Source organism: Dreissena polymorpha, chromosome 10 (assembly GCF_020536995.1).
Source record: "Dreissena polymorpha isolate Duluth1 chromosome 10, UMN_Dpol_1.0, whole genome shotgun sequence".
NCBI lineage: Eukaryota > Metazoa > Mollusca > Bivalvia > Myida > Dreissenidae > Dreissena > Dreissena polymorpha.
This window is the reverse complement of record NC_068364.1, coordinates 20,033,336-20,275,844: the sequence shown is the minus strand read 5'-3', so window position 1 is coordinate 20,275,844 and position 242,509 is coordinate 20,033,336. Positions and strand designations below refer to the sequence as shown.

The following is a 242,509-nucleotide window of genomic DNA, read 5'->3' as shown; positions in this document are numbered from 1 at the left end:
ATAAACATGACCCATTTAGAATCCTTTCAAAATCACACACCGTATCAACCGTTATAATTTAAAGTAAGCTATCATTGGCGTCGCACTGAAGTGCGGCGACTCGTATGTAATACTTTTTTTTTTCGCTTATGGGAGAAGTTATTTTACGGATCAACGTATATATTTTGTTGTCAGCATATCTTGCATAGTGGTGATCGATTTTTTGTGTAAATAATTGTAAATAAGTACTGCATTTGTGCCTATTACATTTACTACAACATTTATTGCCAATAATGCAAAGCTAATTCTTTTAATTAATAACTGATCACAGGGACTGGGCAATAATAAAAGATCACAGGGACTTGACAAAAAACGCGAACCGGTGAAACTTTCTGGCTTTGTATAAAAACAAAACATAATCAAAATATATTTATTTTGTGGTTTTTCTAACAATAGCGCAGACTTTTACTGTTCGTGTTTTGGTTAACGCGTATTTTCTTCAATTTTACAAGACGACAGCGATTACACGGTTTATTGCTTTATTGATAACCGTTACACTACAGTCATTTATTAATATCTTAGTTAAAAGGTAATTTTTCAAGCGGTTCCGTAGTGTAGTGGTTACACGCACGCTTCACATGTGAGAGGCCAAAGGTTCGAGCCCCAGTAGAATCTATGTTAACTTTTTGTTTTGCTGTAGACATTTTAGTTTAAATAAATGTGCTGTTTTATTGTAACCATATTTTGTCTTTATTATGCCCATAAAATATATGTGTGAGAGGGTGGATGGGGGGGGGGCGTCGTAAACACATTAAAACTTTTACAGTGTTGTCATATCAATGAGTACTTAACCCCTATCGTAAATGAGCAACGTAAGAATAAGTTCAGAATCATCTCCCCTAAAAATATAAAATTACGCTTACAAGATGAAGCAGATTTTTTAAGCCTACACAGATCTGTTCCATTGATGAAAACTGCACACGGATGCCAGTAAAAAAGGAAACCAATGTAAATAAAATGAACTATGAAATATTTGGGGGTTACAACACAAAATCATAGATAATGGCTATTTGGGGGTTATAACACAACATCATAGATAATGGTTATTTGGGAGTTATAACACAAAATCATAGATAATGGTTATACCATTATCTTTTTCTATTTTGTTTAAAATAATCGGCCTATATATTAATATTTACCGTAGAAAAAAATCGTTCCATGTAACTTCATTGAGTGCCTTTTACACTGAAATTCCCGACGCCCTTTGATGCTGTGCATCAATACTTATCTTGTTGGTTAATTTAATGGACCAGCGTTGTTTGTACGGGTTGATTAGTGGGGTTTTCTAAACTCGTGCTTTTCAGGGATAGATATATTTTAACATCCTCGACATAAGTGCTGTCGCAATTTTACCTGATAGAAACTCGCCCACCTGGTTTCTGACACAGACACGAGCTCACCCGGGCATTAGATCTTATGTCAACAGGTCGCTTGGATGTCACGTTTTATTAGATATAGTCGACAAACCACTTTTAATAATTTCATAGACAAAAATTAATGCCGGTCGTAAAAAGTGCACCCTACGGGATACCGTATTTTCTGGCCATAATGGACGGACAAGTAAATATTATATGGTATTGTTGCATATCACGAAAGCCTGTTTTCCGAGGTGCTTGTATTTACGGTAGGCAAAGTTTACTTCCTTAAAAGTTTCGAGAATGTACCTGGTGGATTGTAATTATTTTACTTCCTTAAAAGTTTCGAGAATGTACCTGGTGGATTGTAATTATCGGAAGAGGACAGATTCGTGTCTAAAATGATACTAGTCTTTCAAAATTCGATGTGCCATTGTAAAGGACACATTTATGGGTTTATATTGATACAACTCAGAATGTTATCTTTGCAAACCCATTATAGCGTGTAACTATATTACCTTTAAAAATCAACAGAGCAAAACGTATTAATGAAGAGCTTTTTTGTGACCACCTTGTGAACGCAGTTCGTCGTCATAGGGTAATCGGTAAATACAAATCAAGAACAATTATACTTTCTTAGAACGAAAAAATAATTCCCATCAATGAATGTTAAGGTTATCTTAAAATGGCACATGTAATCAATTTGTCAAGAACTATTATCATAATTATACTATTGTTTTCTTCCGCTTATTTCACCATTGAGTGTTAAATTCTGACGTTGTTTTGGATTGGCATCGGGTTTAAATGATTTTTGTGATGGGGTACACGTTGTATTTAACGTTTGTTATTGAGGTCAAGTCTTTCGGATTTGGTCATTTTGAATTTCGTAAACGAGATCAGAGACACAACACGTTAAATACACGTATTTGTACTTGCAAGAATGTGGACACTCGCATTATTAGATGACGTGTGTATAGCATGTTTTGTCATAATCATTACTAACACTTTAAGCGTTTAATCATATTGGTCTTAATAAGAGGAAATAATTAAAACCCATGTGCTTGGCATACCAATATAAATATTCGCGAAGGTTTTGTCTATATATAAATGCAAAATGTTAAACGGAAGGTATTATTTTGGATGGCAAGATATTTTATGACTCGATGCCGGAAGAAACATTTTATTGAACGCACTTCTTGGTTTGTTCAGAAGGATTTTACGTCGATTCGTAAGAATTTCAGTCACATTAAGGCAGTTATGAAACATAATCACAATTGCCCTTGATGCACATACTAATAGCTAATACTTGTTCTAGTCACTGACAACTGCCCTTCTTGACTCAGAAGTAGGACAATGATAGACGTACATAATATACCATCCTCATATACGATTAGTGGCGCTCGATTAGTCATTGTCCGCTCGGGTACCACTTAAATGTACCCCGGATACTCTTAAGTATACTTAAATGTACCCCTGCTACGGAAAATATACTATCACGTACCCGGCCAATTTAGACTGTACCCACGTATTATTCACGCCCGAAATCCGGTGTTGTAAAACGCGCTCCGGAATACGAATCAAAATTCTCTGTAAAAAAAACTTCTTCAACATGCTTTTTGAGCAGAAGTTTCGATAACATAGGGGCTATTTTACAAATATTGACATAAATATGAACATAATTAATTTAAAAAAAAACTGACCGACAACAACCAATTTAGCATTATAATTATCGGGTACGTGTTAATATATTTACCGTACCCGGGGTACATTTAAGTATACTAAAGAGTACCCCGACTGCATTTAAGTAGTACCCGAACCGACAATGACCAATCGAGCATTAGTGGCGGAAACAGGAATGGGACCCGTGAGCCACTAATCTGTAATCCAGCACTCTACAAGCAGAGCTAGTCATTCCGTTCACATTTACACAAGGCTTTGAATATTTCAATTATGTATAAACATGTGTATAGAATGATTATAAAGTAATACTGATTCTCAAACTAGACACCCGTATTTAGCGTCGACACGAAGACGTCAATTTCAAATTGAATTATAAATGTTCGCGACATTAATCAAAATTCGAATTTCCATAACAATGTATAGTAAAACAATATTCGCATTTTCTGACCGTGCTTAACAATAACAGAATGTTTATGCAAAGTCGTCTTTCACAGATATCAGGTGTCCAGAAATTTCCATTAAGTATCGTTTATTATATGATGATAGGAAGCAAACTCCTCGCAGTGTTTACCTTCCCGTTCGAATTAACATGCATAAGCAGAGTTTCATTCAAATTTATAAACTTTCACAGTTACCAAGTACATTAATTATATAGTGTCGCCTGATAGATAAACATTTTTAGCAGCACAAAATAGCATTAAAAAGTTTGAAATTTATTTACAATATAAGGTTGGTTTGCCGACAAAATTCGCTTTAGTTAAAACAAGAAATATCTTTAAAAAAGATATACGGCGTTGATTGTAGTTGGAGTTTATGAAAGGTAAAGAGTTCAATGAATGAGATCAAGAATAGCGAATGTCTTTTTCTGTGCAGTTCTTAGCTGCATCACACGCAGTACGGGATGTTACGCGGTGTTTTTGCGGCTAATTTTACATTATAACATATTGCTGGTCATAAACATATAGATACAAAACAGAAAACCAAAAGAATAATGGAAGTGAAATTAAAACATATGAGTCAACCGGCCACACGCGAAGTATCCGTACATATTTTAAATATTTATACGCGCGTTCTTCGAACAAACCTCTTTAGTGGTTTGTCGGGCATTGCTATTTGATAGGAGTATTAACAGTATCGAGAATCATCGCGCTCATGCTTAATACATTAGTCAATATGATGGAATAATTCTTGTTAAATTAATTAAAAATAATATTTATTATGGTATTGTTGAACACACATTAAGAATCTATTGTTGACATACCATAATTATATCGCTGGATATCTTCATTTAACATCTTTCTGTTCTAAAGAAAATTCCAGTTCACCTATTTCACGCTATAGCGTCTTTATTATATAAAGCAGCGATGACCTGTATATAAACTCTGACATTCACAAACACTAACCGCGAACTGACGATGGTGTAGAATCCACGCACAAATTGTATTGATGTGAAGAGTTGAGTGTAAAACTGTTCTATCTATCATGCCTTTTCATAAGAGATAAAATTGTTTCATGCTGAACACGCAGTAAAACAGTGTTAGAAAGACGCGGCCATGTTTCCAATGTTCTGGTGGTATTCTCAAATCAGCCAATGAACTAAATGAAGTGTATTCATTCGTGGGTAGCCGCGGACATTTTTATGAATGTAACCTACAGGTCACGTAAGGTCATAAGTGACGTTAAACAGCTATGCCGAAAAATCATTCCAAAACGCAATTATTTCGCCTTCGCTACTGCTCATAGGGTAATCGATAAACGCTTTTTGTTGCAAGAGCGGCAAACCCTAAAAATACCACACGTTGCGTCAGAATCGTAGAACAGGGCCAATGCTTTTGCCTTCCGTCTGTGATTTGTTTCTCATTCGTCACATGAGCAGCTATATTCAGAGGGGGTAATCACGTGATAGTCAAGATGGCGATGGCCATGCCGACACAGTTATATTTCGCCGTTTTTTACCCTTTATTGCTTTTGCGTAATTTTTAAAAGACGCTCACTTTCCAGCCTTATCAGTTAACATGTGATTAGCGTGTATTTCGCATTAAAATTCGCTTTATATCTCGACTTTACTCCCCGCACATTTTCTTAGCGGAGCTTTAATTAGGTCATCCCGCTAAGAAATTTCCCAGCGAGTAAAGTCGAGATAAAGAGCGAATATCAACGCGAAATAAACGCTAGTTACTTTCTTGCTGATATGGCTGGAGAGATAGCGGCGTTTAAACGATAAATACATGTAATAAAGGGTATAAAGCGGCGAAAAATACCTGCGTCGGCATGAACGTTGCCAATTTGACTATTACGTGATTACCTCCTCTGATATTGCACTCTAAACCTTCTCTGGAACCATTTGAAGGCACAGACACAATAACTCGACTTGCGTGAATATTTTTTGTCAGTACGTTACAAAGCGGTAGTCCATCCACAATGTCGTCATACACGCATACGAAATATTCCAGCTCAATGAGTTTTGGGTTAATCATTTCCAGTACGAGCGTCTTCCTCGTAGTCCAGATAAATGTCGTATTTGAATCGGGAAAATTCCAAAGAATATTCTAGGGTCGCGCATCCGTTTGATGTTTTATCTTTGCTATGCCTAACGTAGTACCAATATCGAATCTTTCATATTAACAAATAGATAAGTGACGCAACAATGGTATAAATGACGGAAAATACGATTATGACCAAAGCAATAATCCGTGAGGTGTTCGAATATAAATTAATTTGTCTCATTGTGGTCACTTTTAAAGCCTTAATAATAAATCATGCGTTTTTTATATTTCAAACCGGTGACTGCATTATTCAAAAGTATGTTGTTGTTAATTAATAATTGAATTAACCAATCTTAGATTTATATTTTTATTAGTGAATAAAAGCACTTGGTAGAATTATTTAAATGCACTTTAAAACAACAGTTTTGACCGTATGTACTATTTGAGCGAAATTTAGAATACTCAAAATTGGTTTAATAAATGCTCAGTATTCAATTTTATACAGACTTAATTTTTAAAAAGGAACAAATAACGACGTCATCATTTCAATTTTTACGTTTTTATTGGACAGAGCTTGTCTGTGTGACAAATAATCTGTTTTTGTTAGGGTATCTTTAAACGTACATAATACATGTAATAGTACACTGTTTATGGACACTGCTTCACACCTATGAAAAGACAACCAATTCGGCATATTATTCAATGTGTAAAGTAGCCATCTTTAGGAGTAAGGTATTGGCATAGTATTCAATGTGTAAAGTAGCCCTTTTTTGGTGTATGATATTGGCATATTATTCAATGTATAAAGTAGCCCTCTTTTGGAGTATGATATTGGCATATTGTTTAATCTGTAAAGTAGCCCTCTTTTGGAGTAAGATATTGGCATATTATTTAATCTGTAAAGTAGCACTTGTTTGGAGTAAGATATTGGCATATTATTCAATCTATAAAGTAGCACTTGTTTGGAGTAAGATATTGGCATATGTTCATATATTCGTTAAAACTTTAATATCAATATAACATGAAATTACTAGGGTAATGTAAAATAGTGCTATGCTACAGCACTGTATATGTCTGCAGCTTAATTTGAAAACCTGCGCATACTACACACATAAAAAAGGAGCCGGTCACTGGTAAAAACCGAGCGTAATGCATGTGCGTAAAGTATTGTTCCAGATTACCTTGTGCAGTCCGCGCATGATTATCAGGGTAGACATGTTCTGCTTAAAATAGTGTTTTTGTTTTTTTCTTTCAATAAAAAATTTCATGTAAACTAAAAGTTTCGTGTTTGATAAGCCGGTGCGGACTACACAAGGTATTCTGCGAAGAAACTTTTCACGAATACCTTTTAAATTTCATTACCACCACATTGCAGAGTTTTTCGACATATATTCACATTCAAGTGTATTGTGTTTATGCCACCCCGCCTTTCTATTTTCTATTACCGTTTTACAATTAAATTATACAGTGTTAAAAACGTACACTTTCAAAGAAAAACATGCTATATGTTCGCGTTGGTTGCAAGCAACTAGTAGTATTATATTTACGATTGCCAATTTATACATAGTCACAACATATAATCCATATATAGGATGAAACAACACTATTTCACTGGTTACAGTGTCACATAAATATGGAATATGTATAGATTGTTAAATAAAAAAAAAAGATTTCAGTGACACTATTTCAAAATAAAAAAATATTTTAGGCAACCATTGTCTGAAAATAACTATGATATAATTAATTAAAATAACAACATGAATGCTTTAAATTATTTTCTAGGAGAAAATCTGTTGCGCAGTATAGCCCATTAAAATGCCTTCAATTTTGATATCCGTTATATTTTCAACGTTTCAACGTATAAAACGAGCGTAAATTTTACTGTTACGCTACATTTGATAACTACAATAAACGTTTAATGATGTCTGCATTAACTGCGGAACAAAATTTACACAAAAATTAAAAAAAGATAACCAAACAGCTCCACGTCGTTAAGCTCATAAACGATCCCAAACATCCACGTCAAACCAGTGATTGTCGACAGCTTAACGAATATTTTTAGATTATTTCTCTCGCAAGATTTATTCTCGCCCACTTCAGGGAGACTCATAATTTTCACGATCACGGACATGTACATGACCACATTAACGACCATCACTACAGAAATTGGTGTAGCAACAAAGAACAGTATACTCCGAGGATTGGTGAGGTAACACGGACGACCACCATAGCCAAGTGTGTTCTCCGTTAGCATTGATACTAATACTTGAGAAGCAGTCAGAAAAATTGCCGAACATTCCGTGACAATCATGTATCTTAAGTGTGTTCGGTATAAATATTGGGCATTCTTGTTATAGCTTGTTAGACTGGATAATGTTCGCATCATGTGGAACGTGCATATGAACATCCAACAGAATCCGGAGAGCAAAGTGAAATGCAAAAAAAGCCCGAGTGTTTGACAGAGCCATTCGATATTAACAATTACAAAATTGTAAGCAAACAGCAACGAACTGGACAGGAGTAACCGTGCCGATAATGACATTATATTTAAGCCAGGTAGTATTCGAAGATTTGGTAGGATCAAATAAACACTAAGAATGACTATCAGCGAGGCTATTGATATTGATAAGCATATTAAAGAGATATAGCCATATACCGTACCGTTTTCGAAGGACTTGATGGCACTTTAGTAAAATATTTCGAGAGTTTTTTTACGTAATCTTCTCATCAAACTGATATATTACCACTCACCATGCGGATATACGAGTCAAATGTAACAACATTCTTACCAATGGTTACCTTAGTATTAGTCAGTAATGATTCACCTGGAACGGGCGTATGCTCAGATACATCGCGCGCGGCAAGTGTTATACGTGAGCAAATTGGTAAAGGTGTAACACTGATAGTGCTATAACAAACAAGTCCGTGTCTTGGCTTCAACGGCAATATGGCATTTCCACCTGATGCATCATTAAGAGAGTATTTGAACGCCTCTTGATGTCGGGAGCTATTCAGTCGTTTTTCGATCTCCGTTAATGTATATGCTGGCAAATCTTGATTGATGCTTAGCGCGAACCATCTCGAATCAAAAGATATGGATTCCATTTTATAATGTCCAATGAAATGATTTTCAAATACACTTGCACAATCTTGAATTAATGCCGTCACATTGCGGACGTTAGTAACATAGAAATAAATGTCCAAGAGAAAGGCTTCAATATTTTCATTAAAATTGCCATCTGAAAGAATATCATATACAGATGTCATAACCGCTTTTTTTAACTTAATGAATGCTCGACTTCCACAGAAATTAATACTGTGTTCAGAAAAGAGCGCTTGAGCTCGAATCAAATCTGACACAGTCTTTTCCGCTAAGAAGGTAAGTTCATCTGACACCATTCTTGTTGTTTTGGTTGGAACCATTTGAAGTTGTACATTTAATGTATGGACATACTCAGGCTGCGTGATTGTGTCATTTATAACGGGAGTACATCAACTGAAATCCGTCTTTGACACAACATAACCGTTTGCTCACGACAGCTGGCGACAAATATTCTGAAAATAATTGCTTATTTTTCAATATTTATGAAAGTGTACGGGAAATTGAATCCATATCGAAAAACAAAATACAATCTAGATATTTATTTATTGTATTACTCAAACAATAATGAAACGTCAGCATGCCATGTTCAAACCTTCAAATAATAATAATAATAATAATAATAGTAATAATAATAATAATACTAATAATATAATGATGATGATGATGATGATGATTATTATTATTATTATTATTATTATTATTATTATTATTATTATTATTATTATTATTATTATTATTATTATTATTATTATTATTATTATTATACTAATATCAGTGGCATTTTATGTAGTATTAAATATAATGTAGTATTTATTTATAAATTTATTTATTTATTTATTTAGTTATTGAATTTATAAATGTTTTACTTCCTTCAACAACTAATATTTTAAGTAGGGATGGCATCGAATTCTTATATCGGTATTCGAATATTCGCAAATCCATTCAATCGAATATTCGAATATTCGCATAAAACGGCTGGCTGGATATAACTTCTTTTATTCAGTTTCGTATCCAGTTGGGATATTGAATATAAATTGACACAGAAATACAATTGAATATACAATTGTTGTGTTGAGAAATAGAAAGAAAATGTAGCGTAATTGTAAAAACAAACTTTGATAAAGCCTATTGAAGCGAAATAAATCAGAAAAGAGTGAAACTTGTTCTGTGTTAACTTCCATTGCTTTGTAAGTGATATCTGTATGCTGAATACGATGCTGTTTGTTAACGTTGCTATCAAATAATTGTATCTCTGTCGGCTAATACTATGACCGATACTGTTATCGTGTTATATCATTTTATTTTTATTTGAAATGCTAAAGTAACGATTACGTGTACATTTTTATAAAAAAAAAACATATCATAAGGCATGCAAAGTACGCGAACAAATATAAGGAAAAACATCATGTCTTATAACTTTATTTTGCTTTATAACGTACTTTAATGCCAGAATGACACACTTTTGTCCTTTTTCGCGCTGAACGATTGATGCACTTTCTTTACATAATCAACAAGCACAATACTAACACAAAGTCGTATTTTTCCAAACAAGAATAATGTCATATGTCGTTGCCTAGCCGCCCGATGCCGGTTAGAAAACAAGAAGCCCGAGGTAGGTTACGTAAAGCGCGCCTCGATGTAGCATTCTAACACAGCACGTGCCAAATTTCATATAAACAGAGAAGAAAATCGTCAATGGGTTATTCTGGAATAATTATGGGCGGAGCTTATACACTGAAAGCACGCGCTGTAACTAAACAAAACATGCCGATACATTTTCCACCAGCGTAATAATCCGGTATTTCATGAATGCAAGTCGGAGATCTGATCGACAGATCAGCTGAAATATAAATTGAATAATTCACTCATTTTAATAGCTGTTCATACTGTGATCACTTAAACTTAAAGAAACTAAATTATTATTCGCCAGTCAAATGAAGCCGTTAATTGGCACCCTATTGACAAACAACAGTTCGGGGACTTTCTTAGAGTGTGTATATTGCATTGCGCAATCAACGCTGATACGGGCCGCGTTATCAGTTTGACCAGGTATGTGCATTAACGTACTAATACACATACCTGGTTTGACACGGAGAACATCATATCAGACATGTTAATCCCAAGTGATTTCAGTAGCCAATTAGTAAGCGGCTCGCAGGTCATTACAAACTAAGGCAGTTACGCTTGAAAAAAATGCGAATATGCGAATATCAATTATGTTATTCGAATACTGACCATTCAATCGAATATTCGAATATTCGAATAATTTTGCCATCCCTAATTTTAAGTATTGAACTTGCTTGCATATGTTAAATCAATAAATTAGCCGTTTTCTTAAACCAAACATTGTTCATCTAGGGATTTATAAATGTTTATACCGTATAAGGATCAAGCACGGCGTCAGAACCACATGAGTCGTCCAATAACGACTTATCGGCTATGTATTCTGTGTGCAAACCTTCCTTTCTTTTAAAGTCAAGGACAACCGTGAATGGTAAGAACGGGGGTGCTGTTGAAACATTTATCTCAAACTCACAAGTTTCCTTCACTTCAGACTCGATATGTCCGTTGCACATAAAGCAGTGTACGTTTTTGTATTTTTTGTACTTGTCATTAAAAAGCGACGTATATGAACGACACGCCATTTCGGTGAAACGGTCGTAGTCTCGCCATTTCCCAGTCATGTTGCATTTGTTAATTATCATCTCGCAAGTTTCGGGATATAATTTCGTGTTGTATGGACTTTGGAAAAAGACGTTGCAATAAGGCCGAGCGGATAAAAAACCCGGAATGTAATTTGGACTCTCCAAAATATCATCTACGCGTGTTTCACAATTTAACATCGGTAGCCACGTTAACAGACGACTCACATCAGCGTAGTTGCATATTGCACAGTACATGTTTTTGAATGTCACAGTGTTGTTTTGAAACAAAGTCAAGGGCATTAACATAGCAAACGAATCATCAAAGTTAAATTCATGATAGTCCTTTTCGCATTTCTTTCGCGTTTCTTGTTCGTCGCTAAAATCCATAGAACAGTGGGATACCATCTTATACGGTGCTTTATAGTTGTGGCTCACAAGTGTATACGGACGAAACTGGGGGTAAATACACTCAATTGGATCGTGCTTTATACGAAATAATTCCGGCTCCGAGAAAGATGATACTAGATAATCGGAACAACATTCGTTTCCACACTCTTGTTTACACCTACATGTTCTGCAGCAATGAATCTCATACCTGTTGAAAGTCCGATTATTGGAGGCATCAGCTGTACGGTAACACTGGTCTGTGAACGGACATAGTCGACCAAAGTCCTCCACTAGAGTCTCAACAAAACTATCATTTTCACCGGGATATCTGCCGTTTGAAAATATTGACTCAGCAAAGACATGTGAGTACAGAAGAATGAAAACACTGCCCAGAAGTATAAAATAAAATTCCTTGTTTGCGAACTCCATTTTCGTCCTATCTTCGGGTCATGATGAGGCGTTGAACTGACGGTCCAACACAACATGCGCATATATTTATGAACATGACTATCAGCAACTAAACGCGTCATTTACGAAAGTATATACTAAATTTGATCTACGATTCTGCCCCCACCCCCCACGTGTGTCGTTAACGGAACATTAGAGAATTTTCAATCATCCTTTCAGTTTAACGCCGTGGAACATTAGTGAAATTTTCAATCAACCTTTCAGTTCAACGCGGTTTCTGATCGCAATCATTACTTTTACCGATTGAAAATGCATTTGTTTGTGTTAATGCAAAATTATGTGCAGGCGTGTAAGTGGGCTATCAATCAACTAAACGGTCCTTGGCGACTAGATGTAAAGCCGTGGTCACAGACAGAAAACAATATGTAATTATCTATGAATTAATTATATTCCAACAGGGATACGAAAACGTGCTCACTAATCGTATGGTCAATAACATTGATATCGGTTAGTGATCCGCTTTTAATCACTTGGTTACGTTATCGACATGTGATCCCGGAGCCCGTCATATTAAATATTTTATGACATATTTGAATCACGATACAATGCTCCCAGAGGCATAAAGTGCTTTTGATCCAAAATCAGGATAAATATAGTTCTGTAGTTGTTTGATTTTCTATGGAATCTTTCACAGATCATTCACTTCAGGAACACGTAGAAAATACACGTTAAATATAGTGAAGCTTCTGGAAAAAAAACGATAATGAAGATTGAAATATCTTATATCAGACAAGTCAGAGATCACTATTACTGAAAATTAAATATTGTGTAATTGTACAGACGTGTGCTTATCTATTATATTCATTGTGAAAGGAGCATACAGGTCAGTTAATCCGCTGACTTTGTTCTGTATAAATAGCGAATATTAGTTGAGTTTTGGATTAAGATCAAGTTTATTATGCGAGGCTTAGAACCATGGTAGCGCGAGGCTTGCCGAGCATGATAAACGTGATCTTTATCAAAAACTCACATTATATTATATTTATCCTATTATTTCCTCCCTTTTTCCATTTATAATTATCAGCTATAGCATGTTTTGACGATTTAGTTCTTCCGTAGTTAAAAAACAGATTCTCCAATTTTTGAAAATAAACATCTTAAAATACCGAAAGCATAGAGCTCAAGTTTATACGATCGTTGTTATACTTACAATAATTTTCATTTGGTAATTGAATAAAACAATCGATGGTATAAAATTGTTTAGATAGACATAAAGCAGAAGCGAATTCAGAATTTTCGGTTAAGGGGCGGTGTAAACGTTGATAGCTTGCAATCACAGTTGTTAGTATCCTTTGTATAATGTAATGCCGGTTAACATTTTAAATGTTTACAAATTGATTTTGTTAGCTATAAGAATACAACGTTGCTGCGATTATCCACTAACTTTTTAAACGCACGAGAAGAGGCATCTTCATATCTATAAAGCACTTTCAAATGACAAGAAATAAAACCATGGACAACGGATCAATTTGTAACATTTAACAAGGTATCATCTTGCCTAAATATTGATTATTCCTTTTTCATACAATTTGATGTCCCTGTTGACAAACAATATCAATAAACAATTACAATATAATATTGTTTTGTCGACAAAATTTACTTTAGTTTTAAAATCCCCCCAAAACGCAGTCGTTTCTGTTTCGCTACTGTTAATAGGAAAATCGATAAAGGTATTTTGTTGCAAGAGCTGTAAAGCCTCAGGAAGACCTCGCGTTGAGTCGGAATCGTAGAGCATGGTCTATGTTATGGACTTCCATCTGTGGGTAGTTTTCTTAATTCGTCATATGAGCAACTGTATTCCACTATAAATTTTTTCTGGAACCATTTCAATGCACAAACACAATAACTTAACTTGCATGAATATATATTGTTAGCACGTTACAAAGCGGTAGTCCATTCAGAATGTCGTCATGCACAAATACGAAATATCTTCCAGCTCAATGAGTTTTGGTTTAATCGTGTCCAGTACGAATTCACGAGCGTCTTCCTCGTTGTCCAGATAAATGTCATATTTGAATCGGGAAAATTCCAAAGAATCTTCTTGGGTCGAGTATCCGTTTGATGTTTTATCTTTGCTGTGCCTAATGTAGTACCACCATTGAATCTTCCATCTCAACCGATGGATAAGTGACGCAACGAAAATATTAATGACGAAAAATAAGATTATAACCAAAGCAATAATCCATGATGTGTACGAATTTAAAGAAATGTATCTTATTATGATCATTGTTAATGCTTTTAAGTATTAATAATAAACAATACGTTTTTTATAGTTCAAACCGTAGGCTGCATAATTCAAAAGTATGTTGTTGTCAATTAATGCTTGAATAAACCAATCTTGGGTTTATATATATATAAAATGTTTTAGTGAATAAAAGCACTTGGGTAAATTATCGAATTTGTTAACTGTAAATATAGACACACAACAGACAGAGGTGGCTATAAACGTCTTCTTGTTAATTGGTTAAATCCGACAAATAGAAACATACGATTTCGCGTTCGACTTGACACCCGATCATGTCTTTATTTTCAAATGCACTTAAAAACAACAGTTTTGGCCGTATGAACTATTTGAGAGAAATAAAGAATAATAAAAAATTGGTTTAATATATGCTCAATATACAATTTTATACAGACTTTATTTGTAAAAAGGAACAAATAACGGCGTCATCATCATTTCAATTTTCACACCGACTTTTTTATTGGAGAGAGCTAGTCTGTGTGACAAATAGTCTGTTTTTTGTGATGGTATCTTCAAACGTACATACTATACGTAATAGTTCACTGTTTATAGCACAGGAGCGAAGCCCATAGTGCTATTATAATTATATATATATCCAGCAGTATTTCGATACCAGCCCTCAAAAATTGACCCATTTCCAATATCGTGTTTGGTCGGACACAAGTGAGTCCACATAGAGATTTTCCACGTCGATCACTTTAAAGAGCTAAAACTCAATAACCAAGTCATTAAATGGTAGATAAACAGCACCTGTATGCACATTAAATATTTTTCAATCGGTTACAATACCTATTGTTAAAGTATGGTTAACATCATTTTATCACATGCCATACCCTGTTTTCCATGTTATATAACCATTACATTTTTTTTATTACACATGTGTAATACAACATTTTTAAGCGTTTTCATTGGCTAAGATTTCATTTATTGACCAATCGCATTTTGTTATTGTGCTGAAATGACAATGCAACGTCAAATGACGTCACGAAATGTAAACAACATTCGGGATTTATCATTATGTTAGCGAAAATATTTATTTAATTTGCTCATTTAAAAGCATGTGATAATAAAGATCTGACACTCGTTGTCATATCATACCATATTTTATTAAACTCGTCCAGGAAATTCGTTAGAAATCTCGCCAAAGGATTGCTTACTAACAAAATTCCTGAACTCGTTTAATAAAATATGGTATGGTATGACAACTCGTGCCATATCCTATATTTATCGCGTCTTTCGATCCGTGAGTACAACATCTAAACAGAAAATTTTATTTTGACTCTTCGAAACCCTTTGTTGACGACAGAGTAAACAAAATACGATTGGTCGGTTTTCATCAATTTCTCACTCACCTTTTTACGGAGATCTTCGGGAAATTCCGCCCAACCAATAAAAAGATCCGTAGCAAATGTATGCTTATTGTATGACGTCAGAGGATTCCCGTACTTCCTTTCAAAAAATAATGATCTTGGTTGTTTATTTACAAATCGGAGTGAAAAACACTTTTGCTGGTTTGTGAATGACTATAAAATGTATTGTTACCGATTCATTGATGTTTATTTAACGGGAAATAACCGTTTAAATGACGAACAGTCATGTAATCTTTGTATTTCTGCTGTTTGAAACGATCGGAAATTGAAGCTATATTGGACATACTTGTGTCCGACCAAAAAAAATTCCGTGAGTGTCAACTTCTGAGGGCTGGTATCGAAATACTGCTGGATCAATGGTACTGATGTTAATTTTTTTTTATAAATTATTTTATTATATACCTGCTTTATGTTCCCAAAAAATACAAGTTGTATCAATCGGTAAAATACAACTGCACAGAAATAATTCCCGTATTATGCTACTTGCTAGTTTTCCAATGCCGTATTATCATACTAGCCAGACTAGTTTTAATGACGTCACTTTGAATGCGGAAAATTATAAGAGATTTCTTGGTTAATTATGAACGCTTAAACTCATTTTTTAACTTAAAGGGATCTTTTCACGCTTTGGTAAATTGACAAAATTGAAAAAAGTTGTTTCAGATCCGCAAATTTTCGTTTTAGTTTTGATATTTGTGAGGAAACAGTAATACTGAACATTTACCATGCTCTAATATAGCCATTATATGCATCTTTTGACGATTTTAAAACCTAAAAATTATAAAGCGTTGCAACGCGAAACGATTGAATAATTTGGAGAGTTCTGTTTTTGTCGTTAAATTTTGTGAAACTACGAAGATTGCTTATATAAGGTATAAAATACGTCAAGAATGTGTACTCGGCGGAATAGCTCAGTAGGCTAAAGCGTTTTTACTTCTGGACTCTGGCAGGACTCCAGTGGTCACTGGTTCGAAACCTGCTCCGGGCAATGTTCTTTTCCTTTTTTTAATTTTATTCTTGATTTTTTACTGGTGCTTTTACGATCCAATGTTTACATTTATCAATATAAAGCATTTAATGAATAAGTTAAAAAATGCCAAAATCTGTGAAAAGGCCCCTTTAATGATTGAACGTTTTTTATAATAAAAGGAATATTACGCAAGTCAATTGTTACAAGTGTTTGTATCAGTCTCGTGGCGTGCGCTATTTCGTATCACACTCGAGGTTCCGCCTCTCGTGAGATACGTCATGACACAAGCAACTCGACTGATACAAACACATGGAACAATTGACTAGCGTAATATTCCGTATTTATGAGCTTTCGAAAACAACCGGAGTGTAGTTGATTCGTTAAAAATTGTTCGAGTTACATGGTTTACAGTAAAGATGGTGTAGTTTAACGGCAAATGAAGTTGCACTCCTTGTTTCTATTATATCATATATATATTTATCCCTCCTGTGGTTTATAGACACTGCTTCACACTTTTGAAAAGACAACCAACTCTTCTGATTGAGAGTCTCAAAGTAAGATATAGTAGCCCTCTTTTGGAGTATGATACTGGCATATTATTCAATGTGTAAATTAGCCGTCTTTTGGAGTATTGTATGTGCATATTATCCAATTTGTAAAGTAGCCCTCTTTTGGAGTAATATATTGACATATTATTTAATCTTTAAACAATCCTTCTTTTAGAGTAAGATATTGGCATAGTATTCGATGTGTAAAGTAGCCCTCTTTTGGAGTAAGATATTGGTATATTATTTTATATTTAAAGTAGCCCTCTTTTGGAGTAAGATATTGGCACATTATGTTATATTTTAAGTATGTTGGAGTAAGATATTGGCATATCATTCAGTATTTAAAGTAGCCCTCTTTTGGCCCTCTTTTGGATTAAGATATTGGCATATTATTCAATGTGTAAAGATGCCCTGTTTTGGTGTAAGATATTAGCATATTATTCAATGTATAAAGTAGCCCTCTTTTGGAGTATGATATCGGCACATTATTTAATATGTAAAGTAACCCTCTTTTGGAGAAAGATATTGATATAATATTCAATGTGTAAAGTAGCCCTCTTTTGGAGTAAGATATTGGCATATTATTTAATCTGTAAAGTAACCCTCATTTGGAGAAAGATATCGGCATAATATTCAATGGGTTGAAAAGCCCTCTTTTTGAGTAAGATATTTGCATATTATTTAAAATGTAAAAAGTAGCCCTCTTTTGGAGTGAGATTTTGGCATATTATTCAATGTGCAAAAGTAACCCTCTTTTGGAGTAAGATATCGGCATATTATTAAATGTGTAAAGTAGCCCTAGTAAGATATTGGCATATTATTCAATGTGTAAAGTTGCCCTTGTTAGGAACAACACGGAGGCAATTTTCATTAGGCAGTGGGAATGTTAATTTATCTTTATCATTAATAAAACCAAATGTATTGCTTTATTTCAGGTAATTTTATTTCAGACCAATTTTACAAAAGAAAAAGCAACTGGCAACATCATTTATATAAATGACAACACAATAACAAATCTTATCATGGTATATATGGTTTTAAATAATATTTATTATCGTTTTACATCTGCGAAACTCAATACATATTATTTTAAAACAAGCTCAACAGTACAGTTTTTCCCGTAATTTTTGCTTAAACGTACCGCAGTTTGAGTCGAAAATCGTCTGCTAACTAACAAAGGTGACTTGTTCACAGAGTTTCATATTTTTAAAAAATGTCATTAAATTACATTGCTAACAAAACTGTAATCTTTGGGTGTTTAATAAATAAAATAAATGGGAAAAAGATAAAAGTTAAAAGATTTACCTGCGCTGAGGTTAGAATCCGAGACCCAAAGAAGTAATAGCTTACGCGCTATTGCTGCACCACGAGGACATTTACGAAATAAATAAGCTTTTGAATTAACATCTCCGACTTCCCGAGTAATTGAACATGTGATGATTTTTGTACGAAATCAACCGATAATCAACGTAATTTGGCTGAAGCAGTGTATGCTTTACAGATGTTTTTAATTGTTTGTCAATGACGTCTAATTTTTATTTGATGGTCAGCGATGTTGCGCGTAATTTCGTTAAAACTTTAATATCAATATAACATGAAATTACTAGGCTAATGCAAAATAGTGCTATGCTACAGCACTGTAGATGTATGCAGCTAAATTTGAAAACATGTGTATACTACACACATAGAGAGCCGGTAATGGTGTTTTTCCTGTCAATGTAAACATTCATGAATACTGAAAGTTTCGTGATTGATAAGCCGATGCGGACTACTCAAGGTATTCGGCGAAGAAACGTTCCACGAATACCTTTCAAATTTCATTTCACGCCACATTGCCGAGTTTGTCGACATATATATTCACACTCAAGTGTATTGTATATGCCACCCCGCCTTTTTATTTTCTATTACCGTTTTACAATTAAAATATACAGTTAAAACGCACACATTCAAATACATACATGCTATATGTTCGCATATTGGTTGCAAAAAATTAGTAGTATTACATTTACGATTGCCAATATACACATCTTCACAACATATAATCCATATATAGGATCAAACAACACTATTTTACTGGTTACAGTGTCACATAAATATGGAATATGTATACATTATTAAATTAAAACGATTTCAGTGACACTATTTGACAATAAAACAATATCAAACATTTTTTAGGCAACCATTGTCTGAAAATAAAAATGATATAAATAATTAAAATAACAACATGAAAGCTTAAAATAATTTTCTAATAGAAAATCTTTAACGCAGTGTAGCCCATTAAAATGCATTCAATGTTGATACCCGTTATATTTTCAACGTTTCAACGTATAATATGAGCGTATACTTTTCTGTAACTTTACTTTGGATAGCTACAATTAAATTATAATGACGTCTCCATTCACTGCGGAGCAAATTTTAACACCAAGATTAAAAAAAATAATGTCAGCTAGGTTCAATACAAAAACAAGACGAATCAATAAATATACTCAAACAAACTCACAACAATTATGTTTTTACTATTTTCATTTCTGTCTACAGCAAATAAAGTAGGAAACCACAGTTAAGTATCGTGTTTAAAGGGCGTTGCTTTTAATCAAAACTCTGTCTTATAACAACTATATGTGTTGTGAAGCATTGTTTATGTACGTAACGCAACTTGTTGACTGCATGTGCACGAAATCCTCAGTTATCTCCGTAGCGGAACTAGTTGACTTCATGTGCTCGAAAGCCTCGGTAATCTCCGTGGCGGAACGAATTGACTGCATGTGTTCGGAAGCCTCGGGCATCTTCGTAGCGGAACGAGTTGACTTCTGTGTAGACAAGCCTCTAGACGCAGAGTTATTCTTTTTGCAGAGCAAGCCGGCAACACGTATGTTGATTACGAATGAAAACATAATCAAAACGCCTTGACTGGCGTTGAACAGTATGAAAAGTAAACTAAACAGCTCCACGTCGGTAAGCTCATAAACGATCCCAAATATCCAAGTCAAACCAGTAATTGTCGACAGCTTCACGAATATTTTTAGATTATTTTTCTCGCGAGAATTGTTCTCGCCCATTTCAGGGAGACGCATAATTTTCACGATCACGGAAATGTACATGACCAAATTAACGACCATCACTATAGAAATTGGTATAGCAACAAAGAACAGTATACTCCGAGGATTGGTGAGGTAACAAGGACGACCACCATATCCAAGTGTATTCTCCGTTAGCATTGATACTAATACTTGAGAAGCAGTCAGAACAATTGCCGAACATTCCGCGACAGCCATGTATCTTAAGTGTGTTCTGTATGAACTTTGGGCATTCTTGTTAAAGCTTTTCAGACTGGTTAATGTTCGCATCATGTGGAATGTGCATATGAACATCCAACAGAATCCAGAGAGCAAAGTGAAATGCAGTAAAAACCCGAGTGTTTGACAGAGCCATTCGATATCAACAATTACAAAATTGTTAGCAAACAACAACGAACTGGATATTAGTAACCGTGTCGATAGTGACATTATATTTAAGCCAGGTAGTGTTCGAAGGTTTTTAAGTATCAAATACACACTAAGCATGACTATCAGCGAGGCTATTGATATTGTTAAGCATATTAAAGAGATATAGCCATATACCGTACTAGTTTTCGAAGGACTTGATGACATTTTAGTAAAATATTTCGAGAGTTTTTCCCGGTAATCTTCCCAGCAAACTGATATATTACCATCCAACATGCGGATATACGAGTCAAAAGTAACAACATTTTTATCAATGGTGACCTTAGAATAAGTAAGTAATGTTTCGCCTGAAACGGGTGTAAGCTCAGATACATCGTCCGCGGTAATTGTTATACGTGAACAAAGTTGTAAAGGTGTTAACATTAAATTGCTATAGCAATCATATCCGTATCTTGGATTCAATGGCAATATGGCATTTCCACTCGATGCATCATTAAGCGAGTATTTGAACGCCTCTTGAAGTTGGACGCTATTCAGTCTGTTTTCAATCTCTGTTAATGTAGATGTTGCCAGATCTTGATTGATGCTTAGCGCGAACCATCTCGGATCAAAGGATATGAATTCCATTTTATAATGTCCAATTAAATGATTTTTAAATACACTGGCACAATCCTGAATTAATGCCGTCACATTGTGGACGTTAGTTACATAGAAATAAATGTCCACGAGAAATGCTTCAATATTTTCATTAAATTTGCCATCTAAAAGAATATCTCCTACCGATGAAATAACCGGTTTTTTCAACTTAATGAATGATTGACTTCCACAGAACGTAATACTGTGTTCAGAAAAGAGGGCTTGGGCTCGAATCAAGTCCGACACAGCCGTTTCCGCTAAGAAGGTAAGTTCATCTGACACCATTCTAGTTGTTTTGGTTGGAACCATTTGAAGTTGTACATTTAATGTATGGACATACTCAGGGTGCGTGATCGTGTCTTTTATAACGGGAGTACATCGACTTAAATCCGTTTTTGACACAACATAACCGTTTGCGCACGACAGCTGGCGACAAACGTTCTGAAAATAAGTGCTTTATCATTCAACATTTATCCATGCATATTTATTAACATGTACAAGTAAATGAATCCCTATCGGCAAACACAATACCAACTAGGTATTTATGTATTGTATTACTCAAATAATAATGTAACGTTAGCGACCCATGTTCAAGCCTTCAAATAATAAATAATAATAATAATAATTATTATTATTATTATTATTATTATTATTATTATGAGTATATGTATTATTATTATTATTATAACTATTATTATTATTATTATTATTATTATTATTATTACTACTATTATTATTATTATTATTATTATTATTATTATTATTATTTTATGTAGCATTGAATATGTCCACAATTTTAGTATAATATTACGTTGCCCATTTGTGTATTCTTCCTTAACTAAAAATATACATCATGTCAAATGAAGAAAGAATATTTAAAAGTTTGATTACTGGTTGTACCCCGTGTTTTACCATACGGCGGTAAGGTTACCCTCAGACACATTTCATGTGCAAGCTATTCCTATTATTGTACCCGGATTACCGGTACAAACACATTTACTTATGCCTGTAATTGACAAATACACTAATTAGTGTTATTTATTTATTTATTGATCAATTCATTCCTATATGCATTCTAACAATAATTTCTTCAATCATTTATCCATCTATTCAATGGTACGTTCGTTCTTACATTTGTTCGTTCGTTCGTTTGCTCGGTCGTTCGTTCGTCGTCCGTTCGTTCGTCCTTTTTGTCCGTTTTCTCGTTTGTTCACCCATTTATTTATGTATTTATGTATTTATTTATATTATTTTATCTATTTTTTTATTAATTATGTTATTAATTTATTTATTTATAAATGTTCTATAACCAGTATTAAACTTGATTGCATATATTAAATCAATAAACAAGCCATTTTCTTAAAGCACACATAATTCATGTAGTGATTAATAAATGTAAATAATGTATTCATCCATTCTTAAGCCATTCATTTATAAATGTATGGATTCATTTATTTATTTATTTATTTATTTATTTATCCATATATGTATTTTTCTATTTATGTATTTATGAATTTATAAATGTTTTACTTCCTTTCAACTACTAACATTAAACGTATTATACTTGCTTGCATATATTAAATCAATACATTTACCATTTTCCTAGACATTATTCATCTAGTGATTTATAAAGGTTTATAATGTATACCGTATAAGCATCAAGCACGGCGCCAGTACCACATGAGTCGTCCAATAACGACTTATCGGCTATGTATTCTGTGTTCTCATTTTCCTTACTTTTAAAGTCAAGAACAACCGTGAATGGTATTGGTAAGGGTGGACATCTTTTACCAATCTCACATGGTGGTAAGGGTGGACCTATTTCATCAATCTCACATGTTTCCTCCACTTCAGACTCGATATGTCCGTTGCACATAAAGCAGTGTACGTTTTTGTATTGGTCCTTAAACAGCGACGTGTATGAAAGGCACGCCATTTCGGTGAAACGGTCGTAGTCGCGCCATTTCCCAGTCATGTTGCATTTGTTAATTATCATCTTGCAAGTTTCGGGATATAATTTCGTTTTGTGTGGACTTTTGAAAACGACGTTGCAATAAGGCTGGGCTTTTAGAAAACCCGGGATGTCATTTGGACTCTCCAAAATATCATCTACACGTCTTTCACAATTTAAAATAGGTAGCCACATTAACAGACGACTTAAATCAGCGTAGTTGCATATCGCACAGTACATGTTTTTGAATGTCACAGTGTTTTTTTGAAACAAAGTCATGGGCATTAACATATCAAACGAATCATCAAAGTTAAATTCATGATAGTCCTTTTCGCATTTCTTTCGCGTTTCTTGTTCGTCGATAAAATCCATAGAACAGTGGGATACCATTTTATACGGCGTTTTATAGTTGTTGCTTCCACGTGTATACGGACGAAACTGGGGGTAAATACACTCGATTGGATCGTGCTTCATACGAAATAATTCCGGCTCCGAGAAGGATGCTACTAGATAATCGGGACAACACTCGTTTCCACACTCTTGTTCACACCTACATGTTCTGCAGCAAGGGATCTCGTTCCAGTGGAAAGTCCGATTAGTAGAGGCATTAGCTGTACGGTAACACTGGTCTGTGAACGGACATAGACGACCAAAGTCCTCCACTAGAGTCGTAATCAAACTATTATTTTCATCGGGATATCTGCCGTTTGAAAATGTCGACTCAGCAAAGACATGTGAGCACAGTAGCATGAAACCACTGCCTAGAAGTATACAGTTTAAATCCTTTCTTGCGAGCTCCATGTTCGTCCTATCTTCGGGTCATGATGAGGCGTTGATCTGACGGTCCATCACAACATGCGCATATATTTATAAAAATGACTATCAGCAACTAAACGCGTCATTTATGAAAGTGTAAACTAAATTTGAACTACGAGTCTGTCCTCCCAAGTGTGTCGTTTAACGGAATATTAGTGAATTTTCAATCAACCTTTCAGTTCAACGTGGTTTCTGATCGCAATCATTACTTTTACCAATTGGACATCCATTTGTTTGTCTAAATGCGGAATTATGTGTTGACACGCATGGTGGCTATCAACAAACTAAACGGTCCTTGGCGACTAGACGCAAAGCCGTGGGCACATACAGAGAACAATATGTAATTATCTATTTATTAATTATATTCCAATAGGGATGCGTGATCATGATTAGTTCTAGTATGGTCAATAAAATTGATATCGATTGTGAGGGTACAGGACAATAGCCGCTTTTAATTACAATATCAAGCTTTGGTTCCTGAGACTGTCATATTAGATATTGTATGGCTAATTTGTGTATCGATACATTTTCCCAGAGGCATAAAATGCTTTGAACCAACACTAGGATACATTTAGTTCTGTAGTTGTATGATTTTCCATGGAAATTTTCCCAGATCATTCACATCATGAAAACGTTGATAAAACATATTGTGAAGCTTCTAAAAAAAAGAACATTTAAACCATCTTTAGTCAAACAAGGCTGAGATTCCTATAACTGTAAACATATATTTTATTATATTTGTAGTGAAGTGTGCTTAATTTATTTCAGTGCGTATACCAGAACAAAGAGATTAGTGTTATTATTTTATTAATTCTTATGTTACAAGTTGTTGTTGTTATTGTTTTTGCTGTTGTTTTTTATTTTATCACGGTACCTGGGATAGACGCCGGATTTCGATTGCGTTGAAAGCCAGGCCGAGATTATCTCGAGAAAGACTTGTGAGAAAGATTTGTGAATACCCGCTGAATACAAAAACTCGTCACAGTGATATTCCCCATAAAACCGCAGTTTGGTAGACTACTGTGAGCAGCATGCAAACACCACTTTGTGCTTTGTTGCTTTCTTGTTTCATCATACTTTCCAACTATATACATACATGTTTGGTTACTATGCATAGAAGTTATTCAAATTACTTTATAAATCGTTATACCATGGCCAACAGATATATTACATATGGAGCTGATTATTTTCGTGGTATCGAATGTTGCATGTAGCCTGTGATGTTATAAGTAGACCACGCCAACGCAGTCGCAAATCGCATCACTTTGGATTATAGGCTTTTGTAAACAGACTTAAACATTCTTCGTACTTTTGGTTTTAACTATTTACAAATATGGTTACTATGTTGTGTTTTCATTTCGTCTAGAAGATAAATTTGTTGGTGTTAAAACCAGGTGTATTATGTACCGATATACATTTATAGAGAACGAGAACAATCCGTTTGCAGCACGCACACTCTTTCTTAAAAACTAGTTCACGTTCCATCTTTATAAAGTCTTGCAAACGTATCACTTTCATTTCGTGCATTTGACTGCATTGGCCTGTGCACACGTTCATCTATACAGAAATGCACACAAAAGCAGTTTGGTAATACTTCACGTTATTAAGCTTCGCAAAAAAACAAAAAGCATACTAGCATTATTATATTTCCTATTTATTATATATGTATTACCAAAACTGCGACTAGCTTGTTAAAAACCAGTTGAAACCCGACTTAGGCGGTGAATTAAGTTTTATAAGTTGTTTGTGTGTGTTGCGTGTTTTTGTGCAGTGTTTATTACGACGTTCATGTCCCTCCTCCAGCACAATTGTGTACGAAGGCATCGTGGCCGGAAGTAATGCTGGTCATCACGGAAGTGGCGCCAATTACATCTGCCTGCCCAGCGAGACTTTGTGGGGAACGTATGGCGATACGGTTTTAAGCATGGCACTTATTTACGGTGTAGAATACGTAACGAGCGATTCCCCTGTGTTTTAACATCTTCACTATCACGAGGTCCCGTGCGTCATATGTCACGTTGCCACCAGCAACATTCTCATGGTCCCCGGAAGGAACGCCTGCTACCCTGGGTGGACGCAGGAGTACGCCGGATACCTGATGGCGGAAACTTACGGCGGCGCGTCGAACAAGGATTTCATTTGTGTTGACGGCGAGGTTGAGATGACCAATTGCAATAGCGCATTAGGGGAAGGCGGCGCGAATCTTTATCACGTAGAAAACGCTTGTGATTCGTTGAAATGTCCGCCGTACATCAGTGGGTGTGAGCTAACATGCGCTGTGTGCTCTCACAGAAGATAGACACCATCACAATCTCTTGTCCGATATCTGCAATTTGATGACGCAGTAGGAGCGAGAACTGTTTGGAGATTGCTGAATATCACGCTGGTCTTTACTCCTTTAACGTGTGTTGTTTCTTTTTCAGACGAAGAAAATGCATAGAACGTTTTAGCATAAGTTAATAATTCTGCATGAACATTTTAAAATCTTTGTAACGTTATTGACAACGTATGTGTCTGTTTTTCTCACACATGGGGGCTCGCTCTCGGCACCGGAAGTGCCGATATTTGTTTTCACGAGAACACTTGCATAAGATATGGTTTAAGAAATGATAACCGATCTCTATCTCTCGAATACGAAACGAGCGAATAATAGGCACATTTTAATGCGTCTGCCTTTGAATTTCACACCAACTACACATGCGTATAGGATTGAATATGAAACATGTTTTGAAGTTTGTAATTAAATTCTTTATATAGATTTACGTTACCATTGGATATATAAAGCTCCAGTAAAAAAAATCAAGAATAAAATTGTAAAAAAAGAAAAAAAAGTAACCCTCAGCAGGGCTCGAACCACTGACCCCTGGAGTCCTGGAGTAAACTATATATATGTTATATCCAATGTTAACATTAATCAATATAAACCATTTAATGACAAACTTCAAAACATGCCAAAATCTGTGAAAAGGCCCCTTCAAGAAGAGGAAAAATCGAAGAAACATGTGCTGGGCACACCAATATAATCATTCACGAGTTATTTGTTTATATATAAATGCAATATGCTGAACGGGAGGTCTTATTTTGGATGGCAAGATATTTTATAACTCGATGCCGAAAGAAACATTTTATTTAACGCACTTCTTTGTTTGTTTAGTTACATATTTCGCCGATTCGTACGTATTTCAGTCAAATACGGCAGTTATTTAACTTTTTTTTTATTCAATATAATACATACAATGTATACATGTATATGATCATACAACACAGTGATTGTACAAAGCAATAAATTCAGACATGTTATACAAGATATGCCAGCACTGTCCCAGCTAAGCTATTAGTTATTGAAACAGGAATGGGACCCGTGATCCAGTTATCTGTAGCCCAGCCCTTTCTTATCTGAGCTATTGGTGATGGAAACAGGAATGGGACCCGTGATAAACTTATCTGTAGTAAAGCGCTGTCCCAGCTGAGTTATTAGTGATGGAAACAGGCATGGGAAACGTGATCCACTTATCTGTAGCCCAGCCCTGTCTTATCTGAGCTATTAGTGATGTAATAAGGAATGGGACCCGTGATACACTAATCTGTAGTCAAGCACTGTACCAGCTGAGCTATTAGTGATGGAAACAGGAATGGGACACGTGATCCACTTATCTGTAGCCCAGCCCTGTCTTATCTGAGCTATTAGTGATGTAATAAGCTTATGTGACACGTGATCCACTTATCTGTGCCCCAGCATTGTCGCAGCTGAGCTAATGTGACACGTGATCCACTTATCTGTACCCCAGCATTGTCCCAGCTGAGCTAATGGGACCAGTGATCCACTTATCTGTAGCCCAGCACTGTCGCAGCTGAGCTAATGTGACACGTGATCCACTTATCTGTACGTCAGCATTGTCGCAGCTGAGCTTATGTGACACGTGATCCACTTATCTGTAGCCCAGCACTGTCCCAGCTGAGCTAATGTAACACGTGATCCACTTATCTGTAGCCCAGCACTGTCGCAGCTGAGCTTATGTGACACGAGATCCACTTATCTGTTGCCCAGCACTGTCGCAGCTGAGCTTATGTGACACGTGATCCACTTATCTGTAGCCCAGCACTGTCCCAGCTGAGTTAATGTGGCACGTGATCCACTTATCTGTACCTCAGCACTGTCGCAGCTGAGCTTATGTGACACGTGATCCACTTACCTGTACCCCAGCACTGTCCCAGCTGAGCTAATGGGACCAGTGATCCACTTATCTGTAGCCCAGCACTGTCCCAGCTGAGCTAATGGGACACGTGATCCACTTATCTGTAGCCCAGCACTGTCGCAGCTGAGCTAATGTGACACGTGATCCACTTATCTGTAGCCCAGCACCGTCGCAGCTGAGCTAATGTGACACGTGATCCACTTATCTGTAGCCCAGCACTGTCGCAGCTGAGCTTATGTGACACGTGATCCACTTATCTGTAGCCCAGCACTGTCCCAGCTGAGCTCATCAGTCCGTTCGCATAAGCACTAGGCTTTTAATATTATAAAATGCATAAACAAATACATTTCAAAGAAAACACGTACATAATTATAATTTTTCGCCTGATAGACAAACATTTTTAAGAAGCTCACAATAGCATTAAAAAGTATTACTTGTATTTACAATATAATATTGTTTTGTCGACAAAATTCACGTTAGTTTTTAATTCCTCCCAAAACGCAGTCGTTTCTCTTTCGCTAACGTTAATTGGGTAATCGATAAAGGCATTTTGTTGCAAGATCTGCAAAGCCCCAGGAAGACCTCGGGTTGAGTCGGAATCGTAGAACATGATCTTTGCTAGGGCCTTTCATCTGTGATTTGTTTCTTCATTCGTTATATGAGCAGCGATATTCCACTATAAGCGGCAGTCCATTCAGAATGTCGTCATGCATAAATACGAAATATTCCAGCTCAATGAGTTTTGGTTTAATCGTTTCCAGTACGAATTCACGAGCATCTTCCTCGTAGTCCATATAAATGTCGTATTTGAATCGTGGAGATTCCAAAGAATCTTGTAGGGTCGAGTATCTGTTTGATGTTTTATCTTTTCTGTGCCTAACGTAGTACCACTATTGAATCTTCCATCTCAACCGATGGATAAGTTACAAAATGATGGTCTTAATGACGAAAAGTAAGATTATAACCAAAGCATAATTCATGATGTGTACGAATTTAAAGAAATGTATCTTATTATGGTCATTTTATATTTCAAACCGTAGGCTGCATTATTCAAAAGTATGTTGTTGTCAATTAATGCTTTAATTAACCTATCTTTGGTATATATATATATATATATATATATATATATATATATATATATATATATATATATATATATATATATATATATTTACATTGGTGAATTAAAGCACATTGCATTATCGAATTGGTTAACTGTAAATATAGACACACAACAGACAGAATTGGCTATAAACGTCTTCTGGTTAATAGGTAAAATCCGACGAGTAGAAACATATGATCTCGCGCTCGACTTGACACCCTATCATATCTTAATTTTGAAATGAACTTTAAAACAACAGTTTTGGTCGTTAGTACTATTTGAGTGAAATTAAGAATAATAAAAAATGGTTAAATTTATGCTCAATATTACATTTTATACAGACTTAATTTTTAAAAAGAAACAAATAACCACGTCATCATTTCAATTTTTACACTGACTTTTTTATTGGACAGAGCTAGTCTGTGTGACAAATAGTCTGTTTTTGAAATGGTATCTTTAAACGTACATAATGTAATACCTAGACGCTTATGTCTAAGTTGTCATGATTGAACAAACGACCGAGTAGAGGTTTAACAAATATATTCAAATCGTAGAATGAGACTTTAGATTTTTAGTTTGAAAGTAAATAACTATGAGTATGATGAAAGTGCGCAGCATCACTGTAACTTGGTTAATTTTGTAAATAACTTTAAAAAAATAATAAGGAGTTTATAGAACTGTTCCCTACTTTTATGGTGACTTCAGGTTAAGCTGATAGGTTTCCGACTTTTAATGACATATATTTTGAGTCAGTGACCGCGATGACGAATCCGTGATGCTGTGCGCTATTTATAGTGAAGATACTTTAGGATTCCGAAACTTAGGCGTCTCGACCAAGGAGCACTTAGGAAGTCTTTAACCAATGAAAGAAGTTTACAAAGAACAATTTTCCTAAATAGCATTTTGGAATCCTAAATTAACAAAGTAAGTCAATAATATGATTTGTTACATTATAAAAAGCAATTCATATTAAAACACATTAAATTAATACATCATATCAGGCAGTAATGCTCTGCATTTAAAGTCTGTTTAACAGTTTAATATTACAATGCAAAAACGAAACTATACGATGCATAGGCTTTCTACGCGTAACAAAATAGTTCCCAAGCATTTGCAACTGGAACAGAACTTTACCAAATACAAGAAACAAGTGCATCATTTGATTAATAATACAAGTGATTACCATTAATTTTGAAGAACAATAATTAGAATAAAAAATTATATTGTGCAATTGAAAATGTAGGTCGTATTCTTACACAGCTCGCTGACAGCGTCATAGTAAACAAACATGGGGCGTATTTTTTGATTGGAATTACGGTGTTGCGATTAACAATGGATTGTTAGCAGGTATTTGAAGTTAATAAAACATGTGTAAGTAAATTTACTTGATAATATCATTCATAACTATTACATATTACAATAATACATGTACTAGTACACTGTTTATAGACACTGCTTCACACTTTGGAAAGACAATCAACTCTTCTGATTTAAAGTCTCAAAGTAAGATATAGGCATATTATTCAATGTGTAAAGTAGCCCTTTTTAGAGTAAGATATTGACATATTATTCAATGTGTAAAGTAGCCCTTTTTTAGAGTAAGATATTGACATATTATTCAATGTGTAAAGTAGCCCTCTTTTGGAGCAAGTATTGGCATATTATTCAATGTATAAAGTAGCCCTCTTTAGGAGTATGATATTGGCTTATTATTCAATGTGTAAAGTAGCCCTCTTTTGGATTATGCTATCGGCATAATATTAAATGTGTGAAGTAGCCGTCTTTTGGAGTATGATATTTGCATATTATTTAATGGGTAAAGTAGCCCTCTTTTGAAGTAAGATATTGACATATTATTTAATCTGTAAAGCCTTCTTTTGAAGTAAGATAGTGGCATATTATTTAATATGTAAAGTAGCCCTCTTTTGGAGTAAGATATTGTAGCGTACTGCCCCGTTTTGTACTACCCCGTATTGACTTAATTAATTAGTCGTAACAAGTTTCAAGCAAAATAACGCCGCCATAAGTTTACAGATTTATTCTGTATAACGTACGTCGATTGTTGGATTACAACAGCGGATATATAAGACTCTGGAATATCTGGTTCGTGGAGCTAAGCAGTTATTTCTACGTATACAGAAAACGTTAATCGACTTAAAAAAATGAGATGAAGAATCTGTATCTCGGAAGAGTCACCACAGGATGTAAACAAACGAAGTCAAAAAATGAGACAATTCATGAAGTTGAACCGATTGAAATTTCAAGCGAAACAATTACAAAAAAGAAAGTAGAAAACCTTATCTGCAAACTGGATCGGCGATTCAAGTTTAACTGTTCTCTTGATCATCCACCGAATAGCACCTCTTTAGTTCTTATGATACAAAACACGACCGTTCTTCGTGAAGGCTCGAACCGGAATGATTCCAAAAGAACGCTGATCTTCCTTGGTCGATTCAGCACCCGGTCGACTCGACCTATGATCGAACGACCAACTAAGGCAAATCGACCCGGGTCGACAAGTTCTAAGAATCCAAGATGGCCGCCGTAGCGAATGTAAACAAAGCTCTGATGAGGACTTACCAAGAGCGATTTTTAGTAAAATGAGATATATGACATAGAGGAAACTAACTATTAAAACTCTGTGGTGAGTTGTAATGGATATACATATTACAAAAAAATGGAAACTGCTTCGCTCCTTACAAGTGTTTAGCAACAATAAAATAATTAAACGTTTATGGAAGCTAAAATTACAGTGAGGGGGGTTTTACTTATAAAATGCATTCTGTATAGACATAATAAATATGCAGTCATGTATTTGTATAAAATTCCCTCACTGGTGATCATCAAAACTCTTGGAATGTTTTTAATACATGTATTAAAAGGTAAGTGTTCATTTACTACATAAATAGTATAATTTAATAACAAATATTAATATTCAGAATATCATTGAACAAAAGGTGGGGCGCATCATTACCCCCTCCTGCAGGAAGGCTAAGCTCCTGCAGCCTTAACAAACAATGAGGTACCAACAATGATATAACTATTAAACTGTTAACAAGAACAAGCAATATATAATAATTGAGATCAATTACTTTTGAGATCACAAAATCACTGTTCACTTTGAAAATGTCACCTTCCACAGTGTATTCATACACTTAAGAATGTCACTCGAGGTTCACACACACAAGATGTCACTTGACGTTAAACACAATATAATTGAATAAAATTAAGCACTCTTATGTATCACAGAAATCTTACACAGTGTATTCATACACTAAAAAATGTCACTTGAGGTTCACACACACAAGAATGTCTCTTGAAGTTAAACACAATATTATTAAATAAAATTAAGCACTCTTTTGTATCACAGAAATCTTAAAACACATTTGTTTTAATTGTCCTGACACTTTGTAATAGTTTGTAAGTTAACTGTTCATGTTGTATAAATTAAATGCCCATATTTATTTTCACAGGTAAAGATCTTCAAGAAGAGTCCACAGGTGGGGGGGGGGGGGAAATACCCGTACCATGCCCCCATAAGCGACCAATGCACAGTACGGACTGACCACCCACGCGGTGATCAGCGAATACCCAGATAGCACCAACTGGTACTACGTGGGCCCGCTTCCCAGCAGGCGCGACGAATACCCACCAAGTGCCCGCGTGGATTACCAGCACTTAGTGGGCCCCTGCAATTCAAGCAGAAGGCGATCATTTCCAAGGCATTGTTACATTTTGCGCGGCCTCATGTTTTCCTTGTCCCGCCTTCGACTATCAATAGCTCTCTCGATGGAAGTTACTCTGCGTTCCAAAAGACGAAGCTCGTCCAGTATCCTTTCGGTGTTCCTGGCGGTGGCTTGACAGGCTTGAGCAGCTGTCTCCGATGCTCTCTGGATAGCTTGCAGTTCGGCATTGGGTTGTCCTTTCTCTGTTTGAGACGCCTTTTCTGACATTGATATTATCTCATAGAGAAGCGGATCCGCCTTGTCCTGTTCTGTAGGAAGAATGTCCACTGGTTCGTCCTGGAGAGGTGTGGCTGCCTGGGCCTTAGGGGATGACTGTGGTGTCTTCAAGGTTTGGACCAGTGCTGTCAAAGGATCTTCATCAAAGCTAGGGGCCGTGTACAGTGCTGGGTTAACAAGAGCAGTTGATTGGTCAGGGAATATTTCCTGGGATTCTACCATTGATCTGGGTAGCACGTACCTCTGATCTGTATACTGCGGACTTAATGGAAGCGACATGGTTGATGGTGAGAAGTCCGCCTTCCTCTTCAACGGCCTCTCATCCAGGAGCCATGGTGGAAGTGCTGGTTCCTCTGGATCCATAAACATGTCATCGTCTTCTTCCCTTATCGGGGTCATATCGTTGGCTGACACAAACCAAGGAACGTTGGACTTGATCAGTATCTGTTTAAGGTCAATGTTCTGATTGCTGCCAACTGCCCTCACATGGCCCGCGTATTTGGTGAGGTGTTTTAGTAAATCATCCCTGGTTTCACACCGGAACTTGCATAGGGTGCAGAAAAAGGGAACTTGCTTTTCTGGTACGTGGTCTCTCAGTATGTGGGCCACCAGTCTCCCCTTTCTGTCCACTTTGCCGCAATGGCTACAACGATATGCGAGACCCCCAATGGATAACCTGTTCATCTGAAAATATAGCATTTTAAAGAAACGTTTAATGTGGAGCGATAAAACTTGTAAACCTGTGGTGACTCCTGTGTATAACTGTTGGTTCTGTTTTGCTTTGTTTAAACTGTAAATGATTTCTTTACCATCTGAATTTGGCGCGAAAAAAACTGTTATAATGTATGTTACAGCGCGGCTCTAATTATTTTTTGTTTTCTGTTTCAGATTATTGGCCAAGACTTTTGCCCATTTAGGTGCGTTCTGGCCCCGGTAGGGTTTCAGCTTGTTGTGATGTGTGTTGCGTATTGGACCATTCTTACCCATCTGGATAGTGAAATTGACTGGGGACCTCATTTCTATCACTGGAAACGGACCATCATAAGCTTTCTCTAACTTTGGGTTTATACCTACCTGCCGGCCTTCATGCAAGAACCAAACTAAGTCGCCCACCTGGTATTGCAGGAAATTCAACTTTACATCGTGTATCTCCTTGCTTCTTTCGGCTGACTTCTGTAATTGTTTCCGGACCAGGTCATGCGTGCGTTGGAGCCTCGCCTTAGTTTCTATTATAAAATCGACTTCTGAAATATCATGGTTTTGTGCGGGGTTCACATGTCCAAATATTACACTGCTAGGTAGTCTCACCTCTCTCCCAATCATCACCATATTTGGTGATAACTTCGTGCTTTCATGTGGTGTCGCTCTGTACGCTCCTGCTAGAGCTTCAAGGTGCAAGTCCCATTCATCTTGTTCGTCTGCTAGGTAACACCTTATCATCCTCAATAATGACCGGTTAAACCTTTCTACCTGTCCATTCCCTCTTGGGTTTCTAGCACTCGTCCTGGTTTTCTTGATTTCTAGCAGTTCACATAACTCCAGTATTAACTTACTTTCAAATGCTGAGCCCTGGTCACTGTGTATCGACAGTGGTGTCCCCCATCTACTTACGATTTTGTCCAGAATGACTTTTCCACATGTCTCAGCTGTCTGGTCTGGTACTGCTACTACTTCTACATATTTAGAAAAAATGTCTGTTAGAACTAAGACATACCTGTTTTTTCTTTCTGTTATGGGAAAGGGACCTGTGAAGTCAAGTGCAAGCACATCCAATGGAGCTCCAACTCTTATGTGTCCCAGTGGAGCTTTTGGCTTTCTTGACGGCTTCTTATCGGCTTCGCAGATATCGCAATGGTGGACATATAGCGTGACGTCACTTTTCAGCGCGTACCAGAAGTAACTTTCCAGGATTCGGTGTTTGGTTCTCTTGATGCCCATGTGTCCAGCAGTTACTGGGTCATGTGCATGTTTCATCACATCTTTACGTAAAGCTTGTGGGACCACTAGCTGTAAACGATCATCACCGTTACCTGTTTTCTGAAACCTTCGATACAACGTACCAGAGTGTATTTCCAAGGTGTCCCATATGATCCAATAGTGCCGGGTTTCTGGACTTTTGTCGAGCATATCATCTTGCTTAGGTTTGACTCCGGCCAACTTCGCTTCAAGGATTGGTCTGATCTGTGCATCTTCCAGCTGTTTCTGACTCATTTCTGCTGTGCTGAAGATAGCTGCCCATGGTTGTCTGCTTTCGGGTACCATTTGATCTCTCGATGTGCCGGCTGTGTTTCCATTACCATTTGAAACGGCTCTTACCGGCTCAATCTTTGTGCCATCTTCCTCATCCTTTACCCTTTCATGAACTGCGCACTTTTGGTCCTCGGTTTGGTCGCTTACCTTTCTGTCCAGAGCCATTGTTTCGGATCGCCTAAGGCATTTCTTGCAAGGTCCACATTTGAGTGGTTCCATCATTTCTACATCTGGACAATTGCAATCTTTGGGATTCGTACATCTGGACAATGCGTCACAATGCCCCATCCTTTTACCTGCCCTGTACTCTATTGTGAAGTCATACCTCGACAATATATCGATCCATCTCGCGATCTTACTGCTCGGCTCTTTCAAACTGAACAACCATACAAGTGCCTGATGGTCGGTTCTTACTACAAAGTGCCTTCCCAATAGGTACTGACGGAAGTACTGTATGAAGTAGACGACTGCTAGGAGTTCTTGTTCTGTAATACAGTAGTTCCGTTCAGCTTTATTGGTTGCCCTGCTGGCGTAGGCTATCACGCGCTCCCGACCTTCCTGCATTTGAGAGAGCACCGCCCCAAGTCCGATCCCGGAGGCGTCCGTGTCGAGGTAAAAGCTGCCTGCTTCATTCAATGTGTAGCCGATCACATCTGGACCAATTAAGGCTTGCTTCAACGCATTGAATGCTTCCTCGCATTCTGTTGTCCAATGAAAGGCACTGTCGACCTTGGTCAAGTTCGTAAGGGGCCTTGCAATCTTGGCAAAGTTTTGTACAAAGCGCCTGTAATATGACCCAGTTGCCACAAACTGCTTTACCTGTTTTGGTGTAGTAGGCCTAGGCCACTCTACTATTTTGGCTATGTTGGAGCTTTCGGGGCGCACCCCCTTGCTGCTAACAATGTGACCCAGGAAGACCACTTCCTCTTGTAGCAGGTTGCATTTATCCGGCTTCAATTTCAGTCCGGCTTCGTTGATGCGTGTCAGTACCTCTTCAAGTCGTTGCATATGTTGCTCCAGGTCAGATGCATAGACCACGATGTCGTCAATGTATACAAGGCATGTTTCCCACTGAAGACCCTGAAGAACCAGCTCGATGACTCTTTGAAAAGTACTGGCCGAATTATTAAGCCCAAATGCCATTCGCGTCATTTCGTATTGTCCAAATTTACATACAAAGGCGCTTTTTGGAATGTCTTCATCCTTCAGCGGTATCTGGAAATACCCAGATGTGAGGTCGAGGCTACTGAAATACTTTGCTCTTGCGACTGCATCAAGACACTCTTGTACTCTGGGCATGGGAAAACCATCCGGCTTGACAAGGGCATTCAGCCGTCTGTAGTCAACACATGGTCTGATTGATCCGTTCTTCTTTCGTACTAGTACGATAGGACTTGCCCAGGGGGAGGTACTTTTTCTTATGACTCCCTTTTTCAGCAGATCTTCAATAGCTTGTTTCTCCTCATTAGCGTATGCTAAAGGTACAGGTCTTGGTCGCTGTTTGATTGGTGCCGCACCCTCAGTATTTATGCTATGTTCAGCTAAGTGGGTCAACCCAAGATCCCACTCATCTTTACTAAAGGTGTCACCGTGTTTAGCCAACAAGATTGCTAGCGCTTTCTTTTCGACGTCAGACTTACCTTCACTAGATTTGCGCAGTAATGACTCTAGATGCGCTGGGACCTGTATTTTTCCATTTGGTTCATCATTAACCCCTTTTACCTCGGCTGACCTTGTAGTGATTCTTCTTACGGCCACCAAGTTGTCACTTTCTGCTTGATGTTTTGCTTTTGTCAGTACTGAGACTATCTTCTCCATCCTCTCTGCTATTCCTATTTCTGCATCCTGTCTTAGGTTTACTTCCGTTGGATAAGGGTTAAGAACTCTTACCTTGCATGTTGGAGCCTCATTGAGGTTCACTAATGTGGTTGCCATTTGCAAAGGGTACCTCTCTTTAGATAGCTGGTTAGGCTCGACTACGTAGTCAGCCTCCGTATCGTCATCATCTGCTTCAAACCTTTCTATATAAACACTTACCACGGCTTCTGCATGGCCTGGTACTGTCATGTTTTCTGCCACCACTACTCTCCTTGCTTTTCCAATCTTCCCTACCTGGAATATTGGTATCTCCATGCCGTCTAACAGAATTCTGTTCTGACTCAAAAAAGAATGTCTGCCGGCCTCCCATTTTGACCTTTCAGAATATCATACCCAAGCAGAGCATCATCCTCGATGTCCGCCACCATGATATCCCTTGTCACTTGTAGAGGTCCAAGGCTAATATCTAACTTTGTTTGACCAACATCTTTCATTGGTGCTCCTCCTGCACCAACCAACCGGTCAGTTTTATAAACTACGGGACATGCATGCGGGTTTATCTGTTTAAACACCCTGGTTGACACTATGGTCCTTGTCGCTCCAGTATCGGCTGTGAATGTAACAGGAAACCCATTCACTGTTCCCTTTACATACACCCCATCCGCTGATGGCCTGGACCTCTGAACCCGAGCACACTCCTTCGTAACTTGCTGTGTTTTGTCATCTTGATTTTGGCCATCGGTACTTTTTACTGGGACCTCCCTCTGGCCACAAGGGCTGGTCCTTGGAAGTTTAAAGGAGCAGACTTGTCATCGCCATCGACCTTTGTTACCTGATCACCATACAAACATTTGTCGGGGCACTCCCTGGCAAAATGACCTTTCTGTTGGCACCGGTAACAAACAACATCTTGCTTTCTGTTAGGCTTTCCCTTTTTCGCAGTGTCATACATACTCTCTAGATCATCCAGTCGCTTCAGGATCTTTGTTAGGATCTCATCTTTAGGTTCATTATATTGCCTAGGCTGCTGATTACTGTACGAAAAGCACTTACCACCTGTATCTCTGGACCACTGCCTTCTTGTTCCACTACTATCAAACTGTGGCTCTGAGAGCTTCTCTGTAGCCCGACGTGTAGGTCTTCTGTAACGCCTTTCATCTTGCTTTCCTCGCATCTGTAGATAAGTTGCTACGTTGAATACCGCTTCATCTACTGTTGTAGGCTCCTTGTGGAATTCAACTTCAAAACGGGCCTCTTCATCTTGTAGCCCGTCGAGGAAGCGGCGTAAAAGATCTTCTTCCCTAGTTCTTCGGTCTCGTTGTGGATGGGCACGATCGTAGAGCATCTTTAATTCTGACGCGTAGGCTTCAACGCTCTCATCATGACGCTGATTTCTTCTTGTAAACCTTGCCTCGAAGATTTTTGTCGTTTCCACCAACTGAAATCTACTTGATAGTTCAGCCTTGAGGTCTCTGTAGTTGTGCAACACCGCGGGTGGTAGAAGAGTGAATGCTACTGTGGCGGCTTGCCCCTCCAATCGCTGTAAGAGATGGTCAAGGCGTTGATCCTCGTCCAACTGGAGTCGATCTGCTATCGTCTCGAAGCGTGTTACCCAGACTCGCCATTCTTCTTTGCCGTCAAACGCAGGGACCTTCATTAGATCTCTTGGTCTCTGCCTGTAAGGTTCACTACATGCAAAATCATCTGATCGATTATAGAAATGTTGCCTACCATGATCGCCCATGTATTGGTAGCCCTGTTGCCTGGGATTAAAATAATAGGAGTTACCATTAAGGTCTGCTGGTGCTGGGTCTGTTGGATTCTTGCTTACAAAGGGTGGGCTGTTGGTATTCAGTCGAGGATCACTGGATGTAGTCTGTGCTTGAACTTGCGGGCCTTTTGCTGTACCTGTTCTTTGTACTTGCTCTATGCGGGCTTCAAGCTGTGTCTGTCCAGCACGGATATCCTTTACTTCTGAAACCAGATCCCTTAAAGCCCCAGTAAGCCCTTCTAATACTGACCTTGTCTCACTGCTTCGCTTAGGTCTCCTCCTTTCGTTCACCCTATCGGATCTGACTTGTGACTCAGACCCGGATTCCGGTTCGGTGTCTGCGTCACTTACCTGTTGTTGTTGGTCAACAGGTCTGTCTTCCTCATCTGAGCGGGAATTTGTATTGTCCCTGTTAATTCTGAAATGAACCTCAGAGTCGCTTGATACATCATTATTTTCTTTGTTTGCAGCCATCATGGACCAATATAATAATATATATACCAACAATACTCTGAAATAATATTTGTCACGAACAAAATGAATATTATGCTTGTTGTTATTTATTTTTTAAGTTGTTATTGTTGTTTGTTTCGCTGAGCAATAACGTCTTTAAAACGTATTGTGTTGACTTTGTATATCCAACGTTACAATAGCTGATTGACAAAGCTGCTATATAAAAGCTTATTCTTGACAGCTGTTGTAATAACTTTCGTCTGAATGTGAGGCTCTCAGTGCTTTGATTTCTATAAACTGCGTGTAGGACTTTCAGGATTTAGATTTTCACTATAAGGGTTCATATCACGGGATGCACATTTAAATAATGGGATCCCACCGCTGCCACCAAAAAGTTGTAGCGTACTGCCCCGTTTTGTACTACCCCCGTATTGACTTAATTAATTAGTCGTAACAAGTTTCAAGCAAAATAACGCCGCCATAAGTTTACAGATTTATTCTGTATAACGTACGTCGATTGTTGGATTACAACAGCGGATATATAAGACTCTGGAATATCTGGTTCGTGGAGCTAAGCAGTTATTTCTACGTATACAGAAAACGTTAATCGACTTAAAAACATGAGATGAAGAATCTGTATCTCGGATGAGTCACCACAGGATGTAAACAAACGAAGTCAAAAAATGAGACAATTCATGAAGTTGAACTGATTGAAATTTCAAGCGAAACAATTACAAAAAAGAAAGTAGAAAACCTTATCTGCAAACTGGATCGGCGATTCAAGTTTAACTGTTCTCTTGATCATCCACCGAATAGCACCTCTTTAGTTCTTATGATACAAAACACGACCGTTCTTCGTGAAGGCTCGAACCGGAATGATTCCAAAAGAACGCTGATCTTCCTTGGTCGATTCAGCACCCGGTCGACCCGACCTATGATCGAACGACCAACTAAGGCAAATCGACCCGGGTCGACAAGTTCTAAGAATCCAAGATGTCCGCCGTAGCGAATGTAAACAAAGCTCTGATGAGGACTTACCAAGAGCGATTTTTAGTAAAATGAGATATATGACAAAGAGGAAACTAACTATTAAAACTCTGTGGTGAGTTGTAATGGATATACATATTACAAAAAAATGGAAACTGCTTCGCTCCTTACAAGTGTTTAGCAACAATAAAATAATTAAACGTTTATGGAAGCTAAAATTACAGTGAGGGGGGTTTTACTTATAAAATGCATTCTGTATAGACATAATAAATATGCAGTCATGTATTTGCATAAAATTCCCTCACTGGTGATCATCAAAACTCTTGGAATGTTAATACATGTATTAAAAGGTAAGTGTTCATTTACTACATAAATAGTATAATTTAATAACAAATATTAATATTCAGAATATCATTGAACAAAAGGTGGGGCGCATCATTACCCCCTCCTGCAGGAAGGCTAAGCTCCTGCAGCCTTAACAAACAATGAGGTACCAACAATGATATAACTATTAAACTGTTAACAATAACAAGCAATATATAATAATTGAGATCAATTACTTTTGAGATCACAAAATCACTGTTCACTTTGAAAATGTCACCTTCCACAGTGTATTCATACACTTAAGAATGTCACTCGAGGTTCACACACACAAGATGTCACTTGACGTTAAACACAATATAATTGAATAAAATTAAGCACTCTTATGTATCACAGAAATCTTACACAGTGTATTCATACACTAAAAAATGTCACTTGAGGTTCACACACACAAGAATGTCTCTTGAAGTTAAACACAATATTATTAAATAAAATTAAGCACTCTTTTGTATCACAGAAATCTTAAAACACATTTGTTTTAATTGTCCTGACACTTTGTAATAGTTTGTAAGTTAACTGTTCATGTTGTATAAATTAAATGCCCATATTTATTTTCACAGGTAAAGATCTTCAAGAAGAGTCCACAGGTGGGGGGGGGAAATACCCGTACCATGCCCCCATAAGCGACCAATGCACAGTACGGACTGACCACCCACGCGGTGATCAGCGAATACCCAGATAGCACCAACTGGTACTACGTGGGCCCGCTTCCCAGCAGGCGCGACGAATACCCACCAAGTGCCCGCGTGGATTACCAGCACTTAGTGGGCCCCTGCAATTCAAGCAGAAGGCGATCATTTCCAAGGCATTGTTACATTTTGCGCGGCCTCATGTTTTCCTTGTCCCGCCTTCGACTATCAATAGCTCTCTCGATGGAAGTTACTCTGCGTTCCAAACGACGAAGCTCGTCCAGTATCCTTTCGGTGTTCCTGGCGGTGGCTTGACAGGCTTGAGCAGCTGTCTCCGATGCTCTCTGGATAGCTTGCAGTTCGGCATTGGGTTGTCCTTTCTCTGTTTGAGACGCCTTTTCTGACATTGATATTATCTCATAGGGAGCGGATCCGCCCTGTCCTGTTCTGTAGGAAGAATGTCCACTGGTTCGTCCTGGAGAGGTGTGGCTGCCTGGGCCTTAGGGGATGACTGTGGTGTCTTCAAGGTTTGGACCAGTGCTGTCAAAGGATCTTCATCAAAGCTAGGGGCCGTGTACAGTGCTGGGTTAACAAGAGCAGTTGATTGGTCAGGGAATATTTCCTGGGATTCTACCATTGATCTGGGTAGCACGTACCTCTGATCTGTATACTGCGGACTTAATGGAAGCGACATGGTTGATGGTGAGAAGTCCGCCTTCCTCTTCAACGGCCTCACATCCAGGAGCCATGGTGGAAGTGCTGGTTCCTCTGGATCCATAAACATGTCATCGTCTTCTTCCCTTATCGGGGTCATATCGTTGGCTGACACAAACCAAGGAACGTTGGACTTGATCAGTATCTGTTTAAGGTCAATGTTCTGATTGCTGCCAACTGCCCTCACATGGCCCGCGTATTTGGTGAGGTGTTTTAGTAAATCATCCCTGGTTTCACACCGGAACTTGCATAGGGTGCAGAAAAAGGGAACTTGCTTTTCTGGTACGTGGTCTCTCAGTATGTGGGCCACCAGTCTCCCCTTTCTGTCCACTTTGCCGCAATGGCTACAACGATATGCGAGACCCCCATTGGATAACCTGTTCATCTGAAAATATAGCATTTTAAAGAAACGTTTAATGTGGAGCGATAAAACTTGTAAACCTGTGGTGACTCCTGTGTATAACTGTTGGTTCTGTTTTGCTTTGTTTAAACAGTAAATGATTTCTTTACCATCTGAATTTGGCGCGGAAAAAATTGTTATAATGTATGTTACAGCGCGGATCTAAGTATTTTTTGTTTTCTGTTTCAGATTATTGGCCAAGACTTTTGCCCATTTAGGTGCGTTCTGGCCCCGGTAGGGTTTCAGCTTGTTGTGATGTGTGTTGCGTATTGGACCATTCTTACCCATCTGGATAGTGAAATTGACTGGGGACCTCATTTCTATCTCTGGAAACGGACCATCATAAGCTTTCTCTAACTTTGGGTTTATACCTACCTGCCGGCCTTCATGCAAGAACCAAACTAAGTCGCCCACCTGGTATTGCAGGAAATTCAACTTTACATCGTGTATCTCCTTGCTTCTTTCGGCTGACTTCTGTAATTGTTTCCGGACCAGGTCATGCGTGCGTTGGAGCCTCGCCTTAGTTTCTATTATAAAATCGACTTCTGAAATATCATGGTTCTGTGCGGGGTTCACATGTCCAAATATTACACTGCTAGGTAGTCTCACCTCTCTCCCAATCATCACCATATTTGGTGATAACTTCGTGCTTTCATGTGGTGTCGCTCTGTACGCTCCTGCTAGAGCTTCAAGGTGCAAGTCCCATTCATCTTGTTCGTCTGCTAGGTAACACCTTATCATCCTCAATAATGACCGGTTAAACCTTTCTACCTGTCCATTCCCTCTTGGGTTTCTAGCACTCGTCCTGGTTTTCTTGATTTCTAGCAGTTCACATAACTCCAGTATTAACTTACTTTCAAATGCTGAGCCCTGGTCACTGTGTATCGACAGTGGTGTCCCCCATCTACTAACGATTTTGTCCAGAATGACTTTTCCACATGTCTCAGCTGTCTGGTCTGGTACTGCTACTACTTCTACATATTTAGAAAAAATGTCTGTTAGAACTAAGACATACCTGTTTTTTCTTTCTGTTATGGGAAAGGGACCTGTGAAGTCAAGTGCAAGCACATCCAATGGAGCTCCAACTCTTATGTGTCCCAGTGGAGCTTTTGGCTTTCTTGACGGCTTCTTATCGGCTTCGCAGATATCGCAATGGTGGACATATAGCGTGACGTCACTTTTCAGCGCGTACCAGAAGTAACTTTCCAGGATTCGGTGTTTGGTTCTCTTGATGCCCATGTGTCCAGCAGTTACTGGGTCATGTGCCTGTTTCATCACATCTTTACGTAAAGCTTGTGGGACCACTAGCTGTAAACGATCATCACCGTTACCTGTTTTCTGAAACCTTCGATACAACGTACCAGAGTGTATTTCCAAGGTGTCCCATATGATCCAATAGTGCCGGGTTTCTGGACTTTTGTCGAGCATATCATCTTGCTTAGGTTTGACTCCGGCCAACTTCGCTTCAAGGATTGGTCTGATCTGTGCATCTTCCTTCTGTTTCTGACTCATTTCTGCTGTGCTGAAGATAGCTGCCCATGGTTGTCTGCTTTCGGGTACCATTTGATCTCTCGATGTGCCGGGTGTGTTTCCATTACCATTTGAAACGGCTCTTACCGGCTCAATCTTTGTGCCATCTTCCTCATCCTTTACCCTTTCATGAACTGCGCACTTTTGGTCCTCGGTTTGGTCGCTTACCTTTCTGTCCAGAGCCATTGTTTCGGATCGCCTAAGGCATTTCTTGCAAGGTCCACATTTGAGTGGTTCCATCATGTCTACATCTGGACAATTGCAATCTTTGGGATTCGTACATCTGGACAATGCGTCACAATGCCCCATCCTTTTACCTGCCCTGTACTCTATTGTGAAGTCATACCTCGACAATATATCGATCCATCTCGCGATCTTACTGCTCGGCTCTTTCAAACTGAACAACCATACAAGTGTCTGATGGTCGGTTCTTACTACAAAGTGCCTTCCCAATAGGTACTGACGGAAGTACTGTATGAAGTAGACGACTGCTAGGAGTTCTTGTTCTGTAATACAGTAGTTCCGTTCAGCTTTATTGGTTGCCCTGCTGGCGTAGGCTATCACGCGCTCCCGACCTTCCTGCATTTGAGAGAGCACCGCCCCAAGTCCGATCCCGGAGGCGTCCGTGTCGAGGTAAAAGCTGCCTGCTTCATTCAATGGGTAGCCGATCACATCTGGACCAATTAAGGCTTGCTTCAACGCATTGAATGCTTCCTCGCATTCTGTTGTCCAATGAAAGGCACTGTCGACCTTGGTCAAGTTCGTAAGGGGCCTTGCAATCTTGGCAAAGTTTTGTACAAAGCGCCTGTAATATGACCCAGTTGCCACAAACTGCTTTACCTGTTTTGGTGTAGTAGGCCTAGGCCACTCTACTATTTTGGCTATGTTGGAGCCTTCGGGGCGCACCCCCTTGCTGCTAACAATGTGACCCAGGAAGACCACTTCCTCTTGTAGCAGGTTGCATTTATCCGGCTTCAATTTCAGTCCGGCTTCGTTGATGCGTGTCAGTACCTCTTCAAGTCGTTGCATATGTTGCTCCAGGTCAGATGCATAGACCACGATGTCGTCAATGTATACAAGGCATGTTTCCCACTGAAGACCCTGAAGAACCAGCTCGATGACTCTTTGAAAAGTACTGGCCGAATTATTAAGCCCAAATGCCATTCGCGTCATTTCGTATTGTCCAAATTTACATACAAAGGCGCTTTTTGGAATGTCTTCATCCTTCAGCGGTATCTGGAAATACCCAGATGTGAGGTCGAGGCTACTGAAATACTTTGCTCTTGCGACTGCATCAAGACACTCTTGTACTCTGGGCATGGGAAAACCATCCGGCTTGACAAGGGCATTCAGCCGTCTGTAGTCAACACATGGTCTGATTGATCCGTTCTTCTTTCGTACTAGTACGATAGGACTTGCCCAGGGGGGGGGGGTACTTTTTCTTATGACTCCCTTTTTCAGCAGATCTTCAATAGCTTGTTTCTCCTCATTAGCGTATGCTAAAGGTACAGGTCTTGGTCGCTGTTTGATTGGTGCCGCACCCTCAGTATTTATGCTATGTTCAGCTAAGTGGGTCAACCCAAGATCCCACTCATCTTTACTAAAGGTGTCACCGTGTTTAGCCAACAAGCTTGCTAGCGCTTTCTTTTCGACGTCAGACTTACCTTCACTAGATTTGCGCAGTAATGACTCTGATGCGCTGGGACCTGTATTTTCCATTTGGTTCATCATTAACCCCTTTTACCTCGGCTGACCTTGTAGTGATTCTTCTTACGGCCACCAAGTTGTCACTTTCTGCTTGATGTTCTGCTTTTGTCAGTACTGAGACTATCTTCTCCATCCTCTCTGCTATTCCTATTTCTGCATCCTGTCTTAGGTTTACTTCCGTTGGATAAGGGTTAAGAACTCTTACCTTGCATGTTGGAGCCTCATTGAGGTTCACTAATGTGGTTGCCATTTGCAAAGGGTACCTCTCTTTAAATAGCTGGTTAGGCTCGACTACGTAGTCAGCCTCCGTATCGTCATCATCTGCTTCAAACCTTTCTATATAAACACTTACCACGGCTTCTGCATGGCCTGGTACTGTCATGTTTTCTGCCACCACTACTCTCCTTGCTTTTCCAATCTTCCCTACCTGGAATATTGGTATCTCCATGCCGTCTAACAGAATTCTGTTCTGACTCAAAAGAATGTCTGCCGGCCTCCCATTTTGACCTTTCAGAATATCATACCCAAGCAGAGCATCATCCTCGATGTCCGCCACCATGATATCCCTTGTCACTTGTAGAGGTCCAAGGCTAATATCTAACTTTGTTTGACCAACATCTTTTATTGGTGCTCCTCCTGCACCAACCAACCGGTCAGTTTTATAAACTACGGGACATGCATGCGGGTTTATCTGTTTAAACACCCTGGTTGACACTATGGTCCTTGTCGCTCCAGTATCGGCTGTGAATGTAACAGGAAACCCATTCACTGTTCCCTTTACATACACCCCATCCGCTGATGGCCTGGACCTCTGAACCCGAGCACACTCCTTCGTAACTTGCTGTGTTTTGTCATCTTGATTTTGGCCTTCGGTACTTTTTACTGGGACCTCCCTCTGGCCACAAGGGCTGGTCATTGGAAGTTTAAAGGAGCAGACTTGTCATCGCCATCGACCTTTGTTACCTGATCACCATACAAACATTTGTCGGGGCACTCCCTGGCAAAATGACCTTTCTGTTGGCACCGGTAACAAACAACATCTTGCTTTCTGTTAGGCTTTCCCTTTTTCGCAGTGTCATACATACTCTCTAGATCATCCAGTCGCTTCAGGATCTTTGTTAGGATCTCATCTTTAGGTTCATTATATTGCCTAGGCTGCTGATTACTGTACGAAAAGCACTTACCACCTGTATCTCTGGACCACTGCCTTCTTGTTCCACTACTATCAAACTGTGGCTCTGAGAGCTTCTCTGTAGCCCGACGTGTAGGTCTTCTGTAACGCCTTTCATCTTGCTTTCCTCGCATCTGTAGATAAGTTGCTACGTTGAATACCGCTTCATCTACTGTTGAAGGCTCCTTGTGGAATTCAACTTCAAAACGGGCCTCTTCATCTTGTAGCCCGTCGAGGAAGCGGCGTACAAGATCTTCTTCCCTAGTTCTTCGGTCTCGTTGTGGATGGGCACGATCGTAGAGCATCTTTAATTCTGACGCGTAGGCTTCAACGCTCTCATCATGACGCTGATTTCTTCTTGTAAACCTTGCCTCGAAGATTTTTGTCGTTTCCACCAACTGAAATCTACTTGATAGTTCAGCCTTGAGGTCTCTGTAGTTGTGCAACACCGCGGGTGGTAGAAGAGTGAATGCTACTGTGGCGGCTTGCCCCTCCAATCGCTGTAAGAGATGGTCAAGGCGTTGATCCTCGTCCAACTGGAGTCGATCTGCTATCGTCTCGAAGCGTGTTACCCAGACTCGCCATTCTTCTTTGCCGTCAAACGCAGGGACCTTCATTAGATCTCTTGGTCTCTGCCTGTAAGGTTCACTACATGCAAAATCATCTGATCGATTATAGAAATGTTGCCTACCATGATCGCCCATGTATTGGTAGCCCTGTTGCCTGGGATTATAATAATAGGAGTTACCATTAAGGTCTGCTGGTGCTGGGTCTGTTGGATTCTTGCTTACAAAGGGTGGGCTGTTGGTATTCAGTCGAGGATCACTGGATGTAGTCTGTGCTTGAACTTGCGGGCCTTTTGCTGTACCTGTTCTTTGTACTTGCTCTATGCGGGCTTCAAGCTGTGTCTGTCCAGCACGGATATCCTTTACTTCTGAAACCAGATCCCTTAAAGCCCCAGTAAGCCCTTCTAATACTGACCTTGTCTCATTGCTTCGCTTAGGTCTCCTCCTTTCGTTCACCCTATCGGATCTGACTTGTGACTCAGACCCGGATTCCGGTTCGGTGTCTGCGTCACTTACCTGTTGTTGTTGGTCAACAGGTCTGTCTTCCTCATCTGAGCGGGAATTTGTATTGTCCCTGTTAATTCTGAAATGAACCTCAGAGTCGCTTGATACATCATTATTTTCTTTGTTTGCAGCCATCATGGACCAATATAATAATATATATACCAACAATACTCTGAAATAATATTTGTCACGAACAAAATGAATATTATGCTTGTTGTTATTTATTTTTTAAGTTGTTATTGTTGTTTGTTTCGCTGAGCAATAACGTCTTTAAAACGTATTGTGTTGACTTTGTATATCCAACGTTACAATAGCTGATTGACAAAGCTGCTATATAAAGGCTTATTCTTGACAGCTGTTGTAATAACTTTCGTCTGAATGTGAGGCTCTCAGTGCTTTGATTTCTATAAACTGCGTGTAGGACTTTCAGGATTTAGATTTTCACTATAAGGGTTCATATCACGGGATGCACATTTAAATAATGGGATCCCACCGCTGCCACCAAAAAGTTGTAGCGTACTGCCCCGTTTTGTACTACCCCGTATTGACTTAATTAATTAGTCGTAACAAGTTTCAAGCAAAATAACGCCGCCATAAGTTTACAGATTTATTCTGTATAACGTACGTCGATTGTTGGATTACAACAGCGGATATATAAGACTCTGGAATATCTGGTTCGTGGAGCTAAGCAGTTATTTCTACGTATACAGAAAACGTTAATCGACTTAAAAAAATGAGATGAAGAATCTGTATCTCGGATGAGTCACCACAGGATGTAAACAAACGAAGTCAAAAAATGAGACAATTCATGAAGTTGAACCGATTGAAATTTCAAGCGAAACAATTACAAAAAAGAAAGTAGAAAACCTTATCTGCAAACTGGATCGGCGATTCAAGTTTAACTGTTCTCTTTATCATCCACCGAATAGCACCTCTTTAGTTCTTATGATACAAAACACGACCGTTCTTCGTGAAGGCTCGAACCGGAATGATTCCAAAAGAACGCTGATCTTCCTTGGTCGATTCAGCACCCGGTCGACCCGACCTATGATCGAACGACCAACTAAGGCAAATCGACCCGGGTCGACAAGTTCTAAGAATCCAAGATGGCCGCCGTAGCGAATGTAAACAAAGCTCTGATGAGGACTTACCAAGAGCGATTTTTAGTAAAATGAGATATATGACATAGAGGAAACTAACTATTAAAACTCTGTGGTGAGTTGTAATGGATATACATATTACAAAAAAATGGAAACTGCTTCGCTCCTTACAAGTATTTAGCAACAATAAAATAATTAAACGTTTATGGAAGCTAAAATTACAGTGAGGGGGGTTTTACTTATAAAATGCATTCTGTATAGACATAATAAATATGCAGTCATGTATTTGTATAAAATTCCCTCACTGGTGATCATCAAAACTCTTGGAATGTTAATACATGTATTAAAAGGTAAGTGTTCATTTACTACATAAATAGTATAATTTAATAACAAATATTAATATTCAGAATATCATTGAACAAAAGGTGGGGCGCATCAATATTGCATATCATTTAGTACTTAAAGTAGCCGTCTTTTGGAGCAAGATATTGGCATATTATTCAATGTGTAAAGTAGCCCTCTTTTGGAGTAAGATATCGCATATCATTTAGTACTTAAAGTAGCCCTCTTTTGGAGAAAGTATTGGCATATTATTCAATGTGTAAAAAAGCCCTCTTTTGGAGTAAGATATCGGCACATTATTAAATATGTAAAGTACCCCTCTTTTGGAGTAAGATATTGCATATCATTTAGTACTTAAAGTAGCCCTCTTTTGGAGCAAGTATTGGCATATTATTCAATGTGTAAAGTAGCCGTCTTTTAGAGAAAGATATTGGCATAATATTTAATGTGTAAAGTAGCCTCTTTTGGAGTATGATATTGGCATATTATTCAATGTGTAAAGTAGCCCTCTTTTGGAGTACGATATTGGCATATTATTTAATGTGTAGAGTAGCCCTCTTTTGGAGTAAGATATTTGCATATTATTTAATGTGTAGAGTAGCCCTCTTTTGGAGTATGATATTGGCATATTATTTAATGTGTAGAGTAGCCCTCTTTTGGAGTACGATATTGGCATATTATTTAATGTGTAGAGTAGCCCTCTTTTGGAGTACGATATTGGCATATTATTTAATGTGTAGAGTAGCCCTCTTTTGGAGTACGATATTGGCATATTATTTAATGTGTAGAGTAGCCCTCTTATGGAGTAAGATATTTGCATATTATTTAAAATGCAAAGTAATTCTCTTTTGGAGTGAGATATTGGCATATTATTAAATGTGTTACGTTGACGTGTGTGAAGTTAGCTTATTTAGCCTATTAAGCCTATTTAGCCTATTTAGCCGGTAAAGTACATATGTTGATACATACATCCTTTTTAGACCATTTAGCCTATTGAGCTGAAATAGTAAGCTTATTAAGCATATTTAGCAAGTTTGGTACATATTTTCATAGTATATTATATGAGTGTGCATTATTCCCATGGCGAGTGGTTATGCAGCTTTAAGGGCCCATTTCGGACAAACAAAAGCTATCCCCCGGAAGCGACCTAGTGCACGCTGAACTTCCGTCGGCTGTCTGTCGGGCAGATCTAGTTTCGGCCCGGGGTTGTAATTAGGGTCGGCGTCGACTACAGCCTATTTAGCGTGTTATGCTCTATTTACATGGCGAGTGGGTATGCACCTTTTAGGGCCCATTTCGGACAAACAAGAGTTATCCCCCAAAAGCGACCTAATGCTAGCTGAATTCCCGTCGGTTGCCTGTCGGGAAGATCTAGTTTCGGCATTGGGTTTTAATAAGGGTCGGCGTCGCCTACAGCCTATTTAGCGTATTATGCTCTATTAACATGGCGAGTGGGTATACACCTTGAATAGCCCATTTCGGACAAACAAGAGTTATATCCCGGAAGCGACCTAGTGCACGCTTAACTCCTGTCGGCTGCCTGTCGGGCTGATCTAGTTTCGTATGCTCTATTTACATGGCGAGTGGGTATGCACCTATAAGGGCCCATTTAGTACAAACAAGAGTTATCCCCCGTAATCGACTTAGTGCACACTGAACACCCGTAGGCTGCCTGTCAGACTGATCGAGTTTCTGCCTGGGATTTTAATTAGGGTCGGCGTCACCTACAGCCTATTTAGCGTATTATGCTCTATTTACATGGCGAGTGGGTATGCACCTTTAAGGGCACATTTCGGACAAACAAGAGTTATCCCCCGGAAGCGACCTAGTTCACGCTGTCTACGTATTTACTAAACTTGTTAAATAGGCTGTTAAATAGGCTAAATAGGATGCATTTGTCTATTTCTGTACTTAACTTGCTAAATAGGCTGTTAAATAGACTAAATACGCTAAATAGGATGTATGTATCTACGTATGTACTAATCTTGTTAAATAGTCTAAATAGGCTGTTAAATAGGCTAAGTATGCTAAATAGGATGTATGTGTCTACGTATGTACTAAACTTGCTAAATATGCTAAATAGGCTGTTAAATAGGCTAAATATGATGTATGTGTCAACGTATGTACTAAACTTGCTAAATAGGCTAAATAGGCTGTTCAAAAGGCTAAATAGGCTAAATAGAATGTATTTGTCCTTGTATGTACTAAACTTGCTAAATAGGCTGTTAAATATGCTGAATAGGCTAAATAGGATGTATGTGTCTATGTATGTACTTAACTTGCTAAATAGGCTAAATAGGATATATGTGTCTACGTATGTACTGAACTTGCCAGAAAGGCTGTTAAATACGCTAAATGGGCTAAATAGCATGTATGTTTTAACCGATGTACTAAACTTTCTTAATATGCTAAAAAGGCTTAAAAGGCTGTTAAATATGCTAAATAGGTTACATAGGATGTATGTTGCAACCCATGCACTAATAGGCTAAATAGGATATCTTCACACACGTGTAAAGTTGCCGTCTTTTGGAGTAAGATATTAACATATTATTCAATGTGTAAAGTAACCCTCTTTTGGAGTAAGATATCGGCATAATATTCAAATGTGTAAAGTAGCCCTAGTAAGATATTGGCATCTTATTCAATGTGTAAAGTAGCCCTCGTTCGAAAAACACGGAGGCAATTTTCATAAGGCAATCGGAATTGTTAATAATTTATCTTTATCATGAATAAAACCAAATGTATTGCTTCATTTCAGAGGATTTTATTTCAGACCAATTTTACCAAAAAAACAACAGACAACATCATTCATATAAATGACAACACAATAACAAATCCATGATATATATATAGCACACATGTTTCTCCCTGTATATATTTATTTATTTATTTATTTAATTATTTATTTATATTTATATTCAATTATTTATTTATATATTAATTTATATATATCCATTTTAAATAATATTCATGATCATTTTACATATGCGAAACTAAATACATTATATTTTAGAACTTGCTCAACAGTACAGTTTTTCCCGTAATTTACTCCTGAAACAAAACGGAGACTTTGAGTCGAAAATCGTCTGCTACCTGACAAATGTGAATAAAAAGACTTGTTAACAAATTTTCATATTTTTGAAAACATTTTCTTAAATTACGTTGTTAACTAAATTGTAATATTTGGGTGTTTAATAAATATAAAAACATGGGAAAAAGATCAAAGTTAAAAATATACCTGCGCTGAAGTTAAAATTCGAGACCCAAAGAAGTGAAAGCTGACGCGCTATTGCTGCATCACGAGGACATTTACAATGGATGGTAGTTTTAACGCCGTAACGGTGATGTATGTTTTTTCTTTCATTATCGATGTTACCTTACAAACACTCTACTATTTTTTCGATCAATTACTATAAATAAATTAATATATATTCTTTAAAAAAATCTAGGTCATAAGTGTTGTTTGCTTGTTTAAAACGCATTGTGATGATATTGTACGAAATCATCCGATGATCAACGTAATTTGGCTGAGGCAGTGTATGATTTACTGATGACCTCAATTGTTTGTCAATTACGTCTAATTTTTATTTGATGGTCAGCGATGTTGCGCGTAATTTCGTTAAAACTTTAATATCAATATAACATGAAATTACTAGGGTAATGTAAAATAGTGCTATGCTACAGCACTGTATATGTCTGCAGCTTAATTTGAAAACCTGCGCATACTACACACATAAAAAAGGAGCCGGTCACTGGTAAAAACCGAGCGTAATGCATGTGCGTAAAGTATTGTTCCAGATTACCTTGTGCAGTCCGCGCATGATTATCAGCCTCAGGGACGACACGTTCCATCTAGAATAGTGTGTTTTCCTTTAAATGAAAAAAAAAATAAGTTTCTTGCTTGATAAGCCGGTGCGGACTACTCAAGCTATTTTGCGAAGAAACGTTCCACGAATACTTTGTAAATTTCATTTCACGCCACATTGCCGAGTTTTTCGACATATATAGTCACACTCAAGTGTATTGTGTATGCCACCCCGCCTTTTTATTTTCTATTACCGATTTACACTTAAAATATACAGTTAAAAACGCACACTTTCAAATACATACATGCTATATGTTCGCATATTGGTTGCAAAAAAATTAGTAGTATTACATTTACGATTGCGAATATACACATCTTCACAACATATAATCAATGTATAGGATGAAACAACACTATTTCACTGGTTACAGTGTCACACAAATATGGAATATGTATACATTTTAAAATTAAAATGATTTCAGTGACAATATTTGACAATAAAACATTTTTAGGCAACCATTGTCTGAAAATAAAAATGATATAAATAATTAAAAAAACAACATGAATGCTTAATACAATTTTCTAATAGAAAATCTTTAACGCAGTGTAGCCCATTAAAATGCATTCAATGTTGATACGCGTTATATTTTCAACGTTTCAACGTATAATTTGAGCGTATACTTTTCTGTAACTTAACTTTGGATAGCTACAATTAAATTATAATGATGTCTGCATTCACTTTTAACACCAAGATTAAAAAAAATAATGTCAGCTAGGTTCAATACACAAACAAGACGAATCAATTAATATACTCAAACAAACTCACAACAATTATGTTTTTACTATTTTCATTTCTGTCTACAGCAAATAAAGTAGGAAACCACAGTTAAGTATCGTGTTTAAAGGGCGTTGCTTTTTATCAAAACTCTAACTTTTAACAACTATATGTGTTGTGAAGCATTGGTTATGTACGTAACGCAACTTGTTGACTGCATGTGCACGGAATCATCAGTCATCTCCGTAGCGGAACTAGTTGACTGCATGTGCTTGAAAGCCTCGGTAATCTCCGTGGCGGAACGAGTTGACTTCATTTGTTCGGAAACCTCGGTCATCACTGTGGCGGAACGAGTTGACTGCATGTGTTCGGAAGCCTCGGGCATCTTCGTAGCGGAACGAGTTGACTTCTGTGTAGACAAGCCTCTACACGCAGAGTTATTCTTTTTGCAGAGCAAGCCGGCAACACGTTTGTTGATTACGAATGAAAACATAATCAAAACCCCTTGACTGGCGTTGAACAGTATGAAAAGAAAACTAAATAGCTCCACGTCGGTAAGCTCATAAACGATCCCAAATATCCAAGTCAAACCAGTGATTGTCGACAGCTTCACGAATATGTTTAGATTATTTCTCTCGCGACATTTGTTCTGGCCAATTTCAGGGAGACGCATTATTTTCACGATCACGGAAATGTACATGACCAAATTAACGACCATCACTATAGAAATTGGTATAGCAACAAAGAACAGTATACTCCGAGGATTGGTGAGGTAACAAGGACGACCACCATATCCAAGTGTGTTCTCCGTTAGCATTGATACTAATACTTGAGAAGCAGTCAGAACAATTGCCGAACATTCCGCGACAGCCATGTATTTTAAGTGTGTTCTGTATGAACTTTGAGCATTCTTGTTAAAGCTTTTCAGACTGGTTAATGTTCGCATCATGTGGAATGTGCATATGAACATCCAACAGAATCCAGAGAGCAAAGTGAAATGCAGTAAAAACCCGAGTGTTTGACAGAGCCATTCGATATCAACAATAACAAAATTGTTAGCAAACAACAACGAACTGGACATTAGTAACCGTGTCGATAGTGACATTATATTTAAGCCAGGTAGTGTTCGAAGGTTTGCAAGTATCAAATACACACTTAGCATGACTATCAGCGAGGCTATTGATATTGATAAGCATATTAAAGAGATATAGCCATATACCGTACTGGTTTTCGAAGGACTTGATGACATTTTCGTAAAATATTTCGATAGTTTTTCCCGGTAATCTTCCCAGCAAACTGATATATTACCATCCAACATGCGGATATACGAGTCAAAAGTAACAACATTCTTAATAATGGTGACTTTAGCAAAAGTTAGTAATGTTTCGCCTGAAACGGGTGTAAGCTCAGATACATCGTCTGTGGTAATTGTAATACGTGAACACAGTTGTAAAGGTGTAAAACTTATATTGCTATAACAATCATGTCCGTATCTTGGATTCAACGGCAATATGGCATTTCCACTCGATGCATCATTAAGCGAGTATTTGAACGCCTCTTGAAGTTGGACGCTTTTCAGTCTGTTTTCAATCTCTGTTAATGAAGATGTTGCCAGACCTTGATTGATGCTTAGCGCGAACCATCTCGGATCAAAGGATATGAATTCCATTTTATAATGTCCAATAAATTGATTTTTAAATACACTGGCACAATCCTGAATTAATGCCGTCACATTGTGGACGTTAGTAACATAGAAATATATGTCCACGAGAAATGCTTCAATATTTTCATTAAATTTGCCATCTGAAAGAATATCTCCTACCGATGAAATAACCGGTTTTTTCAACTTAATGAATGATTGACTTCCACAGAACGTAATACTGTGTTCAGAAAAGAGGGCATGGGCTCGAATCAAGTCCGACACAGCCGTTTCCGCTAAAAAGGTTAGTTCATCTGACACCATTCTCGTTGTTTTGGTAGAAACCATTTGAAGTTGTACATTTAATGTATGGACATACTCAGGGTGCGTGATCGTGTCTTTTATAACGGGAGTACATCGACTTAAATCCGTCTTTGACACAACATAACCGTTTGCGCACGACAGCTGGCGACACATGTTCTGAAAAAAGTGCTTTATCATTCAACATTTATCCATGCATATTTATGAACATGTACAATCAAATGAATCCCTATCGGCAAATAAAATACCGTCTAGGTATTTATGTATCGTTTTACTCAAATAATAATGTAACGTTAGCGACCCATGTTCAAGCCTTCAAATAATAATAATAATAATAATAATAATAATAATAATAATAATAATAATAATAATAATAATAATAATAATAATAACAATAATAATAATAATAACAATAATAATAATTAGTAGTAGTAGTAGTAGTAGTAGTAGTAGTAGTAGTAGTAGTAGTAGTAGTAGTAGTAGTAGTAGTAGTAGTAGTAGTAGTAGTAGTAGTATTGTCATTATTATTATTATTATTATATTTATTATTTTTATTATTATTATTATTATTATTATTATTATTATTATTATTATTATTATTATTATTATTATTATTATTATTATACTTTAATGAAGCATTGAATATATCCACAATTTTAATATAAAATTACGTTGCCCATTTGCGTATTCTTCCTTAACTAAAAATATACATCATGTCAAATGAAGAAAGATTATTTTATAGTTAAATTACTGGTTGTACTCCGTGTTTTACCATACGGCGGTCAGGTTACCCCCAGACACATTTGTTTGCTCGGTCGTTCGTTCGTCGTCCGTTCGTTCGTCCATTTTGTCCGTTTGCTCGTTTGTTAACCCATTTATTTATGTATGTATGTATGTATGTATTTATTTTTATTAACTATTTTCGTAGACATTATTCATCTAGTGATTTATAAAGGTTTATTATGTATACCGTATAAGGATCAAGCACGGCGCCAGGACCACATGAGTCGTTTAATAACGACTTATCGGCTTTGTATTCTGTGTTCACACTTTCCTTTCTTTTAAAGTCAAGAACAACCGTGAATGGTATTGGTAAGGGTGGACCTCTTATATCAATATCACTTGTTTCATTCATTTCAAACTCGATATGCCCGTTGCACATAAAGCAGTGTACGTTTTTGTATTGGTCATTAAAAAGCGACGTGCATTGGTCCTTAAACAGCGAAGTGTATGAAAGGCACGCCATTTCGGTGAAACGGTCGTAGTCGCGCCATTTCCCAGTCATGTTGCATTTGTTAATTATCATCTTGCAAGTTTCGGGATATAATTTCGTTTTGTGTGGACTTTTGAAAACGACGTTGCAATAAGGCCGGGCTTTTAGAAAACCCGGGATGTCATTTGGACTCTCCAAAATATCATCTACGCGTCTTTCACAATTTAAAATAGGTAGCCACATTAACAGACGACTCACATCAGCGTAGTTGCATATCGCACAGTACATGTTTTTGAATGTCACAGTCTTTTTTTGAAACGAAGTCATGGGCATTAACATAGCAAACGAATCATCAAAGTTAAATTCATGATAGTCCTTTTCGCATTTCTTTCGCGTTTCTTGTTCGTCGATAAAATCCATAGAACAGTGGGATACCATGTTATACGGCGTTTCATAGTTGTGGCTTCCACGTGTATACGGACGAAACTGGGGGAATATACACTCGATTGGATCGTGCTTCATACGAAATAATTCCGGCTCCGAGAAGGGTGATACTAGATAATCGGGACAACACTCGTTTCCACACTCTTGTTCACACCTACATGTTCTGCAGCAAGGGATCTCGTTCCAGTGGAAAGTCCGATTAGTAGAGGCATTAGCTGTACGGTAACACTGGTCTGTGAACGGACATAGACGACCAAAGTCCTCCACTAGAGTCGTTATAAAACTATTATTTTCATCAGGATATCTGCCGTTTGAAAATGTCGACTCGGCAAAGACATTTGAGCACAGTAGCATGAAACCACTGACTAGAAGTATACAGTTTAAATCCTTTCTTGCGAACTTCATGTTCGTCCTATCTTCGGGTCATAATGAGGCGTTGATCTGACGGTCAAACACAACATGCGAATATATTTATGAAAATAAACTAAATTTGAACTACGGACTGTCCTCCCAAGTGTGTCGTTTAACGGAATATTAGTGAATTTTCAAGAAACCTTTCAGTACAACGCGGTTTCTGATCGCAATCTTTACTTTTACCAATTGGACATCCTTTTGTGTGTCTAAATGCGGAATTATGTGATGACACGCATGGTGGCTATCAACCAACTAAACGGTCCTTGGCGACTAGACGCAAAGCCGTGGGCACATACAGAGAATAATATGTCATTATCTATTTATTAATTATAGTCAAATAGGGATGCGTGATCATGATTAGTTCTAGTATGGTCATTAAAATTGATATCGATTGTGAGGGTACTGGACAATAGCCGCTTTTAATTACATTATCGAACTTTGGTTTTTGAGACCGTCATATTAAATATTGTATGGCTAGTTTGTGTATCGATACAATTCTCCCAGACGCATAAAATGCTTTGAACCAACACTAAGATAATTTAGTTCTGTAGTTGTATGATTTTCCATGGAAATTTTCACAGATAATTCACATCATGAAAACATTGATAATACATATTGTGAAGGTTCTAAATAAGTAAGAAAAGAAGGTTTAAAACATCTTTAGTCAAACAAGGCTGAGAACCCTATAACTGTAAACATATATTTTATTATATTTGTAGTGAAGTGTGCTTAATTGATTTCAGTGCGTATACCAGAACAAAGAGATTTGTATTATTATTTTATTCATTTTTATGTTACAAGTTGTTGTTGTTGATTTTGCTGTTGTTTTTTATTTTATCACGGTACCTGGGATAGACGCCGGATTTCGATTGCGTTGAAAGCCAGGCAGAGATTATCTCGAGAAAGACTTATGAGAAAGATTTGTGAATACCCGCTGAATACACAAACTCGTCACAGTGATATTCCCCATAAAAGCGCAGTTTGGTAGACTACTGTGGGCAGCATGCAAACACCACTTTGTGCTTTGTTGTTTTCTTGTTTTGACTCTTTTCCAATCCTGGTCAATTTATCTGAATGTGCTTGCATATACATGTCATCGGTTGTGTGTTACTAATGATTTATTATCAAAACGCAGATAACCCAGAAAGAATGTTGAGGAAAAAATAAAAATCAGTATAAATTTGAAGAAATGTTCTAGATTTACGAGAATTCTCGCAATTGATTGGTTGAGTGAGGAAAAAAAGATCTTCAATGTCAAATCGCGCACTAAAAATCAAACCACCAATTATTAGACATCATACTTCCCAACTATATACATACATGTATTGGTTACTATACATAGAAGTTATTCAAATTACTTTATAAATCGTTATACCATGGCCAACAAATATACAACATATGGAGCTAATTATTTTCGTGGTATCGAATGTTGCATGTCGCCTGTGATGTTATAAGTAGACCACGCCAACGCAGTCGAGAATCGCATCACTTTGGATTACAGGCTTTTGCAAACAGACTTAAACATTCTTCGTACTTTTGGTTTTAACTTTTTATAAATATGGTTACTATGTTGTGTTTTCATTTCGTCTAGAAGATCAATTTGTTGGTGTTAAAACCAGGTGTATTATGTACCGATATACATTTATAGAGAACGAGAACAATCCGTTTGCAGCACGCACCCTCTTTCTTAAAACTAGTTCACGTTCCATCTTAATAAAGTCTTGCAAAATTATCACTTTCATTTCGTGCATTTAACTGCATTGGCCTGTGCACACGTTCATCTATACAGAAATGCACACAAACGCAGTTTTGTAATACTAACCGTTATTAAGCTTCGCAAAAAAACAAAAAGCATACTATAGTGTATCAGTGTATCAATGTAACTATTATATTTCCTATTTATTATATATGTATTACCAAAACTGCGACAAGCTTGTTAAAAACCAGTTGAAACCCGACTTAGGCGGTGAATTAAGTTTTATTAGTTGTTTGTGTGTGTGTTGCGTGTTTTTGTGCAGTGTTTATTACGTTTCGCTCATGCAGATATCTGCTTAAAAAAACTTTTGCCGATCTCCGATCAACACCACACCAAAATGTGTACGACAGTTTTCAAGCAATGTCTTTTAAAGGTTCTGATTCTAGTGAGCTTGATGACCACTTCCGCTTCAGCACGTGAACCGGATTGCTCGAGATTTCATTATAAGGATAAACTTCTGGAAAAAATTATCCGGATGGAGATTCACTTGGAAACCGTTGACAAACACCTTATCAGTGTTTGGACGAGAATTTACGACGGGAAAAACAAATACAAGGTTAAGCAAATATACCGGTAATTGTATTTAATGGGCATTTTCAATGACATTTTGTTTAATAATGGTCGCATGTGTAGCGTTCCTTTTTCAGAAATCAGAGATTTATTTTTGATCGGGGAATATAACACAATGATTCAATGCAATATCTTCAAAATAAAATTACTTCACATAATGGCATTTTTATTCAAAGTATGGATTTGTTTTAGATCATAGACTAAAGAAGACACCTTAACCTAGCCTGTTGATCCAACGTTAATAATGTATACGTCTGATCATAATATTATTTAATTTTATTTCATTCGAGCAACAAAATATGTAAATGTTGGCCTTAAGCGTGGCGTTATGTTTTTCCTTTTTCTTTCAGAATTGAGAGAAAAGATTCAAGAACTTGCTCAAACACTTTCCCATTCTAACAAAGAGCATGGTTCTTCCGTTCTACTTATGTTCGCTGGGGTCGACGGTCATGTCCCTCCTCAAGTACAATTGTGTACGAAGGTTTTGTGGCCAAAAGTAAGGCTGGTCATCATGGAAGTGGAGCAAATTACATTTGCCTGCCCAGCGAGCCTTTGTGGGGAACGTATGACGATACGGATTCAAACCTAGCACTTATTTACGGTGAAGAATACGTAACGGGTGATTCCCCAGTCTTTAAACATGTTAACTCTCATGAGGTCCCGTGCGAAGTATGCCACGTTGCAACCAGCAATATTCTCATGGTTCCCGGAAGGAACGCCTGCTACCCTGGATGGACAAAGGAGTACGCCGGATACCTGATGGCGTAATGCCACGGCAACCGGACGAACAAGGAGTTTGTGTTGACGGCGAGGCTGAGACGACCAAGTGCAGTAGCGCAGGACGGGCAGGTGATGCGTATCTTTATCATGTGGAAAACGTTTGTGGTTCGTTGAAATGCCCGCCGTACATCAGTGGTCGTGAGCTGACATGCACAGTGTGCTCTCACAGAGGATAGACACCATAACAATCTCTTTTCCGATATCTGCAAATTATAAATGCAGTAGAGGCGAGAACTGTTGGGAGAAACTAGTAGCTGAATATCACTCTGGTCTTTGGTGCTTTAACGTGTGTTGTTTGTTTTTAATGGTGGTATCAGACGGAGAAAATGTATACAACGTTTTAGCATAAGTATATTGTATATCTTTCTAATATAATTGACAACGGATGTGTGAACTGAATACAAACACGCCTATATATATATATATATGTGTTCTTAAAACACATTTGGCATTTTTTTTAATTCTAGTAATTACTGATTGTAAAATATTGAAAACTTGCTATATCCTACAATAAACAAAACTATTTTTCAACACTGAACATTGTGGCAAACTTTAATGGGAAAAACAATTTCTGTCGACTTTGTTTGAGTTACTGATTTTAGCAATGTATATTAATTCGTTAATATTAAGAACGAATTTACACTCTACTCTAAAAAATCAAAGCGCTGTAGGCGCTGAAGGCCTGGAGCTAGATTTAGTGTTCTTGGGAAGAAGTTTAAACCTTTGTTTTCGCTAACTATGACATTATACAACCAAACCACATGTCCTTATGTATAATGATATGGCAGCTAAAAAAAGAATATTTTGTGAACAGAAAAAACACTCAAATTAAAAACCAGTTAAAGTGCCGATTTTGATCCAGGACTTCCGCGAAAAAATGTGATGATGTCATATTTCACGTTGATAATGACATCACCATGCTTAAAGTGACTGAACGTCATATTTATGTGAAAAATTGTTTTTTATTCAGAAAGAAAGATTATCCCTAAAATGACAATAAAAAGACAAAAAACATCTATCCACCATGCCTTAAAAAAGAAAAAAAAATATAGAAGCAATGCAACACACTTTTTTAAAATAAATTCAATATTAAAAACCTTTTTAAGTTGCCCGAAGAAAAATAAATTAATATCCCTTAAATTCATGAAGTTATGATATTTCTTGTATACCCACTGGCAGCGGTCATTAAAGCGTCCGAATGAAAAAAATAACCAAAAGATGACCCAACTATGCAATATTCTTCTTATGCAAACAAAGGTGATTTTTAAGCAAATTTCTAAAAGAATACATGGTAAATGTATGAATAACAACACAAAATATGTACATCAAAGTCACATCTGATGCTTTTTTTTGGCCTTGAACATGGCAAAATGTGTAATCCAAATTACCAGTATTATGAAATTCCACAATATTTCAAATGCAAACACTAAATCGAATACTGCTACATGCGGAGGGTAAATATGATCACATTTACTTTATCCATAATTCAATTAATCTGAAAACTTATCTTTAAACAGTGCTAAACAGTTTAGATCCTGATCAGACGTCACATTCCAGGGCCCTCGTTTGACTTTTTTGGGCCCCAATCCTCCCCATAACATATACTTTTATCCCTATTTCAGCTTAAAATTCCCCCTCCAAAAAATACATTGAAATATAGCAATTTAAAGTGTTAAATGGTTGGTGCATGGTAATAAAGCGTTTTTTAATCTTCTAAAATGTCCATTTTCCCCAAAAACGATGCGAAATCCCCCCTGCCCCAGTCCCCCAAAATGTAGCAAGGGCCCTACATTCTGTGACTGTGGCATCTGATCTGGATTCAAATTGTTTGTTAATGCCTTCAAAACTGTAGACAGCAACAATATTTTTTACTAAGTTATTATATTTAGTATTTTCACCTTAACAGAGTCTAAAACTGCCACAGTGTAAAATGGTGCAATCTGCCAATCTCACATAATCTTAAGTACGAAACAATTTGGGGACGAAAACAAAAGTGAAAAAAAAACACCTTTTTTGCTGCCAAATCAAACAGTTATCATTAAGCAATTCTATTTTTTGACGATGCTGCGAAGTATCATACCATGAAAAAATTCTTCACAATGACGACCTATGTAAAAGACCGAGCCAGTCCGATTGAGATAGCTCGATTTTTCTAATCGGCATACCTCGCTGATTATCATTGATAAAGGTAAAGGAAGCTCAGCTATAAATAGGACAGCATATTCTGGGGAAAAGATTTAATAATAGTTTGAAAACATTAATTTTAAATCAGTTATATTCAATCCATTAAATGTTTATAGATCAATGAAACAACTATGCATTTTATGTGTTGTATTTGACATTTGTCGTGATTTTGTAAATACATTGCGAATGAAAACGTGTATACTAAACGTTTAACGCGATAATGAGTGTAAAGAAAACGAATTATTTCGAACCTGCCATTTGTAAACGTTATAGCGAATTTGGTATATAAACAACATAATAGCCGTACGATATCTATGAAACTCGCTGTTATGCGGGCTTTCTCATTTTGCATATTCAATAAACTTTTCAAACAGAAATTACAGAACCACATCAGTGCACATACAATGTTTGATAATGTTGGATATTGTTTGCTGTTTTAAACACATATTAGGTCATATCGCGGAGATTTAGTTAACCTTACCATGTGATCATGGGCGAACTCACGTATTCAAGTGCTCGTACGACTATGTGCTTATACCTACTCTCGGGAATCATCATAAAAGTATTGTTGTACTTAACAAACAAACATGCCTAAGCTTATTGAATTAGAGAAAAACAATAACAAAAAGAGAAAAAATATATGTTCATACACATGGGCATGAGAAATCACATCCGTACACAATTATCATTAACTTAGGAAAGGAAACAACGAAATATAAAGTTTGGTATGATATACTTGTGAAATTAAAGATCATGGTGTAATTAAAGAGCATGTCAAGTTTTGAATATATCTGCTGAAACGTTATGTTATAACCCACAAATGTTTTACTGTAACAGAACGTTTTTATAAGATAAGTGGTACAGAAAATACACGTCGAATATTTTTTTCAAGATATTTCTTGTTATATTTGATCAAGAATGTAACCCGCCTCCCAGATTCGCTGAATGGGTCAATTTCCCCACGGGTACTACTTACCCGTACCCGCAAATGTTTTTTCGTACCCAAATTAATTTTCCTACCCAAATTGATTTTCCTACACAATTTTTTTCCTACACAATTTTTATTTCGTAACCAAATTTTTGTTCGTATCCAATTTTTTTTTTGGGGGGGGCATAATTTTTGTACCCAAAAAGAGAAAGAGACCGAGAGAGAGAAACCGAGAGTGAGACATAAAAACTAAGTGTTCCTTATAGCATTAGCCAACATTTCAACGCTATATGTGGTATGGTAACATATATTTAACGAGATACAAAATGCTCGTTTTTATTTTTTGCGTGGCGATATATTATGTGAATTTCCCGCGGCGATATCCGATCATTTACGACCGAAAGCGAGATTGGCTTCGGGCAGCGTCGGAAGCATGAAGTAGTTCTCATGAGCTCAATGGCGATATGATGATAAGTTTTCAGTGCCAGTATACTAAAATTACCAATTATTATACGCCATACTTTCAAAATATTGTTAACTATAAATAGAAGGTATTCAAATCCATTATGTACTGTCTAATGATCACATAACTAAAGTATGGAGCGTTTTTATTTCGATGTATATAGTGTTGGCACGTACAGTACAGTCCACGCGTTTTCAAAAAAATAACTCGCTTCCTCCGCGGGGCTTTTGTCTGCTAGCGAGTGCTTCCGCGGCGGGGAAGGCGAGGTGTACTCGCTAAAACGCTCGGCGTTCCGCCGAGTTAGCTTATACCCGCGGCGTGCATAACTTTAGCCTAGTCGGTAAATGCAGAAAAAATCCGTTCTTATCAGTACACCTCCGCGCAACACCGCGGTAGCAGTGTGCTACTGTGCATGCCAAAAAATAAAAACATTGTAATTATCAAGAGCTGTCAGAGGACAGCGCGCTCGTTTATTCGAGTGCTTGACAGTATAACGTAAGCCATCATGGAGAAATTGTTCATATTCAATAATTTATTAGACGATTTTTCAAAAAAAAGGAAAAAAAAAATTTTAGGGGGGTAGGGGGTTAAGAGGGGGGTATAATGTTGGGTGTGGTCATTTTCTTTTGGCGGTAGGGGGGCAGGGATTCTGGGTTGGGGCGTGGGGTATTGTTTGTGTGGAATCCAATGTGGTATTCAGGTAAGTATTGTTTTGTCAAATTATTAATAAAATCTTATCATAAATAAATAAGTTATGGCAATGTAAGCAGAATGTTCAATTATCTAAGAACAAAGGGGGCAATAATTCTGTCAAAATGCTTGATACAGTTGTCTGCTCTTGTTTATAGGTGGGGGTCATGTTGGTAAACAAGTATGCAAAATATGAAAGCAATGTCAAGGGACATTGAAAATAATTGGGGTAGTACGCAAACTTTAACATAGATTTATCAATCATATGCATATTCTAAGTATAAAAGGGGCAATAATTCTGTCAAAATGCTTGATACAGTTGTCTACTCTTGTTGGGGTCATGATGGTAAACAAGTATGCAAAATATCAAAGCAATATGTCAAGGCACATTGGAAAAATTTGGGGTAGTACGCAAACTTTAACATTTGCACGCTAACGCCAACGCCAACGCTAACGCCGACGCCGGGGTGAGTAGGATAGCTCCACTATATATATATTTCATATATAATAGTCGAGCTACAAAATTTTTTAATACTGTGGCTAATATTAAAACCGAATCGTATCGATAACTGTATACATACCGCTTTTCTAATTTTCACATGTATCAGATAATCCAATATGATTACGAAAGAATAATCTTAAACATTTATGATGATAAATATGTTTAAGAATTTCATAAACACAACCATATGCCTACGCCATTTTTCAGAAGTGTAAAAAGTACATTGCATTATGGGACACAGCTTTCATTAGACGAGTGAATTTAAATTTAGATTGAATGCAATATGATCTCGTACAAAAAACGTTTTATTACGTCATACGCAGTATGTAAAAACGTGCTTTCCGCGACTTTCTGACAACGGGTAAAAATGAAATTAAATATCTGTTCACAGGTACACTGCGTTAACATGTAAATAAATCGTCTGGATTAGTTCATGTTTTGTTCTTACACGTAATGCTCTGATAGGGAATACATGTAATAAACAATGGCTTGCGAGTTGTTCACACCTTTATTGACATTACACAACAGATTAATAGAAAAAAGCTGTTGAAGGTCGTATAACCTCTAAGCGGTTGAAGTCGGTTAAACGGACGGATATAACGGTTTACTGTCGGTTCGTCTAATCCCCAATGAAGCTGTGATCGTCGCCATCTTTGTACGGGATTGCCGAATTTCAAATTTCAGATTTCCAGTTTGCGATGTCATGTTTTGCCAATTCCCAATGGGCCGATTATTTATTATTTCGGTTATTAATAATGTGTCATAGTTTGCGGAATGCATATTTCCGAAAATTTGTATGTACTTGTAATAAATGTAATTTTATTTGAAAATCAGGAAGTCAAACAAAGTTAAATCGTTATCTCGTTAAAGGCGGAGGGACGCCGCGTTGGCTTATCAATTTGCCGATCGTTAACCTCAGACAACCCCAATCATGCAAACTCCGCGTATCGCGGAACTTTCTTAATCTCCCTCCATAAGCGTGCCCGTGGAGTTTTTTTACACACCCCTAAATTCTCATATTCTCTTGAGCGTGAAATTTCCAGTATCTTTCAAACCCAATGCGTCCTGATCTTCCCAAGTTTACAAATGACAACCGTCCTCAATGTATTATATGTATGTTGCTGTTCCGTTTTAGTTTTCCAGTAACGGATTTTTTCCTGTTTATTTTTATTAAATACAATGTTTGTGAACATTTTACATAAAATAAAAATGCCAACTTTGACATTTTCAAGGGAGGCAAAAAAATCAGTCTAATACAAGACAGTTAAATACCATAATTTAAAAAATGATACAGCACTTCAAATAACATACTTAGCTTATTTTATTAAAAAAACTACCTGCTTACCTGGTGCTAAAACTGTTAACTCCATCCCTTAGCTTAAAATCCGATGATTGCTGACACGCTTTCCGATTCAAACGCTCATTTTTGTACTCGTCAGCCTAAACCGCGAACGAAAAAAATATAATTGCTCCCGGAACGGGCTACATGCTACTATACAAAAAATTTGTATTGTAATTGCATTGTTTTGTATAGATTTATTGTTTATTACGCATTGTGTTCACCTAATTCAAATGCTTGTTTGTTTTGTGTGTGTGTTTTTATCTCGATGTATTTTTATATTGATTAATTATTGCATATATACATGTAAAAATATGCCCCCCCCCCTCCAAACGAACTGGGAAACACTGTATGTGTTTGAACTCCCCATTTAATAGTTCCCTTTGTATCTTTAATAGTAACACTATCTAACACTAATATTAGCTGTTATATAACTGTTCCCACCTTCAACCGGAAAATATTGTAAAACTCGTTTTTGTTATGTTGCCCTTATTGTATACCTTGTATACTTGTGTGTAAAATAAAGAGTTGTTCTGTTCTGTTCTGAGTAGCGAGGGAAATTGGGGGGAAACGCGTGGACTGTACTGTAGGCAGGGATGTTATAAGTAGGCCACGCTGAACGAAGTCTCGAATCCGAATCGCACTTGTGAGGGCCGTTGGCGCGCGCAAACAGACTTGAACATTTCTAGCCGTGTGGCTTTAACCAGTTTGTATATCAACGTATTTTGTAAATGAATAGGTTATAAAATAATACATATAGTATCTAAGCATTATTCATAGCTTGTTTTAAATCTACGCATTTCATGTCGTTTTGTAACTTCATTATTTGCCCATATAATATATTACCTTGTAATTATAAAATGAAATGGTGCAATTGAAAATGATTGTTTTGCACTCTAAACCATCAATTTGATTCGTCAGCAAGGAACCGAAACATCATTTATTTAACATAATGCACAACAATATAAACAAACAGACACATAAATATGCAAATAAAACAAATCAAACCCGCCTGCAGATGATGATGATGATGATGATGATGATGATGATGATGATGATGATGATGATGATGATGATGATGATGATGATGATGATGATGGTAATGATGATGAAGATGATGATGATGATGATTTTGATGATGATGATGATGATGATGTTGTTGATGATGATGATGATGATGATGATGATGATGATGATGATGATGATGATGATGATGATGATGATGATGATGATGATGATGATGATGATGATGATGATGATGATGATGATGATGATGATGATGATGATGATATTAAATGCAACAACATGTTCAAGTTGACTTCTTACTATGATCTAAACGGATGAAATTATTAAAACCTTTTTATCAAGATATATTATTTTTTTAAATAACAATTTTCACGAGAAAAATAATAACAACTTATAGCACACTAAAATAGTTTAGAATCTTTCGTCGTCAATTCATCGTACCGATCTTGGGGTACGGTTTGGTTCAATATATAAAGACAACTTTCTGACAGTCGTTTGTGTTACCCTGCTACTATCCTCAAGTTCGCACTTTGATTTCACGTCCGACTTAATTACCAACGGACTCGAAACATCAGGAGCGTTTTCACATTTGGCAGCTTGAATACAAATATTATGATTACCCTTGAAAGGGTATTGTTGACGTTCGATCGCTCTTGAGTAAGAGTTCATTTCAAATTTTTCAAACGGGCGTTTATTCTGAATAAGGTTTATTTTCCGTCCGATCGGCCAGATCGATCTGAAACCATGATGAAACATAGTGAGCATGGATTTATTTGGATACAATAGGTCTGCGTTCGCAAACGGTTTTGCTGCAAGAAGTTCTGTGTTTTTGTCTGGCTCGGACTTCCGGTAAGAAATAGGGGCAGACGTGTTGGACAGACTAGCACTCTTCGGTCGAAGAGTATTTGTTTTTGAAGTGTTTGGTGTGTGTGGCATAGACCTTCCCAAAGGATTCGCAGATTTTGCCCGTTTCTGATTGAACGTTGGTTTTTCTTGCCTTTCCACGGGAATACAATCGAGATTTAATGACACGCTTTTCTCCGTACGAGTGAAAGGCCTTTTCATCACTGGTGATCTTGGACGCGTCAACAGTCTAACTGGCCACCTACTTCGCTCCACTGATGGAGAAACGTTCTCGTCATTCACTGGACCGTTCAACAAATCGATAACACGTATATGTTTAATGGTCTTTGAATGACTGATATTATCGACTACTGCCCTTTGTGATTCCCTCGGCGTCGTTGCGCTTTTGGAACGTTCAGTTGATTTGCGAAACGTCCGTATGTCCGCTTTCGGCGGGGTATCAAGCGTGAGATCAATGTTCACCTGCGCACATGGGATTATTGAATCAGGGCGCCGAGCTGACATTGGTCTACCAGAACTACTTTTGGATACAGTTATGTTTGGAGAAGAACTCGTTCGGTTCAAGATGACGCTCTGCAAATATTCAGCTTTTGCTAACTTTTCATCATCTATTTTCTTCCCATCGTTGTTTCCTCTTGGTGATTTCGGCAATTCAATGTGGAAAATATCGTTAACGTAGTTTCTTACCCGTTCTGTAGGCATTTCGGATTCCAGGTCATCTAATTTGCTCAACGATTCTGAGGAACTGACACGCGAGAGGGATTCGTGCACGTGATGTGCGTCTACCATATCCTCGTCATCTTGTTCTACGTCATAAATAGCGCGTGGGCTAGCTTTTATCTCAGAGCACGGCGTAGACATTTTCTGTCTGTCGTCCGTCTCCTCGTCCGACATATCTATATCAAACACGTCGGGTTGCTCTCTTATTTCTGAACAATTAACGGTGTCAAGAGTCTCAATGCCAGAGTCACCAAAACTGTCGGTTACTTTTGTTTTCAGCGAAGCCGACGAGCTTTGTCTTGAAAAAAGTTTTCGTTTATGTTCAATTGCCGATAAAGGAAATGTGTCTATTTTATGATCTGTTTCTACTAAATCCACATCTTTATCTCCAAGTTCACAGTTAGAATGTTCATCTTCTTCCCGTATTGCGCCCAGATGATTTGGTGTTTCATTTGTGTCTATATCAATATCAACTGGTGTCTGTAAAGTGCGAAATTCTTCTTTAGTTTCTTGAGTAGCTTCAGGTAGGTTGATTTCGGGCGCCTCCGATTCGAGTTTGTTGCTTTCAAACACACTGTCGTCTTCCGACGTAAGTGAAGGCAAGCTGGGCTTTCTTGAGTCCTGGAATCGACAAAAGTCGTCATTAAAAATACCATAATTGTAGTTCGAAAACATTGACGTACCACTGTAGAACTCAGTATTAATTATACGCTTATATTGTTTCCTGTATTTGCAATTATGTTGGTTCATGCCAATTCTGTACTAATTTAACAAGGCCAAAAAATTAAACTTGATGAAGCCGCTTTATCGATTTAAATTGCTAAAAGCACGGACAAAATATATTCATCGTGACGGTATTTTTATATGTTAATGCATGCCGGTCAATAGGAGTATTACATCGGCGATTTATAACACGGGCTTTCGCATTATGCATTGACATGTATATCGCATTAATGCTTGAACATATTTTGTAAAACGCCCTTTAAACTACTGTAGGCGTCTGTATATCAAAAATAAAATTGTTTGACGTGTTCTGTGCTAAAGTAATTGAAGCAATTCATTTAAATGAAAACTCAGAATTGTAGCAAATTATTATAATTAAAACCTGTACTGATTATATACAGTTATGTGGAAAATGGTGTTTTATTTCTTATTTGCATCCGCTTTATTCATAAAGATAATTCCAATAAAACATATTATGAGAAACATGCCCTAAAACTTTATATAGTAAAACATATACGTGTATGATTTAAAATATCAAGTTTGAGTCTACTGAAAACATACCGTGCTGTTATTCCTGTTCATGTAGCCCCACAGCATTGAAGACCGTCTTTTCTCTAGTGCCGCGGTTTGCTCGGCGGCGTTCCCTGTCGTCTCCGGTTTAGCGTTTTCTAGCCCTTCTTCACCAGAAATATTTTTATTTGTATCCTCCACAACGGCACTTGTGTCAACAGTTTTAGACGCCTGTTCCGTGTCAAAAGGAACGTTTATACTGCCTTTGGCATTATCATGAGTGTCTGACTTAGAAACTGCGTTCGTTTTGGAATCTTCTATTGCCTTGGTGATGGCAGGTTCTGTTCCCTGGTTCAGAAGTGACTGTGCCAGAAGACGGGGAGCGGTAATCAGCGTTTCATCTCCGCACTGGGGCAGCAAAAACTTCCGGAAATCTGCAACGACATAGGTATTACTAATAAATAAATGCACACGTATTTCGTCTATAACATCGACTGACCTAGGCATTGTGTAAGGACTAGAGTTCATTTCCGGGCGTATGAGTCCAACGCCAACCTTAATTTGATAGCTTCATGAGAAAAATACAAGTGTAGTACGATATATGATTAGATTGCCACTAATTTGTACTAAGTTTTAACCCAATATGAGAATCACATTTACCATTAAATAAAAGTGTTACATTATACTTCACTCGATGACGTTTTTGACACCATCACCCCACCCCACCCCCAATTCATATTGTTGAAAACAACACAGATAAGTTAAGTGAATGCAACTTTTGTGTGTGATGAAATATTTCATGAATCAAAATCGCTTGTTTATTTATGCTATAATTGTTAACGCTTACAATTTCCAATAGATTCACATCATTCACAATTCACAAGTGTACATACATATACAGTAGGCCTGTATACAGTAGATATATTTATTAAAAGGTTGAAGATTTTAATCCGCATAAAGGTCCATGTCTGATCACCATTATACTTTTACTCAAGCACTATTTGACTCATTAATTCATGTCTAATATAAGTGTTATACCTTCAAGTTTACTCTAGCCTATCACGCAATTAACGCTTTAATCGTTTAAATTTAGCACATTTTAAACCAAATACTGCTTCGGTTTCAAACAAGAAAGGTGGAAAGGAAATAAATATGCAATGTATATACCTGACATTTTTCAATAAGACCGCCGGTCTAGATGCATTGATATGTTTGAAAGCCTATCGAAATCAGTTCTCTCCGTGATAGCAGATAACCATGAATAGAAATAATTTCATCTTTTGTGCGCAAGACCAAACTACCAAATGTTTATTTGGTCGCGGTTAATGATAAACTGGTGTAATAATTGGCAAGGGCTTTTGTGGAAAAAAATATTTATGACTTAACAAATAAGTAAATAATCGGTCTGTGTCAAAAGCGGTGAGCTGTAAGGTATTGGAGTTACGACTCCGAACAATATTTACTAAATTTCAAAAATTACTCAGGAGCAAAATATTTAAAAGAAAACAATCTGCAATGCCATTCTGCGTAAGATCAATAATGAAGTCTTAACAAATCATAACAAATGCTAATTACCGGGTATTTGTGGGGGCCGTACATCATTGTTAAAATGCCTATACGGATTTGTGGTAAGTTTCGCATGTTAGAATGAGTGAAAGAGTAATTAACGATCGTACCGTATGCTTTGATAATTACGGAATACCGTTAGTGCCATCGCGGTTACACATTAAAATCCAGAAGGCGACAATGCGATAGTGCGATAGTACGATGGCGACAATGCGATAGTAAGATGGCGACAATGCGATAATACGATGGCGACAATGCGACAACGCGATAGTACGATGACGACAATACGACAGTGCGACAATACGATGGCGACAGTGCGATAGTACGACTGCGACAATGAGATAGTCAAATCGAACTGTCGCCATCGTATCATCGCATTGTCGCCATCGTACTATTGCGTTATCGTAGTGTCATCATCGTATTATCGCATGTCGCTATCGTACTATCGCACTGTCGCCATGGTATTGTCGCACTGTCGTCATCGTATTATCGCTCTATCGCATCGTCACATTGTCCCCATCGTACTATCGCACTGTCGATCGTATAGTCGCACTGACGTCATCGTATTATCGTATTGTCGCCATCGTACTTTCGCTTTATCATACTGTCGTCATCGTATCATCGCATTGTCGCCATCGTACTATCGCACTGTCGCCATCGTATTGTCGCACTGTCGTCATCGTACTATCGCATTGTCGCCATCGTACTATCGCACTATCGCATTGTCGCCCTCTGGATTTTAATGTGTAACCACGATGGCATTAACGGTATTCCGTAGATAATAGCTTAGTCACTAATATGCGTTTATCAATCGTGATACATCGGTTAATTCAGGAATCATACGTAAGATTAAAGAAAAAAATTACTGCAAAGTAAAGTACCCCGGGTGCCTGTAAGCGTATGTCCGTACCTGGGGTACATTGAAGTATACTTAAGAGTACCCCGGGGTACTTTTAAGTACTACATGACCAATTGAGCCCAGTTAAGGGACACAATGATAATGTATTCAGGTTTCATGTAGCCGTTCTGACGAGTACACAATTGTCGTAGTTTCGCCTTAAAGGGGCCTTTTTACGTTTTGGAAAATCGACAAAAAAAATGTTTCAGAATCGCAATTTTTCGTTGTATTTATGATTTTGTAGGGAAACAGTAACACTGTAGATTTACCATGATCTAACATATCAATTATATCCATCTTTTGACGATTTAAAAACCTGAACATTATAAAGCGTTGCAACGCTAAACGATTAAATAATTTGGAGAGCTCTGTTGTAGTCGTTATATTTTATGATACTACGAGGATTGCTTATATAAAGTATAAAATACACTATTCATTGTATGAGAACGGATGGCCGAGTGGTCTAAGCGATAGACTTTTACTCCAGGGATCAGAGGTTCGAGCCCAGTTGAGGGTTACTTTTTTTCTTCTTCTTTTTTATTCTTGTATTTTTAAATTGACTTTTTTAGATCCAATGTTAACATTGATCAATATAAAGCGTTTAATGACAAACTTCAATACATGCAAAAATCTGTGAAAAGGCCCCTTTAATATATCATCTTAAAGTTACATGGCCAACAGGCCGTCACGAAAAAAAAAAATCAATAAATATGTGAGCCGATACGAAATAAAACAGGAATTGTTGTTTGTGGGTTGTTCTATTTTCGCTCTTACAAGGCGCGGTCTGTCAAACTAACATGGCTAAAATTGGCCACCAAAGGAATCAGGTTTGGTCAAACAAGACCGTCCTGACTCTAATAAATCTACATGCAGACAAACCTAAACACACGACAGTAAGTTAAAATAAATAAAATTATCTTACATTTCTTGACAAATGACTCCATCATCTTAGAATAGAAGACTTGCGTTCATTAGCACTATAAATTCACTTTTATCACACGGATTGACAAATAAAACGGAGCATGTATGGTACCAAAATACTACACAAAATGTTTCATGTGCGACAAAATGGCTACAAACTCCCGCCGTCTGGGTTGATTCAATCGAGCTCTTTGTTTGCATTATAGTATATACTTAAAGCTATTCAAATAAATGTGTAAACATTGGACTATTTGACTGCGCGTTCTATTGATGGCGAACTATTGAACCAGTTATGGTTGTATGTAGCCTGAGTTTTAGGCTGATATCCACTGAATTGGGTATTGTATACTTACTATCGTAGTTTTGGTTCAAAGCATAAATGGAAATTAAATAATAAGTATGCTCTGTTTAAAGCGGTGCCAGCTTTTAATTGAAACTGTCCTTCAGACGTTTTAACTTATAATTAAATACAACATCACAAATTGGAACACTAGCATTTAAACAAATGTAACAATATATCAATAAATTCGAAAGTTGAAAAAGGAATGAACGAAGAAATGCATCCCTACATGTATTGCGTTTTTTTTTTTTTCTTTCGTGTGTTTTTTGTGTTTTTTGTTTGTTTGTGTTTTGTTGTTTTTTTGCTTTTTTACGTTAAACAAAATTAATCAAAGCTGCATGTTAATTAAATTAATCAAAGCTACGCGATCTTCTTACCTCAGGCCGAAATCGCATCCGGGGCTTTGTCTGTGACCATTAAATCCTTTGACTTTCCAATTAAGTAAACTTTGACAAACCTAACCGTGCAGCTAATATATACCAAATGGAACCAAATGGACCAACTTGGGCTTCTATTGGAGTTCGATATTTTAAATAATATTTTCCCATGGTGGTGTGTGCCAAATAACGATTGCTGGATTGAAATAAATGATTCAAATTTGATTACATTTCGTTAAATCATCGTGATAAACAATTAAACGATTTGACACTTTACGTGTCTGATTATTTGCGATAGAGCTGGTATTGATATAAACATGTGTGTGGATTTGTGTTTGGTTAGCGGGTTATGTGTGTCATTTATGGTTTAAACAAGTAATCAAATATGTAATCAAAGAGAGTTTATCTGGGATATATTCGACGTTCAACCATTTTATTATGGTTGAATTTTCAATGAGCAAGAGAGTGTAGGAAGTATCATAGTCACGGTATACACTGGTATAAATGGAAGTGGGAATGTATGACAGCTGTAAAATTTTACCTATTTAATCCTAGTGGACTCTCCCATCCTTCTAAATTGGATCAATTTATTTCCAAAATTAGGGATGTCTAGTATATTTATTTCTATATTTAGAATATTGTTTCAGATATTCCTTTAAGTAAACAGCGCAGACCTTGATGAGACGCCGCATCATGCGGCGTCTCATCTGGGTCTACGCTGTTTGCCAATGCCTTTTTTTCTAGACGATAGGCATAAATGGGTTAAATTTGCAGAAATTATTGTTCTCATATTAAATACATCATTTAAACATTAAGCTCATCGCGACTTCCATTTAACCACTTAAAATCACTACAAGTTTCCCCATAAGCCGTAAACACACCACCCCATTGATAGAGCATCGCGTTTATTCTAACATAATCAATCCATTTTACGTCGTGGTTGTTTTACCAGCATGGTCGCCAATATCATCATCATAAATATGGAATTATCATTGGCATCATTATCATCAGCATTATGGGAAAAGATATGTTTACAATCACTTTCCTTATAAGCACAGTTATTGAATGTCACTTTAATAACACCGTTACACTTAATATTATTTTTAATTAATCGGTATTTAATTTTTTTCGTGATGAAATGGGTTGAATTGTTTTTATCTTACACATCTTTCAAGCATTATTATGTCTGCAAAGACAATACAAATACAATGCATAATAATTCAAATTATGTTGGCACAATCCTTCACTCTAGACTATGAAAAGGTACAGAAGCGATATACAAGTGTATATTTGGACAGTGTAACACAAACTGAGCTATCAGCACATCGTAGTAAATATTAGTTCAACATTCTTGTTGACTTATCGATGTGGCTTTTAATGGGGCGTATCGAAGGCTTATCAGATTTGTTAATCCGTCTTATTGAGTGATATATAGACATTATTGGCGTCGCACTGAAGTGCGGCGACTCGGATGTAATACTTTTTTTCCGCTTATGGGAGGAGAAGTTATTTTACGGATCAATGTATATATTTTTGTTGTCAGAATATTTTGCATAGTAGTGATTTTTGTGTAAATTCGTGTAAATAAGTACTGCATTTGTGCCTATTACATTTACTACAACATTTATTGCCAATAATGCAAAGCTAATTATTTTAATTAATAACTAATCACAGGGACTGGGCAATAATAAAAGATCACAGGGACTGGGCGAATACGCGAACTGGTGAAACTTTCTGGTTTTGTATAAAAACAAAACTTCTTTGTTCCACTATCCTAGCAACCACCTAGTTTCTAATAAAGGCGCTATAGAGCGCGAAGCGCGACACGTATTATTACTTGTAATAACGAGTCTTGATAAAGGAAGCAGCCGCTAATCAATGAGGAGCACCATCACAGCACACCAGTCTCATTACTATCAAGTCCTCCTACAGGTTGTTTTAAGAATCACATATAGAAGGCCGCAGGCCTGACCCGTATCTTGCTAGTGGTATGGACCCTTTGGTATGGATCTTTACCCCGCTCACTATGCAGCGTTTAAACTTCCGGGTTTACATTTAAACCGACTATTAATAGCCTATTAATATCTTAGTAAGGTGATTTTTCAAGCGGTTCCGTAGTGTAGTGGTTACACGCTCGCTTCACATGTGTGAGGCCAATGTTCGAGCCCCAGTAGAATAAAATTATTTTATTTGCGTTCTATGTTAACTTTTTAACATTTAAGTTTAAATAAATATGCTGTTTTATTGTAACCATTTTTTTTTTATTATGCCCATGGAATATATGTGTGAGAGGGTGGGGGGTTCGTACACATTTAAACTTTTACAGTGTTTTCATATCAATGAGTACTCAACCCCTATCGTAAATGAGCAACGTAAGAATAAGTTCAGAATCATCTCCCCTTGAAGTTGAGAAAAATATGGAATTACGCTTATTACAAGATGAAGCAGATTTTTTAAAACCTACACAGTTCTGTTCCATTAATGAAAGTAAAAAAGGAAACCAATGTAAATAAAATGAATTATGAAATATTTGAGGGTTACAACATAAAATGATAGATAATGGTTATTTGGGGGTTATAACACAACATCATAGGTAATGGTTATTTAGGGGTTATAACACAAAATCATAGATAATGGTTATACCAGTATCTTTTTCTATTTTGTTTAAAATAATCGGCCAATATATTAATATTTACAGTAGAAAAAAATCGTTCCATGTAACTTCATTGAGTGCCTTTTACACTGAAATTCCCGACGCCCTTTGATGCTTTGCATCAATGCTTATCTAGTACATAGTTTGATATATAGACATTATACATACATACCGGGATCCTACACTCAGCTGTATCATTCTACATTGTACACAGCCGGGAACATATCATCAGCGAAACCACATCGCCGGGAACCAATATACTTGCACAAGCAGGAAATCAGCAGAAACATTTTACGTCTCATTAACCGGAATCTACCACAAGCGGGAATATATCACTCAGTACAACACTGGGAACCTTCCTTCAGTGTGTTCGTATTGCATACTATTAGTACAAACGCCGGGAATCAAGTTAGCATAAGAACCAGGAACCGGGAATCAGCGGAGCCAAAAAATGGGAACCGACGATCAGAAGTAACACATTACATAGTACAAATGGGGGAACAAATCATCAGATGGAAACATGACATAGAACCAAAGTGGAAACCTACTACCAGCGTTAACAATGTGTAGTACGATATCGGTAACCTATCATCAGCATAAAAACATGTTAACGACTATAAAACTGGGAACGTAATATCAGCAGATAAATATGCATAATACACAACCTGGAATCTGACATATGCAGAAACATATTACCATTGCACCAAACTGGGAATCAGCGAGGACCTATTAACAAGCAAAAAACCGAGAACCTAACAACAGCGTAAACCTTTTTACTGCCACAACACCTTGATCCTTTCATCAGCAGGAAACCTTTTTACTGGCAAAAAACACTGGACTTAATATCAGCGGGAAACTATTGACTAGCACATAACCGTGAAGGTAACATAAGCCTTACCCTATTAACTAGCATAAAACAGGGAACCTAACATCAGCGGGAACCCATAATCGTACACAAAACCGGGAACCTAACATCAGCGTGAACATATTTACAAGCACAAAACCGGGAACCTAACCTCAGCGTGAACATATTTACAAGCACAAAACCGGGAACCTAACATCAGCGTGAACATATTAACAAGCACAAAACCGGGAACCTAACATCAGCGTGAACATATTTACAAGCAAAAAACCGGGAACCTAACATCAGCGTGAACATATTTACAAGCGCAAAACCGGGAACCTAACCTCAGCGTGAACATATTTACAAGCACAAAACCGGGAACCTAACATCAGCGTGAACATATTTACAAGCACAAAACCGGGAACCTAACATCTGCGTAAACATTTTTACAAACACAAAACCGGGAACCTTACATCAACGTGAACATATTTACAAGCACAAAACCGGGATCGTTACATCAGCGTAAACATATTTTCAAGCATAAAACCGGGAACCTAAAATCAGCGTATACATATTTACAAGCACAAAAACCGGGAACCTAACATCAGCGTGAACATATTTACAAGCACAAAACCGGGAACCTTACATCAACGTAAACATATTTACAAGCACAAAACCGGGAACCTAACATCAGCGTGAACATATTTACAAGCACAAAACCGGGAACCTAGCATCAGCGTAAAAATATTTACAAGCATACAATCGGGAACCTTACATCAGCGTAAAACCTTTAGGCCTACTAACAAAACCGTGAACTTAACGTCAGCGGAAATCTATTACTACACAAGATTGTGAACCAAACATCAACAGGATATATTAACTAACACAAAACCGTGAACCTAGCAACATCGGGAATCTATTTATCAGCACAAAACCGTGGACCTACCATCAGTTGGAACATATTTACTTGCACAAAATTATAAACCTACCATACGCTGGAACCTATTGACTACCACAAAACCTTGATCCTTAAATCAGTGGGAACATTTTAACTTGCACTAAACCGCGAAACAATCATTAATGGGAACCTATTTATCAGCACAAAACCGGGAACCTACCGTCATAGGTGACCTTTCCGTCGCAGTCGAGGTCGGCCATGTTGAGGATGCTGAAGAGCTCGTCGTCAGTCAGCATCTCACCCAGCCCCATCATGAGCGTGTAGAGGTCGCTCGTGGAAATCACGCCGTCACCGTCATGGTCGATGAACCTAAAGTTAACAAAAACCGGTGTGTTTGTGTATTTCGAAGTTTTAGAGATCCCTCCGCGCCTAAGGCCTCATTATGTGTGGACCCTGAGTATGTCTCAGTAGTATTAGATAAATAACGTACTATTCTTCCAGACTCACGAAAATTATAACGAATGTTGAATGCTAGTTTGAATGTCAAGCCTTTTGTTGTTGTTTTACTGAATTGTATATTATTTTTTTCTTTTTGGTGAGGTCATTTGTACGGGGTGGGGCCGGAGTATTCGGAGGAAACCCCACCTATGCGGTATGATGACCATTAACCAAACTCACATGCTTTTCATGTGATCGCAGATATTGTACGTGAGACCAATGAATAGATACGGTTGAAACAAGAAACAAAACTATTAATTATGTACTAATTTACTGTGTTCGTACTATGTATTCAATACTTTTAATGTATCAGTGTTGTTAAGATACCCGTGCATCAAAAATAATTATTTCTGATTCGAAAATGTATTATTAATAAGAAACGTGTGTGGCAAAAAAAAACAAGATTCCGCGTATAACCATAATATTTCCAAACCTGAATGCCATTTTCATATTGTCGAAAAGTTCGTCTTCCTTCTGCATTTTTTCTTTGAGGTCATTTTCTTTCTTTTTCATCATTTCTTCCCTTTCCGCGTCCTCCTTCACTTCGGCTTCTGATACTACAAATCCGGCCTTCAAACGCTCTTTAAGTAAGGGACAACATATTATTAGTACATTTTATTGGTTGCATACGTAATTATACGGACAGTAGTTTCAGAGCATTATTTTATTAAAACTATATAGACGCGGCGTCGAAGTGAACCAGAACTGGCGAAAAAATAGCCGATTGAATGAATAAGTATTTGAATATTTATGTTAAAGATTCATAGTCTGCAAATTATTTATAAAAAATATGTGTCGAACTATTCCAACGCTAGAAATCGCATCGAAAACGTCTCGCACTGATCTCCGAGTATTCCCGCCACAAACAAAGGGAAGTAATCGTTGCGAGCAGTGAAATCAAAACACCACAGAGTCATCCCCACATTTCATAATTTTAACGCGAACATGTATATCGCATACAGGATTTAAACACTACAAGTCAATATGTTGATTAACACAAACCATAATAAATGCCACGTACTTAAATAAAGCTGACTACACTTAAAAAAGAGTAAAGAAAGACGAATCTGCAACGGAGTCTGACCATAAAAACGCATTAACACGAACTGATACCTTGCTCGACGCGCATCTTTTCGGCTTCCGCTTTCGCTTTAGCTGCAGCCAGCTCCCGGTGAAGATGCTCCTTCTCCTCCATACGTTGCTCCCATAGTTCCACATCCTGTTCTTGCACCAATCCCAGAACCACAGATTCGAACTCTTCTGGTTTGATTTCTCCGTAGTCTGAATAGGACACAATTTGTATTCTATTTCCAGTTATATCACAAAGAAGACTTACTGAATGGATAGTAATTAAAACTCCCGAATGTTTATTACAGCTTAATCACGTGTTATTCGCGGAATATTAATTTTCGTTGATTTCGTGGTTTGACTGATCCACGAAATTTAGAACTCCGCGAATTTACTTGTCCACGAAAATCGCATTTTTTTTAACCGAGAACTTAAATGCTTACCTATAAATGCTTTTAAAGTATTTTTATTAAGGAGACACAATTTCTTGTGATCGATTTCGCCCTTATATATGCACAAACAACAAACGTACGTATGAAGTGGTATTGTAGCGGTCAACACATTTAATAGACATGGTTAATTTAGTTTAAACCTATTTATTTCATGCATTGAAATCCTCTGGCTTAAAGAAACGCTATCGAGTCCGTTTCTTGGGCCTTTAACCTGTACTTGGTGTCTGTGGGGAAGAGAACGCTCCCCGAGTGGGGATCGAACCCGTGACCTCTCAATCGCTAGTCGGACACTTAATCCATTACGCCACGCATGGTAACTGAGGCTTGTTCAAATTCAGGCAGTTTATAAAGAAAATGTAAATATTTGTGTTAGTGAAACCACGTTACTGTCTTATATATAAAATTTAAAAAATGATGACCAACGCAGATAAAAGAATGATACGGAGAAAACAAATAAGTACTGCTCAAATGATTACAAAGTTACTGATCAATGATGGATAGAAGAAATGTATCATTCTCTTTGGATTAAAATTAATTGTTTTTACGATCTTAGTCGTTAACACAAACAATATACTAGTATGCAAAGTATCAGACTCAGCTTTTGTGCCAAATCGATTTTCGCTGGCTAAATGATCTGTGCTCAGAACACAAATATTCAAAAATTACACAGTGACGTATTTTCAACTTCCAAACATTTTACGGCTTGCTACGAGTGCAGTGCTACATTGTTATAAGTGTATGGGACTAAATTTGCTATTGCGGGTCTGAGTGATGATGCATATTTTCAATTCTTACCAACTCACATGGCTCTTTAACCTCTGGGGGGGGGGGGTACGTATCTGCCATCCCCATTTTTAGGTGAAAAAATACTGTAAAATCATTTGTATTCGTTGGTGTGAAATTGCGTGTGTTTTTAAGGCTTTTCGTGGACATGTTAAGTCGTGGATTTCTGATTTAAGAATAATTTCATTAAAATTTACGTCGGTCACTTTATATGTTTGTGTTTAACTCATGGACCGGTTAACCCACGAACTCAACGAATAATGAAACCCCATTACAATAATGATACCCCACAACAAAAATGATACTCCATAACAATAATGATACCCCACAAAAATAATGATACCCCACAAAAATAATGATACCCCACAACAATAATGATACCCCACACCAATAATGATACCCCATAACAATAATGATACCCCGTTACAAAAATGATACCCCGTAACAATAATGATTTTATAGTATTGTTTAATATGATTCCACAAAGCTTTGTACATACACTGTTAAAAAGCTTAACGAAAGGTCGCAACATTTGTGCATTGGCTATTGTGCCCGCCTTAAGACTGGTTTACACAGTCCAGTCAGGTTATCAGTTTTTGGTTAGAAAATTAATAACTTTATTTTAAAGTTCGTAACCCAACATTTCAGAAAACAACTATAATTTTCAAAGAAGTTCATTTAAAAAAAGTAAATGCCTTCTTAAACATTGAATATTATTCCTTCAAGCATTTCACATCAATTATTTTTTTAATCATTGCTTCATGCTACACAGGGATCTCTCCCGCTCAGAGCCGTTCGAAAGATCTCTCAAAAACACACAGGGAACTGGTTCTTCACGCGATAAGTACTCGACAGAGTGTTCATAAGTATGAGACGTTCGATTCAACTGAGCTAAATAATAAGGCTTAGCACTTACTACTTAATTGAACCGCGATCTGGGGAAAATGGGTGTAATGCATGTGTGTAACGTGTCGTCCGCAGTCCGCCCAGGCTAATCGGAGACTTCACTTTCCGCTTTTATGGATATTTTTTGTTTGAAGAGATTCTCTTCTAAACAAAAATCCAGTTAAGGCGGAAAGTGTTGTCCCTGATTAGTCTGTGCGTACTGCGCCTACTAATTTTGGACGACACTTTGCGTGCATGTATTAAGCCCGGTTTTTCCAGACCGACGCCAAATACTTAACGTTGACCCACTTTCAATGCTGGCCTCTCTGACAAGGTCGACAACTCTTTCGCTCTGTGGATTGAGCCCGATGGTCTTCAGGAGAGGGTAGGCGTTGTCTACCCCCAGGCGGAGTTGATCGTCCTGGAACAGCAGTCCGAGGGTGTTCTTCACCACTGAAAGAAGACCAGGCGGTATAAGTGAGCCGCGCTCTCGGAAAAGCAGGCTTATCAGGGACGACACTTCAAGCCTTTACTGGATTTTCGTTTAGGAAAGACATTCTTTAAACCAAAAGTTCCATAAAAGCGAATAGTGTCGTACTTGATAAGTCTGTTCGGACTGCATTAAGCCCAGTTTTCCCAGACCGAGCATCACATCTTGAGTTGTAGGCTAGTATCATGCGAACTAAAAACTACGGTATCTTAAGTGTGTTTTTCGAGTTTTTTATGCTTATTCCGCGTCTGAGGCTATGTATGGACCAGGGGTTTGTCCTAATTATCTTACTTAATTCACTTCCTATACTCACGAACGTTGGGGCGAATTTAGTATATAGCTTCAATTTCTAGCAACGTGGTAGTTGCTAAATGATATTCAATTTTTGTGTCGCCTTGTGTTGTTTGTGGGAAGGGGCGGGGCACAGTACCCTTAATTAACCCCACGTGTCCGGTATGGGGACCACCAATCAAACTCACGTGCTTCTGGGAAAAGGGCATTGGACCCGGGTCGCCTAGGTAATAAGCACGTGCACCAAACACCACATACCATTGAATGTATCGTTTAATGGAATTTTTTTCTTGGCTGAAATCCTATTTAGGCGGAAAGTGTCGTCCGTGATAAGCCCGTGCGGACCGCACAGGCTAATCTGGGACGACACTCCAGGCATATGCATTAAGCCATATTTTCCCAGATCGAGGTCAAAAGTATCAAACGGACATACAATTGTTGTAACATATCATATATTCCATGTTTGACAGAAAATTACTAGTATTCAAACAAATAAAATGCCAACAATAAAAATAGTCACCCTACTTTTTATTCGAGTACATTTAGTTAAAAAATGTCATTTTTGCCATTTAAATGTATATAATACAAACTATTTTTACGAACAGGTAAATGAAGATCTTCTACTCACCGTCGAATGTCTTATTCCTTATGACTGTTTGAGGATCTTCCGGGGCATGGGATGGTTCCTGGAATGCAGATAAATCATGAACACGTTAATATAAATTGCAATATATGAGCCGCGATCTGGGAAACTGGGCTTAATGCATGTGCGTAAAGTGTTGTCCCAGATTAGCCTGTTCATTCCGCACAGGCTAATCAGGGACGACACTTTCCGCTTTTATGATATTTCTTTTTAAAGAAAGCCTCTTATTAGCAAAAATCTCATTTAGGCGGAAAGTTTCGCCCCTGATTAGCCTGTGTGGACTGCACAGGCTGATCTGGGACGACAATTTACACACATGCATAAAACCCCCTTTTCACAGAGCACGGCTCAAATCATTGTTAGTTGAGTTGACCGACCCACGATTTAAAACAAAAACATCGGAAAACCATCAACGCAAATTCCTCTTCTTCCAGAATTAGAAATGCGCGAACTTACTTGTGGACGAAAAAATATTTTTTAAAGAAAACAAAACAAAACAAAAAAATCATGGCGACAATTACTATTGATTTTTCAGTATTTCGCAGAACAATGACAATGGTTTTACATATCGACATTCATGAAAAAAGGTTCTCCCATTCGTTTAAAATAAAACGCAAGAAAAATCATTAGCATTAACTGGTATTCCATTCTTGCCAATTAAGTTAAGTCGTAATACAATGTATGGTTAAATCATACTGTTCACAAATGCATTCGAAAAAAAATTAACGCGAGCATGCCGTAGTTATTATAATAGTTAATGACATGGTTACAACTCCATTTATTCCAAACCACACGATGCACAATTAACAATCAAAACAAACCACGGGTAAAAGCTTTGACTTTAATTGTTAAATTCGTTTAAAAATTGCACAATTTATGACTTGAAAATCGAGCAACATAGCTGCTTATTTTTGCCATTAATATTTGTATTTCCTTTTTTTTAATTGAATAACATAATTATGTTTGCGGATATCTTGTCTATTAGATTCCGTATCCTTTAGTAAATCCAAAACAACGGTTTTACGATAACGTTAACGTATTTAACATCATATTTATCTTAAAATTGTCTTACCATTTCCAATGCTAATGGAAGACTCATTTTAGAATCCAAATATCAACAAAACGCCAGAAATCCTCTACCATCACACAATGCATATTAGGCGACCAATACTGATTCTTAAAATCGTTTCTTTCAACCGTAAAAAGGCGCAATAAAAATAGTACATAAGTAGTGAAAACAGCCCGTGGATAACAAAATAATTTCAACAATGACGCTATACAAATCGGATCGCAAAAGTTATTACAATAAACCGTTTATATAACTATCCCATTGTAGTGCAGGTATAACTTTTATCGGAATAATGCGTTAGAAAATCTGTTTTCCAATACGGAACCAGGTTTTACGACGGGTTATTGTTTTTCAGTATTTGCATTTTCTCCTTTTTTATTCTTATTTTATAATTGCGACCTTAATTGTGTAACCATCTAGCATTTGTATTAGAAGTCAACTAAGTTTGGTTGTCCTTAAAGCGGAAAATTTGCAACCATTTTAGTGTTTTATTAAATATTACTATGAAAAACGTGTGGTTCGTCCTTTTTGTTTTGGTTTCACGGAATCGTGTCTTTTATTTAATTAGTCAAAGTTATATGGCATGTGTGCATATTTTGTACACCTGTAGCAACATGAAAAGCAATAAATATAATACTCAACTCCCAACTACTAAAATAAATGCATATGCTTATCGAGTTTTATATTTCAAAAGAAGCTGGAGCAGTTTATTGAAAACAGAAATAAATCGTAGAAAGAGAAAACAACACACGAGTGTGTGTTATGTGGTGCAATGCTTAGCATAACATATTAAACAAGTGATTGCTAAGCAATATTGTCCCCTACCGGTGAAACTCCACCATTGTCAGTAAAACAAATTATTTGTTGCCATAGCAACCACAATTTTTGACGTAGGAACAAAATGAATTGATGTGCATAATCTACATATTGCCATCTGTCCATATTTTAAGTTTCATTAAAAGTATGAAGAACTTTAAAAGTTATCGCAGGATCCAAAAAAGTGTGACTGACTGACAGACTGACACACAGAGCGCAAACCATAAGTCCCCTCCGGTTTCACCGGTATGGGACAATACAATGCCATACATAATACAATGTGCTATATACTTTAATATAACAAATGGACACGTCAAGTACGTACATTACAAAACTGCGCAATGTGCATTAACTGATACAGAAAGCTCATATGAGTTTAGATGTTCCATAAAATTAATTTGCCTAAATTCGCGTCGGGTAGGTTCAATGGTGTGGTCTAGGTGTACTTTCACTCCCGCAAAATATGACAAAATCCAAGCGCTAAATAGTGAATAAAATAGTGTATATATGTATGTGTTAAGAAACGTTATCTTAAATGTATGTGGATATGTGCGGTAAGCGACGAGACGACACCAGTCCGGTCTAACACGAACCGCTTTATCGTTACATATGTATGCGGCTAGTATGTTTCTTTTCAATACAATAGTTTGTTTATTTCAATAGAGGCCATCACTCCAGAACACATACTTCAACTATACAAAAACATATTACATATTAAATCCTGTTAAATTGAATTTGATCAGAATCATTCTAGTTCGTTATCACATTATTTGAGAGTGCAATTACCCTTATTCGGATAAATAGCTACTTTTATCCCATCGTCAGATGTGCATTGTCAAATAAACCACTGTGGAATAAATTGTCCTCTATTTCGGCAGTGCTGAAATATAGCTGTCACGCGCGGCGGAGAATGGTCATATTACTCGGAATCAACTATAAAGTAATCATTTTAGTAAAATCGAATCAGATTCAACAAAACAAACAATTTGATACCAAGATGTAATATATTTTTAATACATAATGCAACTAAAAAGCAAAAAAAAATATTTACAAATATTAAGTGCGCGTACTCGTGACGTCATTATTAACACGTCATACGACACAATGCATGTTCTTTCACGCTAAAGCTGCAGTTGTTTAGTGTTCTTTTTTCATTATTTCTTAAAAATTGGGAACGTACAGGTATGATAAACAGAAAAACAGGTTAGTTACTGATCTTTTTGTAATGTATTAGGCTCGGCACGATTAAAATAATGAAACAATGTTTGCTTAAAATAACTTTGGAATTTTCTGTGTAGTTCGATTTTCCTATTCTTTTTTTAAAGAAATAATTTACGACTAAGAAAATTGATGGGATAAATCGAATACTAGGTCGGTGCCGAATGAAGCAAACTTTATTTTTCTCGGCACGAAAATCTGAACCACTCGCCAAGGCTCGTGGTTCAGATTTTCTAAGCCTCGCAAAATAAACTTTGCTAAATTCGGCACCGACCTAGTATTCTCTATACAGTAACTCCACGTTAGTTTAAAACCTTTTTGTATGTGTATGTGACGTGGGTGTGGTCAGAGATGAAGAAGCATTTACAAATATTATAATACCAAATGCGCACAGTCGCCGACATTTGAAAAGACTGTTTTAAAAATAAAGTTATCAAACCAGGTGGGTACAATTATGTTTGTATAGCATATTTTCTTGTCCGTTTATTGACAACTGAATCCGGCTGCCATTAATTTCAATGTAAGCTTAAATCACGGAAGATATAGGCCGTAATTTGATTGCTTTTGTGGAAAAGCTATCGTTAATTGATTGATCGGCTCTAAAGAGAAATTTGCAGTGAATAAGTGAACTTGAAATTTCAACTATCCGCCGAAGTGCGTCAAATAAATTCATGAACGGAATCGGAAAATTGTTCGTAATATAGATGTGTTGCAGATAAGCAAACGATCTTTATCATAGAAAAATAAGTCTTCAATTATACGTCGTGTTAACATTTCGCGCACACATACGAAATATGTACACTCATTAAAATACAGCTAAAACATACTCGCTCGTTTTAAACTAGATATGTGTATTCTACCGATGTTTTACAAACATATTCATACACACATGTACGCACGACTAACAAGCATTTTCCACATGCCAGCACCACCGTTAATAGACGTTTTACTATAATATATGAATATGTTGTTTTATACTTGCTCACTCGTTATTATTTATTATTTTATTCATGTATGTCTTATTACGCATTTGCTAACACGGTGGGCTATACTTTGCAAAAGTAAATACAATATGTGTTCTCTTCTGGTAATTTTTAATAAACGAACCTATATTTTATATAAATGTTTCTCAGTCAGAAGTGTTAATTTGCTTGTTTGAATTTAATTCATACATGTTTTTCTGTATAAAATGTATCACAATGTTTTGCTAATTAACAACATGTTCACTTTGCCAATTTTTTGACAGGCCATATAAAATCACATACATAAACAGCATTGACTATACTATTTTAAGCTTAAAACTACCACACTGTCATCATACACATTAATTGTGTTTAGATATCAAGGTTGTGAATATAATTACTGATTTTTTTAATAAAAAATGATGGTAACGCTTCTTATTATACGGAACGCTTTTTCGAAAATGGTAGCAATACCCTCCATGTGTTTCGGAAAATGTATGTCAACTTTTGTTAATGTTTTTCCTTTTTTTAGTTTATAACCATAGTGGCTTCATTAAAACGTGTAAAATTACGAAAATACTAGAATTTACATCTGATCAGATGGTCAAATTTGTGAGAAAATCCTGAAAAAAACATTTGTGAAAAAATTGTTTAAGTGAGTTTACTATGAGTCAAACACCAGATGAGGCAAAAAAAAACTCAACAACGGTTTGTGTATTTTCCGCTGAACAGATTACGAAAACGTTAATCGCATTTCAAAAAAGATAAATGAACTAGTATGTCATTACATACACTTGTTTGGAATCAATTCATAAACTGCGTCTAAAATAATGAAATGTAAAAAACAAATCCGGCAAAATATGACTTCAACTTCCCGAATAACGCGCAATTCCGTCTGCAAAAATGGCAAAAAAATGATTTACGCGGCTTTCGAACAACATCAATAACAAGTCTTAACCTTAACCAAGAACAATGTTCGGTTGCTAAATTTTATTTTTAATCATAAACATGGTAGAAATACGAGAAAAGAAAGTGCCGGTCGATTAAAGTAAAAACCGGAACAAAATTAATCCTTAAATATTATGTCATGTCCCTACCCATGTTTTGTCACGAAAACATTCGTGCCATTTTTCGCGTATACAATCAATACAATTTAAGTAGACATAACATCTTTATTTGAGCAAGTTATTATCAAAAGCGCTATGTCAACACATCTATATTGACATAAAAGCTAACGAAGTGAAATTAAGTCAAATACAAATATAATTTCGTTGTGTGGATATATGACATGAATTGTTACAAATACTGTCTCAGTCATATCATATCATATCATGGGTTATGTACCATGCGAAAAACGCGCTTTTGTTATTGATAAAACTCATTATATTCCAAGTCCTGACGCAAGTTTTTAGCGCGGTTTTTTTTTGAGGTTAAATATCGAGATAAACTTATTTGCATACGATTAAGAACAAGTCCGACCCATGTTAGGTAAATGAAGCTCATATGATGTACTGACCAAATTTGCTGATCTGTAAGTTATGTGCACGTAAGCTATGTGCAACGCATTAAATTAAAATTTTGAATCGTATGGCGTCCGTCAAATTTTGGAGTTAAAAAGAACTTTAATGACCTTGTTGATAACGCCACCGAACGTGTAATCAGCAATAGGCATGTTATCAAAACAAAATTGCACGTATTTATTATCCTTAGAAATGAACGTACGATCTTTACGTACATCCGCCAGCATTTGATCTCCCCTCGTAGACACAAATAGCAATATTTAGGAACGCTCTTGACGAAGTTGCATTTACCTCTTTTTATCACCACGAGCTCTTGTTAGTAGCAATAAGCCAATTCTCACCTGGAAAAATTTTGGTTCCGCTTCGTGTATTTTACCAATACAGTTCACCATCTTGGCAACGGCACGAAGGCGCGATTTTAAAGACAGCGAAGCGTTTATGTGGGGACCATTCTCCTCCGGAATAGACGGGCGTCTCGAAACAGAGGATCTTCTACGTTTTTTGTTAAAACCAGCTTTCACTAGATCTTGCTCGACAACTGCAACTGCGTTTCGTCTGCCAATAGCACCTTCCACCATTTTCTGACCTTTCGCTGAATCTTCGTCGGCGTTTTCGTTATTATTTTCAAGACTCTGCTTTGAATTTCGCCTACTTTCGGTTAAATTGCCATCCATTCCATTTTGTGTTGTTGTGCTATTTGAAACATTCTGTAAAGCGGAAACATCTTCCGCCTGAAAATCGCGTCCGTCTGCCATCACTGAGTGCCGTCTGCCATTTGACGTTTTTCTTCTTCGACTTTCACCCAACGACTTTCTCCTCTTGTCCTTCATTTTTGTATCCAGAAAGTGGATATTTTCGCGAAATATGTCGACTATATTACCTCTACTAAATTTAATACTTATATTTCATATAAGTTTTGGAACATATTTATTTACTTGAAAATAATTTTTCTCGAGACTAGATGTCTTCTAGCCATGTCTGACATAAACCAAGGGTTTCAATGCAGCTTTTTCCCAAACTAGAAATTCTAACAATTCCGACGGTGATCTATAATCATGTTTTTCTTTTATAATGAATGTTCATTGCAGCGTATTAGGTATTACTTGTATAAATCGTGTTTAAATATCACTTTTATATCCAAATGCTCCCCTGGAAGGCTCGTTAATTATCGAGCAATTATCGGCGGTGCTCGTTGAAAAAGGAATTGTATTGAAAATGATCAAATCAATCCCACAATTAAACCGACATGCAAAGTATCAAATTTTCGCAAAAATGAGAAAAGTATTGATACCTCCGATTTCAGAATGTCTTATTAATCGATCAAATAGAAACACTTCCTATTTGTTCACATTCTGATATTTAAATAAGCTTTTTTTATACAAAATGCCAATGCTATTGATTACACCATTGTAGAAAGAAGTAGCATATAATAGATAAAAATGCCGATTTGTTTCATCGCCATCCAACGTTTTGTTCCAAATATATGTTTAAATCCATAATTTTTTGTCAACGCTTCAAGACAACGAATTTCTTTTGCTTTATTCCATTTGATTGCAATCTAATAATTTCCAAACATATCAACGCCACAATTCTGTCAAAGAACATACATAACGTAACCATACATAATTATTTTGTACATATACTATGACTCTTCTTTACTCCTGCTTTCAAATTATTATTTTCTCACATTACACGTACTTGCAATCTCAAGGCAATTATTTTGTCTTTAACTCGCAAAGTATATCACATCGTTGCCAGGTTTATATCTAATACTTCTCATGTTTTCAAATTTAAGCTACAAGTCTCCAAGTAAATTATTAACAAAAACATCACTGGCTGTTGTTGACTTTGAAAACTATCTCTCCTTTACTCCGTTTAGCGGTAATCTAATTTACAAGGTTTGTAAAATTATAAAAGCAGTATTTAAAAAAAATGTTTTTATAACAGATAAGGATCGGAATTTGCAGCGCACAAAGTGAAAATAAACCTCACACCCCGGTGACTTTGTTATTAGTAGATCACAGTGAATCCAATCAACTGTTAAAACACCATATCACATGATGAAAATTGGTCAATGCACCATATCACGTGATGAAGATTGGTCAAAACACCATATCACGTGATGAAGATTGGTCCGTGTTCTCGTTCTCTATGTTTCCATTTGCAAACCAAGACATCCACTTTTATACGTGATTGAGCACAAACAAAGTAGAAAACAGTCATTGCCCTAAGGGTAAGCTGCTTTTCAAATCATAAAACAGTCACTGAACTTAAATCGGTGGAATTAACCAGTTCGTTATACGGCCACTGACGATTGCATGTATTATATATTTGGGGAAAAAATGAGCATTCATAATTATATTAATATCCTTCAAATGTGCCTTTCCCTGAAACTTCCTCTGAAAAGCAGTTACCGGTAATTTCAATTCGTTACCCTTCCTTTGCTATTTTTAATCCGGTTCAATCCGAAATCATATTTATGATATTTTTTTTCAATCAACAAAACATGACATTTATTTGCAAAGGTCTTTATGATTACTTCTTTGAAGAACTAAAAAGAGAATCAATGCCATGTTATTTCAACTGATATTCATAAAAGCATTATGTTCTGTAATTCATGGTTTTCTTGTAGTCCGTGAGTTCACCGATTCACGAAGTTCTCACCTAGATATACCCATCGGAAAATGCCTCGGAGAAAATGCCTCTTCTTTTGTTTGCTGCCAAATCGGAAATCCGCGAATTTTACATGTCCGCTAAAAAGTCAGTCAAAATAATACGAAAATGTATGCCGACGAAGATACCTAATTTTTCAGTTATCGTTATATCAACACTCTTGATACCAGGTTTATTAGTAAACCTTTAAAATTGTATTCAAAGCATCTCAAACCAACAATAACAGCAATAACATCCATCACAAGTGTGCACTTGTTAACACTATTGTTAACAAATGCTTAATCCGGACATATAGTAAGTGGACGTTCGTGCTTTTTTGCGTTTAAATCGTATCATATACATTAAAAATTTAGTCCAAATTCGAGTTTTTTTTTCCATGCGTGCTTTGTATATATTCTTTTTCGACCACACAGTACTGCTTTAAATCATAAAAACGCAATTCTTCATATTACACAAAAGAACATTGTATTAAATACATGTATTCTTAAATTTTGTAATTATTCCAGATTGACACATATATTACGCGCACGCAAGCGACGTTTCCGTACGTTATACTAGAACACGTTCAGCCAATAATATACATATATACACATGCAAGCGCGCATGTCAATTGCGCATGTCAAATGTCATTATGATATTGAAATTATTGCCAATTATGCCAAACTTGACCCAGTGGGTTTACGAATTATTAAAATATATCAGATGATCGAAATTCTTTGAAGAAAAAAGACAAATTAATTGAAACCAGGTGTGCAAGGCCTTGTGCGATTCTAATTTGCATTTGACAAAAGAAAATTGCGCTATTAAAATGGGTACATAAATTTCAAAGATTTGCGATTAACAAACGAAACTCTACCCGCAACAATGGCGGTTACCCAAACGGGTTGTGTTTATTGTCGTTTACCAAGCGGACTATGAACTGCCATTTTAATGTAGTTATATAATTATAAATAAACAGCGGGATTGTACAAAAAGATGTTCAAATCAGGGCATAACTATGTACAAACAGCATGTGACTTTATTTGTGGGAAACACTTTTTGTTTATATATAAAACATTTAAAAACATTAAAACATAAAAAATGAATGAATTCTACAGGTAAATTTTGGAAAAAGTAACTATTTAAATTATTTACTCCATGCTTTTATTTTATTTTTTATTTCTGTTCAGGTTTTATGCTGTTTGCTGATCATCAGTATCTAAGGTTGGAAATGAAGTCTTTCAATCTAGTAAGAGCGGTCTTAAATTAGATTTAACTTACTACAAATGCGTCAAAACATGTATCTATGTAAAAGGGTTTAGGTATTGAATCACTGCACCATATACCGCACACCTCATACACTTCTGTAGGTCAATATTTTCAATAGTGACAGCTAAAGTTGCAGATTGCGAATGGTTGGAATTGTTTTGCCGTGTTAAATGAGTTGCAGACCGTTCTTGGTGAGGGGGAGACTATCAAATAGTTTCAAACCGTGAAGCTTATAAACACAACGTAGCCATGTAGCCAGGATAATGTCATATTTAAAGCGTATTACCAAAAGGAGTTTATCGGCATTGCAGTCTGCGACGTTAATTTGAGAATGTATGCAAATTTGCTTAATCGTGATACACCGGGTAGTTTCTAATAACAGGTATTCGTCCGTATTAGAGCATGTAAATTTTATCTGAGATCTTTCGAAACGATTATTTGGTCCCATAAAGTTGACAAATTGTCGAAACTTTGCCTTTAAATACACAATTTATTTTCTTTTCAACGAATATAGTTCATTCAATTTAGATATATTAAACAGAAATTACTGCAATCTAACTGCAATTGAAAGCCAAACTATGCGATATAATATCTGACATTATATCTCTTCCTTTTGTTGAATTTTTATTATAATTAGATAATGTTCAACGACGGCAAAATGCTATTAAATTTCGCTGAAACGAGCAATTGACATGTGTGTCCGCTTTCGAGATTTAAATACCAACGTATTATGTTGCGTCCTGTTAAGATATAATAGTAAAGGTGTCCGCTTGATAGGATAATACAGGGGACCCTTCAAGGCCACGACCAGCCCATCTGTATCGTTGGCAGACACATCTCTTACCTGAGATATGCAGATGACATTGACCTCTTGGATTGGACCAGCATTGGACACCAAGACCTCACGAACAGACGGTTTTAAGAGCAGGAGCATACGGAATGGTGGTTAGCAAGGCGTAGTCGAAGACCAAGGTGAACAGCACCAACAACATCCGCTCAGACATTTTCATGAAAGGCAAGAAGCTCGAAGAAGTGACCAGTTAAAAGTACTTGGCGGCAAGGATGGCCCCATTACCACTGAGGTCCGAATAAGAGACCGCCAGACTGAGCATTTTGTGAACGAGAAGCCCATTCAGCTTCCCCGTTAAGTACAGACTTTGAGTATAGTCGCTCGTAATCTCCTTGCGTGATCTGGATGCTACACGCGGACACAGAACACAAGATATATATATACACGAATATGGTCAACGCGTACGTCCGGAACATGACAGGTGCACTTGACGGCCCAAACGAACTACCCCTGGTGTTGGACACGTCAAGAGGCACGACTAACTGCGCAAGACTGTTCTCCAGGGCACGCTAGAGGGTGATCGCCGCCGAGAGCGTCAGAAGAAAAGCTGGATGAACAATCTGAAAGATTGGACGTCCATTCCCATGGATGAGCTACTCACAGCAGCCCACAACAGACATGACTGGCAAAGAACCCCTGTGTCATTGTTCCTCATTCAGTGAACTAGAGAGAGATGAACGCTTTCGGAAGTCCGATTCCTACATAGTTTTAATAACAGGTGACTGCTTTCGATATGGCAATTATTCGATATTTCGATATAAGTTCAATTAGAAGTGTGTCTTCTTTTAACCATATGATTCATGTAAGTCAAAATAGCTAAGTATGTTTCAGAAATAATACTATTGATTATAGTCTGTTGTCGAATAACCCACGGTTGAAGGTTTATATGTTTTCCAAAAGTTAAACCATATACATGTACATTAAAACATAAACATTACGCTTTCAAATGTTTGATTGGGGTCGTTCACATACTACAGGTATGCGCCAAAGTTATCGGACTTTACATAACTAATTCGACTAGTGTCGAAAAACGTTCAGCCTAAAATACGGGGCTATTAGTAAATACTGAAAGACATAGCAACTAAACTAAACGATGTCTATTATTCTCACTAAACGATCGCACTCCCACGCGAGTATTCGTCGTTAGCAATGCAATTTATGTTTTCCATGTATTGATATGTTTTATTTCTCCTAACCCACCCACAATAGATACTTCATCCACTCGTTGCATAAAGGTTTAACTCATGAAACATATCAACTTACAGGCAACGAGGTTCGTCTTTCGAATTTCGACTAAACCATAGGCGAATTCAATCGCATTTTTACAGTATGGGTCTGACAAATAAAGTTACTTTATGAATAAACATGTATCTAATAAATGATAACCTCGTAAATCGTGTACACATTATTAAAACTGATGTGACATGCCATGTAAGAAACACATACTTTTAATAAGCTTCATTTGAAAATATAGATTTGAAATTTTCGTTTATTCTCAGTTGTATTATTGTTGTGGAAGGATTACGACATTGGATGTGATATGTTAAGTTTACCATTATATACAAAAATATATAACTATTAACGTACACTACTGTACTAATTGATTAATAAATAGTGCAGCAGTAGATTTCTAACTGTGCAGTAAACATCCACGGTAACATTGAAAATACACAACATATAAACCTATATAGAATTTGCCAAAGTCTATCTCTGAACATACATGTGTATATTGATTTCACGACTTACAGTGACTTATGAATTCTAAATAAGATTTACAATGATAAAATATACGACAGCAATCCTAAGGGTATTTATACAAAATTTAATACATATTACACCACCCTCTTTAAAAACCTCTTGCTGAGCTGTGTAGGTCTATAAATATTAGACGTATGAAAGAATCCTAGCTTGAATGGTTTTAAGATAAATTATATTATTATGATGTGTATTTTAAGAAATAATTGTGGAATAACTTGGTATTTCCTCCGCACAATGTTGGTTGTCATGTAATCCAAACACATTGTAGAACTTCTAACACATACCCACGGAAACATCCCTGTATCCCATAGAATGCAGAACTACAAACATACGGTGAAAAAATGCTTGACACTTCGATTGACAATCTGTGAACTTTACACTGAATTTACAGTTAAAGGAGCCGATCTACTACTACTTGGTAATGTTAGTGTAGCGAGTGAGTGAGTGAGTGAGTGAGTGAGTGAGTGAGTGAGTGAGTGAGTGAGTGAGTGAGTGAGTGAGTGAGTGAGTGAGTGAGTGAGTGAGTGAGTGAGTGAGTGAGTGAGTGAGTGAGTGAGTGAGTGAGTGAGTGAGTGAGTGAGTGGGTGGGTGGGTGGGTGGGTGGGTGAGCGAGCGAGCGAGCGAGCGAGTGAGTGAGTGAGTGAGTGAGTGAGTGAGTGAGTGAGTGAGTGAGTGAGTGAGTGAGTGAGTGAGTGAGTGAGTGAGTGAGTGAGTGAGTGAGTGAGTGAGTGAGTGAGTGAGTGAGTGAGTGAGTGAGTGAGTGAGTGAGTGAGTGAGTGAGTGAGTGAGTGAGTGAGTGAGTGAGTGAGTGAGTGAGTGAGTGAGTGAGTGAGTGAGTGAGTGAGTGAGTGAGTGAGTGAGTGAGTGAGTGAGTGAGTGAGTGAGTGAGTGAGTGAGTGCGGGAGTGAGTGAGTGCGGGAGTGAGTGCGGGAGTGAGTGCGGGAGTGCGTGCGTGCGTGCGTGAGTGAGTGAGTGAGTGAGTGAGTGAGTGAGTGAGTGAGTGAGTGAGTGAGTGAGTGAGTGAGTGAGTGAGTGAGTGAGTGAGTGAGTGAGTGAGTGAGTGAGTGAGTGAGTGAGTGAGTGAGTGAGTGAGTGAGTGAGTGAGTGAGTGAGTGAGTGAGTGAGTGAGTGAGTGAGTGAGTGAGTGAGTGAGTGAGTGAGTGAGTGAGTGAGTGAGTTGCTTTAAGTGGGCGATTCGAACAAACAAGCCATTCATTGTGAAGCAAGTGTGTTACCATGCGATTAAAAAAGACTTCACTGATTAAAAGGGATGATAGTTTCCATATTCATTTAAGACCCATCCGACTATGAGTTTCACTTTAATGCCGTCAATATGTTCAATGTCATTAACAATCCATAGATAAATATAACGTGCAATCAATTATTCCTTACAGTTCCGCTCATTCAGTTCATTTGGGTTCCAAACGTCACACTTTGCATAACAAACAAAACTCTGGGCGCAAATCGAATTTCGCTTTATCATTTTATTTGCAAGAAATTGATTAGGCAAACGTACACACTCCATGATATGAGCTCATCCCCGCCACGTAAATTAAATACATATGTGTTATTATACTCAGAGTAAAGCGTGGATAATGAATGACATTTATAGATGCATTTGTTAAAATACAATGAGTAAGAAAACTAAGTGATAATACATTTCTTGTCGTGAGTTTCCTATTAAGTCAATATTTGTGTTAATTGATTTTGTAATTAAGATTCAATAAAAAAATTCAGTTCAGTATGAATGTCTATGGTTAAGATTTTAAGGACCACATGTTGTTGTCGTTGCTGCTGTTGTTGTTGGTGTTGCTGCTATACAGCACAAAGCTTAGAGATGAGTTTAATTTCATGTTGCCAATTCTGCCAAAAACGCTCGCTTTTTCAAAAACACCTTGTGGCAGTTAAAAGACGGAATTAGCGAGGACCCCATAACCGGGTAGTTGTATACCTTTACAGGCGCGCTAGTAGGTTAGAGGGTGCAGAATTCTTTACAATTACTAATTGTGAATGAAAATAATCCGATCAAATAAAAAAAATATTTGGTTTATTTATTTATTTTTTAAGTGATGCAATTTAGTGACCATATCAACACCGACCGTGCAAGTAAATATGTTTTAAATCTAAAAACAATACACCACACGAGTATTTTCTAACAAAAGCTATGAGTCGCAAAAGTTAACAGCAAAGTGTCATACTTAAACATGTAACTTCTTGTGTAAAGGTTTACTAGAAGTGTCTGAGATTTACAGCAAATGTTAAAGATACTACCGGTTTTGCATAATGATGTATTTGTATAATGTTATGCTATTTATTTTGGCAGCCCGATGCATAGGTTTTATAAACGCTCTAGATGATAAATATCAAAAGTTGTTGTATTAAACTATTTGCATATATATTTTTGAATCTATTTCTATCTCTAAGCAATACAGTAACATTGGTGTTGTTTTAGGATCAATCATATCTTTTTTTTTCATAAAATCTGATTTTTCTTTATAATATGATAATTTATCATTCAAAATGATGTTTTCACTTATTAATATCATAGCCACACACTAACCACCTGTGGATCGCAATATGAAAACAATGGGATTCAAATTTTGAAAAAAGTATAAATTTGGACACCTAGGGTTTAATCCTTGAAGAATCGTCGCTTTAGTCAACAACTCTCAACAAAAGAAATGCCAAACAATTTACGTATTTCCGAGCTACTAAAGATAAACAGCGAAAACGACACCGTCCGTCCTCCGAAAGTTTTCTTAGTTGCCACCGACTTTACCGCCTATGGTTGCGGTGAAAAAAGTAAATCCATGAATATCATGGGGATGATGTTTTCTTTCTATTTGACTTTAATGATCCATAATGCAAATAAACTTCCATACGTAAAGATCTTAAACAATTATTTTTGGGCGTTCTCCATGAAAATTTGTTAAATGTCATTGCGATAATTAGCTAATAAAAGCAATATATCATACTACAGCAATGCACTTCCGTCTTAAGCTCGTTCCTACGCGTATTTCAAACAGAAGATCCGCTAATAAAGACGACTCGATATAAGAACTAGATAACTTAACAACTCCATATCGATATCGCTTTGTCGGCGATCAATCGGTTTTTAATGACTTCGCCCACATTTCGACAACGGTATTATCGTTCGTAAAATAAATAATAGAGACCGAGGTTCGTCTGTAGGCTAATGACAATTTATATTCAGTGCACTTTTTAACCCGAAACTTAAACATAAATCAATCGAGAAACATCGACTATCTTCGTAATCCTCCGTATTGATTTGTGGAATAAATCGTCTGCTGATCCGAAACCTCGACATAAATATGACCACACAAACTTTGTGTACGGTTTAAATGTGTACATAGTATTTCGTGAAATGAACCAGTAATACAACATAGATTTCTTTCTTGGTTCTTTTTGTCTCATTTTTATCTAAGTTAAGGAATGGAGGTTGGCATATATTGTTTGGATTTTGAAAGATTTGAACATAAAGAGCTAATGCTGCAATATCACATGGAACAACAACGAAATTATCAACAACAACAAAACAGTACAGTCGCTGTTGAAATGAACGATGCCGTGCCTGGGTTGTACTTAATGCTAATAGTTAAATACAATGTATAGATATGAACAGTGCTCTTTGAAAATGGGGTTTAATGCATGTGCGTCATCAGGGACGACACTTTCTACGTTTATGACATTTTCTGTTTAAAGAAAGTATCTTTTAAGCAAAGATCCATTTTATGCGGAAAGTGTCGTCCCTGATTAGCCTGTGCGGGCTGCAAAGGCTATTCTGGGACGACACCTTTACGCACATGCATTAAACCCCTTTTCACAGAGCACGGCCCATATCTATGATAGGGATATATGCTTCATTCACGAGATCTTTTGTCCTATTGAAAACGCTTAATATTAAACCTGAAATGTATAAAATTGCAGCACTTTCATTCGTGCAAAAGTAATTTCGCGTGTCCCAATGACCATACAACTCGTTATGAAACCGACCACAAACAAATATTGTCTTCAAAATTGATTCTTTACCTGTGAATTGGTTGTATTAAATTGCGCTATCGTTTAAAACCGTAAATCAAGTTCTTTTATCGCATACTATCGCGTCATCTACGGCATTTTTGTAGTTCAATAAGCCATTCGACAAAGACCTGAGGAAAATTGATGTATTTTGTGCATTTAAAATTAATTAAATATCGACTAACTTTGCATTAACATAATATCTGTTCGAGTATACCAAGAGAGATAGTGTGGTCTTCCAGTAGTAATAATGCTGTAATTACGCTACTTTTAACAGAGGCGTAGCGCGGCTAAATTTAGTATTAGATATTACTCGAAATACAAAAGTGTTATAAAACAAATTAATAACAAGGGCCGTTGGGGGTTACGGAAAGTCCCGGCAAGTAATCCAGGGAACGGAGGCCCCCGTTAACTCCCGAAAAATAACATTGTACAGAAAAAAGCCATACGATTTACATCAAATGATGTGTACTTCCTCCGATAAAATTCGAATTATGCCGAAACTTATACAAATAATTGCTTGCGTTTAATATTAGATTAAGGAATTGTGTAGCAGCTGATTAAATAATGTAAAAACATCCCATTTCGAATTTCGTAGATACAGTTAGACATATTTAAGTAGTGTATGCCGTGTTTAACAATTTGTTTCCTTTAAGAAATATTATGACAAAAACACTTATTTTCTGTATTCATACTAACGCTTTGAACGGGTTTTTGTGGTCTTGTTGTTTTAATCCGCTGAACTAAATATTTATTTGTATTGTGGGGTTGAATTCCCTTTCTTATAGCAACATAACCAAGTCCCTATAACAGCCCGATACCTTCTTAGTGATCATGGTGACTAAACTGTTACTTAAAGATTATAAATATTTTTGTCGGCATGTATGCAACCATTTTTACTGAGATTATTAGCTCCATTGTTTCACCTTGAACGGATGCGTTTTCATTTCCCAAGCCCGATTTTTCTTCGTATTTTGTCGTCTTTGTATATTTTGTACGTATTGGAAACTATTACTCAATTGAAGAATGATGCAATTAGATATGCTTAATGTCATGGTCACTATGGCGTACGGAAAATGTGCATTTATAACATGACGATTTAACCCATTTATGCCTAGCGTCTAAAAAAGGGCATTGGCAAACAGCGTAGACCCAGATGAGACGCCGCATGATGCTTAAAGGAATTTCTGTAAGAAATATTCTAAATATAGAAATAAATGTACTAGACATCCCTAATTTTTAGAAATAAATTGATCCAATTTAGAAGGATGGGAGAGTCCACTAGGCATAAATGGGTTAACAATACTCTTCAGCTCCTTTTTGGACTTATTAATATGTGTGAACGCGCGTTCGAAAACGTCCGGGTCCCTCAAATTGCTTGTAAACAACGAAGCATATACATGTGTACCATGACGTTTACCAACACTATGGACATGAACGTTTCACTCACAAAATACACAAATATTTACAAAGAACCTCAGACACTATAAAACTTTCGAACGCAGACGGTCGAAAAATTAACCCATGTATGCCTAGTGGACTCTCCCATTCTTCTGAATTTGATCAATTTATTTCCAAAATTAGGGATGTCTACTATATTTATTTCTATATTAAGAATATTTCTTACAGAAATTCTTTAAGCAATCAGCGCAGACGCTGATGAGACGCCGCGTCACATCTGGGTCTACGCTGTTTCCAAGGCCGTTTTTCTAGACGCTAGCCATAAATGGGTTAAATAAACTGTAAGTAGATTAATGAATGACATTAAAATTACCCTACTACTTTAGGCCTTGACATTTATTCCAGTTTTTGAAATTCCTTTCGTTTTGTGTTTTATTTTTATATTTTTAAAGTTAACTCGAAGGAGTAAACGAGCACGTGCGCTACTGAGCTACGCGCCATAATAACGAAACGAAAATGTCAGCAAGGATCGAGTGTCATAAACACTCGTTAAGAAATCAAAAGTGTATAACGTCTTGACACTTATTGGTAATCTATTGAATAACTTTCCAAATGTTTGTTACGCGTGGTGCTTTACAATATTTATATGATCAAGCACGTTTGTGACTTTTTCGTACGCATTTTCCAATAGAAAATCTTACACGTATACATGTATGACTCATTTATATCACGAACATTCACACGCTTATGCATATATGCTACATGTATATAAAAAATATGTTTTATCTGAAAGATATTTTTTTATTTTTGTGTGTTCATGTACTGTTTGGTATAAGAGGGCTTATGGACTGTGGGTAGTGGGAGATCGTGTGCTTTAGGAAGTGTAGAGATCATGTGTTGTGGAAAGTGTAGAGATCAGGTGTTGTGGAAAGTGTAGAGATCAGGTGTTGTGGGTAGTGTAGAGATCATGTGTTGTGTGGAATGTAGAGATCATGTGTTGTGGGGAGTGTAGTGATGGTGTGTTGTGGGAAGTGTAGAGATCATGTGTTGTGGGGAGTGTAGAGATCGTGTGTTGTGGGAAGTGTAGAGAGCATGTGTTGTGGGAAGTGTACAAATCGTGTGTTGCGGAAAGTGTAGAGATCGTGTGTTGTGGAAAGTGTAGAGATCCTGTGTTGTGGAAAGTGTAGAGATCATGTGTTGTGGGAAGTGTAGAGATCATGTGTTGTGGGAAGTGTATAGATCATGTGTTGTGGGAAGTGTAGAGATCATGTGTTGTGGGAAGTGTAGAGATCATGTGTTGTGGGAAGTGTAGAGATCGTGTGTTGTAGTGAGTGTAGAGATCATGTGTTGTGGGGAGTGTAGAGATCATGTGTTGTGGGAAGTGTAGAGATCGTGTGTTGTAAGGAGTGTAGAGATCATGTGTTGTGGGAAGTGTAGAGATCGTGTATTGTAGGGAGTGTAGAGACCATGTTTTGTGGGAAGTGTAGAGATCATGTGTTGTGGGAAGTGTAGAGATCGTGTGTTGCGGGAAGTGTAGTGATCATGTGTTGTGGAAAGTGTAGAGATCATGTGTTGTGGGAAGTGTAGAGATCGTGTGTTGTGGGAAGTGTAAAGAGCATGTGTTGTGGGAAGTGTACAAATCGTGTGTTGTGGGAAGTGTAGAGATCGTGTGTTGCGGAAAGTGTAGTGATCATGTGTTGTGGAAAGTGTAGAGATCCTGTGTTGTGGAAAGTGTAGAGATCATGTGTTTGAGGGAAGTGTAGAGATCATGTGTTGTGGGAAGTGTATAGATCATGTGTTGTGGGAAGTGTAGAGATCATGTGTTGTGGGAAGTGTAGAGATCATGTGTTGTGGGAAGTGTAGAGATCGTGTGTTGTAGTGAGTGTAGAGATCATGTGTTGTGGGGAGTGTAGAGATCATGCGTTGTGGGAAGTGTAGAGATCGTGTGTTGTAAGGAGTGTAAAGATCATGTGTTGTGGGAAGTGTAGAGATCGTGTGTTGTAGGGAGTGTAGAGATCATGTGTTGTGGGAAGTGTAGAGATCATGTGTTGTGGGAAGTGTAGAGATCGTGTGTTGCGGGAAGTGTAGTGATCATGTGTTGTGGAAAGTGTAGAGATCATGTGTTGTGGGAAGTGTTGAGATCGTGTGTTGTGGGAAGTGTTGAGATCGTGTGTTGTGGGAAGTGTAGAGATCATGTGTTGTGGGAAGTGTAGAGATCATGTGTTGTGGGAAGTGTAGAGATCATGTGTTGTGGAAAGTGTAGAGATCATGTGTTGTGGGAAGTGTAGAGATCATGTGTTGTGGGAAGTGTAGTGATCATGTGTTGTGGGAAGTGTAGTGATCATGTGTTGTGGTGAGTGTAGAGATCGTGTGTTGTGGTGAGTGTAGAGATCGTGTGTTGTGGAAAGTGTAGAGATCATGTGTTGTGGGAAGTGTTGAGATCTTGTGTTGCGGGAAGTGTACAGATCATGTGTTGTGGGAAGTGTAGAGATCATGTGTTGTGGGGAGTGTAGAGATCGTTTGTTGTGGGGAGAGTAGAGATCGTGTGTTTTGGGAAGTGTAGAGATCAGGTGTTGTGGGAAGTGTAGAGATCATGTGTTGTGGGAAGTGTAGAGATCATGTGTTGTGGGAAGTGTAGAGATCATGTGTTGTGGGGAGTGTAGTGATCATGTGTTGTGGGGAGTGTAGAGATCTTGTGTTGTGGAAAGTGTAGAAATCATGTGTTGTGGGAAGTGTTGAGATCGTGTGTTGCGGGAAGTGTACAGATCATGTGTTGTGGGAAGTGTAGAGATCATGTGTTGTGGGGAGTGTAGAGATCGTTTGTTGTGGGGAGAGTAGAGATCGTGTGTTTTGGGAAGTGTAGAGATCAGGTGTTGTGGGAAGTGTAGAGATCATGTGTTGTGGGAAGTGTACAGATCATGTGTTGTGGGAAGTGTAGAGATCATGTGTTGTGGGGAGTGTAGAGATCGTTTGTTGTGGAGAGAGTAGAGATCGTGTGTTTTGGGAAGTGTAGAGATCAGGTGTTGTGGGAAGTGTAGAGATCATGTGTTGTGGGAAGTGTAGTGATCATGTGTTGTGGGAAGTGTAGTGATCATGTGTTGTGGGGAGTGTAGAGATCGTGTGTTGTGGAAAGTGTAGAGAGCATGTGTTGTGAGAAGTGTTGAGATCGTGTGTTGCGGGAAGTGTACAGATCATGTGTTGTGGGAAGTGTAGAGATCATGTGTTGTGGGGAGTGTAGAGATCGTTTGTTGTAGGGAGAGTAGAGATCGTGTGTTTTGGGAAGTGTAGAGATCAGGTGTTGTGGGAAGTGTAGAGATCATGTGTTGTGGGAAGTGTACAGATCATGTGTTGTGGGAAGTGTAGAGATCATGTGTTATGGGGAGTGTAGTGATCATGTGTTGTGGGGAGTGTAGAGATCTTGTGTTGTGGAAAGTGTAGAGATCATGTGTTGTGGGGAGTGTAGAGATCTTGTGTTGTGGAAAGTGTAGAGATCATGTGTTGTGGGAAGTGTTGAGATCGTGTGTTGCGGGAAGTGTACAGATCATGTGTTGTGGGAAGTGTAGAGATCATGTGTTGTGGGGAGTGTAGAGATCGTTTGTTGTGGGGAGAGTAGAGATCGTGTGTTTTGGGAAGTGTAGAGATCAGGTGTTGTGGGAAGTGTAGAGATCATGTGTTGTGGGAAGTGTACAGATCATGTGTTGTGGGAAGTGTAGAGATCATGTGTTGTGGGGAGTGTAGAGATCGTTTGTTGTGGGGAGAGTAGAGATCGTGTGTTTTGGGAAGTGTAGAGATCAGGTGTTGTGGGAAGTGTAGAGATCATGTGTTGTGGGAAGTGTAGAGATCATGTGTTGTGGGGAGTGTAGAGATCGTGTATTGTGGGAAGTGTAGAGATCATGTGTTGTGGGAAGTGTAGAGATCGTGTGTTGCGGAGAGTGTAGAGATCATGTGTTGTGGGGATTGTAGAGATCGTGTGTTGTGAAGAGTGTAGAGATCATGTGCTGTTGGGAGTGTAGAGATCGTGTGTTGTGGTGAGTGTAGAGATCATGTGTTGTGGGGAGTGTAGAGATCATGTGTTGTGGGAAGTGTAGCGACCGTGTGTTGCGGGAAGTGTGGAGATCACGTACTTTTTGGAGTGTATAGATCGTGTGTTTTGGGGAGTGAAGAGATCATGTGTTGTGGGAAGTGTAGAGATCATGTGTTGTGGGAAGTGTAGAGATCATGTGTTGTGGGAAGTGTAGAGATCATGTGTTGTGGGAAGTGTAGAGATCATGTGTTGTGGGAAGTGTAGAGATCATGTGTTGTGGGAAGTGTAGAGATCATGTGTTGTGGGAAGTGTAGAGATCATGTGTTGTCGGGAGTTGAGAGATCGTGTGATGTGGGGAGTGTAGAGATCTTGTGTTGTGGGGAGTGTAGAGATCGTGTGTTGTGGGGAGTGTAGAGATCATGTGTTGTGGGGAGTGTAGAGATCATGTGTTGTGGGAAGTGTAGAGATCGTGTGTTGTGGGAAGTGTAGAGATCATGTGTTGTGGGAAGTGTAGAGATCATGCGTTGTGGGGAGTGTAGAGATCGTGTGTTGTGGGAAGTGTAGAGATCGTGTGTTGTGGGAAGTGTAGAGATCATGTGTTGTGGGAAGTGTAGAGATCATGTGTTGTGGGAAGTGTAGAGATCATGTGTTGTGGGAAGTGTAGAGATCATGTGTTGTGGGGAGTGTAGAGATCGTGTGTTGCGGGAAGTGTAGAGATCACGTGTTGTGGGAAGTGTAGAGAGCATGTACTTAGGGTAGTGTAGAGATCATGTACTGGAGTGATCATGTTATGTGGAGGTCATTGATATAGGTAGTTGAGAGAGATCGTGTACTGTGAGTTGTTGTGAGCAAATCTATATTACCGGTAGAAAATGGCGAAATCTGAAAAAAATGCCCTATCGACCTCCATCGAACCTTACAAAATGTTTTTGGCTCACTTGAGACTTTGCGAGCGAGATACGGTGGTGAATGCCAATTATAGCTACGGCCGCTGGGTTCCTTTCGTTACCTTGTGAACCAACAAGTACACGTCAACTCGACTTCATTTCATTATTTGTGGGCAAAGAAATGTCATTTCTTTAGACGTATACAGTAATAAATTCCGTTTACACCAACATATATATATATATATAACTTTATATGTTATATGTTAAAACTACGAATGTAAATGTAAACTACGAATGTTAGTGTAAACTACGAATGTAAGAGTACACTTTGAATACCAGTGTAAACTAAGATTGTAAGTGTAAACTACAAATTTAAGTGTAAACATAACGATAGTTCGTCTCACCTCAAATTCCACGAACTTCCAAACTCCTTTGATGAAAACCAATTTTTCGTGCATCCTTCACTTCGGCAAAGTCAACACTTTGATGTGAATCGTAAAAATGGTTTAAAAGAACTTGATCAATGCATAAAACTACCGGCTTCGTTTGATCAATCAAATAAATTAAAGTATGTTAATTGTTTTGAACATGTTTATTATATTTATTTAATGCACATTTTAAGTGTCATATCTCTTACCATCCGACAAAGTCCAACGGTAAAATAATAAAAAATCCCTACAAATGTTGTTATATATGAATTATATTTAGTAGATGTAAATCAAATGATAAACAGCAATATTATACATGCACCAGTTTATATCCCCATTCACAAACCAATAGATCAGTGAAAATGCATCCGTTATTAAACCATCGATAAAACTGACAGTGATAGAAAATAAAAGATGTAAAAATTATTTCGCCGCTACATTACAAAGGTCGGAAATAAAATCGCCGTCTGCTACATATTATGCATACGTATATTGTTTCGCGAACATTACCATGACTTCATATGTGTCTTGTTCTGTGAAAATTGGGCAAAATGCATGTGCGGAAAGTGTCGTCCCATATTAGTATCTGCAGTCTGCACAGGCTAATCAGGGACGAAACTTTCCGCTTTAATGGTATTTTTCGTTTAAAGGAAGCTCCCTTTTTCCTAAAATCTAGTAAAAGCGGAAAATGTCGTCCCTGATTAGCCTGTGTGGACTGCACAGGCTAATCTTGGACGACACACTTTACGAGCATGCATTATGCACAGTTTTATCAGAAAAAGACACATATGAAGTCATGGTAATGTTCGCGAAACAATATACGTATGCATAATATGTAGTAAACGTCGATTTTATTTCCAACCTTTGTAACGTAGCGGCGAAATATTTTGTTACATCTTTTATTTTCTACCATTGTCAGTTTTATCGATGGTTTAATAAGACACATATATTTGTGACGGGCAAAAATGTCCATCGTACGAATTTATCAGCCTATATACAAAATTGGGAAAAGCTTTTACTGCCACAAAATACTAAAACGGTTATTTTTTTAGTCATTTTTCAACGACGTTTCTATATTTTACATTTGATAAAAACATGTTTACTCAAACAAATTTAAAAAATATGCCAAACAAAACCACGCGAGTTTGTGTCTCTAAAGAATCACAATTGACGAAGCAATCAATGTATTGATACGATAAACGAGTGATTAATTGAGTGTATATGTGTGAAGTGTCTATTATGGAACGGTGAATCTTAACATCGGTTACTGGGGAACAGTGTGTACGATATGATATCCCTTTATATTTTACTTTGATTTCCGAACTAGGTTCACAAATCTTCGTTCTCAAATGTACGGATTGATATATTCATGCTTAGTTATGCATTTGTTTTCTAGCGCACTGTATTGCAATCACTTAAAAGATTGGCGATTATATACGTGTTATTTTATTTTTCAATCCTAAATAATGATATGATTTTTGTTTGTATATTTACCGTTCTTTGAATTTATTCAAAAAAGAAGCGAACAGAGAAAAAAAAACACACACATTCACTCAAGGTTACACAGTGAAAACACCAAGCAACAATAGTCCATAATTTTATGGCACAAAATCCATGTCACACTCCACACGTGTACATCCTTCCTTAATAGAAACTTACCCACACACCCCTATACAAATATTCATAACTCTTTGAAGAATTCCTTTGTATGGAGATCAATATTAATGCCCATTCACTACTCCCTGATAAATATATCATCTACAAAATAATTAAAGCCCATGTTTTCATTGAGAAAGTTGAGCCTTGGCACTATAGTAAACATCGTCAAGTAACCCTTGATCGTTCAAATAGTGAAATAATAAAATAAAGCCTTACAAATTCAATCGCAAACAATTTTCGCTGCTTTAGAGTATTTCGGTATTTATTGTAAAGTTGAAAAATCTAAGTTTCCAGGGATGCGATAAAGTGCATTTAGATAACTTGATTCAATTGCAATGATAATAAATCACGTTAATAATGTGTGCACTGATATCATTCCTTCACTTGTTTCTTTGGCAACACGCTACTTTGCATGTTTGATCATTGAATGTACAGGTTAAAATAAGGTACCGTATATTAGTAATATAACATTATTTCATTCAGTAAATTTAGTCAAGTAAGAAATAAGGTAAAGCAGTTAATTAATATTTTAATTATTGAAGTTACAAATAAGGTATACAAGTAAAAGAAAATGTGTAAGTAGCAAAGTTTTTAATATGATGCAATAGAATTTAAAAAAATCAAACAGTCAAGTTATTAATATTTTACATGCAGTATTGTTTAACCCATTTATGCCTAGCGTCTAGAAAAAAGGCCTTGGCAAACAGCGTAGACCCAGAGGAGACTCCGCATGATGCGGCGTCTCATCTGGGTCTGCGCTGTTTGCTTAAAGGAATTTCTGTAAGAAATCTTCTAAATATAGAAATAAATATACAAGACATCCCTTATTTTTGAAATAAATTGATCCACTTGAGAAAAATGGAAGAGTCCACTAGGCATACATGGGAAAAATAATGTATGATATTATAACACTGTTTGAAAGTAGTAAAGTTTTAAATACGGTATAATGGTATACGTTCATAGTTAAAAACAATGAATACGAGCATTTGAACATAATAACAGACCTCGATGAAAAAGAGAAAATGTATTATTTGTGTAATAATAAACCCATAACAATAATAACGAGCATGTACCGGTACTCTCTTGCACGAAAGTTAAAGTTCACCGTAGCAATAAGTTGATGAATTACATTTAACTGTATATATTTTTTTGAATAAAATATGCACGTTTTCAATATGTTAACTGGGTTTTGTTTTGTTTTTATATTGAAGTAGCGTTTTTAATAAAGGTAATGAGATTTAAACCTTAATAACAATACTTTTATTTGAACATATGTATGCGCTCTGTATGAACCAGTGGAGGTAATAACGAAATGGAAAATCAAGGGTGGCGAGTTTTTACCAAACGCGCAGTTGTTACCTCCCTTAGGAATATACCAGTTGGCTGTGCAAGTATTGCTCCAGTCTAAGGACGCATTACGGTTCATAATTGAGGATAGTTCTGGCTACCATAACTTTAAATGTCTCTTTTAATGATTTTCGACTGGCGCTACTTTCAATACTATATAAACTGTACGCTGAAGTTTCTTTAGCTAATTTGAGGACGGGGGATTCTTATGTTTTGTACCATAACAATCGTTGAGACACATGTAGCAACACCAAACACGTATAAGCGCGTGTTTTGCGCTTTCCTAAAACCGTTTTATTCAATTTCGTACGTAGTGCGGAAAATATTGACAATTAATTCACAAACCTTTTGGGTGTAGATCGCTGCCAAGGAACGTCGCTTTTCCTTTAATCTGGGGCCTTTCTTATGATTATTGTCTTGTGTTTTTCCAAATGTCTTAAGGTCCTCGCCTCGAGTCAAATGACTTTCATCCTCATGCGTAACATGTTTGGAATCCTCTGACTTTATTGTACCGAGCAACAAAGCATCGCCTAAAAACGCAAGCGAATTGTTCCTGTTGAGGCGGTACGGGTGCAAAAGTATCTCGGATGTTTCGGAGACCAAACTTGCAGACCGTTTTTTCTTCAGATGGGGAGTTTGTGATACGCGTGCCGCGGGTTTAAGAGCTGCGACGCTGTCAGAAACTTTTTTGATTTTCTTCCACTTTTGCTGTCCGTTTGTCTTTTCCTGGCAGCCCTCGGCACCCGTTTTATTTTTACCCATGTCTGCGTGATATTAGCACGTGATGTCCTGAAATATACATAAATAGCGCTCTGAGAAAACGGGCATGTGCGTAGAGTGTCGTCCCAGATGAGCCTGTGCAACCCGCGGAGGCTTCTCACGGAGAACACTTTTCGCCGAAACTGGATTTTCGTCAAGTCCTTCAAACGAAAAATATGATAAAATCTTAAAGTGTGTCCCTGATAAGCTCGTGCGGACTCCACGGGCTAATATGGGGCAATAATTTACGCACTTGGATTAACCCTTTGCATGCTGGGAAATTTGTCGTCTGCTAAAATGTTGTCTGCTGAATTCTGAAATTAGCATTTTCTTCGATTTTTTTTCAAAGAATACTATCAGAATAGCAAACAGTTTGAATCAAGATCAGACGCCACGTTTTGTGGCATCTGATCTTGATCCAAACTGTTTGCAAAAACCTTTAAACTTCGGTTCCAGCACTGAGAGAGTTTAAGTCCAATTTCTTAGAGCGAGGCACATATGAATGACAGAGACGGACAAGCATTACAATTATAGAAGCAGTGCGGACAGCTCACAATACGGTTATTTTCCTCGTACTTATAACAGAATTAATAACTAAAATAATAGTATTATTGCAAAATCGTCTCAGCACAAAGTCAACCGAACAATAGTCAATAATTTGGCCCGAAAACAAATGTTCGAAACCGTGCAGTCGCGATTGCAATATATGGTGCTACTGCGATGATGTAACAAAATACAAGGCCTGTATTTCAGAGTTTAACAAGGAAACGAAATGCAAACACAGAAGCTATGAACCGCGAAATGCCAATTCTTTGTAATATATTTGAGCCATGCTATGTGAAAAAGGGGTGTAATGCATGTGCGTATAGTGCCGTCCCAGATTAGCCTGTGCAGTCCGCACAGGCTAATCAGGGACGACACTTTCCACTGGTATCATATTTTTCGTTTACAGTGAGTCTCTTCTTAGCAAAAAATCAGGTTAGGCGGAAAGTGTCCTCCCTGATTAGCCTGTGCGGACTGCACAGGTTAATCTGGGACAACACTTCACGCACTTGCATTAAAACCCCTTTCCAGAGAGCACTGCTGATTAAGTAATAGTACACATGTTTCGCATTTCAACATACAAGTACATTTTTTCACGGTCATACATTTTGCAAAAAATATTTTACCTCAATTTTGTATTTTCAACATCCTTTTGTATAAATTTTAATATGAGATTCCGAATACGGTACTGTAATTACTGACGGTAACAAAACTGATGTTCTGAAATATAAACAATAAGCTATTGAAAATTTAACATGAACCGCCCGAACCTTTCTGTTAATTTCCATCCAGTTTTTCAATACATAGCAACTTTCATGCATAGCTACACTGGCGACTAATATTGTCCTGTATAATTATGCGCATTCAGTGGTACATTGCGACAAACAACGCGCTTAATGAACAAGCTGCCGATTGGCATAGATCAACTAATCTCCGCGTAGTCGTAAAATAGTGTCCATTGGCCAAAAGACCAAACAAACAAAAGCGTTATTAATATAATCACTTATGTACGTAAATGATATAATCTGTTTTTGTTGTCGTAATGATGGTATTTAAACAACAACAACAACAACAACAACATTTATTAGCTTTTAAGCATAAACGTATTATGGGACAACGTAATTACATCATAGAATATGTTTTCTTTTTCGAAATACACAAAAGTTGAATACTTTCTGACTTAAATTCGTAAGTATTTGCAATAAATAACATTTTTGACAGAACTTTCTTTAAAAAAAATATTTTGCAATTGTAGAATAGCCCCATTCTTCTGCAATATTTTGAATACTAAAGATACAATATAGCATTATGTAATACGTATTAATTCTAATATTCCATTTTTTATTCTTGATTTCTGTTGTTTGCAGAGTCGTGATGCTTTAAAATTTAGTTAAAACATGTTTCTATAGTATAGATCTTTATTTTATTTTTACGGAAGATCAATGTTGGCACATTTTGAGTTAGAAGCCCTGTTTTAAACATTATATATTATAACGTACAATTTATGCATAAGATATTGGAAGTTAAATATTTCGTTGAATGATGCAACGACGCGCGTTTTGTTTCCCTTTCGGTAATAGAAAGAATATTGCATTCAAAGTGAGTGTAAATGTGCATTCTTGAAGTCTTAGTAAGCATTGGTACAATTTCAGTATGGAGGGAAATTTCGTAAAAAAAATAGCTTTTAATTGATTTTAAAAAAAAATACGTGCTTTTTCTAATTTTCTTATTACCGCAACTAAGCACTTCGCCACGGGTCAAGACATGACTTATCGAACTTGTCGTTTAAAATATCCTGACAAAAATGTGCAAGATCGTATAAGTTGAAATTCCGGTCACAAAGCACTGTAATTGTTGAGTTTTGTTGCACTCCTAATCGTTTTAATCCAAGAGTTTACATTTCCAATAATCCATCGACAAAATGTTTTCTTGTTATTCATCCGGATTTGAGTATTAATATGGCCCGACAGTTTTTTTGTAGTTTATATAAGTAAACGATTTTTAAAATTGTTTTTCTTAGGTTATAGACTCAGTAGTAACGCACGTTTCTGGAAGCTCAATGGCTTCTTATCAGATATCTTAAATATCTAGAGCAGATGTAATACACTGGTTGTTTATCCTGCGGGTCGCATCTACGTTGTCTAATGGTAACACACTGGTTTCACATCCCAGGGGTCTTAGATTCGTGGTGTGTTGGCAACACACTGACTTCATGTTACACGGATCACATGTACATGGTATGTTGGTTACACACTGGTTTCGTATCACACGGATCAAATGTACGTGGTGTGTTGGCAACACACTGGTTTCATGTCACAAGGGTCACATGTACATGTACATGTATAGAGTGTCGTCCCAGATGAGCCTGTGCAACCCGCGGAGGCTTCTCACGGAGAACACTTTTCGCCGAAACTGGATTTTCGTCAAGTCCTTCAAACGAAAAATATGATAAAATCTTAAAGTGTGTCCCTGATAAGCTCGTGCGGACTCCACGGGCTAATCTGGGGCAATAATTTACGCACTTGGATTAACCCTTTGCATGCTGGGAAATTTGTCGTCTGCTAAAATGTTGTCTGCTGAATTCTGAAATTAGCATTTTCTTCGATTTTTTTTCAAAGAATACTATCAGAATAGCAAACAGTTTGGATCAAGATCAGACGCCACGTTTTGTGGCATCTGATCTTGATCCAAACTGTTTGCAAAAACCTTTAAACTTCGGTTCCAGCACTGAGAGAGTTTAAGTCCAATTTCTTAGAGCGAGGCACATATGAATGACAGAGACGGACAAGCATTACAATTATAGAAGCAGTGCGGACAGCTCACAATACGGTTATTTTCCTCGTACTTATAACAGAATTAATAACTAAAATAATAGTATTATTGCAAAATCGTCTCAGCACAAAGTCAACCGAACAATAGTCAATAATTTGGCCCGAAAACAAATGTTCGAAACCGTGCAGTCGCGATTGCAATATATGGTGCTACTGCGATGATGTAACAAAATACAAGGCCTGTATTTCAGAGTTTAACAAGGAAACGAAATGCAAACACAGAAGCTATGAACCGCGAAATGCCAATTCTTTGTAATATATTTGAGCCATGCTATGTGAAAAAGGGGTGTAATGCATGTGCGTATAGTGCCGTCCCAGATTAGCCTGTGCAGTCCGCACAGGCTAATCAGGGACGACACTTTCCACTGGTATCATATTTTTCGTTTACAGTGAGTCTCTTCTTAGCAAAAAATCAGGTTAGGCGGAAAGTGTCCTCCCTGATTAGCCTGTGCGGACTGCACAGGTTAATCTGGGACAACACTTCACGCACTTGCATTAAAACCCCTTTCCAGAGAGCACTGCTGATTAAGTAATAGTACACATGTTTCGCATTTCAACATACAAGTACATTTTTTCACGGTCATACATTTTGCGAAAAATATTTTACCTCAATTTTGTATTTTCAACATCCTTTTGTATAAATTTTAATATGAGATTCCGAATACGGTACTGTAATTACTGACGGTAACAAAACTGATGTTCTGAAATATAAACAATAAGCTATTGAAAATTTAACATGAACCGCCCGAACCTTTCTATTAATTTCCATCCAGTTTTTCAATACATAGCAACTTTCATGCATAGCTACACTGGCGACTAATATTGTCCTGTATAATTATGCGCATTCAGTGGTACATTGCGACAAACAACGCGCTTAATGAACAAGCTGCCGATTGGCATAGATCAACTAATCTCCGCGTAGTCGTAAAATAGTGTCCATTGGCCAAAAGACCAAACAAACAAAAGCGTTATTAATATAATCACTTATGTACGTAAATAATATAATCTGTTTTTGTTGTCGTAATGATGGTATTTAAACGTATTATGGGACAACGTAATTACATCATAGAATATGTTTTCTTTTTCGAAATACACAAAAGTTGAATACTTTCTGACTTAAATTCGTAAGTATTTGCAATAAATAACATTTTTGACAGAACTTTCTTTAAAAAAAATATTTTGCAATTGTAGAATAGCCCCATTCTTCTGCAATATTTTGAATACTAAAGATACAATATAGCATTATGTAATACGTATTAATTCTAATATTCCATTTTTTATTCTTGATTTCTGTTGTTTGCAGAGTCGTGATGCTTTAAAATTTAGTTAAAACATGTTTCTATAGTATAGATCTTTATTTTATTTTTACGGAAGATCGATGTTGGCACATTTTGAGTTAGAAGCCCTGTTTTAAACATTATATATTATAACGTACAATTTATGCATAAGATATTGGAAGTTAAATATTTCGTTGAATGATGCAACGACGCGCGTTTTGTTTCCCTTTCGGTAATAGAAAGAATATTGCATTCAAAGTGAGTGTAAATGTGCATTCTTGAAGTCTTAGTAAGCATTGGTACAATTTCAGTATGGAGGGAAATTTCGTAAAAAAATAGCTTTCAATTGATTTAAAAAAAAAATACGTGCTTTTTCTAATTTTCTTATTACCGCAACTAAGCACTTCGCCACGGGTCAAGACATGACTTATCGAACTTGTCGTTTAAAATATCCTGACAAAAATGTGCAAGATCGTATAAGTTGAAATTCCGGTCACAAAGCACTGTAATTGTTGAGTTTTGTTGCACTCCTAATCGTTTTAATCCAAGAGTTTACATTTCCAATAATCCATCGACAAAATGTTTTCTTGTTATTCATCCGGATTTGAGTATTAATATGGCCCGACAGTTTTTTTGTAGTTTATATAAGTAAACGATTTTTAAAATTGTTTTTCTTAGGTTATAGACTCAGTAGTAACGCACGTTTCTGGAAGCTCAATGGCTTCTTATCAGATATCTTAAATATCTAGAGCAGATGTAATACACTGGTTGTTTATCCTGCGGGTCGCATCTACGTTGTCTAATGGTAACACACTGGTTTCACATCCCAGGGGTCTTAGATTCGTGGTGTGTTGGCAACACACTGACTTCATGTTACACGGATCACATGTACATGGTATGTTGGTTACACACTGGTTTCGTATCACACGGATCAAATGTACGTGGTGTGTTGGCAACACACTGGTTTCATGTCACAAGGGTCACATGTACATGGTGTGTTGGCAACACACTGGTTTTGTATCACACGGATCACATGTACGTGGTGTGTTGGCAACACATTGGTTTCATAGCACAAGTGTCACATGTGCGTGGTGTTTTCAACAAACTGATTTCATATCCCGTGTCACACGAAGGTGGTTTGTTAGCAACACACTGATATCATATCACAAGTGTCATATGAACGTGGAGTGTTGGCAACACATTGGTTTCATAAAACACGGATCACATGTACTGGGTGTGTTGGCAACACATTGGTTTAATAAAACACGGATCACATGTACTTGGTGTGTTGGCAACACACTTTTTTCATATCCCACAGATCACATGTACGTGGTGTGTTGGAAACACACTGGTTGCAAATCATGCGGATCGCATGTACGTGGTGTGTTGACAACACACTGGTTTTATATCGTACGGGTCACATGTACGTGGTGTGTTGGCAACACACTGGTTTCATATCACCCGGATCACATGTACGTGGTGTGTTGGAAACACACTGGTTTCATATCACCCGGATCACATGTACGTGGTGTGTTGGACACACACTGGTTTCATATTCCACGGATCGCATGCACGTGTTGTGTTGGCAATACACTGGTTTCATATCACAAGGGTCACATGTACTTGGTGTGTTGGCAACACTTTGGTGTCATATTCCACGGATCACATGTACGTGGTGTGTTGGCAGGTGTGTTGGCAACACACTGGCTTCATATCACACGGATCACATATACGTGGTGTGTAAACAATACACTGGTTTCATATCACATGGATCACATATACGTGGTGTGTTAGCAATACACTGGTTTTATATCACACGGATCACATATACGTGGTGTGTTAACAATACACTGGTTTCATATCACACGTATCACATATACGTGGTGTGTTAACAATACACTGGTTTCATATCACACGGATCACATATACGTGGTGTGTTAACAATACACTGATTACATATCACACGGATCACATATACGTGGTGTGTTAACAACACACTGGTTTCATATCACACGATCATGAATCACATATACGTGGTGTGTATGTGACACACTAGTTTCATATCATGCGCATCACATGTACTTGGTGTGTTGGCAATACACTGGTTTCATATCACAGTATTCATACGATCACGAATCACATATGCGTGGTGTGTATGTGACTCACTGGTTTCATATAATACGCATCACATGTACGTGGTGTGTTGGCAATACACTGGTTTCAAATACGTGGTGTGTTGGCAACACACTTGTTTCATATTACACGTATCACATGTACGTGGTGTGTTGGCAGGTGTGTTGGAAACACTGCTTTCATATCACACAGATCACGTGTACGTGGTGTGTTGGCAACAATATCACTTAGATCACATGTACATGGTGTGTTGGCACACACTGGTTTCTTATTACACGTATCACATGTACGTGGTGTGTTGGCAACACACTGGTTTCATATCACACAGATCACATGTACGTGGTGTGTTTGCAGCACACTGGTTTCATATCACACGGATCATATATACGTGGTGTGTTGGCAATACACTGGTTTCATATCACACGGATCGCATAAACGTGGTATATTGGCAACACACTGATTTCATATCACACGGATGACATAAACGTGGTATGTTGGCAACACACTGGTTTCATATAACACAGATCACAGGTACCTGGTGTGCTGGAAACACACTGGTTTCCTCCCCCACGGATCACATGTTCGTGGTGAGTTGGCAACACACTGGTTTCACATGTCCGTGGTGTATTGGCAACAATATCAAACGGATCACATGTACGTGGTGTGTTGGCAACACACTGGTTTAATATCACACGGATCATATGTACGTGGAGTTTGCAACAAACTGATTTCATATCCCGTGTCACATGTAGGCGGTTTGTTGGAAACACACTGTTTGTATATCACATGGATCACATTTACGTGGTGTGTTGGCAACACACTGGTTTAATATCACACGGATCACATGTACGTGGTGTGTTGGCAACAAACCGGTTTAATATCACAAGGGTTACATGCACGTGGTCTTTTGATAACTTGATTCAGTCAAAATGGTCTAAGATACATGGTATGTTGGCAACACACTGGTTTCATATCCCACTGATCTCAGATTCATGGTATCAGTCCCGGATTACCCATTAGGCAGTGTAGACAGCTGCCTATGGGCCCCGAGACTTTTAGGGGCCCCATGAGACCGTGACGAAATAAAGTTTGTTAACTTATTCAAATAAATCTAATGACTTGACAAAGCAAATTATTTAATATAAATGTAACATTGAGATTAAAGGCTTGTCATTGTTTTACGTGGCAATATTTGATTATTTTCAAAACCGTTTTGTTTTACTGTTTTCAACGAGTGACTGTGACTGGGCACTGGCGTTTTAGTAGGCCCGATGCCGACTAGGGACCTGGGGCGTTGTCCTCAAAGGCTTCGCTGCCTATGTGTTTCCACGGCGCTAATCCGCCACTGCATGGTCTTCTGGAGAATCAATTGTAAATTGCTGGTTTAATATCCCACGAGGGACAAAGGTTATACTGTGGTTTAAACGATGTAAGATAAGTGTTCTAATGGTAACGTGTTAACTTCATATCCCAAGAATTTCAAATGCGCTGTAGTCTCCCAATGGTCTCAGCTGTCTCTTTGTTGTACCACGTTTGTTTCACATCTCACGCGGTGTATTTTCTATTGGTTATAAAATAAACTGGTTCAAAATAAATTGGATGTGATAAAAATGCTGTTCAACAAACTGCTGTTATGGATGCGGTGCAATGAAAATAGGCCAGTTATTCTGTCAATGCCGCTTTATGTACGGTTTCAACGACGATTAAAACGAGATGAATTGTATCAATTCAAATGTTTCTGTCAACCTATGGGACAATTAGTCGAAGTGAGGCTGTTTTGAATTACCTACAATAATAAAAAAATGTTATTTATATTTAAGAATTTCGAGGTAGAAGAGGGCTTGCATCGATAGAACACGAAACCTCATGAAAAAGGAAACAAAGCAAACAAGAAAACATTTTAGTTTTTTCTTAAGCGACATGGATGGATTTGACATCTTGGTTTCTTATTTAAAAGTGTTTAATAGAGACCGAAAAACTTGCATACTGTATAGGCAATAAGAACATATCCCCATGCGAGTACTTGAAGAACACTTCAAACTCTACTTGACTCCTTATTGAGGGGACATTTCTGGTTTCTAGTTTTAATCGGCTTATATTACTTTATTTGAGATTAATGGCGCTTATATTAAACGCATGGATGCGCAGTCTCACAGCGGCACCCTGAAAGGCACCGCGTTCATGATAACCGTGGAAATCCGGATTATCCGAAAGTTAATCTTGTCAAATGAAATAATTTATGTTTCCAGTGAGTTGTTTGCCTGTACCCAATTTTATGAAAATTGATCGTAAGGAACGGAACCGGCATAACATACAGACAATCTTGAAGGGGTTTAAATGTACCGGTATATACCATACATAGAAACCTTATATTAATACAGTGCACTTGTTCATTATCTGTATAGCAAATTCGTAGTTTTCGCAAGTTGTTTTATTCTTATTTTATATTCATAGTGTATATAATAATTCACACATGAGCAAAATACCACACCGTATTGCTTAATATTATGAAATTGTAATATGTAGATTATACTTTTATAAAGTACATACAATGACCTTATTTATTTCCATAGGAATACGCTTTAGGCTGGTTCAACCATGTGTACTGCTTAAATTATTTAATAAACCGCGATATTTTAATACATGTACTAATAAACTCACAGCACTGTGTCGTTGCTGTTGGTTTCTAATAGTAATGGATAAATTACGATGGAATCAACGATAAGGCCTAAACATAGTTAAACTTCATGTTACGCAACATATTCTGTCATTGTCCCAATTCTTAAACAATCTAGTTTGACAGATTTCTTTCTTTCTTTACCAGTTGTGTTAGCTTAAATATATACAGTGTATTGCAGTTTTTGTTAAAGAAATGTTCTGTTTTAACATCTTCCAAATAATTAAGAATAATATGCATTTAAAGATATAAATACATTTGTCAAATCTTATCGGGCCACTCGCAGTCAAGAAACAACAGAACAGAACGTGTATCTGTATTGATTGTAAACTATATATACGGCTCACAATTCCAAAAAGTAGACCTTTTTGTTTGTTAAGTACGTACTATATTCCCATTCTTTATAATTACTTACTTTTTATCTTATGCGTAGTATTGCACGATATTCCATCACTGTCTCAATTGGATACTTCTTTTAATAAAATACCCGTATTTTGAAGAGGTTTAACATGGAAATAAAATAGTGCATCGCAGATCATATACATCGCTTTTTACTTAATATTGCACAAGTTCTTCAAACCATTCTAGAAACACTAATAAATACACATGCGAAATAAGATGACTCTCTACGTTTTACGAGCCGTCAATTTGAAGACAAAATTATTGAACATTCATTGGTAATATGGATAGAACCGTAAGATTAGTAATTGATTTTGGGGTATTTGATTGATCCCCGGGATAAATCGCAGGTCTCTCAGATCAGCGTATCTCTCCGTATGAGCCGTTCTCTGTGAAAAACGGGTTTAATGAATGTGCGTAAAGTGTCGTCCCAGATTAGCCTGTGCAGTCCGCAAAGGCTAATCCCATCAGGGACGACACTTTCCGCGTTTATGATATTTTCTGTTCAAAGATTTTTTTTTTTAGCAAAAATCTAGTTTAGACGGAAAGTGTCGTCCCTGATCAGCCTGTACCTACTGCACTGGCTAATCTGGGACGACTCTTTACGCATATACATTGAACCCCCTTTTCACAGAGCGAGGCTCATATATTTTATCACCAGCCTAGGTTTGACGTGTATCTGTCTGACTTTTATCCTGGATTAGTCAATCTCCCCATAAGAGTCTATTATAAACGCAACCAGCAAATGTTACATTTTTGGTTTTATGTTGTCTGAAAATTGTAATCATAGTGAGATTGTAGCTGTAAATCTGAAACTCTTTTTGTTAAGAACCACTTAATATTACTTGTGTTTAACATTAACAAGTATTTAAGTAAAGTAAAAAAGGGTATGTCGCATAGTCGGCGGAACACAATTACGAACTAAAGTCCATTTCAGTTTGTATTGCGATTTATTTACTTTGATTTAACTCAAACACAATGTTTTCCTATGTCCGTATAATATCCGTATATGAGATTCTGCAATAATTAATGGGCTGCATGCTTACCCAAGGCATGACTATTGGGTAAAAACGGTGCATTCTCCTCGTTTAGTTTCACGTGAACATATGGTGTCTATTTGTATATCCTTTTAGGTAGACACGATATTGAACATGAGATGCAAAACGAAACAAAAATTAATAATATCCTTTGTAATATATCTTATGCACTATGTGACAGGTAAAAGGAAGTATATAGTAATTCAGTTTGTGTCTCGATAGTTATAACACCTGGGGTCGTATTCCAGAAGCATCTTAAGTAAAATTTTATTCTTATCCTTAAATTGGGAAATTTTCTTAAGTGTTTCATTTCATATTGCAATAGATTGGCATCACGATATACATTTAAATAACATCATTATGCCAATGTTATTTAAGGAATACCAAAAAAACATGTGTTTCCTTATTTAGTAATGAAATACAAAAGATTGTAATTTTGAACTTAAGTGAAATTATTTAAGAAATGACTTAAGATGTTTCTGGAATACCACCCCAGACATAATAATGGTATAAACTAGGAATTGCGTGTACATTGTAAGTAGTGTGTACATACACAATATCATTAGTTTAAACCTATTTATTTTAGCTCGATTGTATCGAAGGCTCTAAGTATTAAACATATACTACTTTTACGGCTTACAAAGCCCGGTACAATACAAGGAGAGGCGAACTGAAGGATTTTTCCGGCTTTATCGGAAAGCATAGTTACCGGTACCCTATGTGGATTGTTATCTATACGTGTTTAACATGATTTTTCATGTAATATTAAAAAAAGAAGATAAAAGAAACTTTCAGCGCCTCTCAGCGGAAAATTACTGCAAATAATAATGCCCCGTGATCCAACCGTATACCAGTAATTGCCTCATTTCAGGGGATGCGACTTTTAACGGTTGTATACAATATGCTTATCGCATTAGCCTCCCTTGCAAAATTAGCCTCCCTTGCAAACAGCGGATATCCGTGGTCTTGCGGAAACACTCTGGTGCCTGCACTCGACTTTTACGGGAGCGGTTCAGTTCATCCGAGGGAAGTGAAATAGGTGCTTCATAATAGACACTTTTAACCAGAAGGTCTTCTCCTGTATATCGCAATATCACCAGACAACAGCTAACACGTGTGTGTAGTTGTCATCAAGGGCGCCGTAAATACCCGATATGACCATCACCCCAGAAGACTGGCTAGCATGGAATTATGCGTGACGACCCTGGATCTTTTAGTAACAGGTGTTATGGGACAGACGACTTTGTGGGTTGGGATCGAGCGTCCAGTCTTATGAAAGCGATAGTCGTATGGGAAATTTCCGGATGCACTCGATACAAATCTACTACACACATTTTTTTAAATAGTTTAATATGCATCGGTTTACACTTTCAATAGCTTCATACTTTAAATAAAACAAGAGATGTGTTTGTCAGAAACACAATGCCCCCTATTGCGCCGCTTTGAAGCCATATATTTGACCTTGAAGGATGACCTTGACCTTTCGCCGCTCAAAATGTGCAGCTCCATGAGATACACATGCATGCCAAATATCAAGTTGCTATCTTCAATATTGCAAAAGTTATGACCAAGGTTAAAGTTTTGGTTAAAGTTTTGGGACACACACACACACACATACAATGACGGACAGGCCAAAAACAATATACCCCCGATCATTCGATACGGGGGCATAATTACAAATGCACCGATACATACCGAGTATGACTGGACCTTTGTCTCAGGAGTGACAACGTACGAACCCTAATGATAGCACGTGTGAAACTTTCAAAGTGGGGTGGACAAAATGTCAGTTTTAGATGGGGAATGTGTGTGGCATTTTCCGGGCGGGTGGATCAAATGTGGAATCCGCTCTCTAACTTAAGATCGATAGGCCGAGTGTATTCTTTCGTTATTGAGTAGACGTTTTTGTAAATCTATTATGGAAACCGTTTCTATTGCATTACGTTATCATTTACGATGACCCTAACTGACGTCTATTTAATCACTATTTAAATGCTCAATTTAAGATATCAATGGTTATAATAATTTGTTCTAAAGTTAGAGACCACAAAACATGAAGCAGTGGCCACGCTAGAATGCAACATTAACAAAGGGCAAGAACTCCATTATATTAAAGTGCAGAGTAATGTTGTTGATTTTTTATTTGCACTGCACTTATCCCAAAAGCGATCTACCTGTATTCACTGAAGAGTAATATCATAATATTCACATTTAAAATGGTTTATTGTCAATCAGTTGTTTTGAGACAAAGTCACTAATAGTAAATGAGACATTTACAAAAGATAATTTTATGGTGCTCATAAACAGTGATAAACCCCTGCAAAGAATGTGTAAACATGATACATGTAATGTTGTAGTTATTAACTCATTAAATAAAATAAAAATATACTGGACATTATAATATTATTATCTGATATGTTGTGTTGAAAAAAAGACATCACAAATGTTATTGACATAATTTTTACAAATAAAAGCAAGCACAGAATGACGACATGTAAATGTATAAGAATCAGATGACAACATATAACATATGATCCCTGGAAAGAAACAAAAGAAAACTACCACAAACCGGACACAAAATACATCGCTTGTCTAACAAAGATATATACAAGTCAAATGCAATACAAAAGAGAAACAGTTGCAAGTTGTGGTGAACATTTGACCCTTAACCCTTTGCATGCTGGGAAATGTGTCGTCTGCTAAAATGTCCTCTGCTGATTTTCTAAAATTAGCATTTTCTTTGATTTTTTCCCCAAGAATACTATCAGAAGAGCAAACAGTTCGGATCCTGATGAGACGCCACGTTATGTGGCATCTCATCTGGTTCCAAACTGTTTGCAAAAGCCTTCAAAATTTGGTTCCAGCACTGAAAGAGTTAAATAATGATAAACATACACTGGGAAAAAGATATAAAGCACCATGGACTAAACAGTCCAACAATTCTTGACATTACATGTATGTTTCAGAAATTCCATAAGGTGATAGGAGAATATCTCCTATTAAAAAATCGCAAGAAATACAAATCTGCTTATTTTAACAGTTTATATGTAACTTAACCTTAAAAATGCAAAAGATAGCAAATAATTCAATCATAAGCAATACCGGTATACTGTGTAGGAAGAAACAATAAATTTAGAAAACATAATTTTTTTGACTTTGTTATAATATTTCACATTACTAATATTTCAAGTTTCATTGCTAACACCAATATTAATTTGCCAAGTCAGCAAGTGTCATGAACCTAGAGGCTATAAAGTTATAATATTGTCTGAACAAAGAAGAATAAATCTACAATGTAAACAAATTGTTGTTGTTTTTCATTTATTATTGACTTCCACACTTATATTATGTATATGATTAAGTTTGTTGAGCAAATAATTTGATAAAACAAGCAACTTTTCTAGCGATGTTTGTGAATTTTGAATTTGATTTAATCTCACTTAAACACAGCTGAAGTTAAGGTCATAAATATATTATAACAAGAGCACCGCATAGTGTGTGCCAATGCTCGGCCCTTGGGTGCAGTTTTGAATGAATGAAAGCTTGTCAGAAGTGACCTTGACCTTTGATCTAGTGACCCCAAAATGGGTGTAGCGTGTATAACTCATCAAGGTGCATCTACATATGAAGTTTCAAAGCTGTATGTGGAAGCACTTTGATTTTAGAGCCTATGTTAAGGTTTTAGCACGACGCAGATTGCAGACACCGGACGACGAGCTGGCTATGACAATACCTTGGGTTTTCTCTGAAAACAGCCGAGCTAAAAAGTACATTATTGTGCGTGTCATACTTAATTCAATCCCAGCCAGTATGTTAAGCTGATGTGTGTGTATTATTTATTAACTATATAGCTCTTCTGATAAATAAAGAGCGAGTGTGAAAGGTTATTTAATTGTTGCATTCCAAAGAATTTTATTTTTAAATCATAACAGGTACTCATTCAAAATGAAGGAAATGGTACAATATTATCCAAAATAGACTGTGTTTTCAGTTTCCATCTATTAGGGTTTGTCTGGTTTAGACCCTTGAAATGATATTCACTAATATTTTTATGGTATAAAATAGCAAACAGTATTAAAAAACAATAAACACAAGAAACCGTCGGAGACGGGTGATGCTCCCCAAAGTTTTTTTTGGTCACAAAATAGCACTACATATTCAGATCAAACGAAACGTCTTGAGGGCACAGTAGTTGGGGGGACAATAATTTTTTAAAAGAAAATTTCAAAGGGCCATAACTCTGTGAAAAATCATCCGACCAGAACCAGCTGATAATATGCACATCTCCTCTTGGTAGTAAAGCTCCCCATAAAGTTTCATTGAATTCCGGTCATAAGTTGCTGAGAAATAGCCCGGACAAAAATTGTGCAGGGACGCACGGACAGACAGACGCACACATGGACAGACGAAGTGGCGACTATATGCTCCCCCAAAATAAATTTTGGGGGAGCATACAAACTTAACTGTCCTCAAAAAGTATGATACATTTATGAAATATATAGGGACTTGACCTTTGAAAACCACATACAACACGAAGATTTAAAAGAGTTAACATTTTAACACACAATCATAAAGCACATTTAAAAACAGTGATTTTTAATCACTTAACAAAATTGTTCTCATTCACATAAAGATATTGGTATGTTTTTAATAGATAATTCTATATTATAAGAATACCGGTATTCTATTTGGATAAAGTATAAAAAAGAATGAAAATGGTGATGGAGCAACCCCCCCCCCAAAAAAAAAACTTAGAAATAAACAATATTTATGAGAGAAAGGACTCACATACAGAAACTTATAAAAGTCTGCACAACCATTTTTTTCACAATTCAAATGTAACTACTAAATAATGTGTATATATAATGTACATGTATTAACAAATAAATAGATTTGCATGTAATCGTTTTCAACTAAATGCAAAACTATGAAAAACTGCTTATTTGCATCGACATGTCCAAAATAGATTAATATTCTGAATAAACAGTTTGAAACAGAAATCAGACAATTCCTTCAAAGCTTTCCAAGTACACAGTAGGTCACACAATGCTGTTTCTTGAAATAGCTTCACTAAATACCAGATTTAACTTTTGATTAATTTTACGTGACAACTTTTAAAACAGGGTCAATTCTTTAATCTGTGAACATGTCCAGTTTAGAAGAAATGTTTTATAATTGTTGAATGTCTGCCAATAAACAATGCGTCTAAGAATGTGTTATTATCCACGCATCAGTATAACTAAGAGGTGTTTACTGGCTGTTGAAAAACAATTGAAATTTTACCGGGACCTGACAAATACTTTTAAGACTCAAATAACAACTATATTTGAGCCGCGCTCTGTGAAAAGGGGGTTTAATGCATGTGCCTTAAGTGTTGTCCCATATTAGCCAGTCTGCACAGGCTTATCAGGGATGACACTTTCATCCTAAACTGGATTGCTAAAAAGAGACTATCTTTAAAGGATGAATACAATAAAAGTGGAAAGTGTTGTCCCTGATTAGCCTGTGATTACATGTACTTCTACATGAGTTTTGTTCGTTGTTGTCATTAGAAAGATCAATGATTATCAATATAGAAAAAAAAATCAAAGCAGATATACATGACATATATAAAATATGCAATATATACAAAGATATGATAATGTGCGAGTGCACATGTATGAGTATGTCACAATTTTTTTGGTCCAAGACCACGGACAAGGCCTTTTTCCTTCACAGTAAGGCTTGGTACAAGATGTCATCCCCTCTGAATATGTTTTTACAATCATGCATTGTTTCCCTTGGTTTTTAATTCCACTCTATAAATTCCCCCTACCCCCTCATATCATTTACAAACTACCAGCCTTCTTTTACCCAAAAATGATGGCAAATGCCATCCCAAAGAAGGTGAAAAAAGCCATGTCTCAGATAGCTCCAACAACATTATTTTCACAATACAGTATATGGTGCTAATTGTTACAACAAGCTCTACCAGGTAATTTATTTATAAAATCTATTACTACTCGCTGCTCGATGATTCTGTCTGTAATTTCTCATTTCATATGCGCGATATGCTGTGGACGTTTCACCCCCTTTTCGTATTTTCATGTAGTAAACCACGTAGCACATGGAAGCAAAAAAAGCAATAATTCCTCCAATGACTGCTACGTAGAACGACCATGCGAGGTGTCGAAACTGGGGCTGTTTCAACCAGGATCTGTCCGTGCCCGCATTTATTCCGAAAAAAGTGCACAGGATTGCTGACAACACACCTAGAAACGAAACAAGTGTTGTCTTATAACCTTTTGCAGACTGCACAGCATTTTATTAACCCTTTGCATGCTGGGAAATTCGTCGTCTGCTAAAATGTCGTCTGCTGAATTTCTAAAATAAGCATTTTCTTCGATTTTTTTCAAAGAATACTATCAGAATAGCAAACAGTTTGGATCCTGATGAGATGCCACGTTTAGCGGTTAGAGTGTCTGGTTATTGATTGGGACACCCTGGTTCAATCCACCATTGGAAGCCCAGGATTTGTCACGTTAATGGCTACTTCGCAAATAACTGTGAAAATGGGTCTGAGTCTGTGTAAGAGTTGAGGTGCTATGCACATGCAAGGCAAGCTGTAGCAGGTGTGTCTGGTCATTAAAACAATTCAAGGGGGTAGAGTGTTGTGAAATAAGATCACTTCCAAACCCATTCTGTTGGGCTAGCTCTTTAGTGACTCAGTCAAAAGTGTCTACGTTTTCACGTAGAAGACCCTGGTTCATCCCTGATTTGCCATCCTGCATTTTAGCTCAAGATTTTTCACTTAAGCATTCTTCATCTACAGCGGTTTTGATTCACATTTGATTTCCATGAAACAGCAAATATCTTCGGATAAGAATATGTTGTCATTAGTTACCAGTATCATAAAACTATTTAACCACACCTCATGTTAAATTTCATCATGATAATGGACCAACAAGTCATTTTTGTTTGGTGCAGATTATTTGTGTCTTGTTCTGAGAAAATTGGGCTTAATTCATGTACGTAAAGTGTCGTCCCAGATTAGCCTGTGCAGTCCGCACAGGCTAATCAGAGACGACACTTTCCGCTTTTATGGTATTTTTAGTTTCAAGGAAATCCCTCCTAGCCGAAAATCAAGTTTAGGTGGAAAGTGTCGTCCCTGATTAGCCTGTTTGGACTGCAAAGGCTAATCTGGGACGCACATGTATTATGCCCAGTTTTATCAGAACAAGACACATTTAATAACTACATGTAGTAGCGTGCCCTCCCATTGTTAACATTGTTAAAGCAGTATTGTTAGAGGATATCCAAATGTAGTCAGTCCAAACACCCCTCCATTTTGTTTTTTAACACTATATTGTTTGTTTTATTTTTTAGGACATCTGGTAGGCATATTTGGCAATACTTTTTGAGTTAAGAATTAACAAATAATTGAATGGACAGATGCAAATCTATATACCCTCTGAAAATTTGGCCATATCAACCAAAGACACACAAAAAAATTCATAAAAAATAATAAAAGTCCACCTAAGTACAAATAAACAACATTTACAACATTCAACATTTAACCATTTGCCGCTCAGAATCAAAGTTCAAATGGCCAGGGGTGGCGAAATCAAATGTCCGAGTTGCCCGAGTCGTACATTTGCTTGTCTGGGCAACTGATTTTTTTCAATTAAGTTGTCAACAAGTTTTTTAAAAGTCGGGTCCAGGTATACAAAAAAATACATTGTATCAAAGCCGTAATTAAGTTTTACAACCGGATGTTGACAAGCGATTACATTGTGTGTTCTATTTGCGGAGCAATCAAGCTAAAATACGGGCACTCTCCTGTGCAGTGATCTCCCTTATTCTATAAGAGACCGGGAGCATGCCGCATTTTCAACATTCGGCATGACTGTTAGACAGTGTACAGACTGGTTTCTTTATTTTTACAATCAGGCGGAAATAAAAAGTATCAAACTAAGATAATCAAAACACGGTCTACCTTTTTATTTAAGACGACTTTAATGGTAAAGATGGAACTTTTATTTTTTGTAAATCTTCAACAACGGAGCAGAAACCCGAAGCTTTGAGCAGTCCACCTCCCAAAAAAACTAAGAAAGATTATGATAAAAAATATGATCTAAGTAAACGCACCAGAACTTTTCAAGTAACTTGACTAACTTGATGATAATCAAATTGCTACCAGTAGCGGAGCCTCAGTCTGATGAGGTCCACATATTGGACTAGTTTAATTTGTTAAGATTACGATGTACTTATGATCAACACATGTTTTAATAACACTAGCTTTGCAAGATTAAAAGTTTGAGAAAGTCTTTATATTGTTTATAATATACTGCTATAATGAATGTACAATTGAAATACAACTATAAACAAAACAAGCAAATCATACTCATTTTGATATATTCCACATTATTTTACATTAATCAATAAATGTGTTATAATTTATATAAACATTAACGGACAAGTGTAGTTCAGCAACGGACAAGTTAAATTTCCTAAATGGTTGTCCGTGGACAAGTATAATTTTTTGAGATTTCGCCACCCCTGATGGCTATAGGCAACCAGCATCAAACCAGAACAGCATGTGGGTACCTCACAGTCTGTTCAGGTTTCATGCTGCTCTTCAATATCTTAGGGTGAGAAATAACAACTTAACAAGGGACAAAATTGTCACAAAACCAGGTTTTCATTGTGAAAAAAAAATCTGATAAAGGGAGAAAACTCAAACTGAACTTTTGAAATGAACAAACAACATAAACCCCCCTTGTAAGTTTGTTTTTTAAAAAAATCTATTTTTAGTCGTGGCGACCTTGACATTGGAGATATTGACGTGATTCTTTCGTGCGACACACCGTCCCATGATGGTGAACAAATGTGCCAAATGATTTTAAAATCTCACAATGAATGACATAGTTATGGCCAGGACAAGCTGATTTATGGCCATTTTTGACCTTTGAACTCAAAGTGTGACCTTGACCTTGGAGATATCGACGTAATTATTTCGTGCGACACACCGTCCAATGATGGTGAACAAATGTGCCAAATGATTTTAAAATCTGACAATGAACGACATAGTTATGGCCCGGACAAGCTTGTTCCGCCCGCCCGCCAGCCCGCCAGCCAGCCAGCCAGCCAGCCCGCCCGCATTCGCCAATCTAATAACCAGTTTTTTCCTTCGGAAAACCTGGTAAAAAATGTTAATCTAGTAAGAATGGTCTAAAATTTAATTAGATTTGTTAACCCTTTCCCACTCAGAAGCCAAGTGCAAATGGCTATGTGAAAACACCATAAAACTAGAACAGCCTGCGAGTAACACGCAGTCTGTTCAGGTTTTATACTGTTTGCGGCTCATCAGTATCTAAGGGTTGGAGCTGAAACCTTTAAAACTTGGATCTAGTAAGAAAGGCCTTTAATAAAATGTAACTTTGTTAGGGACTACAAATGCGTTAAAAAAACTTATCTAAGTGGTAAAGGGTTAAGTGACTACAAATGTGTCAAAGAACGTTTCTAAGCAGTAAATGATAAAAACAAAACAAACTGTATTCTATTCATGTTCTTACCAATGACGAGATAGCCTACAGCAAGAGACAGAACCGTGTATTTCTGAGCAGAGGATGACAGACATCTGATGAGAACCAGCAGTCCAAACAGCACACACAGGAGTCCTAGCACGAGATTGAGGGTCTCTAGGGCCTGGGCTGTGGCAAACCATGCTGAAATAGTTACAGGGGCCATGTTTAGAAAGTGTCCTATTACAAGATTGAGGGTCTCTAAGGCCTGGGCTGTGGAAAACCATGCTGAAATAGTTACAGGGGCCATGTTTAGATAGTGTCCTATTATGAGATTGAGGATCTCTAGGGCCTGGGCTGTGGCAAACAATGATGAAATAGTTACAGGGGCCATGTTTAGAAAGTGTCCTATTACAAGATTGAGGGTCTCTAAGGCCTGGGCTGTGGAAAACCATGCTGAAATAGTTACAGGGGCCATGTTTAGATAGTGTCCTATTATGAGATTGAGGATCTCTAGGGCCTGGGCTGTGGCAAACCATGCTGAAATAGTTACAGGGGCCATGTTTAGAAAGTGTCCTATCACAAGATTGAGGGTCTCTCGGGCCTGGACTGTGGCAAACCATGCTGAAATAGTTACAGGGGCCATGTTTAGAAAGTGTCCTATCACAAGATTGAGGGTCTCTAGGGCCTGGGCTGTGGCAAACCATGCTGAAATAGTTACATGGGCCATGTTTAGAAAGTGTCCTATTATGAGATTGAGGATCTCTAGGGCCTGGGCTGTGGCAAACCATGCTGAATTAGTTACAGGGGCCATGTTTAGATAGTGTCCTATTATGAGATTGAGGATCTCTAGGGCCTGGGCTGTGGCAAACCATGCTGAATTAGTTACAGGGGCCATGTTTAGAAAGTGTCCTATTATGAGATTGAGGATCTCTAGGGCCTGGGCTGTGGCAAACCATGCTGAAATAGTTACAGGGGCCATGTTTAGAAAGTATCTTTAGATTAACAAACTTGAGCTTTACAATATGTGCTGTAGCACTTGGAGATAATTACTGGTATAATGCTTAAGTTTGACAAAAATAGCATGATTAATACAGGAGGAGTTTCACAATGCCCATAGTCTTTCATGATTGTGTAATTTTAAACAAAGGGCAATCTCTCATCAAAATATAAATAAAGCATCAACTAATGACAATTATATATATGCTGTAATGTTCTTTACAAAACAATTCTGTACAATTTTGAAAAAAAGTAGAATGCAAAATCAAAGAGAAGTTGCACACAGAACAAAATCTAAGAGAAGTTGCACACAGAAGAATGTTAAACTGAGGCACATACACGGGCACATGGACGCCTACCATTTCTATATCTCTATGCCTTTCAGTGATGGGCACATAGACGCCCACCATTTCTATATCTCTATGCCTATCAGTGCAGGGTAATAAATGAGGATATTTGCTAATGATTCATTTCACTTCACAAGAAGGACTCGAGCGATGCAAAAATAACCATGACTAAATATTGAGTACATTATGTTACAGCGGACATCTGTATATTACATGATATAATTGCAGGGGGAGGTAGGTAGGACTCATACTCATACACCTACGCCCCCCCCTCCCCTGCACTATGACTGGTTTGATTTTTTTTGTCACTTACAGGGTATAAGGTATTTCCTGATGACATCGTATTCTCTGGCAAATACCCAATAGCAGCCATTATAGACTCTCCCTAGTCCATCCCGTATGTCATTGTATCCCTGGAAACAGATTTCCCACAGTCCAAGTCTGAAATAAAGCAATAGTTATTGGAATAATAAGCAGACATTAAGTTAAAAATATAAATAGTTTGTTAAACTGCCTTTGATAATAGTATTATGTCAACATTTGAGATAACTATATATATGAAAATAATTAAATCCAATTGAATATCATTTATTAGACTAGATGGTTCCTTAGCTTAGACATATACTATTATAAGCCTTACTGCTTATATTAAAACAAAATAATTGTTGTGAATGATAATTTGTGTTGCTACATGTATATGAGTGTATATAGTCTTGAATTATTACTAAAGGTTACAAACTAATGTTTGACACCAACAAATGTAATGTCACTGTCAGATCATGTTTACTGTAGCTCAATTGGTCATTGTTGGCTAAGGTTCTACTTAAAAGTACCCCAGGTGCTCTTAAGTATACTGTAGTATAAGTAAGTACCCGAAATAGGGAAAATATACTAAAAAGTAGCCGATAGTATAGGCAGTTGCCTTTAAGCGTATTGTCCATACCCTCTTAAGAGAACCTGAGGTTCTTTTAAGTAGTACTGAGCTGACAACGACCAATTGAGACATCCATGATTGGTCATGGTCCAGACCACTCAGGTACTTCTTAAAAGTACCCCTCAGTGTTACTCTAAAGTACACTACAAAGAATCCTTGGTGTCGAAAATATACTTATATATAATATGCCTTTAAGCGTATTTTCTGTACCCGGGGTACATTGTAGTATACTACACAGAGTTAATACATTTAAAATTGTTGACTTCACAATCTCAAGCATATAGTTTAAAAATTGCAGTTATTACAGTTTAAGTATTCATTTTCTTTGTGAACGAATATAAAGATAAAGACGCTTTATTCAACGTCGCATATAATCAACAAGTAACATTAGCTATACAGCTATTGTGCGACAAACATGGTATCCACTAATGAATACTTACCTGGCTGCTTCTATTTATCTTCCCAGTGCTGCCCATTTATAGCTGGGTGTCAAGCATGGGAGCCACTAGTACCATTTTTCTCGACTTTGGTATGTCGCACTCGATGCGGACGCTCTACAACTAGGCTATCGAGGCGGTATTATCGTATTTTAAAGAGAAAATGTCATATTCATGACGTATAATTTAAAATAATTATATCATGTAATGTAAAAAAAAATAATTACTTCTGAAGTTGTGTTGATATGACATGTCCTGGCTCTGGTTGTATCCAATAAGGAGTAGCAAAGGCGAGGACAATCATCATAATCGACAGCAATCCAATGATGAAGCCACCGACTGCCCAAATCATATCACCCATAATTAAAACTGTAATGTTGTTGATTCGCTTCAAATTGAAATACCGGTCATGTTTAATTGGACGAGTTTATTGGACTTGTAAGGTGAAACACAACACTATGTGAAGGATATTATAAAATATAATTATGATTTTATCAGTCAATAAAGTAATATCGTTATTATTTAAAATTAAATATATACATAATTTAATTTTAATTCTTCATTCAAGGGTTAATTGAAAATAACGGACGCAACCAGGAAAAAACCTAACACCTTCAAATATGAACTCTTCTGGAATTGTTGACAGTGTTCGGCACACCTTTTATGTTTTCCCCAAATTCCATCCAAACCGAAGCGAGCCGAAGAGATTACCTGTAAAATCCAATAATAATAACAGGTGAGAGTCGGACATTTTCAAAATGGAGCAAGGAACAGTGGCTATGTTTTGTTTGTGTTTCGCCATATTTTGTATGGTGATAGCATTTGCCAGTCCATACTGGGTGGAGAGTTTCGATAAAGCGCACAACCCGTTCGTGAAATGTGGCCTGTGGGAGTTTTGTTTCAATGACTACACGTTTTGGAAGGATTACAACGGAAAGCGTTTCCTCGGTTGTTGGTACGTCTTCTCCGAGCAGTACAGATCTCTCTGGGAATGGATTTCACCACGTAAGAAATATGAATACTCCATGTTTTGTTATTAATTAACTGTATTTTTGATTGTTCATGTCACTATAAGTTTTTAATATTGAATGTAACACCTGTGTGTTGTTGTTTACCTATAAAATAAAACTTCTTCTAAAACCGGAAATGACTTTTAGGCATTAATTGTCGTCAAAATTTCTTTTAAAAATGTATAATTGTGAAATGAAACGCCTGTATTGATGTAAAACAATCATTAAAATGAGTTGTATATAATAATGTTAGCGTTTTAGCAAGCGTATTATTATGGAAAATGAAAACATTGAATGCTTATTGTGTCTTCATATACTACAGGCACCAGTTCTTGAACAGTTTCTATTATTCTATCTACCTATACTGTTATTTTATTAGGTTGTTAAATGTGCATTGTGCAGTGTTAGAACCAAATGTTAAATTCTTGGTTAGCTCAGATGGTATTGTTGTGCTAGTGTTGCTCCAATGGTCATTGTCGGCTCGGGTACTACTTTTATGTACCCCGGGTACTGTAAATATACTTAAAACGTACCTGGTGGATATTAGACTGTACCCAAGTTGTATTCCAGATTACCATAAAACGATATTGTTTATCTTAAACAAACTTCTCATTTAACAGACGATTGACATAAATGTGAACATATTTTTTTTTAAAGCCGACAACGACTGATTTAGCGTTTAAATTCCCAGGTACATTTTAGTACCCAAGTTACATGTAAGTTTACTTAATTGTACCCGGCGTACATGTAAGTAGTACCCGAGCAAACAATGACCAATCGAGCGTTAGTGTTCTGGCAGTCATTGTTGCAGTCTTGCATATGGCACGTTTTTCTTCTACCATCCGAGGTATCATAAAACAACCTAATATAAATAACAGTGTATGAAGATAGAGCAAATATTCTAAAGTTTTTTATTTTGGCAGTATGAAGTGTTTTACAATCCACAGGCAATGCATTATTACCAGCTAGCTGACAAAAGTTCTAATTACATACTCCGAACATAAGTTGTAACGTTTCATTTTATGGTGATGTTTTCAAAGTTATTCACAACTGCCAATGGAAATGAATTGTAATTACTAATAAAATAATATGAAATTCCTGTTTTCAGCGTGGTTCATTGTGTGCCAGGTCCTGATCAGCGTGTCCTTGCTGTTCATGTCTGTGACCTGCCTCATAGCCACCCTGGCCTACTGGCGCTGCCTGTCCATGAACCTCAAGAGCATGGTCTACAAGGGGGCCGCCATTATCTGTTCAGTGTGCAGTAAGTGGTCCCATTTTGGGCTAGTTTATTTCAACCTATTTATTTTTGCTCGATTGCATAGAAAGCCTTAGGTTTATTGACATGCTCTCAAGTCCATTTCATGGGTAGATTTATTACTTGGAGTCTTTGGGGGAAATCTAAAGAATACTCCCACAGTGGGGATCAAACCCGTGACCTCCCAGTCGCTAGGCAGACACCATATCCACTACGCCACAGCAAGCTTATCAGGCTAAATAGTTACTTTTAGAAAAATATCAGCAAAAAAAATTATGCAGCACAAAACTTCGTGTCGTGTAAAAAGTTGATGAATATTGCTCTACAGCAGGTAATAATAAAGTTGACCATTTAATTTTGAATGGTGTGAGAAATTTTACTTCTTCACAGGAAAGACAGAGAATTGGTAATATTTTGTTAATGAGGGGCACTTGTGAAAATATGGTCTTGATAGCCAGTTATGAATCTATAATTTTTTGCTTTATTACTCTAAAAGCATGGGTTGCAAAAAATAATACTGTATACTGTACTGCATATTTTCTATGAAGGTCCCATAATTGTAGGTCTGTAACCAATGTTTCCAGTAATAAAATGAATTGAAATTTTGCAATTTAATTGATATTATTTATTTAAAAACTGTTCATGGCATTTTTATCTTATACAACTGTGACCAGTAATAACATTTTTCATATAAATGAAACCATCAGCACTTACCTAAGCATCTACGACAATACACTACAGTGAAAAGGAGAACTACTTTTATTGTAATTGTGTTATTTCTTTAAAACTAAACTTAAGTTATGGGCCTCATTTGCAACCTTTCAAAACAACCTTTTATTATGAGGTACATTAATTTATAAAAGGTTTCATACAATTAAAAATCTGGTTGTTTATAAATAAGAAGACAAGCATCGGAGAATTGCTCGAGTATTGTAAAACAAAGCATTATTTATGGATTAGCTTTAGTTCTGTTCCATGCCATAGTTACTAAATAAAGATATCTGAATATTTTATGAATTTCCTAGTAGGGGATGGATTTTCAAGAAGAATATGTTATTTTTTTTATATTAATAAGTGTAATTTTAAGAAGTCATTTAACCATCTTTTCAGCAATTTGTACGCTTGTGGCCCTGATCGTCATGGGGGCTAAGAAGGAGGACCGAGGCTGGATGCCACGCCCAGACCAGAACTACCTGTCGTGGTCGTACGGACTCGCCTGCATCTCCGCTTTCTTCAACCTGTTTGGAGCGGTGGTGTTCCTCAAGGCTTCCAGTGCCGACACCAAGCCATCATATTAAGGATTGACTAAGTTGAAAGACTCTTGACAAATTCCATTGCAAATGAGTTTGTCGAAATAAGCCTGATTGCAAATAATTTAAGCTTGTTTACAGAGGAATTGAAGACCTTTTAAAAAATATGTTATTGATGTGTTAGTCAAAATTAACTGTTCTAACTCATAAGGCACATAACAAGTTTCTAGAAGAATGGACATTTTGAAATAAATTTTACCTTCTCAAGCAATAGTAAAAGAAGGGCTTACTTGAACTTGCTTCTAATTTCGATGACTTTTGACTTTTAGCAGGCATGTAACAAGTATATGAGAGTTGAAAAAGCGTTTGAAAAATGCCGTCATTTGTGACTTGGTCAAACGGAATTAACTGCTAAAGACCATAATGTCTGAGCTGATTAATCTTAGAAAGGCACGTGCAGCCATTGTAGGTTGAATTTGTTCCATCATAAATGAACAAGCAAATAAGCGCACGCCACCTAAATATGAATGTCAAAAAGGTGTACCGGGGTACTCATTTTTATAGGATTTTTGTTGTTATTTGTGATGAGGGGATTTTGAGAAACAATAAAAGAATTAATATAGATTACCGATTCATTGAATTGCAGCAAATTTCAATGACTGTTTACATCATTGTACATAAATATCACAGTTTAGCTCATGTAAATCATGTAAATACTGTCTATGAAATCAGTTTGTACTCCGAACAGTAAGTTTTGTACATCAAATTCACTTGATAGCATGGCTACCAATAAATTGAAAACTGTTACAGTTGATTTATAACAGTAATTTCTTCTGATAAATAGCTTATGTTAGGCTCTCAGTTTTTTGGTATTTAATGTTCATTTGTATTCCATAAAAACACTTGTGATTTCATGCATGCACTTCAGTATATATTTGTCAACAGATCTGTATGATTGTCTTTTTTCAAAATTGTTTGTTGTTTTTTAATAATTTTGTTGACAACTTAAATGTCTAAATATCATTACCACAATCAATTACTTTTCACATTTCCATATTAATTAACTTGCAATAAATAAATAAATGTTTTTATTTTTTTATAACGTGTCATTGTTAATGTAGTAGGGATAGCCTTTTATAAATAAACTTCAGGTAAACACGTACATGTTGAAACAAATCATGCTGTACCATTGCTGGCAATTATAACCATTTTATAAAAACGAAATTAATTGAAACATGTAAAATAGTAAGTGCTTGTATTTTAAGTGTAAATACACATTTCTTACGTTTGTAATATATCCTCTTTTTGTACTCAAACTGTATGTAAATTATAATTATATCAGTAATAAAAATGTTTTCTACAAATGTACTAAGATTTGGTTGTTTAGCATTCTTTTTTGTGCAAACTTCAGGTATTATCTTGTATATAAAATCAGCGGTTTTATCTCTTATCCATTTTGCAACACTTCATGCAACCCCTCTTGGTTCAATCATTAGATTCCTTAGTGAACTAAGTTTTTAACATTAATGTATGAACAATTGATGCCAAAAAAGTATTGTTTTGACCATAACTTTTTTTAACCATCAACGTCATTGAAACTTGACAAAATTTATTTGTTAATTGAAAACCAGAAATCTCAATGTCAACCATTGATAAATGAATTTTCATTACGATCACTCTTGTACAACCAATGCAGATTATTGAGCTACAGAGATACATGTGAAATTGTCTCTGATATATTTTATTTGTTGATTTTGGATCAGGCGTATCATACCACATACCCAGTGTATATAAGCATGTTATGGATGAGAAACTTTTCAGAATGCTATTTCTGTTCATCAAAAACTTCACCAGTCAATGTATCAGACTTGAAACATGGCTAAAGTGTCCATTAATCCACATTTTAAGACAGTTTTAAGTCCTCAAGCTCTGCATTAATATAAGTAAACTAATTTATAAAAATATCTACTCATATCATCAAAGGTGAAACAAATATTAACACCATGTGTGAATAAAAAAATTCAGCCACAGTAGTTTTCTTCATTACTTTGGAAAAATGGTACCATTAAAAGCCTATATACAATCAAAAGCACAATTTGATACTTGCATTTTGTATCACTTCCTTTAGAAATTGCCTCTGAACTTCTGTTCGCACATGCAGCACGTCCAATTCATACTCACACCTGGCTAAGAAATGACTGAGCAGCTCGCATGGTTGCAATATAATTGTAATAGTAAAACTAACATGCTGCTGATTATCTTAAAATCGCCTAAATAAACGTTAATGTTGTCAATCATGTCCTCTTTTACTTTCTTTTATTAAGGATGGTGTCACAGGCAAAATTGTACAAAGGCCAGGTTACACATGCATAACTGTCTTGAACTGCTCATGAGATATTTTTAATTAAACAAGCAAATTCGTTGAATTGATATCCCCAGCCAAATAAATTTTGTTAATGGATGGGTGAACAACTAAAAGAAAAAGTATTAGTGAAGCCTTGTGCTTTTGTGAATTTTTAGCTCGGCTGTTTTGGGAGAAAACCCGAGGTATTGTCATAGCCAGTTCGCCGTCCGCCATAGACGTCGTGCTTAAACCTTAACATCGGCTCTAAAATCAAAGTGCTTCCACCTACAACTTTGCAACTTCATATGTAGATGCACCTTGATGAGTTCTACACACCACACCCATTTTTGGGTCACTAGGTCAAAGGTCACTGCGACCTCTAATATAAAACTTTAACATAGGCTCTAAAGTCAAAGTGCTTCCACCTACAACTTTGAAACTTCATATGTAGATGCACCTTGATGAGTTCTACACGCCACACCCATTTTTGGGTCACTAGGTCAAAGGTAAAGGTCACTGTGACCTCTAATATAAAACTTTACCATAGGCTCTAAAATCAAAGTGCTTCCACCTACAACTTTGAAACTTCATATGTAGATGCACCTTGATGAGTTCTACACGCCACACCCATTTTTGGGTCACTAGGTCAAAGGTCAAGGTAACTGTGACCTCTTAAAAAATGTCTGACAAGCTTTCGCAGCCAAGCGTGGCACCCGTTATGCAGTGCTCTCGTTTTAAAACTCATTTGTACCTGTGATGGGCTTGCAGACAATAAAATGCAGACCACTTTATGATAATTGATAACAATTACATCAGGGTATTTTGAGAATCCATTTTAGTATGGTAGAATCCTTACCAAATATGGCATTTTTAATCAAAATGTGTGATTTTAACCTTTGTGTGTGACTTTTACCATGACTCTATGGAAGGGAAAGACTGCCAATAGTATTCATCACCAGAAATGTCGCACGTGTTGAATATTCAGCTTTGCTTTTCAAATATTTTAGATATAGTAGGTAAAAGTGATATTGGTCTTTAATTATTGGGATTTTACCAAACCCCCCTTGTATAAAGGTATAACGTTTGCAATTTAAAGCATGTCTGGAAAGGTTCCATGTGATATACAGTTATTTATAAGAGCAGTGATTGGTTGTAATATGAATTCTGTGCAAAGTTTAATAATGCTGGGCCCTATACAATCAGCCCCAGCGGATTTGTTTGAATGTAGTTGATCAATTAAAGTACTAACATCTAATGAAGTAATAAACTGCACAGAGAAATGCTTAGAATCTAGCTTAGCATCTAGATATGTTTTTAGTGAGTTGAAATTGTGTTTAGTATATTCAGTCTTTTTAATAAGTTTAGAGATGTCAACAAAGTGGTCATTAAGTGCATTAGCTACATTTGTTTTACCAGATATTATCTGATCATCCTCCCTTATAACGTTTGGCAAAATAGAGGATTCTTCGTGTTCATTTGATGCTAATTTAATAGTTTTCCAGAGCGATTTCTTATTTGTTTTGTTTTGTACCGCATTCGAAAAATATTCTTTTTTAGCCAATTTGATTGCGCTGTAATTTTTTTTACGCCACAACTTATATTGTGGCCAATTAGATTGACATTTATATTTATCCCTTAAAGACCTGGCTTGTTTTACGTTTTCGTTGTACCAACAAAATTGTTGTTATCTCTTCACTTTTTAGCTCACCTGAGCTTTTGTGACCAGTCTTTGTCCGTCGTCTGTCCGTCCGTCCATCCACATTTGTTCGTAAACACTCTAGAAGCCACATTTATTGTCGGATCTTCATGAAACTTGGTCAGAAGCTTCGTCCCAATGAAATCTCGGTCAAGTTCAAAAAAACTTGTAAACACTGTAGAAGTCACATTTCATGCCCAATCTTCATGTAACTTTGTCAAAATGTTTGTCTTAATGATATGTTGGTTGAGTTCAAAAGTAGTTCCGGTCCGTTGAAAAACATGGCCGCCAGTGGGCGGGGCAGTTTTCCTTATTTGGCTATAGAGAAACCTTGTAAACACTCTAGAGGCAACATTTTTTGTCAGATCTTCATGAAACTTGGTCAGAAGATTTGTCCCAATGATATCTCGATTGAGTTGGAAACTGGGTCATGCTGGGTCAAAAACTAGGTCACTAGGTCAAAAAAGAAAAACCTTGTAAACACTGTAGAAGTCACATTTCATGCCCAATCTTCATGTTACTTTGTCAAAATGTTTGTCTTAATGATATGTTGGTTGAGTTCAAAAGTGGTTCTGGTCCTTTAAAAAACATGGCCCCCAGTGGGTGGGGCAGTTTTCCTTATTTGGCTATAGAGAAACCTTGTAAACACACTAGAAGTCACAATTTTTGCCCAATCATGAAAGTTGGACAAAACATTGGTTTTATTGATATCTCGGACGAGTTTGAAAATGGTCAAGAATGAAGATCGTTGAAAAACATGGCCGCCAGTGGGCGGAGAATTTTTCTCTATATGTATATAGTGAAAACATGTGAACACTCAAGAAGTCACATTTTTGGCCCAATTTTCATGAAATTTGGACAGAACATTTGTTTCCTTGATACAAGAGTTGAGTTAAAAAATGGTTCTGGTCAGTTGAATAACATGGCTGCCGGGGGGGGGGGCAGTTTTCTCATATTTATATACATGTAGTAAAAAAAAGCTTGTGAACACTCTAGAAGTCACATTTTTTTCCCAAACATCATGAAACTTGGTGAAATGCTTGGTTTTTTATATATCTCAGACGAGTTCGCAAATGGTCCCGATCGGTCAAAAAACATGGCCGCCAGGGGGGGGGGCCGTTTTCCTTATGTGACTTGAGAGAAACCTTGTGATCAAACACTATAGAAGTCTCATTTTTTGCCTAATCATCATGAAACTTAGTAAATACATTGGTTTAATTGATTTCTCGGACAAGTTGGAAAATGGCTCAGATTGGTGAAACACACTTTTTAGCTCACCTGATTGCTCAGGTGAAGTTTTAGAATTGGTCTTTGTCCGTTGTTCGTTCGTCCACATTTGTTTGAAAACACTCTAGCATTCACACTTCTCAAGCATTATTTATGAAAGTTGCTGAAAGATCTCAGTCAAGTTTGATAATGAGCAAAATCACATAATTAATGCCATAATTATTTCCCTTAGATTGTCTAAATTTTCATTACCGGTATATTATACAAAATCCTTGTGAACACTCTAGAGGTCACAATTTTGTTTCAGATGTTTGAATCTTGGTCAATTATTTATTTTTGTAAGCAAAGTTTGATGTTTGGTAAAGGAGGTCAACTCAAAATATAGGTCACCAGGTCAAATCTTACAAAAACAAAAACACTCCATACGCCAGAGTTTTGGTTCAATAATGATAAAACTTGACCAGGATGTTTGTCTGGACAATATCTAGGTCAAGTTTGACGTTTGGTAAAGATTAAATGAACCGACTCCTCTCAGGTGAGCGAACTAGGGCCATCTTGGCCCTCTTGTTTATATTTGATAGGGGCATTGTTATTAAGAACTGAGTTTAATATGTTATAAAATACTTCAAATGCCTCATTAGTATCCTATATTGTTTCAACTATATCAAAATTAGCATTTGCTTAAAGGCTTTGAAAATTGATTTCATTAAATTTGTTAAAACATCTGTATTTAATAATTTTATGATCATCTGTCTTAACAATTTTACCTTTGAGCTTAATGTAAAAACTACTGGGTAATGACTTATGCCTATTTTTGGTATGATAACCTCTGAAATGTTGTCATATTTTGAATACAAATGGTCTAATATTGATGATGAACGTTCAGTAACTCTTGTTGGAAAAGATGTTGTTTTAAATTAAAGCCTATGGCGGGGGATGATTATTTAAATAGAACTTAAAATACATATATCTGCAAACACCAACTTGTTCAATACATTTCAAAATATGAGGACCAAAAGCACAATACAAAATTAAGAGGAGATATTATTGACACAATCACAAGTTACCTTCGTTTTTATCAAATTCAGTGAATATTGTCGGTTCTGGTTTTGGTCTGGAACAGTCAAGAAACCAATGATGTAATTGATTGTGCATTTACAAAATGTCAACCTATTACATATGGTAGATGTATTAAAAGCATATCAATGAGATGTATGTTTTTGTTATACAGAGTAATGATATTTTTGCCAATACAGTAGACTCTGCCAATACCCAACTCTCCGAATACCGGAAATCGCCCGATTCCGAACGGTCGTGCCAGTCCCGTATTTTCCCCTTCTATTGTTTTGTTAAAAAATGTTGAATAAACTCAACTCTCTCAAAACCGGAAACCGAACGGATATCTCCTTGAATCTCGTTATTTTCAATGTAAAATACATTGAGTACATCGGACGGTCCAAGTTCTCAAGATGCTCGAGGTGTGTAAATTACAATACCTAGTCAGTACAGCGCGTGCGGTGTCACACATTCTGCTCGTGCAATTATCGATAATCGGATTAAACATATCAAAAAGGTGTCAAGTCATTACCGCGCTATTGAAGTCCGATTAAATAATGTAAGACAAACTGTGAATGTCTATTATAGACGTGCGGTAACACCAAAAAGTGATTGACGTGATAATTTTATTAAGGTTATGATAACCAATTTAATTACAAAATTAATGCATGTCGTTGCGACAATCACTTTCTTGTGATCTTCTTGGGTAGTTTAAAAGATCTTATAGCCATGTTTTAAATGCTTAAATGGTTGTTTGTTTGTTTGTCAGATAAAACTGTGATAAATATGACCGTTAAATATCCATCCATCTGTATGCAAATTCATTAATTGCCTTTTCGTAATTTCAAACGCATCTTCAGTATTTAAATGAATCTCTTGAAAATATGACGCTGTTTTTCTGTGTGTATGTTTTGTGAAATGTGTTATGTCTTGAATAATAAATCATATGTCACAACAATCGTATTTGTGTCGTAATTCGTCAAAATTGTCTATGACGTTTGGCGCTTTCTATTTGTAACAAATAAAAATTAATTCATTCAGAGCTATTTATAGCGAACTTGAACACGACTCACTCGCCTATATGAAAAATGTCACATACCCATGTACATGTATATAACACCACGCTCACTTTGGGTTTAATAAAAACAGGTCGGTATGGAATGTTTTTTGCTTTAAATTGAATAAAAACACATTTTTTGAAGAATATTTAACAAATAAAAATTACACGAGTACAGTTAGCACATGGTACATGTATTCTTATATGATTTCGTACACAATGCATACAATGTATATTTAGGCAATATGCCTACTATTGGTAAACCGGAACTCTAAAAACTGGATGATCAGGCCGGTCCCCAGACTGTCCAGTTTACAGAGTCTACTGTATCAATAATGGTGATGTTGTCTCTTGTGTTGACTGTTCTACTATTTGATAAAATGTATCATATTGAAAGTATCAGTGTATACTTGAACATGTTCATGTTACTATCTAATTACCGGTTTTTAAAACACACGAGTTGTTTGAATGTTTGTTTGTGACATCAGTGAAAATATGAAAATCCAACTTTTGTCATCTTTGTGATTGGTAAGTGATGTTGTAACATCACTGGTAAATGACGGAAATTTTACAATGGTTTTATATACAAAACTAAGTATTATTTCCAATATGGAAAGAAAAAAGCAACACAAATTAAAATCTAAAGTCTGAGGTGTTGCCCGATAGTTTACGCGTAACATGAGCAATTATGTCCCATGTACAAGGCTACAATCAGACATGAGCAATTATGTCCCATGTACAAGGCTACAATACACATGAGCAATTATGTCCCATGTACAAGGCTACAATCAGTTTTTACCTATGTTCTCATGTTGATAGCTTTAATAGTTTAAGATTTATTTGTGGAAAAAACAATTGAGGACATCCCCAACATTGACAACAAAAGTAACTACTTTATGTTGACTATTCCCTTGGTGCAAGATTATTTGGAATGGTGATAAAATGGTCATATTGTACTTAAGTCATTGTGATAACTTACTTTCTTCAACCACATATATTTATCGCATACAAATTTAACTAAATAGTGTTATTATCTTGATGGCTAGGTACTACAGAAAGCTTACTTTCTTCAACCACATATATTTATCACATACAAATTTAACTAAATAGTGTTATTATCTTGATGGCTAGGTACTAAAGAAAGCATCAAACTAAGGTTATAAAAGACCAATAATTTGAGAGACAGTACATCACTTTCGTGATAAGTAATCATTTATTATGGCCATATGTCAAACATTAAATATAATTGGCAAGATCCTATAAACATAATATCTAAACAAAAAACAAAGTGACTTCCCTAATTTAAAATACCGCAATATAATATTAAATACCTGATACTTTAATCAACATCATATTAATCATAAAATAATTGACACCATGATCAACATCATAGTTATCATCAAATAATTGACACCATAATCAACATCATAGTAATCCTCAAATAATTGACACCATTATCAACATCATAGTAATCATAAAATAATTGACACCATAATCAACATCATAGTAAGTAATCATAAAATAATTGATACCATAATCAAAATCATAGTTATGATCAAATAATTGATACCATAATCAACATCATAGTAATCATAAGTAAAATTGACACCATTATCAACATCATAGTAATCATAAAATAATTGACACCATATTCAACATCATAGTAATCATCAAATAATTGAAAGCATAATTATCATCTTGATCACAATTCACACAAAAGCACCAAAGCGCTAATCCCAATTAGCAACCAACGAAGTCATTAAATTATATTAGGTGAACATCAGAAGCTGGGTGATAATGACTATAAATGGCACCTGAAAGTTGCAATTTGTGCAACTGCATGGCATAAAATATACAGTGAACAGTCTACTAGAATATGTGTATCACAGCGTTTAACAAACGAATGAACTGAAAAATATAGCTTGTTTTATTCGTTACATTCCTCCATATTTCAGCATTTCATCAATCACTAACAAGGTATACATAATATTGTAATGCTTCTTTTTTGCTTAATTCAAACAAGTAAAGGTAACAGACCATATTTATCTCATGTACACATTTTGAGACACTGTTCCCAAAACTTGTTAAGGACACGATTTAATGATCAAAATTAACAAACAACATTTTGGAGACAGTCCAACAGGTAAGTGAAGCGCTAACACCTCCAGAGGGCACCACTCCAACTTCAACAGAGAAAGCAAGACATGGTACAGCCACATTCACTTGGTCTCAGATTCGCCCAGTTCCTTGGCACGTAGTGTGGCAGCCTCTACAGCGTCAATGAGAGCCGCTCTGAACCCGGCCTTCTCCAGTTTATGCATGGCTGCGATGGTGGTGCCGCCCGGGGAGCACACCTGGTCCTTCAGCTCTCCTGGATGCTTGCCAGTCTCCAGGACCATTTTCGCCGCACCCTGTAGATGAAACAAGCAAATGCGTTGATTGATATCCCAAGCCAAATATATTTTGTTTATTGATGGGTGCAGAACTAAAAGAAAAGGTTATTTAAACAACAAAGGGTAATAACTCATATTTAAGAAAGTTTTGGGTGATATCTATACACACATAAGTTTCATGTTGAAATCTATTATGGTCAATTAGATATATCTCTGCAAAGTTTGTGACATCATATAAAGAAACAATAGGAAATAACTCTTATTTAAAACAGTGTAGGGTTATTGTTCTTGTGCATGACACTCCTCTTTATTGATATCTATACACCCATAAAGTTTCATGCAGAACACTTACACAGTCTCTGAGATATAGCCCTGAAAATTTTGTGACAGACAGTCATCATACAAAACTACAAATGGGCAATAAATCTTATTAAAGAAAGTGTATTGTTATGGTTCTTATGAATGTCACTTCCCATTATTGATATCTTTACACTTTTGAAGTTTCATGTTGTAATCTCATATAGTTTCTGAGATAAAAGCCCTGAAAAATTTGTGACAGACAGACTGATGGATGGACAACGTCCAAACTATATCCCTCTGTCTTTAGCAGGAGATTATAATCAGATAGGTAGACATAGTTCGATCCTAAAATATTGACACAATTATGAATGCTAATTGAAAAGTACAGTCAACAATATGTTTCGTCTGCAGAAATTCACCAAAACCAAAATTTAACTAGAGATTGCCAAGCAATATGGTCGCAATATGGTTGCCATAGTCTATTTGTTGCCATAGCAACCAGAATTTTTGACTAATGAACAAAATGAAACTAGAGCTTTGTCACAGACGTGACGCATACCCCCACGTGCCGCATTGACACAGACTATTATGCATGCTGTCTTCACAAAACAAGAGAATGTAATTTATTGTAATTTTTAAGAATTATTATGCCATTATAATTAACAGCCATTTTGACCTTTGAACTTTTGAATTCTTTCCAATGCCACACTGTCCAATGACTGTGAATAAAATTAATGTACAGAGTCATTTTAAAATCTCACAATGAATGACATAGTTATTGTCCAGACAAGATCATTTATTACCATTTCTGACCTTTGAACTAAAAGTGTGACCTTGACCTTGGAGATATCTACGTAATTCTTTCGCGCAACACACCGTCCAATGATGGTGAACTAAAGAGCCAAATGATTTAAAAATCTCACAATAAATGACATAGTTATGGCCAGACAAGCTAATTATGGCCATTTTTGACCTTTGAACTCAAAGTGTGACCTTGACCTTGGATATATCACGTAATTCTTTTGCGCGACACACCGTCCAATGATGATGAACAAATGTGCCAAATGATTTTTAAATCTCACAATGAACGACATTGTTATGGCCCGGACAAGCTCGTTTAGGGACAGTTTTTACCTTTGAACAATAAGTGTGACCTTGAATTTGGAGATAGCGACGTAATTCTTTCGTGCAACACAACTTCCAATTATGGTGAACAAATGTGCCACAGGATTTTAAAATCTTACAATGAATGACTTAGTTATGGCCCGGACAAGCTAATTTATGATCGTTGAACTTAAAGTGTGACCTTGACCTTGGAGATATCGACGTAATTCTTTCGCGTGACACACCGTCCACTGATGGTGAACAAATTTGCCAAAAGATTTTAAAATATCACAATAAATGACAAAGTTATGGCCCGGACAAGCATTTGACCTTTGAACCCTAAGTGTGACCTTGACCTTGGAGATATCAACATACTTTTTTCACACGACACGCCGTCCCATGATGGTGAACAAATGTACCATGTCATTTTAAAATCTAACAATTAATGACATAGTTATGGTCCGGACAAACTTTCGGTTTAAAACACACTGAGTGACCCCGTGACCTAGTTTTTTGACCTGGCATGATCCATATTCAAACTTGACCTTGACGTCATCTAGATACAACTTGTGACCAAGTTTGGTGAAGATCGGATGAAATTTCGGGACAGACCTACAGAACGACAAAGTGACTCCTATATAGCCCCCATCACCAGTAATGGGGGTATAATGACGTGCATAATGTCCATATTGCCATCTATCCATGTTTCAACTTTCATAAACTAATATTAAGAACTTGTGAAGTTATCGCAGGATCCAGAAAAGTGTGACGGACAGACTGACAGACAGACTGACTGACGGAGCGCAAACCATAAGTCCTCTGGCGAAACCGATAGGGGACAATAAATGGCAGAATCCAAACAAAGGGAAGTAACTTTTCTATACAAATTGTTGATATTTACGATTCCGTGTATCTAAGCAGTTTTTTCATCCACAGTGTCTTAATTCAATAGAATAGGCTGGGACACCAGTTATTTAACAAGAATATTGATGTTGAACTTAGCAGTATTGCAAATTGAAATGAGTTAAAAGGCAAAACATGGGGTATGTGTTTCAAAGTCCCATACCCATAATTCTGTTCAGGCTCAACAGAATTTTGCAAATTTTTATCAGAGGATGCCACCTTACAAGAGGATTAACAAAAACATAACCTTGAAAATTCCCTCAGAGATGGTAGCAGGGTCATATTCAGCTGAAGGTCTATCAATTACTACTGTACTAAACAGTTTTGTCTCTTTTACCATTTATATAAGAAATTCAAAAGATATATATATACATGTATTAGTATGCCTGTTTGTTCTTTTAATTATATTTCCTACGCACCAATTTACAAAAAATCAGATATGTTTAAAGAAAAACTTTTCAGAACACATTTGCAGGCCTTAATACATGCAAATCAATTTCAAATTCATTAAAAAATAATTTGTTATCAAATAGTGTTGACATTACTGAAGCTTATAATCTTATGTTCTATTGAATAAAATACTCTGGTCCAAGTGCTAAATGTTATCTACAGCAAAAATACTTGGCAAAACATTCAAATGATACTTTATATAACTTCATTATCAAGATTACAGAAAACCCCTTTGTTCAGTAAAATTCATGTTAGACATTTGAAGTTAAACTTCTTAATGTGTAGAGAACAATCCTATGATTAACTAAGAAACACTCTAAAGCTGAATGGATGTAATACAAAATTTGTTATTATAAATAAAAATTAATAACAGTTATCACCTTTTTTTTTACATCGTTACAATATTAACAATGGCATCTAACAGAGAAGACTCGTTAAAAAGTGGATCGGACGTTAAACAGGATGATAAGGCATCTAACAAAGAAGACTCATTAAAAAGTGGATCGGACGTTAAACAGGACGATATGGCATCTAACAGAGAAGACTCGTTAAAAAAAAGGATCAGACGTTAAACAGGACGATATGGCATCTAACAGAGAAGACTCGTTAAAAAGTGGATCGGACGTTAAACAGGACGATATCGCATCTAACAGAGAAGACTCATTAAAAAGTGGAACGGACGTTAAACAGGACGATATGGTATCTAACAGAGAAGACTCATTAAAAAGTGGATCGGACGTTATACAAGGCGATATGTGCTCCGCTTGCAGTACAAAAGAGGCCAAGTTTTACTGCAAGGAATGCTCCAAGTACTTCTGTGACAGTTGTGTGGAGCTCCACAACCAGCTGTTCACCAGCCATCCCGCCTACGGGAAAGGTCAGATGGAGAAGTGGCCGGTTACTATGGCAACCCTGGACCTTGTAGACATGTGTACAGAGCACAGGGACAGGAGGATAGATTTTTACTGTGAGAACCATAGCCAACTCTGCTGCCTTGCTTGTATTTCAGCAAATCACAGGTAAACCAACTCAACCTATATGATATAATTTATATTGATTCATACTTAACGAATTTGTTACCAGGTAATGTTCAGTGACAAATAGAGAATATGCTTGAAAAATACAACTGACATGTATTACAGAATACATGTGTTGGGTTTAATTCTACCTGGCATATGCTGTAATGACATCTTTTTAACTTTTAGAAACAGCGGTCTTGACCCAATTGTCCCAAAAAGCAATCCAAAGACATCTGCATGTAAGCTACCTATACACACAATTTTTGTGCGAAAACTTCATCCAAACTAAAGTTATTGATCAGAAACCATTTTTTGAGTAACTGTGACCTTGAATCTGAAACATCTACCCCCGAAAACAATCCAAAACTAAGTACCCTTGCAAGCTGGCTACTTATAAAGTTTCATAAAGATTTGTCAATACAATAACTAATGTTATTGACCAGAAACCACTTGTGTCCTTTTTTTGTAACTGTGACCTTGACCATGACAAATCTGGCCCCAGTTAAATGCTATCCCAAACTGTGCCTGCATGTAGGCTACCTGAACTCCAAATATCAATGCAAATCCTAATTCCAAACTGAATTTACTGAAAAGAAACCATTTTGCTATTTTTAGTAATGATGACCTTGACATTATCCTGACTAGCCAAGTACAATCCCAAGCTAGACCTAGAAAGCTTGTAAAGTCAAGTTCCTGTAAGCTTGCTCTATACAAACTGAAGTTATTGGAAGGAAACCACGTTTAACGCCACCCACCTGCCATACTCCAATTTAAACAAGAGGCCCATGAGGGCCTGAATTGCTCTACTGCGATAAACACTGTGCAAGTTTGGAAAGAATAAGATGGCAACTGTGTACTTAATCGCGCAAACAAGGAGAATTTTCTCAAATTCAAGGAGAGATTATTGTGTACTTATTTCTGAGATACTGCTCATATTCAATAGGGTTCAAGTCCTCATTGATATAAAGATACTTTGCAAATTTGGAAATAATTAGATGAAAACTGTGGAATTTATTGTGTAAACAAGCGGAATTTCAAAATTTCCTCATATTCAAGGGGAAGTCATTCTGGACTTATTGCTTCGATATTGCTCTTTTTAAACAAGGGCTGAGTGTAAAACATGCCCCATATGGGCTGTCAGTTGTAGTGGCAGCATTGTGTGAATACATTTTTTGTCACTGTGACCTTGACCTTTGACCTAGTGACCTAAAAACCAATAGGGGTCATCTGCCAGGCATGAGCAATGTACCTATTATGTTTCATGATCCTAGGCCTTTTTATTCTTAAGTTATCATCCGGAAACCATTTTACTGTTTTGAGTCACTGTGACCTTAACCTTTGACCTCAAAATTAATAGGGGTCATATGCCAGTCATGATCAATATAACTATGAAGTTTCATGATCCTAGGCGTAAGCATTCTTGAGTTATCATCCGGAAACCATTTTACTATTTCAAGTCACTTTGACCTTGACCTTTGACCCAGTGACCTGAAAATCAATAGGGTTCGAGTTCTCATTAATATAAAGACACTGAACAAGTTTGAAAAGAATCGAATGAAAAGTGTGGACTTTATCGGATAAACAAGAAAAGTCTAACGCACGCACACACACACACACACACAGACACCATGCCATCCCATAAGCTCTTCTGCCTTTACCAGGATGTGCAACTTCTAATATATACTTGGTTAAAAATTCTGGCAAATTTAAGCAGCAAGTTCTCATTTTGTATTTTTGTAGCCAGTGCATTAAAGTCACACCAACTAATGAGAAAGCAAAGGTCCACAAAATTGGAGATATCAAAGAGCTATTGTCCAGCATGAAGACAATGCAACAACAACTGCAGGGGTATCTGCACGATTGGGACGGCTCTATGCAGTCATTGGAGGCCTCATACAAGGAGATACGACAAGAACTTGCAGCACTGCGGCAGAAAATAAATGCTGCAATAGATAAGCTAGAAACAGCAACAGCTGTGGATATGGATAATCTGAGAGCTAAACTGAAGGAATCTTTGAAGAGGGATAAAGACCAATGCATCAGTGTCCGTGCACACCTGGCGCATCTCAGTGACACAATAAAGGAAATACACATGATGGATAAGGAACAATCTTTCATAGCTTACGAAAAATGTCAACAGCAGCTGCGGCAAGCAGAAATGTTTGTAAAGGAGACATCAAGCAATAAAGAGTATTCAATGGCGTATATTGCCAGATATGAGATTGAACCTTACTTATCTACACTGACAAGTCTGGGGACAATTGTTAGAGCCAACGAGGTGATCCAATTGAAAATGCAGGATTCTCATTCTTTAATATTGGGGGATGAAATGGGCTATAATGTTACAAGTGGCATCTGCCAGGTAAGTACAGGAGAGATTCTTATTTCTGACATAAAAAAGAAGTTTGTAAAGTTGCTAGATAAGTCATTTACAATTGTGCAAAACATTCAAATGTGGGGCTACCCTAAAGACATTTGCCATATAGCTGACTGTGAAGTGGCTTGTCCAGTTACTGATATGGATAATAACAAAATACACTGGGTAAAGTTCCTCACTGTGAAAGATGGACACATGAGTAAAGGCAGAGAATTCCAGCTAGAACATCCCAGTCATAGTATGGCCCATCGCCATGGTGACCTATACATCACGTCAGGCACTGCCCTGTACCTCTACGACTTGAATGGGACACAGATAAAAAAGCTGTATGAGGATACCTGTAGTAAAGGTATTTTGTTAAAATTGAGAAACTCTAAAATATTAATTTATATAAGTTAACACCTCAAAAGTGCTTATTGACACAAAAAAAACTTATGGAGTGTATGAACATTGTTGTTGACTTAAATACATGTGTAATCTTTTTTACAGGTAGTACAGTGGCCAAGTGTGCTGCGAGTCCCAACGGGAACATGATCTATGTAATCAACCAACCCTGCCATCAACTCCTAACCCTGGCCAGGGATGGCACTGTACTGTCCTATTTCACAGACCCACAGCTTAAATACCCAAGTGTCTGCGTTTCCCCTGCAGGACAGGTTTTGGTTTGTGATTATGCCTCTGAAATTGTTATGCAAGTGGACAGAGAGGGGAAGAGGCAGATAGCTATTGTTACTAAAATCAGTAGACCCACAGCAGTGTTTTACAGCAGAGATGACCTTGTTATGTTGACAAGCCAGTCATCCATTGTACTTTATGTATACAATTCAGAGGTCAATCAAAGCTTGAACAAACATAGAACATAAATCTGGTTAAGGCTCTAATGTTTGTAAAATAGAAGCAAAATATTTTGTGTAACATGCAGTCCATATTCAAAAATAATACCAAAAATAATTCAATGCTTGCATAATTTTCTTAATGAAAGAAAATAATGATCATTTCACTGAAAACTGATCATCTGTAGGAAAAATATTATTTGATTAAAGAGAAAAAAAGAAGATTGCTGACATTCTCTTATCAATATTAGATATGATTTTAACAAATGACTTTTATCATTGTTTTGTGCTCATAATTTGCCAACTATAATACCGTATATGTCCTTATTGACGCTCATGCCGTTATAGAAACGCAGGCTGTCTTATCTGGGGTTCATCGGAATTTATTGGATCCATAAGATAAGATTTATGTAGCCCGTAATCCATGAAAGACTGGCACATAACATCTGAAAAGATCGTTTTTGTGGCCATTTTGTTTGCAACACAGTGACACCGTAAATATGCTACAGTGCGAGTATACTACGTAGGTTACAAACCAACAATAATAATAATTATTGTAATCAGCACAGGTGAGTGATAAATCATAGATATATACTTGTTTTTATTCTTCTTTCATTACAGACAAACAAATGATATTGATTAATTACAGTGCAGAAAACCACGCAAACTATAGAAACTTCTTTTATTTAAAAAATTGAACTGTAGTGGGTAGTATCAAAACTTGGTGATAATGATCGCGTATGAACATTATGCATTTGATTTCTTTAAACAAAAGGGACGAGTACGCTGTTTTTGTTAAGCAATGACCATTAACATTGTTCATTATTGATTATATATTTTGTCGTTGTATATTCCTCGAGGACTGCGTGTAACTTGGGTGCTAGGCAGCAGTGAAAGGACGTTGTCATGGGTGGCTTTACGCCGATGACGCCAACTGTATGGTATTGAGCGTTCGGGTGTATTGTTTGTCACACTATAAATACTTATCAACTAGACGCAGTGAATGCGCAAAATACCGTGTCAAACTGGATTTAATGGCGAGCATCTCTTAATGGGGAAATATTTAAGTCGATGAAAAATAAAATGGGATCCACGTCCGATTTGCGTTAAAGTGGACATCGTGATGTCATGCGATTGGATTAAACAATGTTGTGAGCGGCAGGTAATGAAAATGTTACACTGTTCAAATGTGAGGAATAGGTAAAAGTTGTTCGAATTTAACGCGCAGGGGTCTTGAAAAAACATGTGCAGTGCGCGTCAATAAGGACAATAAGGTCTTCATACTATTTGACAGTTAGTGCTTTTTTGTTTTTGTCATTTGGTTTAATTTTTTGGCTAAATTTCATAATCATTAAAATTATATTCCATTATATTATTTAGCCCAAATCATATTGAAATAAAAACCTCAAACTTATAGGCTGAATAACTTTTATAATATAACATGAGATGACAGACAGCATAAAAAAGTATTGGAAGCCGAAAGACCTTGCTTCACTTTAAATTCGCTCACAATTTCACAAGTTCATGTATATGACTTGCGTCATCACAAATTTTCATATTATTTCATTTTCATACAAGAGTTGTATTGTCTTAAATCATACATTTTATAGTTTTGCCTGGCTTGAATGTTTTGAGTTATTATGACAGTCCAGCCAGATCTAGCAGTCACCTTAGTACAGCGATCACCTGAGTATATCGGTCACATGAGTTATAGCAGTCACCTTAGTATAGCAATCACCTGAGTATATTGGTCACATGAGTTATAGCGGTCACCTGAGTATAGCGATCACCTGAGTATATCGGTCGCATGAGTTATATTGGTCACCTGAGTATAGCGGTCACCTGAGTATAGCAGTCACATTAGTATATCGGTCAGATGAGTTTAGCGGTCACCTGAGTATAGCAGTCACATTAGTATATCAGTCAGATGAGTAAAGCGATCACCTGAGTATAGCAGTCACATTAGTATATCGGTCAGATGAGTATAGCGATCACCTGAGTATAGCAGTCACATTAGTATATCGGTCAGATGAGTAAAGAGGTCACATTAGTATATCGGTCACATTAGTATATATCGGTCACCAGAGTACAGCAGTCACCTGAGTATATCGGTCACATGAGTATAGAGGTCACCTGAGTATAGAGGTCACCTGAGTATAGGGGTCACCTGAGTATAGCGGTCACCTGAGTATATCGGTCACCTGACTACAGCAGTCACCTGGCCTTAGCGCTCAGTCCAGATTCCAACAACAAAAACCAATATTTATTACACCTAAGTATAACTGTCACCTGCCGTTAGTGACCAGCAGCCAGTACATTTCACACAAAAAGCCCTTTTTTACATGTTTTAAGCAGTCACTAGGCAGTCATTTTGAGATGCGAAAAGTAAAGACTTGAATCTATTTACCTTGTTGTCTCTCACACTACGCGACTATTAGGCATCTATTTTGGGCTTAAGATTCTGATTGCAGTTACTGACATTGATATTATAAATTGTATCAGGGTATGTAACACGTTTTTAATAATTATCACTAATTAAATGACGACTAATTAGCACTTTACAATGCTACGGTGGTAGTTACATAGTAACATATGGATTTGAAAAAAATATCTGATTATTTTTTACCTATATGCTTAAGCATACTTATCAATTTTATGTACAATCCCATCAATACATTAAGTATCATATATTTACTGTACAATACCATCAATACATTAAGGATCATATATTACTGTACAATCCCATCAATACATTAAGGATCATATGGACAATCCCATCAATACATTAAGGATCATATGTACAATCCCATCAATACATTAAGGATCATATGAACAATCCCATCAATACATTAAGGATCATATATTACTGTACAATCCCATCAATACATTAAGGATCATATGTACAATCCCATCAATACATTAAGGATCATATGTACAATCCCATCAATACATTTAGGATCATATGTACAATCCCATCAATACATTAAGGATCATATGTACAATCCCATTAATACATTAAGGTTCATATTTTACTTCTTTTGTTTTCAGCGTGATGTGATTGTTGAGACGTTTTTTATTGAGAATGATTTTATGTGGTCTAAAACATATATTTTATCAAACATTTTACTTCTTTAAATTGTGCTAAGCTTGTGGTTGTTTGAATAAAAAGGATGTTTGTGTGATGTTGGCGTTGTCAAAGAAGGTTTTGTTTTTTGTTTCTTTGAATAAATACTATCAGCTGACCAACCATCTAAAAAGCCATCACCTTACTAAAGCAGCCACTTTTACCACTTCCACTGAATGGTTACTGAGACACTTTGACCATTTCCATTGACTGGCTACTGAGACACTTTGACCACTTTCATTGACTGGCTACTGAGACACTTTGACCACTTCCATTGACTGGCTACAGCAGCCACTTTGACCACTTCCATTTACTGGCTACTGAGCCACATTGACCACTTCCATTGACTCGCTACTGACCCACTTTAACCACTTTCATTGATGGTTACTGAGACACTTTGACCATTTCTATTGACTGGCTACAGCAGCCACTTTTACCACTACCATTGACTGGCTACTGAGCCACTTTGACCACTTCCATTGACTCGCTACTGAGCCACTTTGACTACTTTCACTGACTGGCTACTGAGCCACTTTGACCACTTTCATTGACTGGCTACTGAGCCACTTTGACCACTGCCATTGACTGGCTACTGAGCCACTTTGACCACTTTCATTGACTGGATACTGAGCCACTTTGACCACTTTCATTGACTGGCTACTGAGCCACATTGACCACTTCCATTGACTGGCAACGGAGCCACTTTGACCACTCCATTGACAGGCTACTGAGCCACTTTCACCACTTCCATTAGCTGGCTTCTGATCCACTTTGACCACTTCCATTGACTGGCTACTAAGCCACTTTGACCATGACAATTGACTGGCTACTGAGCCACTTCGACCACTACGATTGATCGGCTGCTGTACTTCTGCTAAATTGGAAGTCTGAGTTATGGAAACTTGGTCAGTTTTAAGTCATGCTTTAAGTTTCAATTGAATACCTGTAGTAAAAATTGTGAAATAGAGATTTTGTACATTTCACAGGTGTTAGAGGCATGGCCAACGATTTTCTGATATAATATATATGAACATTTTTTTTGTCAGTGATGAAAAATGTTCTTTTATAACATATTGATAGTGTTTCAGTAAATTGGCCATGCGCCCAACACCTGTGGTACATTTATCTGAACATAATTTGTAAGTGCAAAAAGGGACATCATTCTGCTCAATTTCATGTTAGAGTTATATCACTAGTTTTTTCTCCAACTTTCCATTACGGTTTCTTGAAATTAAAAGATGGCGGCACCCATTGTCCTTAATTTTAAAATCAAAGATTGTGATTGTGCTTTTTTAAACAATATATTATTTTGCATGTTTGGGGTTTAAATAATAATTTCATTAAAGTAAAAGTGCTCTCTTAAATCTCACAACATCAAACTCTGAAGTGACAGGCATAATTTAGCCTAATTCTTATCTTCACAAAATGCAATGACATTTTAACCATACTGAACTAAATTATTTTCCTCCTTGTATCCTAAATATCAAAAGAAAATAATCATTTGATTGATTAAAGAGAGGAAGTGTTGGATGGGAAAGGTGGCCCTTTCATGTCAGTTAAAACAAATTGAAATTTAAGCATTGGTTGGTAGCACAAAGCCCAAGGACAATTCAATAAAGATTCATAGAAGTTTTCTGAGTGGTTTCCAGAGGAGCTGCAAACCTACCAACAATGTTTGTGCAGCAAGTTTTATTGCAAGGTCCCGCGGTAGTCCCATTTTCACACCCCCGTCTGATAATGCTTCAATGGCCATAAACGCCTGAAATATACAGAACGATAAGTATAAGTTGAAATCTACATATTAAGAAATACTTTGTGGTTTATTGATGTTCATTGTACAATACGCTGTGATTTGGAAATACTGTGTGCAGGATCTTGAGAGCCTTTAACCCTTTGCATGCTGGGAAATGTGTCGTCTGCTAAAATTTTGTCTGGAGAATTTCTAAAATTAGCATTTTCTTCGAATTTTTTTCAAAGAATACTATCAGAATAGCAAACAGTTTGGATCCTGATGAGACGCCACGTTCTGTGTGTATAGGCCGATAAATACATATACTTTGGTTAAATTTACAGTTAATTAGGCAACACAAAGTAATAAATGATGAAAACTTACCAGCACAGACACTAGTACCAGTTTATTAGTTATGCATTTAAGTTTTTTCTTTGTCTTTGAAAAAAAATGTGTCCTTCCTTTCAAGTTTTTTTTTACAGTTAGATAAGCTTACTTTGAAAATTGTTCATAAGAAACACTAGAGCTGTAACGATTCACTCATTATTCAATTTGATTTGATTTCGATACCAAATGGTCCGATTCAATTATTTTCTATTCGATTCAAATTTAACTATTTGCAGCTTATTTTGCAAACTATTTCATGTTTGGTTTGTCCAGGGCATGAATTAATATGTTTGGTATTTGTTATTTACTTACAAATTCATTATGTTGTACATTTAAAGTTTTTAATTTTTTAAATAAAATTTAAAAATGCACATTGTTTTGTAAGAAACAAATTTATTGAACAAAACTTCTTGTTGAGTTATTCTTAAATAACATAAAGTGCACAATCTATCACATGTGTTTAACAGAAAAACAAAACAAAAACAAACATGTAAGTATATAAACAACTTCCAGTTGACTTCTTAACAGAATGCACACAGTTATGTAAACAAACCAATTGACTGATTTCAACTTACGTCAACAAAACACGTTTTGCAAGTTGTCTTTACATCAGAACCTTCGCGAAACCAGAACTGTTCCCATACTTTTGATTTTAATTTTGACGGTGCGTTTTTCAGCGTGGTTTAAGAAGCAATTGTACCAGCTGATGTAATTCTCAGCATGTTATTCATTCATTCATTGGATGCCATATTGGCTACTGACCAATCACAAGACATATTACAAATGACAAGAAAGTTAAGACGAAGGATTTGGATTTAGTAAGGTTTAAAATGCGGATCAATCGGGATTGCAGCCAATCAAATCGAAATTGGCCGTATTGGTATCGAAATCGAATGGGCGGTGTTGAACCGGTTTTTCGATGCATCAAACCGAATCGTTACAGCTCTAAGAAACACACATACATAAATTAAGTGAAAACCAGGCCAAAGGCATCGCCGCATGTGTGTTAAATGTGGTCCCAGATTTGCCTTACAGCAGTATGCAAGGCTTATTAAGGAGGACACTTTCCCCTGTTAGCCTTACTGCAGTATGCAAGGCTTATTAAGGAGGACACTTTCCCCTGTTAGCCTTACTGCAGTATGCAAGGCTTATTAAGGAGGACACTTTCCCTTAGCCTTACTGCAGTATGCAAGGCTTATTAAGGAGGACACTTTCCCCTGTTAGCCTTACTGCAGTATGCAAGGCTTATTAAGGAGGACACTTCCCCCTGTTAGCCTTACTGCAGTATGCAAGGCTTATTAAGGACACTTTCCCCTGTTAGCCTTACTGCAGTATGCAAGGCTTATTAAGGAGGACACTTTCCCCTGTTAGCCTTACTGCAGTATACAAGGCTTATTAAGGACACTTTCCCCTGTTAGCCTTACTGCAGTATGCAAGGCTTATTAAGGAGGACACTTCCCCCTGTTAGCCTTACTGCAGTATGCAAGGCTTATTAAGGAGGACACTTTCCCTTAGCCTTACTGCAGTATGCAAGGCTTATTAAGGAGGACACTTTCCCCTGTTAGCCTTACTGCAGTATGCAAGGCTTATTAAGGAGGACACTTCCCCCTGTTAGCCTTACTGCAGTATGCAAGGCTTATTAAGGAGGACACTTTCCCTTAGCCTTACTGCAGTATGCAAGGCTTATTAAGGAGGACACTTTCCCCTGTTAGCCTTACTGCAGTATGCAAGGCTTATTAAGGAGGACACTTTCCCCTGTTAGCCTTACTGCAGTATGCAAGGCTTATTAAGAAGGACACTTTCCCCTGTTAGCCTTACTGCAGTATGCAAGGCTTATTAAGGAGGACACTTTCCCCTGTTAGCCTTACTGCAGTATGCAAGGCTTATTAAGGAGGACACTTTCCCTTAGCCTTACTGCAGTATACAAGGCTTATTAAGGAGGACACTTTCCCCTGTTAGCCTTACTGCAGTATGCAAGGCTTATTAAGAAGGACACTTTCCCCTGTAAGCCTTACTGCAGTATGCAAGGCTTATTAAGGAGGACACTTTCCCCTGTTAGCCTTACTGCAGTATGCAAGGCTTATTAAGGAGGACACTTTCCCCTGTTAGCCTTACTGCAGTATGCAAGGCTTATTAAGAAGGACACTTTCCCCTGTTAGCCTTACTGCAGTATGCAAGGCTTATTAAGGAGGACACTTTCCCCTGTTAGCCTTACTGCAGTATGCAAGGCTTATTAAGGAGGACACTTTCCCCTGTTAGCCTTACTGCAGTATGCAGGGCTTATTAAGGAGGACACTTTCCCCTGTTAGCCTTACTGCAGTATGCAAGGCTTATTAAGGAGGACAATTTCCCCTGAAACTGGATTTTTACTATGAGGAGACTTCCTTTAAATGAAAAATACCACAAAAGCACAAAGTGGTGTCCCTGATTAGTCTAAGCAGACTGCACAGGCTAATCTGGGGTGACACTTTATGCACATGCAAGGCATCATGTAATAATTTTCAGTATAAAACTATAATTTATATAATTCTGTTCTTCTAATCTGAATAAGTATAAAGTGTTAATTTCCCCCCCCCAAATCAGTTGGCTTTTCATGCGAAAAAAATACCAATCTCAAAAATGCATTTTTCCCAAACTGGCAAGGAAAAGGCCTGCATGCATTAACTCTGTTTTCCCCGAGCAAATCTCAATGATAATAACTCACATAAGCAGGTCCACTGCCACTGAGACCAGTGACTGCATCAAGAAGCTTCTCAGAGCCAGGCTCGGCTATACCAATACACTTCAACAGTTCTATCACCAGCTCTGCATCGCCCTGTGAGGCGGCACAGCCCGGGGCTAGAACGGACGCAGCTGCCTGGACCAGCGCCGGAGTGTTGGGCATCACCCGGATCACACGGGACCCTTCTGGTAGATACTGAACAGGGAATAAACACACAATGAAATTCATATATAAGGGCCAATGTCAAAACAAGCATTGCTTAGCAACAAATTAAATCAAAACTGGCATTTCTAAGCAACATATAATGATTTTAATACAATGAACTAACATTGCTTAACCCAAGCAACATACAATGAAATGTAATTATTATAATGGTCAGGGACAAATATAGAATTGCTTAGCAACACATAGTGGTGTCAAAACTAGCAATGCTAACTAACACACAATAATGTTAAAACTAGTATTGCTAAGCAACACATTCTGATGTCAAAACTAGCTTTGTTAAGCAACACATTTTGTTGTTAAAACTGTCATTGCTAAGAAAAAACATTATGATGGCATTAAATAATTGGTAAGAATGTAAAAAAAACACTTTAACTAGTATTTCCCACCCACGTTCAAGATTGTATTACCAAAACATTGGAAATTTCTTATTAAAATAAGAAAAAAACAATGAATGGCTCAATGCAAATATTCAACTGCATGGCAAAGTGAATGTTTGAATACAGCTTTTGTTATTTGATGGCATCCATAATTTAAATACTTTTTTCAAATTGTAATAACATAATTCCCTCCCAAAATGACCATCAAAAATCTTACCTTTTCAATAGCAGAAAGTGGAATTCCGGCAGCAATGGATACAACAATCTTTGATTTGGACACTGTTGATGAAACTTCTTTCAATACAGAACTGACTACATTTGGCTTCACTGCTAACACAATTAAGTCACTTTTTGTAACAACCTCTATATTGTCCATGGTTGTGTTTATTCCTAAGTCCTGGAACATTTAAACAAGTAAATTTTATGAAGAGTGAATGAACAGTGGGGCAAGATATACATGATATCATCAAGAATTATAAGCCAATAAAAATAGAACTCAAATTCATTTCACACCATCTAAAATGTATCTGCAGGTAACATAACAGGTAGCAAGATAGATATCGCACACACACACACACACACAAGTTCATATCATTAACAGCAATGCCTGCAAGTTTGAATAGTTTATGTTTAAAAGGTTAGGTCAGCCAGTGGACAAGTTTGTCTACAGACAGGCCGATAGACAGACAGACCTTTATGTCAAAGACAGACAGTACCTGTATAGGTACCTCATAATTGGGGATTCAATTATGAAAATGGCTAAAACTACTTCATTCAGACCAACAGTTCTCCCTGCCTCACACATGACTACAAACAAATATATGTTATTTGCTTATCACATTTCTAACCTTTTGTATGGTGTGAAGCATCCTCTGGTCAGTGTCACTGGCAAAAATATGTTCTGCTTTTATTACACCTGAAAATAGAATATTAAGAAATAATTTACAATTGATTATAAACTGCTAGATATCACTTGTAAGAAAGCAGAATAAAATATAATTCCTTCCAGTGATGGAGGTTTCATGCAACATTTTGGAAAAGGAGAGGTTTTGTCTTATTACTTTACATAATATGAACATAGAATCATCTTTTGACTAATGACTATTATGGACTTATTATTAAATAATGTTTTCAAATATGTTAAAAGTGATTTATTTCACAATTGTGTTCATATGGTCAAACTATTTGATGTACTAGTATTAGTTTTCGTGGCTTTAAATTAGGAGTGCCATTTGAACCTTTTATTTACCCTTGATTAAAAGAGCAAAGTATATTAATGTAGTCAATGTTATTTTGTTATTAATTAGTTGAATTCATATTGGCTTTGTTATTGAGCTGAAGACAACTGTATTGGCCTGAGGCCGTTTTGAAATAAAATTTCAATATATCACTTGGCAGGTTTAGAAATTATCTCCCTTTTAAAGCTTATTTCTTCCCTTGGATAGTATTTTTTGACTTTTGACCTTGAAGGATGACCTTGACCTTTCACCACTCAAAATGTGCAGCTCCATGAGATACACATGCATGCCAAATATCAAGTTGCTACATGTATCTTCAATATTGCAAAAGTTATGGCCTATGTTAAAGCTTTCGGACGGACGGATGGACAGACAGTTAGTTCAAATGCTATATGGCACCCTTCCGGGGGCATACAAACAGCTACCCTAGAGAAAATTTCAAAGATCAAGGCCCACAACTTTGCCAAATATCAATGGACCGGAACAAAGCTCACACTTCATCTGTAAACCATGTAGGTACCCTGGGATAGGAAAAATGAGCTCAATATCATAAAGTATCGCGTAAAAAACCTCCGCAAGACAGTAATTGCAGAAAAAATTCAAAAGTCAAAGGCCAACTACTTCGCAAAAAATCAATGGACAAAATCGAAACTCACACTTCATCTGAAGGTCAAGTAGATTTACATGCCAAAAACGGCTACATATTTTAAAGCGTTTCATAAAAAAAATATAGAAAACAGAAAATTTATGAAGTCCAAGAATAAAAAATAACTGCAAAATATCAATGGACTGGAACAAAAATCAATTTTCATCTGTATGTCTTGTAGGTAGACTCACATACCAATAAAACATGCATGCCCCCCATATGGGCTCTCAGTTGCATTGACAGCCATTTTTATCCCCACGCTTTTTGAAAAAAAGGTGGGGATATTGTGGTTATCTCCGCCGTCCGTCCGTCTGTCTGTCTGTCTGTCCGTCCTGGCCACTATCTCCTCCTACACTAAAAGCACTAGAACCTTGAAACTTACACACATGGTAGCTATGAGCATATGTGCAACCCTGCACTATTTGGAATTTTGATCTGACCCCTGGGTCAAAAGTTATAGCGGTTGGGGTGGGGCCGCGTCAGAAATTATCACTCATTTTTTTTAGGTTATTTTACATTTACTTCTTTATTTCTACACTGATTCACTTCAAATTGATACTGGACCTCTCTTATGACAATATGGTCAATCTCAACCATGCATGGCCCCATTCCCAACCCTGGGGCGCCCCGCCCACATAGGCCACACCCACCAAAAATTTCCATTTACTATAATTTTTTCATTTCTACACGGATTCACTTCAAATTGATACTGAACTTTTGTTATGACATTAGGGTCAATCTCAACTATGCATGGCCCCAATCCCAACCCTGGGGCGCCCGCCCACATAGGCCACACCCACCAAAAAATTCCATTGACTATAATTTTTTCATTTCTACACGGATTCACTTCAAATTGATACTGAACTTCTCTTATGACATTAGGGTCAATCTCAACTATGCATGGCCCCATAACCAACCCTGGGGCCCCGCCCACATAGACCACACCCACCCAAAATTGCCTTTACTATAATTTCTTCATTTCTACACCGATTCACTTCAAATTGATATTGAACTTCTCTTATGACAATACAGTCAATCTCAACTATGCATGGCCCCATTACCAACCCTGGGGCGCCCCGCCCACATAGACCACACCCACCCAAAATTGCCTTTTACTATAATTTCTTCATTTCTACACCGATTCACTTCAAATTGATACTGAACCTCTCTTATGACAATACGGTCAATCTCAACTATACATGGCCCCATTACCAACCCTGGGGCTCCGCCCACATAGACCACATCCGCCCAAAATTGCCTTTTACTATAATTTCTTCATTTCTACACCGATTCACTTCAAATTGATACTGAACTTCTCTTATGACAATACGGTCAATCTCAACTATGCATGGCACAATTACCAACCCTGGGGCGCCCTGCCCACATATGTCACACCCACCCAAAATTACCTTTTACTATAACTTCTTCATTTCTACACCAATTCACTTCTAATTGATGATGAACTTCTCTTATGACAATACGGTCAATCTCAGCTATGCATGGCCCCATTACCAACCCTGGGGCACACCTAGGTCAAACATTCGGCGTGGGGATACGCGTCGGCCTCTGCCGCGCCATTTCTAGTGTAAATATGTTTTTTGTCACTGTGACCTTGACCTTTGACATATGGACCTGAAAATCAATAGGGGTCATCTGCGAGTCATGATCAATGTACCTATCAAGTTTCATGATCCTAGGCATAAGCGTTCTTGAGTAATCATCCGGAAACCATTTTACTATTTCCGGTCACCAAGACCTTGACCTTTGACCTAGTGACCTGAAAATCAATAGGGGTCATCTGCGAGTCATGATCAATCTACCTATCAAGTTTCATGATCCTAGGCATAAGCGTCCTTGAGTTATCATCCGGACACCATTTTACTATTTCGGGTCACCGTGACCTTTGACCTAGTGACCTCAAAATCAATAGGGGTCATCTGCGAGTCATGATCAATGTACTTATCACGTTTTATGATCCTAGGCATAAGCGTTGAGTTATCATTCGGAAACCATTTTACTATTTCGGGTCACCGTGACCTTGACCTTTGACCTAGTGACCTGAAAATCAATAGGGGTCATCTGCGAGTCATGATCAATCTACCTATCAAGTTTCATGATCCTAGACATAAGCGTTCTTAAATTATCATCCGGAAACCATTTTACTATTTCGGGTCACAGTGACCTTGACCTTTGACCTAGTGACCTCAAAATCAATAGGGGTCATTTGCGAGTCATGATCAATGTACCTATGAAGTTATATGATCCTAGGCCTAAGCGTTCTTGAGTTATCATCCGGAAACCACCTGGTGGACGGACGGACCGACCGACAGACCGACCCACATGTGCAAAGCAATATACCCCCTCTTCTTCGAAGGGGGGCATAAAAATCAGCTCAATAACTGAAAGTGTAAAAAACCTCTGGAAAAAAGGATATCATAGAGGAAATGTATCAGGTGCAAGGCCCAAAACTTTTTTGAGTAATATTTCTTAGGATATTGAGTATTGGAGGAATGAAGTTTGGAGGTTTCGTCCCACTGCACTGTCATGCAACTGACCCTTGAGTAGAAAAGGAGTAGAGGGTTTGTCACATATGTAAATTGTAATACTTAGCATATACCCATATTGGTGTGAATATTACAGGGCTATAGATAACTTTTGGGGTATATTGAGTAATTCACCCCGTTTTTGACAACAATTAGATTTTTGTAAATTCAATAGTTTTAGCAAAAATTTCACCCCCTACTTTTGAGCTTAATAAGGTTTTTCACCCACGGTTCTTTAACTCAATTGGGTAATTTAGGGAATGACATATATAATATAATAACAAGGGACAAAATTGTCACAAAACCAGGTTTTCATTGTGAAAAAAAAATCTGATAAAGGGAGAAAACTCAAACTTAACTTTTGAAATGACCAAAAAAAATTAACCCCCTTTGTAAGTTTTTTTTTTTTTTTAAATCTATTTTTAGTCGTGGCGACCTTGACATTGGATATATTGACGTGATTCTTTCGTGGGACACACCGTCCCATGATGGTGAACAAATGTGCCAAATGATTTTAAAATCTCACAATGAATGACATAGTTATGGCCAGGACAAGCTCATTTATTGCCATTTTTGACCTTTGAACTCAAAGTGTGACCTTGACCTTGGAGATATCGACGTAATTATTTCGCGCGACACACCGTCCAATGATGGTGAACAAATGTGCCAAATGATTTTAAAATCTGACGATGAACGACATAGTTATGGCTCGGACAAGCTCATTTATGGCCATTTTTGACCTTTGAACTCAAAGTGTGACCTTGACCTTGGAGATATCGACGTAATTATTTCGCGCCACACACCGTCCAATGATGGTGAACAAATGTGCCAAATGATTTTAAAATCTGACAATGAACGACATAGTTATGGCCCGGACAAGCTTATTCCGCCAGCCCGCCAGCCAGCCCGCCCGCATTCGCCAATCTAATAACCAGTTTTTTCCTTCGTAAAACCTGGTTAAAAATCTACTAAGGTTACTATATTATATATACAAATATTAATGGAATTCAAAAAGGTACATGTACCTGAACATAACAACAATTACTGAATTTCTGTTCAAAGTTTATTCCTTTTTTGCGTTGAATAAGATCGAGTTCGTGAAAATTGCTGCACAATTGATGAAGTTATGGCTGTTCAAAGCGATGCACCTCGTTTTCGGGTCATTTTGAGTTGAATACCTTGAAGATGAAAGTAGAAATCGGACAGGTCTACGAATAAGCTTTGTTTTATATTTTGAGATTGAAGGCTTGAATATAATTGGGAATCTTTCATGTTTTATAACGTCTTTGTGACAGGAATGGTCATCTTTGTTTAAAGGAATCTGTCCCTGTGTATTTCCTGCATTTATGGCCCAACTCGCTTCTATTTTTTCTTTTTTCCTTTTCGATAAAACTCTTGGGCTGTCAATAACTTTTACATGGTTGTTGCACATCACTTTCACCTTAAAATATTAATATTACAGCAGTCACAGTGCTAACCTCCCCCAAGGCTGAGAGAGACCAGTTCGAGAGTAGCTTATACTCCGTAAGTAATATGTGCAGTTTGTCAAAGTCAAGATGTATAAACACTATTGTTATTGTCACTGTGTTGTTTTCAGGATACCTATGTTGTAAGATAATTAATATGTTATCTTAATATGCCATTTGTATGTTAATATGTTGATTGGAACCACCACACAGCATACCATTATGTTTTAAAGATGAATAATAGTTTGATGTGTATGTATAATTATTGAGTATGGTTACCACGGTAACCACCTTTAACTTGTAACCCTATTATTAAATATGTGTATTGATAATTTGTATATTTTCAGGACGGTCACGCTCGAAAAGTTTAAGTTTAACTCATATTTATTGCAATGTGCAGCCTGTGTATAAGTATTGGACAACTATAAGTAATTAATTTTGAACATATTACATCAAATCATTATGTGTTTTTATGCAAATGTAACACACTGTTATTTTTAAATATGGGATTCATTCAATATAATATGTAATTATGTAGTCAACTTGTACAAAATATACTCTTATATATTCACCGTACAAAACTATCTGTTTTATATTATCAAAAATAAAATGATAATGGCATTATGCGATATTACACTGATATAAGCACATTTCCGTGTCATTTCATGCGTTCTGATGATACATAAAGCAAAACATTGCTTATATATGATGATGACAACTTCAAATTTGACAATTTCGATCAATTGTATAAGTATTTTTTTCATGTGTAGTTTTTTGTTACAACCTTTGTAATTGGATAGATGGTTATATGTCGGAACAATGACATTGACGTTTTCGAAAAACAACAATAAAGTGAGAGTACTCTTAGGAACTAGTAACGCGTTAAGTGTTCTTAATGACAAAAAGGCTCGAAATTCACGAAAAGAGTGATTCCGATTGGGTGTAATCATTCTTTTGGAAAATATAAGACTTTTCGGTATTTAGTCATATTTTGTTTGGCCTGTCACAAGGACCGGCAATATTAGAAACTTCGCCGGACCGTAAAGAATTTTGCCGGACAAGACCGGCAGTCCGGCCTTTTCAGGCAGCCTGAAATATAAAATGATTTTTTTAAGCCGACAAAGACTTATTTAGCGTTAAAATTCCCGGGTACGTTTAAGTGTATTTACTGTACCCGGGGTACATGTAAGTATACTTAAGTGTACCCGGGAAACATGTGAGTAGTACCCTAGCCGACAATGACCAATCGAGCGTCAGTTACAGATCAGTTTCAACGCTCGAATATTTATTATATATCCACTCAATAAACTTGTAACTGTCAGAGCCTTTGTTGGGATTCTCAGTGTTTTTTTTCACAAATAGGGGAATGGTGGCGGGGCCCGCCCAAAGGGGAAAAACACGTTGTTTTTTTGGAAAAGTGGAAAATTAAAAATTCACTCTTTTATATGTTATAAAGTTTTTTTATATGAAAACACATGTATGTATGAATGTTATATTCACAGCTGAATTTCTCTGTCCTTTTTTAAAAATATATCCCAATGATTTTTTCAACATAAGTTTCAGACAGTTCAGCCTTCATGCACACTCTCAGTTTTCCTAGCCATTTTGAGTCTAATTGGGACTTTCTAATCGATAAAAATGGCAAATTTGAGCATTTTTTAATCAATAAAATGGACCAAATAGGAATGTTTTTATCATCAAATATTGACACAATATATATAGATACATCAGGCCTTTTCCTGGCATTTTGGGAAAGCATGAAATTCATATGAAAAGTACACTGATTTGGGAAATACTTATTTAATGTAACTTTTTATAATAATTCTAAATCATATTATATTATTAATTTGTTATATACTTTCTTAGTTGTTATGAAATAAATATTTTTATAACAGTTCCTTCTTAAAAATTTTTTTTTTTTAATTCTTGAGGGGATTTTTTTCTACAAAATCTGGGGAAAATATATACTCTTTTTTGATGGGAATGGGGCCGAATATCAACCCCGAAATTGCCATAAAAAAACCACTGATTCTGCCCCACATTTTGGAGCTGCCAGTGTTACATACATTATTTTTATGGTGTATTATGTTTATTATAATTGTTCATGTTTTTAAAATTCATATCAAATTTATTGTTTTAATTATAATATCTACACATGATGATGATGCATACAATAAACACTGAGTTACAGTGACAGCTTTAAACCGGCTTACCAGCTGATATGAATCCCTTGGCCATTGCTTGCGCCATTCGCCCTGCACCTATAAATCCGACAGACATGTTCTCTGGTATCTTAGTTTTCTTTTCTGACGCCATCGCTACTTGTGCGTTTATTATATTGGGTGAAAAGTATCGATTTACAAACAACAAACCACCGATACACGATATTTTTTAACAATGGATACCGGCTTCCGAATGATAAAACAAATCGAGCTCGATGAGATACGGGAACCAATGCACCAATGTAGACTCGCTCGATTGGTCGACTTCATGAAATCACGCCGGTTCATCATGATGTTGTTTAATCGATGATGTAATATGTCGTCATTCTGACACCAGCTTTCAACAAAAGATTCTTTTTATAGACAGGCTCGTTTGTAATGAAAACATGTTGCCTATTTCACCAAGGTATCCATATAAAAAATATATGCACTAACAGCAGTTTCAATCATATTGCAACTAATTATCAAACGATGTTCAGCATACCTAAGTGACTTTGGTATGCTGAACGTTGTTTGATAGTTAATTGCAATAAGATTGAATTTGTCAGATCTCTTTTATATACTTATATTGAGTGGACTAATCTTGGCTTTAGTTTGAAATGTCTTCTGCTTTGTAATTTATAATTCGTTTAACTTCTTCCAATAATCCATGTGCATGTCTACATTATTTACCGCGAAATTTCATTTTGTTGTAACGATGAAATCATGTATTTAAATGAAATAAGCTTCAACTAATTGTGTACAATAAATTAATATTATTCATTAAGTACCGAACCTATTGGGGACCTTAAAATGTTCCAATGAAGCGAATATATTGCATGGCGTTTACCACCCAAAGTAAATTTGGTTTTGCTGTGCACAACAGATTCACTTATAAGTAGCCTTTTTTCGTGATGATTATCAAAAGCAAGCATCGATCCACATGATATAATTTTGTATTTAGGGTTTTGCATTTCCTCCAGAATATGGGCATATTGAAACAATTTGGGAAATAAAACACAAAACTGAAAACAAAAAAGAAATCAATTTTATTTGACCTCAAATAATAAGATGAATTTTAGGAAATATGAACTGATTTAATGATACACATGGTTTGAACTGAACACAGATTTAATGGTTTAAAACTATGTATTTACACTGTCAACTATAACTTAGTATGTGCACAAATGACGTGGCCAATGTTAGAGCACACAATAAACAGGAATATTTTGAGTGATGCTTTAAAAAATAAAGATAAAATGTGCTTATATCTATACAATGAGTGCCTTTCAAATTGCTGTTTCAAACAAATCACAGACGAACTTAAGTCTCTCTCTAAAACAGTTATAAAATGCCATCTAAAAATATTTAGCATTTTCAATAAGTACTGATAAAAATAAATTGTTTAAAAATATTATTAAACTGTAAACACATTCTATCCAGTGACTAAAGAAATGTTCTTTATTTTATTGTTGAAAAATACAAATGTTCAACATGATTTAAATAATTTTGTGGAAAAGTAATGACACACAAATGAAGATGGTAACATCTTCATTTACACGTCTTTATAGTGCATCAAAAGAAATTATTTTTTACTGTAACATTTGTAATATAATTGATTAATACCAAAATATGTTATCTTGTACAAAAAAGAACTCGTATTTGATGGTGTAGAAGTTGAGAGAAAGCATAATTTGTTATCTGTTCCATCATGAATATTACAGATATTATATTTGTGTGAATATGCAGTCAATTAAAGTCACATTGTGCACATTATGTGAAAGTAAATCACTAAAAGAAAATATACATTTCAATATGAAGAAAACTAAATTATTTTATTCACAATAAACATTCAATAGAAAGATTTACATGAACTTATAAAAAATACTTAACTCAAAATAGTGTACATCAATGCACAGAAAAGTCGAGTTTCATACCATACCATAACATGACTTGTATCATTTTATGACGTTCAGTTACACTGTGCATTGTCATACAATTTTTGTGTAAGTATTTATTACAAGTTAAGAAGACAATTGATCAGAGAAGTGAAACACGACAATGATAATACAATGTATTGCTGCCTTAGGCTGCTTGCTAAGCAATCCAAACATACAACTGAACAGCAATTTAAATATATAAACATGCGAGCAATAATATCAGACCAGTGTTCACGAATTGAGCCTGAATTTTCAGCTTGAAGATGTATTTTAGACAAAAAGTTCAGGGCAAGACTAAAAGAAAGTCACAAAATATTAGCAATTGTAAATTTGATAGTACGTAAGTTATTAACGAGTAATGAATCAAGTTTACTTGTTTTAATAACAAATTGAGGTGTAAATTTCATGACACTTACACGAAGCATTTTCCCAAATAATAAGTTTTTATTAAGATTATTAGTATTTAATTATAAAAAGTTTGGGTATTTTAAATATTCTTCAATAATCAAGCCTTTGTTTTCCAGGAAACAGACTCGAGAGTATCTAAATGAGCTTTATATTTTTTATATAATGTACACAAACAAAAAGGTTTAAGCCAATAAAGCCTTTAAAACAGGGCCATTACCTCTATGGACAAAACATTACAAGCTAATTTTGAATGCTTGAATGTATTTTTTCTTGCTAACATACGATCACTGACAAAGCACTTTGAAACAGCCTGTTACAAACAATCATTTCAAAGTTATTTCCACAATACACAGACAACAAACTCTATAAATACGAATTAATAAAAATATGCATTTACAGTAAACAGACACATATTCACATAGATCTGTATCAACATCATTCACAATATTTTTTTCAACTACACAAACATATTGAAAAACAGACAGATACGTTGTTAAACATTAACAAGAAATTCCGAACTTAGGCCCTTTGCCGATAAGAATATCTCCGAATGGCTCTGTTTGATTGACTGTTACCACTTTGTGTTTCTTCAACACCAGTAGCGTGTAGAATTTGGATGTGACCTGCTTACGGTTAAGCTTTCTTGCCATGTCCTTAAAACTCAGCTCGTCAGTGTATCTAAAGCCTTGATCTAGGGTATGCTGCATCTGTTCTGTACGTTTTGTCCAGCGTTTCTCTTCTTGTTCCACAGTCTCTGGCATTTCCTCCCCACCCTCCACATCGGCACCAAACGACTGAAAAATTGCAAAAAGGAACATTAATAAAGAAAACTGTCACACATTCGAACATGTCCAACAAATGTTTAAAAAGTCTGTTAAAAGTAGACCATAAGGCTTTCTGTCCGCTATTTTCTTCAATGTTTTTTATACATTATGAAGATATTACGAGATGAAATATGTGTTCTTTAATTGCCAAATTTATTCTATTCATGGCGTCAATTGCCTATCTCTCTCTGGACAAAATCGGTTTCCAAAGTTTTCAGGCATTCTCATTTGCTATCTTTAAATAGCTATTAGCAGCAGATGTTTCTGCTGTCACTGTCTGTAAAACTGATGGAAAGGCCAAAAAGTTGATTTTTTTAGATTATTTTTTTTTCCAATTAATTTTTGTCAGTCACTGTTGACGAACTGGTATACAAGGGAACAAAATAGGAAATCAATTTCATTTAATCCTTTTCATGACCAGAATGAGATGATAAGTGACTTTCCCCAATCAAAATTTCCATTCATCAAATATTTTGCAAACGTGCTCTGTAACACAGATAAATATTAATTTGTTTTTATTAATAATGATCATCAATTATACTCAATAAAAGTATGGTTTCACTGTATTTAATTCGTTTTCTGCGATAGTTCTTCATGTCTGACATATATTACAATAGTAAAACATACTTTCAGAGTTTGGCCAACACTTTGTCTGATAGTGCAGCAGATGATTTAATGATGTCTCTACATTTATGACAAGCAAGTATTTACAAGCCTTTAGCTCTAGTAATTTCAAAATAATTGAAAGATGTGACAACATAACTTAAAAGGAGACTTTTAAACTTTAAACAATCAAAGAAATCAATTATTACTCACCTAACATTAACCCATTTATGCCTAGTAAACTCTCCCATCCTTCTAAATTGGATCAATTTATTTCCAAAATTAGGGATGTCGAGTATATTTATTTCTATATTAAGAATATTTCTTACAGAAATTCCTTTAAGCAAACAGCACAGAACCTGATGAGACACTGCATCATGCAGCGTCTCATCTGGGTCTACGCTGTTTGCCAAGGCCTTTTTTTCTAGACGCTAGGCATAAATGTAAAGACAGTGCCATTGTTTATTATTTATAAGTGTAACAGGTAATTGCTTGTGGTGTTAACTCTTTAAAGGAAGTAATCTAGTTATTCATTCTTAACTTTTTGTAATTGAATGTAGTGCGATGTGCTTAACCTACAAACAACATGAATGCATGGCTTAAAGTAAGGAAGGTAAACAATCCTGCAAAACAATTATGGTGTTGGAAGCCCCCCCATCGGGTCCAGGGAGCCGTGAAAATAACCTTTTAGATGGCCAAGGAATTCACTGTCCTGGCTTAAAATGTACAATGTGGACAAGTAAGACACACAAAAAAGCATAAAATCAATAGTTACCACTGGTCCAACAGACTCTGGCGCAACTGAGTGTGGTGCCACACTGAAGGGTGCAATGGATGGAGGTCCATCATCCTCGAAGTGAGGCTGAATAAGGCTCGGTACTTCTGGCAGGTCCATGTGACTGGGCTCCATTACTGAAGCACCAAAGATGGCTGAAATGTTAGCTGAGATGTTCTGGGGCTCTGGAACGTTCATGCTGTGGCGTGGAGTTCTCGGCGTTGGCATCTCTGGAATGGGTGCCTCGCTGTGACGGGACCTCTTTGAAATCTCCAGTAAAGAGTTTTCCTCCAGGATTGTGCTGATGTCCGGTCGCAATGTGGACATTCCTACCCTGGATTTGTCTGAAAAGAACACGGCACCAATCGTCAAGTGATGGAACTGGTTGTGTTTATGGATTTGCATATGATAAGAATTAACAGAGGCTAATATATACTAAGGCTAGAAGAAGTTTGTTGAAATTGATGCAAGCCATATGCATATACACTTCTTCCAGTTAATATTTCTCGAAAATGCACAAAATTTTCACAAAATCCAATTAGGTGGAAAATCATAATTGCAACAAGCCAGAATATGTGTCAAAGATCAATAAAAATAGAGACGACAATGTAAAATTTGAAAATAGATGGCAATCCAATTGGCCAGACACTGCAATATTTGTAAGATTTATCTGACTGTCAAGTTTCACACATGTAAAACTGCCAACTGTATGTCAGCCATTGCTATTTGTGTAAAATTTGTGTTTTTTTGTGAGAGATATTTGTCATACTGTCTGAGCCGATTTCCAAGACTATGCCAAGGAGTATTGAAAGCCTACGCACCAGTGACAGATCTCTCCTCCTCTCTCATGACCTCGGCTGCCTCCAGCTCAAGCCTCTCCTCATCTGCCTCCACCTCCTCCGACTGTCTTGTCTTCAAGCTCCTCTTGAATAGCTACAACACCGCGAAAAAATTAGAAATTCAGTCCCGTTAGATTGACTTAAGTAATCCAAAATCAGGCAAGAGCTGTGTTTGTGAAACACAATGCTGCCTATACTGAGCTTTGAAGCCAGGCAGCAGCTAATTAAAAGTCCTAATCCCAAACTTCACCTCATTTCCTACCAAAAATCAATGGACTGCAGGACTCAACATTAACCGAAAAACCAACTTGCCCTGCCGGGCAAGTACTTAGAAAATCTACTTGCCCTGAACGTAAAGCCGCTTGCCCAAACATGAACATTTAACAAAATGATTGCTCTAATTTAAGTCTAATGAAAGTCTAAATTACATGCTCTTTGTTCTTTTTTGCACTTGCCCGGGCGGACAACTAGATTATAAAATAACTTGTCCGGACCAAACTTATACTTGCCAGGGGCAATAGAACAACCGTTAATGTTCAGCCCTGGACCGGAACAAAACTCAGACTTGATCTGTAAGCCATGCAGGTAGACTGACACACCAAGACCTGCTTTGTGAAACAGAATGCCCCCTTGTAAAGTGCTCACCTTGAGAATCCCCTTGGAGCGAATGGTACACCCGGGCAAAGCAAAAAGCTTCTCAAAGCCTCCTGTCTCCTTCCAGTGCATGAGTTTCTTAGTGGGTGGTGCGAGGTCTAGTGTGGTGATGATATCGGTGGTGTCAGACAGCTGTAGCTTCATAGTCTCACTGGGAATACCCTGCTGTTCATCAACAATCAGCTTGCGTTTCCTTTTCCTTCTCTCACCAATACCTGTTTTCCGATGAAAACATAATAAATAAGAGCCATGATCTGTTAGTAAAGGGGTGAAGTGTCATCCCAGCTTAGCCTGTGTAGTCGCATAGTCCAATATTTCCATTGGAAATGGGGCCGAATACTGTCAGGGACAAAACACCCTTTTTGGGGAAGGGGCCTCAGCCTTTTTTAGGGGAAAAATAGCACAATTTGTTCTTATTTTGGGAAAATAATAATGAAACATAATATTAAAAAAATATCCACATGACTGAAAATCTTTTAAGTCGTAATAGCCTTTTAATGTAATATATTTATAGCTTTTGAATTCGGCTCGTTCCGTCATTCATCATGCTTATTTGATCAATACGCATACCCCTCTAGGAGAATAATACAGGAGGTAATGAAAGGCATATTCAACCAATATGAATACTCCCTTTCCCTAGGAGACTTTTTACGGCTCTGGGTTTTTCCAGCCTAATAGTAGGCTAAACAAGTTTGACTTTCATACAAAGTTAAGATATTACTTTGGTGGGGAATTGTTCCAGCATAATTGGGGAAAATTTTGGTCAAATTAGGGAGAAAAAAAAGGTTTCTTCTGTTGGGGAAGCGGCCTATATTCCGCTCCTTCAAAGAAAGGTTTTTTGGCCCTGACTGTACCCAACTTTGACACACAAAAAAACACTGGTGATAGTACTAGTCTACTAGTGACCAGGTTCAAGTGTCAGTCTTAGCCTTGTTGTTGATTGCACAACTGTGCATCCAGTATGACAGATTACCTGGCATGTGTGAGGCATCCAGGGGTTCAAGGGCAAACGCCTCGTTTTCATTTGTGATGAGAGTGGTCTGCTCCCCTGCAGGTCCAGGCAGGGGTGTGGCAGTCATCATGCTATCAGATGGGGCCATAGGCTGGGGAACTGGAAAATCAAAATGTGTGCTGTCTCAGTACCTTTATATGCATTTCATATAAATAAACTTAATATCATTATAGTTACTTGTATAAAAAATTTAATCCACATTGCCAACATTCTTCAAAAAGTAAATTTGATTCATGAATTAATTCAATAAGGTGCTTAAGAAATAATCCTGTTATTTTAATAATAGACCATTTATTTTGTAATTAAAGGTATTTCAGTCTATGATACAAAATACAAGTCAGTCACAAATAACACAAGATGGAGTTGTGATATTAAGTTTAACATATTGCATTATTTTGCAAAACAAATACTGCAATTTTCTTTTATATTAGCACATGTCTTTTTCCTTACAAAATCAACAGTAAAATGTAGACACATTACCCTCTTTCAAGGGATTCACCATAACTCAAATTTTCCTAGCAGCATCAACATTATGCATTATTCAATAAAATACAATACGCAAATCACAGAAAACCAATAAGTAGTAGGAATTTTTTCAGCAAGTCTGTGAACCCTAGGACAAAGCCAGTAAAACTGCACATGGTCCAGGAATAAATTCCAGCAAACTAGCCACTTACCAGACCTTGTGGCCAGTAAATGTTTAGGACTTAATGGGTGACTGTATTAAGTATCACACTTGAGAATACTTTTTCTCTTACTTGGTATTTCTTTCGGCATCGGTGCTTGGGCACTGACAGGAAGCTCAGGTACTGCAGGTGTGTCCTCAAACAGATTTCCACCAGTAATTAGGTCTTCATCTGTAATGTACGAGAGATACTGATAAAAACAGAGAATGTGTGAAATGTCTCAACAATGAATGGACAATCATTAATATTTGTCGGCATGAAATATTGTGGCTTTTTTCTTCTTCTAAAAAAGAATTTTCAGTAGACATTATTCATTCATGGATTTCTTTTTTTCTTTTGAAAAACAAAAAGAGGAATTGTCGTCGGTCATTTTTCTCGAATCACTTTGTGTTTAATTTGTGGATCAGTGGACCACATAAACTAAATTAATATCTCACGAAATATTATTAGTTTACAGTATTATAGATATGGAAACAAATGTGATGACAACTGTACTTATAGCTTTGATTTAATAAAAAGTTGAAAAAAATATTAATGTGTTTGTCTCACATATTTGATTTCAAAAGACTGTGTACCGATGTTATATCTGGTACAGCAAGCATTATATATTATTTTATATTTTGTTACCAAGCAAATTACCTACTGACATCGCTTTTTTTTATTTGGGGAAAGGGCCTGGCCTTCCATTTTAGGGAAAACATTATCGACAAAACTGAAATAAGAGGAAGAAATTTTCCAAAGTAAGTTTTAAATTTTTGGCAAATTCCATCATTTAAAAAAAATTCTCTGGAGAAGGGGCATTTCCCTTTACTGACCTCAGGAACAGTAGAATGTGAACTGCATATAAATATTTCAATAAACTGCAATGTTTTCTATTTTTGCAGCCCTTAGTAACAAGAACACAGATATTTCCTAAAACATAATGCAACTCTTTTATATTTAGGTGCATATTTAAAACCTATTATTAATTGATTCACATACATATTTACCTGTCCTCATATTAGAAGAAGCATGCCTATATTACCTAAAAATTCATTTGTAACTGCTCCGCCAAAACTATCTGCATCATTATCGTCGTCATCATCATCTAAACAAACAATCCAAAGCTTCCAATTTGAACAAATAACAAAACATGAACATGAATGCATTGCATCAACTATATTAACATCAAATTTACAATTTCAACACAGTTAACATAATACATAAAAAAAAACAACAAGGGCTGTTTGTAAAACATGCATGCCCCCCATATGGGCTGTCCGTTGTAGTGGCAGCCATTGTGTGAATACCATTTTTGTCACTGTGACCTTGACCTTTGACCTAGTGACCTGAAAATCAATAGGGGTCATCTGCGAGTCACGATCAATGTACCTATGAAGTGTCATGATCCTAGGCAAAAGCGTTCTTGAGTTAGCATCCGAAAATCAGTTTTCTATTTCGGGTCACCGTGACCTTGACCTTTGACCTTGTGACCACAAAATCAATAGGGGTCATCTGCAAGTCATGATCAATCTACCTATGAAGTTTCATGATCCTAGGCGTATGCGTTCTCGAGTTATCATCCGAAAACCATTTTACTATTTCGGGTCACCTTGACCTTTGACCTAGTGACCTCAAAATCAAAAGGGGTCATCTGCGAGTTATGATCAATCTACCCATGAAGTTTCATGATCCTAGGCGTATGCATTCTTGAGTTATCATCCAGAAACCATTTTACTATTTCGGGTCACCGAGACCTTGACCTTTGACCCAGTGACCTCAAAATCAATAGGGGTCATCTGCAAGTCATGATCAATCTACCCATGAAGTTTCATGATCCTAGGCGTATGCGTTCTTGAGTTATCATTCAAAAACCATTTTACTATTTCGGGTCACCGTGACCTTGACCTTTGACCTAAAAATCAATAGGGGTCATCTGCGAGTCATGATCAATGAACCTATGAAGTTTCATGATCCTAGGCCCAAGCGTTCTTGAGTTATCGTCTGACAACCACCTGGTGGACGGACGGACCGACCGACAGACAGACCGACCGACCGACATGAGCAAAGCAATATACCCCCTCTTCTTCGAAGGGGGGCATAAAAAAATACAGAACAAAAAACAAAACAACTTAGATCAAGGTGTTTGATTTTAGAACCAACTCTGTCTCAGGTGTGGAAAAAATAGCTTCCCCCCTAACAAGCTTTACAGTTACACTAACTCTTTAACCTTGATCCAGCAAAGTCAAGAACAATCTGTTAAATTTGTTCGGGAATAAATTAGAGATAATCCGCTTAATGGAGAAAAAATCAAACCCGTTAATACTAGGGCCTTGTCTAATAAACAACCATACAACAAATTTGTTGTGCAACCAAAGTTTGTGGGCACATAAAACAGACATTTAGAATCGGTCCACTTAAGGACAACTCAAAATGATTGAAATAAAATTAATAGATAAGAAAATAGCAAGGAACTCATTCTAAATATTGCTGCACAGAAATTTAAACTCTACTAATTTGCATTGTTACTAAGTTTGTCACCCATTGTTTTAATAAGATGGGCTTTAGAACATTAACTGTAAACACAGTAAGCTTGTGAATGTCAACAACTTTTGAGAGCTCAATACTGTACCCATGAATCCACCACCAAATCCATCGTCTATCTGATGCAGGTCGACGTCCATGGCCTGGGATGTAGATGGCTCAGGAAGGAGGGTGCTGTCTTTAGGGTGGACTGCAGACATCTCCATTGCCTGCGGACTCTTCATGTAAGAGTCCTCGAAATTCCCATCAAAACCCATGTCACCTGCAAGGGCAATGATCATCATGAATAGGTTATAAATTTGGTTCGCCATGTTGAAAAATGATCTAGCCACTGTATTGTGTTCAGTGATTTAAGGTCACCGCCATAAATGGTAAAACACGCTGCTAAAACAGAACTGGATGAAAATCTGGATTTAAAATTTGACATTTATTATTATCTACCACAACAATGATGCAGCTTTTTTTTAAATCTTAGAAGACTTGTTTCATCAAAAAACACTTAGCAATCAAATGACCAACATCCATCATATACCTGCCTACCTGGTATATCTATCATATACCTGCCTACCTGGTATATCTATCGCATCTATCAATAGCAGCCTAACTTTCCTTGTCAATCCAAGGGTACCCATTTGCCTAAATTAAAACATAATCTGTATGTGCTTGTTTTAGAAATAAAGTAATGTAGATTTAAAGATGCTCCACCATTGTCAGATTTTTATTTTATTTGTTGCCACAGCAACCAGAATTTTTGATGAAGGAACAAAACAAGAGGGCCTGAAAGGCCCAAAGTCGCTCACCTGAGATTCAATGGAACTGACCTTTTCTGTGCAGCCCAAGATGTCATTAGAACAACATGTTCTTACCAACTTTCATTACTAGTGAACACCCTGGCAGTCATATTTTTCAACAGACCAGAACCATTTTCAAACTCATCCAAGATATCATTTAAACAAATATACTGACAAAGTTTCATGAAGATTCATAAGTCCATATAAGGAAAAATGCCCCGCCCACTGGTGGCCATGTTTTTCAAGCAACTGGAACCACTTTCGAACTTGTCCAAAATATCATTGCAGGGGTTCCGCTGTCGATCGCCATTGGCGCTAAATTTTTAAATGTGGCTCCAATTTTTTAAAAGTGGCGAATTTCAAAAAATCTGTAAAATCCTATCCGAAAATGTACTGCGAGTCGAAAGCACGAGACCGAGCATTAGCGGCCAGCGTCTGTCAGTTGTAAATATTGATTTACGACGATGTAAGCGACCTACAGTGCAGAGTGCATTAGAAATCACCGAAGCGTGTAAGTGTTACAAACGGTGTTTTTACTGCTATTGTCAAGTTTTATGGGGGTTATTATCGGATTAACGGCTCCTTTATGATATTGAGCAATAAGTTAAGTAACACGGGGACAAACTGTCACGACGATCAATAATTATAATGATTATTAGGGCCGCTATTTCTTTGTTAAAATCAAAACCATGGGGCTGGCAAAAGCATTTAATTTCTCCACATCAACAAATAAAAACTTGTTTCAACAGGTATTTGTGAGCGTTTCTTTTTAATAGATTCATTATTGTAATGTTCTAGGAAGGATATAAATTGATTAAGATAACAACAATTTCTGAATTAAATATAAAACATTCACTCGATGTACTATATTTCGGATATGTTAAATTCGGACATTTAAAGATCGGGACATTTATGTGTTGGTTTGATGTTTATAGTTTGTAAAAATATGTTTTATGTTATTTCAGGCAACTAGAATGGATTGTGGCAATTATCTGGGCCTTTCTGTCAGATAAAGGCGTGAACAACAGTCATTTAATTGAACCTGGAAATCATCCACCACTAACAAAAAACTTGTTAACAACAGAAGCTGATGTATATCATGTCCAAACGACCTAATATAACTGTTAAACAATTTGAAGTGAGATGCTTTATTTTCTGATTCCCTTTCAAATGATGAACATTGGTGTGGTTTTATGTTTAAATAATTAATTTCGAAACATTTATGCAGCATACTGTTTAATACATTGATGTTAACATTATTATATTATTTTGGTTATCTGTGTTGTTTATCAAGTTGAAAAAAATGTTATTTATATACAAATAAAGCTTATTAAGACTTATGAAGGTATGACTAATGAAGGTACTTATTGTTTTTTTTATGAAATAACATACTTTTTAAAGTGATAATATAGTCAATGACATTAATGTAGTAAGGTTTCTTAAAATGATTGTTCTTATTAATAAGGTGGAATAACCGACAGTATTCACGCCGCTAAAAAGTGGCGACAACTTTTTTTGGCCCAGTGGAACACTTGCATTGGGACAAATCTTCTGACAAAGTTTCATGATGATCGTACAATAAATATGGCTTCTAGAGTGTTAACAAGGTTTAAATAAAGCTATATAAGGAAAAATGCCAAGCCCCCTTGGCGGCCATGTTTTTCCACCAACCGGAACCATTTTCCAACTCATCCAAGATATCATTGGGACAAATCATCCGACCAAGTTTCATGATGACCGGACAATAAATGTGGCCTCTAGAGTGTTAACAAGGTTTTACTAAAAAATGATATATAGCCATATTAGGAAAAATGCCCCACCCCTGGTGGCCATGTTTTTTAAGCAACCATAACCATTTTCGAACTCATCCAAGATATCATTAGGACAAATCTTCTGATCAAGTTTCATGAAGATCGGAAAATAAATGTGGCCTCTAGAGTGTTAACAAGGTTTTACTATAGCCATATAAGGAAAAATGCCCCGCCCCCTGGCAGCCATGTTTTTCAACCAACCAGCATCATTTTTGAACTCATCTAAGATAATATTGGGGTGAATCTTCTGACCAAATTTCATGAAGATCGGACAATAAATGTGGCCTCTAGAGTGTTAACAAGATTTTACTATAGCCATATAAGGAAAAATGCCCCGCCCCATTGGCAGCCGTGTTTTTCAAGCAAATGTAACCATTTTTGAACTCATCCAAGATATCATTGAGACCAATCTTCCGATCAAATTTCATTTAGATTGGAAATAAATGTGGCTTCTAGAGTGTTAACAAGGTTTTACTATAGTCATATAAGGAAAACTGCCCCACCCCTGGCGGCCATGTTTTTACCGATCTGGACCATTTTCGAACTCGTCCGAGATATCAATGAAACCAATGTTTTGAACAAGTTTCACGATGATTGGGCAAAAATTGTGACTTCTAGAGTGTTCACAAGGTTTCTCTATAGCCATATAAGGAATACTGCCCCGCCCCCTGGTGGCCATGCTTTTCAACGGACCGGAACCATTTTTGAACTCAACCAACATATCATTTAGACAAACATTTTGACAAAGTTACATGAAGATTGGGCATCAAATGTGACTTCTACAGTGTTCACAAGGTTTTTCTTTTTTTTTACCTAGTGACCTAGTTTTTGACCCAGTTTAGAACTCAGTCGAGGTATCAATGGGACAAATGTTCTGACCAAATTTCATGAAGATCAGACAATAAATGTGGCCTCTCAGTGGTTTTTTATGGCAATTTCGGGGCTGATATTCGGCCCCATTCCCCTCAAAAGCGAGTTTATATTTTTCCTGATTTTGTAGAAAAAAATCCCCTCCAGAATTTCATTTCATAACAACTAACAAAGTATATAACAAATTAATAATATTATATGATTTTGAATTATTATGAAGAGTTACATTAAATTAGTATTTCCCAAATCAGTGTACTTTTCATTTGAATTTCATGCTTTTCCCAAAATGGCCAGGAAAAGGCCTGATGTATCTATATATATTGTGTCAATATTTGATGATAAAAACATTCCAATTTGGTCCATTTTATTGATAAAAAAATGCTCACATATGCCATTTTATCGATTAGAAAGTCCCCATTAGACTCAAAATGGCTAGGAAAACTGAGACTGTGCATGAAAGCTTAACTGTCTGAAACTAATGTTGAAAATATCATTGGTATATATTTCAGACAAGAGGGCCATGATGGCCCTGAATCGCTCACCTGACTAACCTTGCTTCATGAACTTAAATTTTATTAGACCCATATACAATCCCAAGCCAAATTTCATTAATTAATACATTCTGACAAAATTTCTTTAAGACGTGATGAAAACTGTGACCTCTTTCATCTTCACAAGGTTTTACTAGAATTTGCCCGGTGACCTAATTTTTGACCCCAGATGACCCATATACGATCCAAAATCAGATATTATCAAGATAAACATTCTGACCATATTTCATTAAGATCATATGAAAACTATGACCTCTATTGTCTTCACAAAGTTTTTCTATGATTTGACCTAGTTTTTGACCCCAGATGACCCTAATACAATCCCAACCCAGATTTCATCAAGATTAATATTCTGGCCAAATTTCATAAAGATTTAATGAAAACTGTGACCTCTACTGTCAACAAAAGTTTGTTTTTTTAATCTGACCTAGTTTTTGACCCTAGATGACCCAAAATCAATCCCAATCCAGATTTTAACAAGACAAACATTCTGACTATATTTCAATAAAATCTGATGAAAACTGTGACCTCTATAGTCTACACAAGGTTTTTCTATTATTTGACCTAGTGCCTAGTTGCTGACCCCAGATGACCAAAATACAATCCAAACAGGGCTCCTCTTGCCCAAAAATTTCTGTGGCCAACATTTTAGCCAATTGGAATTTTGTGTAGCCAAATTTTAGAAACTGTAGCCAAAGTTTTAGCAAATCATTTGCAGGGGTCAAAGTTGGATATTTTGAAAATCCTGAACTTAAAGCTGGGGGCCACGGGGCCGCAAGGCCTTCGGTGGGTCCAGGGGCCAAGGGATATAGAGGCCCCCAGAAGCTCCTGGATTCGACACATTTAAAGGGTGCCTGTACCTGTTTTGGTGATTTTATTTTCTTAAAAAAACAACATACACATATATTTAAAAATCTTCATGTATTTGATAAAGAACACAAAGTTAGTCAAAGGCAATTCATTCACATGCACCCTCTGTCTGGCATGGACTCGACTGCAGGTGTTGCTTTTGAAGAACCAGATAAAACCTGTAACCGTGGTTACAAATGATATTATTCACACATACTTTAAAAAAGTCAATAATACATGTTTAATTAATGCAGAATCAAATGTCACCATTTATATTCACAGAATCATGCTGCCAGAAGCCTCCACATACACCTAAGAAAATTGGGTATGGTGGCTTCTGCTAAACAGTTAAAATTGAAAATTTCAGCATGGGTTCCCCTAGTTTTTATCCCAATCGTTGTTTGAATGCTAAATAATTGTATCCTGGTGTGACCCAAATTTGACGATGTAACGGTTACATGAAGCAATATTTAGCAAATAATTTAAGAAATAATGAATGTTTAATAGCACAAAATAATAATTTTAAACTCGGCTGTATTACTTTGAAATGATTCTAAGACAATAATCATCCATTTAATCGATAAAAATAGAACATCGTCGAATTTAGGTTTCGGCGAATTTGGAATACGGTAGGTTGCCCATTATTTGTTTTACAAAAAGTAAAAAAAACAACATTTCTTGCTGCTGGGCTCATATATTGGGGACAATAAAACATTTTTTTAACTAAAAAAGACCTGTCCCAGTCAGCAAAAATGGCGTATTTGATCGTATTTTCAATTACTGTTAAAATTCTTTTCCTGATTTATGCTTTATTCAAAGGTCAAAATGTTTTAAAAGCTCACAATCAATGAATCATACGTTATTAATAAAAAAAAATTGGCAAATTTGCTAGATCTAACTTGCCGATTTTTTATGCAAAACAACCTAAACAGTAAACTTTAGCAACAGAAAATACGACCAAATTCGGGGTGTTAGTTTAAAAAAATAACAAGGGACAAAATTGTCACAAAACCAGGTTTTCATTGTGAAAAAAAATCTGATTAAGGGAGACAACTCAAACTGAACTTTTGAAATGAACAAACAAAATTAACCCCCTTTGCAAGTTTGTTTCAAAATAAATCTATTTTAAGTTGTGGTGACCTTGATATTGGAGATATTGACGTGATTCTTTCGTGCGACACACCATCCCATGATGGTGAACAAATGTGCCAAATAATTGTAAAATCTCACAATGAATGACATAGTTATGGCCAGGACAAGCTCATTTATGGCCATTTTTGACCTTTGAACTCAAAGTGTGACCTTGACCTTGGAGATATCGACGTAATTATTTCGCGCGACACACCGTCCAATGATGGTGAACAAATGTGCGAAATGATTTTAAAATATGACAATGAACGACATAGTTATGGCCCGGACAAGCTTGTTCCGCCCGCCCGCCAGCCCGCCCGCATTCGCCAATCTAATAACCAGTTTTTTCCTTCGGAAAACCTGGTTAAAAACCCTACCTGGTTGGTCTTGATGGTTCTTATATTCTTTATGTGATAAGGGCCCTCTGCGTGGAGACGCAATGCCTTCTTCCCACAAGACTGATAATTCAGGGTTTTCTTACAAACTTCTCAAACCGCTTTTCCACAAGCTTCCACTTTTCGCAACCAGTTCACTACCCGCCCGTAGACTACAGCGGGGAATGGCCACCCATTATAATCTGTACGCTGAAGTTTCTATAGCTACCAACAGGCAAGTATCTCGTTGCCATTTTTCTCAACTTAAGTCTAAACACAGCTTCCCATTCGGCATCAAATATACGCAAAAAGTACTCAAATTGATTTAAATCGGCAGCAATCTTTAATCTTTAATCAGATGTAATTGTTTATTTAATCCTCTACTATGTACGATTTGTTTTCACATCAGTAATTTGTCTCGATGACTGGTGTTAATGCCGACTGCGTATGAATTTTTCAGGTCAAAAACACGGCGATGTATTGATGCACAGTCTACAGCTGAAAGCGGTTAATATCTGGGACGGCATGTCAGGAAAAAAATCAATACCGATTATTCGCATTGTTCATTAATTAAGCAACGATTAATAACACTTATCCTTTATGGATTTTCATGAAAGAAAAACCATAATAAAGAAAATTTTATTCTCTTTAATCTGATATATAAACAAGTTTGGAAAGAATTGGATGAAAAATTTGGACTTTATTGCATAAACACCATTTTCTCAATTCAAGGGGAGGTAATTCTGTACTTCACGGACCAATAATGCTCATTTTTTGTAGGGTTCGTGTCCTCATTGATAAAAAGACACTGTGCAAATTTGGAAAGGGTCGGACAAAAAATGTGGAAGATTTTTGAAAGTTTTCACAAAATAGGCAAAAACGAATAAACATGCAAAGTTCAATGAGCTCCTGCGGCCATGTTTTTTGACGAATCAAATTTCTTTGAACAACTTTCAGGGGAGCCTTCAAAGGTCATCCCTGTGAAATTTTTTGAAAATCTGATGAGCGGTTTCTGACAAGAAGATTTTTTAAGGTTTTTACCATATATATGGTCATGGCGGCCATCTTGGTTATGTGATCAAATTTTTTTTTACAATTCTTTTGTCCCATGACCTAGGGATGCTCCACATGAAATTTCGTTGAAATTGGCTCAATGGTTTAGTAGAAGAAGATGTTTACAAATTGTTTACAGACAGACAGACAGACGGTGAGTGATCACAATAGCTCACCCCGAGCTATCGCTCAGGTGAGCTAAAAAAGGACAGAGAAATTCAGCTGTGAATATTACATTCATACATTAATGTGTATTCATATAATAAATTTCAGAACATATAAAAGAGTGAATATTTAATTTCCCCCTTTTCCTAAAAAACGACGCGTTTTTCCCCTTTGGACCATTTGAGTGCAAACCACAAGTCCCCTGCGGCGAAACCGGTAGGGGATAAATAAGGAACATGAAAGTGAAAAAACAAACACAATCGCAGGTCTTGCTCATGCGCATAAAAAATAATGGCAAAAGGCATGCAATAGCAACAAAGCATGTGGTGTTCATTGTGACTATTCTTGACAATTAAAGTGTATACAAATAATTAACTTTTTATTTTATTTTACAAAAGCAAAGAAAATTTCATTTTGTGGCATGTTTATTTTCCACGCTTTGCTAAAAAAATTTTTATTAAAGTCATTGTTTTCATATATATTGAAATCCTATATGTTGTAATCAATGACATTTTGCCAGTATCGTTATTCTTTCATTTAATTGTGAAGCCTCAAATTAAGCTGAGCATAACACAAAACCTATCAAGAGCATAACAAACATTTCAGTGTTTGACCAAAATACTCAACAAAGCCAAAGGAATATTTATACATATGATGAACATCTGTTTCAAAAAAGGACATTTTCAAGGATTGTTTTTATTGACAGGTACAAGTAATAACCACAAGAACTGTGACAGTGCTTGTTTTCTTGATTTCAGGAAAGGGCCTGGCCTGCCATTTTGTGTAAAAAATTTACAAAACTGAGAAAAGGTAAAACAAGGGACAAAATTGTCACAAAGCCAGGTTTTCATTGTGAAAAAAAAATCTGATAAAGGGAGAAACTCAAACTGAACTTTTGAAATGACCAAAAAAAATTAACCCCCTTTGTAAGTTTTTTTTTTTTTTAATCTATTTTTAGTCGTGGCGACCTTGACATTGGAGATATTGACGTGATTCTTTCGTGGGACACACCGTCCCATGATGGTGAACAAATGTGCCAAATGATTTTAAAATCTCACAATGAATGACATAGTTATGGCCAGGACAAGCTCATTTATGGCCATTTTTGACCTTTGAACTCAAAGTGTGACCTTGACCTTGGAGATATCGACGTAATTATTTCGCGCGACACACCGTCCAATGATGGTGAACAAATGTGCCAAATGATTTTAAAATCTGACGATGAACGACATAGTTATGGCTCGGACAAGCTCATTTATGGCCATTTTTGACCTTTGAACTCAAAGTGTGACCTTGACCTTGGAGATATCGACGTAATTATTTCGCGCGACACACCGTCTAATGATGGTGAACAAATGTGCCAAATGATTTTAAAATCTGACAATGAACGACATAGTTATGGCCCGGACAAGCTTATTCCGCCAGCCCGCCAGCCCGCCAGCCAGCCAGCCAGCCCGCCAGCCAGCCAGCCCGCCAGCCAGCCAGCCCGCCCGCATTCACCAATCTAATAACCAGTTTTTTCCTTCGGAAAACCTGGTTAAAAAAATCCCAAAGTAAGCTTCAAATTTGGAGAAAATTGGATCACTTAAAAAATTCTTTTTGGGAGAGGGGTCTTTGTCTTGTGGGAAGGAGTCTATATAAGGCCTTTGCTAAGGAAGGAAAGAAGGCCCTGAGCGGAAACAAAGGATCAGTTGGTTGAACTGTTGCATTGAACAATATTCTGTTAAGTACAAGGCTCTCACAGTCTCACTAGGATTCGAATCCAAAGGTTCAAGAGCTCAAAATGTGAAGAGTAAAAAATATTTTTTCTTAAGCATCCATATCCTGGTGACAAAAGAAACATGTCAGCTGACTGTCTATTAGCCAACAAAAAACTTGCAAGAAACTTACAGTGTAATAAGAACAGCATACAGTTCTAGCAACAATGATATTTTAACACATTGTTTCGTAAACCAGAGAGTTTAAATGCTTGTTAAACATGCAATGGGTATTCTGGTCATAATACAAAATAATTACCAAAATTATCATCGCCAACAAACGATATCGTTGCTAGGTCCTCCTTCATGGTGATTTCTTCAGGCCTGCTTTGGTTTACAGTGGAAAACTGTGCAGTCATGTCAATATCACTGAAATGTAGTTATGCATTAATATTCATAAGATACATTGTATGTGTCTGAAGTAAAATAGCAAATATGAAGCCACAAACAATGTCACAACTTCAGACATATTAACAGTTTTATAAACATTAAAAATTAAATGTACCTTAAAAATCACTGCTTTTTATGTTAGGAATGTTGACAAATCTTATATTGCCCAAATAATCATTTATTTTCTAGACCCTCTCTTTTTTCATCAACATGTCAAGATTTGCATGTTTTTTTAAAACATATTGAACAAATTTCTTAAAACTTCTCGCCACAATTACTTTTTGGTGCTTTAAAAAATTCAATTCTCTTAATCAATAACATGGCAGGGGTGAAATTAAACTATTATCTCAAGCGCACATACTGCAAGTCTTCAAGAGCATCAAAGTCATGAAAGTTCTCCTGAAGTGTGATAGCAGCCACATTCGCCTCACGGTTTTCTTCAGGAAGATCAACCACCCCTGGTCTAAAGGCCATCTTGATCTTAACGAATGCCTCATTGCAGTCAGCCAGCAGATACTTTGCTTTGCGGGAGTAAATGCGGACCACACCAAGCAGCAGATGACCAGATGTTCGAAGCGCTAGCTTCACCTGATTTTAAAATATAACGGCATTTAAAAAATGGTCATGTTACAGTGTTTTGTTTTCATTAAAAATCGGGTCCAGTAACCGGACCCTTTCCCAATGGAAAATAGTATATATTTTTCCCAAATGGGAGCTAAAAAAATTCCGAATGGAAGGTTTAAAATTTTTTTTTTAGATTTTGTTCATCTCCCATCCATATAAGATCAACCTTAGTAAATATAATACTGAACACACTTGTATGCTCAATTTTGAAGCATTTGTAAGCAAAACAACAACAACACTAATTTCACAATTTTAGTCAAAACGCCGTGAATTTTCCCAATCCAAAGGGACCCCGCCCCATTCCCAAAATGGTGAAAAAAAACACTGTTAACTTGACTGGCCTGTAGATTTTCAGCAAAGAACACATTGGAAATAGTGTTAAAGTTGATAGTTACAGAATTTATTTATTTAAATTTAACAGTGTCACCGAAAAAAAATGCTATGCAATCCTTAAAAAATTGTTTGTTTGGCATAACCCGACCCAGGAAAATTTGGGTGGGTAGGTAGGTAGGGATTTTATTTTTAATTATTTTTTTTCTGACATTGAACTCCGACATATACCAAACTGAAAGGTAAATATCAAATAAAGCTCCAGGTCCTCTGCCTCATAAAAGGAAATTGGTAAAGATTTTTCTGCACCGTTCGTATCACCGCACGTGTATTCATAAGTCTATTTTTTGTATAAAGAACATTGAAAATATAATCGACGAAAAATACTTTATCCGAAAACGAGAGTCTAAAAAATTGTACGCATTATGCACATCGAAAATAAAATGTGCATATCGTTTGACTACAGAAAATGAAAACAAGTAACCTAGCAAATACGTAATTAATATACTATTTGGTTGACATATTACTTTACTATAGCATAGTTTGTGAGTAAAAAACAACAAAGTAATTATAACATTTTAATTTCAATCAAGAAAAAAAAGGTGTAACATCTTCGACATGTAACTCATTATTTAATTATCATCCTTTAATTCAGATCGATAGACGGTAGAAAGTTGCAAAAATGATCAGCTTAAAAATAATTTATTGAGTGTTACGCTTCTTTTCATTTGCTTATTTTTGTATACAACTTTTGCCATCTGCCGTTATATTGCAGACAGACGACAATATTAACCGTGTATTCCATTATCTGTGCATGAATGACCCAATATTACCCGATAGCGAACTCAATGTTGATTGGTCAGCTACCATATGCGCTTCAAAACGTTCATGGAAACAAAGAGAAAAATGGTTAACAAGGGACAAAATTGTCACAAAACCAGGTTTTCATTGTGAAAAAAAAATCTGATAAAGGGAGAAAACTCAAACTGAACTTTTGAAATGACCAAAAAAAATTAACCCCCTTTGTAAGTTTTTTTTTTTTTTAATCTATTTTTAGTCGTGGCGACCTTGACATTGGAGATATTCACGTGATTCTTTCGTGGGACACACCGTCCCATGATGGTGAACAAATGTGCCAAATGATTTTAAAATCTCACAATGAATGACATAGTTATGGCCAGGACAAGCTCATTTATGGCCATTTTTGACCTTTGAACTCAAAGTGTGACCTTGACCTTGGAGATATCGACGTAATTATTTCGCGCGACACACCGTCCAATGATGGTGAACAAATGTGCCAAATGATTTTAAAATCTGACGATGAACGACATAGTTATGGCTCGGACAAGCTCATTTATGGCCATTTTTGACCTTTGAACTCAAAGTGTGACCTTGACCTTGGAGATATCGACGTAATTATTTCGCGCGACACACCGTCCAATGATGGTGAACAAATGTGCCAAATGATTTTAAAAATCTGACAATGAACGACATAGTTATGGCCCGGACAAGCTTATTCCGCCAGCCAGCCCGCCCGCATTCGCCAATCTAATAACCAGTTTTTTCCTTCGGAAAACCTGGTTAAAAAACCCCAAAACAATCCGGATTAAAATGGCGGATGTTTTCAATGAAATTTAACGAGATTTTAGCATATTCGCAAATTATAATTTTCTTGAGCCAAATTCGCTATATTTTCGCAAATGGCGAACGACAACGCGAGCCCTGTAATCGTGAGCATTTATTCCAATAATAACACGTTCGCAATGCTCGCGCTGTTGTTCGCCATTTAAGCAATTTGCGTAAATATTGAGAATTTGGCTCAAGAAAAATCTAAATTGCGAAAATCGAGTAAAATTTCGTTAAAAACATCCGCCATTTTAATCCGGACTGGTTTCTTTATTTGTGTCTTTTGTTTCAATTAAAGTGTTCGCAATTCGAACAGTTAACGAAACCCGGTCTGTACCCGATTAGACATCGCTTGACCTTATTGTTATTGAAGTGCACATGGTAGCTGGCCAATCAACATTGAGCTCACTTACACATGACATGACGTTGTCGAATGAAACGTGAGAGCGGGTGGAGCTATCGGATATTGGGTCATTCATGCGCAGATGTAGTATAATTTGAATACACATTTAATATCCGACGCAGTCTGCCTTCAAAATAGCGGCCGGTCAGAAAGTCGTATAAAGAGATAAACAAATGAAACAAAAATGTGACAATACCCGTCAATAAATAGCTGAACACTTTTTATCTTTCCACCGAATATTTACCAATCTGAATTAAAGAGTGATAATTAAATAATTAGTTATATGGCAATAATATTACACATCTCTGCCGATTGCCGAATTAAATTGAACGGTAATTAATTAATTTCTTTTTTACTCCCAAACTATCCTGAATGACAGCAGCGTATTTTAATTAAAGGGCTACGAGAAAAACAGGAGCGGTTTAATTGTATTTAAAGTCTAATTAATCGCATATGCCAATGTCAAATAAATAGGCGACTCAAATAAATACCGGTACACGTTTTATTCATTGCTATTCTAGATATCCTTGAAAGAGCATTCAATTAAATGACGCAAATAACAGAAAAAGATAAAAAGCGGAAAGGAAAAATTTAGCCGAAAGGATTTTCAGCGATCAAAAAAAAATTCAGTCGCGCCGATTTTAGTGGGTAGGTCGGGTTAAGCCAAACAAAAGAATTTTTAAGGATGGCCCTATATAAACAAATTCTCATGCTGCAAGATAATTGAACCTTCAGTAAGCTTCAAATATTATTGAAACTCCAGTGTCACCATGAGGAAAACATCTTTTATAACTTTAAAGGGACCTTTTCAAGTTTTGATAATTTGAGAAAAATAGTTTTGTGTTTGTAATGCTTTATAATTTTCAGGTTTTTAAATTATGAAAAGATGCATATAATGGATTTTTTAGAGAATGGTAAATGATCAGTATTACTGTTAACTTGGAAAAAAACATAACTATAGAATTTTTCACAGATGACATTGTGAGGAAATCAATTGTGTTGGCTTGAATTTAAATAGGAGGTTGCTTTAAGGGTATAGTTTGAAAAACCCAGCAGGGGTTTTTTTTAGAAAAAGGGGAAGACGCTGGACGCTGGGTAAAAGGGGAAAAACGAGCGCGAAAGAGACATATTTTGGGAAAAAAAAAACTGTTCATTTCAATGTCTATAACTCACCTACAGACTTCAGGGTTTTTTTTAGAAAAAGAGGCATGTCTCTGACCTTTTAAATTTTGTTCTTAAACACATGAACAAGTATGATATTAAAGTCAAAGTCCTAAGTTGCAGGGGTAGATCTAATTATGGGAAATGTTTTCAACTGGGGCCGGGGAACGATGTCAATATTGTGATTTCAATTTCATGATGAATGGGTTGACGATCTAGATCTGCTACAGTATTGGAAGGGAAAGGTCCGGCAGCTGCCGATTGTCTACTTTCACAATATTCCTACAGTGATGTTGATTACATGTACCTCCGAATCCTGCTGGGTTTTAACGGTTCTTGATAATTCATTCTTAAAAAATGCGTCAACGCAATTAATATTTTCCGAGTACGATCGTTTTATTTTGTTCGTGTATGAACGCCAATTGTGAGACTTGTTTTCTGTTTTAACGTTTATATCTTGGCTTTCACATAACCCGGATGAAAATTCGACTGGTTTCCGGTAATAAATTGACGAAACACCCTTCTCGCGCAAGACCGGAATCCAGTAAAATAGTCACATGATTAATACGATTAGTTGCCCGGTTTCCATGACGTAATTTAAGAGCTATATATAGAATCACTGGGATTCCCAGATTTGAGTGTTCGTCGGGAGAGAGAGAGAGAGATCGTTGCACATGGTACAAATTGGATAAGTGTCGACTTCCCAAAAGAAAAAAAACATTTCTTTGAGGGTAAAATATTATATTTTGGTGAAAAATTATATTTTTGGAGGGGAAATGGTTTTTTTAGGGGAAAAATTCTGGTAGGGGAAGACGCCGAATATCGGCGTCACTTTCTTAGTAAAAAAAACCCCTGCCCAGTTATGCAAAGGTTTGTCATGGGGACTCTCTGTTTGCAATAAGCGTCCTTTTTCAAATTTATGGGTACAAATATGCTAGATTTAGCGTTTGCCAGAGCCCTGGTTAATGTCTGTGAAAAGGTCCCTTTCAAATGTCTTTTATTTGAGGCAAGTAAATACTAATCAAACACTAATGTATACACGCTGGGACCGCGACCATTGAACACTAGATGCTAAGCATAGCGTTTGATCATGGAAAGATCATGTCCAAACCTTTGGTTTCATAATGGCCTCCACACTGCTATCAATGTTTGTCTCAAATACATGGGCTTTGGTAAGCTTCTTGTCCCAATGGGCTGCAAGCCATATCCTTGCGAGAGGCCCCTTCTTGGTCAGCACAAAATGTGCATAGAACATCTTGAAACTCTGTTTAAATATTCAATAAATAAATGAATTGCATATAAATCTCATATGCTTTGATTTGAATTGTTTTATTTTGTTCTACATATTCATGGTACGAAACTGTATTGATGAGAAAGCAACTTTGGTTCGAAACAATTTTGTTTGCAAAAACATACAAGAAAAGTTGTTTACACTTTAAAGCTTGATCTAAAATATATACAGAATGGTTTTATGAAAAAGTTTTATAAATACAAACACTGCTTTCTAGAAAACATTCGGAAACTGCTCAGCGTCGTTTTCGTCATTTTGCAAAAAATCTAGGTCACATTTTATTATTGATTCTCTTGGAAAACATGTATGCTTTATAAGAATATCGGTTCACTTGTTGTCATATCATTATTTAACAGTTAGTTATTTGACATACCTGGATGGAAGATCAAATACTAAAAAATATTTGGGCAGACGACTTGCAACTTGTCTTCTGTTTACATTCTCATTTTCAAAATGGCGTCATTTCACTTCCCGCTCAAACAATTTGCATAATGACAATCCGCGGAATAAATAGTTCAAGACAAAACTATTTTAATTTCAACTAAAGTGATTTGTTATAAATATTAATAAGAAAAAATATTTCATATTGTAATTTTAGACAATGCGTTAAATATTATAGACATATGGATGCTGAATGTTATAAGGCGCGAAAGATTATCTAGTCGCGGATCACTGAATTGTGAAGATAGTCCTAAGCAAAGTCAGTGATGCGTGAACTAATCAATTAAGGGATATCCTGGTAACACCTTGTTGTATCGATAAGGTGTGCATATGTGTATCACTTTTACTACAATACACAATTTAAGGGTCTGATACAGATCGACGTGGATTTAAGATTATTGCATCAGTGTTGTTGTTGTTTGTTTTAACGAAAGTACACGTTTGTATGACGCATCAGTTTATATCACGTGACGGTAAAATGGCGATGTTGCTTGCTTACACGCAAAATTCCGGTTTAAAGCATGTTGTCATTGTCGATAATGGTGTACTCATCAGGAAGGATGCTTGAATTGTTAAAGGACAATTGAATTTTTACTGTTATTCCAGTTTTTCATAATGGAGGAAGCGACGGGGGGTTCTCTTGATGACGAAAATGCAAACAGTGGTAAGTTGTTATTTAACTTTAATAGCCTAAACGGCTTAAGGCCGTTTTGAAGCCTTCTTTATTCAACCCCACCCCCTCCCACACCCAAACACTGTTTATTGGCACCCCGCTGTGGTCAAACTGCAGCGAATCTTATGAATGGTGATCAATACACAGTTGCAACAGAAAGCCACTTTAAGCCTTCTTTATTTGTCCCCACCCCCTGGCCTCCCACAGCCAAACACTGTTTATTGGCACCCCGCTGTGGTCACACTGCAGCAGACCTTATGAATGGTGATCAATTCACAGGTGCAACAGAAAAGCCCCTTTAATTCATGGGTAGCAAAACTAGTTTGTCCCCCTGCAAAACTTAGGCTACTTCTTATGGTGGTTTACACATGTATGTTTGAGGGGCCAAACCACTTAATACTTATAAGTAAACGTTTTTTTGGACACTTTTAAATAACGGGAATATTTTTTTCCTGTTCATAATGTTGATACGAAAAAACAGTAATAAAAGAAAAGTGTCCGAAAATTTAGAGACACTATTTATTTTGAATTTGATACAGGTATGCAATATGTATAGCGTCCATATTGTAGCAACGACTAATATCATGTGCTTGTAAAATACCATGCCATATAGTAAATATTTCTTTTATATATGTAAGCACTTAATGAAAAATAATTTAATTCGCTTTATTTTTTACTGAAAGTAAGTCCAAGGCTGTGGGTTTCATTTGAGCATTTGATTGTCTAATACTCCTGTATGAACCTGTTATTAACCCAACACAGTCATTGTCTAACACCTTCTATAACTTGCAATAGTTTTGTTTAAGTGTTAAGTATTTGTTACAGTAATGATTAATCTTTTTGCAGCAAAACCATTGCTTGTTACCGGTATACATGGTTATTTATTTTATTTACCCAATGAATAACGCTAATGTAATGGTCCATTGCCCTCAGGCATTTATCTGCCGGGTTTTATGACCTTACTTTGGTCATAAAAACGCTTGATCGAAAACAAAACATGTACTGAACACAGAGCCGAAATCTGGTAGCGCTTTAAACTGTCTGAAAATTTAGAGTAATTAATTATAGATGCAAACCATATGTCCAAAATTTAAAAGTCACAGCAAACAATATTTTTAGCCAAAAAATGGGATGTTGGAAAATTTAGAGTGTCAGAAAACTTCATAAGCCCTGCTCCCATTTGTGTGCACCTACTAAAAGTGGCTTAACTCTACTTATAAGATGCTTATTGTTATACCGGTACTTCATTAAGGAAATAAAAAGGAAACAGAGTGCAGCATGAACATAAGTATATATTGCAATTTTGCTATTATCTGGATCTGCTATTTTCTGTCAATTAAAAATGAACCACAATAAGTGAACAACTTAACCAGAATAGTTAATATCGATTTATTGTTGATTTAATTTTTAGTCTGTTATGCCATTTTGTGAGTTGTTTGAAGAAAACAACACATGCAAACTTATGCAAGTATCAATTTCTGTTACTTAATTTCTATCCCTACTTTGCAGTTCTCTGTAAACATATGACTAATCTCAATTTGTCCGTGTCAACAAAAATTTATTTTGTAATACATACATGTCCCTCACTTGTTTTGTATCTATATTCAATGATTGCATCATAAAATGATAGCAGGTAAGCTGTTAAAGACGTGTGTCCTGTCGACGACACACTTAAGCAGTGCTGCAACTAGGATTTGAACAGGGCTAATTTTGTCAAAATAGCACTTTAGTAAAGTTTAACGTGTGCTGTTTGGTTCAGTGCTCCAGCTAGGCCTAAATTGAAGGGCGCCCCGCCCTGACCCTCCGAACCTCCGCCCTGCCCTTCCTAGGCCCCCCCCCCCCCTGCCCTTAAAAAAATATTTTTATTGTTTTAAATATGATAATTAATAAATCTCTTATAATAAATTATTACGTTGAAATTAATTTATTTTATTGTAGACATTATATTTGAATGGTTTAATAATAATAGGAATAATATATTCTATCAATTCTTGATATCATATAAATTAACATGCTTAATTTTTTATTTCAACAGGAAGCATTCCAGAAACGCCAGCGCGCTCGAAAGTGCCCTTTTGACAAAATACTGCATGTGGAAAGTGCCCTTTTGACAAAAAGCTCCACTGCCCTTTTCAAATCCTAGCTGGAGCACTGCCGGTGCATATAACATTGTGTACCTGAATTACCAGAATTTTACACGATGTCAATTTAGTAAAGCAAATTGATCTTAGCCATCAAAATACCACAGTCTGTAATTCATATAAAAAACGTGTTATACAATTTTAATTGCATAGGCCCATTCTTCTAAGAATTAGTATCTTTAATAAGAAATATTATTAACACAATAAAAGATGTGTCGTGAAATTATCAAATTAAAGTTTTTTTTGTAAATGAGGACAGTTTCAGTTGTAATTATTGTTGCATTAGCTGGCTTTTGATACAAGGTTCTTTTAACTTCCTGTTAGATTAGTTAGGTATTTTTGCTTCTCTGTGCCAACAAAATTTCCTAATTGTTTAACATGCATTTCTTCAAAATCAATATAAAATATGCTTGCATGTAATTATGCCAATGAATAGCATCTCACAGGTGTATGCCGTTAAATCATTTTGGCACTCATTATTTTCCCAGGGTATTGGTTTATTAATCTTAGCCTTTTGTCAATGTTGAACTAATGTTCTATTTTTTGACTGATAACAGTTGTTTTGCTGAATTCCTCTCCTCTGCATAAAGAATGTTCGCTTGTAATACCCTGACTTTATTTAACCCTTCCCCTATAAGAAGCGAAGTGAAAATGGCTTTTGCAACCAGCATAAAACCAGAACAGCCTGCGAGTAACTCGCAGTCTGTTCAGGTTTTATGCTGTTTGCTGCTCTTCACAGTCTTCAGTAACTAAGGGTTGGAAATGAAGCCTTTAAAACTTGAAATTAGTAAGAAAGGAATTTATTTATATATGACTCCCTAGAGGACTACAAATGCGTAAAAATGTGGTAAAGGGTTAATTCTTCGATTTTTGTCCCTAACAATTTTCCATTTGTGTTTAAAAAAGAAAGAAGAAATGACTTAGTTCTGTGGTCCCTTTGCCCTTTGAAGTAATTAACCAAAATTAACGGTAAAGAAATGCTCTCAGATAACTAAAAGCAACTACAGCTTATCAGTGTATTTTTCCATCATTTTAGAAATGGGGCCGGTTCCATTTGGATTAGGGAAAATTGCGTGGTAGAATTTATATAAGCCATTTGTGGAAAATGGGAAAATAAATACTTTTTTTAGCTTGGGAATGACCCCAAAATTCAACCAAGAAAACACCATTTCTGTTTAATTAGAAGTAGAGTTCAGACAGCAAACTATCTCAATCCATGATAACTTTAAAACTCAGTTGTAAAAAAAGCAGTACCGGTATTAAAGAAAAAAAAATACTAAAATGATTTTGCAAGTCATAACAAATCCTTGTCCATACAGAAAGCCAATTTCAAACGTTACATCATATGCATTTCAGTGGTCAAGTTCTTAGAGGAACACTTTCTCTCCAGTGTTTTTTTTCCACCATTTTGGAAATGAGGCCTTTGGATTTGCAAAAACCGCTGCATTTTGATTAAAATTGGGAAATTAGAGTTGTTGTTTTGTTAACAAATTCTTAAAAATTGAGAATAAAACTGTTTTCCATATTATATTTTTAATATTATATTTGCCAATGTTCAACTTAAAGAGCTTAATTGGAGATGAACTAAATGTGGAGATCTAATGTGGAGATCTAAAATAAAAAGTGTTGTTTTTTTTTTAAACTCTCAATTGGGAATTTTGAACGAAAAATAAACACTCTCTCCATTGTCACATAACATCTAAATGACCTAGTATTAAGATATGGTTGACTGCCAAATATCTAGCATAAGGACAAAGGTCCAGAATATGCTTGCATAGTTAGTGATGAACTTTGGGACTTCTTTGTTGAACAGTACTGAACTGTACACAATCTACAATGTGACTCAATATTTATATAGATCGATTCATTGTGGTGTGACTGGAAAGCAGGTTTACACACAGTGTTGGGGTTTAATCCAAATGCAAAATCGTTTGCAATAATTTTGTAAAATACCTTTTTAATAAGGGAATTGTTCTCAGGTGGGCATTAAGCATGTAAATCATAACAAAATGTGCATACTTATGTAAAGTAGTGATAAATGTGTTCACAAAACAAGAATTTATTGTCATATTGTTCTAAAAAATAATAAAATATATAGGACAAATTTATAAAAATTCACAAAAGGCTTCTATAACAAATAGGGAATATTTGACTTTTTGACATTTCAAAACATATTTCTAAAAGGGTCTAAAATATTTTTCATGTTTGTTTTTTCAATTCAAGCCCAAATTATATACAGGATCTGATAGCTATGATAATTAATTCTTGACTTCATGTCTATAAATTTGATAGCTATGATAATGAATTCTTGACTTCATAGGCTTCCTATGACATAACTTATCTCCAAATAATGTATTTAATGGCATTATTTATTTAGGCACTCAGTGAAATATTTTTCAACATTCTTCAGACTCAAACCACATTGCAGCTCTAAATGCCTCCTGAATTAAACATACATGTACCTTGCACAGCATTTTGCATACTTGGATTCTTTAAATTCTTTAGGCCAAAAAAAAAAGTCTGTTTCCGGTCGCCCGACCATGTCTCCCGAATTTTTTAGTGGGATTGCCAAAAAAAAACAACAAAAAAACACTAATAATAATTTTTTTTACAAAATTGTGTGTTCATTTTCGTTCATATAAGATGTAATATCAAGCAAACAAAGTATATATATACATGTATTTCTTATTATAAGCTTTAGTAGCCTTCTGTTCTAGTACCCCCCCCCCCCCAAAAAAAATAAAATAAAAAATTCCTACCTATCGACCCTGTTTTTTTTCCCCAAGGAGACCAGAAATGGACCTATTTTTTTATTTTGGCCTTATACTGCTTATACTGGTAGCATATCATTCCACACTTTTATTTGTGAAATTTTAACTGTATGGACCGGCATTGTGAACTCAAGGTCATATAAACCCCCAATCCTATAAATTTGTAATTGATCAGGTGATGATATAATGGCTTATCTGATCCATTACTTTTTACTTCATTTAAGTGTCTTTTGAATGGATTGGGCTAAATTGTCATGCTTATTTATAGACACAAATACCACACAAGAGTTAAGTTTTAATTGGCTGTGGTAACAGATTTCAAGCTACAAATGATTGTACTGAGTTTGCAGTTTTGTGCATATTTCAAAGGAGTGATGTTGTAATACAATTTCTAAACAGATATTGAAATCCTTACATTTCAATCATGGCCGATGGTAAGGTAATAGTTGTTAAACTTTGGTGTTTTCATTTCAAATCTTTTCTTTGTGTTTGTTCTCTTTATCTGACTAAATGGGTGTATCCAATTAAGTGTAACAGAGATGTCACGATTTCTATTTTGTATAATTTTTGTGAGCTTGATATAGTTTGTTTAAATGAATGATCTTTAAATAACCACCACACTGTGGATGAACATGGACAATAATTTTTCTTTATGTTTTATCTTCACCTTCCTTCTAAGGCTTTCTTTTAAAACAATCCTTGTTTTTGAAAATGATAGATATGAAATACTATTTATTGTTACAGTAAATCCTAATGTTGTGGCTCTATTTGCATTACTATTGTGATGAATCAATTTGCATTTATTTCCCATTAAGGTCTTTTCTACCAAAATACTGGTAATTTAATACTGTTTACAAATGGAAATTAAGTGATAATGTAAATGTTAAATGTATATGCATTATGATCCATAAAAAAATTGTTTCTTTGAAAATTACTCTTAAATCTTTAAATAAATGCTTTAGCTGGGTAACTTTAATCTATGTAGTTGTTCACATTAGTAATATATCAACAGGAGTTAAGACGTCTTACAACCATCTTAGGTAGATGTAATATATTCACTTACTAAGTGGTTCGATATCAATATAGTTCTAGTGAAGTGTGTCCCAGTAATGCATCATTTTCACCAGTGTCATCTTTTGATGGCTTCAATTAAAGGGACGGATTTTCGTAATAACAAAATATATCAGAAGTAGAAGTAAAAACTAACTCTTACTTAAATATATGGTGTAAATGGTTGACAACCCTTGAATAAGGGTCAATGTTATTTATATGGTGTAAATGGTTGACAACACTTGAATAAGGGTCAATGCTATATATATATGGTGTAAATGGTTGACAACACTTGAATAAGGGTCAATGTTATATATATGGTGTAAATGGTTGAAATCACTTGAATAAGGGTCAATGCTATATATATATGGTGTAAATGGTTGACAACACTTGAATAAGGGTCAATGTTATATACATGTATATGGTGTAAATGGTTGACAGAACTTGAATAAGGGTCAATGTTATATATATGGTGTAAATGGTTGACAACACTTAAATAAGGGTCAATGTTATATATATGGTGTAAATGGTTGACAACACTTAAATAAGGGTCAATATTATATATATGGTGTAAATGGTTGACAACACTTGAATAAGGGTCAATGTTATAATTGTTGAGTTGCGAGTGTCAGGGTGGATAGATCGGTTGGTACAGTGCTGTACTTCAAATTCAAGGATGGCTGGTTCATTCCTCGGCCCGTCCACATTACTTGTATGATGACTGTGTCATTTTGCCTATACCTCTGATTTAAATAGGGCGGTTGTCAGTTACAAACACAAGTACCGGGTATGTGCACAAAGAAGCTGTCGCCGTGGCGAAGTAGATAAATATTATGGTGTCCGCCTAGCGATGGGGACCTTACAGGTTCATATCCCATTGGGAGCATTCCTTTGATCTCCCCCAAAGACACCAAGTGCTGGTTATTATCCCAGGAAATAGACTCAAGAGCGTTTCAATGAGCAAAAGGCTTTCTAGGCAATTAGCTAAAATAATGGAAAGTGTGAGTTAGTTAACTGTCTGCCGTAAGGCGTTATATGACTAAAATAGTGTTGAAAATGATAAAAAACCCATCTTAATTTTAATTAGAAACTAACAAACAAACAGAGTTGAAAGCGCAGGAAATTGGAATAGGCATTTACATGTTTGGAATGATAAGCACTGGGTAAGGAATATACGCCCAGAGTTATTTTCTTCAGGCTTTTTCCGCTCAATTTTGGGAAAATGCCACACTGGAATTTTGGAAATTTCGCGTCGTGAAAACCCCAATTTTGGGAAAAAAAATAATCGCAAAATTGGCTCAATTGGGAAAAATTATCGCATGTAAATAGTGTTTCTTATATTTCAAAGAAGCCGTTAACTGGTAAATAACGACTATTTCGATAACTTATTATTAAAATTTTACAAAATATTATGAACATGTGTGATAAGTGCAGGTTTTTTAATCTGAATTTGGGGAAAAGGCCTGGCCTTTTTTGAGTTGAAAAAAATAGCGCGAAGCGCCGGATTTTGAGGAAAATAAGGAAAGTCTTAAATAGTCATTAACATATTTTACAGTTTTTAAAACAAATTCAAGGCAACAGATAATTTAATTATGCAATTATTTTCTACACCGGATCAGGTTAACTTATATAAATTAAGGTAAAAAAAAAATATTTTTTTTGGGGGGGGGGGAATTGGGATTTTTTTTTTTCAATTGGGGAAAAAACAACCAGATTTGCATTGGGAATGGGGCCGAATTTCGGACCCGTGGCATAGGGCGGAAAAAGCCTGTTCTTTCTGCATAACGCTCGGAAAATGTTTCTTACTATAATTTTGAGATAATAATTGCAAAATACGCATTTTGATGATATGAAGTATAAAGTATATTATCGATTAGGCTTTCCAGTAACATTTGCATCAAAATGATGCAAGGCAGGTAATATGTATTTGAGTCAAAAGTGAGAAAAATCCAAAATGTTTGCATCATAAAGCAGGATTCTGCTTCAATGAAATCCATGAATTTTCTGTGGCTAGGTTCTGATAGCCTCAATTGCTCCCAGACGACCAACGAGTTGAGACATGCCCTGTTGCGTCCACCAAATAAGAAGAGGTTTGATGAAGAAAAAGAGGAAATCATGAGGGAAATTCAAGTAAAAGACCAAGAACTGGTAAATGATTTTGCGTTGTGATTTTTTCGCTTTTCAGATTATTTCTTTCTTTTGAATGCTGTGATGGCGATCTGAATGAAACTATTTTAGAATGGTGATGTATGGTAAGCCTTTATGATGTAAGAAAAAAAAGGTTGAAAGAATGCCACCACAGTCATATTTCTTCATAAATTTTAATATTATAAAGCAACAGTCTAATAAAAGAAAAGCAAGGCCAAAATTAATTGCATGAAAAAACAGGGTTTTTAAAAAATAATAAAATTGAAATATTCACACACACAATAGTCAAGACTTTAGTAATAAATACATGTACCTGTGTCTTTTACAGAAATCACTCGCAGCTGTAAGCCCAAATGCGAAGACAGCGCGACATAAAGAAATAAGACTCGAAAGGGAAGCTGCAATTGCCAAACGTAGAAATATTGATACAGAGCTAGCAACCCTGAAGCAGCAAATTACAGAGAAGGTAAATTATTGAAGAACACTGCATGTGCTCCAGCTCTGGTTTTAATCCATTTATGCCTAGCATCTAGAAAAAAGGCATTCTTTTAAGCAAACAGCGTAAACCCAGATGAGACGCCGCATGATGTGGCGTCTCATCAGGGTCTGCGCTGTTTGCTTAAAAGAATTTATGTAAGAAATATTCTAAATATAGAAATAAATATACTTAACAACTCTAATTTTGTAAATAAATTGATCCATTTTAGAAGGATGGGAGAGTTCACTAGGCATAAATGGCAGGCTGTCAAGCGGTCATACTTTTTCCTACTTTTTCCTACTATTTCCTACTTTTTCATCAGGATCCTACTTTTTCCTATTTTTTGACCAAATCTTCCTACTATTCCTACTTTTTCATTTTCAATGGAGAATATTTTTTTTTTAAAGAGTTAATTTAGTAAAACTTGCAGGATGAATGAATCTATGGCATGACTGTATCCCTGTTAATGTGCATTCATCTAGATGAGACCTGACAACCCATGCTGACTGTCTGCTAGCATCTCTTCAGGAGTATAAATATTTATTTCTTATGTAACTTTTAAAATTATTGACAATTTTTTTTTTGAAGTAACAATAGTGCCTTGTTTACTTCCTTAGCATTTGTACACTGCAGACTTCACTACCTTACACAGTTCCCAGTGATGCAAGAGCTGAGGGAACTCATTGTTTTTTCCAGTTTTATTTTGTTTCCATTGACAACAATTTGACCAAACCTTATGCATGTTTACATTATATTGCTGTTTGGAATGTAGAGATATAGAGATACATGTATTGTATGAGTGGTTATGTAATATGGAATTTATTACACAAGTTATTGGAAAAAAGATAAAACTGATGCTTTGCCGAGTTTTCATCATTTACAAATATAATGTAATAAATTCTGTATTACATGACAACGGATATGATGTTCTATTGATATCATAGGTACATCATGTTTAGTAATTAAATATAAATGCACAGAGCCTAAATGCCCTGATACATTTTTATGCTCCCGGTAGGGTGGCATATTGCAGTTGTACTGTCAGTCCGTTTGTCTGTCTGTCTGTGTGTGTGTGTCCGTCCGAAAACTTTAATATGGGCCATAACTTTTGCAATATTGAAGATAGCAACTTGATATTTGGCATGCATGTGTATCTCATGAAGCTGCACATTTTGAGTGGTGAAAGGTGAAGGTCATCCTTCAAGGTCAAAAGTTAAAAAATACAATCCAAGGGAAGTAATAAGCTTTAAAAGGGAGATAATTTCTAAACCTGCCAAATGATATATTGAAATTTTATTTCAAAGCTGCGCAATAGTGGGCATTGTGTTTCGGACAAACACAATTCTTGTCTAATGATGCCATTGCTAGTGAGGTAACTTCAAGGTGTTAAAGCGAAGTATTAAAATTATTAAACGGCATTATTACACTCCCGCAAAGTCATCAATAATGTAAAAGCCATTATTTGAAACTGGAATAAACAATGTAGTGCAACTGTTTCATTGCCCAATCAATGCTGTCATAAAAGATGTCAGGTGATAAGGTCCTATCTCCAGTTGCATAATCTGCTCTGCAATGACCAGTCATTTTGAATGTAACTTAAGTCATTATAACTGCACCCTATTGTCAATTTAAAGGTTTCACAATGTAGCTGTAGCAGAGCATTTACACTGCTTTATATACTAGTATTAATCTTGTACAACAAGTTGGTGTATCACTAAATAAATTTGGTCTTCTGCTTAAGGATATAACATGCACAATATAATTACCATTTTTATATCGATACACAGAAGACCTCTAACCACTTATTTGATGATACACCAAAATGAACAGCATCTAATTACATGTATACTTCTTTATCAGGGTAGCTTTGCTTGAAACTTAATTATCATAGATACACTATAAGTGCTAAAATTCCTAGTGGGAAAACAAAGTTTAACCCTTCATGGATGGAGAAGTTGGACAACAGTGGAAAAACACTGGGATCATGGTGCAAGAGAGATACCGGCAATTAGTTTGCAAGATATTGTACTGTCTGAATGAAGTCCATCTTGTAGTAATTCTGGTGCTAATCAACTTATAAGTCATGCAGATGGATAAAAACACAAGGAAAACATGAAATACATGCATGATAATTCACAAAAGCGTTTGTTTGGAAGTGCCCAAAAGCCAAGCAGCTCTCAGGGTTGTGGGGATAAATCTATCTGTATGCAAGTACATCCATCACACAAGGAACAGGTACAAAAGGCTGAAATCTTCTGGGCCCTTAAGGTAGCTTCAAGTGGGTATCCATACAGAACATGTGATGGCACTCCTGCTCTGTTTCAAGCTATGTTTCCTGGACCTGTGTCTAAAAAATAAGTATTATGTATTCCTACTTTTGAGGGAAAAGTTCCTACTTTTTCCTACTTTTTTCCTACTTTTCTTGCAAAAGTAGTTCCTATTTTTTCCTACTTTTTGAAAAAAGGTCACTTGACAGCCTGAAATGGGTTAAATTGTAGTTTTATTTCCTTCTCTCAACCATTCTTATATCAAGGGCATTTGAAACTTTGTGGTCATGTGGGGCTCTAAACTGTCACTGGGGCATATTAAACATTAAACATTTTTGTACATTTTAGAGGGCATTGATGTATTGATTATTGTTCAGCTGGCTCCCAATGATATATCTCATTACTTTACAAGTAAGTGATAGTCATGTGTGTATATAAATTTGGACACCTGCAAAAAAAGTGGAAAAAAAGCATGGGAATACCTAATATGGGGACCCTCCGGTAAGCAACACAAAAGTGTTTTGGGGATCATATTTGGGGACAGAATTCAGCCCCTTTCCCAATCTTAAAAAGAATATATTTTTCCCAAAGGACTGCTTAAAATTCACAACTGAAGGTTTTCACAATAATGTTTTTTTTATCCTGCCTCTGTTGCAAACATTGACCTCAAAGGCCCTTTTTGCCAAAAAACAACCTGCAAAGCTTATTGCATAGTACCATATCTTACCTCAGATGGGCCAGCTGTCACGCACAGAGTCAAACCTGCACATCAAGAATGAGCAGAAGATTGACGACACCATCAAGAAGCTTGAGTGGCAGCTGAGACAACAGAACTTCCGGCTCGCCGAGGAGCGCAGGATAGTGGCCGAGGTCGACAAACTGAAACGCTCCAAGAAATTCCTCGAGTAAGACCTAACCAATCGATTCATATTCTTAAGCCTAAAAATAAAGAATACTTTTAACCTTTTCCCACTCAGAATTAAAGTGAAAATGGCTATGTGCAAACAGCATAAAACCAGAACTGCCTGCGAGTAACTCACCCACTGTTCAGGTTTTAAGCTGTTTGCTGCTCATTAGTATCTGAGGGATCAGGGTTTTTTTCAACTTTTTGGGAATATAGCCCATGGCTTTGGATTTGGGAATTTTATCGGCATTCTCATGAAATTGGGAAAATAAATTCATTAGCCTTTTTTTCGACACGAAAAGTTCACAGATAAGGGAAATACTTAATTTGATATAACTCTTTATAATCATTCAAATTTAAAAAAACAAAATCATATAATACTTTGTTTGAGGTAATTGAATTAAAATTGAGATAAAATACACATTAGACACTTCTTTCTAAAAAAAAAAATTTTTAGTTTTTTTGTTTTTTGTAAATTGGGAATTTTTTGCAACATTTTGGGGAAAAAGTAGACTTTTTGGGATTGGGAACATAGCCGAATTTCGGCTATAAAATCGGGCCCAAAAAAAACCTGGGGATGGAAATGAAGCCTTAAAAATTGGATCTACATTGTAGTTAGAAAGGTCTTTAATTAAATTTAACTTTGTAAGGGACACAATGTGTCAAAATACGTATCTAAGTGATAAAGAGTTATAGACTTTAATGTACTAAAATGAAAATCAAGTTAAGCATGGCAGTTAACACCTATAATTTAGTTATTCTAAGTTAAGAGCAGTTAATATGTTAATATTCTGCCTGTTCCCAGAGAATACAACTCACAGAAGAAAGAAGTGGACAAGATGAGGGCAGCCCAGAAAAAGTTCAGAGAGGAAAAAGACGTAAGTAACTTATTGCATAAGCAGCACAAATATATAAGTTTGTGGAGCAAATAATATACATGTTTCTCGAGTACGGTAGTAACAGGTAGTTCTAAAATTTCTCATGCAAATTCGGAACAAAAACAACTCAGGCCATTGTTTCTTATCTTTCAAAAGGTCTTCAATCATATTGGATGTACATGTGTATATAAACAACATTTATATTCTCAAATATGATTTCATCTTTTCAAAAAGGCAAGAAAGAACTAAACTTACATTTGCATACATTAAGGAAACTTTTTTTTGTTCATAGAAACTTTTCTCTTTTAATTGTTTAGAATAACAAATCAAATATTTATATACTAAAATGGTCTTCCATTAGAAAAGTGAATGTTTTATTTTTATTTGTATTCCCTCTTCTATGGCCTGCCTCCTCCCAAACATCTCATAAAGTTAAGAAAAAAACAATGAATGGCCTTCTATCATAAACCAAAGAAAAAACAATTAATGGTCTTTTCTCATAAACCAAAGAATGAACAAATACTGGCATGAGTGTAGATTGACAACAAATTTCAGGTCATCCACCAGACAGTGTTCAGTTTGAACAAGCAGGAGGAAGAGCTTCGGAAAACAAGTCAGGACCAGAAAATGAAATATGAGGAGTGTAAAAGAGGTATGTAAACCAGTCAGGACCAGAAAATGAAATATGAGGAGTGTAAAAGAGGTATGTAAACCAGTCAGGACCAGAAAATAAAATATGAGGAGTGTAAAAAGGTATGTAAGCCAGTCAGGACCAGACAATGGATATGAAGAGTGTAAAAGAGGTATGTAAACCAGTCAGGACCCGAAAATAAAATATGAGGAGTGTAAAAGAGGTATGTAAACCAGTCAGGACCAGAAAATAGAATATGAGGAGTGTAAAAGAGGTATGTAAACCAGTCGGGTTTATTTCTCAGATACGCAATCTGACTCATTTGCAGTCCCTTAGAAAGTCTATTTAAATTTAAGACGTTTTTATCTAGAGTCAAGTTTTTAAGGTTTCATTTCCGACCTTAGCATACTGATGAGCAACAAACAGCATAAAACATTAACAGATTGTGAGTTACTTGCAGGCTGTTCTGGTTTTATGCTGGTTGCATGTAGCCATTTTCACTTTGCCTCTGAGCAATAAAGGGTTAAGGCTAATTGGTGATATTTTTTCATATTTTCACTTGTTTATGTTTGTAAAGGCAGATATTATTAGTCTTTTTAAACCTTGCCTGTCTGTTCTACCAAATTCTTGGTTAAACTCAAAATGTTTTGGTAGCATTACTAATGCTTACTTAAAAGCTTTGATTCTTGCTTAGATGATGTCTATAAACAATTAACACACCTATATCTCTGGACTTCGACATATTAACATGAGCGAATGAATCAAAATCATCAAATCTTCCACTTGGGGCATATTGGCATTTATTAAACCCAGCTTCTTGTTTTTAATGTTCAACTGTATATTTTTACACTATATTAGAGTCACGTACTGGGTAATATAGGCTTAATGCATGTTCATCAAGTGTCATCCCAGAACAGCCTGTACATATTGCACAGGCTAATCAGGGACCACATTTGCGCCTATACTGGATTTTTGTTAGAAAATACTGCCTTCAACAAGAAATACAATAATAGCGGAAAGTGTTTCCCCTTATACGCCTGAGCAGACTGTACAGGCTACCTGTAATCTGCATTAAGCCCTATTTCCCCATAACAAGGCTCATGAATTTTCAGAGTTGGACCGCCTGCATGAGAAGAAGCGGCAGCTGTTGTCAGAGCAACAGAGGTGCGAGAATGAGCTGAAGCAATGGAGGTCACGCAAGAGAAGTGAGAGCTTCCGTAGACGGGAGGAGCTACGTCTGGCCAAGGAGGAGCAATGGCAGAAAGAACAGTGCGTTTTGTTTTTAGCTCACCTGTCAAAGTGACATCTGTCACGAAGTGACATGGTGAGCCTATGTGACCGTGTGATGTCCGGCGTCCGTTGTGCATGTGTGCGTGCGTCCGTCAACAATTTGTTTGTGTAGACAGTAGAGGTCACAGTTTTCATCCAATCTTTATTAAATTTGGTCAGAATGTTTATCTTGATGAAATCTGGGTTGGGATTGTAGTTGGGTCATCTGGGGTCAAAAACTAGGCCACTAGGTCAAAAACTAGGTCACTAGGTCAAATAAAAGAAAAACCTTTTGTAGACAATAGAGGTCGCAGTTTTCATCCAATCTTTATGAAATTTGGTCAGAATGTTTATCTTGATGAAATCTGGGTTGGGATTGTATTTGGGTCATCTGGGGTCAAAAACTAGGTCACTAGGTCAAATAATAGAAAAAACGTCAACAATTTGTTTGTGTGGACTGTAGAGGTCACAGTTTTCATCCAATCTTTATGAAATTTAGTCAGAATGTTTAGCTTGATGAAATCTGGGTTAGGATTGTATTTGGGTCATCTGGGGTCAAAAACTAGGTCACTAGGTCAAAAACTAGGTCACTAGGTAAAATAATAGAAAAACCTTGTGTAGACAACAGAGGGTGCAGTGTTCATCCAATCTTTATGAAATTTGGTCAGAATGTTTATCTTGATGAAATCTGGGTTGGGATTGTATTTGAATCATCTGGTGTCAAAAACTAGGTCACTAGGTCAAATAATAGAAAACCCTTGTGTAGATAATAGATGTCACAGTTTTCATCCAATCTTTATGAAATTTGGTCAGAATGTTTGTCTTGATGAAATCTGGGTTGGGATTGTATTTGGGTCATCTTGGGTCAAAAACTAGGTCACTAGGTAAAAAAATAGAGAAACCTTGTCTAGACAATAGAGGTCACAGTTTTCATCCAATCTTAATAAAATTTGATCAGAATGTTTATCTTGATGAAATCTGTGTTGGGATTGTATTTAGGTCACCTGGGGTCAAAAACTGGGTCAATAGGTCAAATATTAGAAAAAACTTGTGTAGACAATAGAGGTCACAGTGTTCATCCAATCTTTATGAAATTTGGTCAGAATGTTTATCTTGATGAAATCTGGGTTGGGATTGTATTTTGGTCATCTGGGGTTAAAAACAAGGTCAATAGGTAAAATAAAATTAAAACCTTGTGTATACAATAGAGGTCACAGTTTTCATCCAATCTTTATGAAATTTGGTCAGAATGTTTATCTTGATAAAATCTGGATTGGGATTGTATTTGGGTCATCTGGGGTCAGAAACTAGGTCACTAGGTAAATCATAGAAAACCCTTGTGTAGACAATAGAGGTCACAGATTTCATCAGATCTTAATTAAATATTGTCAGAATGTTTGTCTTGTTAAAATCTGTGTTGGGATTGAATTTGGGTCATCTAGGGTCAAAAACTATGTCACTAGGTCAAATTAAAAAAAACAACTTTTGTAGACAGTAGAGGTCACAGTTTTCATCCAAACTTAATTAAATTTGGCCAGAATGTTTATCTTGATGAAATCTGGGTTGGGATTGTATTTGGGTAATCTGTTGGGTCAAAAACTAGGTCACTAGGTCAAATCATAGAAAAACCTTGTGTAGACAATAGAAGTCATAGTTTTCATCTGATCTTAATGAAGTATGGTCAGAATGTTTATCTTGATAATATCTGATTTTGAATCGTATATGGGTCATCTGGGGTCAAAAATTAAGTCACCGGGCCAATTCTAGTAAAACCTTGTGTAGATGAAAGAGGTCACAGTTTTCATCTCGTCTTAATGACATTTTGTCACAATGTATTAATTAATGAAATCTTTCTTGGGATTATATATGGGTCTGATAAAATTTAAGTTGATGTAGCAAGGTTAGTCAGGTGAGCAATTCAGGGCCATCATGGCCCTCTTGTTGCTTTATTGAGACTGGTTTAGCTTCTTAACATTTTATGCATGTATATTCTTACCAAAAAATTAACAAATACAGAGCTGCTGTGTTTTTATATTCTGACAGACACACAACTACCATCTTCTCTATACAAATTAGACATTAACCCATTTATGCCTAGTGGACTTTCCCATCCTTGTAAATTGGATCAATGTATTTCCAAAATTAGGGATGTCTAGTATATTTATTTCTACATTTAGAATATTTCTTAGAGAAATTCCTTTAAGCAAACAGCGCATCAGATTCATCCGGCGTCTCATCTGGGTTTACCCTGTTTGCCAAGGCCTTTTTTCTAGACGCTAGGCATAAATGGGTTAAGTATTGAAGAGCTCCTGTTTGTTCAAGAACTTGACCACTAAACATGCGATGTTCAAGTGTAATGCTGGATAATAATGGTTTATATTGCAGATTAATTGGAAATTAAATATTGATTAAATCACACGCCTATGTTGGAAGATGTTTTTTCACAGTGATGACATATTTGCTGGTGTTTACAGACTGGAATTCGAGAAATATCGTCAGCCATTTGAGGATGAGATAAACCTCTGTAACACACTGATCAGTTATGTGCAGCGCTACGTAGAGAAAGATGACTCAGCATATTTAGCGAGTCCACGGGAAGAGAATCCCCACCCACCCTTGGGAAGCAGTAAGTGCCATCATGGAATACAGTTGTTTAACTTCTGTACATTACCATGTATAACGAGTTTTACATTGAAACAACAGCTATTCTGAATGCTAATTTGCTAAAAAATAATTGTGTTATAGTAAATATCCACAATAGTTGTAGTGTGCATTATACAAGGTTGGGCATTATACATGGTTGCATGTAAATCATGGGAAAGTACAGTATTGCTAGTGGTGAAATAAAAATATTGATTTTGCAAGGTTTTGAGATAAAACTTAACACACATGCATTAAGACATATTTTCTGAAAACTAGGCTCTTATAATTTTCCCTCCCTTCCATAGGTAGCTCATTTGGCCCAGCAGACAGTCTAGATGATGGCAAGTTCGTGCTACTAAAGAAATCAGAGGAGCCTAGCGTTGACTACGCTGTGGGGAACCGACCCCGAAGATCCAGCAAGAAGAGCAGGAAACTCTCTGGGGTAAGTGGTTGTTGTCTAGTGTTTTGTGATTTGATAACAGTAAGATAGTGCACAATTATTTGACTTGATGGCCATTGGATATGGTCTGATATCTATTGGTATAAGAAGAATTTAATGACCAAGTGGTGTAGTGGATATGGTGTCTAGCAATCGGGAGGTCATGGGTTGGATCATAAATGTGGGAGCGTTCTTGAGCTCTCCCCCATGGACACCAAGTACTGGTTCTAGTCCCAAGAAACGGACTTGAGAGTATTTCAAATAAGCCTTAGGCTTTTTATGTAATCAAGCTGAAATAAATGGGTTTAAACTAACAAGATACATACTGTGGAACCATTTATTTTCGCCAGCACGAAATTTGTCATTTAAAAAATAGACTTTTTTGTCAGCACTTAAATTTGCCTATTCCTGACTTTGAAAAAAATATAAATAAAAAATGCTTCAGTCAATACCTGATTTGTTTCTAAAACATGTCCAAAATATATCGCGGTTGCGATAAATTGTAGTGAGGAAAGAGGGAGGACACTTGAGAGTCACTTGCAGGAGGTGGGGCCTGTTTGTCACATGTCAATATACTAGTCTTTTGTTACAGGTGATCAGTAATGGGCCCCCATTAATGTATCATTATTATGATAAGCAGATTAGTGGGACCAAATAACCGTTAGCGAGTGTTTGAAACAGTGAAGCCAATTGCCAATTTGTGTTATTCATTTACTATCATTGCCAAACTAATAACAATCTTACCTTTATCGACGCAAATTAGAGAAGATGCGAACATTATTGGTTATAATAAGTGTTAGCTAAATATTTGGTCAGGTCTCAATAAAGTTTCAAGAGTTTTGCATTGTAAATATTTGATTACTTTGAGTACAGTAATTTGTCTTACATGTCGCTTTTAATAATGTCAATGAATTTAGCAAATTTAAATAAATACACTTAACTCCAATATAACGCATATGACGGGGACCAAGTCTCGAAAATGTGTTAAAAAAATTTCATAAACACAAACAAACCCCATTGTTCGGAAGTGTAAAATTAACACTGCATTATGGGACGGCAGTTTCATAGGGCACTGTTCAGATTTAATTGTAACAACCAAGGGAAGAGTGAGTTAAAATTAGATTGAATGCAATAGGACAATAGGATACAAAGCTATGTTTTATTGCATCATACTCAGTCATTCGAAAAACGTGCTTCCCGGGGATTTTCTGAAAATTGCGCGAAAATGAAAGTGAATTTCTGTAAACAATTGCCATACGTTTGGATGGAACTAATCATCATATTTGCTTATTTCTCTTTACCTGTTATGTTTTCAATTCCTACATGTAACAATTATTTGGAAGATCTATCGTAAAATTTGTGAAAGTTGTCAATTAATAAAAAGATCGATAGCCCATAAACGAAACACAAGCTATGTTCACACCTGTATCGTAGTTTAACGCTGTATTTGTAATCAATGCGGGAAATGTATATCAGTCAGGTGTTGATCATACATCCTCATCTTTTAGTTTTGTTTATTGTCTTTGACTGAATCCGCTGCGTGGAGGCTGTATAATCTGCAACAACACTGAAAAACACAATGCACACAATGGGTAATAAAGTTGTTAACAATAAGCGCTCATCAATACTATTCTACCTAAACGAAGTCAACGCAGTGGATACAGCTGTACTGCACACGCGTTTTACAGCAATGTCATGTGTCAGTTAAGTACACTGTGTAATAGACACCCCTTTGTGTCAAAACCAGATTATCTTGATTTCGAAACAGTCGGAATATGTATGCGTTGATTACGTTGGATTTTAATGCCTCATTTCTTCGGTAATTCAGTCTTAATTTTCTTCAAATATCTTTGTAGCAGTGTTTGTTTTATCTTCAGACCAAGCCGTTGCCCCACACACCACAGATCCTGAAGCAGTTCTCCTCCCTGAAGCTGGAAGCCCCTGGCAACGTCTCCAAGGTGCAGAGCACGCTTGATCAGCTGACCGAGAGAAAGGTGACACTCCACTCACTTTCTGGTTTGAAAATTAGTAGTATGTGAGCCTTGCTCTGAGAAAGTGGGGGCTAAATGCATGTGCTTAAAGTGCTGTCCCAGATTAGACTGTGAAGGCCGCACAGGCTAATCTGACACGACCCTTTCCGCCTAAATAGGATTTTGGTTTAGAAAGAGACTTCTTTCAAATGAAAAATACTATAAGAGGGGAAAGTGTCTTCCCTGATTTGGGACGACACTTTCCGCACAAGCATTAAGCCCTTTTTTCCCCATAGTCCAGCTCATATATGTATAGTATTAAATTGAGGCAATCTTTGAATGAGTCCGTAATCATGGTTGCATGTCTCTGTCTTTTAAAATTGGATCTGAATTGAAATTTCTGGGTAAGGAGAGGATATATGCCAACTCTAAGTGTACTATAAGTTATAGTATACTTACATTGAAGTTCATTTGCTTTCTTTAAATTTAAGTTCAACCCATACCTGAAATTTCTCCTGCAGAAATACTTTGAAGAGCAGGCAGCCCTGAAGTCCCGTCAGATGTTGGGCAACCTTAACAGCTCATTCAGTGGGTCCATGACAGGAACCCTGGACTCACCGATGCGTGAGCGGGCGACCACGTGGGGGATGTTCGAGATGCCGCCTGCCATATTGGAGACCCGGACGCCCAGTGACACCGGGGAGAGTGGGATCCACGACATGTCCCGCCAGGCCAGCAAGACTGAGAGCTCTGAGAGCACGGCCGAGGTCTCCCATTGTGATCAGGTGAGAGGCATGAGTGGTCTTCCATTGTGATCAGGTGAGGGGCATAAGTTGTCTCCCATTGTGATCAGGTGAGAGGCATGAGTGGTCTTCCATTGTGATCAGGCGAGAGGCATGAGTGGTCTCCCATTGTGATCAGGCGAGAGGCATGTGTGGTCTCCCATTGTGATCAGGTGAGAGGCATGAGTGGTCTCCTATTGTGATCAGGTGAGAGGCATGAGTGGTCTCCCATTGTGATCAGGTGAGAGGCATGAGTGGTCTCCCATTGTGATCAGGTGAGAGGCATGAGTGGTCTCCCATTGTGGTCTCCCATTGTGATCTGGTGAGAGGCATGAGTGGTCTCTCATTGTAATCAGGTGAGAGGCATGAGTGGTCTCCCATTGTGATCAGGTGAGAGGCATGAGTGGTCACCCATTGTGATCAGTTGGCGTTAGGTGTAGGATTTCCTTGAAGCTGTCTGGTTAGGGGAGTGGTAAATACACGCTCTTCTCACAAAGGCCACCGGGGTTTGATCCCTGCTACCGGAAGCACGTTAGTTTGGTTGGTGGTCTACACATTTTGAAATCTAGGGGTTATGAAGAAAAAAAATTGGACTCAAGTGCCCAACTTTACCTTTTACCACTTAGATACGTATTTTGACCATTTTTAAGTCCCTTAGAAAGTTTAATTTACTTAAAGACTTTTCTTACAAGATTCAAGTTTAAAGGCTTCATTTTCAACCCTTAGATACTGATGAAAGGGTTACATGGAAAATAAAATAGAAACAAATAATCACAAGTCTATGGTTTGCACGTAGCCATTTTGAGTGGGAAAGGATTAAAAACGTCTTGATATCTGGTCTGACAAGGGCCAATCTCTAGGAGGTTTCGTAAGTGAGAAACACAATTATCGTGCATCGTCATTTAAAAAATAATCAACCAATATTGCTGTACCTGATGAATGCAAGTTATGTCATTATACCCCCACAAACGAAGTTAAGGGGGGTATATAGGAGTGAAAATGTCAGTCGGTCGGTCAGTCAGTCCGTATTACCCGGTAAGTGTCCACTCTCTAAGCTATGTCATTATATCCCCACAAACGAAGTTAAGGGGGGTATATAGGAGTGAACTTGTCAGTCGGTCGGTCGGTCTGTCCGTATTACCCGGTAAGTGTCCGCTCTCTAATTCAAGTAGTTTTCATCCGATCTTCACCAAACTTGGTCAGAAGTTGTTTCTAGATGATGTCTAGGTCAAGTTTGAATATGGGTCATGCCAGGTCAAAATCTAGGTCACGGGGTAACTTAGTGCGTTTTAAACCTCACCATGTTGTCCGCTCTCTAATTATCCCCCGCCAGAGGCAGAGGGATATTGTTTTGGCGTTGTCCGTCCGGCCGTCCGGCACTTTTGTGTCCGGAGCCATATCTTGGAAGTGCTTTGGCGGATTTCATTGAAACTTCGTATGAGTATATATATGCATAAGAGGATGATGCACGCCAAATGGCATTGTACACCATCTGTTAAAAACAGAGTAATGACCCTTTGTATCTTGAAAAAATGCTTTTTACTATAGGCACTTTTGTGTCCGGAGCCATATCTTGGAAGTGCTTCGGCGGATTTCATTGAAACTTGGTATGAGTATATATATGCATAAGAGGATGATGCACGCCAAATAGCATTGTACACCATCTGTTAAAAACAGAGTTATGGCCCTTTGCATCTTGAAAAAATGCTTTTTACTATAGGCACTTTTGTGTCCGGAGCCATATCTTGGAAGTGCTTCGGCGGATTTCATTGAAACTTGGTATGAGTATATATATGCATAAGAGGATGATGCACGCCAAATGGCATTGTATACCATCTGTTAAAAAACAGAGTTATGGCCCTTTGTATCTTGAAAAAATGCTTTTTACTATAGGCACTTTTGTGTCCGGAGCCATATCTTGGAAGTGCTTTGGCGGATTTCATTGAAACTTGGTATGAGTATATATATATGGATAAGAAGATGATGCACGCCAAATGACATTGTACACCATCTGTTAATTACAGAGTTATGGCCCTTTGTATCTTGAAAAAATGCTTTTTTCAGTATCAACCCTTTTGTGTCAAGAAGAATATGGGCGGGGGATATCAATTCAACGAATTTGCTTGTTCAAGTAGTTTTCATCCAATCCTCACCAAACTTGGTCACAAGTTTTATCTAAATGATCCTTAGGACAAGTTTGAACATGGGCCATTCTGGGCCTAAAACTAGGTCACAGGGTCACTTAGTGCGTTTTTAGCTCATCTATTTTTTGAAAAAAAATTATGAGCTATTGTCATCACCTTGGCGTCGGCGTTGGCGTTGGCGTCGGCGTCCGGTTAAGTTTTGCGTTTAGGTCTACTTTTCTCAGAAAGTATCAATGCTATTGCATTCAAACTTGGTACACTTACTTACTATCATGAGGGGACTGGGCAGGCAAAGTAAGATAACTCTGGCGTGCATTTTGACAGAATTATGTGCCCTTTTTATACTTAGAAAATTAAAAATTTTGGTTAAGTTTTGCGTTTAGGTCCACTTTTCTCAGAAAGTATCAATGCTATTGCATTCAAACTTGGTACACTTACTAACTATCATGAGGGGACTGGGCAGGCAAAGTTAGATAACTCTGGCTTGCATTTTGACAGAATTATGTGCCCTTTTTATACTTAGAAAATTGAAAATTTTGGTTAAGTTTTGTGTTTAGGTCCATTTTATTCCTTAAGTATCAAAGCTATTGCTTTCATACTTGCAACACTTACTAACTATCATAAGGGGACTGTGCAGGCAAAGTAATGTAACTCTGACTGGCATTTTAACAGAATTATGTGCCCTTTTTATACTTAGAAAATTGAAAATTTTGTTAAGTTTTGTGTTTAGGTCCACTTTATTCCTACAGTATCAAAGCTATCGCTTTCATACTTGCAACACTTATTAACTATCATAAGGGGATCGTGCAGGCAAAGTTATGTAACTCTGACTGGCATTTGGACGGAATTATGGGCCCTTTTTACTTAGAAAATTGAAAATTTGGTTAAGATTTGTGTTTTGGTCCACTTTACCCCTAAAGTATCATAGACATTGCTTTCATACTTGGAACACTCACAAACTATCATAAGGGTACAGTAACAGGACAAGTTGCATAACTCTGGTTGTCATTGTTACGGAATTATGGCCCTTTTTTTACTTAGTAACTTTGAATGTATGGTTAAATTTTGTGTTTCGATCCACTTTACGTCTTAAGTATCAAGGCTATTGCTTTCAAACTTCAAATACTTTCATGCTATCATGAGGTTACTGTACCTGGCAAGTTGAATTTTACCTTGACCTTTGAATGACCTTGACTCTCAAGGTCAAATAATTAAATTTTGCTAAAATTGCCATAACTTCTTTATTTATGATTAGATTTGATTGATACTTTGACAAAACTACTCTTACCTGACATACCACAATAGACTCCACCCAAACTATCCCCCGTGCCCTCCCCCCCTCCCCCCCTAATTTTTTTTTTTTTTAAGATCATCTCACAAATGACCACCACACCCTCACACTATACCCCCACTCCACCCCCACCCCCCCACCCCCCCACCCCCAATTTTTTTTTTTTTTTTTTTTTATTTTTTTTTAAGATCATCTCACATATTACCACCACACCCTCACACTATACCCCCCCCCTCCCCCCAATTTTTATTTTTTTAAACGGTTATGTTTGAAATACCGTCCAACCATCGCACCCAAACCCCCCCCCCCCCCCATCCCCCCCCCCCACCCCCCCCCACCCCCGATTTTTATTTTTTTATTTTTTCGCTTTTTTGGAAGATAATGTAATAAATGTCCACAACCCCACACTATACACCCCTCTTCACTCCACCCCTCCCTCCTTTGTGATTAAAAATGAGAGTCCCTTCACCTTTAAAAAGAAAATAGATGAGCGGTCTGCACCCGCAAGGCGGTGCTCTTGTTTAACATTCAGCATGGTGTCCGCTCTCTAATTCAAGTAGTTTACATCCGATCTTCACCAAACTCGGTCAGAAGTTGTATGGAGATGATCTTAAGGCCAAGTTTTAACATGAGCCTTTCTGGGTATAAAACTAGGTCAAGGGGTCACTTAGTGCATTTTAAAAATTGAGCATGGTGTCTGCTAATTTTTGTGAAGACGACATGCAAAATATTATGTGTCAATGCGGCATGTGGGGGTAATAGTCACGTCTGTGACAAAGCAGTTAATCCATTAATATATAATTCAAAAGAGAAAAGTTTAGAAAAATATGATGGGGTTGTTTTGTAGCATGGATAAAGTTGATTTTAAATTAGGCAGACATTTTTCAAGTGGATAATGTGTTACAGTGAATTTTGATAGGGAAAACACTCAAGTGTTCATACATGCTTTTTACATACAGTATATGGTATTTTTTAATGTTGTATAATTTATCAGTGGTTTGTATGTGAAAAAGTATATGTGTAAAAGTACATGTATATGCGAAAAAGTATGTGTGAATGGGTACACTGATCTATACCATGGCATATTCATGGGACCAATAATATATGTTTTAAATTGCTCTGCAAGATTTGTTTAAAATGCTTGCAAATGGGTCTTTAGCACAGACCAAAATTTACTGATTTCATACTACATGTACATACATCAGAGCTCCAGATAAGGGTCGTATTTTTGTAATTATGAATTATTTTCAAGTCCGTTACTTATTTATTTTAAAATCTTGTCGTACCATTAAGAATTAGAAAATCAAGTTACGAATATTATTTTTACATCGGTTCGTATCGATTTTTATTGAGTTCTTTTCGCGTATTAAAGATCTTTGCGGTGCTTATATAGAATGGTTATCGGGTTTGTTTAACAAAGCGCATTTTTTTCCAATAAAAGCGGCGTATACAGTCTATCTGTCAAAAAACAATGGCGGCGCCCAGAGAGCGTCCTAAAAAACTGCAAAGCGTCCAAAAACACGCTTTTAACATATTGTACGCAAAGTGAGCTGAAGTTAAATGTTTAGAAAGACATTATAGAAAAGATCTTATACGATGTTGTATGTTCAGTTCCCGACACAGTCGGAAAAGCTCAACAAAAACGGGACACGACGGGTCCAAACTTAAACACAAAAAAAAACATTGAACGAGTGGAAGGGACCGTGGCTAATCGTTGAAAAGATTGAAGGGGTGACCCGTTTTAATTGTGAAATATGTAAAAATTCATCTAAGGCATGCAATCTAAGCACAGTTTGGGCATATGAAGGTATTTGAAAAATAAAATTGTATAATACTGAAAAGACACTGTTGAACTCGTATAAATAAAGTTGCTAGTATGTTTATTTTGATTTTTTTTGCATGAAAATAACCATTATTATTTATTTTAAGGTCATTTAGAAAATAAAAAATAATTATTTTCCAAAACTTAGTAGTAACGTTAAGAATAAAATTTCAGAGTTAAGAATTCTTTTTGAAAATCTGGTAGTAATTTAAGAATTTCACAAAACCTTATCTGGAGCTCTGTACATATAGTATTATCATTTTGCATTTTGCAATTTGGAATATAATATTAACAATTATGATGAATTGACATTAGAAAGGCTATTGTAGACTGACTTTACATCTTTTAATAAAAGGGGGTAAATATTTATGAATTTGATAGTTTGATCTGAAATTTGCTTCTAATTTCAGTTGAATTATGATTGTTTTATCCAAAATGTGCTTCTAATTTCTGTTAAAAAGTATAATTTGATATGGACTTTGATTCTTATTTCTGTTCAAGAGTGATAATTTGATCTGAAATTCGCTTGTAATTTCAGTTAAAAAATGATAGTTTGATCTCAGATTTGCTTGTAATATTTTTGTTAACAAATATTTAATTTGATCTGAATTTGCTTATTATTTCTATTCAAAAAAGATAATTTGTTCTGAAATTCGCTTGTAATTTCAGTTCAAAAATGATCATTTGATCTCAGATTTGCTTGTAATTTTTGTTCAAAAATAATAATTTGATCTGAATTTGCTTATTATTTCTATTCAAAAAAGATAATTTGTTCTGAAATGTGCTTGTAATTTCTGTTCAAAAATGATAGTTTGATCTCAGATTTCTTCTTATTTCTGTAACACAATCAGGTTCTGGAGGATCTCATAAAGCAGTCTGCTGAATACCAGGAGAGCGAGGCATCCCGGTCGTCAGGGGATACCATCACCATGGAGATGGAAGAGATCCCTAGCAACCAGGCATACAGTAGCAACCAGACATCTGATTATGATCCAAAGTCAGCAGTGAGTCAGGATCATTCGGAAGCTGTGTTTGCTCAGGACAATCACTCCATGGACCATGACTTAGCTGAAATTAATTTGGGAAAGAAAACGATCTCGCAGTCGTTTGGTGATTTACTAAACAAGGGTGGGCACTTGTTCAGTTTGATGAACAAAGAAATCAGCTCCAATATAGAGAACTATGACACTGACTTTCCCCCAACATTGTGTTCAGGGACGGAAAAAGCATTAAGTGATAAAAGAGATTGTGATAATCTAAAAACAGCATCTGCAGGGGCCTCATTCTTGCAGATTTCCTCAGAAATGGGTGACAACTCATCGTTGACAGGTATCTCAGGTACATGTAAAACGCCAGTTTTATCTCAGGGTGTGACTGGATGTGATATCAAGACCATTAGTGCCTCTTGTGTGGTCGTCAAGGACAGACCACATGACCTGAACATAGCAACGGGTGGGGGGAAAGCCAGGGACAATATATGGCAGGGTATGACCCAACAGGGGGTGAACTGGAAACAAAACATGACAGAGACGAACTGTGATGACGAGGCGGTCGTTCGTGATTTAGATGAGCTTGAGCTAGAAAACAAAATCGACGAAGTCACTCATTTGTGATGAATGCTTGCTCTTAGGTTGTAGTTTTTATTTACACTGTTGAAGTTTTATTTCACTTTTTGAGTCATATTTATTTGAAAAAAAGTGATTTATTTCGTAATTAATTCAAGAATGTTGACTATGGTATACTGTGTGCATGGATAATTTGATTATCTTCAACTTTGATGTATGTTTTAATGCATTTCTTGTTTTGAATGCCTAACACCTATGAAAGATTTGTTCTTTATCTAATCCTTTTTAATTTTTATTTTATAATTTTTAGAATAATTTGTTTGTGCATTGAAAAAACATTCTTTCGTTGAATTGTTTTCAATTGTGGCAAGCTTGCGGCTTAGTACAAAGAGGATTTTTAAATAAAATTATTTTTTATTTATTATTTTGATTCTTTAATGATATTCAATATTTATGTATTTATTTAAAGGTACACAGCATCTATACAGAATGTTGTATTAGTATTAAGTTTTTATATAATGCTATTATTTTATTTAAAAAGTATTTCATCAGTTGAAAGATTATATGTGTCGCGATCTAAGAAAACTGGGCATAATGCATGTGCATAGTGTTGTTCCAGATTAGCCTGTGCAGTCCTAACAGGCTAATCAGGGATGACACTTTCCGCCTTAACTGGATTTTCGTGTAGAAGAGACTTCCTTTAAACAAAAAATTCCATAAAAGCGGAAAGTGTCGTCCCTGATTAGCCTGTGCGGACTGCACAGGCTAATCTGGGACAATACTTTACGCACATGTATTAAGCCCAGTTTTCTCAGAACGGGACTCATATACATGAACCAGAATATATTGTGTGCTTAAGTAATCTCCATATGCTTTTGTTATACATTTTATGAAACTAAAAAAAAATATATATATATATATATATATGGAGACATAGAATCTTAATTACTTAAGTATTAAGGCATTATTTATTACAGATCTACTGATATTAAGTTGTTCAATTGTAACTCTAAAAAGCAGTTATTTATTATTGTGCTACTATGTGCTAAAATGTTTCCCGATTTGACCACTTAATTTTTAAAACTTGGACTAAACTTTAAGCACATGCATCAATCCCTGTTTTCTGAACTGGTATAAGGGTTCTTTGTTTGTTTTTGCATGTCTATTAACCAAAAATGTTAATAAAAACAAGAAAAAAACAACAGCAAAATGAGCAACACAAAAATCAAACTAAAACCATAAACTGTGTAATGTATATATTATAAACAAAAAAGTATATTTAAGGGACCTTTTCAGGTTTTTATAAATTGACAGAATTGAAAAAAGTCAGATTTGCAAATTTTCATTGTAATTATGTTATTTGCTGGGAAAAAATATTACTGAACACTAACCATGCTCTAACATATCCATAATATGCATCTTTTGACGATTTAAAAACCTGAAAATTATTTAGCGTTGCAAACGCTTAACATTATTCAAGTTTTAAAGGCTTCATTTCCAACCCTTAGATACTAATAAGTAGCAAACAGCATAAAACCTGAACAGACTGCGAGTTAATCGCAGGCTTTCTGGTTTTATGCTGTTTGCACATAGCCATTTTCTCTTTGCTTCTGAGTGGGAAAGGGTTAAATGGAAAATAAAATTAAAATAAATAAACTCAAGTCTATGGTATAAATGAGGAATTTGCTTTGCTTAAAATTGTATGCAACAGTCATTAGACATTATTTTATAGTTAATAGACGACATTCAATAAACAGAATTTAGTTGGTTGTAATGACATTAATTGTGTTTTTAGCTCAATATGGATATAAATGTATTTCATGGGATACACATTTCATTGAGTACTTAAGTATATATACGTTATACACATATGCATTTAACTTTGATTCCATATTGTTCTTTCATTCCTTTTGGGTTTGTAATGCATTTGCCTATTCAGCTACATATTTTTGTTTATTAGGTAATCTGTTTTGTGAAAATTAAGCAAAATGCATGTGTGTGAAGTTAATGGTATTTTTTGTTTAAAGAAAGTCGCTTTTTACTGAAAATCTAGTTAAAGCGGAAAGTGTCGTCCCTGATTAGCCTGTGTGGACTACACAGGCTAATCTGGGGACGACACTTTACGGACATGCATTATGCCCAGTTTGCTCAGAACGGGACTCATATTTTTGTTTATAAGGTTATCTGTTTTGTCCTGAAACATTTTTGCTCATGATTTGAAAAGTTGGAGAATTGTTTTAACAGTCAAACGTGTGCTACATATATGTTTCACCGACTTAAAAACCAAGGAGACAAAGAAACATTTGATTTGTTTCAGTTTTGTAAAAGTTGTCTCCCGTATGTAGGAGTTAGTTTTTGAAGACACCTAGCTGTTATCATTATGCGTGAATGACAACAATACTATATTATGGTTCTCACTTTGGTCTTCAACAAAACTGCCTACATGTATGAAATTATCTATAATCCAATTGTACAAATTCAAATAAAATTTGCTACATGACAATGAAATTCAGACTATGCTCACAAGTGTGTAAAAACAGGACACCCATATAACGTAGATAGGAACATATTCAGGGTAATGATCTTGGTATATGTATTGAGACTTTGTTTTAAAAGTTTAATTATTAAATATACAGAAACTAAACAATTGTGTAGCATTGTTTTACATCTAGCCATCTGGCTTGAATGTGTGACTTCAAAAATCTGTTTTAATTAAGTGTGTTGTTTTTATGCCCCCAAAGGAGGGCATATAGTGATCGGACCGTCCGTTGGTCCGTCTGTCTGTCTGTCTTTCCGTCACACTTTGCATTTAGGTTTCGCATATAGGTTTCAAAAAATGCTCATAACTTCTATGTCGCTTCAGATAGCAACTTGATGTTTGCCATGCATGTGTATCTCATGGAGCTGCACATTTTGAGTAATGAAAGGTCAAGGTCATCCTTCAAGGTCAAATGTCAAATATATGGCTTCAAAGCGGCACAGAAGGGGGCATTGTGTTTCTGACAAACATCTCTTGTTTAAATACATATGATTAACTGCATATAGTGTAAACTGATGCATGTTGGTATTCTGTGACTAAAGCTGTTCTTGTTAAATGATTTTTTTAATCATAAGCATGCTGAAATATTAAAGCATATACCATTATATAGTCAATGTGTGTTCCCTTCCGAAATGACTTTATTAAATTATATTAATGCAATTCACATATCAGTTTTTTATACTACATGTATCATTTGTAGTAAGTTTTTCAGAAAATTGGTATCTGTGTGTACGTACGTACGTGCATATGTAATTATCCCCCGCCAGAGGCAGGGAATATTGTTTTGGCGTTGTCCGTCCGTCTTTCCGCCCGTCCGTCTGGCACTTTTATGTCAGGAGCCATATCTTGGAATTGCTTTGGCGGACTTCTTTGAAACTTGGTATGAGTATATATATGGATAAGAGGATGATGCACGCCAAATGGCATTGTAAACCATCTGTTAATTATGGAGTTATGGCCCTTCGTATCTTGAAAAAATGCTTTTTTGTGTCCGGAGCCATATCTTGGAAGTGCTTTGGCAGATTTCATTGAAACTTGGTATGAGTATATATATATATGGATAAGAGGATGATGCACGCCAAATGGCATTGTACGCCATCGCATAATAACGGAGTTTTGGCCCTTTGCATCTGGAAAAAATGCTTTTTTGAGAGTCAAATATAACATTTTGTGCCCAGAAGCATATTGGCGGGGGATATCAATTCAATGAATTTGCTTGTTTTACTGAACTTTTACATGGATAGAAATTTTGCATGAAAGGGGCATTGAATGCATATCTGAAAAAGTATAAGTATATTAAGAGATAAAGTATTGTTAAGTATTGAGGATGATTTTTATGCCCCCGAAGGAGGGCATATAGTGATCGGACTGTCCGTCCGTCTGTCTGTCCGTCACACTTTGCGTTTAGGTTTTGAAAAATGCTCATAACTTCTATGTCGCTTCAGATAGCAATTTCATATTTGGCATGCATATGTATATGGACAAGGCCTTTCCATACGCACACAACTTTTGACCGCTGTGACCTTGACCTTAGGGTCCACGTATAGGTTTCGAAATCTGCTTTTAGGTTTCGAAAAAAGCTCATAACTTCTATCAAGTGTTTATAGGGGGCAGAAGTCATCCTATGGTGACAGCTCTTGTTGTTTAGTGAACTAGTGAGGATTAATTTGCTTTGTTACCGGTAATCAGTGAGGTTCATTCTAAGTTATTGTATATGAAAAAAAGAAACATTGTGATTATTATGTTTTATTAAATAATGATAATATACCATACATCGAATTGATTGAAAATGTTGTAACTGATGTGTTACAAATGTGTGCAAAATGTTAAGCAGATTTAGAGGATATTTGTTGGTTTCATTAGATCATTAACTTTTTATGCTCCCCCCAAAATTTTTTAGGGGGAGCATATAGTCGCCGCTTCATCTGTCCGTGCGTGTGTCCATCCATGCACAATTTTTGTCCGGGCTATTTCTCAGCAATTAATGACCGGAATTCAATTAAACTTTATGGGAAGCTTCACTACCTAGAGGAGATGTGCATATTATCAGGGGGTTCTGGTCGGATGATTTTTCACAGTTATGGCCCTTTGAAATTTTCTATAAAAAATTATTGTTCCCCCCAAATACTGTGCCCTCAAGACGTTTCCTTTAATCTGAATTTATAGTGCAATATTGTGACAAAAAAAACTTTGGGGAGCATCAACCGTCTCCGACGGTTTCTTGTATTCTTGAGTGATCAAAGAAATTTGTAGTTTCACTAGTGAATAAAAAAAAATAGAACTGAACCCAACATTTTATTAATTACATTTTTAAAGGGTTTTACTGGAGAATTGTGCAGTGATACTAATGTCATGACATCAAAATATCGATATCATTTTGCAAGTTTTGAGTCTGGTATTGTTTATGTTCAATTTTATTTTTATTGAAATTCAGGCACCAAGCATAACAGTGCAACATATCGGAAACTTTGACTGTTTTGTTTTCATTGAATGAAACAGTGAATAATCAGTTTAAAATCATAATTATGTCCTTACAAATCACAAAGCATAAAATAAACCATATATGTGCTCACTCCTGGTACATTGTTCACATTTTTTACAATGTATGTTCATGTTGAAATTTTCTATAGCAAATTGTATATACTGATCCATGCAATATTTTTTTCAGAGACATGTTCTGTTAAATGTATCTTTTTTTTAAAAATGTTTTTTGAATGGATTATTGCTGTTGGATAAATCATAAAATGTTGAATGATACTTAGTGTTGTTAAATATTATACCCTAAAAATGTTAACATCTACATACTGGGCTCATTACTTACTGTTAAGGTGCTTCTTACAGGTCTTACATTTCTGAAGTCAGTTTGGTTCCATTTAAGCTCATTTGTATGCCCCCGGTAGGGTGGCATATAGCAGTTGAACTGTCCGTCAGTATGTTAGTCTGAAAAAAAAAATTGACCATAACTTTTGCAATATTAAAGATAGCAACTTGATATTTGGAATGCACGTGTATCTCATGAAGCTGCACATTTTGAGTGGTGGAAGTTCAAGGTCATCCTTCAAGGTCAAAGGTCAAAAAAATAAAAATATTTCAAAGCAGCGCAATAGGGGGCATTGTGTTTCTGACAAACACGTCTCTTGTTGAATTTAATTGTAGCCAAGAATCAACATATAATTACATGGTCTACGAACGAATCTTAGACTAAAACTAGTCTTATTCTGTCAAAAGACAAGGATTTAAAACTTGTAAGAGACCTTTTCCTGTGTAAATACAATTTTCTAATGCTCTTGTAGCAATTTGAAATGTACTGTCCTTGCATCTGTTGGTTATTTGGTCCTTGAAGTATTCTCCATGATATCTGGAGAATGTTTGAACTAACGTCATTTATGTTAGTATGCTGATTACTTTTGAAAAGGGGGAGATGCATTACATTTTGAGACTTAAAAGGTCAAGGTCACAGATTTTGTTTCTGCAGTAAAATGAAAACTGTTGTCATCTTAATAGGTACGCGAGAGGTAAAGAAGATGCCAATCAGCCGAGGTCACCATGTCAAAAAACAAGGTCACAGGGGCTTTTAAAATGAACACTGGTTTCTTTATATACCATTTTCTTTCTAGAGGGTATCTTATTTTAAATCTGTGATGTGGACATACCAGTAATAACAAGACTATTGCCAAGCAATATAGCCCCCTACCGGCTCCATCATTGTCAGAAATTCCACCATTGTCAGATTTTTTATTTTTAGCTCACCTGAGCACAACGTGCTCATAGTGAGCTTTTGTGATCGCCTTTTGTCCGTCTTGCGTCGTCAACATTTTGCCTTGTGAACACTCTAGAGGCCACATTTATTGTCTGATCTTCATGAAATTTGGTCAGAACATTTGTCCCATTGATACCTCGACTGAGTTCGAAACTGGGTCATGCTGGGTCAAAAACTAGGTCACTAGGTCAAAAAAAGAAAAACCTTGTGAACACTGTAGAAGTCACATTTGATGCCCAATCTTCATGTAACTTTGTCAAAATGTTTGTCTAAATGATATGTTGGTCGAGTTCAAAAATGGTTTTGGTCCGTTGAAAAACATGGCTGCCAGGGGGCGGGGCAGTATTCCTTATATGGCTATAGAGAAACCTTATGAACACTCTACAAGTCACAATTTTTGCCCAATCATCATGAAACTTGGTCAAACATTGGTTTCATTGATATCTCGGACGAGTTCAAAAATGGTCCAGATCGGTGAAAAAACATGGCCGCCAGGGGGCGTGGCAGTTTTTTTTATATGGCTATAGTAAAACCTTGTTAACACTCTAGAGGCCACATTTATTGTCCAATCTTCATGAAATTTGGTCAGAAGATTGGTCTGTATGATATCTTGGATGAGTTCAAAAATGGTAACATTTGCTTGTAAAACATGGCTGCCAAAGGGTGGGGCATTTTTCCTTATATGCCTATATATGGCTATAGTAAAATGTTGTTAACACTCTAGAGTCCACATTTATTGTCCGATCTTCATGAAACTTGGTCAGAGATTAATCCCAAAAATATCTTGGACAAGTTAAAAAATGATGCCCGTTGGTTGAAAAACATGGCCGCCAGGGGGCAGGGCATTTTTCCTTATATTGCTATAGTAAAACCTTGTTTACACTCTAGAGGCCACATTTATTTTCCGATCTTCATGAACTTTGGTCAGAAGATTTGTCCTAATGATATCTTGGATGAGTTCGAAAATGGTTTTGGTTGCTTAAAAAACATTGCCACCAGGGGGCGGGGCATTTTCCCTAATATGGCTATATATCATGCTTTTGTAAAACCTTGTTAACATTCTAGTTTATTTGTTGCCATAGCAACCAGAATTTTTGACGTAGGAACAAAATGAAATGACGTGCATAATGTCCATATTGCCATCTATGCATGTTTCAAGTTTCATGAAAAAATATTAAGAACTTTTAAAGTTATCGCAGGATCCAGAAGTGTGACTGACTGACAGACAGAGCGCAAACCATAAGTCCCCTCCGGTGAAACCGGTAGGGGACAATAAGAGGCCAACACTTGAACAATAAACAAAAACAAACATGTTTGTCCTATGTTTTAATTAGTATTCAGATCTCATAATCGAATAATTAGTATTATAAAATGTTTAGAATATAATATTAGAGAGTAAAAAACACCCTATGGCATGTCCATAGAAACTATAAGCTTGTATATAAACAATTACATACTTTGTACATAAAATAATAAAAATATGATTTTTTGTATGTATTTACAGAAAAGCTTTTTGTACATTCAATGAAAACCACTCTATTTGCAGTACCATTTACAATGACTTGAAGAAAATGAAATTCAATGTCCATTTTGTTCATATGAGAGAAACTTTAAATGATATTCTTTGAAACATAAAACACACATGGGAGGTTAATAAAATATTACAAAATCTATCAAAGGCATACATAAATACTCAAAATAAAATATTTTGACAGACTAACAAACATAGATTACAAGGAGAAATGCATAATTTACTGACTATACTGGTCAGAATTGTTTTCATCGAAAGCATGCAGTGTCAGAAGCACATAAATATACAATGAGAAAACTACTGGACGCAGACTGCACAGGCTGATCTGGGATGACACTAGGCGCATGCATTAAGCCCAGTTTTCCCAAAACACGACTCTTTTACAGACCTATTTAAAGTATTTACCAAACAACATTAACAACATACTCATATAAAATGCAAAAGCAGCTAGAAGTTATGTTTTTGCTGCTACAAGTATTATTTGTTACAATACGTGAAACATAGACATAAGGATTACTGAATTGTTCTACAGGGCAGGGTACAAAGTAGTAAGAGGAGAGAGAGAAAATAAATTATTGCAAAAAACGCTACTAAGAAATCTGTACATCTTTCTGCAATGTGTCTTAAATAGACAAACATCTATGGCATAAAGTCCATGCTATGTAAAATAAGCAATCACACAATAAATAGTTTGCATAATGACATCGTCTCAGATACACAAAACATATGTACTGCGGCATTTATAAAATAGACTGCACACACTGCCGTGGTATTGAAAAGTATTTAACCCTTTGCATGCTGGGAAATTTGTCGTCTGCTAAAATGTTGTCTGCTGAATTTGTAAAAAAAGCATTTTCTTCATTTTTTTTCAAAGAATACTATCAGAATAGCAAACAGTTTGGATCCAGATGAGACGCCACGTTCTGTGGCGTCTCATCTGGATCCAAACTGTTTGCAAAGGCCTTCAAAATTCGGTTCCCGCACTGAAAGGGTTAAAGGTACAAAACTGTACCCTCGTGTTTTAAGTATTAACGTTTCCAAAAATATACCATGATTTTTTTAGAAATTTAATTGCAATACAAAATTAATTGACAAATAACACTAAGAAGATTTGCTTTCTCATTTGAGTGAAAATAATTCATTTTGCTAGTTAATAATCATATAAAATTAATTAGTAATATAACCTTTCTGTTGATGTACTAAGGTATGTTTTTCACACTTAAAAGGCAAAGGCTAACTAGAATTCTGATTACTTTTAAAGCAAAACCAAAACGCATGATTACATAAAGAGAGAATAACCTGTTTCAAAAAACTTCCACCAAAACATTGATTTCTACAGTAGTCAAGAAGTAACAGTAACTAATTTGATTAAAAATTGTAAAACAAACAATAAAATGGTTAAATCAAAAATTAAAAGACAATGTGTCCACTCACACTCATTTAACAATCAACAAATTGAGTGTAGATCGTGAAAATATTGTAACAGATAATAGAGACATGTAAAATGAAACAATAATTACACACTCAACATCAGAAATTCATTTTTGGAATAAACCTAAATTAAAACTCCACATGTGATATGTAAATAATAAAAAAAAAGGCAGGAAAAAATAATGTCTAAATGCAATTGAATAACTTTCGTTCACATCTAAATGAGATATAACCAATGCACCATAGAAAAAAGACGTGTGAATTATGACCTAATATCATGAGAACTACAAGTGCAAGATTTAACGGCTACATAGCCAGCGATGACATAATTATGCTTGGTGATGATTTGTGTAATGAGGCACTTCTTTGAAGCCCTATAAGACTATAAGTGTAATTAAAATGAAATAAACCCCAGGGTAAATGAACAATCTGCCCTAACAAGTGTGCATGTATATATACGTACATATTTTTAACTTAAACCCTTTGCATGCTGGGAAATTTGTCTTCTGCTAAAATATCGTCTGCTGAATTTCTAAAATTAGCATTTGTTTTTTTTTTTTCAAAGAATAATATCAGAATAGCAAACAGTTTGGATCCTGATGAGACGCTACGTTTTGTGGTGTCTCATCTTGATCCAAACTGTTTGCAAAGGCCTTCAAAATTCGGTTCCCGCACTGAAAGGGTTAAATAGTAAGGATATATATTCCTATACATAGCAATAATTTGTCAACATTATTTTCATGCATGTTATAGATTTCAAGCATATGATCTCTAAATATATCTCAATAAAAATGAGCAAAGGTAAAATGTAATGAACTTGACCCGAATCATAAGCACTATTGGCACCTACAAAATGTATCTAAATTACCTATACTCAACAGTATGACAATATAGACTTGAATGAATCCAGTAGTATATATTGCCCAATGGGTGCAAAAAGTTACCATGTGAAATCGAAAAAAAGAAGGCACATGGTACCTTTTTGCACCAATGGGGTGATATATTGTCTAAAATATGTTTATTTTCTTCATTCTACATCAACAATTGTTTAACAAAGCCCACAGCAATTTTGAAACCTAGTTACAGTAGCTTATTTCTTTTTGCCTTCTATGTAACAGATGTTTCCGATCGTAAATTCCGACTGAATATAGGTTTATCATATAGAGAAATATATTTTCTAGTCAGTTTGATTCAATTACATGTAATAGGAAAATACTTTAAGTGTTCAAATCAAGTTAAGTTAACATAAAATTCAGGAAAGAAGTCTGAATTCAAATCATTTAAACCCAGCAAATATAATTTCGCCCCATTGGTGCAAAAAGGTTCCATGTGCCTTCTAATTTCAATGTCAGATAGTACCTTTTTTCACCCAAGGGGTGATATATTTATTGACAGAAATGTTTCAAAAGTACATTGCACTCTTAAAAAAGCAAATTATTTTAGATCTTAAGCGGACTTCATTCTAAAGAGACTCGTTTGTTTAAGTAAGCAAATGTAACTAAACAAATATTAAAAAAAAAATTTACATTTTGTAAGTATATGGGCCCTGCATTTCGCTGTTTTTGTGATCAAGATATTTTTTTAATGAGCAGAATGAATTTTATAAATAAAAAGCTTAATATTAAACAAGAGATTGCTGAGCAATATTGTCCCCTACCGGTGAAACTCCATCATTGTAAGAATTTATTTTTTTTTGTTGCCATAGCAACCAGAATTCTTGACGTAGGAACAAAATGAAATGATGTGCATAATCTCCATATTGCCAGCTATCCATGTTTCAAGTTTCATGAAATAATATGAACAACTTTTAAAGTTCTTGCAGGATCCAGAAAAGTGTGACAGACAGACTGACTGACTGACTGACAGACGGAGTGCAAACCATAAGTCCCCTCCGGTTTCACCGGTAGGGGACAATAAATGCAAAACCTGAAACTGATACCCATGTGCATAAATCAGTAGCCTTGATATACAAATTCTGAATCATGTTGAAGCCAAAATAGCTTCATGCTTTGAAAATGTAACCTTATAAAAAATTAACCGAAGACAAAGACACAAATGTTGAGCCATCAAATACCACTGATCACAACCATTAATAAGTTGAAACAATTACCATAAAAAACAAACAGTCAAATCCATTGACTATTAAATCCATTGGCTCAAATTACAATTCATGTATTCATGCAACACTGCAAGAAATGTGGAAAAGTTCTTGAAATGACAGAAAGCTTACAATGTTTAATACCCAAAAAATGTTTCCTTACAAAAATACTAATACAAACATTTATAATATAGTTTATTAGTTAACAAACATTTGTTCAGAAAAAAAACACGCTGAATGTTTTTTTTTTCCCAGAAAATAATACAAAAGAAAACAAGGGCTGTTTGTAAAACATGCATGGCCCCCATTTGGGATGTCAATTGTAGTGGCAGCCATTGTGTGAATACGTTATTTGACACTGTGACCTTGACCTTTGATCTAGTGACCTGAAAATCAATAGGGGTCATCTGCAAGTCATGATCAATGACCATTGAAGTTTCATGATCCTAGGCGTAAGCTTTCTTGAGTTATCATCCGGAAACCATATTACTGTGTAAAGTCACCGTGACCTTGACCTTTGACGTAGTGACCGGAAAATCAATAGGGGTCATCTGCAAGTCATTATCAATGTACCTATGAAGTTTCATGATCCTAGGCGTATGCGTTCTTGAGTAATCATCCAGAAACCATTTTACCATTTCGGGTCACCGTAACCTTGACCTTTGACCTAGTGACCTGAAAAACAATAGGGGTCATCTGCGAGTCATGATCGATGTACCTATGAAGTTTCATGATCCTAGGCATAAAAAAAAAAGGCGTTCTTGAGTTATCATCCGGAAACCATTTTACTATTTTGGGTCACTGTGACCTTAACCTTTGACCTGAAAATCAATAGGGGTCATCTGCGAGTCATGATCAATGAAGTTTCATGATCCTAAGCATAGGCGTTCTTGAGTTATCATCCGGAAACCATTTTACTATTTCGGGTCAACATGACCTTGACCTTTTACCTAGTGACTTGAAAATCAATAGGGGTCATCTGCGAGTCATGGTCAATGCACCTATAAAGTTTCATGATCCTAGGCCTAAGCGTTCTTGAGTTATCATCCGGAAACCATTTTACTATTTCGGGTCACCGTGACCTTGACCTCAAAATCAATAGGGGGTCATCTGCGAGTCATGATCAATGTACTTCTGAAGTTTCTTGATCCTAGGCCTAAGCGTTCTTGAGTTATCATCCGGAAACCATCTGGTGGACGGACGGACTGACATGTGCAAAACAATATACCCCCTCTTCTTCTTAGGGGGCATTAATATAAAAGCCAGCAAAATACCACCCTGTTTATAAATTCTAAGCAGTAATGACTACTGACTTATTAAAAATAGTTTTCAATTTCATGAAATTGCAACAGATGAAAGAAGCGAATATACACACATTTCTTAAAACGTGCAAGACAAATATTTGAAATTTTTTATGAAAATAAATGAACACCACAGTTTGAGCAATAGCCGAATCATATAAGCAATTATGTTTTTACAACTCTACATGTATGCCAAACAAGAACATAGCAATAATTTTTTTTGCAACACATAAAATGGTGTTTTTGTATAATATTACCTCATATCCCAAAATGTGAACGTCGCACAGAAGTTAAAGAAACAGGAATAAAAAATTGCATATTTTTTACTGTTTAATTTTGTTCAGACTTGTCAAGGCAAATGCATTTTAAGATCATTACAATTTTGATCAAGGTTAAAATATTGTACAACAATCAATCTTAAAAACTACTGAGAAATTAAGCAGCCGAGAGACCAAAATCACATAAACTGATAAACAATTCATCTACATTGTACAAACCCCTTCATGCAGACATGGTGATACTGAACAGCTAAAAAGCTTAATTCCAATGATACCATTATATAGGTGTGTGTATACAAATCTCTCTAAAATCATACAAAAGGTTTGGTAGGAACTACCAACCAACAACAGAAAAGCCACATAAAATCATAACAACAACAACTATAAAGTCTAAGAAGTCTATGAAAAAATGCAGTACGGTAAGTAAGAAAATGACACTATAACACATCCAGGTCAGGACAGTCCTCCCATGAGTGACTGACAGAATGTTCAGCGAGCTCGGTCTCGGTAGTGTAAAGCTCCTCGCACACATTGCATTGGTACATCTCCGCCTTGTGCTTCTCAAAGTGATTCTTCAGGCTCGCCTTGTAGGAGAACGTCTTGTCACACATGACACATTTAAATGGTTTTTTCTCCCCCCGTGTGCTGCCTCATGTGAGCTAACAAAAGCTGTGGACGGGCAAAATCACGCTCGCAGTACTCACAGTGTTTTAATCCATTTTTCACAATCTCCATAGAATTCACTGTGGCTTCATCGACAAGAACTAAATTCTTCTTGTTTTTAACACTTTTATTCAAATCAAACTCCTTACCGACAGTTTTCTTCTTGTTCATCACCTCATTTTCAATCTTTTTCTGAATTAATTTCAGCCTTAACGTTTTCAATCACACTCTTGACAGTTTCCTTAAAATCGGAATTATCATCTCCTGCCTTCTCCATTGCATGTGAAACCTTTGCATTACATTCCTCATTACTACCACTTCTATCATGACCCTCAATTATTGCTATGTCACTATCATTATTTTAAGAACCTTGGCCTCACTGGTATCCCGCGCTAGTTTCATCATTCAAATTCAATTTTCTCTTCCCATTCCTTGCAACCTCCTCCTTGCTCTTGCGTCCATGTCGGTTCTCTCCATGAATGGCCAGTATGTGCCTGTTGAGTGAAACTTCATAGAGAAAGTTCTGCAGCAGTAGTCACAGAGGTATGGCTTCTCTTTAGTATGGGTCCTCATATGATGCAACATCGAACTTGGTGATCCAGTTATCTCCGTGTTACATTCAGAGCATTGCCGTGCCTTTGTAACCGCTATCGATACCGTACTTTTTGTACGCCTTTTTCAACTTCTTTGGTGTCTCTCCTCCGTCGACATTATCAAAGCTTTTTTACCCACATAACTTTCATTCAGTTCTGGTGATTGTGACCGTGAACCTTCCGAACCTGCAATCCCCGTCATTTCTAGTCTTCGTCATCAATTATGCCCATAAGGGCTTCTTGACAAGATCTGTATTACTTTTCCCGTCCCCGTTCTCCTCCAGTCCGACTGACAATATCCACTCTGTCCTCCAAGTCACCCGTTTTAGACTCGTCGTGAAGCATCATTCGTCAGGCTCATTCTTGATACGGAATCCTTAGCGCCTGCCTCTTCTAGTGTAAGTATTGCGTAGATTTCGGGTTCAGCTTTATCAACCAAATGCTCAGGCAGTAAACCCTTGTTCAGCTTCTGTTTGTAACAGGACTTGATGTGCGTATGAGTATTACACTCTGAGAGAAGCGTTTTACCACAGAGCCCACACTTGTATGGTTTCTCCCCAGTGTGGATCCTCATGTGATGACGCAGACCCGCCAGACAGGACAACACCTTCTTGCAATGAGGACAGGTACGATGGGCGATACGATCCTCCTCAGACATGGCCCGGACTGCTGTCGTCGCTTCGCTGCATCCTGCTTGGTGATTTTTGAAGGCGTCACATCAACCGGACGAGACTGAGCGTTCATGACCTGCTGTCATGGAACTTGTCCCAGACTTGCTGAATATGTTCCAGAGTCAAGAGCTTACTCTCTTCTTTTGGTATTGTTGGCTTTGGTGCCAGCTCGTCTTTGTAGGTATGGGCTAAGAGAGGTAAAACTGATGTAGAGTGGGTGCTCATGTCTGTAGGAAGGTCCTGGAATTTTGTGTCAAACAATGGCTCCTCTGAAAGCTCAAGATTGGACGGATCGCTTCTGTTGGAAAACACGCTGAGAAGTTAGTAGCCTGTTTCCAGTGCTTGTTGTAGCAGTTGCGGTAGAAAGATTGCTGATAGATGGTAGTGGAGTGGAGTTAAGAGTGGAAGATGGTATTGCTAACAAATGAAGCTGATGACATGGCACTGCCGTAGCTGTACTGGTGAGGGTAGCCCTGTGGTAGGGTGGACTCAGCATGCTTCCACTGTGGGCCATAGATGGGGCTGGATACACTGGAGGGGAGGGGTATCCCTGGTACTCCCTGGACATACTGGTGTGTAGCCTGCACTGTCCATACCCTGTAACCATGGGATTCATGGGGAACAGAGTGGAACACACCTGTGGCTGTGAGTGCGCCGCTTGGTGCTGCTGTGAGAGATCCATGGCAAACATCGTAGTTTGTGGACACAGTCGCTACTTAAACTTGGTAGCCTTGAGACAGAGCCCATGGTCTCATCTGTTATCCCACGGCCCGCCCAAAACTGTCAGATCTTGGGAGTTTTCACTACCAGAAAACTGAGCCAAGCTCGAGTTTGAGCCTGGGAGAGACCAGCTAATGCCATGGGGTCGTCCTTTTCCAATTTCTTTCTACACGATTTGACATGCGTGTTCAGGTTGCTTCTTTGGGCAAAAGACTTCTTGCAGAGGCCACATTCGAAGGGTTTTTTCGCCCAGTATGAACTCTCATGTGGGTAGACAGTGAGCTCGAATAGGCCAACTCTTTGTTGCAAATCGGACAGATGATGCTTTTGGAGTTCTTAGGTGAAAGCAGTGGATTGGAACCCATTAGAGTATCTGGAGCAACAAGTCCACTCGCATCACCACCAACAGAAGAAGACAGGGGTTTGACCAATGGGTGATCTTCTAGATCCATCGAAAGCTGCTCTCCATCATCTGATCGGTGGCCAGATGCAATGTGACCAGCTAGAGAATCTATTCCAGGTAGAGCCTTAGGGGTAGAGACAGAATGAGTTGACAAGCATGAAACTGCATCACCAGGATGGCTGACACCATGATAGCTTTTTTCGCTGCTCATATTATGCCCCAGTTCTGGAAGATAGCTCTCCGCATGACTTGACACTGGGATAGAATCTTGAGCCTGGAACGGTGTTACGTTCTTCTCCAGCTCTCCGAGACTAGCTTCATGCTCTGCACCAGCCATAGCACCTTTGTCATCATTCACCTGGCCAGGAAGTCTGGCCATTCCCCAGACCCCAATCCCTCCTGTTGCATTCCTAGGACAGCATTAGCGATCTGCGGTGGAAGACTGTCGGTGTCGTGAGTATCGCTGCTTACGCTAATAGCAGGTGGTGGGTAACTCCATCTTGACATTCCCTGGGTGACCGGTAAAGTTCAACAGATGCGGAAAGTTGGCAGGGAACGGAGGCCTGTCTGTTGGAAATCCTGCGTACATGCCTGGATTAATTGGCCCATACGAATACACTGATTGTAGAGACTTTGCAGGACTCCCACCAAAGCTCTGAGGAGGGGAGTGGGATACAACCGCGGAGGTGTGCCCGACAGACTGCTATGCGGGGATGGGCTCTGATAATTGTACATGGACGGTTCATGCTCGCAAACTGCTCTGGTTCCGACTTCACTGTAAACATGCTGGGCAGGGGCTGGCTTGTGTAGCCTTTGTAGTTCTGGGACTGAACCTCATAGGGAGACATCCCGGGAGAAGGACCAAATTGTACTTTGGACTGGATGAGACAGGAGATTTCTTCTCTTTCTTTGGTGTTTTTGGCCCGCTTGGGAAGCCGTCATTGGAGTTGTCAGTGTGTGGAACGAGATGCCTGCCTGCTCAGCGGCCTCCTTGTGATGCTTAGCAACATGCTGCTTCATGTTTCCCTTGAATGTAAAGGATTTCTGGCAGAATTGACACAAAAAGGTTTCT

At 36.7% G+C, this 242,509-nt stretch overlaps 10 protein-coding genes across 13 annotated transcripts; 4 read left to right on the top strand and 6 right to left on the bottom strand.

Annotated features, from left to right (window-relative positions):
- Positions 1 to 19,960: 19,960 nt before the first annotated feature.
- Positions 19,961 to 26,438, top strand: LOC127848980 (uncharacterized). Its single transcript, XM_052381709.1, has 5 exons — positions 19,961 to 20,162; positions 20,358 to 20,461; positions 21,566 to 21,637; positions 25,911 to 26,041; positions 26,168 to 26,438. Exons 1-5 carry the CDS (start codon positions 19,961 to 19,963, stop codon positions 26,436 to 26,438), a joined length of 780 nt encoding a protein of 259 aa, XP_052237669.1.
- Positions 26,439 to 42,100: 15,662 nt separating this feature from the next.
- Positions 42,101 to 48,415, bottom strand: LOC127848979 (uncharacterized). The gene is made up of 2 exons (XM_052381708.1): positions 48,293 to 48,415; positions 42,101 to 42,787 (listed from the first exon to the last, which is right to left on the bottom strand). The coding sequence occupies exons 1-2, from the start codon at positions 48,413 to 48,415 to the stop codon at positions 42,101 to 42,103; spliced, it is 810 nt and encodes a 269-aa protein (XP_052237668.1).
- Positions 48,416 to 68,479: 20,064 nt separating this feature from the next.
- LOC127848266 (uncharacterized) lies at positions 68,480 to 107,955 on the bottom strand. 2 transcript variants are annotated; one of them, XM_052380631.1, is made up of 8 exons: positions 107,864 to 107,955; positions 84,981 to 85,038; positions 83,881 to 84,024; positions 81,497 to 81,664; positions 80,817 to 80,964; positions 80,106 to 80,254; positions 71,440 to 71,822; positions 68,480 to 70,776 (listed from the first exon to the last, which is right to left on the bottom strand). In XM_052380631.1, exons 1-8 carry the CDS (start codon positions 107,915 to 107,917, stop codon positions 69,004 to 69,006), a joined length of 2,877 nt encoding a protein of 958 aa, XP_052236591.1. In that variant the 5' UTR covers positions 107,918 to 107,955; the 3' UTR covers positions 68,480 to 69,003. The 2 variants fall into 2 exon arrangements, with proteins under 2 accessions (XP_052236591.1, XP_052236592.1); XM_052380632.1 differs by lacking the exon at positions 107,864 to 107,955 and adding an exon at positions 97,394 to 97,453.
- A 16,798-nt stretch (positions 107,956 to 124,753) lies between these two features.
- On the bottom strand, positions 124,754 to 135,225 carry LOC127848275 (uncharacterized). The gene is made up of 4 exons (XM_052380645.1): positions 134,997 to 135,225; positions 133,712 to 133,839; positions 132,104 to 132,256; positions 124,754 to 128,800 (listed from the first exon to the last, which is right to left on the bottom strand). The coding sequence occupies exons 1-4, from the start codon at positions 135,128 to 135,130 to the stop codon at positions 128,529 to 128,531; spliced, it is 687 nt and encodes a 228-aa protein (XP_052236605.1). The 5' UTR covers positions 135,131 to 135,225; the 3' UTR covers positions 124,754 to 128,528.
- Positions 135,226 to 135,480: 255 nt separating this feature from the next.
- On the top strand, positions 135,481 to 138,822 carry LOC127848277 (uncharacterized). Its single transcript, XM_052380648.1, has 3 exons — positions 135,481 to 135,774; positions 136,888 to 137,040; positions 138,145 to 138,822. Exons 1-3 carry the CDS (start codon positions 135,528 to 135,530, stop codon positions 138,330 to 138,332), a joined length of 588 nt encoding a protein of 195 aa, XP_052236608.1. The 5' UTR covers positions 135,481 to 135,527; the 3' UTR covers positions 138,333 to 138,822.
- An 8,036-nt stretch (positions 138,823 to 146,858) lies between these two features.
- Positions 146,859 to 171,946, bottom strand: LOC127848271 (uncharacterized). The gene is made up of 6 exons (XM_052380640.1): positions 171,714 to 171,946; positions 164,456 to 164,523; positions 163,825 to 164,004; positions 162,988 to 163,200; positions 159,834 to 159,926; positions 146,859 to 148,075 (listed from the first exon to the last, which is right to left on the bottom strand). Exons 1-6 carry the CDS (start codon positions 171,814 to 171,816, stop codon positions 147,884 to 147,886), a joined length of 849 nt encoding a protein of 282 aa, XP_052236600.1. The 5' UTR covers positions 171,817 to 171,946; the 3' UTR covers positions 146,859 to 147,883.
- LOC127848278 (uncharacterized) lies at positions 154,391 to 155,212 on the top strand. The gene is made up of 2 exons (XM_052380649.1): positions 154,391 to 154,559; positions 154,700 to 155,212. The coding sequence occupies exons 1-2, from the start codon at positions 154,406 to 154,408 to the stop codon at positions 155,071 to 155,073; spliced, it is 528 nt and encodes a 175-aa protein (XP_052236609.1). The 5' UTR covers positions 154,391 to 154,405; the 3' UTR covers positions 155,074 to 155,212.
- A 789-nt stretch (positions 171,947 to 172,735) lies between the features above and the next one.
- Positions 172,736 to 197,652, bottom strand: LOC127848269 (double-strand-break repair protein rad21 homolog). 3 transcript variants are annotated; one of them, XM_052380636.1, is made up of 12 exons: positions 197,516 to 197,652; positions 196,963 to 197,115; positions 192,069 to 192,295; positions 191,577 to 191,686; positions 182,054 to 182,227; positions 180,467 to 180,529; positions 179,515 to 179,613; positions 178,718 to 178,855; positions 177,736 to 177,959; positions 177,073 to 177,184; positions 176,252 to 176,595; positions 172,736 to 174,843 (listed from the first exon to the last, which is right to left on the bottom strand). In XM_052380636.1, exons 2-12 carry the CDS (start codon positions 197,104 to 197,106, stop codon positions 174,550 to 174,552), a joined length of 1,929 nt encoding a protein of 642 aa, XP_052236596.1. In that variant the 5' UTR covers positions 197,107 to 197,115; positions 197,516 to 197,652; the 3' UTR covers positions 172,736 to 174,549. The 3 variants fall into 3 exon arrangements, with proteins under 3 accessions (XP_052236596.1, XP_052236597.1, XP_052236598.1); XM_052380637.1 differs by having other exon boundaries at positions 176,252 to 176,596; positions 177,080 to 177,184; XM_052380638.1 differs by lacking the exon at positions 180,467 to 180,529.
- Positions 197,653 to 197,844: 192 nt separating this feature from the next.
- On the top strand, positions 197,845 to 226,381 carry LOC127848268 (myosin-2 heavy chain-like). Its single transcript, XM_052380635.1, has 12 exons — positions 197,845 to 198,247; positions 206,233 to 206,366; positions 206,695 to 206,832; positions 209,844 to 210,016; positions 210,821 to 210,893; positions 211,449 to 211,545; positions 212,637 to 212,793; positions 215,268 to 215,419; positions 215,742 to 215,878; positions 217,753 to 217,869; positions 218,367 to 218,630; positions 224,736 to 226,381. The coding sequence occupies exons 1-12, from the start codon at positions 198,199 to 198,201 to the stop codon at positions 225,495 to 225,497; spliced, it is 2,253 nt and encodes a 750-aa protein (XP_052236595.1). The 5' UTR covers positions 197,845 to 198,198; the 3' UTR covers positions 225,498 to 226,381.
- A 12,443-nt stretch (positions 226,382 to 238,824) lies between these two features.
- Positions 238,825 to 240,301, bottom strand: LOC127848978 (zinc finger protein 578-like). Its single transcript, XM_052381707.1, has 3 exons — positions 240,014 to 240,301; positions 239,431 to 239,573; positions 238,825 to 239,032 (listed from the first exon to the last, which is right to left on the bottom strand). Exons 1-3 carry the CDS (start codon positions 240,299 to 240,301, stop codon positions 238,825 to 238,827), a joined length of 639 nt encoding a protein of 212 aa, XP_052237667.1.
- Positions 240,302 to 242,509: the final 2,208 nt, after the last annotated feature.

Coding starts and splice junctions, on each gene's coding strand:
- LOC127848278 (XM_052380649.1), top strand. CDS start 154,406: ATGAGTAAAGGCAGAGAATTCCAGCTAGAACATCCCAGTCATAGTATG. Junction 154,560..154,699: donor TGAGGATACCTGTAGTAAAG/GTATTTTGTTAA, acceptor TCTTTTTTACAG/GTAGTACAGTGGCCAAGTGT.
- LOC127848268 (XM_052380635.1), top strand. CDS start 198,199: ATGGAGGAAGCGACGGGGGGTTCTCTTGATGACGAAAATGCAAACAGT. Junction 210,017..210,820: donor CGCTCCAAGAAATTCCTCGA/GTAAGACCTAAC, acceptor GCCTGTTCCCAG/AGAATACAACTCACAGAAGA. Junction 210,894..211,448: donor AGTTCAGAGAGGAAAAAGAC/GTAAGTAACTTA, acceptor AACAAATTTCAG/GTCATCCACCAGACAGTGTT.
- LOC127848266 (XM_052380631.1), bottom strand. CDS start 107,917: ATGCACGAAAAATTGGTTTTCATCAAAGGAGTTTGGAAGTTCGTGGAA. Junction 84,025..84,980: donor AAGGAATAAGACATTCGACG/GTGAGTAGAAGA, acceptor GTCTTCTTTCAG/TGGTGAAGAACACCCTCGGA. Junction 70,777..71,439: donor TGAACAGGAATAACAGCACG/GTATGTTTTCAG, acceptor TGTCGATTCCAG/GACTCAAGAAAGCCCAGCTT.
- LOC127848271 (XM_052380640.1), bottom strand. CDS start 171,816: ATGGCGTCAGAAAAGAAAACTAAGATACCAGAGAACATGTCTGTCGGA. Junction 164,524..171,713: donor CAAGGGATTCATATCAGCTG/GTAAGCCGGTTT, acceptor TTCTATTTTCAG/GTGTAATAAAAGCAGAACAT. Junction 148,076..159,833: donor TTGCTGCACAAACATTGTTG/GTAGGTTTGCAG, acceptor TTTCATCTACAG/GGTGCGGCGAAAATGGTCCT.
- LOC127848277 (XM_052380648.1), top strand. CDS start 135,528: ATGGAGCAAGGAACAGTGGCTATGTTTTGTTTGTGTTTCGCCATATTT. Junction 135,775..136,887: donor CTGGGAATGGATTTCACCAC/GTAAGAAATATG, acceptor TCCTGTTTTCAG/CGTGGTTCATTGTGTGCCAG. Junction 137,041..138,144: donor CATTATCTGTTCAGTGTGCA/GTAAGTGGTCCC, acceptor CCATCTTTTCAG/CAATTTGTACGCTTGTGGCC.
- LOC127848269 (XM_052380636.1), bottom strand. CDS start 197,106: ATGTTCTATGCACATTTTGTGCTGACCAAGAAGGGGCCTCTCGCAAGG. Junction 182,228..191,576: donor TGTTGGCGATGATAATTTTG/GTAATTATTTTG, acceptor TTGCCCTTGCAG/GTGACATGGGTTTTGATGGG. Junction 180,530..182,053: donor ATTTGGTGGTGGATTCATGG/GTACAGTATTGA, acceptor TTGTTTGTTTAG/ATGATGATGACGACGATAAT.
- LOC127848978 (XM_052381707.1), bottom strand. CDS start 240,301: ATGTCTGAGGAGGATCGTATCGCCCATCGTACCTGTCCTCATTGCAAG. Junction 239,574..240,013: donor AGGCAGGCGCTAAGGATTCC/GTATCAAGAATG, acceptor CTACTGCTGCAG/AACTTTCTCTATGAAGTTTC. Junction 239,033..239,430: donor GAAACTAGCGCGGGATACCA/GTGAGGCCAAGG, acceptor CACATGAGGCAG/CACACGGGGGGAGAAAAAAC.
- LOC127848275 (XM_052380645.1), bottom strand. CDS start 135,130: ATGGGTGATATGATTTGGGCAGTCGGTGGCTTCATCATTGGATTGCTG. Junction 133,840..134,996: donor ATATCAACACAACTTCAGAA/GTAATTATTTTT, acceptor GCTTTATTTCAG/ACTTGGACTGTGGGAAATCT. Junction 132,257..133,711: donor CAGGAAATACCTTATACCCT/GTAAGTGACAAA, acceptor TAACTATTTCAG/CATGGTTTGCCACAGCCCAG.
- LOC127848979 (XM_052381708.1), bottom strand. CDS start 48,415: ATGGCTGCAAACAAAGAAAATAATGATGTATCAAGCGACTCTGAGGTT. Junction 42,788..48,292: donor CTGTTGACCAACAACAACAG/GTAAGTGACGCA, acceptor CTATATTTTCAG/ATGAACAGGTTATCCAATGG.
- LOC127848980 (XM_052381709.1), top strand. CDS start 19,961: ATGTGCACGAAATCCTCAGTTATCTCCGTAGCGGAACTAGTTGACTTC. Junction 20,163..20,357: donor GCAGAGCAAGCCGGCAACAC/GTATGTTGATTA, acceptor CGCCCATTTCAG/GGAGACGCATAATTTTCACG. Junction 20,462..21,565: donor ACAGTATACTCCGAGGATTG/GTGAGGTAACAA, acceptor TGACTTCCACAG/AACGTAATACTGTGTTCAGA.